Source organism: Aptenodytes patagonicus, chromosome 7 (assembly GCF_965638725.1).
Source record: "Aptenodytes patagonicus chromosome 7, bAptPat1.pri.cur, whole genome shotgun sequence".
In the NCBI taxonomy this organism is placed as follows: Eukaryota; Metazoa; Chordata; class Aves; order Sphenisciformes; family Spheniscidae; genus Aptenodytes; species Aptenodytes patagonicus.
The window spans coordinates 30093878-30336132 of NC_134955.1; the positions used below are offsets into that span (position 1 = coordinate 30093878).

The 242255-nt window shown below is 42.0% G+C and overlaps 3 protein-coding genes across 5 annotated transcripts; 2 read left to right on the forward strand and 1 right to left on the reverse strand.

Moving 5' to 3' along the window:
- Positions 1-514: 514 nt before the first annotated feature.
- On the forward strand, positions 515-13588 carry LOC143163376 (carbohydrate sulfotransferase 9-like). 2 transcript variants are annotated; one of them, XM_076344627.1, is made up of 4 exons: positions 515-648; positions 7547-7657; positions 10026-10173; positions 10637-13588. In XM_076344627.1, the coding sequence occupies exons 3-4, from the start codon at positions 10080-10082 to the stop codon at positions 11485-11487; spliced, it is 945 nt and encodes a 314-aa protein (XP_076200742.1). In that variant the 5' UTR covers positions 515-648; positions 7547-7657; positions 10026-10079; the 3' UTR covers positions 11488-13588. The 2 variants fall into 2 exon arrangements, with proteins under 2 accessions (XP_076200742.1, XP_076200741.1); XM_076344626.1 differs by having other exon boundaries at positions 515-643.
- A 17419-nt stretch (positions 13589-31007) lies between these two features.
- On the forward strand, positions 31008-71905 carry ITPKA (inositol-trisphosphate 3-kinase A). Of its 2 annotated transcripts, XM_076344628.1 has the most exons (8): positions 31008-31681; positions 32089-32139; positions 56382-56478; positions 58647-58860; positions 60573-60777; positions 65462-65563; positions 66684-66755; positions 67660-71905. In XM_076344628.1, exons 1-8 carry the CDS (start codon positions 31178-31180, stop codon positions 67861-67863), a joined length of 1449 nt encoding a protein of 482 aa, XP_076200743.1. In that variant the 5' UTR covers positions 31008-31177; the 3' UTR covers positions 67864-71905. The 2 variants fall into 2 exon arrangements, with proteins under 2 accessions (XP_076200743.1, XP_076200744.1); XM_076344629.1 differs by lacking the exon at positions 32089-32139.
- A 5118-nt stretch (positions 71906-77023) lies between these two features.
- On the reverse strand, positions 77024-172635 carry LTK (leukocyte receptor tyrosine kinase). The gene is made up of 29 exons (XM_076343516.1): positions 172437-172635; positions 130109-130222; positions 125821-125976; positions 124952-125174; positions 117766-117905; positions 115650-115781; positions 114587-114739; positions 113413-113513; positions 111360-111526; positions 105960-106054; positions 100878-100979; positions 98708-98885; positions 98018-98168; positions 97156-97287; positions 96452-96608; positions 95390-95572; positions 94746-94844; positions 94096-94248; positions 93252-93362; positions 92415-92601; positions 91461-91551; positions 88957-89021; positions 86760-86889; positions 84201-84298; positions 81461-81553; positions 80762-80863; positions 79163-79297; positions 78705-78795; positions 77024-77950 (listed from the first exon to the last, which is right to left on the reverse strand). Exons 1-29 carry the CDS (start codon positions 172633-172635, stop codon positions 77177-77179), a joined length of 4512 nt encoding a protein of 1503 aa, XP_076199631.1. The 3' UTR covers positions 77024-77176.
- Between the last annotated feature and the right edge of the window lie 69620 nt (positions 172636-242255).

Consider the following 242255-nt stretch of genomic DNA (forward strand, 5'->3'; position numbering starts at 1 on the left):
TCCCCTAAGAAGTTCAGGTACTTTGTAGGCTTTGGAAAAAGCATTTGAAAAATGAGGATAAGGGGATTCCTTTTGTATATTCTCAGTGAAACCTCTGCTGGACTGAGGTGGCGCAGGGGAGTAAACCACCCGTTTTAAATAACAAGGCAAGCATGACCAAGATTTTTTTGGGGAAAGTGTTGAGGATCACTGGCAAAATAGATTCAAAGAATGAAATCAGCAGGAAGAAACTGTGCCTTGATAAGTAGTGTGAAAATTGATGTGGGAGGGAAAGGAAAGGAAAATGTGTCAGTATAGTTTGGGACATACTAAAATAGCTAGAGGAGCTGAAGTGCGGAGCCTGTGACTAGCTGAATACAGAGCTGAGAGCGAGAAGCAGTGGGGCTGCGTGGGAGGCTTGGAAGAAGAAGGAGAGACAGATCTGATGAGCTGAGCTCGGAAGTGTGGTTGGTGTGGGGGGCTGTGAGGCTGACTGAGGAGACAAAGGGAGGAGTCTGGCAGTGGGAGCCAGCAAAGAGCTGGCTCGTGCATGGGGAAGACTGAACAGCAGGATCGGGGTGAGATCTGATGGGCATTTGGGAAGCTGGAAAGCAGGATTTGCTGGGCAAGCTGACTGAAAATGATACAAGGATGGCTTTTGGAGGTGAGGTGAGGATTTGCTGGAGACTGGGTTAAAATTTTGCCTGAGGAGTGGAAGCAGGGACTGGGGAAGAAGGGGTCACACCTGGGGCGGGGGCCAAGGGAAAAGCACTGGTGCCCATGCAAATATATGCTCAGCAGGAGGAGAGCTCAGTGTTGGAGAGCTGCTGGGGAGTGGGGTGCAAGGAAGTGGAATTGCGGGTAGCAGGAGTGGAAGACTCTGGGCAGGCTGTGCTGATGGTGGGAGCAGGGGAAGCAGGGACAAGTTGTGCTAGGGACCATTCTCCTCCAGTGCCAGGAATGGCATCCCACATGTCTGAGTCTCACCATTTTGTTGCTGTCAGCAGGTAAGCCTGACAAACTTGGGTCTTGTCATTGTTGATGTTGGGTTTGTTCAGAAGATAACAACCTGCTGCCACTATCGGTTATTCCGTTAGTGTGAGTATCATAAGATCAGTCAAGGGAGCTAAATGATTCACCACTGACAATGATTTTTGTGCATGTTGTTATGATGCCACATGGATACATTTTTCAGTAGTTTTTCAACACTTGGTTTTTAAGGAAACAAGATATTCAACACAACTTGACACAGTTCACAGGATGGACATGCTCTTGAGATGCTCTAGGGCTGTGCAGTAGGATCCCCACTATCTACAGCAGATGAGGGAAGGTGTGCAGTGAATCAGGCAAGAGGTTTTAGGATGAGAGTTTGGGTTCTTTGCCAAAATATTCCCACATGGTGTGGGGCACCTACCTTTTCAGAGACTCTCATTGACTGTCCATTCTCCATTTTCTGGGTACTGAGCAGGCTCTGGAAACCAGATTTGCAGATCTTTTGAGTATTCATATCTGTAACTGAATCAGAAAGACTATTTTTGAACTTAGAGTGTACTGTAACATTAAATATTCTGAAATGTCAGCTCTTTAGTTTCAAGACTGTGCTGCCAAAAGCCATCTTCATCTTACACTCTCTATGATTTAGCTCATGCACCACTTTAATCCTACTATTTCATAATTTCTTAATATTTGATACTGCATGTGCCATAGTATGATATAAATACATGTTTCATAAAAACAGACTTTGAACATAATATTCCTACTGAACAGCTTGCCCTGCAATACAGAGGAGACCAGAAAGGAAAGGAAAAATAGGCCTGGATTCATGTAGGAAGAGAGAATAATGCATACACACAGTTTGTCAGTAGGTGTCAGGGTGTTTCAGGTGAAGAAGTTATTTCTGTAAAAAAGCAGGCACCAAAACACCCCTGTAAAGACTTGTACGTGATTCCTGTACAGGAGTCTTTGGAGGAGTATAAAAAAGAAAGAGTTGGGGGGAATAAGGGTAGCGGTATGGTTTTGGACAAAACTGTTGGATCCTGAAAATGAGGGTCAAAAGCTGGACTAGAATGATAGAAGAAGCTGGAGGAGATGGGAGCAAAAAGGGAAATAATCTAAGCAGAGACATTTTGTATGCACTGGAGCGTAAAAAGAGAGAGAGAGATCATGGCTGTCATCAGTTATGGCAGACGGGTACTAGTGGAGGGAATACAAGAAGGGTATAATGAGGTGAACAGCAGCAAGGAGGTTGTCTGGGGGCTGTGTGCTAAGCAACCAGGAGTTTTACAGGCAGTTCTGGCTATGCTGTTTGGTGTGCAATGACAGAAGTGAATGAATCACGTTTACACAGCGAGGTGAAAAGCAGGAAGGGACAGAGGGTATGTAGGGTTGAGACAAGGTGGGTAGACTTGAATGGCAAGGACAACGTTGCTATTACTGACAGTAACTGAGAAGAGAAATATGGGAGGGAACTGTAAGACACATGAAAAGCCAGAGACCTAGTTATCAATATAATGAGAAAAGCAGAGGGATTTTGTGAGGCCCCATCTCCCATGAAACAAGCCTGGGAGGAGGTCATTGCCACCGTGGTAGGTGTGTGTCACGTTCTAAGTTTTTCTTCCATACTCCCTTTTTCTTCCTCCTTTCCAAGTTTCTTAGGTTCATCTAGATTCCCTAAAAGAAAGTGGTGAAGGTTGCTCTCCCATGATTGGTTTTACAGTGGTTTAAATGGCAGTTGATACGCACGTGGGATTTTGAATTAAGCATTTAGATAAGAAGGCCCCACAGCCCATTACCAGGTAACCAAGCAGAGGGGGTGGACTTTGTTCTCATATTATCTGTCAGGCCCCAAGAGCACTAACAGGGCCCCGACTGTCCCTGCCCAGCCCCTTGGGGCTTCCCCCACCCTGCCCACGGCGCAGGACCCCATGCCAGCCCTTCGGGGCCATCAGTCGATGCTGCAGCAAGGCTGGTCTCCAGCTCCCCACAGCCCAGCCGAGCTGGGCCCACCCACAAGCCGATGTCACCGTGGCTCTGCCTGATGATCTGGTGTCTTGGCTGAACTGGCCACCATCTCCAGGTCTTCACCCTTCAGGGGTGGTGATGGATCCAGGCTGGTGAGGCCCCTGCCACACTGTCCATGTGGTTATTGCACTTGGCTCCCAGCTCCCCATCCCAAGGGGAAGAGCTGTCCCTCACTGCTCCCTGACAATATGGATGGGAAGTGGAGATACTTACAAAATCAAAAGCCCATGGCCTTTCTGGCTATAGCTACAGGAAGGAAAACAGAGACAAGTTTGATCACGTAGTGAGGGTTGGGTTCCAGTGCGTGAGTGACTGCAGTGCATTTAATTTCATTCCTCTTTAACTGCCTGTGGTAATTTATTGGATAGTTTTGCATATTCCTTTCTATACTCATTTCCTTGAATTTGTTCTTCTCCTTCTTTACTTCACTGAATTATACTTTGTGTCTTTTCCACTCCCATTCTCAACCTCCCTTTTCCACAGCATTGTTTGAGCAGGCTACACAGCCTTTCTATTATTTCCCATGGCCCTGGCTCCGCCACTTTTCCTCAGGTTGACGCTCCCTGCCTCGCTGGGAGTTTTTCTGTCAGACTCTGTGCTGCTTTTTCCCATGGACTCTTTTTCCTCCTCACTTTGGTTCTTTTCATCCCCAAATTGGCTCTTCCTTTCGCTTGCTCTTTTGTGGGCTGGGTGGTAAGAGTTTTAGAACTCTGGCAGCCTAACTGGTGTTGGCATCCCTGAAAAGGAGGATTTTAAGGAGTGATTTTGGGTGAAAAATGCAATAGCTCTGTAGGTGCTTCAGAAACTTCTTCCAAAAAGGGGGGCAGCAGAGGAGAAAGCTGAAGCTATTTGTTTGGTAGCAGGGGGTAGCAGGGGCTAATGGTAGCAGGGGCTAGCAATATGACTGATCAGAAAGTAAAGTTGAGCTTTTAATACTGCATGAGAAATGACAGGTAAAGAAAAACCTTGGAAGGCAAGACAGGGAGATGACATGGGGTGAAATAGAGAAGGAGAAGCTAAAAGGCAGGCATAAGAAGGTGGTGTAATGAGAATAACAAGCAGTTTAATGATGGCAATGAGGAAGGTAGCACCGCAGTTGCTTAGAACAGAAAGAAATCTGATGCAGTAATAGAGGGCTGAGATGACCACTGCAGGGAACAAGAGTTTTAGCTTGTGCCTGTGTTGGAAATTGTGACTTTGTACCTGCCTCGCTGCTGTGAACTGTGCTATTCTGTAGGACACCCCTGTCAGCGTCTTCCTCAGTAGCCCCCCGTCTAGCTCATATGTTGTCTTCCTACTGAGCTTGTACTCGTTCTCGCATAACACCTTTCAGCCCTTGCTGCTGCAAGGGAGGTGATGTCAGACCCTGGCTCTTGTTGGCAAAATGACCCAGATCAGACTGTTCTTCTAGCCCTTGGCTGTCTGCAGCCTGCTGGAGGTTCCTAATTCACTAACGATTTTCCACTTAATGGAGCAGGCCAGCCTGCCTGCTGAGACTCCAGTTTCTGGGGTCTCCCTCTCTCCTGTCCATCCATAGCGAGTTGTACAGGAACAAGGAGGCTGCAGATTTGGGTGAGCAAGGGTCTTGCTTCTAAAGGCGCAATTCACCCTGTTAGAACAGCACACTCAGAACTGCATCCAGCAAAGCTTGTTTTTCCTGTTTGTTTTTTATTCTGGCTGCTCCTGGGGGGTTTCTACACGTCATCCCCTCCTCACCTTCTATGTAGCCATGTAGATATCAGTATGTATGTATTTGCAGTTGTCTTTTTGAAGGGATTAACAAGGCTTAAGTACAGAATGGGGCTCAGCCACTGAGAATGTTATCTGCTTCCAGAGATTTTCCCTACCTTTCCCTACTGAGCTGCCCTACTGGTACCTTTTTTTACTTCCTGCTTCAAATGTATCAGGAACACAAATAGGTATTGTAATTTCATTCTTTTAATCTGGAAAGATCCACTTATCGTCAAGTAGGGTTCAGGGGATCACCCCATATGCCCAGCTGTGACCAAGGTCTGTCTTTGCAAAAAATTAGTTTGAGACACACCTTTGTAAGTTTATCACCAGGAGACTTTAAATCCTTATCAACCTAGTTAGTTAGTTTACCTGGAGCAAATAATATGTCAGTGTAACTGATATTAATGTGTTTCTGAACTACACATATGTGTGTATATATATGTACACATGCATATAGTTCAGAAATATATATATACACACACACACATGGGTGTGTGTACATGTATTTCTGTACTTGGGTAATGGGTGCCATACATAAAGACTTACTATTATTCAACATTTCCAGTTATAGGACTTCTAATTGTTTATAAAAGTATCAAAATACTGTTTTTTCAGACTGATTTTTTAATACTTATTTAAAAATTGCAGATTTTTCAATTGCAATAGTTCAGCAGTTCCAAGAGAAGGATTAGGGAATGCTGTATTATGAATCATTGTTTTAGCAGTTCAAGGACAGAACGATGTACCAGTGATACCTGTTAAAGGCAACGCAATCTACTCTGGTGTCTGCGCTAGGAATAAACTTGCATGGCAGGAGGGAGAACTTCAATCTGAGTGTGATGTGCTAGGTCATGTATTCACATGAGTTTATCATTAAAACACCTTTGGACTGTCTAAATATTTCCTAATTGAAAGAGTACTAGAGATTCTATATTAGACCTTGTTTTGGTCAGGGGAAAAGGAACTCATTACAAAACCAAAGTTGGTGGTTGGATAAGTGTGAGTGGTTGTGGTGTAGCTACATATGGTATGAACAGTTAAAGTCCAGACCGCTAACAGACATATGGGATGGTTGCAGAAGGTCTAGTATCAGAAAATGGAAAGCAAGTATGAGACAAAAGAACCAAGAGAAACCAATTTAACAGAAAAAATTATCCGATAACTCAGACGTATGACAATTCTGTGAGTGCCCTGGAAAAGTACAATCTCATCATTGAGATAGAGAGCTCTACTGGGTCAAATGATCTAGCCTGACATACAGGAGATGTGCAAGTAGGTTGCCAGCCACTCCTCCATACTCAGTATAGCATATAGAAAAGGGCGAGGTTGAAAATAATTAAAAGCAGAAAATTGTCATAAATTTCTTGAAGGAAACAGAAGGGTGGAAAGAACATTTTATGGTCAGCAAACTTGAGAACAAAGATATGAACAATGTGATACAACTTTTTTTGGTTTTGTTATGAGGAGTCTGTATATTGGGAAGAAAAGAATCTTAACAATGGATTAGCAGAGGTAGAATTATCAGTAATGCACAGAAGGTTGGAATTCAATAAATATTTCTCATTTTATGAGGACTTCAGACCTTTTTCCCATCTCACATGCACATGAGATGATTGGCATTGCTTTCTCCAATAATCTGTTCCCCATTTGCTACCACTCTTGGCTTGAGCAATTGCTCTGGTTGCTCTCTCATAGAAACGTATTATGTTATAGGAAATGAATCTCACCAAACTGACTTACTATTTTTGTTTGGGTTTAGTTGATTAAGGTAATAACATTGATATAGTGGATTTAGAATTGTATCAAGCATTCGACTCGATACTGCAGCATGTTTTGCCTAAGAAGCTAGAAAGCCATCAAATCAGCTGGACACTCATTGAAGAAATTAAACCGTAGTTAACTGACAGGCTTCAAAAAATCTCATCACCTGATAGAAATGCTTCTGAAAGGGTTCTGCAAGAAAGGGTTCTATGAGGATCATTCCTCTTACTGCCCGGTTTACTGTTTACTAGTGTCCAAGAAAAAGTCATAAAATTATTTCTGATGAAATCTGCAGAATCCAGTAGGACATGCAGAGTTGAAAATATTAAGCCATAGCTACGTATGGTTGATCTGTAATGGTGTGATCTGAAGAACAAGCAAAAACCAACAGTGCAGTGTAAGGCTGTTATCTAGAAGATTTTATGCTTCATTAAAAATAAAAAAAACCCCAAAAAATCCACAAAACCCCCACAACTATGTGTAAAAAGAACAAAGCAGATTAATGCCTTATATTTGGTTTTTAGTATTTTCTCCTCTCTTTGGGGGTATGTTAGTTCCAGAGAGACATTTAGATCTCTGACTCCTTGCCGTGTTACTTTTCATTAGAAGACATTTCTGCCTGTTTTTTGAGTCCTATGGTACTGTCTTTCCACCTTGCCTGTGGGAGCCCATTCTGCTGCCCTTTGGTTACAGCAGAACTAGACTATTTATTATGAAGTTGTTGTGTTAATAGACTCACCACACCTTGACTGAGGAATGCCTTGTAGTTATCCAGTCACCTTAAATCACACTTAATTCAAGGTAGGATGAGGTAAAATGCAAATAGAAGTATTAATTCATTACGTCTAAAATAGACAACACAATTACAAGTGTCTGGAAAAGACATAAGTGAAGAAATAGAAGAAAAAGTTCATCTGATCTACTGACACAGAATGTATCACAAAGGTGTTTTTTGTTTTGGATTTTTTTTTCCCCCCTTTTTCATTTCCAGGTGACTTGTCCCTCTTCTGGCAAAATGGCTCTCAGAATTTTCTTTCCTCCTATTCCTCAGATTGCTCTTAGGTGATTTTCATCGTTGGAGACCTTGCATTACACAGAACTCTGTATTGGGGTCTCCCATCTGAAAACGTCTTCAGAAGAAGCCTTTGGACTTCACCTTCAGGTACTTCTCCCAGTTGTCACGTTGACCTCACTTGTTGATGGATGGTTTTAGCTCTTACAGCCAGTCTGCACTTCAAAGTTTTCTAAGGGGTCCAAACAGGTTTCATCTGTCACCTTGGAGCTCATTCTATCCCTCCTTATGGTCTGAACGTTCTCCGGAATTAAAATAAGGATTCTTTTGCTTCCACAAATATGCAAATATCTTGGAAGAGGAGTTTTCTCCTGTATTTACCTAGCTCATAAACATCTTCTTTCCCTCAAGGAGGCAAGTCTCTTCCATTTCCCTCTCGTGACTCATTGACATGTTTCAACATGAAATGTGTCTTATGGCAGACCTTATACTCTGTACTAGTAATTTAATTAACAAATACATATGATACAAGTATCTAAATAGGGTACATTAATCTAGTTCATTTTCTGATTCCTGAGGCAGGTATGATAACAATGACTACTCTGAGGTGACAGCATTTAAGGTAAATGAAGCCCAACCTCTTTCTCCTAAGCATACTCTAACAAGGAGTCCCTGTACAGAATTATTTAGTGTCATATTTATTTTAATTTCTACACAGTGAGAAATTGTGTCTTCAAACCACTTCTGAAAAAGAATAAAAAGAGATCACTCAATCTTAGACCTCATGAGATCTATGAACAATCTGACTGACTTCAGCTGGCCTTGAAAACAGCCTTTGATGCATCAGAAGTCAATAGATCGCACAGTGAAGGGAGAATTGACATGCAGTGAATAAAAGGTTAAAGGCCAAAGATCAACCCATATTTTTTCTTGTAGCCTTTATAGTGGTCTTATGCAGCCAAGAAAAATGCAAAAATATTGGCTAAATGCCAATCTGTGTAAAAATACTGCATTCACTTGAATGAGTATTGTAACAATTTAATGTAAACACAAGTAAATTGTTAATATATGTGACTGCAGAGAGTGAACAGTCATCTCCGTTTCTCAGGTCATGCCTACACTAAAAGAGATTTAATAATTAGTAATGCTGTTAACTGTATGAGTTTGAAGATATTCTGGTAAAGATGTGTGATATAATAATCACCCATCAGCCCTGAAAGGAAGAAGCCTTGTGTGCAAGTACATTTTCAGCAATTTAACTAGTGCTGCCTCTACTGCTGTCTCAGAACATACAGGAAAACGGTTTCCATTATGGCAGCTGGGGTTTATGTACATCCACACTGGGGGCAGGTGGGGGGCACCACAAATAACTTCCAGAGTGGTCCTGTTGTATCTTTGTAAAAACAAAACAAAAAAAGTTGAAGTTGCATCCTCAGGAAATCCAGGCAAGGATGTCTTTATTGCCAGCAGGTTCAGGGTGAAAAATCAAAAGCCAGAAAAGGAAGACAGAGTTGCTTGACTTTTTTGGTGGTGCAGACTTTATGGGACAGAAATAGAATGTCAGGTTTGTGAGTAGTTATGGTTTTGCACTTAATTTTGCTACTTCAAATAAAAAGTGATGAAAAGCATGCTGATGAAGAGCTTTCTAATGGGGGCAACACAGTAAGATTGCACAGAGGACTTGGAGAGCTCTCTCTCCAGGAAGTGCAAAGGGACAGAACGAGGGAGCACAGGAGAGGGAATACATTGATTGTTGGACTGCATTGGCCTTCTCTCCTTTTATCTGTGAACATGGAACATCTCCCTTTCTGTTGTTTCCTCTGCTGCTTCTATATGCTTCCTGCCATAGTGAACCATTTTGGGGCTCTTATGCTGCAAGCAGCAACGGCAGCAAACATATATACACTGGAGTGTCTTTGGGAGAGAGAGAATGGGAGAACTAATCTATTATTAGTAGTTAGGATTCTCTGCTGGAATGTGGAAGAGTTTCTCCTGCACTAAATAATGATTTATTTGTACAAAGTGGAAAGCTTCAGGGCAAGAGACGGGAAGAATCTCATCCTGAGTGCATCATAGGCTTGCGGATGGGCCTGTTGCAGGTTACAGAAAACTTAGTACTCCCAGACTCCAACAAGTAAGGTTATTTAAAAAAAAATACATCTCTGTATTATTATAATCCTAAATGAGATTATTGTTACACAACGTGAAGGGATAGATGAGTTTGCTTGGCAGGAAAACCAGCTTTAAATGAGGAGAAGGGAGGAGTATTTGCTCATACACAGCTCATTGTTCTGAGAAAGGGGGGAATTTTGTAATACTTTGAAATGGTCATATTATTTGTCTGTTTGGTTTAACAGCATAATTGTGGTGAGTCTTTTCATAGGAGAATTTTTACTTCTTAGCAAAGCCTGTTTTTACAGGGCTTAAGGGTCTTCCTGCTATCGTAAATTCTGTAAGAGTTATCTTTGTTATATCAGTCATACAACATCTATCTTGTATTATCTTTCCTTGTTGACAGAAAGGCAGATTTCCACTTCAGAGATCACGTCATCGTCCTTCCTGTGAAAATAATATGAACCAGAAGGTGTTAGTTTTCCTTCTCCCAAACTTTATTTTTGGGATATTTCTTTTTGGGTTTTTCTGTAAGAGACAAAAAAACCTAACAGGTGAGTAAAGAATTTACCAACAGGAAGACTTAATGTTTTCTAGAACCAGGGACACCTTTCCCAAATGTGTTAGAAAGTAACTATGGAGCCTAAGTGATAAACAATACTATGAAAATATCCAAGGCCCTGTCACTGTGATAGCTATCTATCTTAGCAAAGTATGAGAGGAAGAGCACTACAAAAACCAGTTGACATTAGAAGTGTTAGAACATCCATCTTGCTTAGAGTAATACTGCTAACATGTTGAAAGTTTTCGTTTTAACAAACTTTTCACTAAGCAGGATAGTTTATTGCATGCTTGCCATAGTGGAGTCCAGCGACAGTAAATAAAAAATTCATTTTAGCATCTTCATTAGTTTTTGTATGCAGGGAGATAGATTGAGTGCTATGGTTGTCACAAAGAAAGAGACTTTTATGTAAGTCTATTTCACACTAATAGTTTAAATTTCTTCCTCGGTTGCAGGTGCTTTTCCTGATCCCACTGAAGATTGGCTGGCAATTCAAAATGATCGCAAAAGCACACTGGCTTCTCTCTGCCTGAAGAACAACCTTCTTAAATTAAGAAACAAATTGGATTCTCGTGTTGCAAACCAGCTCTTTGTGGAGCACAAACACAAATTTATCTACTGTGAGGTGCCCAAGGTAGGCTGCTCCAACTGGAAGAGAACTATTTTTCTTCTCCAAGCAGACTTGAATGCGGAAGCTTCTGAAATTGAGCATGACCACATCCACCAAACCTCGCTGATCAAAAAGCTGGTGACTTACCCTCCTGACATACGAAAGGAATTTCTGAACAATTATACCAAAGTGATGTTCACCAGACATCCCTTGGAACGGCTGGTTTCAGCTTACAGAGACAAACTTCTGCACTCTGAGCCATTCTACAGCATCACTGTCGCTAATGAGATTAGGGCAATGTTCAGGAAAAACAAAAATTCTTCAGAAAAAGTGAGTTTCCAGGAGTTTGTCAACTTCATTATAGCAAAACCACCAAATACTCTTGACATTCACTGGAAACCAATGTTTCTGCTCTGTGATCCTTGCAACATTCACTATGATATTCTCGGTAAGTATGAAACTCTTGGGTTAGATTCTGAGCATGTTCTGAAGGTCATTGGAGCACCAGAGAGCCTGCACTACCCCAGCTTGAAGAGGTATGGCTCAGAGAAACGAACTAATGGTGATATCACCTTGGAGTATCTCAGACAACTGAACTCAGAACAAGTTGAGAAGATCAAAAAATTGTATCAAATGGATTTTTTCTTGTTCAATTACACTATGAAATATGAGGATTATTTTTCCCTGAATGACTAATGTAGGATAAACAAAGCACAGTTTCCTTTGTACAAAATGAGCTGAACTTGTCCTCACAGGTGCTTGATAGGTGGCTTGGTGACTGCTGCTGAGATTTTACTGGTGTTTGGAGACATGGTTTATCATCCTAAGCACTCTTATAACAAATTCCTGCCATGATCTGTTGTACTGTACAGTACTTTACCTATATGAAATTATTGTCTTCCTGTTGATCATTAATGGCATATGTTTGTTTCACGAAGACTGTTTATAAATGATAGATTTTGGTCTGTCGATAAGAGGTAGGGGAAGGATGAAGAATGTTGTTTTTCACCATGAATATTGTTAGAACACCTTTTTTTTATATACAAGATTTTAATTTTTTATTAGAAAAAGACATACAAAGCAATAAATAATCTGCTTTAGAGTCCTACTACTCTCTGTCTGCAAGAGCCTCAATCATGAATCCTGTAGGAAAGGAGCAAATAACTTCAGATGCTTGAAGCTGAACTTAACGTCTGATTATAGTCCCCTCTGGCAGTGCTCTTGCCACAGCCCACCAGCCTCATCCCTCAAGCAGTACAGTTGACAGCAATCCAGCCAGGGTTTCCCTCATATCTCTTCAGAATCTTCTGATGACCAGGTCTGGTGTTCATGGCGACTTTGCAAAATCTTTTCACCACCTTTGTGAGCATTATGGTCTGATTTAAGAGGGAAGGTCTGAAAAATATATCTTTTTTAGAGAATTAGTTAGAGGTACCTTCTAAACTGTACAACTGGGGTGGTGCAGGATCTAAAATCTCAGTGGAAAGGTGACTCTTATCTGTTCTCCAAGAGCACTACCCAGTCAACTGACTGGCCAGTCAGCAGAGGGGGGACAATGTTTGGGCTTTCCCCATTTGTGCCTGCTGGAGCCCATGAGCCCTTGGGACTTACCTGAGCACAGCACTTAGGTGGAGCTGGGTAACCTCAGATAATACATCTGTTCTACCTGTTGCTTTCTCACCTCACAGGGGATTGAGTGAAAATAAATTGTAGAATTATGGTGAGGGGAGCAATGAAGCATGTGGGAGAAGCAACTCAAACCATTATCCACTTCTTATATTCCTAGGTGGCTTTGGTTTTAGATCACTGAGGGGTCTATAACTGCCACTATATTAAGTACGAGACTTGCCTCATTTTTTTGAAAATCTATTGCCTAGTCACATTGAAAATTAATTTGTGACCATATTAATTGTAGCAAGTTTTAGAAACTAATCATGAGTATTAGCACCACCTTTAGGGGATGTCAGTCTTTCAGGAGCTAACTTGAAAATCTCTCAAATGCACTTAGTTCCTATAAGTTCTATCTGCAAATGTACAAAGGCTGGCAGGCTAGTCTTGGATCCAAAGTTGGCTCACAGCTTCTCATTACATAGAAAAGGACAGGGACAAAATAACTTAATCACACTGCAGCCACCAATCTGTATAGCCATTGCTGCCAGCAGCATGGCCAAGGGAGAGGGAAAAGGGGACTGGGAAAAATGGATGCAATGGGATTTGAGTCACGAGGGTTGTGAAGAGAGCTCCCAGTGCAGGGAGTGGGATGTAGGGGTGGTCTACCGCAGACGGAAGATGCAGTGATATATTGGACATCAGCTGGAGGCACTGGTGAGACCATGGTGACAGGAGGAGGCAGAGGATGAGAGGAAATGGCCTCGAGTTGCACCAGGGGAGGTTTAGATTGGACACGAGGGAAAATTTCTTTACTGAAAGAGTGGTTAAACATTGGAACAGGCTGCCCAGGGAAGTGGTTGAGTCACCCTCCCTGGAAGTATTTAAAAGATGCGTAGATGAGGCACTTAGGGACATGGTTTAGTGGGCCTGGTGGTGTTGGGTTGACGGTTGGACTCGATGATCTTAGAGGTCTTTTCCAACCTTAATGATTCTATGATTCTATGACTCTAAGAAGCTCTCTGCATCCCTCCTTGACGGCAGATGGTACAGAAAGCCAGGACTACCGTTCAGTACATCTGGCAGCTCTTGCATGGCTGACTATTCCATAAATGGGGCAGCTTTGGCACAGGGAGAGATCCAAAGTGAGAAGACCAAGCAAGAACAGCAAAATATTTTTTTTTAAAAATAGCTTGTGATTTTATGTGGAGTGATTCATGGTTCTGGATCTTACCCTCACCACTACCATATTTGATGTCCCCACAGTCCTACTATCCCCCGACACTGGATTGCTCATGCCACCCTGGCAACCCTGTAGTTCATGTGGATTTTCTTTTACTTTTTAATTGTGCTGAGGCAGAGGAAGCTGGAAATGACTCCCATCAAAGTTAAGGCTACGCAGAGGGATGCAGTTTCTCTCTCCCTCTCTTTCCTGAATCAGAGCCATCTCCAGCTACATGCTTCTCCTACTTTCTTTGCCGGACCATGCAGAGGAAGAAGGGAATAAGATTTGCTTGCTTCTACATGACAGATCCCTCCAGAGCTATAAGATTCAGCAAAGATACTTTAATTTTCTGGCACCATCAGCCAGCCTAGGAAAACTCTGAAGAAATTATACTGGCAGAGTTTGATAGGTGTCTTTGCTATCAGCACTCTCGTGTTAACACTCCCCTCCAGTTTCTTGCTGTTAGATATGAGTGGCTTTCTATTCTTATTTCCTCTTTCACACAGGATTACATATTCTTCCTACAATGGTGACAGAAAATGGATGGCTAATTCATTCATCACAAGCACTAGTCAGTAACAGGAGGCTATCTGTTGATGCAGAAAAATCTCTGTAACTATTCATAACGGACTTTCAGATTTGACATTTGCCTATAGGAAACTGTAAGTAGCACATTGCCTGGAACCACTGGCTGCTGTAATGCTGTTTAGCTGGTGTGGGTCTCAACGCAAAAAACTGCAGAGGATGTGTGTGTTCATGTGTGCACATATAACAATAGTTTTGGGAAGCAGTGTCATACAAGAATGGTATAAGTTGTGCATTACCAATGCTAACAAAATGAGAATAATGGGTTGATATCTGCTGGAAAATCGAAAAAACTGACATTACCTTATAAAGGATCTTGTAACATTCCCCTGCAGGCATCTTTTAATGGTCAACCCAATTTACTGCATTTCCATTTCTGTGAGCTTGAGAATACTCCCTAACACTGCCCCCCCCCCCCCCCCAAGAGCTGCTGTGCAGCGGCGCAGGAGCACATAAGAGCTCTGCAATATGTTTCAGAGTTAATGAAAACAATGGCGACTTGCTATGTGTTGTAAAAAGCTTTCACAGCTTGCGAAGATGGGCATGGAAGTTTGGGCTGAGCTCAAAAAATGAATCTGCAGGAGAAAATTACAAGGTACTTGCAATTACAGTACTTGCATTGAGTTGGCTGTATTTTTTAGGGATAGCTGTCAAGCAGCAATGCTTGCAGAAAACTCTGGTCTATAATATTTCCTAACGTGGGAGCAACTGCCCATTGCCCAGGGCAGAGGGGGGACTGTACCACTTCGTTTATTCCCCAGGTGAACCCCAAGGCTCATTCCACTGGACAGCATTACAAGTTCACTGATGAAAGGGCTTACTGTTATTTCATTCTTGATAGTGTAATTAATAAAAGTTGATGAAGGCTCTGGACCTTGTCCTAGTCAGCCCACAAGAACGGCGAGACACCTGTAAACTTCATGATGAAATTGTAAGATGACTGTCTCCTCATGGCCTGGGAGAGACATTTCCTGTACTGTCTTCCCCACAAGTGTACTGTCCAGAACAAAGGCTCTGAGCTGAGCCGGCCTCCCTCCTGCCTTTGCCTAGAGAAGAACGCCCAGTGGAGCTTCTTTCCTTTGGGTGCTAACTCTGGGTGGTGTTTCCCTGGGAGGAAAGTGCAGTTGGGAGCAGGGGCGGAGGTGGCATGGTGTGGCTCGGGCCCTGGGGTAGATTAGAAAGGGTAAGGGTTGCCATAATTAATCTTCTGATTTATTGTTATATGCCTGTGATATGACCGTTGCTATGTTTCATTTCTAATTACCATAATAAACTGTTAACACATAAATCTATTTGTTCATCCTTCTCAATAACATCTGTTTAAAAAAAAAAAAAAGACTCAGTGCTGTTCTGTCAAATCATAACATAGGCCACATACTGTTAGGCAACAATAAATACAAAGCCGTTTGGCTCTGCTTTGGTAAAGGGATATATATATATATATAATATATTAAATATATATATATTAAATAATATATTAATATAATAATATATTAAATACAATATATATATACAATAATATAAAGGGACTTTTAAAGAATTGAAAGAATTAGCAAATACTAATGAGTGTTCCAGTTTGGAGAAAAGACGGAGCTAAGCAGGGAAAGGAAGAGAAACAAAAAGTCTTGCAAAGTCAAGCTTGCAGCTTTCCTACAAATCTACCTATCAGCATTGAGGAAATAAGAGAGAATTTTCCCATTCTCATGGATATCCACACACACATCCTTTCAGGATAGGTATCCACAAGCTTGACATCATACTTTCTTTGTGAAGGTATAACAGATCTGATAGTTTATCAGTGTATGTCAGCAATGGAGACCATGTTACCAGTTGCTCCTTGAAGCAGATGTTTTCCCCACTTAAAAGTGATGATTCTGCCCATAAGCAGTCCTAATTTTTCATACAGTTTTGAATGTGAGTCTTAACAGGTAAACCATGCTTGGTGGTTTCTTATTCAGAGAACTTCCCAAAGCAGGACAGCTGTGAACAGAATAAAAGGTGTCCACAGAACAGTGTGAGCAGTGAAACTTCAAATGTTTGCTGCTACACAAGAAGTGTCCTCTGACCAAGGGGAAGAAGAGGAAACACCACCTGTGCAAGTCATTGTGCATCAACCAAACTGCAGCCCTCACGGCTCACAGCTAGAAGGTGACTCTATTTCTGCATTCGAACTGTTAATACGTCAAAAGCTTTAAGTTCTATGATCTCCAGTTTTCTTGGCTTGTCTGTCATAGAGGTATAACAAGAGAAGAAAAAGAAAACAAGAAGATAAGGGAACAAGAAAAAGGGAAAGGAGAAGACACTAATGCTCTGTGATTGTGGTGTAGGCCTGGCATGATTTCTCCCTGTCACAGCACTTCTTACCTCCCTTCCTTCCAGAATTATATGCTAGGTCATGCTTTAGTAAAACAAAAAGTTATTAAATTATATAACTTACATAAATCAATGTACACCAAATAAAACAAAAACAGGCAGAGAATTTACCTGATAGAAGTGTCTGAAATTTCAGGAAGTCCTCCTGGAAGTTTTGACCGGGTATCGAATGTACACAGGTGTGCAGTTACAATGCTGCTTCTAGTAAGAATTATTTTTAAAGAAAAAGCTCAAGTGATCATAGATCTCAGTCAGTGTACTGAGACTAATTCCAATGAATGAGCAGATCAAAGATGAGTGATACATCACAGGATCAGGTCTGTGAAAAGGAACTGGCCCAACACCATTTCAGCACTATCCATGTGCGCATCACCTTTGTTCATAACTACTAGAACACTTTCTTTATACCTCCAGGATCCTTCTTGTATCTTCTTCTGGAGATGTACCAAAGCTTAGCGAGATGGAAGGGCTTTCTCAAAAAGTCCCATCATCCCACCCTGTAGAGACATTGTTAACGAGTTTATACATCGTTCGTGGTGTCCCACCAAAGGTACAACAGTTCAGCCATTACTGGAGCTCAGAGCAGAACTTAACGAGTACCCAAAGCCAGGTAGGCATACTCCAGTTTATATTTCTGTGATTTAGCAGAAGTATGGGGAAAGCTTTTTACCTACAAATCTATGACTAATATCCCGACTCCCACCTCACTTGATTGCATTGTCCCCCCTTTTTTCCCAGATTCCTTCTTCAGTATTCACCTGAACTGCATGTATGGACTCCTGCTGGGTTCCCACAGTTAGGGGCCACCAAACAGGTGCTGCAGATGCTGACTTACTCAGGCACAGGTTGTTGCCAGGTGCATGTTGCTGGATGTATTGCAACTATTGTCAGAAGGTCTTTTGTGTGAGAAAGTTGTTCAAGCACCTGCTCCACGAATGAGATATTACTACAAGGTGAGATGTAAATATAAGTTGAAGGATGTTTTGAAAGCATTTTCCCGCTTGAAAATAAGCTCATCTTCCATTCAGGTAGGTTTAGTGGGTAAGGGAGAAAGCTAATTTTGGGATCATCGGCATCAAGTCTCAGAGGCCCCTTTTAATTAAAAATCAAAAGAGACAGGAAACCCTCTTTCATTAGGGGCCATCATTCTCTGCTGGGTTAAATGTTGTTTACCCCCAGAGATTTGTTAAGACTTGTCCCCAGGGATGCTGACATGGTAAAGGAGCCCCTTGAGATGCCTAGCTTTTGATAAGCACGGAAAAGTAGAGTGATGAAGTTGGGAGAGAATCCACCTGACATCTGAACATTAAACAATTGATTCTGGGTCCACCCTGTTCCAGAAAAACAGCACAGGTAAGAAACAAAAATGGGAAAAAAATCAACCAAATCAAAATAAACAAATTATTATCCTGAAGAATTTTGGTATGGCTCAGTAACTGGATCACATGTGGTGCTGAAGGCCATTTTTTTGTCTTTCTTTATTAGGTTCCTATCTGGAAGGCTGAGATTATGGGTTTGGCTTTTTTTGGGGTCTTTCTGCACAGCAACTATTGCTATATGTAGGGCCCTTTAGGTTTTGTAATTTTAAACAAAGGATCATGGTGACACTTTTATTTCTAGTAGCATTCTTTGTTGCTATGCAAAGCCAGACACCCACTTAGCTGTATACTATGTCAGAATTTGAATTTGTTCCCCAAGTTCCTGTTGCTGTGGTTTACACGCCACGGGACTCTCAGGAGTACCCTGTCTCACTGCTGGCAGCTGACTGCGCGCCACGTGTTAGGCATTTGTTATAGCCGCTGCCAAAGCTTTTCATTCTGCTCAGGTTTTGTTTGTATCTGAAACAGACTTGGCCTCCACATTCTGCAAACTGCAGGTTTAGGAGTTGATAAGAATATTTAGTCTCTCTAAAATTGTAATAAAATATATATGAAAAACCATCTCTGAAATAGCTGTTTTAACCACTTATTTCATATGTAAACTGTTCTGTAAATTCTTTATATGAATTTAAGTCTTGCAGCCTTAGTAAAGACCATATATTACAATTCCTGTTTGTTTTGCTTTTTTTTTTTTATTGTAATTTATGTTCTAATAAACCTTGGATTTTATGAGTTTAAAAGATTTTTCTGTCTTTCATGGCAGCACACCGTAAGGCAAAGGTGTTATCAGGTCTACTTAAAAGGACCCCTAACTTGGGCACACAGCACACCCTGCAGTAACAATTAACAATTTAAATTTATCATTGAAGGGGAAGGTGTCTATATTGATTATAATGATCTTGTGGTGTTTGAAGAGTAAAATATATAAACAAATCAGTACATCAATGAGTCTTTCCTGCTTTCTCCCTCAGGATAAGGCATAGCCAATGTGTGCATCTCTATCTGAAAGCAAGGGAGGGATGTACTGTTCAGTTATTGGTAATACTTTTCAGGGCTGTACTGTGGTGCTTCATATTCCTATCTGACTATGGAGACTTCCACAGGACATTCCTCCAGGGTGGGAGACACATGAACTCTGAAAAGCATGGTGATGCTTTTTGATACAGGTATGCAGCAGCAAGCTGATTCGGATGCTTACACAGCATTACACCAGCCTGTCGGAGGAGTGAACGTGGCTTATCCTACAGCTATGTATGTGGAGTGCTTTCCTCATTTGAATTGAGGCTGAAGAGGACTTTAGATCAAAATTTTTCACTTCCAGGGTTAATGCTCTAATCTGAAAAGAAAAGTAGGATTTGATTGCTGTGGCTGTTGGGTTTTGGGAAAATCAGAGTCCTTTATCTGCGGGGCAGGTGTATCCTGTGCACACTGACCAGCAAGAATGCCTCAAGGGCTGTGAGCTCAGGACTGCCCGGCCTGGAGATTTCAAGTGGTCATAGGCAGGAGGTAGTACAGATCCTGGAAAGTACCACAGCAGTAATTCAAGCATCTATGAGAATATGGTCATGAAATGCTTGGCTCCAACAGTATAGATGAGAGATTAGAAGAACTGCGCTTTTGACCTCTAGTGCTTACCTACTGAGTATAACGATGGTGTTTTCCTCTCCTCAAGAAATGAAGAGCTAGCAGAGGGCTCCACAACACCTTGCACCTGGAAGAGGAGAACTGGGAAGTCCAAGCTGAATCCTCTTACTGAAGTGTGCAAGAACCTTTGGGATACCAGTGAGGGCCAGAAATTAAGTGTTTGTAACAAGAAGCCTGGAGACTGCAGCCCAACACTGCTGCACCTTGAAGTGGGGCTGATCACAATAAACACTGGTTCATTAAGGTCTCCTTGTCTCTTAAATTCTGCTCTATAATTAAGCTTACATTCATCTGACCTACCCCTGTCAAAAGGCCTGGGATGCCAGATACACTGTACTTCACCTTTTCCAGAAATTTTTGGCGGAATTCCTGCAGGTGTTGACATTAGCATTCAGTGCTTTTCCACTGATACGCGTAATTGTTAATTTCCCTGAAAAGAAATCTCCTAGACATCTTAGAAGATGAACCTGAAGGGAACCTCAAGAGACTGCCTGTTCCAGGATTTGGATTTGTTACTTCTCATTTGCTGGCTCATGGCACCAGAGTCCTCGCCCCCCCCCAAACTTCCTGATTTTAACTCAGCGTCCTGCCTGCAATGCCAGCTGTTGCCTGCAACTGGCCGACAAAGCTCTTCATCAAACAGCTTAGCAAGCCATTTTTTTAGGCTTTGCACACTGGTTATGTTTCACAGTACTTTTGTTCATCTTTCCCGCTCTCTTTTGAATTTTCTCCAGTTCCAGGTGGTCTCCATCTCTCCTGAAGCATGATGCTCAAAGCTGGGTGCAATCCTGTGACTTTATGAGTGCCGCACAGATTGAAAGCGTGAACTCAGGTATGTCACATATTACATTCCCATTTGTACTGTGCAATCAATGTCATCCTTGTACTAGTGCATCACCTCTTGTGTTTTTAAGACCGAGCCGTGATCCTGCATCTAAACATCCCAGGACTTGAGACGTGGATTCTAATCCAAGCTTTTGAACCTGGAGCTGTTCAAACTCTTCAGCCTCATATGGCCAGACTTTTGGAGGTGGTGGGTTGTTTTGTTTTTTTTTTTTTTCTTTTATTTTGGCAGCTAGCACCCTTAGAAATTAAACAGATTTAAACACCCATATGTCTTTGAAGCGAGTAACCAATTTTTCATCCAAGTTCAGATGTGGCCATCTGGTGGTGAAGTGTGGGCTAGGCAAGAGAGGAGTACCCGAAGAGAGGTACTCGATGGCTTGTGTGTTTCAATCCTTTTTTGGCCTGAAGTCCTGTATCTCAAGACTCTCATGCCTGTTCTTTCTCTCCCTCTGCTTCTCTCCCCCTCCATTATCTCCCTCTTTCTCTGGAAAAAGAATTCAGTTTCAACTTGGCCACTAGTGGGGTTTTTTTTGTCCCAGTAGTTTGTTCATCAGTTTGCCATAAACAGTCTTCCCTAACTTGCTAAGATGTGAGGACTGTCCAGCTTCTGACACTGGAAATTACTTGTGCTGCTCCAGCAAGAACTTCTTGTTTCTGTGTTGCACTTAGCTTCTTCCACGGTGAAAGCCCACTATCTCTTTTTTTTTTTTTTTTTTGGCCTGCAACTGAGCAGGAAAATATGGCATTATGGATTTGACTTACCAGCGCCCTTGTTAAGCTCTAACTGAACTTTATGGTTCATTGTTATATAAAAATGAATTATGAAGAGTTAATTTTCAGTTGCCTACATTTGAAAAGGCATTTTCTTTTGTGTGCTTTGATTAATCTCTGTCATTGTTTCAGGGAGACATTTATCCATTCACCCTCTTTGAATATCTCTTTATGAGTTTGATCTTCATGTGACAATCTGAAAAACAGGGTGTGGTTTTGTACGAACATCTAACCTCCCATTAGGCATTTTCTGTGTAAAGTGCAGCTCAATGCCTCTATTATTATCTCAGCCAAAATTCTGCTGATGTATTTACATGATGAAATAAATCTGCAGACAACACTGTTTTCCAGGAATCCATATGCATGTATCAAAGGGAAAAGGTTTTCATGAAAATAACCAAAAACTGCCTGTGAGGGAAATGCAGTTCCTAGAATGAAAATGAAATCCATCAAACAAACCCCTAGACACTTCATATCAGTCTCCCTGTATCATCTCAGCCCACCGTTTCCATTTCTGAAGGTGCTTATGTCCTTATGAGGCAATTTCTCAAACTCTTTGGCAAGTACTTTGATAACGTTATAAGAGAAATAAGATTCATTATTCCTCCAACCGATATACAGAAAAAAACTACAAAAACATTAGGTTCAGTTAGTAAACATAATAACTAATTAATAGTCACCCTTGCCAAATTTAAAAAAAAAGAACAAAAAAACCCAAGTTAAAACCAAGGAGTGTTTCTTCAGGTTGATAACAACCCCACTAGGGAAGCAAAGGTCTTCTCCTTACAGTTTCAAAGAGGATGTGGTATTCTTTGCTTCCTGTCTGGTGATCGTGCAGCCTTGCAAAATTGTACTTACCTAGGGCAATAATGTATTGGATGCATGAGTAAAATACCATTTACATTTTTTCTTTGTTTTGCTGTATTTTTTCCCATGATGTTGAAGACCATGTTAATGGTTTTTTATGCCAGTAAAAGCATGCAGTATTTTTCCCCTAGTACTTTTGCAGGGCTATTTTGTTTATTGCTGTTTATTAGGACAAATTGTGCAACTAGTCCCATCGAAAAGATGAAACAGTGGAAAGCACCATGAGTTCAGGAGGTTGGAGGAATGCTTGATTGCTGAACCACCTATTCTGTCAGAGGAATCAGAAGAATTTGCTGAAAGATTGACCACCCCTGGCTTATAATATAGTAATGTAGTTCCTTACGAGAAAGAGTGGATGGTTTAATCCTCTCCTGCTTTCAGTGTCTTTTTCCAGCCATCTGCTGTCTTGGAAAGAGAAACAGAGATGGAAACCCAATCTAATGATCTGCAATCCCAGTTTAGTTACTGAAGAGAACTCTTTGTGCTCTTAGCAATGGTGGAAACACCAAAGACAAGTGCCAGATATTAGCTCAGCACACGGATATGACAGCATCAACTTTTGCAGCAGGATCCCGGGTAGTTTGTTCATGTACAGAATTGAAGAAACCCATCAGAACAATGGTGTAGGAAATCTCAGAATTTATCCACTAGGCTGAAGGAGAAGACAGAGCAATTTATATTCTGATTTGAAAAAAATAACATATGAAGAAGACAGATCCATGGCCCTAGGGAAAGCAGGCCTTCTCACGGTTCCCATTATTGATTTACTTCAGCAGAAATCGAGCGTTAAAATTTCTTTAATGCAAAAATCAGAGGTTATTTTCCATTCAGCCTACTACCGGCTTTACTTTCAAAATAATATGAAAAAAAGAAAGGTAATTAAAACTTCAGACACATTACCACAGAAAAAACTGGGAAGAACCAGACCTTAAGCATACCTTTTACATGTTATTTTATCTACTTTTTATGCTGATTTACTCTTGCAACATTTAGTGCAATAGGCTGTCCATTGCGGTTGGTTACACAGCATCAGTGGTTATGTCATGCTTGCATCAGCAGCGTCATTACGGCTACAGTGTTATCATTGCTTGACTGTTCAAGAATCTTATCAGACACTTTTCAGAGGCACTACTAGTAGCGGTAGTTTTGGAGCCTTCTAGATGACGACAGAATATGGGTTCTCTGTTTTGAGGACAGAACCGCTGACGTAACTCAGTGCAGACATGAAGCTTTGTTTTGGTTTTAAACTCTGCTTTGGTACCAATGGCCTCACAACGGCTGGCGCTACCCAGGCCAGCTGTCCGCAGCTCGGACGGAAACCCGGGGGTTAAACCGTGCGGGAGGAAGGGGCGGTTTTGGGAGAGGCGGCTTTCCCCGGCGCGGTGGAAGGGCCCCGCCGCGGTCCGGCGGAGCCCGTGAGCTGTCCGCAGTCCTGAAAGGCGGCCCCGCGGCCCCCGGCCCGGCCTCCGCCCGCAGCTTCGCCCCGCCGGGCCGGAGGCGAGGCCGCGCTGGAGCGCTGGCATGAAGAGGTACGACCCCCTGGCACAAGGCTCACCTTAGCAGCGAGGCTGGAAGTGTTCTTCTCCCGCTGTATTTTAATTCCGCTGTTCTTCTCGGTGGTTTTCACGGGTGACTCTTCCCCCGGCACGTTTATGATCGACTGGAGGAAGTCATTAGGCAACAGGTTTCTTCAAGATCACTTAAAGAAGATGCCGGGTACAGGCAGTGAAAAACCCTTTGAAGGCAGTGACAATAAGCATGTACTTACATTAGTGCTAAATTTGTTCCTATGACTTCAGGTAAAGACAGCATGTGTAAGTACTTCTCACAGGCAAATAAACAAAAAGCACGCAAATATTTAATTTTATGAAACAACAACAACAACAAAAACCCAGAGAAAACCTCTCCTGAATATTTTTGCAAATTATTTTAATTTTTATTCTATCTTGTATTTCTATTTTTATTCTACATTTCAGTTGATTGCAGAGGACAAATAACCACGTCTTGTGAATAAAAAAATCCCTGTCAAGTTCTTCATCATACTGTGATCTAGTCTACAAAGCTGGGCAAATGTGTGTGCCAACAGGCATGCTGGAAATATGCAGGAAAAAGTGAACATTGTTATAGACAGATTGGCACTAATTTGCAATGAGGTCATGCCAAAGAGCACCTATATATCCTAAAAAACCCTAAAAAACATTCTTAGTATGAGTAGTTTTGCACAAGCGCAAGCTAGACCCTTACATTAAAACAAAGCTGCTTGCTCATTGCTTAGTACTTACTCTTGCTTACCTTTTCCTTAAAATACATTCATATGGCATCATTAATATCACTAGAGTGTGTCCATGATTTTTTAGGATGTATTCGATTTTTAGTGCAGCACTGTCAAATGAACTAGCAAAGCAAACTGTGTGGACAAAGAAATCTTTGATGTACTAAACCTTCCCCCCACCCCCCCCAGCTATTAAATTGTTCAGTAAGAAGTTTTAAGAGTTTTCCAGAAATTTCCCTTTTGAAAAGGGAAACAAAAGCCTGTGACTGTTGGGATATAAACTTTTGACCACATTTGTGTAGTAACATCCTTCGTTAAAAAGACTATTTCAGTTCAGCTACCGTGCCAGATTAATTGTTGTAATAAATACTACTAGTGATGGTTTCTGTGGAAGACATTACATTCTGTTTTAATCTTTGTTAAAATCTAAACTAGTTATTTGAGACTTGCAGTTTTCTCCATAATCTGGAGGGGCTTTTATAACTTACACTTTTGAATGTCTTAAAAGTGGAACAGCCTCTTGCTGAGGTGTATATAATCTCTTCTGATAGGGAAGAACCATGATTTGTACTTTAAGTACACCCCTGGGTTGCAGGGTGAACAGGTGAAATTAAACTTCTAGAAACGGTCTGCCTGTATACACAAATGAGACATATTCTGCTCTTCTTTACACTATTATAAAACAGGAGTAAATCCACAGAATTTACTGTGAGCATTACTGTAAGCACAGCCAAATACGTCCCGATGTTCTGAGGGGGTTATAAATGGCTGGTGAAAAATAGCAACTGTGCTTACTTAAAGCGTAAAGCTAATAAGTGGTTTCACTGGAATAATTATCTTTAAATCAAATCTTCATACTGAAGTTCTCACAGTCAGTTCACGGGGAACTATGAGGAACGTGGTTGTTAGGGTGGTGTTACCTGTAATCATCTCAAACACATGACAGCAAAGCTTCCTCTTGTTTTGTTACAATGTTTTTGTGTGGATTTTCTGCTAAAATGACAGTCATGGAAGCCAAATCTTTTATTTAAGCCAAGAGCAGGCAAAACACAAGCAAAAACCATAAGAGTATCTCAGATGCTCTTCTGCTAAGCTGCAGGCACTTTGAGGAGGGAGCACAGAACTCACACGTCAAACTAACAACCTGCAGCCAGTGACGCTGCCACCATTTATTCACCTGGCTGCTTCTTTCAGCACATGCTTCCCATCACGGACTAGCACACCCGGGGCCCCTTCTCCTCTCCCATTTTATTCTATTGCCTGGATGTGTTGGCCCCCAGGCCAGTAGTAAGAGTGTGGGGGAGAAAGGTAGTAGTGACAGGCTGAGAGGGAAGTGGGAAGGAAAGGCCTTACTCTTTCCCTTTCATAAGGAAGAACAGCAACTATCGGCAGTATGAGGTAGGGCAGATGTGGGAGAAAAGTGTTTTTTTCCTCCCGAGTGTTTTCCAATCAGTTGTGACCTCCCCTCTCTTCACCTCCAGTGTAGCTCTTACTTCCCATAGTACTCCCCTACCCTTCCCTATAGAGTAACCCTATGCTCTATATACCAGCAGACCACGGTGAGCCATTTTGGTAGCAGGGGTGCTGTGTACACTCCTTCTTCCCCTTGGCCTTATCCTTGTGTCTTTTCTCACTGTCATGGCTGTCACCTTATGATCTCAAACACTTGCAACCCCTTTTCCCAGGGGGCAGTGGCACCTGGCTGTGCTTGAGGTATGTTGTCTCCCCCACTAGCTCCCCCTCTTGCATTTGAGTATGCGAGGTAGCTGAGGTACTTCTGTTCAGGAATATGATTTGGAAATGTAATTTTAATTCCAGCCACGAGGGGACCTTCACAGGTTATTGTCTCTTTCCTGCAGGTTCATCTGATTCATACACCGAGATCTATACAACCATGCTGACTTCCACCAAAATACTACATCTCCCTCCTAGCTGAGGATCTGCTCAAATCCCAGTATCCCCTGCTAAGTCATCTCTCATAACTTGGAATCTGCATCCAACTTTATTTCACTGCTTAAATCCAACAGCATCTTTGCTGTGTTTACCCAGCAGCTTTGGATACCCCTTTCAGGTCATCAATTTTCTACAGACTCTGGGTTGCTCAGGAGTAATACTATGGGGTACTAGCAGCTGAGCTGACAGCAGGGCTGGGGAATAGAAAAAGTGATTTCTGCATGTGCTGATACACAGATTCTGGGCCAGAGATCCAGGGCAGGAGACAGTTGAAGCATTGTTTGTGTCACTTCACATCTTAATAATCCAGCCACAGTATGATTTTAAAAATTGCTGCCTGAGTTACAGCTATGCTGCTTCTTAGGTAAAAGCAGATTCCTAAACCCTTTTTTCATATGGCTTTCCTTGAGCAGATGTCCAGAGTTTGTATCAAAAGTCTCCAAGCCTCGCATAGAGGAATTTGGCAAATAGCCTACAAAAATTAATCCGAAAAATAAAGAGCTCCCATTTATCGCAGCAATTGCTTTCACTCCATATAAACCTGGGTTTGGAGTCTCATTCTCCTCTTGCATGCGGTAGCTATGCACTTGGATAATTTGATTTGGTTATGTTTGCATGACAAAAAGAGGATGTGACTGTAACACGCACTAACCTGCTCACTTAATCTAGCGAGCAGCAAAGGCAGCAACTAAAACACCCAGCCGGGGTCCCCAGCCCGTTTGAAGTTGGTGACTAGCCGATGAAGCTGTCTACCCTCCCTGCCACTGCTACTCTGCCAGCTACACCAGGCTTGTCTGCTGGCCCAGCCCGGAACCGGGCCCACCCGTCGCGTTTCTTTTTTCCTTTCCAGGTGGAGCTGTGATCTTCATTTCAGCCACCGGGGGGAACCTTAGCCTTAGTCATGAAAGGCCTGTGGGCGAGGTGGGATCTTCCCTTAGGCCCGACCAGCTTTCAGGCCCATGTACCTTTCAAGTCCTGAAAAAGGGCCTTCCTATATGAAAACGTACCCGTCTTTTTTTCTCCCCCAGTTATATCCTGAAAGAGATATTATAACTACTTATAAACGTTATCTCGCTTGTATCTGTTGCATCCAAGAGAGACATGCGAGTCACAACTCCCAATTACTTTTCAGGTCGTCTTAGGTCATGCTCCGGTTGGAATTGGAGGACGTGCTGTTTCTCGGCTGTCACGCTCTAAGCTCTCTGAGAATTCTCATGTGGGCAATGAAGTATTTTGTATGTGCTAGGCAGGCCAAGTTAAACCCAAAGATCCCCTCTAGATCATACTTAAACTGTTGTCCTCGTGAAATCTTTCAGATCTGTTGGAAGTGTCCGTAGCATCTTCTTTGCCTTTGTATTGTCAAGGCTTAGATGCCCTATGGGAATGCAAACTGAAAGGAAGTAAAAATAAACAATATGTTAATGATAACAATGTTTAGAAGGGGATTTCATGGGAATGAAATAGTGGTTTTTTCGCCAATATAAACAAAGGCAGAAAGTTCTCTCTGTAGCAGGAGTGTGTGAAATGCGAAACCCCGGCAGTGAGAAGCAATACCGATATGAATCAGAATGACTGCAATAAACAAAACTTTTTACCCCTGGAGGTGGGAACGTGATCTGGTGGTTACAGTAGCAGAGAGCAAATCTGAAGCGCCCGTTTCTGCCCCTGACTCACCATATGTCTGTAGTCAACTCATTTACTGTCTGTACATCAGTTTACCCATCTGTAAAATAGGGACACACATATCTCTATCTTGTCGGATCTAGCTCTTGCCAAGCGTCATTAATAGATGCTGACAGCCCTTTGCTGTCAGGAATGCAGGATTTCACAAGTGGAAAGTACAAGTCATTACCACTTGGCCGGGATGCCAGCACCACTCCTTTTGTTAAAACAGTTGTACACTTACAAGCAAACGTGGTGATACCTGACTGAATGAAGAATCTCTTTATTCTCCTGGTAGTGTTGAAAGACTTCGAGTTAAATCTTACACAAACTTCAGTTTAGCAGTCAACTAAACCTATCTAATCTTATCCAACCGACCACCACTAATCGATATTATTAAAATGACATTTTTCTATTTTTATACATGTATTAATTTATTTAAATTAAATGTATTGTATATATTTTGTTTCTACCTTCATTAGTTGAAATGAAAACCTTTAAAATTATATTTTATAACTGAACTATTAGCTAATCTTAGTCCTATGCGGAGTGAGTTGGTGGTCTCAGAACCATTGCTAAGGTTAAGGTTTCCTAAATAAGGAAACCTTTTAAATAAGGTTTCCTAATCATGGACCACACATAATCCTGTAACTGCAGAATCAGCTGACAGAGCAACAGCTAAAAGAGGCTGGAAACTGAACTGTCCTTCCACATGCAGCAGAGCTCCCTGAAGGGTTCCTGTTTGGCCTGTGAAAGCTCGCACTTAACCTCTCTCCTGTGACTAAACTTTTTCTACCTTGCTTGTCTACAGAGGGAATCTGTCACAGCTGCATAAATTAGTTAAGTGGGTCCAACCTGTGTGTGTGGACTCTCGGATATCCATTTAAAACTGGCCTCTGCATTGTCTGCTGTTATCTATAAATTTATCGCTGTGAGTCTTATAAAGCCATCAGTTATAAAATATGCTTTCAATCAAACTGTTCTGACTTTAGGCATGTATTAGGCCTACTCAGTCTTCATGTTTTGAGACTGCCTTTCTGCACTATAAAATTTGAAACTAATTACAAAGTTAATAATAAAAGCGATGACTCTGTATCTTCTTTCAGAAAGAACTTAAACCCGTTATGGTCTGCCATGAAGCAATACCCTCCTACAGGCGCTTTGGTTTTCTCTCTGTTGGTGAAAAGCTGCACCACCAACCATTTTCTTCTGTACTTTATTGCTAGTGCTTTTACATAATTTGGCAGTAGCTGTCACCCCTGCCTCACCCACCACATACACCTTGGCAGCGCCTTGGGAGAACTTCCCACAACTGCTTCGGCACAAAGAACTAAATCCACCACAAGACTTGGCCATTTAAGCTGGAAATTCAGATTGTCCAAATTCCTGGCTAGGCACCACCTAATTCTAGAAAAGCATCTGAAGACGCCTGAATTTTTATTTATGAAGTTCCCCAGCTGCCTTCCTGTCTGCTCCCGGGCATTTGCAAGCTGTGGGCTTTGTGAGCGGCATGACAGTTGCCTCAGGAGAAGGCATGTCGCGTGGTGCCTGTTGAAACAGACTTTTTCAAAGACTACCTGCAAGATCGGGCTGTAAAATAGTCAACTTCAATCGAATAATCTGAACGAATCAAGACAGGTTAACAAATTATTTATAGCATCACAGAACCACGGAGTCCCAGCCACGGCCTGGGCCGCGTTGCATTACGTGTTGAGGAAGCACAGCCCCTTTTGCAAGGAGCTCACAGCCCAAGTACCAGGCAAGAGACAACAGATGGTGAGAGACAGACGGGAGAGTACAAGGAAACAATGAGATAAATGAGCAAAAAGTAAGTTGAAGACTTCAGCATTTGGTTCCAAAATTATTAATTTTACTCATCATCTCAGCTGATGTAACCCTACCGTAGGACGCCTTTCCTGTTCCAAAGGCCTTAATAGCTACAATTACAACACATGCCACAGCCCAGCACGGGTTACATTTTAGGCAGAGTGGGAGTTACGCAGGGGAGAAGTACCGAGGTGGGGGGTGTTGTTTGCTGAAATTCATTCAGTAAAGGGGGCTGGGGTACCTCGGCAACCTGGGGCTTAAGGCAACCTGATTAAGCACAGCTCAGCCGGTAAAGCGCTGACTGATGGAAAATTCAGGCTTTACAGGACCGCTCTGCCCTGCAGCCTCCGTCACATGCAGGTGAGCCTGTTTGCAAACCGCCGGAGGGCTTTACACGCGAGACGTGAAACCTGACCAGCGCGGTCGGTGGGAAGCTCCCGTGCCCCAGAGGCACCGAGCACAGCCCACGCAGCGAGGCGGGCGCACCGTCAGCCGCCGCACCACGCAGTTTGACGGGGCTGACTCACTAAATGGGTCACTCGCGCACAACGACCCGGTCCCCGCGGGTTGGTGACAACTCCGTCAGCCACCCGCCCCCGCGGGGAGAGCTGAGCCTCCCCCAGGGATGCCGAGGTCCCGCGACGGCAGCCGTGGCGCCGGGGCCAGGCGGCGCCATGAGGGCCGGGGCGTGCGCCGAGGTACGTCCCGCGGGCAGCGCCCACCGGGGAGGTCACACGCAGACCCCAGACCGCCACGGGCAGGCCTGAGGGGGTCGAAATCCTGGGGGGGCCTCAAAAGCCACCTCCTCCCCCCCCCCCCCCCAGCTGGGAGGGGGCTCGGGCGGGCCGCGCCGCCCTCCGGCCCGCGGGCGGCCGGAGCGCGCCCGCGCTGCGCAGCCGCCGTGCCTGGGGAGCCGTTACCCGGCGGGGGGCGGCGGGCGCGAGGCAGCGGCCGTTGGAGGGGGCGGTGGCGCGCGCAGAGGTAAGGCGGGAGGCGCCCCGCCGGGGCATCCCGAGGCCGCCGGCCGAAGCACCCGCCGCTCCCCAGGGGCCCCCTCAGGGAAAGCGAAACCAAAAGGGCGGCGGTGGCGGTGGGGAAGGGGCGGGCAGGGGCTCCCCGCGGCGCGGCTCGCTCCTCCCCTCAGCGCCGAGGCGGAGCGGGGCGGTGGCGGCGGGCGAGCGGGCGGGCTTAGCGCGCCCCCATGGCCCTGGCGCCGGGTCAGCGGGCACAGTAGCCGGCTCCGGCTGTCGCCGCGGGTGAGTCAGAGCTGCCCAGGGAGGGCGGGCTGGACATGAGCCTCGCCGCTGGGCTCCGAGCAGCGGCCGGAGACTGAGCCACAAAGAAGTTTCCCCGGCGGCGGCGCGGTGCTCCCCCATGCACGCCCCGGGCCGTCGGCCCTGGGGCGCTGCCCGGCAGGCGCCCGGCGCCGACCCCGCCATGGAGCCCCGCGCGGGGCTGCACAGCAGCCCGGACCTCAGCCGGGCCAAGCGGCTGAGCGTGGGGGAGCTCCGTTCCCTCTTCGAGGCTCGCTGCGCCGCCGTCGCCGCCGCCGCCGCCCGGCAGCTGCCCGACCCGGCGAAGAGGGGCTGCCGGCCCCCCAACGGGGTGCTGCCGCCCGTTATCCCCCGGCTCACCGTCACCGCCGAGGAGAGCGAGGAGGCGCAGGGCAGCCCCCAGGCGCAGCCGCGGCACCCCGAGAGCGGCTGGCTGAGGACGGACAGCTCGTTGCACCTGCAGTCCCGCAGGCTTTCCACCTCCTCGCTCTCCTCCACCGGCTCCTCGTCCCTCCTGGAGGACTCGGAGGACGACGTGCTGAGCGACACGGAGGGCAGGAGCCAGGGCATCGTGCACCTGGAGCACGGCGAGGACACCAACCAGGTAGGGGGACGCGGCGGGGGCGGTTGGCCCGGGACGCGCTGCCCCCCTCCCCGGGCCGGCGGCTCCTGCTGGCGGGCGGTGTGGCCCGGGGGGCGGCCAGGCGGGCCTGCTGGGTATCCCCCGGGTGCCTCGCGGTCACCAGGCACTCCCGTTTGGATTGAGGTTTCTGTGACCCAACTCCACACAAACTCCGGGAAACTCCTGTCTTGGGGCCAGCAGCAGTGCGATACGGTGTACGGGTTGCTGTGCCTGTTTAAGAAAACGCTGCTGCACGTTGGCTTTTCTAAAACCCGGCCAGGTGTACGCTGTTTCCTTTCTGCTGTGAAATTGTACTCGATGTCCAAAGAATATGGGGGAATGTTTTTTGATCGTAAGTGGGTTGTTTCTCTGTTTTTTGTTTTTTCCAGTCTCCTTTATCAGATCTTCAAAATAAAATTTTTCCAGGCATTTACCAGCAGGTATTTTTTGTCTCTTCCAATCCTGGAGTCTGTGGTTGTCAATTTTGAGCTGCTGCTTGCTGTGAGCATGACAGGAGATGGGGAGGAGCTTGGAATGGGTAGAATGCATGCTTTTGTCCATTCTGGCAGTAACACATTCTTCTCAGTAAATCCCCTCTGTAATTTGGCAGCTTTCACCCATGAAGTGCACTTTTAAAGGCATATAGTTAGTTGCTTTTTCATGATCTTTAATATATATTTGCCTGACTCCTTATAATATGCTTCTTGGGGTTTTGTAACTGAAATATGTTGCTTTAGTGAATTCCCCCTCCTACCTTTATTGAGACCACAACTTAAATTGTTGTTCTACTGCCAGCTCATTGGCACTAAATTGTTTTCAAGCAGAACGTATGTTTTGAAAAAATGTATAAGCAAGAAGTAATGCAATTTGTAGGTGATACCTCCAGCTGGACTTTTCTCATGGTAATTGTGGGTTTACTACTTTAGAGGACACATAGTACAGGAGCTAAAATGCTGTGCGCAATATTGGTTTTGTTTGCATCAACTTGTGGCCTGGTTTTGTAAAAAAAAAAAAGGTTTGTACTTTGTCATATTGCATATTAAGAAATCAATAATAACACTACCTAATCCGTACTTTTGATCCTGATATAGAATCTGGTGTGTGTGGGAAACAATTACTTCTGTATTGCTGTTTGGCTTTCTTTTCTAGAATACATACTATCCTAGAGGGGATTTTGTGAAAGTAGCAGGAGAATAGAAATTAAAGGTGGAAAAGGGCTATTGGATCATTTGACTCAATATCCCTGCTATTGCAGTGGGCTGTATGCGTGGTTAATAGGGAACAAGAATTTAGTGATAACACTTCAGCAATACGGAGAACTCTGAGATGGCATCGTGACATCTGGTTAACTTGTCTGTGAATATAGGCTGAAGCAAAAACTGTTCTTCAGGCAAGAAGCCATGCTGCCTTTGAGGTTTTGCTTCTGTATCTCTGAAGTCACTGGTATTGTGTGCAATATTGAGTCTTAAATTATTCATTGGAACTGTATGCTTTAGATACGTGCTTTTTGACATGCATGTATCTAAAACATACAGCATAAGTGGATGTGAGTAGTATTACTTTCTTTTAAATTATATGAAGTTTCTAGGCACTGCAAAATTGGAAAAGGCTTTAGTCACCTTTTAATGACAAGAGAAGAAAATTTTAAAAGTAAAGAAGAAGGTCTTTAACAATGATTTATAGACAAACTAAAAATAGCTGTATTACAAGTATTTTAAACTCTGAATGTCCTATTCATTTAGGTGCGTGGGAAATTGAGAACTTCAATAGTATTATGAGAATTCAGTTTTTGGAAAAAGTTTTTGCAGGTTTCCCAAGTTTAGTGCGGCTGCAGGATTTTTTAATGTCTCATTGGTAAAGTAAGTATTCACTCAAGTGGTAAAATACTTCATGTTTTTAATCGCTGAGTTACTTTTCCATACCTGCAGTGATGGGAAGATGTGGCAAACTGTCCACCAAGAGCCTGCATTCTGACTGATGTTCTTTATCTCGTTATCACTTCTGTGGCAAGTTGGCAAACCAGAGCTGGGACTGGTACCTAGGACTCTAAACCAGCAGAACTAAGTATCACCAACTTTATGACACTGCCTAATAAATTAAATGGGGCAAATCTTTTCTCTGCTTAATTCACGCTCATGTGGTTCATCCCTCCTTTCCTTGCTGCATTACCCACTAAGAGCTCGAATCCCGGGAATCTGCTGTTTTCCCTGTGGTCAGGCACACTGCCCTTCATCTCAGGTGGCTGCACTGTGGGCTTGCTGATACCTGGAGGTGACCAGGACAGGCTTGTTCTTGTGTTTGATGTCTTTCAGTACTGGATAATGCTGTGATACTAGCAATCCCTACACTCAGCTATCCAGTCTTTACAGACGCTGTTTCTTTAGTGAAGCAATGAGTACATAGCATGCCAAAGTAGAAGTCTCTGCTTTGAACCTCTGTGGGTTCAACTTTACAGGATGTGTCCTTTCTACTAATTAATCTTGAGGCAGGTTGAATAAGTGTGTTTTAGAATGGAAGGCTTTGGGTTCCAGGTGGGCACGTACATTTGAAAATAACTAGAATTTTTAGGATAACCTGAGGAATGGTTTTATATTTTGAAGATTCTATTTAGAGGTAAATTGTCACATTTTGTTCATATTTATTGTTTTTAGTATATGTATTTTAATAGATGAAGGCTCATTCTCAGAGTGGAACACAAAAGATGGAGACTTTTCTGAAGGAATCTGAAATCAGAAGTGGGCCAAACTTGGTGTTTCCCAATTCCTGGGAAATTGTGACATTTTAAAATTTCCCTTGTATTGGAATTTCCTTAGACTTTTTTTTGGAAATGTTAGAAATTAATTTAGAGCTTGGTACCTTATGACTAAGCTCAGACCAGCGCTCAGAGGGCTGCTGGATTGTCAAGCCTACTAGATTCCCCAGTGCCTAGCAGGGACCTTGGAAACTTGCCCAGGTCTTCAACTGCGGGAGCAGAAGTTCTGATAACATTCCTGTTATCAGGGCTTCAAGGTTTCCATCTACAGACCCAGGAACTTGAGACCAAAGCTGAAGAAGGCCCTCTCAGGCCTCTCAGCTGGAGGCCTCTACTATTGACCTGCAAATCAAGACCCAGTTGGGTCTTTGAAATATTGTGGGCTCTCAAGCTACCTGTGCAGGCCCGTGTGAGAGATAGGAAACTCTGGAGCCCTTCTGCGTACAGGGCTTGCTGCCCTGGAGTTATCAGGCCTTAAATCCTGGGATGGTAAGCCTGGGAGCGCTGTCCCCGACTGTGCCCCTTGGAAGACAGTTTTCCCTGGCAGCTCACAAGGCGAACAGAGAGTTCTCCAAGAGGATGAGTGATTCAGTTAAGCGTTTCACAGAGCATTCTGGGTTGGGTGAATTGGCACATCATGACAATGTTAAATTTTTGTTTCTTATTGAGCGCAGTATGTGGGCATGTCCCTGGAGCCTTAGGGTCCCTGTTAGGGGGAGTGAATACCTTGGGACTGGTAACTGATGATTATAGTACAGTTCCAGCCTGGCTCAGCAGGGACAAAACGCTGCTTGCATCTGGGCAGGCCCACCTTTGAGAGAAGCTCAGTGGGTAGGTGTTCCAGTTCCTCAGCACAAGTTCCGCATTTCATTTTGCAGTAATTAACAGAAGCTTTGGAAACTGGACTGCCCTGGCTTTCCCGGAGGAAGGCCTCTCCAGCTATGAAGAGTTGAAAGTGTGAGAGAAGCCTGTTCTTCTGCTATCCTGTTAGCTGAACTTGTGGTTCTGTGAAAACCAATTGCGCATAGCTGTGTTAATGTAATTTGCATAACGCTGTAGCTTCACAAATCTTGGCAGTTAACTTAATTTAAAATTATTGGTTATTTTTTAAATAGTCAATTGACAGAATAGATTTTACCCTATGACAACAGTTAACATTCCTGCCTTCCCTTGCATTTAAATGGGAATCGTGCTTTTCTACCCTTGCTTCACACCATCTGGGAAGTGTATATACACAGTTGAATCTTGCAGTGAAAGCACTGGTGGTCCATTTATAGTAATGGAGAGAGTGCAAGAGTTACATATTTTTGTCTTCATTCTGTGAGTGAGCAATTTTAAGAAATATGTAAGTCTGGTTAGCACTTTGTTGGGACAGAGACTTTAAAAAGTGGTTTTCACAGAGAATAAACACCGTGATAATGTACAGCAGACTTTTGTCCTCTTTATAGGAGAATGTTATTTACTAGATAGAAAGATGCCAAATAAATCTACTCATTCTCATAACTGTGACCTGTCATTCCAAATTCCTAGATCTGTAACCATGAGAACAGCTGACAGCTTGCTAGAGAAAAAGCAGTTCAGTTCTTGCTTGCAATGATACCAGTCCAGAAACTTTGGGGGATAGCCGTTAGTGAAGCTTATTTTGTTTCACTGATCTTCTCACCATTATTTTTCGTAATACCAAGCACCTTAAAATGGACAGACCTATAGAGAGGCACACACACTTAATAAATACAGACCAAAAGTTTCAACTACTTCAGCTCAGGGGTGGGTTACATAAGCTAATGCAGTAGAATAGAATTGTTATTTTTAAATGAAGAATGGGAGCGAAGGGATGACATAAGTAAGACTGTTAATGGGTTTTTAGCCTACTTTCCAAAGGATAGAAAGCTTGTGTAATCACTCTATCAGTTCCATTTTAACAACTTTAGTAGATTTCAGCCAAATTTGGCAATGGGATAGACATCTCAAAGTCTCTTCAAGAGCTCTTTAAAGTTCCACAAAGATCAGCCTCTGGGTGGAGGAGAGGAAATGAAAATTCGTGCATACCTTTTCTTCTCAGGGAGAGAAGGTGCAAGATGAGTTCAACGGTTGTCTTCTGTTTTGCTTGTTAACTAGCAAATTGGCATGTGCATACTAGCTAGTCGATCAGTGCTTAGGTGCTTGAGCCAGCTGCAGCAGGTAGTGCATCTTGTCCTGAGGGTAATTAGGAGAAAGTATGGGAGGGAGCATACAGTGTTGTGGGCTGGTGAGGTTAGGGAATGTGGAAGGCACTAGTTGAGGGACAGGGGAAGAAGGTGAGGAAATTGGGGGGGGGGAGGATGTGGAAATGTGAGAGAGAGTGGAGCTTTTTTGGCACAAGCTTTATAGGGGACAGTGACAAGCTGTAGTCACTCTGATAAGGGTGCAGGACAGCAGATACCAGACAAGTAGAAACCAGGCTTCATTAGTTTGCTGCTCATGGAACAACTACTTTTAATGGAATACATTTCATAGTTCTAAAAAAACCTCTGATTTATAATGACAGTCCTGTATACTGAAACCTTTCTATTGTATATTGAACAAATACGAGGTGAGCAGCAGTAGAGTACGTTCCACATTTCCACGTTGCACAGTTATTGGGCCAAAACTCTGAATTGGGAGCCTTCTCTCAGTTTGAGGATGGTTTCTTCTCCACAGTACACTCAAGTGGTGGAGTATATCGAAACATCAGCAGTATCAATTCTAGTGGTGACTGTTTATTAGTAATGTGGATTCTTGCCTAGTAGGAAATGAGTTAGCTCTTACCAAATCAGTTGAGAGAGGGGCAATTAAATGTCTTATCAGTTAAGAGCTTGTGATCCTGGTTATATCTGAAATGATGACTTACAGGTTACAAGATTCTTCCCTTTCAAATCAATTTCCCTCTGATAGTTTTCGCTTTTCATATGTTAAAGGACATGTTGCTTGGGTGTACAGTTTAAAATTAGAAGAGCTCTATTATATTTTTTTTCTTATGGGCCTGTTGGATTAGGTATGTTATAGAAGTTTCTGTGTATGTGCACTTCTGCAGTTCAAACTTCCTTATGATGCTTATTACATCTGGAAAGAGGGAAAGAAAGTAACAGCGACTCCTCGTTATCGGATGATGCATTCATATTTAAAGAGGGCATACCTAAACAGATTTTCCTCAGGCTATCATCGACTCAGCAGAGTTGAAGATTTATTTGTGAAAACCCATGCCAGTCTGAAAAGGAATAAGGGTAGTGGCTGGAGCAATAGTTTGGACATTTTACATGTCTGTATATTTTTGGGTTCTGACACTCTTACCCTATTAGATTGGTTTGATGACGGTGAACATTTTTTTAATTGAATGTGTGGTAGTTAACATAGACAAAAATAACCTCTCAACTCATCTAAGGTTTATTATAAATGGAATGTGTTAAAGTGAATCAGTTTGATTAAACGTTCACAATGTGATGCAATTTAATACAGCTAATATTTCTGAAGGCTGAGAATGCACATTATATTAGATAGCTGTTTTGTTTAGCACTGACCGAGAGAAGAATAAAGGATCATCATAAAGCATTTTGTGGGGATTATCTATAAAATGTGATGGCAGAAAAGGTAATATTATCCTTGCACCTCTTGGAAGGAAAAAGTGATCTTGTCTTATGTACAGCACCAGTAGAGTCACTGTCTGTCTCTCTTCTACCTTCTCTGTCAGTGTAGTTTTTGCAGAGAAAGAGGGCTGAGGCAGAAAGAATTGGCTTGTCGGTCCATGTTAATTTGGATCTTGCATAGCGTAGGTTTAGATTGCATTTTTAAGTGCTCTTCTCAACCTGCTTTACCAACAGAGCTTCCTCTAAAAAGCTCACAAGTTGGGCAAGATGGTGTTGTCTGTCCGTAGCATAGCATACCTGGGTAAAAAAATCATAAAAAAAAAAAAAAGGCAGGTGTTAGTCTCCATCAGCTCATTCTGAGTGAAAGCACAGGGAAGGGGGAGAGGCTACCTGTTCATCCAGTGTCACACTAGCGAACACATTGGTATATTGTTTCCAGTGCTTAAGTGATCCATTCCAGTCAGTAATGGAGAATGCTTTCTGGGATAACATATAGCCAGCAGCATTTGGGTGGGGTTTTGTATCAGTAAATGCTGAGCTTCCCACAAGAGATGAAATTTCCCTTTCCATTCCAAAGGTTCTAAACCTGAACCCATCAGGCCTGGCTACTATTGCCTGTTAACCAAACCTTCTATTCCTTGGCAAGCTCAGGAAGAAGTTAGCCAAAGACCAATTGGCAGCTCATTTGAAGCAATATCATAGACCTCGCATGATCCAGATTTAGAGCTTGGGACAGAATCTCCAAGCCAGTTGGTGACTATAGCAAGCATGACACAGACACTGCTTTGTGGGAGCTTGGCATTAACCCAGAATCCAGGAACATTCCTTATCTACAGGCTGAAATATCCAAGTAGGGTGGTGCAGTGAATGCAAACTCTAAACTGTTTACGCCAGCCCACCAATACCACCTTTATTTTATTCACATTCAACTTCAGTCGGCTGTTCTTCGTGAACCTTCTGACCTCATCCATACTTGAGCCACGTTGATAACAGAGGTGTGGTTACAGGTGATAAAGAATAGGTATAGATACATGTTATGTCTGCATGTTATTGGCACTGAAATGTGTATGATTCATCAGTCCACCAAATGATTACCTGTTTAACAGGAAACTGGGATGTCGCAGAACTGTGTAAGAAAGCTAGTGGCAATGGCGTAGTTCACTTGTGATGTATCAGAGGAGAGTGCAAACTGTTGTAGTCTTCATACAACTTTCATATGATAAAGGTAATATCTCTTGGCAAATTACATTGAACACTGCATAGAAGGAGAATGCTTTTGATTTCCAGTGATGGTAGGAAATCATAATTCACTGTCAATATAACTGATTCTATCCCCTGGTCTCTACCACATCCTGATATAAAATGATCCAGTCTTAGCTATTGCTGCCTTCACTACTCTGAGCTGCTACAGAGAACACAGCTTTCTTTGTGCCTTGGCTTTTTCCAAGCAGCTCCACATAGTTGAGAAAACTGCAGTGGTTCTTCTCAGTGATGTTCACTGTGGACAGAATGTCATTTCTGTGCTCTACTTTTCTTTGCTTCCTGTGTTGGAGTGCTGAATCAAATGTAGGTTTCTACTCACCTTTGAGGTGGTGGTGCTCCTCGAAGTCTGTATGTAGCACATACATGGGATTGATGGAGCTCAGCTGTGAAGGGTGTGGTTGGCCACCCCACTCTTCAGACGCAGGCAAGCTTGAGGAGGCTCAGCTGTGCACAAGGCAGCTGTGACCTAGGTTTGCCAGATACAAGAGGGCCATCTCCCACAGAGCCTGAAGACCCTCTCCAGGTACAGTGCTCCTTTGAGTGCCCTCTTTAGCATGGGCTTGTTAATTGGACCAGCCAGCTCTAGCTCACTCTACAGCACGTGCTTTGGAAAGGAAGGGAGGATGAAACACTGTTGTCACACGTCAGCGCCTTCCACTACTGAAACATATTCAGATGCTCTGAAATCCCCACCTCCACTGAAAATCTTCAAAGATCCCCTGAGCATGTGGCACAGGCAGTGGCCTTCTCTTGTGCTTTCAAATGACCAGTCTTATGGGCAGACACACTGCAACAGGAAGCTGCGCAATTCTGATGCAGGCTAGTCAAGAGCAAAACTTTGGAGATGAGGGAGCTAAGAGGGTTGTGATAGGTACAGCATACATACAGGCAAACAGGAGGGGAGTGATTAGGACTGGCTGGGAATGCCACTGGAAATATGAGGGGAAAGACTAGACAGAAGATCAAAACTTAATGGGCAAGCAGACTATTGCTTTAAAAAACAAGGAAAATACATTCTCAAAAAAAAAAAACCCACACCAGGAGAACACCAGACAATTATATTAAGAAATCATCATTCAGTCAAGCACTGAAAATATATGAAATAAAAGAACTAAAGCAATGGCAGTGTGAGCATATTAATACTCTACAGTCATTAATGTAGAACTCAACTAATAAGCAGCTGGTTTATATTTTAGATCAACTCAAAGGACAAGTTACAGTTACATAGTGACTGATGCTATGTATTGCAGGACCTCTGTTTCTTCACAGAGAGGTATGCAACAAATCGGGCAGATCAGAGGAAGAGTAAGACTGACTTCCCGATTTTAATGCTGCTGAATGCTGATCTGGAGAACTGCTTGCCTTTCACAGCGTCCCTGGGAGAGACTAGGCAAGCTATTTATGCAGACTTTCACCATGGCTGCTAATTGTATTTTTCTCATTCTCCTATTGACTGACTTGAGATATGGGTCTTATTAGCAGAAATGCTGAACGTTTGTACCTGCAACTGAAGTTAATGGGAACTGTTCCACAGTATTGTATAACACTAGGTATTAGGAAACACAGAAATTGACACCTCAATTTGGGCTTTCAAAATTAGTGGATACTTTTCATATTAACCTATCTTTCCTTTGGTATTTTCCCTGTAAGATATGAAAAAAAAAGTTCGCATAACAGAGATTGTGAAAACAAATTCATTAAAATTTGGAAAGCACTCTACTACTGCAGTGATGGCTGTCTTAAAACTACCACACAAAACTCAGTAACTATGTTTACAGTAGATTTCCAGTAAGTGAAGTAGAAATGGTAAAGCCAATGAGGACAGAATAAAATAAGTTGCTTTTTATAGAGTCGGGAATTGTTTGTTTACACTGAATGAAGAGGAACTACAATATGTTATTATATAATTAAAGACTATATAATAAGCTCTGCAGAAGAGGGTAAGCATTGACATAAAGAGGATAACTTAAGATTGTACTGAAAACTTCAATTCTGAAAATTTCTAACTTTTGAGTGCTCGATTTTGCATTTAACACATTATTAAAGTTCCAGTGCAAATGTAATTCTCCAACACATTCCAGTAGTGGAAGGCACTGACGTGTGACAACAGTGTTTCATCCTCCCTTCCTTTCCAAAGCACGTGCTGTAGAGTGAGCTAGAGCTGGCTGGTCCAATTAACAAGCCCATGCTAAAGAGGGCACTCAAAGGAGCACTGTACCTGGAGAGGGTCTTCAGGCTCTGTGGGAGATGGCCCTCTTGTATCTGGCAAACCTAGGTCACAGCTGCCTTGTGCACAGCTGAGCCTCCTCAAGCTTGCCTGCGTCTGAAGAGTGGGGTGGCCAACCACACCCTTCACAGCTGAGCTCCATCAATCCCATGTATGTGCTGTGCCCAGCAATCTCCACAGAAGGTAAATTCTAAAGACTAACAAGTGTCTACTGCAAATGAACCTGAGGTTCTTACAATTTGCCAAATTGGTCAGGTTGACTTCTGCTCTTCCTGTGGCCTGCTCCTGCTTTAAAAACTCTCCTCTTGCCAAATTTCAGGCTCCTTCCTCAAAATTCAAGGTTAAAAAGCTTTTCAGAGGATTCATCAGAAATTTTGTAATGGGATCAAGATGTATCTTTTTCTAGCCTTGGAAACAATTGAAGTTTTGTTGGAATTGTTCAGTCTGAAGCAAACAGGTTTTGCACTTCTTTGAGGCGAGTAACTTAGAGCAGTCCTCAGGAGAATGAGACACACAGAAGCAGAAAGACTTCTTGTGCATTGGTGCTTTAGTGGCTCTACAGGAAATCTGGGGTTTGAGACCCTGATCTTCTGAAAGAGGCAGAGCTAGAGTATGTCTGAAAGGTGGCCTCTGTATTTTTCTCCATCGATGTATGCTTATGTGATGCAGTGAAAGAAAGGATAAAAATCTGTGTGAACAGTGTTTGTGCGTGCAGATTGGCTGTTTGCTATCTTTTGCGGGGTTTGAGTGGGTTGTTGGCTAAGTGCACTTGACCTGAATGTTCTAATCACGATAAGCTCTGCTTGTTGTGGGCTCCTTCCTCAGCCGTTCCCACCCATGCGCGTTCTGTAGGAACAGCGGCGCCGGTTCCACAAAGGGTCAGTTTTGTTCAGAGGAGAATATAATCTGAAGAAACTAGGAAACCTTCCTACGCTCCAGCTTTCACTTTTCATAGTGCAAAATGCTGAGTGTCAGAATTTTGGGCTGATAATTGGATGCAGTTTGTATAGTCTTGCTCTGTGAAATTTAGATAAGGAACTTTTTTGCCTTCTTTGTACTAACCCAGAAGGAGTAAGCAATTAAATCCCAAGGTACTCATTTCAGGACAGATCCTGCCATTCTGTTGAAAATCCTATGAGAGGATTTTAAAGTGGAGATTCCTGATTTCCAGGCGCTTTTGCTTATCACTTGCTCATGACACAGCCATGGCTACCAAAGGCATTCAGTAGAAAAAATAGCAAAGCCATATTTTAAATATGTTAGGAAGAAGTGAGTCTCTCGAGTTCTCTCTGGCCTAATGATCTGCATGGATTTGGGCACTAATCAGGCCCCTGTAACAGTTTCATGACTTGTTTTTCCCAAAGTTTATAGCAAGGCCAAAGAGAATATGTGACTGACTGCCTTCAGCAATGATACCAGGGAGGGAGGAAGTCCTGTGTTGTCTAATAGCCCTGTGCTTGTTAATCCCTACGCCAACAGTCTCCAAGTCTTTTTTGAGCAGTAGGACTGGCTGATGTTCTGAGCATGGTTTCCCATTCCAACATTAAAACTGGAGTGAAAACTAACAATCTCTTTTCCATCCCTGTGCATCCATTAGGATTATCTGCATTATCTCTAGAAATGTCTTCTCCCATTGCCATAGCTGTGTGTCTTGATCCCAGTCTGCCTTTTCACTCCTCTGATTGTATAGGCAGCAATCCTGTCTGGGACAGGGGATGACTATAGGATGAATGTAGCCAAGTCGACAATTTTCTTTTTACATTGCGTTCTTCAAGAAAAAGAGCAGACAGGGCAGCAAAATCAGTCTTGGCTTGTGAAGTAACTTCTCTGCATGGCTTGTTCCCCTGTGTGCAGCGCAAGCCATAAACCACCTGCAAATGACATTTCATATGTCTGTCTTTCCTTTGTCTGCTGAGCCCTGGTGTATTGCTGTTGGTCACTCTTCGGTTCTGCTACCTATGTCCAATCTGGCATAGAAGCTGCTGCTTGCTCCATATTTCAGGAGGCTGGTGTAGGTGTTAGTGCAAGATACGGGAGTGTGGCTTGCAGTTCTGTTGCTAGGAACCAACAGTATGAAATTCTTTTAAGTTTTATGGGGTTTTTTGGTCTCTTTCACTACGAGATAAAAGTTTTGGTAGATAAATGGTGTATGTATAAACTGCACCCTGTTTATTTTACCTTAATTTTAGGTGGGTTTGTGTCTTAATAATTGGCAATTGATGTTTGTGCTTCTAAAAAGGTGGGATCTCCAGGATCTTGATTGTAAACACATTTGTTTACCTTCAGGGCAGAGGAAACATACTCTGTACAACACATTCACTATTGTTCAAATGTCCACAACTCTTCAGGAAGACAGATGCCTTGTTTCAGTCTTTCGTTGAGTCACTCCTGCTTATGTAAGGTCTGAATTTGACTCTCTTAAGGTTACATTATGGAAATTAAAATCTTAAATAATCCCTTGCCTGCTGGGACTACCTGCTTCTGATATGGAGGAGGAATTCAACTTGCCTTTCTTGTGTTGTTCTGTTAACAGAAATTCTCTTTTGATCCTGTAATTTTGCTCAAGGGAGAAGTCATCTTTTCTCCGGATTCCTTACATAGTTCCTAGTGCTGACTTGGGGCAGTGTTTGTCTAATCTTAGGTTTGCTCCAAAAACAAACAACTACCTCGTGACCCAGAAGGCCCTCTCACTCCTATGGGGGAAGTTGAAGGGTCCCCTTTTCCATTTAATTCTGGGTTTCTCCATCATTGCCGCATTCCATTTATGGGCTCCCATCCGGTCTGGGACACTGGCCTCACTTGTTCTGTTCTGATGCTAACCCAAATAGGAGTGTACTTTATGTTTGTTTGTTTGTGGTTTTTTGGTTTTGTTTTTGTTTTTAATCCTTTCAACACAGTGGTTTGGAATAATCTCTCAGTTACTATGTTAAAGCTCGGAGTTATTAAAGTGGTTGCTGAAGGATGTGGCTTTCCCCTAGGTAAATACCACACCCCACTAAATAACAGTGCCTATCACATGTTGACACTTGCATTCCATTGCAAAGGGTGGGCCGTATTTGAACAGTGGCGTACGTGATAGGTGAAGCAGTAACTGCTTATGCTTCTTTAGAGGAAAATGGAGGTGTGAGTTTGGAGGAGACAAAGGAGGAGAGGAGAGACGGAGAACTGGACTTTGTCTTGTGATAGATTAGAAGAGCAGATGGCAAACTGTTACCAGTGGATGTCTGATCTGTTTTTTACATGACGGATTTTTAGATTCTAATAATCCTTTTCACTTAACACTATGTTGCTGCTTATTTGAGTACTTGAATGCTTTATTTGAGTGCCTCTAATTTAGTTTACAAGCATTAATTACTTAAATTGTTGAACAGTGTTCTGAAGTGGAGCTATTACAGCCTGCAGTTGTGGGAACTGGAGCAGAGAAAGGGCATGTGTCTGGACTTAGATCCCATACTAAGGCAGTGGAGTTTGCTCAGATCTTTTGCAAATGAGTGTCTGACATTTTAGGATGTTAGAAGCTGAATTATCATGGTAGGAAAGAAAAAAGTTATCTGTAAGTACATTTTAAAAATAAATACCTGTCAGTAACCTCTTTATATGTATGTGCATATGTACATGCATGTGTACAATAATTTCAGAAATCCTGATTTGCAGACAAGTGTTGGTGTGAGGGACTTAATTTTTTAAATGAATGTTTTAATACTTTTTAGGAAATGGAAATAAAGCACAGAAAGGGATCGTGTAACTTTCCTCACTGTCCTGCAGGACATAAGTATCTTTAGACCATTGATGGTGAACCATCTTGGTGCCTGTGACTAGAAGTCCTTTAAAAGTATTGCAACTCACTGACACTGGGATCAATCCAGTTCTGTCTTGGTGGCAGGCGGCCCCTGTGACTGAGCTAGACCACGGTTTTACAGGCATTTGTCAAGCCTGTTTGAAAACTCACTGATACCCCTGGAAAGCCCTTTTCTGATATCTCACCTGAATGTTTTGGTTTTGTTGCAAATTAAAACCATCTGTTCTTGTCCTTCCCAGTGGACATGGAGAACAATTGACTGCTCTTACTGTTATGAAGACTTGTTGTGTACTAGAAGACACTTGCTGTGCTTGGTTCCCTCAGGCTAAACAAACATAATTCTTTCAGCCTCAGAGATATGATATTTGTTATTCATCCCTGAACTTTCCTCCATTTTGTCAAAACTTTCATGGAATAGTGACCAAAATGGAGCACAATCATCACAGATAACCAGTAGCTTCTTACAGCAACCTTAACTCTATCTTGTGCTTCCTATCCTTTTTTACAGGAGAAAATTAATTATAACACAATAGTCTTCCACTGTTACAGTGTTACGTTCCTTTCAGGCAGAATCTCAAAGTTATATGGGATACGGCTTCTGGGGCCCTTACAAGAGGATACATTGAAAGCATGGTAAGCTTTCAACATGTGTTCGCTAACCCAAGCTGCTAGGGATAGGAAGAGAGGAGTCTCTGACCAGTTAATAGAAGACAGTTTTGCAATTTCTGTCTGATGGTAGTGGTTTGTGGTGAATGGGGAAGTATAATAAAGGATGAGCATTAAAATTTCCTTCATTTCTCTTTATGTGTTCAGACTGGAGATTCTCCTGTGGTCACTGAATCGTTGAGGTGTTAAACTGGTGGTGAGCCTAGCCCTGAACTCCAGGGCAGGCAGGATAGAGCTGTGTGTCTAGGCAACAGTCTGCACCACCTTAGCAAATAAGATGAAGTGCATGCTCAGCTTCCTTCCCAAGTGCCTGGAGTTCACTCAGGGGAGATTAGCTTCTTGAAGTTATTTCCTGGCCTGTTGCCAGAACACAGTCTCTCTTGATGTTATGCAGAAACCACACCTAATTTAAATGGATTGGCACTTCTTGTAGTACATTTGGATTTGAGGTCATATACAGTTCACAAATGACATGTTTGTGCCTTAACAAATTGTGCTTATGTTTTAGGCTGAACCTATTTATTGGTCTATGTATAGAGAAGTGTGGATGTGTTTGGGTTTTCAGTATTCCCAAATATTCATCCTGTTTGGAACTGGTAATTCTGTGTCCTACCTAATAGGATGTTAGGCTCATTTTGTCATCTGAAGAATGTTGTCTTTCTAGATGTCCCTTTCTCATGACTGGTGATGTCCATCAGTGACCCATGGGAAGCGGAGGATAATGGGAGATGGGCAGAGAATTCTCAAATTGCCAAACTGTGGCATAGGAAGTCTCTGAAGACTTAAACTGCAGTTGTTCTGGAGGTTAAGAAAGATTTCTTTCCTTCTGCCACACCATCTGCTAAAGTGATGTTTGATTTACCACAAAATTGTTCTGGGTGATGGACAGCCTGGATAAATCTCAAATGTCTGGGCTCTGAAAGTGAGTCAACTTTCCTATAGTGAGGAACTTTCCATTTACTTCTTGGAATAATAACATTTCAGTTTCCAGCAAGACTGATGTTCTGGCAGAACCCTGGTAGGGGCAGAACCTCTTTGGTTCTGTTTTCCTGAATTCGGTAGGGACAGGTGGCAGAGCTCCATCCTGTTAGAGAACCAGTGTCTTTCAGAGCAGAGCACAAGCTGCAAAGGTAGAGATAATGGCCATGTTTAATGCCTGCTATCAAGGGTAGACATTTCAGTATCTGTTAGAACAGAAAATGTTGATTCTTACTAAAATAAAATCTGTCTTTCAGTCAACAGTATTGCTTTTACAACATCTCAGTGAGAAAAGTGAAGGAAACCCTTGTGACAGTGCAGCTTTAAAGCCATCTAATGCCTTGACTATTTTGGCTTTTGGCTTGGGAATGACATAAAGGTTGTAGATATTTCACTTGATAATGATCAGAAGCAAAATGTCAAAGTTGATTCCTGCAGAATAGTGAGCAGACTGCGGCTCTTGATGCTGTTTGCAGAAAGGCAAGCAATGCTTTCTCTTCTTCACACTTCATTTTCCTCTGATTTGGAGAGGGACTGCTCCTGGAATTACAAGTAGAATCCAACTGTGGAGTGGGACGTGGGATTTTGAGCTCCTAGTAATTCAGTCTGATACCAACCATCCGTTTCTCTTTTCTTCACTTCTTCCTTTGGTCCAGACATGGTGAATATCCAACAAGCTTACCAAGTATCCTAAAGAGCAGCAAGCTGAAGAATGTATGCATCTCACTGCATGGTGAGGCATGACAGAGGAGAAAACACAGGAACCTGAGGCTTCTGTCTAGCGGCTTTGTTTCTGCTTATTGCATTAAGTGATTCTCATGACTGAAGATTTAGCCCAGCCCATCTTGAGTGTGGTACAAACAGGAAACGAAAACCCTGCAGTCAGAGGATACACCTGCCAAATGCTGGTTGAGCAGCTGTGGCCCTCACCCATGGTTGAGTGCAAAACCAGAAGCATCAAGGGCTAAGTACAGGCTGAGCACCGTTTCTTCTCAAAGCTTTGGAGGCTGGATGATGAAAGAAAGGGAGGGAGAGATGAAGGTGTAGTCACAGTTTGCTGAGAGGTGCTGATCGGGAAGTTGCTCATGTAGCATGCAAACTGCCGTTCTTTAGGAGTATGCATTCTCCCTTCCTGTTGATCATCAATCTTACCGCTCCAGCTGGCACTTGTACACCGTAGGAAGATCAACTGTGTGACAAAGCAGCGAGTGTTAGCTCCCTTGGGGACTGAAGCAGGTACAGAGATAGTCAAGGCTCTCAAGGCGTCTGGCGTGTGGAGATTGCTCAGTGATTTCCTTGATCAGGGACATGATTATATTGTTTGTATTCCTTCAGTGACAGCTGACAGCATTTGAAGTAACACAGCTGCTGTGGCAGAAGGCCAGTTGCAGTGATTTGGACGAATTATCAGTTGATGTTGGTTGGCATAGCACCTCTGACAGTCTGAAGAATGTTGCATATCGGATCAGGGCACAGACTTTTTAAACCAGGTGCTCAAATGTCCAGACTCTAGGCTGGGCTATCCACTGATGTAAGTTATCATAGAGCAACATTTCAATGCTCACCCTAATACATTTTTGTCTAGCCATCAACAACCACTACTGTGCAGACTAGTGTTAGTGTGCATCAGGAACCCGTTTACTGCCCAGTGACAAGAGAAGAGATGAAATGTGGTAATAACGGGGCTAAGTCAGTTGCTGTAAGAGCCTCACCCTATCTTGGGAGCTGAATCAAGTGTTGCGCTCAGAAACTTAGTTATAAAGGTTTGTGTGAGTGTTTGCTCGCATACTCCTGTCGGATCTTGCTTGGGGAGCATTATTCTTGTTGACTTGCTCTTTCACCTCCCACCCATTGAGATCTTTGTCTCGACTTGTGATTCATGTCTGATTCAGCCAAGTGGGTAGTAGACTTGGCAGCAAGAATCTCCTTAGTTTGAGGATTCCAGAAACCTTTAATAAGGGGCAAAAGCACAGAAACCATCTCCTGAAAGTACAAAGTAAGTGCTTTATATGACAACTTCAGGGATTTCTTTTTGTTATTTGGGGTACTTTTGTTTTAGCTATGGGCAAATCTTGCACCTTGCTTCCCTACCCAGAGCCTTTGTGGATATTTAAGTTATATTTCTCCCAACAAATAAGGGAAAAATGACATGTGTGCTTTACTTTCTCCATTGTGGTACAATGCTTTGTTAGGTCTTCTAAGTTTCTTCAAATACCAAATGATCCCAAGCCTAGGAGTTGTTATAGTCTGGACAACTAAAAAAAAAAAGTCATGGAATTTTGATCAACTGCAATGAAAAGCTTTTAAATGCACACTTTTAAAATATCTAAAGCAGCTAGTATGTGTGTGTGTGTATATATGTGTATATATTATTAGAAGAAAAAACAAGGATAATTATAATTTGCTTATATGGGGCATAAAAATGTCTGCTGTTCCAGGATCTGGATCTGACCAAGTCAACTGCCTGCCTCTTTCAGATCTGCAAAGACAACTACACTAAGCCTCAAACTGAAAGAACTCAAAACCAGAATCCCTCAGTAGGCAAATTCTGTGACTGTAACCGGAAAGATACCATGTTGCTCAGCAACTCTCGCTATCTTTTAAATTATTTTTTTTTATATAACATATAACATCACTCAAATCCCCAGATCTCTCCATGAGATGAAACGGTATGGTTGGCTATCCCAGAGCTGCACTCTCGAAAAAATGAAATCCCTGATAACCTTTGAAGCTGGCTGCTGTGAAGCTGCACCTGTGTAAAACTTATCAGCATAATTCCCACCAAACCAGTAACAGCTTACCTTTGTAGAATATTGTGATTTTGACAAAGCAATAGATTCTTTGTTAAAGTGTTTGTGATTTTTTTTTTTAATAGGTTGTAACTATAGTACTGTAGTTATTGATTACATTCACATAGAGAGGGAAGCATATCTAATTACAGGGTAATTAAATTAGGCTAGTAATTGTCTTGGTTGTGGTCCACTCAAAATGATTTCTTATGGAAGCTTTTTATAGTAATGGCAGGTGGTAGCTGCATTGAGAGATGAAAGTGAAGTTTTGTTCGGGCTAGGCTTAGTTCATTAAACTAATATGGTTAGTAGCTTTGGACCTACATTTAAGTTCTTTATATGTGCAGGTCCAATATGTCAGGTCAAAGCCAATTCAAATAAAGTGACAATACTGAAAATGGAGAACAAATCTGAATATGTTAATTTCATTTTACAAATTGAATTAAGTAATTTAGTAAAATGGCATAAAGAATTAAGAAAACAAACTGGCTTTCAAGCTGATTTATTTCAGTTTTAATAAACTAAGGTAAATAAAACAGTCAAGGATTTTGTAGATGAAATTAACTCATAGGGTTTTAAAAACATTGAGTTAAGTAAATGTATATACTACAAAAAGTAAAACTGAAACAATAATAAAGCTGTAAAACATACACAGAGTTTGGAAGGAACAAATATTAACAGAGAGCTATTTGCAGGACTAGACCCTAGCACCTGCTCACACTAATACTTACAACATCCCTGTGAATAATCTTATGGACCTTATGAGGATTTGTTGTATCACTCAAAGAGGGTAATATGGGTGCTAGCGTGTGACCCAGGAAGGAAGAGAAGAAGGGAAGAAAAAAATTCACAACGGAAAGGTGAGCCACTGGAGAATGACTAATACTGTGCATGGATAAGTCATAGCTGATACCCAGTTTAGTAATGCTTAGTGTTAGCTTAGGGCCTGCTCGTAGAAGGCAGTTCCAGCTACTGGTCTGATGGGTTCCCAGGTGTTACTTTTCCAGTCACTATTGTTATGGTTCCTGTGTCCGGAAAGAGGCCGACACCCATCACCTTCTTGCATGCTTGCTCATTTGCACTGCATTGGCTGAGATTGTCAGGCAAGGTATTGCTCAGTGCTTTTGCCTTTTGGGCACATGGCTCTTACAGAATTATTTTGAAACACATGTAGTAACTTTGATAATTGTAGTTTTCTGTACTCCTTGCAAGTCCCTGTGGAGGAACCTTGTTCCTTCTAGGAGTTAGTGAGATGCTGAGTAGGCAGTGGCAACCAGCAATACAGATCAGATTTCAGCCCCCATGTCCCAGAGTGGCAGAAGTTAGCCTAAATGATGTAAAGACTTTAAGAGAACAGTAGATTATGATGACTGACAATTAAGTACTCTTTCTTAAAGCCTTTTAGGAAAGAAAAAGGTTACAAAGAAATTTCTCACCATCCTTTTGTTTCTTGCTGTCATAATAGCTCTCTGTAGGCTTGCGTGGGCTTTCTACTAGTGCACAAAAAAAGACAACAGGATCTTGGATAAAGAAACTGCTGAAATTTTCCTGGAAAAAGGATTCAAGGGTCATTGTTTACTATAGTCTAGCAGAATTTCCATGAAAATTTACCAGCTCAAGCAAGAAACTACTCCTCCACTCTGCTGCAGATGGAAAAATGAACTTTTTTAGGGACCCTGTTGATTTATGTTACCTTACAATGTACTTTTGTTCTTTAACTTGCTGTAGTTTCAAGTAACATGCTAGGATTCTTAAAACTGATCGTTTCTTTTTTTTCCTGAAGAAAGGGTTTTTCTCATTCCCGCGCCCCCCCCCCCCCGATACTTACTAGTTTAGATGTGATTGGTGTTTTTAATTATTGTAATTGCTTCACTTAGGACTTAATTCAGCAAATTTCTCTGTACGTTGCCTGTTTGTCAGTGCTTGTCTGAGGGTAGTTACATGTGTTTAAGGTGTTCACAGAACCGAAATTTTTTATTTCATTTTACCCTTAAATAAGGGAGAGATTTTATTTATTTTTCCACAGAACAGCAGAGGAAGGTTCAGGTTCCTATCCCCTGTTGCCCTTAGGAGTCAGAGTGGCTCATCAGCATATGCTAGGAGAGAGATTTCAGTTGTTTTATACTTCTTGTAAAACAACAGCAGCAGCAGCAAACAAAAAAACCCCACCTAATCCAGGGAGTCTGCAGTAATCCGTTCGGTGAGCTTGGCTATTGGGATGTTTTAGCCCTTGTCCTGAAATGGTGGGATGGTTTCAGGAAAGCTGGTTAGTTCCTGTGGATTAACTCTTGGGGACAGTGAGGCCTGAGCCAAAACCCCTTAAAAACATAGAATCATAGAATAGTTTGGGTTGGAAGGGACCTTTAAAGGTCATCTAGTCCAACCCCCCTGCTAGATTTAGACTAGATATAAGGAAGAAATTTTTTACGCTGAGGGTGGTGACACACTGGCACAGGTTGCCCAGAGAGGTGGTGGATGCCCCATCCCTGGAAACATTCAAGGTCAGGTTGGACGGGGCTCTGAGCAACCTGCTTTAGTTGAAGATGTCCCTGCCCACGGCAGGGGGGTTGGACTAAAATGGATGAAACGCCTCCCAGTGAGTTTAATGGGTTTTCCTCAGCCAAGTCCTACTGGTGTATTTGGGCAGGATCATCATGGCTGTGCTTCTGCATACTAGCAATGTATGAGGTTGTGCTCTCATCATGAGAAAAGGCCTGGAGAAAGCTGTGCTCACAGGAACGAGTGGCTCTTGGTTGCTGCTCATCTTTACTGTTTCTTAATGGATAGGCATGATGGCAACAGCTACCTGTATCCAGGGTTGAATAGGTTGAGAATACCTCATCTGGCCAGCATCTTGTCTGCATGTGCCAGTGCTAACACAGAGCAAGTCTGCCACATCTGCTGCATGGATGTGTGCTTCTCTTCAGTGCTGTGCTTCAAATTCAGAAGAGTGATTCAAAAGAGTAATCCAGATAACACAGATCAATGTCAGATACCAAGCCACAATCCTTTGCGTGCATTGTAGCTGCACTGTGGGAATCGGTTCTCCCATTCTCTTCCCCTGAATTTTTGTTCGTTTGCCAGGGACAGTTCCAGTGGCTCAGCCTGTCACACAGGCTGACCTGTTGGCAGAAAACTAGCTTTTCCCCGCTTTAGCATCCCACACCTTTTATTGCTTAGGGAGATATATATATAGTGTGTCAGTTACAGCTCACATTGAGTAATTTATAAGCTGAATCTAAGTGTTAATATTTCTCATGTTTGCCTCTTGGCCCATTCGGAATGGTTTCCTTTTTCCTGTTGGAAAACTCTTGAGTATATTGATCTCAAGAGGCATATAAAACAGCATTGGTGATGTCAAGGGCATCTGATTCAGGCAATCCTGATACAAAGATATCTGAGTTTTCCCTGAATGTATGTGAATAGTATATACTGGCTATAATCTAGAAGAAATGAGGGCTTGTAGAAACCCAGGCAGAGCAAAAGATCCAGGAAGGCTGAGCAGGAATCTAGAAGAAAAAGGGACTGAGGGAGATATGGACTGCAAATACAGATGGGCAGTGGTAGCAGTCCTCTTTGCCATTGCAGCATAAAGCAGTGATTTGAAAAGCACATAATACCATTGCTAACAAAGAGGAAGAGATCTTGCTTTAGAAATAGAAGTGAGAAAGATTCCTCCCACAGCAGGCACACAAAGTTTTCATCTTCCCACTCACACCACTGCTCCAACAGCATGCCGCCCTGTTTGCATCCTGGCAATTTGCATCCTGGGTTTAGTGAGTTGGGAGACTGGAAGTTGCAGTAGGGGAAAGTGGAACTGCTGAACCCCTGCCGATGGCAGCATGCCCCATGGGTTGGATCTGGAAGCAATCCTTTCCCTCTTAGCTTGAGCCTCATGCTTTCCCTGTCTTGAGGGAGAAAAAGGTTTGTGAAGAGATTATTTAAATTAAAAAAAAAAAATTAAAAATTGTCAGTGTCTGCTTATTGGATGAGTAGCTTAAACATAGTCATCCAAGGCAGCTGTAACCTAAGCAGCCAAAGTCCACTTGAGCTGGGGCTGAATTTGGCCCATTGTACTGTGGGTGTGAAGGAGAGACAAATAAAAGCTGCAGCTTCTTAGGGCTAGGTGGGAGGGAGGAGGCGGGAAAGCCACTGGAGTGTGGTGTTGCATTGACAGTTGATGTGCATTCTTTGAAAACCTGTGCTGCTCATCAGTTCTGGATATAGCAGTATGACAAGTCATTGGGAGACAGGATGCAGTTTGTTAGAAGTGGGACATTATGATGAGTATAGCATCTTTATGAGAGAGTTATGGAGCAACGCTGACTTCAGATTAAGGGATGGGGAAAAATCAGTGTTACTCTGCAAATTGGGCAGGAATCTTCAAAAACTAAATCTTTGGCAAGAGTTACATTCAAAGGGGTCATTTTAATTCAGAATGATGTTTACTTTCAACTGTTCTTTAAATAACTTAGAGCTGTGTGCCTCTAGAGTAGAAACAGCAGAGTAGACTGAAAGGCTTCTGCGATCAGTTAAATCTGGCAAATAGACTATACAAAAGTAATTTATCTTTGCTACTTGAATAACAATAGTTACATTGCACTTTCCTTCGGAAGGAGGCTATGGACATTTATAAGTAGTGTACAAGAGTCTCCCTCATCCTCACTAAACAGCAGCTAGCTCTGTGATAGAGCCACGTCGCTGTTTAGCGCTGCAAGGTTGCAGTTTGGAATGACTTAAAGCAAATAATATAGAATATGAAATCCAAATAATATAGAATATGAAAGGGTCCTTTAAACCTGCAGAAGGTATTTATGAAACTGGAGTTTAGCTAGAGCTAGTAACATCTGTGGAGTTGCAGTAAGTGCATCTGAGTCTTCATGATTCCCAAACACCCAGGATTTTCTTTGGATGTTTCCTCTCACTGGCACAGTATGTTATCAGAAGTATTACTGCTGCATGGGGCGCTTACATCAGACCGAGAGTGACTTCATTTCAGCTTGAACTGCATTCAAAGCCAAAATAAGTTAAATAGGAAGAAGCAATCTTATTTCAGAATAAGTATGCTCATATGGTGATTATACTGTTATGTCAGTTTATTTTGCAGCATAACTTAAAACTTTCTTGTGAAGACAAATCCTTAAAAGGTCGCTTGCGTCTGTGAGTTCACATATCCTCTTGATACATTCTAAGATAGCCACAGGGTTTTGCCCTCACACAGTGACCAACATTGCTAGAGGATACCTTATAAGAAACGTGGTATAAGTGAACAAGTTTGGGGAAGGATGGCCAGGTCAGGGTGTGATCTGGAGAGCTACACTTTGCCTGTGTATCATTGCCTGCAATTTCACTTCTTGTATTTTTCACTTCTACAGAAGTATAGTGTAGAAGACAATAAAAATCAGGTATCCTAAGCACCTAAATTGTCAGATCAGTATCCCTGCTAGAGGAGACATGGTTGTTTTGAAGGTGGATTTTTCAGGTGTTGAGCAATGACCTAAACTTGTTTCCAGTGAAATCAATGCCTCCCATTGATTTTGGTGAATCCCAGTTAGGCCGTTGATAAGCACTTCTGTAAATGCAGCCTAATCCCCAACTATACTTGATCTCGGCAAAAAACCCTCAGCACTAAATTGTCACGCACAAGTATTGTGCAGCTCCATTTTTTTTTTTTTCTCCAGCAGGGTATCATGTCCTAGTGACAGAAGAAATGAACCTACCGTCCTTGTTTGTAAAGCGCTTCGGGATCCCTCAGAGCATAACATGAACGCCAGTGGGCTGTGGTTCTCTGCCACCTGGGTTTCAGTTCCAGAGCATGAGACTTTGTCACTTTCTACTTTTTTTTTTCCTTTCTGCCTTTGCAACAGAGCACTTGGCTGCTGTTTGTGAGCAGCTGTTCTGTTTCCCCGTCTGCCCACAGTGGTATCCAGACAGCTGCGCTGTGTGGCAGCCAGAGGTGGCCAGAGCAATGCCCAGCTTTGTTAAAAAGTAACACGATTGGGAAAGAGGGGAGGGAGCAGGAAAATCCGTGACCTGGAGTAGATTCTACAGCACACTGTCAATGGGTGCTGAGAGAACTGGGTGACCTCCGTGTCCAACTAGAGATGCATTTTCTATGCATCTGTCACAGTAAGATTCACCTGCTGACTCAGAGAAAGCCGTTAATCACGAGGTGATGCTGAAGTTCTCTGGGAAAGGAAGTATTGCTGACAGTGGCAAACAGCTTATGTTCATGTCTCGTGGAAGCTTAAATGTGCATAAGTGTGTGTTCAGCATCTGCTCTCCTCATACTGCATGACTCGGACACAGAGAGGGTCAGGTGTGGCTAAGAACAGGCCTGTGATGTGCAGTATGACACTTTTTTTTATTTCTTGCAGGCAGCTTTCTTGTGGATGCTAGGGCATTATATTTAAGTATTTCTCCATTCTTGGTTTTATGTGTATGTTTTTCCAACGATGATCATAGTGTCTGTTTTGTGGTTCCACCTTTGAGCACTTACAAATTAGTGAGGAACAATTCAATGTGCATGAAGCTATGTGGTAGGCTTGTGGCATGTCAGGATTTCAGCTTTTGCCCAACTTAATATTTCTTTTCTTTGTATTCCAGAAAAAGGCATGGCATACAATTAAAACCATGGTTAACTTACCAGTCATCAGCCCCTTCAAGAAACGCTATTCATGGGTGCAGTTGGCTGGGCATACAGGTGAGATGGGTATCTTCAGTGTATTTGTCTCTGGAGTGGGGATGGCAGCAGCAAGGAAAACAGTGTTTCAGTATTTCTCTGTTTCCTTCCTTCAGGTAAAAGGAAGCAGGCAATATCACGTGAATCTGTGAACTAGAACATCTTTCCTTCAGTTGTGGTGGGGATAGGGAAGGGGGAGTGATATACCTGAATAACGAGATGAGCAAGGAAGCAATGGTCAGACTCTGGGGAAGGGCCAGGCTCCCGATGCGTTCTTATAAGGTGATATATGTAAAATATGTGTTAGAGGGAAACAAGAGGGACTGGGGAGTTGAAGCCCTAGTCCATCTGTTGCTGTTGGTTGTGGTATGGGATCATCTTTCTTGACGGGAGTAGCCAATGTTAGTTCCCTAACATTGGGAAGGATTACTGTCTGTGCCTATGTGTGCCTCAGCCCTGTCAAGGACAGTGTTTCTAATACCAACCCCAAACCCCTCATCTGAATGTAAGCCCTTGGGTGGAATAAAAATCTGGTGAAAATTGACTTGCTGACCAGGTGTTTGCATTGCAAGTCTGTCATTGTTCACTGTATGAGTGCAAGGAGCAGCTCAGTTAGCTGGTTCTAGTTTTGTGTCTGTGGAAGTTGGTAAGTTGCTCCTGATGTAGGCTTTGTTTCATTGGTAAGACAAAAAAAAAACCAGAGAAGTCATCAGGTTTGCTTCTCTCATGCTTCATTTAATTCCTATGAAGCCCTTGTTCCTAAAGTGCTAGTGCGGGGTCTATTAGTACACATGTGGGCAGGCACCTACGCTGCATCGTGCTTTAATGCAGTACCTGAACCACCTCTTTATATGCTAATACACTAATATGATGCACTTCAAAGCTGTGCAGAGAAATTTATTTAGTCCTAGAAATGGAGTAGCTGCATTTTGCACAGTGGTGTTGGTGGGACTGACTTGTATCACGCAGAGTGCCAAGATGACCCAGTCTTATTGCAGTTTTTATCACAGTGTGTATGGGGTTGGCATGATCTGTGTGGAGTGATGCACTGGTTGTGTAATCATAACCCTTCTGGAGGCTTGTGTAGTAGGGTGGAAGAGGAGGGTTAAGAGGTTACTAGAAGCTGATGAGGAAAGATACTGCCCCACTTTGCTTTAGATAGTTTTCTGTGGTTGTATTTAGTCCATCCTTTTTGCAGCTGTTCTTCTCTGATATGACAAGTTCTTTCTAAACTAAAACCTGGCCATCACCACCCTCGCCCTTGTGCTGCAGCAGTGTCAGTTCTAGGATTTGTCAGAGAAGAACCAGTTTGCAGTGGCTGAAGGACCCTGCTATGATACAAGTTGAGCGTTAGACCCAGGATTAATGAGGCTCCTACTTTGGCACCTATTTTATGTCGTGTAGGTTAAAGGGTACCTCTGAATGAAACGTGTACTTTCCTCAGATGTTATTGGCAGGTTGCAGGACAGGAGAGTGACTTCCGCAGCTGGAGTCTAATTACTGCCAGTCTTGGCCTATGCAGATTGTCATTTGTACTGGATACCATTCAGACACTGGGTTGTAAAAAACCAATTGCACTATAGGCATATCTGCAGATTAGCAGGGCTCTGGAGAAGAGGCAGTACCTGGAGGTACACGCATGCGCAGTCACAGCGTGTGTGTGTAGAAAGGGCAGTGCTTGGCTTCTGGCCTGTTCGTGGCTGTTTAACGATCACTGATTGACCGTACTGCCTCGGTACGTACACAATCGGCAGGTATACCCGATGTGGGGATTAAGGACAAAGCCAACGTTGGCAGTGTTATGCGGCTCTGAAATAGCCTGTCAGAGGATTAATGAATTCTGGTTCGTGGCTTCTTCCTGTGCTTTTTAGTAAGTATAGTAGTGTTTAATAACCTAACAAAGAGTTTAGCATGGAAAAAAAAAAAACCAACGGATGGCCTGGAGCAGCTGCACTCCTTAAAGCTATAAATTCTGACATGGGAATGTATCCAAATGGACTTTCACTGCCAACAGCTGTGTTTGTCCTGGGTGTTTTATTTTTTATGAAAAGCATGTTATCTTTTCTGTTCAGGGGAAATCTTTAACTGGTGTCATGAGGCTGAGGTAGATGAAGCTGGAGTGGTGGGGGAAGGTGTTTTTCTTTTTTGCGGGTCAGTCTTGTCAGCGTGTGTTTGATTTTCTTTTTTAGGGAGTTTCAAGGCAGCTGATAGTGGGAAGATTCTCAAACGCTTCTCAGAGAATGAAAAGGAGTGTTTTGAGCGATTGATGAAAGACCCGCTACGTTCCTGTGTCCCTTGCTTCCATGGTGTGGTGGAGAGAGATGGCGAGAGCTACATTCAGCTGGATGACTTGCTTACTGATTTCGAAGGGCCTTGTGTGATGGACTGCAAGATGGGGATAAGGTGGGGTACATGAAAGAGAAAGTGCTTTCTAACCCAAATGCATTTGAAGGAAGTGGGAGAAGGGGAGGATGTGGTCATGCTCTGTCTGGAGGAGTTTGGTAACATTTTTGGAGCCTTGGGATTCAGTCCAGACAACCTGTTGTTGGTTTGGCAATCGCCTTGGACAACCTGAGAGGGTATGTCCCGTCATTGCCTGATTGTACATGGATTCTGTAAACTGACTGATTTATAGCCTCAAAAAGTATCCACATCAAGATATTTTTAGGGGTGATTTAAGACAAAGTTTCTCTGCAGTGGCCTGATAATACATAGGAAAAAAATTACACGATTCATTCACTGCCAGTTCATTTAACCTTTGTGTATGCAGTGATTCAGAAAACCCCACAAAGAGTAAAATTCCCATCTCCAAATGTGAATGACTGCATAGCAGTGTGAAAGCCCATTTCCAACGCTTGAATGAGTCTTCGTTGGTATTGATCTTTTCTGTAAAGAAGAGAGTTGACCATCTGCTCAGGACTGACCTGTGTTTTTCCCTACTCTGACATCTCCACGATGCTATCACCTTTTTCTCCAGATTCTCACTTTCTTTTCCTTTTCTTGTCTGTGATTAAGAGGAAAACCTCAAAAATGTTATCAAAGCATAACAAATAGATAAGGAATCTGTTGAGAGCCTGGAGTAACAGTACAGAGAGGTATGAACTGTCATAGTAGTCTTTTGGGTGCCAGCTCAGATGCTCAAGAGTTATTGTCATAAATGAGTTATTCAACTTACAGGAGTGCAGACAAGCCATTTCAAATAGATGCAGGATCTTAAATGAATTGTCAGCTAAATCAGAGTAGAAAGTGTAGCACTGGTACGCCCAGGAGAAAGAGGAGAAGGATTTGCAGCAGTACATATTTTATTCAAAGTAGGTGACATTCTGGTAATGAGTGACAGCATCTCCTAAATACCAGCCTGGGTTATTACACTGTGATGAAGAAAGTACACTCCAGGCGCCTGACAAAGTGCAAGCTTTGTGGAGAGAGACAAGCTCTAGGAGACCAGTGGAACGTAGGGAACATGGATAGTGCCTTTCTAACAGTTACCAGATTAACGGGTTGAGTGATAACAGCAAAATGTGGAAGGCTTGTCACCCTTCACCTTCCCGTTGTTAGTAACCTCTTCTGGTTTGGAGTTGCCCGGATAATCTGCTTTACTCTTTCATTTTTACTATATGAAGAGTGATTCTGTCTTTCATTGTCTGATGCATTAAGTGAAACCTTAATTGCTTTCTGAGGCCTAAAAAAATCACACATAACTGATGTTAGGTTTTTTTGAGGAGAGAGAAGACAGTAAGACTTCAGCAGCCCTATTTGCTTTTGATTTCATTGTAAGATCCCTCCTAACTGTCCTCTGAAAATACAGTTGTATTTCATGGCACAGTAGGAATTCAGCTTTCTCCCATTCAGTAAGGAGGACGTAACAATAACATGTAACAGTAGTAAAGCTATAGTTAGAACAAGAAGTGAATGACACAATTCCTGATTCCTGCAACTGTTTCACTAAATATGCCTGTGCAGTCATTAGTCCGTGTTCTTTAGTTTCCCCATATGCAAAACTGGGGTAATGATAATACTTTCTTGGTTGACATTTCTTGAGGCCAGGTTATAAGTTGTAAAAAGAAATGTTTGGGGAGTCCTTACGGTTTTGTTGGGATGTGATGTTTTTGCAGGACATACCTGGAGGAAGAGTTGACTAAGGCCCGTGAGAAACCAAAGCTGCGTAAGGACATGTACAAGAAAATGATTGAAGTGGATCCTCTTGCTCCCACAGCTGAAGAGAATGCCCAGCATGCTGTCACCAAACCCCGATACATGCAGTGGAGGGAAACCATCAGCTCTAGTGCCAACCTGGGCTTCAGGATTGAAGGGATTAAGGTAATAGCTTCACTTCTGCCTGTTCTTGGAGACCGAACTTTTTTGATTTGTTGATTAATCAAAAAGTTAGTGCGCATCAGTAGCCAGGTTTTCCAAAGGATTATGTGAAAATGCACTAATTAAAACCACAGAGTACAGTGTATTGTGGTTTTAAAGCATCCATAGTAATTACAACAGAGTAGCGTCAATGAAGTTATGCATCAAATGCACATCAGCCATACTTGGTTCAACCACAGAGACATTGCAGGAAGGACCCAAGCAGGTACACAGTGTAGATACAATGAAAATGAGACTGTTATAAGGAAGAATTCAAAACTGAAGAAATAACTGCCTCTCCCCATGCAATTACTTTTTTTTAATCCAGGAACTATACACATTTATTCCAAGTGAATCACAGTGAAGTGTTTTTGTTCCAGTTACGTTTATTTGCAAGTCATGTTAAAAGCATTAGCTTAGATATTCTTGAGATTGAGGAAGCCCCTTTTCCTTTTAAGTACATGACAATATCTGGTATAGACGGAGCTGGAATAAAGACAAAACAACCAAAAATAAAATTTCTCCATCAACAAAGTCCGTCTGCTGTTCTTGATGGAGAAGTTTGTGCCCCTATACCATTCCTTAGGGCACTACCTTACAGCCATAGAACAACCCTGGCAGTTTTCTTTCCTCCCCATTAATTCTTTATATTTGTTGTGCCCCATGGCAATGTCAGACACCTACCCAGAAACCCGGTAGGACCTACTCTCAGAATATCAGCCACCTGACTCAGTTACTTGAATGTTAACACTTGCTGGAATCCAGAACCATGCTTTCTGCTTGCATAGGCCTGTCACAACTAGCCTTAAACTAGTTTGCTTGGGTTTAGATACTGGTGTACCTGTAGCAGCACAGAGCATGGTGAAGGCTGCCCAAACCCACCCGCGCCCTGGATGAGTACTTGTTACCTGAAGCCCATGATGGGACAGCTATGAAGAAGTTCGCATGGGTTACCCTGTGTGATTTCAGGATGTTCCCAGAGTATATATGTTTAATTTAGGTATCTTAGGACATTGTAAATTATTATCTGTATGAGTTTTGCTTCCATTTCATAGTTCAAGCACACAGGAAGAAGAAAGGGATAAAAGAGGGTGACGCTGATAAGCAGAGGCTCTTTAAACATCCCTTTCTTTTCTGCTTCCCCGTGTTGTCTTCTCCCTTCCTCATTCACAGATTCTCCTGCTGTGATATGGGAACTAGGGCTTCCAGCTCATGCTGTGCTGGCCCCTGCACGCTGTGCCACCCACTCCTGGCTGTTAGACACAGGCATCTTTGCGCAGGAACCGTCTGGGTGGTAGATGATCTGGCTCCTGTCCACCCAAGACACTTCCTGTCTTACCCTTTAGCCATCTAACAATGTTGTCAAGATACCTGTTTTATTCCTAAACCACTTAGGTCTTTGGATGCTCTGTGTAATGGACTCGGAAACCCAGATGATCTCAAGACCTTTTATATATGTTCTCGGAAAGGTAGTTGGTCAGTGTAGAAGACTTACAGATTTATGTTGAGTCCTGGAGAGTGACTGAGCTGAGGGAGCACAAGGAGCTCCAGTAAAACCTCCTGGCTTGTTCTTTGTGGTTTGGCTGGTTATCAGAGGTGGATAGGAGCAGTACGGCATGCAGACTGCATGATATTTCCCTCTGTTGAGACAATGCTGTAACTGTGCAAAACAGGACACACATACTTAATTTTTCATTAAGCACAGGAAATGCTTTGGAGTACTGTAGTGCATTACCTTTTCCTCTATCTCCCTGTGCTGTTACAAGGGATGTAGGTGGTATTCTCTTTTTTTTTTTTTTTTTTTACATGGAGAAATGGTGACAGAAACTGAGTTGTTAAAGCAATATAGCTAGTCAGTACTCCCTACACTGTTTCACTGTAGCTGAACTGTACATCCAGTTCTGTATATTTGCAGAAAAGCAAAGCCATGCTGCAGATTCTCATTTTGAGAGGAGAGCCTAAAAGGATCAGTGGTGCCAGCTAGTGGTTGATGGGGAAAAAGGGGTTTCTCCCTGAGTGTACTGCTAACTGCTGGAGTTAGCTGAACAGCTATGTTGGGTTTGGTCATTCAGAAATATTCCTGCCCTGTGGCTGCTGGAATAAGAAGCAGAAGCAAAGAAACTGAAATCACAGAAGCCCTTCTGTGAAGTGGCTTCCAATAAATGAGATCTGATTCATCATATGCACTCCCTCTTCATCAGTGGGGTGCCTTTTCTTTTCAGGTTGATCCATCTCTTTTCCTTGCCTTGCTTCCATATCTCTGAAATCAGGCCGGGTTCACTTACGGGATTTGTCCCGCTTCCTCTTATCAAAAATAGTTGGAACCATTGGGTTTCCTTACAGCTGGCACCTGACACTCAGTCTGTTGTGCCTGCCAGATTCAGAATGCAGGTTTCCTCTCTTGAAGGGGCTGTCTGAAGGCTAGGCATCACAAACATTGTCTCTACAACACTAATAGTTTTGCAGAGCAGAGATGCATGGGGCTGAGAATCCAGAGTTCTGGCTTCCCATTCTGTCACTGAATCTCTGTGCAGTTCGGGAAGTTACTTCTTCCTTTGGTGTCATTCCTTTAGCTGCAGATCAGGGATAGCCGTTTTTCCAGGAGGACGTCAGATTTGATTCATAAATCTTTGTGAATCCATTTTAGGTCACGACCTTAACCCAGAGCCCTTTAAGGGAAGTCTGCAGAGGAATCTGAGCAAGACCACACAGGTTAAGATAGGTAGCACTATTTTATGGAGCAGCCAAACCTGCCCTCCTGCTAGCCGTGTCACTGTCACATCTAATGAGAAGTGCTGCAAGTGGCTCACTAGCTGCACTGTGCAAAGGACTGCTCTGCTGTGCAGGAATGTATGTGGAGGCCCTGACAAAGGCATGACTTCAAGGAGCAAGTCAGGCAAGCGCCTCCTGAGGATCAGGTACATCCAGAGTTGTTGCGAGGACCTGGTATAGAATACGAGGGATGGTGCCATTCAAAATCTGGATGTTGTTTGCAGCAAGTAAAGTCAGGCAGCAGTTACGTTTCCTGCCAACCACTGCAAAGGAACGAAATCATAAAAGTGTTTCTAAACAACAGGGAAGCAAGCAATTAGTCTTTCCAGACAAAAAAGGATGAAAAGGGAACACGCAGCAGCTATTCCAGACTTTGCTCTGGGATTTGGGGCACAGGGAGAACTTATTTTTAAAACAACCTTACTCCAGTGAAGAGGTACAAGGCATCAGACTAAGTTCCAAATTTCTATGTGCTGCTGAGTATTATCATACATCAGATCAGATGGCTCCTAACTTTCACTGCCTACCTGCTGAACTTCTCTTGCATAACTTACACATCTCATCAGGCTGACATGCCACACTTGTATCTGGCCCACAGCCTTGGAATAAAATTCTGTTTATTCTGCTGCTAGAAAGTCTGGTAAGTGGGAGGCTGTTCTGCATGGCTTTGCCATTCAGTCAGTTCATTCTCTTGCATGATAGATCTGGAAATTTAGCATTATCAGATTTTTTCGAGGATATACTAGGGGGCGAGTTCTGCTGTGGAGTAAACAGTGTTTCACCTGCTAAGACTGGAGCGGAATTTACCCAGTTTTGTTGCAGTGACTTTTAACATGTGCGAGGGAACACATTTTGATGACCTGTTGATTTACTCTTATAATGGAAATGAGGGATTTCATTGGACTGATACGATGGAGAGGAATACAGTTTGATCATATTGCAGGCTTTTAGTGGATAAAGGCTACCAACTGCAATAATTGCTGTATTTTACATGCATGTCCTAAAAGCTCATATTTGTGTCTCTTGAAGCAACAGGCATGTTCCTGGAGAAATGCATATTCGTATAGTCTATGTTGACAGATACCTCTGATTCGTGCACTGCTCTTGCTTACTTGTAGCCCCACAAGCACAAGCTGGTCACTACCACCACATAAAAAGACTTGTTTTTTCAGTAGCAGGATGATTCTGTACTGAGTTGTACCGCTAGCCCGAAAATAGTCTGAATTTCTCTAGGACCCAGCTGGATACAAGCATGCACACACTGTCCTTTGCCAACATTCATGCACCTGCTTTGTCACTGCTAGCATTTGTGTCACTGCTAGCATTGCAAATTCAGAGTTGTTCTTGGCTGCAACTAGCTTTCCATTCTGTGACTTCTGGGTCACATTAATGTGCAAAGGTATATTGGGAACTGAGTCTTAACGGCAATTCTTTGATTTCCCCATTGAAAAACAAACCAAAAAAACCCAAACAAAAAGGACTAGTAAAATTTGGTTTGAAAATGTCCCCTTACACCCCCAGCCAGGGTTTGACTACACCAAGCTAGATGAGAGGACAACCAAAGAGGTCACTGTGGTTTGCCCCACTGAACTTTGCACTGCTAGTACTGACATGTGAGAGAACCCTCCTGCAAGCTGGTAATATCATGAGTTGTTTTTTTTTAAACTGCACTCAACAGGAAATGAAGTGCCACTTAAAGTTATCCAATCAGCTTTTGTATCTTTTCTCCACTTCTTGCTTGGTTTATCTGCTCTCTTCCTGTTCAACTACTCACTTTCATCTGGTTAGCAAGAGCTGAGTGATGGTTCAAGAGGATTGACTGATGAGGGGAATGATATATATGTAGTATAAATCATCTCTGTGTGTTTTTGTGCAGAAGGCGGATGGAACATGTAACACAAACTTCAAAACTACGAAGACACAGGAGCAAGTTCTACAAGTTTTTGTGGAATTCATTGAGGGCAACACAACTATTCTGGTGAGTCTGAACTCTTCAGGTTCACTGATCTTTGACCTGATGAACTTGCTTCAGGGCCACGTGTCCTCTGGTACAAGAAAGATCAATTAAACTATAAAGGAAGAAAATGGTTTGGACTTCCATTCCCTCTCAGCAGATGGAGTGGACATGGGGACTTGGTGGGCTATGAGAGTAGTTGGCTGAGACCAGTTCTGGCAGCTCTTGCCATGAGTTCACCTGAAGTTCCTTATGCTAGCAAAACATCGGTTAAGCTAACTTATGACTTGCCATCAGCTTCAACCATGAGTGTTAGATGCAGCAGTGGGATGATGATGTCTAAGCAAGTATTGTGTTGGCAGGAAAACTTGTGATTTGGGAATTCAGTCTGGAGAGGATAAAACCAGAGCATGGGGGCAGGAAGTGAGATTGGTGGCTGGCTGTGCTCCTATGTGTGAGACTCGCCTCAAAGAGCAACTCGTGTATGCTACTTCATGGGCAGCACCGCAGGCATGTAGTAGATGGCATAACATGTCTCTTGTCTTTGGAACTTCAAAGGATGCCATAGTGTTTTGCTGCAGTGTAGAAGCCATTGTGAAGGCAGATTAGCCCTCCAGGAGGAGCATGCTTGGTAACACAGGGCAGCATTAAAAGCGTATACTAGAGCTTTATGTATTGGGCCTTGATTTTTTTTTTTTTTTTAAATTCCCTTCCCCCCGCCCCTACCGCCCAACACAGTTGGAGCTCCTTGTCTCTCTAACACAATTTCATTCTCTCTTCACTGTGGAGAACTGAAAGATTTTTAATTGCTTGCAACTTTTTTCTCTTTATTAAAAAGAAAAAAAAAAAAAAAGGGATGCAGAAGGTGTGCAGCCAGATGCTACCTCACTGCATCCGAAGCAAGACAGATAAGTATGCTTGCTGTGACGCATGCGGCAGAGGAACTCCAGTCTGTTCATTCACTATGAAAGCCTGTTGAAGTGTATTTTCAGATTGACTTTCAAATGATGAACCTGTTGTTTTGAAGGACTTCTAGCCTAAATTTAACATGATCTCTTCATTATATTGACTCTTGTAAACAGAGTATCGTCATTCATTCTTTACTTAAATGTTTACGGGTTGTTTTTTTCTCCTTTTTCTCCAGAAAAAATACCTCAAGCGTCTGCAGGAAATTCATATCATTCTTGAATCCTCAGACTTCTTCAAGCGACATGAGGTGAGCAGTGAATGTAATGCTGTGGAGGTGCATTGCTGCTTCGTTTGGTCATTCAGATGTACTTTGGAATAGCCTGCTCTATTAGTAGAAAGGAGTTTGTAGTAGAAGAAAACTACTTGTTGTTAACAACACAGATACCTCAAAGCCTTCATTGCAATGATACAGATGATTAAACCAGTTGTGGAATAATAAATCATCCCATCTTTATAACATCCCAGCACTTATAGCTTTGGGCCACAGCAGGGAATGGTTTATTAGTACCAGTTTCCTGTGGTTTCTCTAATCTCAGAGTGTTCCAGTGGGAATCTTTATGGGGGAATGGTAATGTGGAAGCTTGCATTTGGTACAGTAGCATTCAGTTGTAGGTTGACAATGAAGACTTTATTAGTTATACTGGATTTACGCTGAAACACTGTATAATTCTGCTCTATATGTTCTCCTTGTATGCTTTGCTGTGGAGAAGGCATCATTAGCATTGTAAGTTATGCTTGTTACAGCTCCAGATTTTGAGATCAGGTATTTTGTTTGACCTTGTTGATTTCCTCTTGCCACTAGAGGCATTTTTGTTAATCACGAGTCATGGTCTTTCTTTGAAAGTAGTCACTGGCTTTTGTTGAATTGCTCAAATTGAGACCTGCTGCCAAGTGAGCTGGAGAATTGCTTTTCTTCCCTTTGTCTACTTGGGTCCCTTTTCCCATCTACAGGCCCATTTATACATTACTGATTAATATGGTTATGCAAATTGGGCATGTAAATTGTCAATGTGTAAGCACAACCCAAAAGTCTGTTAGGTCACAGGTGAAGAGGTCATCTGAGGAGGTAATCTTCTTAGTGGGAAGCGTTAAGTGATGGGAGAGAGCCAAAGATGTGTTTTTTAACCACATCATCTCAATCTGTCTTCCAGGTTGTTGGAAGTTCACTACTCTTTGTACACGATGGCAGTGGGAATGCCAATGTGTGGCTGATCGATTTTGGAAAGACCACCCTTCTCCCTGATGGGCAGACACTGGATCACAGGATCCCCTGGCAAGAAGGCAACAGGGAGGATGGGTACTTGTTGGGACTGGACAATTTGATTGGCATCTTGGAAAGCATCACTGAAAGATGAGTTGAGAATGGCACAAAACTTGCAGGGCTGCTCTGAAACTTTCTGCTCTACTGGGATCACTCAGTTAGAAGGAAACCTTTTAACTCCCTCCAAACTCCTGAGGTCATCAGTACAGAGGGAGCTGCATCCAGAACCCAGCAGTTAGTCATCAAAATGACTTTGCATTGGCCCTCCATGAACCTAAATAACTCCAGATTGGTCTGTATTGCACCAGCCTAACTTCAGACTGGTCCTCAGAGAATGAAGATCTCCATACTCTGGAATCACACCAGCATGAGTCAAGAGATCTGTATGGTAAACCAGAATGATTCTGATTTCTGGCAAACAGATGGGACTCCAGATTACCTCTTAGTGAACCAGAGCAAGTGCGTGGGGATTCAGGGTAGAAATAACAATTTTTCAGGGAACTGCATAGTTTTGAAACCAGCAAGAGTGTTGGGTCCCCCCCCCCCCCCCGAATTCTAAGTCTCCTTGCCTCTGTGTACACTATAGGTTGGACCAACAACTTCTGCTGCATTGTGTTACAGTGTGCACAAGGTGGAAATGGGTGATAATCATGAGAAACCTAGAGCAAAGAGAGACAGCAGTTTGTAGTGGCTGGATGTGGTAACTGCTGTTGACCATTCCTCCTCTTCCCTACCCTAGCCTCGATTCACTTCTGTCCAAGAACAGTCTTTGCTTTTATGTAGCCTCTCAGGAGATTACAAATACTCTAGGGAGAGAATAGCAGCCTATTGTCTCCAAAAACATTTGACTTTCAGACTGGGTGGGCTGCTGGAAAAGTGCCTGGCTTGGCAAGTTTGGCCTCTTGCAGCTGAACTGCAGTTCTGAAAATCAGTAATGACTCTTTCGCACACAGACCAGGGAACTAAGGTTTTTTTTCCAAGGCTTGTTTATTTTTCAAGACAAAACCCCTATGCACGTGCACACACATGCTCGCACTAGTAGCCAGCAATCAATGTGATCTCTTAAGATCATGGTTTGACTGTCTCCTAATGCACATGACTTGTTGGCCATGTTCCTGTTCCCACATACGATGCGGCCACTTAAGTATATAGACTGGTGCAGCGATCAGGAGGGTAATGTTTCTGCATTCACAGCATTACACTAATGATGAGATAATTCCCAGGCATCCTTCCTCCAAGGTATCAGCTGTTAACTCAGGGCAGTTTGGGGGAAGGAATGTCAATATATCACATGCCCTAGTCCCTGTCTGGAATTGCAGGGCCATCTGTGGTTCATTCTTTTGCTGTGGCCCAGGCACAGCCACAGAAAATTTACAGTGTTTAGGCGAAAATCAAGAAAGACTGAAGTGGTTTCTTGTAATGGCTTCACATACCTTCTCTCTTGGTTGCTTCTAGTCACTTGAACAGTTCTTTAAATACTAGCAGTATAAATACTATCAGTATTCACATGTTCACTCACATTCCAGGTTTTAACATTAATAATGTGATGATGCAGTTTTCAAAATGAGGACAAGACTTATGTTACTATTTGGTTGTTAATCTCCTTTCAACATCTAAAGCTGGTAATGCACATTGATCAGAAATTGCTGTCTTTTGCCAGTGTCCTATGTTCAGAAGAGATTCTGAGAACTTCAGGATACATGAAGGTGACTCCATGCTTTGGGAAACTGCTGTTTCAATAATAATCGTGATCACGAGCAAAAAAAGACTGTAGAGTCCAGATCTGGAATGACATGTATCTATAACATTTGTAATCAGAATTGAACAGCCTAAAATAATTTCTAAAAGGAGTTACTTTAGATAACACACTACTGTACTAAGAGATCAGTCAGATTTAATAACTTTTTCATCACCTCTAAACAAAACAGCAGTATTAAAAATGCAAGCTCAGTTGTGACCTAAAAGTTTAGATGACATACAGTGGGTATTCTGTAGGAAGTAATGACACATGGAAACATTTCATCCTAAAACAGAAGTTGTTTGAAACTGTTAATTATTTTTGCTGTTCACTGCAAATTCAGACTTCTTCTGTGGCCTCCCAGAGTCCCTCTCAGTTCTATTTTCCTGATAGTATGTTAATGAATTTTCCACTCAGATGTTTCAGAGGGTTTATACTTTCTTTTTAAAGTGACAGCGAGCCTTCAATAGAGAGCACAGATATTATCATTCCAGATGCCTCCTAACTTTTGAACTGTTATGAGATGACAAATAAATCTGTGGTGAATTTCATACAATTTAAAAAAAAATCTTCCTCCTTTCCAGCAGCCAACAGGTAAGCCACTGGTGAGCAGTGCTTAAGGAGAATAGGAATTAAATAGGTCTCACAGGGGAGGACTTTAATAATACCTTTTCTATGAGACCTGCAGTTGCAAGCAGTCCTACCGTAATAAAAAGAAAAATTAGAAAAGTTAGAAATGACACTGTTAAGGTGATAGAATTCATTAGTGGTTTGCCTAATTAATCTTCAGAGTTAAATTTCTTTCTTCTGTTACCACATGTAAATCTTTTGCACCAGTGTAACTTACTTTCTAGAGGGGAAATTTGGAGGGTAAAAGCTGATGCTCAAATGTCAGTTGAGAATTTGAGACAAACTTTTAGAATGACTGTCCAGTTCTAAAGGAGAACTAGAAGCAACGTGGCACCAGTAGCTTCAAAAAACCCAAGTGCTGCTTAGCACCTGGATGGTTTGCAATACGTGGTCTTGGGGGAAAACATGGAGAATGATCCATTCCTCTGCAGTAGTTGAAAAGGTCAGGGAGAAAAGAAAACCTCTGCTATAGCAGACCTTGGTCTGGAAACTCATTCTAGATGATAAATAGTTCTAGCAAGTTAGTTTTGAAATGGCCCTTTGGCTTGCCCAGGGTTTAGAAGGGAAGAAGCCACAATCTTCTGCTGCTGTTGTGGGAAAGGAGAAAAGGAGGCAGCTTTTCATAGCAAACTGCAAGTGTAGGACTGCAGCTGAGCACTGGAGCTCTAAGGAGCTGGAGGCTAAGAGCTCATGAGCAAACTACCACAGGGTAAGTTAGATACCTTGATTCACATCAGATGGCCCAGAGTGCCTGTCAGTGCACACTCACTTGCTAGTGTGAGGAAGCAGCATAGCCTTCTTTCACTATGGAGTAAGTTGCCTTGAATAAGCTTATATTTACCAGAGGGTCAACATGATGCCTTTGCACAGGCATGTAACATAGAAGAGCTGATGCATGATAACCGAGGTACTTGTTTACATACAAGTCCAGAATGTAGTTCTGTAATGCCTCTGCTGAGATATTGCCTCACTCCGGAGGCACCGAGAGCATGTGTGTTTGAACAGCATGGTAAGATATGCTGGCCCAGAGGCACTTTGGTGCTGAACAGCTACCCTCTGACTTAGGCACCAAGGTCTTTAAACTCACTAGTTAGATGCAGCACTGCTTACTGCTCTGCTGCATTGCGTTCCTGCGTGAATCTATCAGTAGGACTTCTCTCCCTCAATTTTGGCAGTGACTTGGTTTTTTGGCCTTGGACAACTATCCTAGGCCTCAGTTTTGTTCCCATTTTACAGATGGGAATAGTACCTACTTACCTCACAGGAATGGTGTGAGGCTGTCCTTCATTATTGCTTGCAAGATGCTGTGAGATTCTTTGGAGGAAGGTGCAATATAGAAGGAAATGCACAAAGAGATACATCAGCAAAGTTTAAAAATGATGGGTGTTGGGGCCCCACAAGGATATAAATTTGGATGAAATTTAATCAATGTGGTAAAAATTAAATCCCTCTTAATTTTACACGGGGGAAATCCACTTAACATCTGATCCAGTTCCTATTATAGGGAAAGATTTCAATGGGAGTTGGACCAAACCCTTAAGTATCTCAGAGGGCTCTTTGCTATTTTTTTTTCGTATTGCTGTTGTTATTATTTGTTATTCTTAAGGTACTGAGATCAAATGGCCTGTATCATCCACAGTGCATCTGTTCTGAACACTACAATGCAATGCTGACCATGGTCACTTTTGACATTGACTGTATTGGTTGAGTGTTTGTTATTCTGAAGTGTGTATGCTACTAAATAAATGAGACTGGAGGAAAAAAGACATCCACTGTGGTTTGGTCACAGGACAGTAATGTCTTTTCTTCAAGAATTTCCTTAGGGAAGGGACAAAAACTATTTATTTCAGTGTTTCTTGTACTTTTAGTCTTTAGCATCTAATATTTCCTAAAACAAAAGCGGTTCTAAGACATACAGAAGCTAATGTTGGAGCTTGGTTCCAAAACCCATTAGATACATTTGCTTTAGAACCTGATCCACACAAAGCTCAACAGCTTCCTTCGAGGTAAGCTCTGTCTCAAAAATCTCAGTTCATAGCCTACAGTATATCAAAAACTTGTGATCGAAAGGCACTTGGCAGACTCACAGCAGTTAACTGTTCCACAGGGCAGTTTTGTGTGGTGGCAGGGAACAAGCAGTCAACCCTCCAGGACTGGCAACACTTCTCAGCAAGAGAGGTGTCCTCTTACCTGTGTGCAAAGAGTACTTAGCAGAGAGGGAAACAAATAACCACCATTAGTGTCTCTTTATTTTGTGTTGCAAATATAGAAGTATACACTTGTCCAGCTTTAAATTGCATAGAAGCAGGCGTGTCATCTACTTATGTACAGTAGTCACCCAGAAAGTAAGTTGGCAAGAAGTGCTGCCATGGTCAGAGGTAATGACAAATCAAAACCTATTCAACTAAATGAAAAAGTCATGTGATGAGATGGGAGGATGTTAGTGATGTCATGCCGAAGGTCTCCGCATCAGATTGAAAAGGGTAGGCAGCCAGGAGAGAGCACGGCCACATCTACAGTTTCTCTGCGAGAAACTGTCTCGCAGAGCTCTGCTGCTCAAGGGTCTGAGGAAGCGTGGTCCCTGGCTGACACAGCTGTGGAGTTGCAAATACGTATTGGGGAAAAACCGTACTCCCAGCAGTAGCCTTCTCTTTTGGGTAAGTAGGGGGAGGGTACTGGAGATGGAGTAAGTTACACTTGCAAAAGCCTGTAACTATTTAATTAGACTTGCTAAGCTTTCTCAGTGCACACCTGCCCGTTGGCAAATCAGTGGAGAACTTACCTCAGGAAAAGGGTTGATATGAGGGGACACCTTAAATCTCTGCAGTTAAAAATTCTGTTTCTTTAAAGGGTAAATGAAGATACAAAACACTTAAGTTGAGGAGAGAAAAGAAAGAATTCGGAAGCAAGAATATCATCAAATGTGAAAAGAAAGCAGAGAAAGGCAAATTGAAATTTGCATTATTATTTCATCTTTTGTTATTCAGTCCCCTCTTTAAAATGTAGGTGTGAGGTTGTATGAAGCAACATAAAGTACTAATGCTGAGCCCAGAAGAAAGAAACCCAACAACTATATACACAAATCTAAAACCCAGTTGGTAACATGTTAAAAGACAGACACCCATCAGGAAAAGCAATTTATAATAATCCTATAAATGGCTGATTCTCCAGTGGGGAAGTGTTGGAAGACTTTTCACATGGATTACAGGACTGAATTAATCCCAGATCTCCAGCTCAAGTCATTCCTCTAGGAAACAAAACTGGGTTTTGGCTTTCAATTGCCAAAGTAATCTAATTTTGACACTATGGGTTCAACTCATTGATTATGCACTAAAAGTGGCTCCTTTAAAAACAAGTTTCAAGCAAGTTATATTTTGAAATGGTAGCAATTGAGCACTATGAAATTTGTGATTGTATGAACACTAAGTTTCAGTCTCAGAATTGTAGGACCGGAGGTTGTACTATACGTCATTGTGACATTTTTCTTTTTAGATAACATGGTTTGGACAGCACGTAGCATTTCAGCATCACAACAGGAGCAATATTAGCATTATTTCCTCCAGGATATTAATTAAAAATTCATTGTCTGTGAGGGTTTTTAAAAGCAACTAAGAGATCAGATACGCAGAGAGAAAAACTGTTACAGGTCAAAGAGTCATGGCAACTGTGCTGACAGAAGATTGTTTACCTTTAGTTCCATTTGAGGGAGTTAAAAGCTTATACAAAATTTAGGTTGCTAATGCACATTCTTTTAAAATTGCTGGCTCTTTCTTCTAGTGCCCATTTGGAACGTGCAGCTCCATGTTCTGTCTCAAGACACTGCATCTGGCTCAGTACATCCCTGAGCTACATGCTGTTGTAAACCAGCAAAGTATGCCTAGGAACTAAATAATCACTACATGCTCACTCTACTCTTGCAGTTGACCTTCAACACCCCACTGTTGGTCATTCTTAGAGATAAGAACTGGGCAGGATGGAGTTTTATTCTGGCTCGGTGCAGCTTTGTCTATGCTCTTCCTGTAAATAAGTACCTTGACAGAGCTATTCAGTAAAAACAGGTATTTGCCCGAAGTGCTGGACTGAAGAACTTGTATTTTATTTATAAAATGAAGGCATAGCTGCAGCCAAGACTGCCTGTGTCATTGGTAATAGAGCTGTGCTCTTCTCTCACTTCACTTTTCAATGGCTTATCTAGTTTTCTCACTGTTGGCCTTTCCAAATTTGTGAATTAAGTTGAGGCAAGTGCTGTGAATGGGGAAAACAATGGTAGCTCAAGCTGGGTCACCATAGGGACAGCAGGGATCCTACCTGCTTCTCACTGGAATCTTAGGGTGTTTTATAGTCATTTCCACGTGGAAAAATGAAGAACTGCCTTGTGCCCTGCTACTTTATAAAAAGTCAGCAGGAAGAAAAGGTGGTATACTTAACTTCCCATGGCTTCTGAACAAGTCAGCATTTTGCTCCTCACCACCAATTTCCCACCCATGCCAATGGCTAAGGAGAACTGAAAGCAGAGTCGTAATGGGCCTGCAAAAGCATGGTCATGACCACCAGCAGTCTGCTCAGGGTAGAGCCTGTTACAAACAAGGGTTGGAAAGCGATCTGGAGTCACAGCCACTGCAGCTGAACTAGGATCACTACGCTCTGCTGTGGCCTTATCACATACGTGGGGAGGAAGGGGCTGAGTTGCTGATGCCCAGTCACAACTGTTGGAGACTTTGACAGCTCACCTTTGGGGAGAAAAAACCCGCCACTATTAATGCATAAACCATAGGACTAATATAATCTGAAAGGTAAGGATGTTGAAGATGAGCTGGTGTTATTCCAACTAGCCAAGAGTAAATGTATTTATTCTTGACTAGCATGTTCCAGAGGTGGCCAGCCTGAAACATGACCAAAAAACGTTAGCCTCTGCAAGAGGAAAGAATGAGGAAATTTCCTGCTAACTGGGCTTTCCTGCCTCATCTAACTGGGCTGTAGCAGCTCCTGGACGTAAGATAGGACAGGCAATGAGCGAAACAGGAGAGAAGCCAGAGAGCTAAAGCAAAGGTGAAATGGAAAGAAGGGCATAAGGCAAGGGAAACCATCTACCTCGGTCACTAAGTCCATCAGTCCCTACACCACTCCTGGAATTCGCCCACGCACAGAGGGACCCTTCTGTTCTGACCACCTGTCATTTCCCAACATGGATTTGGAATTACTATTTCCATACCATACGGGTCATTGCTGAAAGGTGGCCATCATCACCACTCAGGTCTGGAAATGATGGTATATAAAACCATTCATTCTAAAGCCAAAGGCCTAAAACTATAGGAAGCTTGGAACAGATACAAAGTCAGACCCACAAAGCATAAACCTGAGCCGAAGACGGATTTCACTCAGGATGGATTCAGCCTCTTCACTCTGTGCTTTTCTGTACCACATCTCAGTAGTGTCCATCCCTGGATGATGCAGAGGACAGGAAGTCTGTGTCATCAAAGCAAACCCTCTCCTGCCCGCCCACATCTTCAAACTGTACATGCAGCCGATAGCCAAGCGTGAAGCTTGTACTAGAGCGCCTCTTCCCTCAGAAAGGAACCAGACAGCATCTACGACTGACATCTCACCATACAACTTGATTAGACATGAAGGCAGCATGTAATTTGCCACCGTAGGTTGGCAGTGCAACATTCAGCAGTGGGACAAGGACAAAATGCTTCCGAGACTGTTCAAGCTTAAACCAAATTTTTTACTTTTTCAGTCTTCTTATTTTGCAGGCTTTAACCAGTAAACATCAGTTTAGACCCTAAGCAACACAAGAAAGCCTTAGAGATGAGCTGTCTTCAAAACAAACAACTACCTTTACCAGCAAGTCTGTATGCTTGGAAGGCAAGAAGAAATGACGACCTGCTCAGGTGTGTGAAGCCAAGTCATGATTTTAGCTTTCTCAAATGGATGAGCTATTCTACCTTCCTGTGTAAAGGGAACTGTAAGGTAAAGTTTGTATTTGGTTCCCCTTCACTCTGCCCCTCCCTTGCATTACTTCATTTCTACCTCAGAGGAGTAGGTACTAAAACCAAGAAGAACTCCAGTGTGCCAAATGCTAGACAGTTACCCGAGAACCTCAGCTTAATGCTTACCAACATAGCACGGGAAATTACTTCTGAATATCAAAGTACTTACAAAAAATGAAGTTCATCCCAAGTAAAGTCCATTAAAAGATAAAGACAGTCCATTTCTCATCACCCCATGCAGCTCACCCTTTCTTGAAAAACCACCTGCCCTTTCCACACCAGGAGCTGTGAGGAAAGCGACACCATAAGGCAAGCAGCACACTTCCATCACTATTCAAAGGGATACTATCAGCTCCACCAACTATTTCTTTTTAATAGTAAATTTGTTTGCCTCTTCGTTGCTTGTTTTCAAAGCACATGCTCAGTGGAGCCTGGATTTTTTTTCATCCTTCCTACTGCTTCCAATTTGAGCAGTAGCTTCGTTTTCATGTTTTTCCACAGGGTCTGCTAATAAAACAGATGCAAATGTGGCTGCTATTTATTTACTTCCCTTACAGTGCATGAGCATCATTAGTAAGTCATCAGGACTGTAAAAAGTGCTCGGGGAATATAGCAGCCTTTGCAAGTTGGATGCTGCTGGCACAGCATGCATTTTTGGTTTCTTCCGTCAGAAAGAAGCGCAACCTGTGTTGGTCATTATTTCCATCCAAATGCTGCGGTTGGATGGTAGGTCCATTTCTTTTCACCTGAGCAGATTGAGAAGGAGTCCTTTCATTAAGTATTGCATTCTGAATCAGAGCAACAATGCCATGGTTCTCCACCGCTAAGCTGGTTCAGTGGAACACATTTGATGGACAGAGATAGAAATGGCAGATAGAAATGATCGTCTTTAATGATCTGGGGATCCGGCAGGTAGAAGGAGGAAGCAGAACATTGCTGATGTTGAATCATCACCCATTCGAAGGAACTTATGGAGGAAGTAAGTGAAATAGGAAGCAGTCCTTCCAGACACACACATTCCCTGATCGTTGGAAGAACCGTTTCTGTTATACTGGAGTAACACTCAGGTCATCTGACAAAGACAGACCAGAGTCCCTCTCTCTTGATGTTTTCTCTGTTTTATAAAAAGGCTTTTCATCTCTATGCGGAATGGAGCTCCTTAGCACAGCTGCTCTGACCTCTGCTAAAGCTGATGGCTGGTGGTCAGTGCTATAGCACAGGTCATCATAAGCATAATTTACATTGCCGCAGGGGAAAGTCTGGAGTTTCACCAGTTCAATCCCACCGATATCCAGGTGAGGGCAGTTGCTCCGACTTGGAGATGCTGGAGATGCCCGAGAGCTAGAAGAACTGCAATTCCCATCAAAGCCTGAATCTTCCCGCTCTGGAGTTGCTTTGAGCTTGGAGCTGGGGCTGAAGTGACAGGTGTTCTCTAGTACCCATGACCCATAGGTTGGGTTCCAAAGATTTTTCGTTTTGTTTTTAAGTCTGTGCGTTGGTGGATTGCTGAGCTCCAACTTCTGGTTCGAGGTCTGCTGGAACCAGGACCCGCTGTTGAAATCACTGAGGCATGGCAGGCTGGGCCCTCGAGCAGTCCAGTTGCTCAGGTTCTCCACCAGTAGCTCTTGTGGACATTGTGCAAGTTTGTGCCCAGCATGGTGGGAGTCCAGTGTTCTAGGCGTTGTCTGTGGTGTGCGAGAAGGGCTTACCAACAGGGGCACTATCCCACTGGAAATGTTTGGGCGCATGACCGTACTCCCTTCATCCTCTGGTGCAGGGCCACACTCCATGGGCAGCTCAGTGTTGATCACATCAGGGTCCTGAAAAAGAGAGACAAGAATCTGTTACACCCTGAGCACCTCCAGGGTGACTGGCACACCTGCATTTTCAGAGGAATAGCTATGAGAGCGAAAAAGCTTTTGGCAGAGGCTGACATCAGGTTTGGGCAATATTCCTGCACGTCGTACAAGGTGCTATGTGCCGTCTGGATATAACATGCTGTTAGGACTTGCAAAAATGCTCTCTCATTTACATGCTTTCCTTTGAGCAGAGGCTGTGCTTTATTGATATCAGTGGCTAAGCTGGGGGTATAGTATATAATTTAGTATATAATTTCTCCCGTGGGAGGTTGGATCCAGGCCTGTAGCTGTAAAATGCTACCAGATGGTGAACTCACCATGCCATCTCATTCCCCCGCTCCACTCCATATCAACTCAGCTGTGGCTTTTGAGCAACATTAGGCAAGATCAGAATATGAACCTTGAAAGAGATTCTAAATACCTTTCTATCACAAAATGAAGGACACTTTGCTACTGAACAAGCTGAGAGCTGAAAGCATCCACTTGCACAGGAACAGTATAATCTCATTTTGGTTAGGCTGAAGATGGAAGAGTGAGGATGGATACAGGAAAACCCAAATGAAAAGACCAGTTGAGCCAACAGCACCACTGCAATCGGGAAAGTAATTAGATCAGTCTGTCAGGACTCTTCACTTGTTTTGGGCACTAAACCTAGTGCCTTTGGATAGTTGGCATTCCATGGATTATCATTCACCTGGATACTAAAGACCAATACCTGTGTGCAATACTTGATTCTTTCCAGGACTGTGGAGAAGTTTGGCCGATACTCTGGGCTATGCTGCCAGCACTGTGTCATGATCCGGTACCTTAAAATAAGTAAAAAAAAAAAAAAAAAAAAGCAAGCATCAATCAAGAAAGATGTAAAATGTGTTTCAGTATGAAGCGATCACGGGTCCAGAGGAACTGTACTCGGTACATGGCCCAAAGGAGGAGAGCAGAAGTGGACATGTCATTTCTGCATCCTTGGATCGTGAGCCATTAGGGGACCACTACTTAAAGAAAATCCTATAGTGCTCTAAGCTATACACAAGAGGCACGGCTCAAGAGACATTCACTAATACCCATCTAGCACTGGGGACAATCACCATTCCCTGACTAAAGGTGTCTAGTTGCCTTTGTCTAACCTGTTTGATACCTCTACCTCTTGGCTTGTGGGAGTAAGGAAATACTTACACTGGCCCTGGACAGTTTTTTGGTGGATCCATTCTTCCTCCACTGGTGACAAATTCCAGCACTTCCTGATTGGTTTTGCAAGGGTAGGGCATGTAGCCTAGAGAGAAAATCTCCCAAAGCAGCACACCAAAGGACCTGTGTCAGAAACCAGCCAACAATCCCAATTAGGTTTCATTTGTGCTCCACAAACCTGCCACAAAGCTGTGTAGGTAACACCACAGCAACAACCTTTCGAAGCTGTAGGCCAACCACAGTAATGTGCAATTCGCATGATTATGAGTCAACTTTGATATAAAAAAACCCAATCAATCAAAACCTTTGCTCAAGCTCCAAAAGTAGCTTTGCAGAGGTTTCAAAGTATTTGAATAACTCTGAAATTGTTCTTTCTGCTGCATTTGTTATTTCTAGAGCAGGAAATGCCAGAGCATCCTTTGCTATGTATGGTCTAACTGAAAAGAACTGTTAGATCTGGCATGGAGATTCCTACCTTACTTGGGAAGACTCGAGGTGTTGGAATCAGTGTTTGGGAACAGGACGCTCAAGAATAAAATCAAGTAAGAGACATCCAGTGAAACTGAAAGGCAGCAGCATTTATTTTTTTGTCATGATACGGTTGCTCTCCTTCTTTACATCCACGGCTAAGTTAGGCAGTGCCACCGAAAATAATGTCTGACTTAGACCCAGGGGAGTCAAGAGGGTTCTGCCAGAAAATTCTGACCCTGCTGAAGTCAAGAGTCACTATTTGCTGCAAAGGTGGAAGAAATTTCCAGTACACGCATGTTACTCATAATAGGCTATTACAGGAACTGCAGCACTTTCCTTCAAAATATTTAGTACTGGCTGCTCACAGTTAGGCGCTGATAAGCAATCCCTCGTCTTCTGGCATCACTAACAACTTCAGGAAACTGGGTCAGTGTGGCATTTAAGGGAATGTCTCAGTACAGTATTTTGAAGAATCTACTGTATAGGGAGAGAGGTGTTCTTAAGCAACTGGAAAGCTTCCATTCCCCAGCACCTGTGCGTGAATGTGCTACTATTGAGGGGGTGCTTATTTTAAAGAAAGATCAAGTTACATGAGGAATCAATATATAAATATTGTTTCCTCAGCAACCAGCAAGGACTTCTGATTAAATCTGCTGTCATTTTATATAGAACAGAAAAAAATTCTACAAAAGACTAATCCTGGGTGGTACAGAGAGTCATTTACAAGACACATAAGCAAGCCTCGTCACTGATAGAAACTGAGTGGCAGATACTGAGGGTTGAGGGAAGTGTCTGATGGTATTTGTCTAGATTTTTAACTGAGACTTCTTGGGAATCTAAACTGCTTTCTCTCTTCACTTCTTGCTTGCCTTTATATGATACTCTACATTTATGTATAGGGAATATTGATTACCTCCATTTACATTAGATTTTTTAATTCTTACTCAGAATTCTTTAGCCATGCTTCTACTGAATGCAGAGGGAAGACTTCGAATATTTTTCTGGGAAATTCTGACATTTTTTAAGGTTCCTGCTAGGCAGACATTTTTTTCTTGAGCACTACATTTCTTGACTCTTACCACTGAGTAGCAGAAGTGATTAAAAGACATTTGTTACCAGGTATCAGTCTTGGAGGTGAAAATGCCCTCTAGAAAAGCTTCTGGTGGCATCCACTTGACAGGAAGCATGGCTCTTCCTCCCTTGCGGTAGTAACTTGCTCTGGGAAAGATAAAATGCATGGAGAATGTCACACAGTCTGAAAGGGCTCAGATATATAAAAGATCTTATCACCACAGTAACAGCAGCTGGGGATTGCATGCAGCACTGGGGGCCAAGTGAGAAAAAGGGAAAGTCATCAACGCAAATAGTGCATTGAAGCAGTATTTTATATCCTCTTTGCAACTGGGATGGAAACTGAGGATGTTGTAGGTGCACAGCTGAAGACATCAATTTTGCCAATGCTTTGCACAGGGTGCTGATGCAGCAAGTCTTCTTGACATCATAAATTGAGAATTATGGTTGGTTTTTTTTTTTAATTTAATATTATTTATGATCAACTAGCTAATAAATTTTGCCTATGCTTGGTTTAGTGTCCACATGTGTTTGCAGTGTTCCCTGGGGCCCAGTCTGGAATAAACACAGTTGAAGTGTATTGGCTAGTAGGCAAATTTGTTAACTCCAGTTAGTTAACTGGTAATCAAATTCAGACACATAATGGACGGTTCCACTGCTTCAGATTCCATGAGACAGTTCAAACCAGTCAAAATGATACCGATTACTGAGTTATTCACAGGACTGAAATGGCCTTTCACCTACCTGTAAATATCCCTGGCCATCCCAAAGTCACCAATCTTGGCTATTCGTCCTGCTCCGGTGCAGGTCAAAAGGCAATTCCTTGCAGCTATATCTCTTTAAAAAAAAATAAATTATTAATTCTAATTCTAAACTCTTAAGTAGCTAAAGGAATAAAGAAAGAATATTAGACCCAGTCATGCAAGTCTTAGTTGAGTCATCTTTACACAAATGAAAAGAGCCTTATTAAAAATAAGAAATAATGCCAGCTACATTATAATTTTCATTAACCATAATTCTTAAACTGCATTTACATTACATTTTCTACCCAGTGTTTTCCAAGCACTCCCCCCTCCCATCTCCTGTCACTAAGGCAGAAAACAGGGTCAGTATCAGACCAGGGACAGACCCAACCTCTTTTGCTTCAACCACATTATGACAGATTTCTTTCTTGCTCTATTTTTTTTAAAGAGCGGCATCTCAGCAGTGTCTCCATCAGTTACGGATGTGATGCTATTGGGTAGTCTTAGTAAACTGCTTGAAAAGTCAGTGTAGGACCAGATTCGGTAAACTGTTGCTTTGTTGCTTCTGGATATCTCCTGTGGAACCAAGCAAAGCTACATATGGGAGCAGCCATTTGCTGGGTGCAGGTTTAGCTTGTGACAAATGGCAGTGATGACTGCATGGCCAAGACTGAAGGATTTGTGTTCATTTTAAATACGCATTCTGAAAAGGAACTCATTAAAATTCATAGCACTGTGGGGGTCCTGTTGACTGCCAAGAAAAATGAGCTTCTTGAACAACTCATATGTTTCTTCCCACTGCCAGCCTTGAAAAATCCCACAGGATTTGGAAGTCAAGCTCAGCTTTCTCTTCCATCATCAGCTGTGACTCGTAAATGACAAGACCTGCCCTTAGTGAGATCTCCACAAGCCCACTACACTACCTTGTCCCCCTAGGATACCTGTTATCTGTAATGATAACCTCCTTCCCTTCCCAACCCACTCTAAGTAATACTGACATCACTAACAAAATACTAATACAGAACCTGAATGAAATTCCTTCTATACCAATTTCCTGAATTGTTGGCTAAAACAAAACAAGTCCATTCCCAGGTTGCTTATACTAGAGATCAAACAATGCAAAAACTGACCCAGAGGGTTTTTTTTTAAAAGTGATATGCTGCTGTTAAAAAAGTCAAGCACTAGTTTCTTCCATTTCTCTTCTGAAATGGAGATTGGTCCTGAGCAATAACAGCTGGCCTGTCCATTTGTTAACATAAATATTAGAAGCTTTATGTGATGACTGCTGGGCTCAGTGACATGTGATAAGAAAACCAGGGAACATCTACCTGACAGGAGAAATGAAAATTGGTTTTATAAAATGCTTGTGGAGAAAATTTCTGTTTTCTATTGGACTTCTTGCAGCACAAGCAAAAATTGGCCCTTATCATAAATTCCACAGATCAGGGTGGGTGGAGGTTGATGAAGGATATTACTATTACAGTAAGGATTTTTTTAAAAATAATGCTGTAGCGATTAACTCTGAAGTTTCCAATTAGAATACTGATCCTGTCATGTACTTATTAAGAGATCCAAGAGTGAAAACTTGTTGCATGCTCTTACTGCTCTTTTTTAATGACAGAAAACTCTAATCTTTTTTTTTTTCAAAGGAACTTATTTACTGTTCCAATACAAAGGAGACTGAAAACTGTCTCAGAAGCTCTAATCATAAAGCCATAACATATCCCATATCTCAGTCTCATGGCTTTTTGCACTGATTGCTGCTTGCCACTCGTTTCCCTCAGCTTCTCCAGTCTCTACTCACTCTTTCCTAGCTCTGCCTCTTTGCTCTGTGCAATGTCATGCATACGTACACATGCTTGTGCACGCGCGTGAATCAGTTGTCTACTTGCATAACTCCAGGCTGCACGTCGGTTTAGTTAGAGCCTGTGTGACCCTCTTGTGTGCAGGCCTCTCCTTTCCTTTACACACAAGGGCTGAACTCAGCATGGAGTTCATACTCAGGAAGGAATCCAGTTGCACGCTATGCAACTGAACATGAACATGAGCTGAAACAACTCAATCAGAAGCAAAGGAGTCCAATATCCAACTGGGAATTTTAAAAGGCTACCTATAGTAACCTTTACCTCTTCTATAATATTTTATTCTTATTTGAAGCCTGCCATATCAACATTTTTTTGCTCTACAAAAGAGGAAAAAGAGGTGTGAACAGACAAATATGGGCTCCCCAAGACTACACAGCAGGTCAGCTGCTGAGCTGAGAAGGAAGCCTTAGAGTTGTGTTTTTACCTCCTATTGTCCCTCTTCTACCCTTCTCTAGTCAATGGCTCAACTATGATGGGATGTCCTGTGCTGATGGGATAGGGAAAACATTAAGTCAAGACCAGGAGATCAGAAAAGAGAGAAATGATACCTTATTGTCTTACAAGCTAACACAGAGTGACACTACCATCTAGTGGACTACGGGGCTAATCTCAAATGTGTCTACATTGTAGGCACCTGAAAATTAACACTTGAAAATGTTCACTGCGAACAGAAGATTCCTTTGTCCCCAGCAGTGCAGAGCCTAACTCCTACCAAAAACCAGTGAGACCAGCCCGGACATCTAAGCACAGGCCTGCACTGGTAGAGGAAATCTCTGTCTCCCCGCTGGAGATTAGGTCTGTATAATCCACTGCAAATAGAAACTGTGTGAGCTTCACACACCTTGAGATACATCAGAAGGGACTGTTTCTCCTCACCTGTGGATGAAATGATTCTCTTCCAGATATTTACAGCCGCAGGCAATATCCCTAGCTATGTTCAGCAGGTCCTGCATTGTTAGCGTGGATGGTTGGTTCTGGAAAAGGACACACAGAAAATGGTAAGGGAAGAACAGTGGAGTAGAAGAATATATTTCAGGCAGGGGATAATCAGCGAAGGGCAGAAGAAGGGAAAGAGAGAGATATACATACAGGGTGGGGGAGGGTTAAATGAGTCAGGAGCAAAGAGGAACATAAGCAGATCAAAGTAAAGAGTTAGAAAATGAGTAAACTCTTATTTAAGCCAAAAAACTTCCAGAAAATTTCATTTCTCCTGAGCACAGTGCATGAGTGCAAGCTGGCGAGAGATTTATGGCCTGGCCTGAATAACCTAGTAAAGGGGGTGGGAGAGAACTATTCCCTACTGGTGTTGGACTTTGTGAAATCAAGACAAGCAGGTTTAAAAGGTGAGATGGGAGAGAAAAAACCCCACGCACTTTTAAAGAGTGAGTTGATAAATTATCAACAGAAATTAGCACATGAACTCAGAGAGAGAGCGAAGATGCACGAGTGCACACCTCTGCACCAGCAGTCAGCATTCATCAGCTTATCCATTCTTGCGGAAGGACAGAGATTACCCTCAGGAGCAGTATGCAAAAAATGGATGCTTTACCACAGGACTCCGGGACTGGTGCTAGCCCTTCACCATCTGCGCTTCCCTAACTGAGAACAATAAAGAAGTCTTTCTCCAGGAGCCCTGCTTATTTTCATCCCATCATTTATTTCCCCATAGGGAGATTTCTTTGGTGTTTCTCCAGGAACTTCTGTATTGCTCTCAGGAAGGGTGGGGAGAAATTACTACACCGCTGATCAAAAGCCCGAGAGATATCAAATAAATTGTTCTTTTTAAGGCTGCTTTTGTTTCTGGATGCTGTTATTGCTGTAATTCCTCATGCTCAAACCACATAACATACACTACAGCCACTGAGCACTATTTTTATTGGCTAGGCAAATTATTGTACAAAGCTCTTGGACATCTGCCAGGGAGAATTATTATAGTTATAAAGTAGGCATTTCTGGAGAGGAAATTAAGAGCAAGGAGGAGAAATAGAACCACAGACTTCCAGACCTTATCTCTGCTCTGGGATCCCTCTGTCAGAAGACTGAGGGACATGCATTTTCTCTGCAGCCAAGGAAACTTGTCGTGAAATACATTAATGGTGGGGCTAGTTCTGTTTTCAGAAAAGGTGTACAGTGACATTTTTTTGAGTACTAAGGGGACTTCAAATATTGTATTTGCTATACAAATATTGTACCTGCTAACACAGCAGCAGGTTTGTTTTCACATGATATTTAAAAAATAACTGTTCTTTACACTACAACTATACATAATATTCAAATAAGAGTATTTATTATTCTCTGCTGCCCACAGACTTTATCTACTCTCAGAAATTGTACCACTTTCCCTATAAATGCCAAAAATAAAGATATACAAACTCCTCCATCTGGGTTCTGTTATACCACTGTAAGTGCATTTAATTAGTATATTTACTCCTGCATGAGGAAGGGATTAAGCCTGATCTTTTAACAACATGTTAATACCAGCATAGGAGTATAAACACATGAAGCTATATTGTCATAACTATCTGAGGTGTATGCGCGCGTGGAGGAGAAGCTGTGCAACTGCATCATGTGGTGTAGGGAGTACATGAGGCACCACTCAGCCTCCTCCTGCCCCTGTAGGCAGCCAGCATAGGCACCTCAATACAACAAGAAATAACGTAGAATCAGGCCTAACTCTTCTTTTTTTTTTTGAAGTCTCCACTCAAGCAGAGATATATACTTATTTAACAGAAGTGCCCAGGATCACACTGTTAAGAAGCAAGAACACACATCTGGAATCAGCTATTCATTATAAGAACACTGCAACTAATTCCAAATATTCACTGTACTTGCTTGGCATCAATACAGTATTAGAAATCAGAGGTAATTTGCAGAAACCCTCATGACAGCTTTTTGTAAAGGTGGGGTTTTTTTAAACAAAAATATTTGACTTGATAATTTCATTTGCATTGATTTAAATCCCTGTCACAGTGCTACATGCAGGCTCAGCTCTTCAACTAGTATAAATTTGCGCATCTCCATATGGTGCTGATACACACCTGCTGAGGACCTAGTGCTACAAATTCCCATTACTGCACATCACTGTTACAACTTCAGCTCCTCACACACCATCACAGTGCACAGAAAACAAGGCAGACATTGAGGAAGGAAAGCCCCTTAATTTGTAGTTCAGCTGACAGAGAACTCTGGAATGGCAGGACAGGATTTTACTCTTTCCTCCTCAGCTACTAATAGACTGGAGTTCTGGCACTGCTTTCATTTGCTTTCACTGACATCTGCTTACATCAAACAAACAGACGTATGTATCCAGAAGTTTGTAGGAGCTGAGACACATACACAGCCCTGCTTGGCTTCAGTGCCTTTATCCAATTCATAAAAAAAATACAAACAGTTGTACTAAAATCAACCACAAGCCTAGCAGGGAAGTTATCTCACCACCCTGGGTCGATTCTGCCGAAGAAAGCTCTTCATATCTCCTCCAGCCATGAGCTCAAGCAGAATGAAGCGAGGCAGCGTCTGTAGGCTAACACCGATGCACTGCACGATATTTTGGTGATTGAACTTACTGAAAGCCAAGATCACAGCAACATGAAAGAGAAAGACAGCATTAGCACCTGGCCAGCATCCATCACACTCACTGTGCCTTGAGCTTTGACAACCTGGATTGAAGCAAATCCTGATGCAGTGCAAGTTACCAAACAAATTCCTACTTCAGCCATATCAAAATGCCTCTCTGATTATGACAGCCCCAAGATCAGGGTTATGCCTGGCTTTGCCCGTGAAAACCTTTCAACAGAAGGTATGAAAAGCTGAAAGTAAAGCAGAGCCTCCTGTCTGTGAAGAGAGAATTTAATGGACACACTGACTGAAACATGGGGGTGACGTGAGAGGGGAAAGAAAGCTAAGCACTTCAAATATGCAAATATTATTGGCATTTGTGAAACAAAATCCTGACCAGTGGGGATTTTAATTCAGCATTAGTTATTTTAAATATACTGCTGTCTAGTTTGGTGGACTCAGTTCAGTATCTAGTCTGCTGAAGAGGGGCTCAGCTAATACCTACTGCAGCAGCTGCTTATGTGATGGCTTTCTGCCTCTAACAAAAGAAAACTGAGACTGTCAAGAAGCTTACTAAGACTCAGTCATTAGAAAGCAGCATCTTCCCTTGGATGGTGATTACCTGGATAATACAGGAACTAAAAATGGAAAGGAAGTTGAGGAAGAGAAAGGGTCATGTGCTACTAAGTGAATCAAAGCACTCTGATTGAAATTGCTCTTTAAAAAAACATACATCAGTGTTAACCTCCTGTTCAGCTGCCAAGGTTCTTGCAGACTTTAGGAAGCAGCACTATGTCATGACATTCATGCTTTAATAGCAGAAAAACAGGATCTAGGTATAAGCTGGGCCAGACAATGAGAAGAGGAACTTCATGTTGCACAAATTAAAAATGCCTAAATTCTGATCACTTACAATCAACCCTGACTATACTGTTATTTTAAAGTCACCCTTGACTATACTACTGTTTTAAGCTTATGGATTTGGGTTAATGAAGTAAATTCCAAGACTGGAGTACTTAAAGTACAGGTGGTAATAGGAATGGCTGTCTGTTATCTTTTCCAGGCAGGTTTTACAGATCTTATAATCTGACCCCCCACTGTTGTGCAGATGAGACCCTATAAAGGTCCTGCCAAGCTTGCAAAGACATCAAAAGCCAGAACACATCTAAGAGAAGTGGCCACACTGGGAGAAGGGCTGTGTTCCACCTGTGCAAGCTACACACGCAGAGCCATATTCACTCTTATCCCTACACAGGTTTCAGAGTGTCTCACTCAGCTATTTTTGTGCAAAAAAAGGGTAAAAGCCCAGGACCTTCACTGCAAAAAGCACACACTTATGGCAAACAGTTCTACAAATAGAAAAAGCAAAAAGGCTGCATGTATGCTTAGCTACTGCCTGAAAGCCACAATGGGAAAAGCTTTTCACACTTTCTCCTTCTTCAGCTGCCAAACTTGCTCTTATAAAAACTCTCTTATTTGCAAGAGATAATATAGTTTAAGCCCTAGCATCCAAACCTAAAAACTTACCTCCCTGGCACAAAGCCTGTGTTGTACCACCTTGTTGCTGGTCTTGCAGAGGCTGAACCTCTGAGTCACTGCACAGGTGGCTCTAAACTTTAGCTTTCCTATTGCTTTCCATTTCATCATTGAAAATTTGTTTTAGCAAGGGCTTCAGGATATGATTTATACTTAGTAAAATGGCAATGGGATTCCTTGAAAAGGAAAACACTTCAAACGCAGAACATGTTTGTACAAAAATGTTGTGCCTTTTTAGTCCTCTGAACATGACCAGCAGAATTTTTTATTGATTCTCTTCCCCATCCCACTGCTACGTGGTGCTGAGCTGCCTACTGGCATTAAACCACAACACATGTGCAACAAAATAACCTCAGTTACTTTATTTGAGATGAACAAGTAGCTGAAACCAGTAACTCATATGCTACTAAAATGCCATCTGGTGAAAAATAAGGCTGGATTTCTTTTCCAAACCCAAGCAAGTGGATTAATAATTCTTATTACCTGAATTAGTCCTTCTCCCCCTGCCCACCGTCAGTATAAAAACCTTAAACTATACCTGATAATCAATGCTTCCATCAGGAAATCCATCTCATCCTGCTCAGAGCAGACTTCTGGCAGGGTCTGTTGAGAAGTAAAGACGGTGAGGACCACCCCACCAAAGAATTGAGAACATTTAGGTGACCACCAAAGGAAAAAAGAAAAAAAACAGAAAAGAACAAGCATGTAACACGTGAATGACTTCAGGAACCTACGAGGAGGGCCTCATCTTTTCAGTGCCCAGTTTATTGGACTGCACGTGACCCATTTGGTAGTTAAAGTTAGAATAGGAAACTGGTGACCTACTTGGAGATTTTTTGTGTGCATTTAACTATATGCAGTGTTCTGGAGCAAAATAGCTTCAGGTACACATCAAGAAAGGCATTAGCTGGGGAATTACAAATCTAGTAAGCACTTTAAAATGACAGGTGTTAATTTATTCTCCCTTTTCTATATGTCCACGTTGCAACACATGCTTCCATGTCGTACGACACGTACAGTCACATGATTTAAATAATTGTGTCACGTGGCCTTACAGCTTTCTCTCCTGCCAGCAGATTTGGACAGCATCTGCCGCTGATAAACATGAATTGAGAGCGCAGGCAGCAGTAGAAGCAACGCCTGCTACTGTGCCCACTGTTTTAACATTACAGGATGGTTTGGCCACAGCTGTGTGTAGTGCCCACTGCCAAACTGCACGCAGAGAGGTGGGACGTTTACTGCTCAGCGTCGTGAGGCTGGCATGGAAACAATTCTTGTCATCAGCAGTGTGGGATACAGAAGACAGGGTTGCATTTTGCTATCTCAAATAAGTGATTGCTTCACACACGACAGTGCAGATGATCTATTAAATTGGTGGAATACTCACAAACAATATGTGGAGTATGTTGCAAATATATTTTTTAATTTATTCCCAGTCTGCACCTGCTTCTTCTGCAAAGTCAGATCAGGACTGATACGCTCCATCATAGAGCAAGGTGAGCACAGCCACAGCTTGGGCCCCATGGACACTCTACCAGTTTCCAGCCAGGGAGAAAAGCAGCCTTTTAATGATGTTCAGGGTGTTCACTTTACAGGGAACTGGGTGAACAAGGGGGCAGGCGGGCAGACAGGGCCCTAACAAGTAGCCATCATTGCTAAGACTTGCAAAACCGGTGACATCCTCACTGGGTTATCACAACTGAACAACATGCCGATCTACTTCTGTTTGCCACTGTGCTGTGGTGCTTCCTCCAGTCTGGACTGTGAAACTGGGTTGGGCTGTTACAACTGCTTGCTAGTGTCTGCTCTGGGTTTTCATGCACATTCGTTCAGTGGCACAGGGAAGTTATAACAAAATGCCATAGTGCATGATCCTTTCACTTTTTTTCTTTTTTAAAGAGGGTTTTGAAAGACAGGACGAATAACAATAGAACTTCTTTTTATTAATGAAATCTACGTTTTGCGCTGAACTCATAGAAGTAGAGTCGGTTCTCTGAGTCACAAGCTTATAAAAGAACAAAAGCAGGCTATGAGCATCTCTAACTTCTGGGCTGAGTAACTGACAAATCCTGAGGCAACAGCAGTAATTTCTCAGAAAACCAGCCTGTTATCTCCTGCCATTAATGTCATCGAAATTAGCATGATATCACAATATATATTCACAGCAGTGTATTTAACACTGCAATACTAAGAGACTACCTGGAAGTTTCACATATGGTAGACAAACACTACTCTCAGTATAAAGGAAATGTAATTGAGAAACAATACAAATTTTTAAATATGGTAATGTTATGTGAAAAACTTAGGAGAAAGCACTCAAAACCACTGAAATGCAGAAGTAATATATATAAACATTACTATAAATGTTTACTGTTTGCTGTCACATAAATGCTTCACACTAATATTTGCCAGGGCTTTCTTTTCTTTATACAAGATTTAGAAATCCCCTTCTAGTCCGCAATGCCCCCAAAATGTCTGCTTGTTGCTATTTTTTTCCCCTTAAGTTCCTTTTTTTCTTGGCTACTCAGATCTATAAAAATCATTGTGGCAGAAAAGCCATTGTGGCAGATTCTCTGCTGGGGTGAACTGATGGTTCTGTGCTGATTTCAAGGGAGCTACATTTATTTATGTTGATAGAGAATTTGTTATTTTATTTTAACTAATCATATTATGCAGTCTCCAGGTGACTAATTCACACAACTTCCCATCTGAGGGCATTGATTCTATCTCTCCTGAGCAACGGGAATGGAGTTTACAAAAGAGATTGCCCTTTTTAGATTCTCCTCCTAGTTAGATCACAACTTACAGCCATTAGGCATGCAGCAAACAAGACAGATGCTTCACTTTCAACCTGATGCTAGCGCCATACAGCTTAAAAATCAGTTTATAATTCCCGGATGCAGCAATGTGTGGAAACCTACCTCACACACATGCATATGTCATTATGCATGTGATGAATGTGACTCTCCAACTGGAATAGTAATAAAATAATATGGCTCTTATGGGCAGTTATTGTTGTATAAGAAATTTGTGGGTACTGACCTTGATAGCCACTTGAAGAGGGTTGGGATCCCCTGCAATGCCTACCACGGTCCCCTCATAAACCTCACCAAATGCACCATGTCCTAGTGCCCTGGAAGAAAAAAAGAGAGAACAGATGTTACTATGTCCCCGGATCTAGCACTGGCTGAGCTCTTCTCTTCATCCAGTCCAAGAACAGGAATAGAACCTGCTGTAAGAGATGGAATCAACAACAGAGTTTTGTTTTAATCTCAAAGCATCTGAAAATAACTTCTCAGTATTTTCTGTCACTGTCACTAAAGCAGGGAGATTGGATCCTTAATGGTTCTGAACAAATAAAGCAGCCTGCTCAATCCTAGGGTCCTATCACCAAGTATGGCAATAGCAAGGCAAGAAAGAACTGGAGAACAACAGAATAAGGTAGCTGCAAGCTGATGTCTTCAGGAGATGGTGTAAGACAGCACATAAGAACGATCAAGTTTTTCCTTCTAAAGTTTACATAACTTTGTTCAATATCATCTGGATGGCATGGAGCTGAAGAGCAACCTAGCATGTATTTCCTTGTGACAGGAAATTTCCTTGTGACAGGAAATGCTGAAAAAGAAATACTGCTACAGATTTGGAAGGGAGTTACTACCAGGTGGCAAGTGTAATCCAGGACATCATATAAAAACACAGAGGCGAAATGCCCTATGCTTTGTGTGGGAACATGGAACAGGAGACTCATGAACTTATACTTCTGCTTGAGAACTTTATGGAATCAAAATATCTTCGAGAACATAGTAAGTGTCACATCTGTCATGTTTTGGCTGGCTTGGACTACGTGCTTTCCAGTTAGTCAGACAGGTGGCCCTCGTTTTCTTGTCCTGGATACTTGATGATGAGTAAAACAAGCATGTGAGCCCTACCTCTGCCTTTGCTTCAGGCTGCATTTCCTGTCCTGTGCCAGAGAGCAACCCCTGCTGCAAGCCTTACCGAAGCAGAGAGATGTTCTTCCGTGGGATCTCCTTCAGCTCACTCAGAGTGGCGGCCTTCCCTGCAAAGCAGTAGTTGGGGTTGTAATCTGTCATGATGGCTGATGTGCGGATTTTGCTCAGTTTATATTCTGGGCTCTGCAGTCCTGCTCTGGCTCCTTCCAGCTGCTGCTTCTTAAGGTGATAAACTGGGGGTGGGGAGACAAATAAAAATGCACAAACAAGACAACACCTGGAGAGAAAACACAATGCTGGCCACACAGAACAGAAAGAAACCAACTCCGTAATTATAAATACTCAAGAAGTATCTTTAGCTTACCAGTATCACACTCTTCTCCATGCTCTGTAGTGATTTAATACTGGATATGCAGTCTTAGTCCTACAGAGTCCTAATCACCTGGGAGCAACTTAGGTTTCCTCTGCTTCTTTGTACCTTGGCTGAGGAAAGGCTGCTCCACAAGACACCTTGCTGGCATCGAATCCCAAAAAGCATACCATCTCCCTGAATTAATTATATGTTTAATTACAGACTGACTTCAGCGTATATAGCAGTGGCTGCTAAAGAAATGCCTGCTAAGAGGGCTTTGCAAGCTCTTTTCTCTGTAGCAAATACCAGAACAGAGCAGTTCTTGCCCTTTGGGATTATGCTTGTGCCTAACTGTGGGGTGGTGATGTTTCCTATGACTTCTTTCTCCCTGTCCCTCTCATCCATTTGGGAGACCACAACACTCTGGCTCCAAGTATTAAAAGTAGTAGCATGTGGTTGGATAGTCTCTTTTTGTCTAATTTAACTGGGAAAAGCCAAGTCAAAGGGTGATAAGGAGTAAGTGTTTCTTACTGATAGATAGGCTGCCACAAGAGAGGATCATTCCAAGCACCACAATCACAGCCACCACAGCTAGAAGGAGTGGGAGAGGAAGGTGTCCCTCTGGGATAGGACGCTGGGGCACTGGAAAAAAAAATAGAGGTGCATTAATCAGAAAACTGTAAAGCATCCCTCTCAAGGTTGCTCCCATTTCAGAAAACAATACAGAGATCACAGCCAGACCATCTTATAAAAATTACAGCAAATCCCTCTACAGCCCTGGAGGTTATAAAAATACCTAAATAATTTTAAAAACATTGTGAAGATAACAAACTAACTGATAAAACACAGACTGCTTATCCATTCTCCAGTTTTTTATTAATGGGTAACACCACCGCTACCAAGATGAAACTCTACAGTCTTGATGCTTTGGAGTTGCAAGAGACTGTGTCAGGAAATAACAGTGAATACCAGACATCAGCTGAACAGGCACAGTGGGAACCTGCTGTGGAAGGAAGTAATTTGTGGCTTAAATAACTCACCAGTAGGTGGTATGTTATACCGGAAAGGTATTGATGCTTAAATATCTGATACACTGTGCCCATTCAGGAAATTTACACTGTGTCTCTTTACAGATATTTTACCTCCTACCTAATCTAAACCTGAATTTTGGAGATGTTGATAGAGATGCAGCTCAGCGTGTAAGGAAAGGACATCAGGAATTTTCAGTCATATGTTTGACTGACATTTCTCATAACACAGTGTTCACTGGAGCCACCAGCTGTAACTTAGGGATTTGACCATCAAAAAAGCCAGGAGGAGAGACGAAACAAAGAATACAGACATTATGCAATGAGGATAAAATTCCACATCTTACCAGTGCAGGTGACGTTGTCGTTGGCTAGCACAGCCCCCATCTCACATTGGCAGACTGGCAGGTTGGTGTCAGGGTCCCGCTTACAGTTGTCTGAGTGGCAGTGGCTGCAGTTAAGATAGATCTGAACCTCCACCTCACCGTGACTCTCCATGGCTGAATGAGGAACCAAACACAACAGGCGGGTTTAGTTTAGCTTTTCCCATATTGTTCCGGTAAGGAAAAAAAATAGAGCAGGTACCTACAACTTCTCTCCTTCTCTGCAGCAGAGCAGATAGTCCAACACAGTGTGGACACATGTCATAAACCTTAGAGGGGCCAGGAGGGAAGAAAAGATTGGGTCCCTCAAGCAAACAGAAAGGTCTTGAAGTGAATTGACCTGGAAATGTCTGGGACTGAGGATATGCAGTTGAACTTGATGACTGGTGTCTCTCCTGGCTTAGAGATTGAGAGGAAAAAAGTCCCAGAGCACTATAGATGTATTTAAAGAAATGACCACAGCTAAAGATCTGGCCTGCAGAGTGACATATGCCTGAATGAAATCCATAAAAAGCAAACACAGGAGGAGAGGGATCAGGAAAGAGGAAAAAGAGAGGAAGAAGGAAGAAGGAGGAAGAAAAGAACTAAGAAGAATAAGAAGTAGTATATTGTACCTGCCAGGGGATGCAAGAAGATCTCTCCAATGGGGTTCACAAAAGAGATGCCATCCTGCCCACCAGCTGTGATATCATCATTATCAGAGGCATGTCCCCCTGGGGAAAGAAGAGTATGGCTAGCTGATCAGTGCTGCATGCTGCAAAAATGTGATGCCTCTGAAGGGCTGCATTCGTTCCTGGCTCTTGTCACCTGGGGTCATTCTGCAACCTTCCAGGGATAGATTAATATGTATAGCGTCCTTGATGGATAAATGCTCACTTGACCCAGCCAAGCCAGTACCAAGGCTAGTGAAGTGACTTTTTCCAATGTAGGTTTCTCAGTTCAGCAAGGTAAAAATATATTTGCTTTAAACAGAAAAAAGAAATGGAACATTTTCCCTGGGCAACTTGGGGACAAATGAAGGGATGATTCAGCACACCTTCCAAATACTAAATCACGCAGGAACACTTCTACAACCTTGATTTCCCCAATTAAAGAGAGATGGTGGAGAGTAGGGCAGGTTTCATACCATTCAGCTTGAAGTATCTGTGAATCATCTTCTGCAGTAGTGTACCTCTGCACTGAGAGCTCTAGCCCTTAACTGCAGGCGCTCTGAAGGGTACAAAACTAGACAGCATGACTATTCCTCCAACAGACCTACCTCTGTAGCCTCCGCCTCCTCCACCAGAAGTACAAGCTCCTCCTCCCCCACCGAAGCCACCAGAGGTGGCCCACTGGAGCTTGGCTAGTGCTGGGGGACAAGCTTGACCCCCTTCTCCACCTTCCAGAAGGGACTTCCCAGCCTGAGGAAGTAGAGTCTCATCTTGCCAGCCACCACCTCCACCTTCACAGTCAAAGAGTGAGAGAACAAAACAAGAACAGGTCAGGGAAGCACATGCAGAGGAAAGTAGGAGAGATACTGTAAAGAGACAGAGATTGGCCCGTATTAATTTCTTAAGTGCCTGCATTCAAGTTAACTCCTTCTTTAAGTGTAAGAGAATATACAGACAAGCTCCTTGTCGCCTTGGATAATAACAAAGTGGAAACCTAATGCACAACCTGTGGTACATGCTGCATAACCAGCACCTTAGCACCAATTTCTAGTGGCATTAGGGAAATAAGGAGCCCACCACTCCCCTTTGGGAGAACTGGTTAGGGCTTTCAGACATGCTGAGCTCCCCAGGGAAATAAAAAATAAACTGGATTTCCTCATCTCCCTCTAGTGGCCCCTCTATAAGGGTATTACAGCAGGAGATGGAGAACCACTGGACATTTTTGCCTCTTAGGAATGGATTCTAGGCACAGCTGTTACAAGATTATAAATGAGTTTCCCTTTCTGGTATAATTCCCGCAATATAATTCTTGTTAGGGTTTCAGGGGAGTAACAGGGAAAAAGTCTTTTCTTCGAGGCCATGGTTACAGTGTGGAGGACTGGGCTCCATCCCCCAAATATCATTTTCACTGAATCATTTCAAAGAAGAGAGGAGCCCTCCTATGGAATAGCCTCTACTGGAGCACTCATCACCTGTCCTGTGCATTCTCTTTTTATCTGGTGACACACCATATAAGAAGACATGCTTTACAGACTACCAGCATATTTCTAACAACTACTGCCACAGAAAAACTCAAAAAGACCAAAGAGAAGCCCCTCACTTCAAGCCTACAGGACAACTTGTGTATTCAGCCATCTGTTTCAGACCCTGTGTAGTTTTTAGTGTCTCACCTGCTGCCCCAGACCTCCCACTGACTCCAGGTACTGCAGTGCTGTTCTCAAATTGCTCCAGTGGTACGTCATCCAGGGAGCTGTCCTGAGCCTTCAGGTAGGCTTTTCCTCCTCCTCCTGCTGCGATGAGCAAAGGTTCGAAAATCCCATCCTTCTGCTGGAAAACCCCCCATCAAACATCAGAAAAACTTCACATCCCTTGGATATGTGAACTCACATAAACTCATCAAAAAGCATGAAAGCATCCCAAAGAAGAGTGGCCCGAGGCCAGGGCAATGCTACTGATTGTTTCTTAACTGCACCACAAAAATGTTTTACACAGTGTTTCTGTGTACAAAAATAACTGTTTAACTGAACACCAGGGGTTTTGGCGTTTTTTTTGGTAGGACTGCTACCACTATTAAAGTGGGATCCTGGTGTGATTTCCAGACCTGAGCTGTCAAGAACTGAGGAACCAGTTCAGCTAGCTTAGTGACAGCGACAAGTATGATCAAGGATATGAAAAGAGATAAAGAATTTAAAAAGACAAAAAGACAAAGAGAGACAGAAAGATAGGGAGGGAGGGAGAGAGGGAAAGAGAGGGGAGGGAGAGGGAGACTCCTTTTTCATCACCTTTTTTTAAGTATCATCTGCCATGATTGACCGTGAAAGCTAGTTGCTCTGTTGGACACTGCTCAGGCAGGATGCAAAGGGGAAATACTTACTCTAAAGATGTAGGTTGCTCCTCCTCCACCCCCACCTCCTCCAGCCCAGTCCTTCAGGTCCTTTTTTTTTTTGTAATCTTCTTCAATGAGAGATGACTCCCCTAAGCAGATCTTCTGGGTTTCAGGATTGCCCTGAAAGGAGACAAGAGATGCACTCAGATATCAACAAGAAGCAATACCAAAGAATTCATGCTGAAAAGAGGCAACTTTTGAGCCTATGCGATAAAAGGATTTTCAAATCATTGGGTCTAGCATTAGAAGATACATATGTAAGCATTCATGCCACCAATTTCTGTTTGTCATAAGTGGGCTTTTTGTCATTAATATGTCTAATACAGGGGCCACTGCAGTTAGTGGGAAGATTCCCATTGGTTTGGTAGGCTTTGGATTCAGACCTTAGTATTTAAACTTAGAGAGTATCTAACACAGCGCAGCCACAAGGCTGCTGGATGCTTCCATAAATAATATTAAATTATCTGAAATCCTGGCAGACAGAAAGAAACCTAGGCTGTGGAAAAATAAGAGAGGGAGCACACAACTCTCACCTACTAGCTCTCTGCTTAAAATAAGCAGAAGAAAACTGATGAAGAACTTATTTCAAATACCAGGAGCTTAAAGCAAAGCTCCTGTGGGCTTCATATTTGTTTGTGCATTTTGGGATTGTTTTTCTTTTCAGAGTTCTTTATATTTGTTTTGAGATTCTTTCTAACTTGGTTTATTGGTTCTTCCCAGTCTCCTGACTGGATTTCATTGCTGGATCCTGGGATTTCTATCTTTCATCACCAAACCTCAAGCCACCCACTGAATCTCACTGAATCATATCTGCAAAGCCTCTGCCCACATGTGCTTGTGCAGCCCTCACCCCAGGGCAGGCATCCTCCCCCTGCTGCCCCACTAAGATGTACAGCAGCTCATCTTTCTCCAGCTGGAAGGTGGCCGAGATGAAGACGCCATGGGACCTCTTATTGTGGTTCTTGGCTCCCTTTCCTCCAGCTGCTCCATAGGCAGAAATCCTGGAAGAAAAAGTAAGGAGTTAAAGAGGCAAATCTGACACTTCTCATCCCCAGAGCAACTCCATCTGCAAGCTCTCCCCAGCCTCCAATCCCAAACAGGCATTGCTCCAGAGCCGGCTCCCCTGCTGCAGCATCTCATGGCTATTCTTTGTCTGAGACCCACGCAGACAAGGCTGCTCAAGAGGATAGACCAACTCTACACCAGAGCACTGGAGACGGAAACTTCAGGAGTAAATAGCATGAGCTGGTGTAGCCAAATCTAGAAGACCAAGGCTTCAGGACTGAAGTGATGGCAGCACTTCCACTTGACCACATGCCCACAGTCACTCCTGTTCTGACGTCTTCTAAGTCACCACTCCACCTGTCCATGCTTTGTGGTAGCTCAGACACAGATCCTTACAGCTACCGCTCCTATTTCTCTCAGTTCACTGCCCCCTCCACCCACTCAATACAGATGGTCTCACAGTTATGCTTGCTGAAACTCCACAAACAAAAAGTAGTTAAACGTGGCTGCCTCTCCAGCACACACCAATACTCACCTGTATCGGTTTGTGGCTGGCACTCTCCAGACTTGCACTCCCCGGAGCCTGCCCTCTTTCTCCACAGTCACTGACACATTGCTGTTCCTATAGGCACTGTTGCACTGAGCTTGAGTTGGCCCATGTGGACCACTGGCACCACACGTTGTGAACCACCAGAGAACAACAGATGTGTCCCCTGTGACCAAAACAGAAAGGGTTGGGGCAGGTGCGAGCTTCCCTTTATTTCTCAGACATGTGCAATAACTCACAGAACTATATAACCAAAGGGCAAGTGCCATTGAAACAAACAACTGTTCCTGTTGGTATCTTTCCTTAATGATCCTTCGATAACAAAATTCACATTATTATTCACAAAGAACATTAATGATTTTTATATAAAAAACAGATGATCAAGAGAAAGACTATGCTGCAGCAGTATATGCTATCTACAGGGCTTTAAAACTCAATATGTTTATTTGATCACATGCTTATTATTATAATCATACAAAAAAAATGCTTAAACTTGCATTTACAGTGTTGAGGACTTGAAAGCCAGTACATGCTAAACTTAAATTTATCTGTTCAACTTCAATGCAGCTCCCTCGTAATACAATCCACTAAGATCCACCATTAATTATATGATCACAGAGTACTTATATTATCCCAACTTTATTCTAGTCATAGCACAACTACTGCTCTGTATATAGTCACTGTTTGCTTTTTTCCCCTCTCACCTTATTTCCTGCACGCTATTTAATAAATCATGGACTGCAAATAAACCCCATCAATTGGAGGGAGGGGACTTCTGAGAAGGGGTTTATCCAAGTGTCTCACAGACATTATCAGATTTCTCTTCTCAGTGCCAGTATGAAGCAAGGAGATATTAGTCAACTTTCCAGATGAGAACCGAAGCATATATATAGAAATAAAAGTTGAAAACATCTGCCATTATGGCTAGTGACCATCTGTGAAAGGTGGTGAAAGTTTTAAGTAAGTGACTTGTCTCAGGCTTGCACAAGAACCCTGTGGCAGCAGCAACAGTCGGGAGGACAGCCTCTTGCCACTTTCAGTAGGGGCCCTTTTCCTCCAAGCAAATTTTTTCCTGTCTCTCATTAGGCATTATTCTTTTGTTTCTACAACAACGCAGCAGATAACCATCTCCTCCATTTCACAACCCTTGTCCAAGACCCAAACATATCCATCTTGTCCAGTGAATGAGATGAGGCTTAAGAATAAAACTATTCAATAATGTATCTAAAAACTGTATGATGCAGTGCATGCACAAGGCCAGAGTCAGAAGTAGAACTGTTTAAGAGCTGGATGATTAAAATAGCAGTAAAAATCACAAACTTTTGAAAGAAAAATTCTAATCTTGTTTAAAGGAAAAGGCAAGCAAAACTATTCCCAACAGATGTCACCCTGTGAACACGTAGATGGATCATTGGGGTAAGAGTGTTAGCTACATTACAGAAATCTCTGCCCCCTGAGCTAACAGGAACTGACAGCAGTACAGATTGTCACATTTCAGGTGGACATAGTCTTCAGGAGGTGGTGCAGTCACACACAGGTATTTGTTGGCAGCAAAGCAGCCTCAAGTACAACCTCTCCCGCTCAGGCCCTCCTTTAGACAGCTCTTCTCACCCACACAGTTATTATCTGTCCTCCAGAGTGGCAGTCTCTACTGCTATCAGTAAACTGGTCCCCAGTATCCCCTGTTCTCCTAGTTTTTAATCCAGTTTTTCTCCTCAGTGGATTTCCAGATCCTCACTTCCCCTCCCTGGATCTTCATCTTTACACCCCTATTCTCCACTCATTAGGTTCAGCTTCACTGCCCACCAAGTCCCAGTAAATCTCTTTCTATCCCCAGCTTTCTGTACTGGTCTACACCTTTTGCTCCTGTGCTGGCTTTTGTGCACTCTGAATTTGAGTCATGCAGCTTCTGCTTTTACTTAAAGCTTCTTTACTTAATGATTCTGCTTTTCTTTAAGGCGGTCCTGCTGTTTAAGGACTGGTGAGTTGGGATCCAGCAAACTGCTGCCCTATAGCCAAACATGGTCTCCACATATTTGGGATGGATTATATTTAGTTGCCCTGTTGCTATAGGGCAGGCAAATCACACACAGGAGATGATAGGAAGGGAGCCACCTTTTATAGCCAAGAGACAGGTTTTCAGTACTGAATCATGTACCTGGGAGGGAGGGCTCTTCCAGGGGGTTCAGAAGATGCTCATCCAGGATACTAATCTCCCGTGGGTACTGGCGCTTCCCACCAAAATGATTTGGTTGTCTTCCTGTAATAGTTTGTAGAATGGATGAGAGAGATGGGAGGATGGTAGAAAAGAGAGAGAGAAAATTTAAAGATCACATGAATGAACCAAGTACAATAATACCTTGGGCAGAAATGGTGTTTTAAACAATCATATTTTTTTATTATTCTTTTGGGCCCATGTTTTGGGTTAGCTACTTGTATTTGTGCTGAAATCAATGGGTCTTCACAACACAAGCTCTCCATGTTATCCTATGCAGGCTCACCTGCAGGATAAGCTCCTTGGCCAGCAAATTGCACTGGCTGTGCACAAGAGACTTCAGGAAAAACATAGTGTGGGAGAACAGATACCACGTATTGATGCTCTGCTGGTCAAAGGGGCAGGTGACAATTCTGGACAGGCAAACGAGTGGAGTTGTAAAGGAGAGTGAGAGCAAAAATTGTTATCTTTGGTTCTGAATGGCATCATGGTAAGTAAACCAGCCTAACAGATAGCTCCCCTCTCAGCAACCAACTTTGAGCACCTCAGACCTTGCTTAGAGAACAAAATACCAAATAAAATTACAAGTCTCACTAACATACACAGTTAAGAAACAGCAGCATACCCTTGACACAAGCTGTAAATCTTTGGACAAAGCTTTTTGAAAAACACAGAACAAAATGCTACATTTCTGACCAGTGAAACAGGCCTTTAAAAATCAGCCATTTCTCAGAGAGGAGGGACTTCAAAGCAATTGCTGATCCAAAGCATCTGAATGCATTGAGAACATCACACAACCAAAGCTGCCTTACAACAAGAAAAAGTAATAGCTGAACCCTTGTCTTATAATCTGCAAGCATCCTGTTTCAATAGTTAAATTACCCATTTTATGCAGATCTTTGATTGGAAGGTCTCTGTAAGGAAAAGGAGACTTCCATTTTATGAGCCCTCAGTTAATTTAATACTGAACATTTTTCATTAGTTGAAAAACATTACAAATATTTCAATTTGTTCCAGTGAGAGAATCTAACAGCTGTTTGATGCTCTATTCAAAAGAGGCTCACTCAGTTCCAGCTGGACAATTATCTCTGCCGCAAAGCCACTGCTCTAAATAGCGATAATTAACACCCTTGTTAGCTGTGTCAGAAAGGCCAAATAACTAATTGAAGCATGGAGACCTTACTGAGCTTTTACTCCTGAGAATATTCCCCCCAGGTCTGACTGAAAGCACATTGATGGACGGAAGCAAAAGGGAGCTTTGTACTGACACACTCTGTTCATACTGAGATAGAGAACTTCAATGGATGGAGTTGTCAAGCCAGCGAAAAATGAAATTAACTCAAAACAAATGATCTGGATCAAAGACAAGAAGGAAAACCAAATGAAAAGACAATGCATGGCCAGAAAAGATGCTTGGTCTCCCAAGGCCTGCACTGAATTATGAATCCCAAAGGTCACAACAGTTTCAGATACTTAGAGACATACAAGAAGTTATGTTTGCCAGAGCAAAGGAATGTAAATCACTCTCTGAAATAGAGAGTCAGTCTGTGTGTCTGCATGGATTTTTTTGCAGCATCCCAACTGAGTATCCTAAGGCAATGCCTCGTTTCCAAACAAACAATCTTTCTTCCTTCTCCAAACAGTCTCAAACCCTCAATGCACTGGAAGAAAGCTTCTGTCTCCTCCATGCTCAGCAGCAGACAAACTGCAAGACAGGGTGAGCATCACCCTGTCCACATGAGCCATTAACTCTTAGAAGGCTGATATTTTATGCACTGTCAGATGTGAATTTGTAAGGTGGCATTTTCTACGAACATGGTGTAGCCCTGGGATGCAGGGGCTGGTGCTCCAGTCTATTTTAGCTTCCACTTCCTCCTCTGACAGCCAACATGTTGACTGTAAGTGAACAGAAGGGAACAAGACTTAATTCATATTAAGGTGTACCTGTATCAGAAAAATATGAAGAGTACAGGACTCCTTTCTCCAGGATTTAGCTAATGCTGTTGATTTTCACACTGAAAAGGGACAGAGGGAAGTGTAAAGGAGAAAGACAGGGCATCTCCTGCAGGCAAAGAGCTAAAGTAACTCAGTCCTACTTCGCTGTCTCTGGGACTGTAATGAAAAAAGATTTAGCGGTCCTGGGGCCAGTATTAATCAGAGTAAGGTGCCTCACAGGATCCTCAGAGTGTGCATGGTCTCCTCAGAGATCTCACCTTACTGATGCAGGTTGGAGTATTCCTGGAAGCCTCTCCAGCTTGTCCTGGAGTGGGACAGAGAATGAGGAAGCTGCACCAACTTCCCCCTTCCCCATCCCTTTGGTTGATCTATTGCATTTCTAGTCAACACCTTCTTAAATCAGCAAAATGAGGCAGTAATGAGGCTTGAACCACCCCCCACCATCCACCTCAAGCAATGAGACTGGCAGGTCAACAGAACCAGACTTTGCTGGGTCGGGGACTCCAAAGTCAAAAACTAGAGAGATGTTACACAAAAGCTCTCTTTGGACAGTCTTGCCATTTATAAACCAGTCTTCTGGGAAATTGTAAATGATGCACAGAATGAAATGTAATCCCTAGGGTCAGGGCAGTAGAGCACACTTTGATAGACCACAGACCTGTGATCTTAATTGGAACAATATAATGCTCAGAGCACCAAAAGGTAATAGTAAAAGCAGTGACCACATAAGCACTGAGGAAGGCAACAATCAGCACTCTATTTGCCGAGCCAGCCCATGTTTTCATATTTAGACATTCAATAGTCAGACCTCTTCCTATTAAGGCACTAGTTCACTAAAATGATAAAATATCTTTATGCCTGTCCCCTAAAAGTTCTCACAACAAACCAGACCCATGTCATCTGGTCTGTGACATCATCTTATACAAGATGATTGTACGAACCAGAAGATGGTTTCATCTCACCTTTTTCACAGGGAAAACATCTGTCACTGCCCAGGAGCTGCCATCCAAAGAATGGTCTGTTTGGTTTTTGTCCTTATTGATGTCCCCTGAGCTGCCCTCACTACCCACTTGTTTTCCTCCTAAATCTTACTGAATCTTTCCTCTCGATTTTGAGGTATATGGAAAACCTCACCTTCTTTCCCAGCTTGCATACAGACAAGCAGTGTTTTCGGGGTCTGCACTGGGTTTTGTAGAGCAATTGAACTACAGGATTTAAATAGAGGGAGAAAATAATATTTACATCCTAGCAAGCAGCAAATTCTTCCTTCCTGCCATACATCCTTCCTGCTGCCCTCATGCAAAGAATTCACTGCTTGGATCTTAATTGGCTCCATCTCTGACATCTGAAACCTCTCCTTGCCAGGGAGAAATAATTTCATTACTGAAAACACAACAGAGCTGCTGGGTTTCTCTGCAACCTAACTGAATTAAAGTCATGAGAAGACAAATGCAAGGGGGTTGCTTTCAGAGGCGAGAAAACATCAATTTGCAAAGAGGATTCAAGGAACAGTGGCAAGTGCAAGGCTTCCGAGAAACATGTTTCCTTCATGATGCCTTTCTTCTGCATGAGTCACACATCTCTGGGTCACACCTTCAGATGGGGTAAGTGGCAGCTGCTCCTGGACATCAGTGCGATTTATACTAATTGAAAATGAGGAGCAACTTGGGCGATCTAATGGGCAAGCTCTGAAACACTGCTGCAGCGGCATTTAAGCCCCACCTATTTACCAAAGGATATATCCCTACACCAGAGCCAGCAAAATGTCTGCAGGTAAACTGGAGGCTGTATTTGCTCTCAGGAGGGCAGTAAACCCCAGCAGTTGGGTGCACATCAGCTGGCACAAGAGCATCTGGAATCACTCCCTTCGGTTTCCTCAAAAGATTTCAAAACAAAGTGTTAGCATGGAGGTCCCAAAGTGTTTGGGAGCCAGGGGTGTTAAGGAGCTGGAGTGAACAAATGACAGTACCATCAAGGAACATCTCTTCCTCTTAATTTCAAATTAAAATGTGCATGCTCAGCATTTTATAGAAGGGTGGTTTCAGTGCCCACAGAACAAAGGGACAGAGAACAGGAGACTGAATCAGACAAAGGTGGGAGGGAAAAGGGGCTTTTGTTAATGAACTTTTAACACGTCTGTTTTGACATAAGCCTTCCCACATGTTATGTTAGGCTGCAGCTAGCCTCTGCAGGGACACGTTATTACCCTAAATGCTGACATACTGCGTGTGGTGACACATGAAGAGTGGCACAGGCCCAGTGATGCACATTTTGTTTGCAACACAAGTCACAATTCAAGTGCTGCATCTTCACCAGTTCCTTTATAACAGAGCATATAGGTCTTCTCACCAAGGATAAAAAGAAGGCAGTTTCTAATATTTGCAAGTGGTTCAAGTATCCAACCTCTCTTTCCACTTGCCCACTAAGAAAATCCAGCTCTTGCTAACATACTTCAGAGGGTAGCACTGGCTCCATTTTGCAGTGGAATACATTGTCGCGTTCGCAGTAATGAAGAAAAGGAAAGCATGTCTATTAGGTATCTGGCAGTGACAGTTGATGTACCTCCTTGCAGGGTAAAACAAACTTGTTGCAATAATCTAAACTTTACTGTCAGAGAGTCACTTTATTCCTTCATTTTCTTCCTTCCCTCCACTAAAATATGGTGACTTTCCCCTTTGATTTCCACAAATTCCCTTCAGCTATCAATTGCCAGGGTGCATAGGTCAGCAGGGACTGCTAAAGAACAGTGTGATGTAATCCTTCCATTTAGGGGCTAAGGAATAACTCCAGTGTTTCTTGCCAAGACACACAGACAGGTCTCAACTATGTGCTACAGGACATCCCAGATTAGAGAAAAAAAGAGCACTAGGAGACACTGACACACTGTAAAAATTGTCTCCACTAGCAATCTGCAGTAGGTCTGAGATAAAATGGCATTGTGCTGTGAAAAGCTAACACAAATGATCCGTGTGCACTCTGTGGGGGAAACAGAGCGTGTGTGTCTTGGATCTGTGGGATGCTGATTATGCTACTCATTCTTTAAGGGATTCTGCAACATTTGTGGCTCACCGTCAGTGAAGCAGTTCAGTCCAAATGTAATATTGTCGATAGCAATGTCAGCTTGGGAATTCCAGCCCCAGGTTGCCAGGAGTTGCAGTTGAAACCTTTGCAATAAGACAGAAGTTTTAGAGAAGACAGACAAAGGGGCAGGGAGGGGAAAAAAAACCCTAAAAATACAATGTTCCCTTATCATCGAATCATGATCATCACTATTTAGAATATTTCCTCCAGACAAGCCCAGCTGAGCAGCCAAAAGGACTTGCTAGAAATCTTATCCACACATCAACAGTTAGTAATGACCAACCAACATTCATATAATGCCACATTTCACTGGGGAACAAGAATGTACTTCCCCTGCTATCTGCACACACATGTAGAAACACAAGCTGCTGTCCCTCAGTAATATTTATACATGGACAATCATCCTTATTCAATTGCTATAAACGGTAAGAGAGTTAGACATGTGCAAAAGGGAAGGGAAAAAAGAATCTCATTCTTTCCATCACCAAAGAGATAGTCAGAATAAAACCTGAACAGAACAACAATATCCAAATGGACAGGAATCTTGGGCCTGATCCTCAGCCAATGTAGCTCAACAGGGTGACATGAGTTTATTTCAGCTGAAGGTCAGAAAATTTTAAATTTCAGCCATAACTCCCTGAAGTGTTCGCTTTCTGGGCTGTCTCATCTTTTTTTACCATGACCAGGTGTTAGCTACTTATCTAGGAGGTTTGTCATGTCCCATGTGATTGCCACATTCTGAATTCACAAGGAGGAAAGAAAATGGGCTGAAGGATCTCCTTCTAATGGAAAGGACTGAATTGTTTTTCATTAAGTTTCAGAAATAAACAGATGTCTGATGTCCAGCCCATTTAGAGCTTATTAAAAGCATAAGGAGAGGACCTCCACTGCTGTCACTGGTGAAGCTCAATGATGATTTATGTGAGATCAAGCACGGACCTGCCTAACACATTAGTCAGTCAGCCTAGGAACACGCTTGTCCCAAATTAGTGGCAATAAAGTATGTGTGCGTATTCCAACCACCAGCCAAATGTTGGTCCACAACCACAGTTAATATAATGTTGCATAGCTGCATCAGAATCTTTAGGGATAAGCTGCTTTCACCCCAACTCAGGAATGGCCCCCTTTGTGCTTAAATGAAAGCATTCACACCTATACGATCTGAGCACTCTGGGAGTAAGTGTTGGTGCTGCAAATGCAAATCAAAAGTCCCTTGAACGACCACTCTCTTAGCTATGGGGTTAGCAGGGGAATTTGCCATTTGATCCCCTTCCTACAGAAACCTGCCTCTTTATTAGCGATTTAGCAATAGTTTTGCATTTTCATACCTTGTACATAAGTCCACTGATACAAGACAGTAATTTCCCCAGCCATTTGATGGAAGAGAAAGTCACAGCACCCTGAGTCCAGGACTAGGGCCCTTCTAGGACCCACAGCCATAGATACAGCACCACTGCCTACCCCTTACTTAAGACACCCACATTGCAGTGTTCCCTTAGTCAGGTCAATCTACTGCATCTGGTCCATGGAGTAAGAGCAGGAGAGGGTCCACGGCACTGCGGTACAAGGTAGACTTCTGCTCCAGCTGAGTACAAATGGGAGCCTGGGGAATGACCCCCTCCTCCAGTGCATGAGAATAGACATCTCATAAGCTCTGGGCTTTGTATGCCTCCCCTTCCTCACAACTTCAGAAAAGGGGAGGAATTTGCCTTTTGAACTCTGTGCTGTGTTAGCCAGAGGGGTTTTCAGTGTTCCTGCTCATTGAGTTCATTTTGCTGACTCCAGCATATTACATTCTTCAGCGCTCTGATGTCTGGTCTTCTGCCTGCCTGATTTTCTTCTGATAGCAGCCTTTTTCCCTGTGTGTGTGAACCAAGTGAGTGAATTTGCCAGCTGATCACCAGAAGCAGTTTTCCAAGTGGCTAGATGCCCAACTGGGAGGCTGATCAGCTAACTGTGTAGTTTGTCTTCCTTCTTGCCTAAGAAATAAATTCATTGGAGGAAGCTGTTGCTAAAAACCACTTAAATATCCCCTCCAAGGCCACCTCCTTCTATCCGCTAAAGCTTCTCTCCTTCTGGCCCCATCAAGCCATTTGTATCCTGCTACAACAACTATTTGTGCTGCAATTCATGTCTACCCCTTCTCCTTGTATGATCTGTTCCCTCCCACCCACTTTGCTACTGGCTATCATTGCTTCAAGGAACCAGGGAAAAACAGCCCTTTCATACTTCCTTGGGGACAGCAAGAGAAGGACAGGAGTTTCCTGAAGATTCAACATACAGGAAAATGGCATGCCAGCCCAAACTGTGCTAAAAAATTCCCTAAGCACAGCATTGCTTGAGTTTGCATTACTGAGGAAAGTTGCCAGCACCCACGAATATACAGAAAAGTCATTCATGGAGGTTTATACCAAACTGTGCTAAGATTGTACAGCAATGTTCACCATACGCCTCTGTTTACAATTGTTTGCAACTTTGCCAACCTTAAACCAATTTAGGCTGAACTTTTCTATTTTGGGTGATTTAGTATGACTTGCCTACCAGTGAAAATGTTTTGCCAGTTTTGAGGATGAGGCAATGCAGGGATTCATCACTTTGACCATGCTCGAAAATGCTGACAACTTTTTAAGTGCTCTGCGCTACCAGGTATTGGAAGCGGGATCTGAAATTTGTGAGGAAGAGAGTCACATGGCAGGGATGAGGTTTTTTCCATTTGAATGAGAATCTATTCAAATTTTAGTAAAATGTCCTTGAAAATTTAAAATCCCTGACAGTTCCATGCCTGGTAGAATTTTTTTAATCCTGCAGTCTCCTCTTCCCTGGATATTTTCAAGTCTGGGGCTAAACGGTACTTTCCATGGCAGTGCTGTTATTAACTGTGTCAGGTCCTGCTTCAGCTACATGAAGTGAGAACTCCCCGTCCAAATTAATGAATACACTTTTTCTTCCCCAGCCCTTCTTTCTTTTGCTAATCCTGGCCAAATAGGAGAAAGAAGCTGCCTAAACTGAATCCAGAGTGAACAAGGTGGCATCTTGGAGAGGTTGGGGAGCTCCCTGGAAACTTTACAGCAGGGGAGTTTGGACTTGGGGTGCAGGGGGTTTGGGCCTGAGATCTACGGAGAGAAACAAACAACCAGTCAAACAGGAAGACTGGGAATAAAGCTTTATTGTAGGCCTGGGATCATCAAAATAAAAGCGCACAAGAGAACTAGGAGGAGAAGAGAATGGAAGCACAGGGAAGGGAGTCAGACTTAAAAAAACCAACACAGAGACATAGCACCTGCTGAAAGAGAGATGGAAACAAGAAGCAGGGAGGAGTTCAGAGAGGGAGATTATGACTGGAAGCATGAGACAGATAAAATGGGTTCACAAATGGGAGCTTGAAGGAGAAGGAAGAGAGACCAAGTATATGAAAACAAGGAAGAAAGGCACTGAGTGCTCACAGAAGCAGGTGAGACAGGACAGAAGGAGCAGAGCATGGAAGGAACAAGACAAGAGGCCTAGGATGGAGCCCAAGTGTCCTGGGAGCACAAAGAACAGGGTTTTCTCACTTGGGGCAAATTGCAACACCTTCCAGCAAAGTGTGTGCTGCTTCTGCTTCTGTTATAGATCAGTGCAGCAAATGACAATTTATTACTGCTGTCAGGCACTTGGCTAGCTCAGGTAGCACAGGTCTGCTTGCTAGATTGAACAGTTACCGCTTCACCCACAGTGATTGTCACTGTTGTGTCACATTAGTTTTAAATTTGTTTGAAAATGGCATACAAAAAGGTTACATGAAGTGAAACAAGATGGAACTACTTGAAACAGACTGTCATAATACATGCATGCATGACCTACCTACTTCTTTCATTTTGCCTAAGTGCTCAACTCTTTCAAAGTATTTGAATATCCATTTTTTTCATGCAGTGCTGGCTAGTGCTCCCTAAAGCCTCTTGCTGTCCATTCTCTCCTGCCACAGAAGATCCATTTCCCTTCAGAACTGAGGGCTGATGCAGAAATCGGAGGCTTCAGGGGACAAGCATAAGGAACTGTATATCAGAGGAGGCAGAAGGTCTTAAATACCTCTGAAGAGCCCCTAGGACTCTGCTGTGGTTAGGTCCACATGAAAGTGCCTGCAGAAAAGAGCCATTCTGGACAAATTCACTGGTCATACTTTACATATGCAGAACTAAGCAGATGCTAATCCACAGGGCGCCAGACTGTGTCAGACAAGAATATTAAATACACTACCAGCATGCAGACCTATCCTATCCTAGAGGAATAATTCATGGCAAAGGTGCGTATGGTGAACACATGATAATCCCGAGACCAAAAGTAATCATGAAATTAAACTAGAAAGAGGGTAGAACAACATTCTCTGTCTCCGAGTTTTACTACTGCTTGGGTCTGAATTGCTATCACTTCCAGACCGAAATCCCTTAGCCTTTTACACAAAGGTGCAGAGAATATTTGAAGTTAAAAGGAATCTCCTCACACCTTCTAATCCATGAAGTTTTGAGACATTATTTATTGCCAATATTAGGCAGATATTTTTCCATTTATAATATTCACTGTATAGACTTTGAGATTTTTTTGTCCTAAGTGTGATATGAAACAGGCTTTCCTGAGGAAGACGCAAAAAATCAGATTGGAGCAATTTAAAAATTGTTTGTGTCGTGCAAAATAACCAGCTGCCAACACCAGCTACATGGCTTGAGATCAAATGACACTGGGTGAGGGAGGAGAAATACCTGAATAAAAACAGATTGGGCTGAAATTCTTCGAATCTTCAATATTTGACTTAATTTGAAAACCGATGTCACACTGTATTTTCACATCTAAAACTGTGAAAACTAGTGCAAGGCTGATTTGGGCAATGGTCTTTTCCTGAGATTGTTGCATCAGTGATGTGGCAATGAATGATCACCAATTGCCTAGGCTGCACTGATATACACTAGACAGTTGTACTGGCTAAACTGTGGTTTTACCACTCATTTGACTCACATGGCTGTTTTTACTATGGGAGTACAAAGCGCAGCTACGCTAATATAGCTGTTTCCCTGCTGGGAGCACTTTGCCACTGTGAGTATACTGGCTTTCTCAGATTGGTAAAGTGTTTCTAGTACAGACACTTGCTATTCCCAATACCTAAGCACTGTTTGAGGCTGCTTGCAAGTGCAGACACACAGTATGGGCTTGTGCTGAGCTAAGCTGTGTATGTGCATGAAGATATGCACGTACGACAGAATACTTCCTCAGCAAGCAGAATTGCAGTACTCCTGTAATTTTTTCAGTAGAAATGGCCCTGGAAGAAGGCAAGAATGAAAGTGATGCTTCACAACAAAGACAGTAACAATTTACTAAATCTCTAGAGATAACCTTGGATGCTGCCGGTGGAGCTCTTACCGGTTCTGAAGCACTGGCATTGGTAAGGTTATGAGAAACCAGTGGTCACTCCAGCTCCCTGCTCTTTCCCACATTGGCAAGGTGATTGGAGCTCCTTTTATCTCTTCCCTGACAGAGAAGGAGACGGTACCATTGTAGCTGCCAAAAACATGCACTGAGAATTGGATCTGTAATAGAGGAAGAAGAGAAAAAGAATGGTATCCTGAGATAAAAAGGGAAAGGTACTCACTTCTCCCCTCTGTGGGGATTTGAGACACCAAACCTTTGATCCTGGGTCAAATTGTTTAATCACACACACCACTAAGGCCCCCATTGCTTGTGTATGACTCAGCACTGTTCCTAGCACAGAATTTTCTTGGTGGAGACCCTGACTGATGCTCCTGTTAGGCAGCTATTCTCCAACCACTAATGACAATATCCATGGCCTCAGACACCATCTGGGTGAGAGAGCACTGGTTTCCTTGTTATCTCCTTCAGGAACAAAAAGTAGTAAAGCAGAGGAACACAGGCTTAAATTCAAGAAATGCTTTATCATTAAATGCTTCCACTAGAGTTAGGCTATTGCAGAAAAACAATCCTAAACGCACTCCTCTTCAGTGCTCTCACCAGCTTAAAGATTCCTGTGAAAGGGTTTGAACCACAGTTTAAATCTTTTAAGGATTCCCATTGTAACCACCTAGGTTAATGAGTTGCACTGATATGGCTCAATCTATACCCAGGCACTATATAGGGCACAAAGGCACTCCGAGGGGAGAGCTGCCCTGCCCGAAATGCCCTTGAAACCAGGAATTAGGCTGTCTCTAGAGGCAGGAAACCTCAATCCATATACTTGCTCCAAGTCATAGGCACCATCTGGACTATAGCACCCATATGACAGATGAGCAACCTGATCACCAAGCCAAAGAATATTTTGAAGCAGGACTCGTTCCTCTTTCTTTGGGGCACCACTTTCACTTTGCCACAGAGCAAGAGAGAACTGCTATTTCCACCACTGCTTTGGCACTGAGCTGCTTTTTATATGGCAGAGAGCACCAGCACCAGCAGGAAAGGGAGCACACACACGCACGCGCTGCAAAGAACAACCACAGGAAGTTCCTTGCTCCTGAAATGTGGGTTCAAATCCTTGCCAATGGAGGAGAGAATGGGTCCAGATCTCCTGTGACCTGTACACCATAACCAACAGTTACTGCTTCTCCTCCTCCTGGTTTTGTGAACCAAGGTCCAAGTACATTTTATTTTGTTGGAACTACCCAACAAACTTGACCTGGATTTATAAATAAATATAAATACTGAAGTTACATTTTTGGCACCTGCACTATATTTCTTTTGCCAGCTCTAATTAGAAGGCATCAAAGCTTTCTGTTTTCTTAGCAGGGCTGGACTCCAGCTCAAACTTACAGCTTAATTTTCCTAAGTGTTATAAGTACAATATTATTTAATATTTTTAATTCTGACATCTCAGAACTCCCCTTATTCTTTGTAGACATTTGGGCTGAAGGCAGGTTATGTGATTTTATCCATGCCAGGTTGCCCTCACCTTTTGAAATTCCTGAAGAATGGAAACAGAAGTTTATTATCTTTACCTATTCCTGGAAAATCTAATGCCTACTAACTTCACACTCCTGTTCTCAGTGAAACTGTCAAGTTTGTTAACTCCTACGAAAGTACTGCAGAATTTATGAAGAGCAGTCTCAGCAGCAGGTATACTGGATGGCTCAACAGCCCAGACAGCCAGCTCCCTTTCCTACAAACCAAGGCCACCTCACACAATTCAGGTGCTGGGTACCCTTCCGAGGAATAGTCGGTACAGTTAGGCTGGGGAGTTTTCCATACTGAGGAGTTGATTTGGGGCTCCTGCTTTCACTTACTGGGGATGCACCTCATGTCTCCTTTCCAGCTTTCAACAAGTAGCTAGCTAGGTGGTATAGCCAACTCTTCTGCTTTCCAGTGTTTCGTAGAGTGTGCAGAGGCACAGGACAATGGGCTAATTGTTCAAACAGTACCTACAGTCTGATGATTAACTCCACAAAGGTGCTAAGACAGAGCGATATACCTGGTAGTCTTCAGTGGCAATCCTGGCTGGCAAGCTGGCACTGTAAGCCTTGGCCATACCGCTTGTCTGATTGCTGTCTGCTCGCAGGTAGAGGAAGTGTCCTGTGAACAGAAAAGTGAATCAGAAAAGACAAGATGATGTTTTGCTTTTTTTTATACTCTCTTGAAATAATTTAACATCATTGTGCTGAAGCACAGTGTAAGTAAGATGACAAGCATGGCTCGAGAGCAAATCTATTAGTGAGTCTATAATGAGCACTCTGGTAGATTTCAGCAGCACAAAAGTCAACATCCCAAACCCTTTCCTGGAACATGAGTGCATAAACCTCAGACACCACTCAGGTATCTTCCCATACAGGGGCTCACACCAATCTACAGTGAGCTCCTGATCAGCCCTAATTCTTACACCATCAGCATCAATGACTCTTGCTGAGACAAACACTGGGCTGGAAGAGCTTATTCATAGTCTCTGTTCCCAGGGACAGTTTATACAAGCTCTCAAGAGACAAACAGGACGCTCATATGGACACCTTTCATTTTGACAGGGAACTGTGAGGCAAGGCTCATCTGTGCTAACACTTCTGACTTTCAATCTAAACATGTAAGGGTCTGGCCTACCTCCTTATTTACCAGGCTGACAGTTCTGGGAATTATCTGACTCTTTTTTTATTGTGGTATTCTATGGCACAGAATGTGTATGATCACTTGGTCTTGGGATACGCTTACATGTGATGCTCTTCCTAACCCACTGGTGGAGTCTGGCAAGGGTCTCCAAAAGATTTGTTTCTACAGGCTGCCTAGTTCTGCTGGGCAATTTTTACTTTGTGATGCAGCAGCTATCATGTTGCTGCTGCAGTACTCTGCAACTCCATAGCTCATAAGAGGAAGAAGGAGGGAAGAAGTATATATAGAGAAAAATTTTTTTAAGGTGAAGGAAAATCCTAGTCTCCAATAGTTTCGTGTTAACTTTGTTGCAGAAGTTGTTTCATATGAAGTTTTGAATCATGTTCAAAAGTTAATTTTAGCTACATTTTAAGTTGTTATAGATAATACTGATGCTAAAGTTGATTTGGCAATGATGCCAAAAATTTTAAACCAATTTAAAAACACTAAGTTCAAGGCTATTGTATATATACATACACAGAGAGAGTGAGAGAGAACTATAAGGGACCTACCACCAGTGGCTTGCAAGGTAGACCCTACAAATGAGTCATCTTGAATCATTTCAGTAAAGCCCCGAATAGACCAAGGAGATGCTGCAGTTTCATTCAATGTCCAGCCACACGGACCCTCTTCAAAAGAGCAATGTGAGCCCTCTGGGAGACTGTCTACAATGGAGAATAAGAAAAAGCAGGAAAATAGGAGAAACTTGATTATGGAAGAACACAAACAGCAGCAACAGTCAAAACTCACTGTGGCTGTCTAAGCTACCCAACTTACGCTACACAGTTTTTCAATGTCAAAATATTAATAGGTCTCATTTTTTTATTTCCAGAGTCACCATCAGAAAGCCAACACTTTGCTTCTGGAGATATTTGAGACTTTGCAGTTCTGTCCTGCTCTAGATACTGTGCAAAACTGCAGCTCCCACAGTCTAAAGAATGGTAAATTACTGCCATACGTCTGTAAAGGCCTTGCTGTATATGAAATTGCAGGCATCACAAAGTTTTCTGTGTCCACTTAAAGGAAAGCCAATCAACAGGTTATTTTAGATCTCTGCCACTGTACTTGCAACAAAGCTAAATGATGCTTCTTAGCACCACATATACTGAGTCAGGGGATTTCTCTGTCATGATGTGCAAGATGAGCTCTGAACTGGAATCTTGGAGGGACAGATTTATGACCATGTTGGTGGCTGGCACTAGAAAGATGATCAGCACCCTCCACTGAAGGGAAGTTCAGACCTTGGGTCCAGAAGGAATTTCTCACCCAACTGCAGACATGTAAATAAGGTTTTGCCTTTCTCTGAAGTAGCAGCAGCTATGAAAGGCAGGTCATTGAGCTCCTTACTGCAATATTTAAAAAACCAAACCAAAAAACCCAAATCCATTTTATTCTATATAGGGTGAATTTTCAAAGAGAACCTTGGTATCCAATTAATGTAAATAAGCTAAATTAATTGAGGAGGCAAAATACTGAATTAATCTAGAGACAGAATCAATTTAACTTATTTTTCATTCTAAATTATTTCTTCTAATTGGATGAAGGTTCCCACGAAATGCCATGCCACATACTCACCACACCTCACTCCTTCCTGTTCTTTGGCAGGGCAATCACTGATGAATTCACAGATTCGTAGGTGGCTGACACAGCCTCCATGAAGGCAGGGGAAGGTGGAGCCCTTGTCATATATATCTTGGTTTTCTTTGTCTAAAGGAAAAAAGAGAAAGAAGCCCAGAGATGAGTTGGCAGAATGTGTATGACCCTTCACGTGTATCAGCCTTCATGTGTAGGACCTCAGAAAGTGTCCTTTGTGTGATAAATGATACTCACCTCTTTTTTTTTACCATGCAGGTTTCTATCCAGTATGAGATTCCTGCAGATCACCTCAGCTCTCACAGAGCCCAAATTTATTGCTCCTTTCTCTCTCATGCACTGTCTTCTGCTGCGTTTGTGCTATTTTTAGATAATAAATTATTTTTTTTTAAAAAAGGACCTTGTAGTTTCCTGCCGTGGTGTGCTCCTCAGTTCTGCACACGTGACTGTGCATCTGCCAGGCAGCTGTGGCATGCTGCATGACACTCTGCTGCTGGAGGCAGAGATACCCACTTAGCTCCAGTCCTGACAGACACATTGCTATGCCCTATTGAGACTCAGGCTTAACTAACACTCGTGCTGCTGACACATTTCTGTGCCAGCTCTGTGGTATCCAGCCCGTGAAGACAGCTGCTTCCCCAGCAAGTCAGCTCACTGTGCAGGAACTTTACTCATGCACCCTAGCTAGTCTAGTGTCAGCTATACTCCGGGAGTATTTGACTGACTGCACAGGTACCCAGCAACCAGGCTGAATGCAATTTTAAAGTCTGTTATTTCCCAAAAGCTTGAGTCTTAACGCACCCAGCCTGTCCTGTGGATGTGTGTGTGCACAGGTCTGTTACGGACCTGCAGGTTTGTGTAGTTTCTGGACCTTTAGCAGAGCTCTGCACAGAAGTTCCACTGGGATTGTTAGTGCTCTGGAAAAAATGCAAAATTTAGGGAACCAATTCCAGAAGCAAGAGAAAAGGACACCTCTGCAGCAATCCAGATACAGAATCTGAAAGAGTATTTCTTCATGGCACTGTGTTGTACTGGGTACATGCATCAGCTTGTTTGGGGGTATTTATCATAGTGCTTCAGGCTGTATGTATCCCCTCAAAACTCCATGACTGTCAAAAAAAACATTGCATTACAAATATAACATTTGTTAAATTAAAAGATTAATAACTGCAATAAAATTAAATCTCTAATATGATCAAAACCAGTCTCGTGAAATATTATGAAACAGTTCTGTGAAACCAGTATTCTCTTTTTACATTTGAAGCTTTTTATATTACATTTCAAGCTATTTCTACAGTGTCTGCAAAACAGAGGCAATAGCATTATATTAATGCATGAAAACCAGGAAGTGAAGATGATTATGTCTCCAACCTGCAGGCTGCCTGTGCCGACAGACTCTTGTACTTCCAAGAAGCCTAAATGACATTAGCAAGGTTCTGCACAGCTACTGAGGATCATTTGCACAACATTCACAACAGGACTGTAAGTGCCAGGTAAAACTGAGGATTTCTGAGCTGAGCACTCAGTACTTTGGAGAAAATAATTACATTCCAATTATTTTCATTTTAGACAGAAGTTCTCAGCCTGGCAGTAGCAAACAGATCCCATGGAGTGCAGATTGATGTTTCTTTTCTTCATAAATTTGGAAGATAGAGCCCCAGTATGGAAAAGGCCTTGGTGACACAGGATAGTCTTTTGTTCTTGATTATTTAAGAAAGAAAAATATTAAATGCTAAAATAATCTAGGCAAAGACTTTTTTCCATCGCTGTTGCTGGATGCAGCATAAACCCTGTTGTTTTCTCATACAAAGATCAAGCAAAGCAAATGTGAAAAGCAGAGAGGATCACTTAAATCAGTTCTACAATTCTGAGCCTCAACCCTGCCTTCAGAGCATGTAAACATGCTTGCACACCCATAAAACACATGCAAATGTGACCCTTGACAGGTAAGCACTGCCAGAAACCCCAGAGGAGAATCAGCTTTCATTTATCTCCCATCTGACCGACTCCCTGATCACATTCATCGATTCTGGTGAAGATGCTGCTCTCTTTTCTGACTGCATTTGGTTATTCCAAACCTGACTGTATTGCAACATACCATGAAAGCAGTTCCTGAGCTGCAAGAAGCCCACTGCTAGTACTCCAGCCTCTTGTGCTCCACAGTTTGAATATAGCAAGGTGATTTTAAAAGGTCTTTCTATTCGGCCAATCTGGGCCATCAGGTATTTCCATTTCACCCTGGAAGACAACAAAGAGCTATCAGACAGACATACAGCACACCAGAATCCATGGAGTCTCTAGCATAAAGATTCTGCACTGTACCAAATAGAAGTAATAGTATTCACACGGGGAATAGATCGATGAATGTAAACTCCAACATAACAAACAGGTGTTAATATAAAACAAGTGATGTTCAGTATACCAAGCTCACGTTCAGTTATCTTTGCTGCAGAACCTATTGCTAATGATGAAAAGATCCAACCATTCCCAACGATTCCTCACTTAAAATGGGGCTTAAATTATCACCAATTTTGGACACACACACCCATATATGCCTTCTACATATATGGTTGTGTTCTGTTTGCCCTTGCAAGTACAGATCAACCAAGCAGCTGCAGAAGTCTCTGGATCTCTTCAAACTAGGAGGAGATTGTATGTTCTGGAAGCAAACTTCTGGCCCTGAATGTTTCTTGGTCGTGTCAGGTGCGAGAACCTTTTTCTGTGCGTTCTCTATCTAATCTCCCAGCTTAACAAGCTAGAGTGCACCCACAAAGCAAGGGGAAGAAGAGAAGCGGTGTTCCAGAAAATGCAGATTGCTCTGGCAATTTACATTTCACCACAGAACAAATGCCATAGCCCCTGGACAGCAAAGGTTTCTCAACTGTGCAGCACTTGTGGCAGTTCAGAGAAAGACAGATGGTCCCATGCACTCTAATTTTAAAGATGGTTGTTAGGCATTGAAAGCCAGAGAGAGATACTAAGTGGGAATTTTCAAAGTACCTCACTCAAATCAGCCTGATGGAAGTCAGGGGATCCAGGTGTCATCAAAAAAATCCAGCAGAATTCTTAAAAGTCTTTTTATTTTTATTTTTAAAAACTGTCCTTCTACCTCATGTTAACAAGACAATAAAATACAGTTAAAACTATACGTTACTATTTTGGAAAGGGGTTGTAGCAAGGATAGTGACAAAGGAATCCTTGCTCTAAGCTCTTTTCTGAAAAGAGCACCAGACAGAGATAAATTTACCCATACCCTACATGCTGCTGATGTTGCCGGGGGCACCCTGGATGAGTGACTCCAAGTCAGTGACAGTGGGATGATAAGGAGGCCAGGCCATGGTGTCAAGATGTGTTGCTCAGACTCTGCTCCTAGCATTACGTTTTCATTTGGGAAATGCCTTCAGCTGCCATGAAGTGATCATCTAGCCCTCATCTTGCACCGGAAACACAATAGAAGACAACTCCTGGACAACAAACACATCTCTGCTGGACACAATGTGAAAATCACAGACTACCTAATTTGCAACTTGCAAAAAACCCAAAGCAACTTTAATTGTTTATCACCCTCTCCACTGTTGCTTGCCGCTTAGTTACCTAACTCATTCTTCCCTCCACAAACCAACTATATACCTTTTTCTGGTGAGAGTTTCTTACGATCCCTTCTATGGCATCCCCCCATCTTCCACTTTCACCATTGTACACACACATAAATACCCACAGATACCTTAAACTCATCTGAGTTGAGCTCCTCTTATCAAGATGACCCTATTTCTCCTGTTGCCTGTCCCATCATATCATATTCAATAGTTCAATATAATTTAATTCAGCTTCGGAAATCTCCAGCCCTGAACCACAACTGCACCATCTCTACTACCCAACAAAGGAGAATGGCTGCTTTGCTTTCATTTTGTATTACAGTGCAGCTTCAGGAATGTCCAACACTTACAAATATATCTTATAAAATACACTTATAAGTATATCCCCCCCTGCCACACTGTGGCACAACATCCAAGAGCATTCAGCACTGACCCAGAACTGAATCACTTCTGCTACATGACACAGCTTTGTTCATCGCTCCATTGCATCCTGTTGGCCACAAAAATCAATGGGCCTTAATCAAATTGGTTCAATGAGCCACTGAAGGTAAGGACAGTCTTTAAATCTTTTGAATTTACCTATTAAGCATACTAGACCTTCCAAGCACTGAGACATAGTTCTAGCACCTCCACCAAGTTACAACCCACCCCCTCAGCTGAGACATCACAGTATCGCCAGTGTTATCACACCCCTGAGTGCAGGAACCTGTAGCACACAGCCTCTGATTCACAACCAGTGTTACATTTAGTGCTAGCAACTAAAGAGATTACTGCCCCACAGCTTAAAACAATAACTAGTTCAGCTGCTGCACCTTAATCCTACATGGTTTATGAGCCAGACATTTTGGAACTTGCCATTTATAGCCTGATACATAAAAATAAATGAAAACCACTGGTGATCTAAGTCAATAAACCAACCTCTGAAACATCAAAACTGAGCAAGACACACTGTCCATTCTGCCATCTCTGCTGGGAGAACTGTGGCATCTGGTAGAAGAGCCAGGCCATTATCTTAAACCACTACTTGTGTGAACTGGCAGCTCTTCTGAGTCAGAGCCCTAAGGTCGCACGAAACATTCTAGTTCTGCACTAAAATCTCTCTAGTACTGAAATTTGACTTCGTTTATAACACCACAGGAAAAGCTGGCAAGCATCCAGAGACCGCAAAAATGACAAGTAGCTTTGCATCACCCAGAATACTTCTGTGTATGGAGTCTCATCATCATCAGGGTATTCCCCTTCAGAGAAAGCCTCCACCCCAAGATCCAACTGCAGCAAGATTTCTAATGCTGTAAATAATTATACTTTCTTTGCTTGGTCCCACTATCCAAACAGGGGCTAGTCAGAGCCGATTTAGTTTTCTTAACGGAATCAGGAATGAAGCCCATTGTCGATCTAGCAGAAGATGGATCATTGCAGCAGGCTTCCAGATAAGCCAAGCTTGGCAATACCTTTACTATTGATTTTATGTCAAACCAGATCTCAAGTAGTGAAGTAATATTACTCTTCTTCTAAATAGCGATGTTAAAATTGATCTGTATGTATGGAAGGGCTATCAGAGTCTGACATAATTTTGAGACATTTGCCTGGATAGAAAGTTTGGAGCTGCAAGCAACCTGATGCTTAAGGCAAGAGAATTCAAGATTCACCCTGCAAACTTACAATTTCAATTTTTGATTTGTTTTTTCAACTTTTAATTTTCATTAGCCTCTCAATCTCCTCTGCTGAGCAAAAGTTTTCCTCCCCCTCCTTACCAATCCTTTCTATGCCATGCCTTTCCCTATCCAACAAAGGTAACTGATCATTAATTTTAAGAAAGACTATTCTAATATTAAGAACAACAATTTCTTCATTAAGGGTGAAAAATTCAATAAAGCTGAAGAGCAAAGCTGAAACCTTTTCTGAATTAGGGGGACTCACTGTATGTGTTATTGCACAAAGGTACGTACACTAAATGCTTCTAGGCTCAATCAGTGAACCTACAAATTAGAAGCTTTACATTACTCTTCAACATACAGGAAGTTGTTATCTGCAAGTGTTCACAAACATCCAGTTCTAGCCATTGGACTTAAAAGGAAATAGATGAGAGAGCAGAACACATGCCTACCCCTCTTGCCTTCACCAACCAGTTAGAGGGCTCTTATTTGACTCAGTGTATTTTTGGGTGCAATTTCAACAGAAGCATGAGGGGCAGTAAATCATACTCCCAAATTAGTGTTCAAAAATCATAGTCTTATATAACAGCTGGACAGCCTCTCCTTTTCTAGCTGCATTTTTTAATCGAAATGGCTGTGCTCATTGTTGTCAGTACATATTAGGCATTTTCTGAGGACGCTTACCAGACTACTCCCTTTCAAATGCTTCTGTAGTTGGACACCTAATTTATGAAACCCAAATGAACATACGTGTTTCTAGACGTTCAGACTAGCTATATGGCAATGTTTCCATGTATAATAGTAGAAGTTAAATAACTTTTGTGGATAAAAACAACCACATTAGTAGATCAGAAGTCTCAAAGATGGTAAGTTTCTACAAGTGTCTCAGAAGCTGGCAGGACATTTTAGCACCACCATCCACCCCCCCACCTCACACACCCCCCCAAAAAAGGGGGGGGAGACAGAAAAAACTAAGCAATAACTGTTTTGTGAGGTTGGCTAACTGAAAATCCATGTGTGCACATAGCTGCAAACTTTTTGCTTTTTGACCTACCAAGACTATCATGGCTAGTTCCTTATATTTCAGAAAGAAAACAGAACAAAATCAACTTGGCTTATTGACCACGGAAAGGGAAAAGATTATCCCTGTCCCAAGCGATGTTTTTTTATTTTCACTGAAGTGTGAGTACTTAGAGTTGAAAGAAACTAGCTCCTTACTGAAATGGCTGACAACGCTGAAATAATTGTGGTCAGCAACAAACACAAGCATGTGAAACCATTCAAAACAAAAGCACACAGGACTTAGAAGAATCTTCAGCTGTGACTGTTTCTGGGTCTGCCTGGTAAAGAGGGAAAAGGTGGGATAAGCAAAATAGTAAAAAAGACATTAGATGTGACCTGAACAAGCACCGTAACTGTAACCCTGAGAAAGTGAAGGCAACTTTCTGAGCCAAATGCCAGATGAAGAAGGCTTGGACTTGCAAGCAAAGCTACAAGTTCTTGATGTTTGAGCTCTACTGAGATAATGAGAAATATAATTTTATATATTTTTTGTAAACATACAGAATTTCAAACACCTCACTCCCTCAGTGGTTCTCCCTCTAATGGTAGTAACTCAGAATATCCACACCCTATAGGTGTGATATATAACAATAAATACTGTGACTTTGCCCTAGTTGTTCAGAGGACATGATGTCTGAAGGTTCATCTGTTTCTTTGTTCTTTCACTAAGGTACATGTGTGAAAAAATGAGTGGCAGCTTCTATACTACTGATTTAATGATAAATCCTAGTAGTTAGTGAGGTGGACAGGACAGCAACTTTCTCTCAAGCATGACATATATCTAAGCTTTTGGGAACTGTGTAGCTGGTGGATCCTGAAGGAGGAAACACCATCAGGAGAAGGTTTCTAGGTCCAGAAAGAGGACAGTTCGCTGGAGTGGTCTGGTGCAGCTGGAATTTATGGTGAAGTACAGCTTGACCCTGGAATTGAGGGGTGACAGAAGGGACTGAAGTAGAATTTTCTGGAATGCCTGATTATCTGAAAACTTGACACCTAGCCTTTTTTCTATATCTGAGTTTCTGCTCTGGTCTCAAGACAATCCCTTGGTAGTTATTGTCAATGGTTAAACTACATACTACACATAGGCATCTATCTCAAGGTCATTTGCTCATTGTCCTCCTTGTTCTGCTGTAAATTGTGTGGCAGTGTTTGGTTAACACAGAAAAGGTTGCAGAACTTCCACTCCATATGGAAAGCCCCTGGAAAGGGGGAACACTTCAGGATGGTCTCTCTCCTTAACAACAACCATGTTGTTAAAATCTTAATCATGAAGCGAATGTTCATTTCAGACTACCTGCCCAGTAAGAAGCAGCTCAATCACTGTGTTAGAAATAAATCTTGTCCTGCCTGCACGCTCAGATTTTTCTGGAATTGTGCAGAGATTTTAAAGAGTTTCCCTGTAAAGAGGGGGAAAACGAAGGGTATTTGACCTAACATGGTTCCTAACTCTGTTTTGTCTCTGTTCCTTCCCCTCCTTTCTATCTTGATTTAAAACAGGACTCAGTCACTTTCCATCTTTAAAACCTTAATACTAAACCCTCTAAGCTTACCAGTGCTTCATTTCACTCACTAGGAAAAAGTAATACCAGTGTCTATGCCAACTTCCAGTAAAGCTAACTCCATTCTAATAAATCTAAATGCCATTAGTTTTAGAGAAATTATAATCTTGATTTCATGTAGAATTGCTTTACAGTGCTCAAATAAGCTGTTAAACAACATTTATGATCCATTCCAGAGATGCTGCAGTGATTGTGATCAAAGCCTGGTCTGGCCAGCTAGGTATATCAAAAGGGTATTTTATGAGTTTATATAGGGGAATGCAGCTGTGGCTGCAGTTGCAGAAGCTTGTCAAATACTCAAAGCAGCAAGGGCAGTTATAGGTAAAAAAGGACATTAGAAACTGATCCCAGAAAATGCAACAGATTCCTTGTGAAATTGGCAAAAAGAATGGGAAGGAGTAGCCAGGAAGGAAGTGAGCAATAGCTAAAAGCAGGAGAGAGTGAGAGGGATCTGAAAGAAAATAAATATGTTTTTTTAGTCAAACTCTGCTATCTTTGGCTGACCAGGAGTCTTGGCTACAGATCTCCGTGGCAGCCTGGGGAGTGCCAAAGAATTCAAAGAAAACAAGAACTGGGATCTATTGCTTAAGTTCTCCATGGGAGTCAGTCAGGTGATGGAAATAAAAAGCTCTGCTGTGTGTCTGACCCAGGTTCTTACAAGGCAGATTGCAGAAAAGGAAAACAAGCGCATGGAAAATGGCAAAATCAGATGACACATGGACTTCTCTCCTTCTTTTCCTGTTGTGATTCATTCCCTTTGCCCATTTCTCCTCCTTACTGCATTCTGCTACACGCAGGAATGAAAAAGTAAAACACTGGAAAGATCAGAGAGAAGAGAATACAGGACAAGATCCAGGGTTGCTGCACTTCCTTTTTTTGCCTTCACCTCTTCTCACCTCTAGCCTCTGTTTTTCCCCTCCCTGAACTCTACAAATGAAGCAAAAAAGGATGCTCCAGATCTTAGCAGACAGAAGGAGGAAATTACAAAAGAAGTAAAGTTAACCCTACCTCAAAATGAGAAATGTGACCCTTGTAACAATGATAGGACCCCTTGAATACTTAGAGGTATCAGTCATGTTGCCAAGGCAGTCTTTGGACTGGGTACATTTTACAGCTATAGTCCCAGCATCAGTGAGAGAGTCAACCACTCTTGACCCTTCCAAATGTGAGGGAAGAAGAGGGAGTCCTAAGCAAGTGTGTTCTTTGCAAAGGGGACGCACAAAACCTGGGTCTGTTATAGACATCCTGTCAGGAAGCTGTATGCTTCAGTCCTGACAGTTCTGCCTTCATTTTCTGCTGTAACAGCAGCAATGAGCTCAAGAAGGGAGAAGACACTGATAAACAGCGGCCTGGAGAGACTCCACCCTACCCTGCAATTCAAAGTCTAAACAGCTGCAAATTGATTGTCTTACCCGGCATCCTCCTCATGGCCAACTCTCAGAGAAATTATTATATTTCTGTTTGTCTCCACATATATGATTTCAACTGTGAACCTCTGGAGGAGAGGAACAGCATCCTGTGAATATATGGCCAGTTCCAGCAAGCAAGAGTCCAAGCTCCCAGGCAGGATGGGGCTATGCAGGCTGAACTCACATCTATCTGGGAGCCTACTGGTGTTCAGGAGGAAAATGTTCCCTGTGAGGAAAAAAAAAAAAAAAAAAAAAAGAAGAGACACACAGTGTGGATGGAAGAGAGATAATAGGAAAATGGATAAGAAGTTTGAAGAAAGGAATCATGAGAAGAAAGGAGAGGACTATGCACAAAACCCAAAAAGTAACAGAAAGTAGAGAAAGGAGAATAAAGTAAAAATGAGGTAAGTAAGTAAAGAAGTGATAGAAGGAATGAGAAGAAACCAAACAAAGCAGAGTGAAGACATGTCCAACAAAACAAAAGCCAAACACTTTGCAAGTCGGACAGCAGATGTGGAGCCAGCCCTGGCTTGTAAAGGATTGAGTTTCCTAAGAAAAATCCAGTCTCTGTAAGCAAAAGTAGCTTATCCTAAAACAGGGAGATACAAAAGGAGTATATAAAGGGGCTGGCTGTATACAGGGTACATACATACACAACTCAGGCAGTACACATACATTATATTGCTCTTAGTGACTCGGGCACTGACAGCACACTTACGAGTTGTGCACCAGAACCAGCATATGGCAGTATTTTTAGTGACATGTGCCTGAGGCCGCAGCCTGCTGGCTCCTGTTGCTGCCACCCACAGCTGCTACCAGTGCTGGGAGAAAGCAGATGTCCATTTGAGGGGAACTGTTGTAACTCTGCCTACCTTCAACATCTCCACGGGAGGAACTGTTTTCCAGAAGCAGCTGCTGCCTCTCCTGAGATACCACGACACCAACTGAAGATAACACCCAGTCCGGTTTTCCAAAATTGTCTGTAGACGTCACCCATGAACAGCTTGAGCCGACGATACAAGAGATTTCTGTTATGAGAAACCAAAGGTTTCATTGAGGGCTTCCCCAGTTCAAGGGGCAGGGGTGATGCGGGCACATGAATGGGCAGATCTACAGTGTATGGGGGCTATCTCTCCCAAGAAATGGAATAGTTGAAGGGAAAAAAGAAAGTTTGCCTTGTGCAATAACAACAGAGTGTCTCGCAGGGTGGGTGCAGGAACATGCCAGAAAGAAAAACAAACCTGCAAATTCTTGGCAGGTGTAAAGGAGCATCCTCCCACCAGTATCGACAGTGAATTTACAGCAATGGAAGGTCTAGCCCACATGTACATAAAATCCTGAATGAGAGTAATACCTAGTGCAGCAAGGATATTGAAACTGTACGGATTTAGCATTTTGGCAGAGAGGAACAAATGAAACTCTAAGGTGAACCCTCTCTCAGCAATAGAAAGAGCTTGACAGGGTCTCAAGCAAAATAGCTGAGCAATGCAAGCTTTACGTACTTTTTTTTTTTTTTTTAAACAGTTTTGCTTTCCTCCTTGCAGGATGGACAAGAACACCCTCTTAACAAACTCCAGAGTCCATTCGCAGCACTGAGAACACTAGATCATCCTGGCCAGAATTTTTCATAATCAGCATATTATAAACCAGACAAGAAGTAATTCACTGTTCTCTCATCAATCTAATATAAACTCCCTGAAGGGATGTTAGCTGCACAAAGCTCTCCCACACAGAGTGGGGCTGAATAGATATGGTAAGCTGATATTAACTTGCACGATATTTATTTTCAGTAGTAATAATAATATTACAGCAATAACTGGAGGACCCTCAGGTCATATGAGAAATTATAAGAGACTAAACATTAGTATTTGGGATCCTGACGTTCAGAGGGTATTCAGACCTTGCAAACACGAATGACATAATGTTATCCCTTTCGTAGCTCTATTCCTGGCAAGGAGAAAAGACAGTACAAAGAACAGAATTAAGGTCAGGGATGTAACAAGGATAGGTGGTTGCACAGGCAACACAGGTGGGGCAGGAATAAAAACATAAGAGCCTCCAGAAGATTTGCTATATTTTAACAAACTTTCAGAAAAAGAAGCAATGGAAGCATCTTTTGAGTGCAACAGCCTAAGTAGCCAAGTTTTCCTAATTTTTAAAGTTAATTGTAACTACCTTTTTATAAAACAGCACACAGTGTGCAGGGGTAAGAGAAACACAGATGTTACAGAGTTGCACATCACTCTGTCTTGGGACAGGCTGTGAACGCCCACCTGAACACACATCCTCCCCAGCCCTGCCTGGCCTGCTTGCCGCTGGAGGTTACTGCCTCTCTCAACCTACCAGCTGGGCCAACCACCTGAAGAGCTTCTCAGCCCACCTCATCAAATCCATACAGCTTAGCAAAAGCCTATTGCACTGTTCAGCCCATCATCTTTAAATGGAAGCCACAAGCAGGTGAACTGTCAAATTGTGCGTGTGCATATGCAATGCCGCCTTCCAGCAGGGCACAGGAAGGAGGACACCAGCCACTCTCCCGGCTCTGCTGGATCTGAGGAAAGATGTCTGCACACAGCTTCAGGCTATGGTTTGACGATCCAGTAAAACAGCTTTAGGGATCTCAATAGCTCAGAAACTCCACGGCTGTGTGAGACAAAGCAGAGTCCTGATTGAGACCTGCTGTGCTGTTTCAAATTTATTAAAGTTTGACAGGTTAACTCAGTACCCACAGACTTATTGTCAGTAGTAGTAATATTTTTATCAAGTAAAAATCTAGTTGGTCATAAAACCCAGAAAACAATTTCTCTCACAACAGCATGACAGTGCAAGAGAGCGAAGTGAGAGCTCTGGAAACAAAAAATTCCTTTTCTTTTTTAAACAGAGGATTACTTGAAACTAGTATTTATGACAAAATCATTTCATTAAATCTTACCAATACCCCTGCTTGCAGTAGCAAGGACTGTACCAATGCAAACTTAATCCTTAGAATGCGTTTCACATAACAAAGCAGTTTGCAGCTCAGATAAGTGAACATAACGTTCTCCTTCAAAAGCACTTAATTCCCATGCTCTCCAGGCTATATAAAGCCTATCTGCCGCAACCTGAGAGGATCTGAATGCCTGGAAGAAGAGTCTGAAATAGATCAGTGAAGTTGTTGACATCTGGTAAAAAAAGAGCTTTGTGGCAACGGATCATGTGCGCTGCATTGTGATGGAAAGATCAATCAAGAAGAAGATGTTGTTTAGCATAAACTGCAGAGCAAAAGGACTGGGTACACTCATGAGGTCACTGTATAAGAGAATACTGAAAGCTGCAACCTCTGACACTACTGTGTACCACCTTACAGACGCTTCATAACCAGCTTTGCTTAGCACCTATGAACCTGGAGAACTTCAAGCGTAGGTCCCCAGAAAGGCAAAATGTGACAGAAATGAAAAGGAAAAAAGTAAAATAGAAAGAGAAATATATCTATATTACCACAATCAGCAAAGGACACATTTTAAGGTGTTACAAAAGTGTTCTGAAGAAGCTTAGATTGAAAAAAGCTCATGGACAGTCACAGGGCTTGTCAGAAAGGAGGTTCACACATTAAAGAATCAGATACCTTCTGCAAGATGTTACTATAAGGAACTCCTCTCTGGCAAGTCTAGGTCACCTTGTCACCTCCTGTAAGGAATGTATATGACTTTTCTAGCATGCACAGGCCTTGCTTTATTGTTTAGCATCTTCATTAATGACCTGGACCAAAGGGGCAGAGTGCACCCTCGGCAAGTTCACAGAGGTACAAAACAGGGAGGAGCAGCTGAAACACCAGATGGCTGTGCTGCCATTCAGAGCAGCCTGGACAGGCTGGAGGTTGCGCTGATAGGAACCTCTTGAAATTCAACAAAGTCCTGCACCTGGGGAGGAATAACCCCTGGCACCAGTACATGCTGGGGGCTGACTGGCTGCAAGGCAGCTCTGAAGAGAAGGACTTTGGGGTCCTGGTGGACAGCAAGCTGTCCATGAGCCAGCAATGTGACAAAGAAGGCCAACAGCTTTCTGGGCTGCATTAGGAAAAGCATTGCCAGCAGATCGAGAGAGGTGATCCTTCCTCTCTATTCAGCACTGGTGAGACCACAACTGGAGTACTGTGCCCAGCTCTGGGCTCCCCCGTACAAGAAAGATATGGACTTACTGGAACAAGTCCAGCATAGGTCCACAAAGATGACTGCGGGACTGGAGCATCTTTCATAAGAGGAGAGGCTGACAGAGCTGGGATTGTTCAGCCTGTAGAAGAGAAGGCTCAAGCGGATTTTATCAAGGTGTACAAACACTTGATGGGAGGGAATGAAGAGGAAGCCAGACACTTCTCAATAATGTCCACTGACAGAACAAGAGGCAATGGGCACAAATTAAAAAAACAGGAAATTCAACCTGAACACAAGAAAACACTTTTTTACCATAAGAGTGGTCAAACACTGGAACAGGTTGCCCAGAGAAGTTGAGCAGTCTCCATTTGTGGACATATTCAAAAGCCATCTGGACATGGTCAAGGGCAACTGGCTCTAGCTGACTCTACTTGAGCCAGGGGGGTTCAACTAGATGATTTCAAGAGGTCCCTTCCAAACTCAACCATTCTGTGATTATTTCACTAAATGAAAAGGCGTCACTTCAATTTCAATTGTTTGCTACATCTATCCTGGCACCACAGTAAGACCAAATTAATCCATCTATCTCACAAGCATTTTGTCCATCTCACTGGTTTTTACAATGCCTAGAAAAAGAAAACTCCAGTTAAAAAAAAAACTTCATTCGGTATCAAGAAAGGTAGTTTGTTCTGTAGTTGCTGGAAAGCAGCTCCACTAATGAGCTTTTATTTCAAGAACCCAAATCTGGTGGATTTCACTGTGCTGATGAAGAAGATTATTCTTTTTTTTTTTTTCTTTTTTCTTTTTTTTTTTTCTTTTTTTCTGTGTTTTGTTTTTCGGGTTTTTTTTATAAGGAAGTAAGGGACTCCCTTAGGGTTACACTGGCCTTTTTGAGTCATTGCTCCATTTCCAGTCAGAAAGCCAGTGGCACTGCTTTCTGGTAAAGGGTCCTTGTGAGTCCCAGCATCTATCTTGCACCTAGATTCTGAAGTAGAAATAAGGAGGATGTAAGGAAGAGGACTTGTAGTACCTGGTTTAGAAGGCTGATGCAATGACACCATCCTGTTTTTTATCAGGGAGAGCTTCTGAGGTGGATTTGGTGAAGAAGAGTTTTCTTCATGTGATTCAGAACAGGAGACAACAACTATAACAAAACAAAAAGAACAGGGGAAGAGTTGGTGTTTCTATACAAAACTATGCTCCCATATTGTTAAACATGAACATATATTCAACAAAGCCCTGTTATATTACACCCACCCTCATTACAGTGTACTGGTGCGGTACTGTCCTGATGATGTTTCAAAATAGCTCTGCCACTTCCCAGAAACATAACTACAACAAAATATTTTACTTACTAACGTATTCTTTACTATTCTTTTTCCACCCCCATTTTTACCAGCATATAACCTCTAAAGCAGTTTTTTTAAAACTGCTAAACCAATTTTCATTTAATATATATGACAATGTGCATCACGCAGTGAGTAAAATGCTGTGAAATGTTTCATAGCATGAGAATGCTGTATCCTTCCATCTTTTATTCTAGTACTGAAAACAGCCATCAGTCTTCATGGGGTTCTAAGGAAAGGATAACTTTAGAACAGAGCAGCAGCATCATGCTGCAGCAGACACATGCTGTACTGATGACCAACCTGTGGTCTCAGCAGACCTATTGTCAAACACTACATTTTTTCCTGCCTCTGTGTTCAAACATGTAGGGACATTAATGTTTGAAAAGCTGATTCTGCACTCTATATAAGACACTGACACTGGTCTGCTAAGTAAGGTATCTTCAATAAGGGGATGAAATCCTCAAAAAGAATGCAAATTCTTGTTTGGCCAGCCTTATGAAAGGCTTGCCTTTCTTGGCTTGCCTTATGAAAAACAGTGGGGGAATCTCTTCATAAAACTGTCCAAAAAATCCATGCTAAAAATCAATCACATATTGCAAACAAATCTATTTCACCATATTAAAAGAAATTCTGCTGTGGAAAGAGAACAAGACCTTTTGACAGCTTGACTCTGCTCCTCCCAGCTTATGTTCTGTGTCTGTTGAGATGTTGTTCAGTTCTGTATCTCCTGATCTTTGTTAAGCACTGCTGTAGCTTCAGTACTTACTTTCCTTAGGGCTTTCTGTAAAGTCTGTTCCACCCACCCATCTCCTCACATGCTCCAAGCTGCTTGTGTATTTTGGAAATAGCCTGAATATCATGGACCCACAAAACACAGTACAGTCATGGCAGAAGTTCTGCTGGAGACACTCCTCCTGACAAAATTAAAACTTAATCAAAATATTTGACTCGCACTCCCTCCCCCCCCTCAATTACATAAACACCTTTGGTATTTTCCTCTTCTTTCTCATTAGCAAACACAAATTCCAGTGGCAGACTACCATGAACAGAGGCCTAAGCTCTTGAAACATGAATTTACTGCTTTAGTGTGAAAAAAATATCCATTGCCATTGGTGATGACTGAGACAAACAGGGTACAAAAGTTTTTTGTACCGTTGAGAGAAGCGTCTAAAGAAGTTTGCTGGTTGTTCTGGTTTTGGCCGGGGTAGAGTTAATTTTCTTCATAGTAGCTAGTATGGGGCTATGTTTTGGATTTCTGCTGAAAACAGCGTTGATAATACAGGGATGTTTTCGCTACTGCTGAGCAGTGCTGACACAGAGTCGCGGCCTTTTCTGCCTCTCACACCACCCCACCAGCGAGCAGGCTGGGGGTGCACAAGAAGTTGGGAGGGGGCACAGCCAGGACAGCTGACCCCGACTGACCAAAGGGATATTCCACACCACATGACGTCATGCTCAACATATAAACCTGGGGGAAGAAGAAGGAAGGGGGAGACGTTCGGAGTGATGGCATTTGTCTTCCCAAGTAACCGTTACCCGTGATGGAGCCCTGCTTTCCTGGGGATGGCTGAACACCTGCCTGCCCATGGGAAGTAGTGAATGAATTCCTGGTTTTGCTTTGCTTGCATGAGCGGCTTTTGCTTTGCTTATTAAACTGTCTTTATCTCAACCCACAAGTCTTCTCACTTTTACTCTTCCGATTTTCTCCCCCATCCTGCTGGAGGGGACTGAGCGAGTGGCTGCGTGGTGCTTAGTTGCCAGCTGGGGTTAAACCACGACACTGGTCTGGTATTAAGATACATTAAAACTTAGCTACTGCTTTGTCACAAAGAGCACTGCAAAAAACTTGATCTGCTAATCACATTATCCACTGTGCAGACTGTCAGCAACAGCCTATTCAATTTTGGCAAAAAGCCAAGAGGGTTCATTCAAATGCCTGGTAGCAACCTTACTCACCTACTTACTGAACTGGGTATATGAGAGGAAAGGAAGGCAGTCATTACAGCTGAGTTCACTGAGAGACAAAATATACTTGGACAGAAGACCCTAGACCCAGTGACAGGCAAGGAATTTGTTCATATGCACCCACAGACATATGCCCCCATTCATTTACTTCCTCATAGCAAAGAATTTCTGGCTATGACTCAGCAGAAGAGGACTCACAGTATGATGAATCCATGCATGGGATCTGGATAGTGGTTTTGTAACACTCCAGTACAGCCTATACTCTTACTTTACATGTCAATTATTTTTCTTTCTCACTCATTCAACCCCTCTGATTGAACTGAAAATCTAGTGCGCACAGTCACTAACAGAAACTCTTCTTCACTTTCCTTTGAAACTGGGAACTCCAGAGATGCTTCCAATAACCCCACATCATATCCTCTCATACATGCTTGTATGTAATTCTTGTATGACATGAATTTCAGCATTAAACAAATAATAAAGACTATCTCTTATCAACTACATGATTTCTCTGTCTTGATCAGCAAAAGGCAATGATTTAAGTGAAAAGAAATAAAAGATGGAGAGAAAGGAGATCTGTGATTTTAAGCTAAGTCTGCCACTAAGGAACATAAAATGATCAGGAAGAAACAGTAAATGCAACAATATTCAACTGTCACAGCAAAAATATGGGACCTTTTAACAGCACAGCACAAATCCATTGCTTCTTCTGTAATTGAACACAGTAAAATCAGAAGCCTCCAGCACTCAGAAGGTAATTCCATTTCTTTCACTATCTCACAGAAAAAAGTATTCAGACACCTGCAGGGCTGAAATTTTTCCTGAATCCTGATGTTACTTTGCAGAAGAGAAGAAAATTACAGAAAATACTTATAGAACTCATGATGGGAAATCAATTCCAGGTCAGTCAAGCCATCTTCCTGCCAAAATAGGAATTTCCTTTAGAGCATTTTCTGGCGTTTTTCCCCATCTAATATCAAAATAGCAACCCAATATTTCTCACTGCTTCTCTGAGAAGATAAACTAACATACAGACTAACAGATCTGACTGTCAGGAAGTCAGACTAGACAAAAAGAAGACTCTTTGTCTACTACCTATCCTAGTATTTTTCAATTACTCCTAAACCTTCCACTTTCAGCTCAGTAAATAATCTCTCTCTCTCATGAGTATTTACAGCTTTAAGTTATTAACCTTTCACCTTGAAAATGTCACTGTGATTTCCTGCTGCTTGCTATTAAACTCTTTTACTCTTCGCTCATTAGTTGGTTGGTCCCCATGTCCCTTGCTTACTTACTCTTTTTGTATTCTGTCCAGATAGATTGCAGGTAATGGTCAAAAAGGGGAGCAACATGACAAAATGCAGTTTTGCCAAAGCTTATTACATAAGGTGATACTTTAGGCTCTTCTTAGAGCCCTCTCCAGTTTTTCAGGGTACTTGCTGAAAGGCAGACATCAGCACACACTAATGCCATGCTATGCAGAATGGCCATTCTGCTCCCTCCTGAGATCTCCCTGTTTATCCATGCAACAATCTCATCAGTCATTTTGGCCAAAATAAATCCTCTTAGCTGATCATCCACCATGGCATCAAGTCTCTCTCTGGCATATTTCCTTCCAGAACAGGTATTCCCACCCTCCATATCTATATTATTTCCCTTTGAGATACCTGGTTTTATTGTATTGGTGAGTTGGACTCTGCCTTATTTTTTCCTATCTTAATCTTTATGTTATCAGCAGATCATCAGTACAGTTTTCATGTTGTCTTCTGACTTACTGCTAAAACTGTTAAATAGCCCAGAACTTACCCTTACAGGAAACTTACAGGCAGAGTTAATCGACAATGATTCCCATTTAGACTTTTATTTTAAACCTACATGTGACATAGCGATTGTACCAGCCCAGGCACACACTAAAGTACATATCAAGAGATACCAATTTAAGTACGTGACTGAAGTTGGAATGTCCTACATCTGCACTATGACTTTTGTCAAACTTGTAAATTCACTAAAAAAAAAAATGACACTGCAACAAGAAGTCTTTTCAAATAAGCCCTTTAGATTGACATGTAATTATAAACCCTTTTCTAGTTCTTTAATCCTGTACCAAGTATTCTGATATTTTTACTCACACTGATGTTAAGGCAGCAATCTTCTATTACCAAGTAGCCTTATTCACATGAGTAGAGAGTGTATCAGCACATGTAATCAAATACAGCCATCTAGCATATTCCATTTACCCTTTTTAAATACTAATGCAAAATTAACTTTCTTCCAGTTCTTCAGAATTTCTTCAGTATCCCAACATTTACTGAAAAATTCCACACGGATGTCTTTTAAAGCTCCTTAGCCAGTTCTTTCAAAATTCTTGAACACAAGCTGTCTTGACTAGTTGTTTTACAAACTAGGCATTTCAATAACTGTTTTTTCACAACATCTCTGTGTTGTTATGAAAACTATTGCATTATTTCTATGTGACGGTGAAGCATCAATCGTTGGGGGTTTTTCTCCTAGAAGAGAAATATTTATTGAACTCTTTTTGTCCCTATTATTGACAAACCTACCACACACACCTATGACAGATTCATACCATTGCTAAGATGTTTTTGCTACTAATGCACTTGGAAAATTTCCTTAGACTTCCTAACTTTGCTGCTGGTTTCTTCTTAATTTCTTTTGCTTTCTTCATCTATTGCTAAACTTTCAACTTTTCAACTTCCTTTTACTGCAAGCAATGTACTTTTTTCCTTATTTTTTATACCAGCATAGTCTCCCCTTTCAGCTATAGGTTTGTGGCTTTCTAGCCGTTCACACAAACCATACAATTATCATCTGCATTTTTCTGTCCACAGCCTTTCTTTCAACTGAGTTAGTGTGACACTGTTTTTAAACTTTGGGAGATTTACCTCTTCTGGAAGTACCAAGACATAGCACTTCAGATGTTATTTAGGCACTAAAGTCTATTTATTTGAATATCTAGGCTGAAGTACATATCAGACCACTTCAGAATTTATTGTGTTTCGAAGAGGTGTGTATTCAAGCCACCATCGCTTCCACTTGTATAACGTCTGGGTTTAGTTCTGAGCTCAGTTCTCACCTTAATTCTCTATTTGATGAGAATAGGTCTAAGACAATATCCTAACATGTGATATGAGGATTTGCATTCAGATATTGTCATCTACTCAACATTTGCAAAGATGCTCTCATGCTAGCAGAATGAAACTTCCAATATGCCACTTGTATCAACACAGACACAAAAAAGCTTTTTTTCTCCTCTTACACATACCAGGCTAGTTAGTATTTCATTCAGGTCTTTAGTTGGATTTGACAGTCTATAGCAGTCATCAGCAAGCACATCAACATTTATTTTAGGTATTAATTGATCTTTTGGCCCTCAAGATCATTTGGTTCAATGGCTCGGGAAAGAGGAAATGTAATTTTTGCCATGCGATGCTGTTCCCAACCCACTTCTGTCAATTCCAATCACGGGAATCCTCCCTCCTAGTCTGAGAAATTCCAACTTACCAGCATTTAGGTTTAGAAATTAGTAATTCCATTCCATTGCCACTTGTTTATTAGCCAGCCTCATCATGTTGGCAGTAGGCAACTAAAGAACTTCTCTTTCAGTCCTTGGTGCCTTGATTAATTTTATTCTCGACACCTTGACTCTCTGCTAAACAAGTGATTTTTATTCCTCACTTTTCTATCATTTCCCTTGGTTGCTAATTTAACACCATCCGAACAAGTCTAGCCTAACAAGTCTAGAAGGTTGCTTCCCTACCAGTGAGCTGGAGGCCAGTCAAACCATACAGCCTCTTTTCCCTAGAGAATATAGACATGCATTTCATAGACCCAAGTCTAATACAACACATCTGGCTAGCAGAATACTTACAGACTTTTTTTTTTTAACTTTCTGTATTGTTTCATGTGCATGTTGTGGTTTAACCTCAGTCGGCAACTGAGCACCACAGAGCCGCTTGCTCACTCCCCCCTTCCCCCCGTCCCCCCCCCCCCGGTGGGATGGGGGAAAGAATCGGAAGAGTAAAAGTGAGAAAACTCATGGGTTAAGATAAAAACAGTTTAATAATTGAAATCTTATAATAATAATAGTAATAATAATAATTAATAATAGAATATACAAAGCAAGTGATGCACAGTACAATTGCTCACCACCCGCTGACCAATGCCCAGCCAGTCCCCGAGCAGCGGCCCCCCCCGGCCAGCTTTCCCCAGTTTATGTACTGAGCATGACATCACATGGTATGGAATGTCCCTTGGGCCAGTTTGGCTGTGCCCCCTCCCAGCTTCTTGTGCACCTCCAGCCTTCTCAGTCTGTAGAGCATGGGAAGCTGAAAAGTCCTTGACTAGTGTAAGCACTACCTAGCAACAACTAAAACATCGGTGTGTTATCAACATTGTTCTCATCCTAAATCCAAAACACTGCACTGTACCAGCTACTAGGAAGGAAAATAACTATCCCAGCTGAAACCAGGACACTGCAGAACATGAATGGCATCGAAGAACATACCTTGTATGTCCTCCTTCTTTGGCACCATTAGAAGATTTCTAAAAATTAGTTACATTCTGCAAAACTAAAACCAGTCCTTTATGCTAGTATGGACTATCCTTGGTAGCTCCTTGCTTGTTTACTTCAGAGAACCTATTCAGCTGTTACAATCCTATCTGGTATCCCATCCACAAGAGACAGAACACCACCTCCTTGCCCACCTGCTGAAAAGAATCTTCCTTGAAGGGTGGTAAGTGGATCAGTCTGAAGAGTTTTTCACAACCAGGCACTGAGCAACTCCCTGTTATAATATTCACTTGGATTGCCAAAAATCATCTGCAGTTTCCATGACATACAGAATGACTAGACATTTACAGTTGTACAAAATGCCTACAGTCCTCTTTCCCACTGCTCACAGCATGCCTGCTTCCTGGCTGACTCTAGTTACACAAAACACTGCTTTGTCTCTCATTTCCTTGCTTTCTCTATTTGGTCACTCAGTGGCCAGTTCCTTCCCTGGATAGTGATGTTTCCTGAATCATTGTCCAACCACTCTTTCTCCTCTCCAATGCTTTGTAGAGTGTGTACTCATCCTTTCAAGCCTCAAATCTTTGTTTCTAATAAAATCACTATGCTGCGCTTAAAAAACAAAGACTCTAAGTTCCAGCACCGAATACAGTACATTGCAGTTTTCCACCACTGTGCTACAGCTATTAGACAGAACTCACACAGAAAAAGTTTCGCCCATGCCATCTACATTTTTCTCACAAAACTCACCTATTAGATAAGATGCAGGATGGAATTCTTGGGTCCTCCTCTTGATACTACTTCCCTAACTTGGCATATTGCCTTTGAATAGCAACCTGCTAATTATGAATTCTTATTCAGTTTTCAGTGTACATGTACATGTACTGAAATAGACCTGAATGACTATTTTAATTACAGTTGAGAAATAGCATGCCAAAACCACTTCTTGAAATCCAAAACTATGCCATCTACTGCACCCTCCTAATCTACTGTGTAGCACATACATGAGCATACTCATGTGTGCACGTATTGTCACATTAACTTAGAAAGATTTCTCTTTTTATAGCACAGCTGCTCATTACTCCTATGTCTGTTTTTATAATACTAACTGCTTATTACTCACAGATAATAAGGGCTAGGTTTTGCATTGTGTCTCACCTCTATTAAAGCTGCCAGAAATCAATCATATGCTACCCAACTGTCCGAAGGCTTTCCAAGGACCTTTGAGATGCACTGTTCAGGGGAGCTCCATTCTGCTCTCCACCTTACTTTCTCTTCTCTGTTCAGGCTGGGGTGATTGCTAGCAGATGAGGCATCTACTCCATTTCTGCTAGCTGCGTACAGACATGATACTGGCAGCTAACACAGGTTGTACCAATGTTGGTTCTGAATAAGAGGGATTTGCCCATATGACCTAAAGCTTCACTGGAAATCAACTTCTGTTTTTCTTGGTAGAATTTCATTGGTCTGAGCTACAGCCTTGCATCTGAAAGTTGGCTGTTCCTGGGGTGATGGCATGTAAAAAACACATTTGCTGCTTATATCACATCTGTGTTGGAGACAGCGGAATTCCAAATCCTGAACTCTTAATCTGGTACCTTTCCTTCCCTTGCTCCTCCATATACATTAATGGGGAAAGAAACATTTAAAATAAATTGAGAGGCATAACTGTGTTTTTCTCACAGGGAATATAGATCTTCTTGGGTTCGTAAAAACTGGCCAAAACAGAAGCGGAAAAAAGAAGAAAGGAAAAAAAACCCCAAAAACAGAAGAGTTCAATGAACCAAAAAGTGAAAAAAAAATTTTTTTATTCTTGAAACCTTTCATTCCCTTTTCAAATTTTAAAACACTTTTTCATTTTTCTGCAATAAAAACACCGTCCATTCTTAAGGAAAATTTTCCTTTCCTATTGGTTAAATTTTTTAGGTTAACCTTTCAATATTTTCAATCTAGTTTACAGTCGGGCCACACAAATGGTTACATTGTCAAAACCAGAAGGATGACAAGCTTGGGGGAGAGGAAGGATGCAAGCCTTTCAAGCTGGCTTTGTCATTAGAGGAAAGGGATGTGAAATTGCACCCGAAGATACCTGTTTTAAAACAAACTGTCAAAGAATCATCATCACAGAGATAGCATAGCTTGGATGACTGGCTTACATTAGATGCATAGCTCTGAGATTAATAAAATTAAGGGGCATGTGTCCAACTCTTAATAGAGGTTTTCAAGCAGCTCCAAAGAAGAACCAAGAAGGAATACATGATGGAAATACATTTTGCCTTCCAAGGGAACAGCACTTCAAAACTGTTGTGCTCTTGTGCATAAATTTAGAGGAAGAAATAGAATTGTTTTATTCCTTCAGAACAGCACTCATTATAGGGTTTTTCAATTGCAGCTTAAAAGAAGGTATGTATGTGTGAATTCACAGATATAGATGTGACAGGCATAATCAGTCACAAGGGAACGTGAAGGAAGACACAAAGCCTGTAGATGCAGAGAGAGTTAGAAAGTGGAAGAGAAGGGCTCCCTCAAAAGACTACCTGTAGCCTCACACTCTGCTGACGACCGTAAAATGCTGAGCAGTGACTATTTTCACATGGCATGTTTTTATATGAAAATGACAGTTCCATTACTTAATGGGAAATACTAATATCTTCCAAATATTCACATGGAAACTATTACAGCATTTTGTTAAGGTTGAAACATGTCTTCTTTACTCTGTAATCTGGTCTGAGTTCAGAGTTTGTAACATTAACGCAGTAAAATGGTGTAATACCTAGCTGAAGGAAAATATTTTAATGCTTGCAAAACAGACTGTTTGCCATACTGAATGACTACTTTTGATTAAGTCAAAGCATAAATTTGGAACAATTTGGTTTGTGAAAAATGTTAAGATTTTGAATCTTCATCATTATTAGAAATGAAACAAGATTTCCAAAATCAGTTTCCCATGAGACAGAATATTTAGTTTTCAACAAACTCATATGCTAAGATGCCAAAAAAACCCTCTGTGAACTGCCCAGAGCGACCAATAAAATTAGGCAAAAGAGAAAAGGGAAACATAATTGCTAGACAGCTGCCCTCTAGGAGATATTCCGCTACCAGCTTCCGGATGCCTCTGCATTTTGTGGCCTGTGGCAGGAGCTCTGTGTCCCTGCCCTTCAGCTTCCATGGCACAGCAGTGCAACAGTTTGCAGCAAAAGAGAAATTGTGTGCCAGCAAGAAAGTGAAAGAAATATAATTTTCAGATCCAGGTTTTGATTGAATTATTCAGTAAATGTGGAATTGATCCTGTAGAATTCAATTTAGTAAAAAGAAAATTATTTTCAATTACTTGATTTCACACAACATGACTTAAGTGGAGAGGACAAAAGTGATTTTAAGCTGTCCTTGAGCTCCCTTGATCTTCGAGGTCACTTAATGTTCCTTTCCATCCTTGTTTTACTAGGAATAGCCTTAGGAATGCTCTAAACCTATGCACTGCTCCAAGAATCCCTCAGGGGCTGCTCTGCTCACAGAGGCTATCCAAGCACAAAGACACATTTCCTGCACTTCTTTTTTCTTTGATCTACTTTTGACACAAGGATAACTGCCAACAGCTCTTTATCATCTAAGGATTCCCCTTTGAGAACTTAACCCTTGCATACCAGCATAAGTCAGCTATAAGGATGCTCCATACATCATTACAAGCAGTTTTATTAGATACACATCTTTCTCTGGTATCTCTTCCGAGTTAGGAACACAGGCTTTCACGCCACAGCATTGTATCTAGCAGAGACACTACTCACAAGCAGGGTTCCCATTCCTGCTCTGCTATTAGCCCTCTGAGTCACTGTGTATAACAACACAGATGGTGGGATAAACCTCCTGGGGAAGGTGCTTTTAGCAAAACAAAGGGAAAGTGCGATGCAAAGACTTCGCTACTGTTGTCTTATCAACCCTCCTAGTTCACCTAAAGGAGAGGGAAGAACTATCACAGCCAGCACTAATTTCTTCACCAGGATACTCGGCCATGGAATCCTACAAGCTTTTCTCCAATATTCAGCTTCTGTATGAATCTGTTAGGAGATTATTGAGGGATTGGAAACTAATCCATACATGGCAGATAATTCCATCCTTTTGCAATTTCATATCAGAAATAATGTCATCTCCTAGTTTCATTAAAACCTACCAAAATCCACTCTCTGCTGAAGAGCACATGACTACCAGTGAATTCTGCAACACTGAGAGGATACTGGTAGCAGAAGAGAAATGCCTAAAAACTTGCATGCTCTCAGGTGGTTTCCATGCTAATACTCAAAGCCCCATGCACAAACCGCGTGCAAAGTGCTTCTCAATACAGTTTTGCCTTGAAGGGAGCATGCACAGTTGTGCACTGTGCCCTCACACACAAATGTAATATTCACACACACAAAGCCATTTGCACAACAGTCTGCCCAGCAATGAACAAGAAAAATATTTCACCACGTCTATTTTTAATAATGAGAAAACACTCAGATATTAAATTAAATAGAGGATATATAAACCAACCAGCTCAATATATACAGTTGTTTCCAAGATGTGGCAGTGACAAATGTAGCAGAAAAAAATGAAACTACCACTTTGGGAAAGCACCAGATGCCATGTTTTAAGCTGAAAAAAATTCATGTTTAATCAAAAAAGTACAGTCTAATACACATAATGTCATTTGTAAATAGTAAGTGCCCATTTGATTTGACCATACTGATCTTTAAGAACATTGTGATTTCCTGCTATTGGGCATCCTGTATTTTCTCTTCTAAATCACAAAATCTTCCTTGTGGAATCAGTAGTAAACATATAACACTGTGAACTTCCTCTAGCTCCTTTTCTTTCAACACCCTTACTAATGACTGACCGCTTTATTAAGAAGAATAGGCTACCCTTGCCTTTACCTATTCTCTTTAAAATGGGCTCTGCTCTCAGCTTTCTTTTAATGAAAAACAAAGAGGGAAGAAGAAGAAGAAGAGTTACACCACCCCTATAAAAAGAGAAAAGACTGAAAGAGCCTGCTAGTTGCTTCTACTACAAGAGCCTCTATTTGTCCCTTCTGAGACTGCCCCAGAGATGATGTTCATCTCAACCCAAGGAGGAGCAAGGGATTAGGAAAAGTCTAAATAAATCTATCAAAAAGAAAACCACAAACTGTATTGCAAATTCAGTATTAAAAAAATAAATAAGTAAATCAAACCCAAGAAACCGCTCCCATCCCAAAAACAACTTAAAAAAAAAAACAAATAAACAACCCACATACAAATTGAGCAGAGTAGATAATAAGGGAGGGGAAATGCAGAGGTACCAGCTATTTCATTTTTTTCTCGGAGACTGTGGAAAATGCTGTTAAACCATCAATTATATAAGGACGCTTACAGCTACATGGCTACTTCTGATGTTGTGCTGGTACACAAAGAGCCTCTGTAAAGAAGGCAAAAATTCTTGCAGCAGGAAAAGCTCCCGGTTATTGTCCTCCTAGTATTGAAATGCAGTCTGCTATCAGAAGCACGATGTGCGATTTAAAGTACTGGTCTGAGTATGAAGTGTAAGAATGAGGCTCAAATCTCTTATTCTCACATAGCACACATTCTCCTGTTGGAAAACAGCATCCAGAGGAGGAGTCAGCAGTAGGCACAGAGCATAGAGTGTAGAATGAGAGAGATCTGCTAGGACCGCAATGTTTCTGGTTGTCCTTGGTCTGATGCTGGTATAGATCTATTCAGAAATGGTACCTATTACTACTGAGCTACTACTATTAACGTTTCTTCTGAAGTGGAGTTTCACAGTAATAACATAGCAAAACACTGTAAACTGCATTTTGAGTACTATAGTTATGGCTACAGTTCTCATTTTGGTTAATTAATTTGAAAGAGAAGTTCAAATGTGTCAAGCTAAGTGAGCTGGACAAATAGCAAATAATTTGACCTGATAGTTATTGCAACATATTATTCATTACTTACCAATTCAGACTCACAAAAGAGAGGAGAATGCCATTGTTACTGCCTATGCTTGATGTCTTTACATCTAAAGACAAATGAACTGGGAAGTAGTTAAAACACTAACATGCTGGGAAACCATAACAGCAAGACCTTACCAAGAATGTCACCCAGTTACCCAGCTGGCAGAACTGAACATCAGAATTTCCAAGAGACAGTCAATAGCAACCTTTGACGGGTAGCAACTGTACAATTTGCATGAAGAGCAAGTGTCTGGAATCCTTAACAGAGAGTTCAGAACCAAAAAATCCGAAGTAAACTCAAGGACGAAACAGATTTTTTGGTTTCTTTGTAGCATCTAGAATGCTAAATACATTGTGATACACGGTGAGAGAGATGGCCAGTCAGCAGCTGCCAAAGAAAACCCCTGTCAGCAGCAAAGCCACCAGACGAGCTGGAATGGGTCAGGGCACAAGAAACGCTGTGATCACAAAGTCCAAAGACAGTTGCTGGCGCAAACATAGAACGAGGCAGACTCACATGCTGCTTTCCCAGGTCACTTTCCTGACTTCCCATCCCGACCATCCAGTTCTGCATTCTACAAAGGGCTAGCGTGCTAGTCTATGAGTAAGAAGCTTTATTTGCGTTGTTTTAAAAAGAAGGAAAATAGCAATAATCAGTAGGATTAGTTTTTAGTAGTCTCTTTCATCTAACAGGCTTGCTATCTAGGACCAGGACAAAAATTGGCCTTTTGTCTTTCATGAAATTTCTCCTTTATCTCAGCTAGATTCACTGGCAAACTTCCTACTCTTTCTCACAACAACATCAACAAGAGTTTGAATAGAATATCTGACTTCAAAATGTTTCACAAAGGTACAGCTGCAATGTTAGCCTTTTTTGTCAATATGGAGAGGCATACCAGAAAGGTAACATATCCTAGACAACAAATAAAGAATAAGGGGCATTAAAGTTCAGGGAAAGAAAAAGATGTGGGTGACGAGAAACTTGTTATCCAAACACGTGTGTTTCTATAACCAGGAGAGGAATGTGAAAAACAACCAATGTTACTGTTTTGTTTACTTTTTCCCTTTTTCCTACTAGGTCACCCTCATGTGAAAACCACTCTGGGCTCTATGACTTCAAAGGATAATATCTTGTACACAAGGAAAGATACCTTCACCATTTGACTTGTAATTTAATATTATAATAATGTTTTCTTTTAATGAAAGAGCAGAGAGTGTTTATTTGAAAGTTGGCTGCCGGCCACCTCTTTTCAAGCTATGTGAGGCTGTGGTTTCTTAGAGCTGTGTGAAACATCTTTTATGAAATTCAGGAGGGAAAGAGAAACCCTCAAGACCTGAAGAACTGTGTCCCATTTTCAGCTCTTCCATTGATTATTAACAGTTTAGGTACGGGCAGAAGCTCTGATCAATAATACATTCCACATAGATAACACACATAAATAGGACCAGGCTCTACCCAATGTAGAGGAAGGCAAAATTCCAGCTCAGAAGACCTCACATTCTCAGACAAGAAACAATGAAGAAATGTCACAGCAAATAAAGATGCACAGAGAGAAGAGGAATAAACACATATGCTAGGAGAGAAGAGACAGACACAACTGAATTGCACTCAAATATTAAAATGCCACCTTTTTTTTTTTTTTTTTAAAAGAACTTGGAGAAATACGCTATTAACCTTAGGTAGTGCCCATTGTTTTGAGAATACATCACTGGGCTCCCAAAGTGAGTATTCAGCTGTCACAAGCTGTGCTGTCAATTCCTGCTTTACAGAGAAGACGACTAGATATGGTACCTCCTGGAAACTACAGAACATAACATGACTGTTAGTGGCAAAGTACACTTAACAGAACGTACTAAGCTATTTCTTTAGGTTCTCATTTGCAAGCAGCCAAAGGCTGCAGCTAGATCTTGGAGTAATCACGTAAGGGAGTACAAGACCTATGCCTTTTTAGAGGAGCAGCCCTTGTGTTTTGCCATAAAATACTGACTTCCTCAGAATTCTTTTGCTCAGAAGCCCCACCCACCACTCTTTATTCAACCCACTGACAAGGGAAAAATATACCACACCATAATTATGGTGGGCTTCCACATAAGAAGGCAGTATCTGAGTATATACTGATACTTACAGTTCACACATTACTATAGCCTTTATCTAGAGGTATCATATGCATATGTGTGTGCCTGCATATACTAGTGACTGAGACTTGATTACATTTGCTTTGTGCAAAAGAGAAAGTCATGAAAACGTGCAGTTATGCAGAGACTAATTTTAGTCATGTGATCAATTCTTCCCTAACTGATAAAACTGACTTTCTTGTGCCAATGCAATGCTCTTTTTGGAGTTAGGAAAGCCTTACTGATCATTTTTTAAAACTCCAAAAGAGATTTTTATAGCCAAGACCTTGAACATGTGTGACTACAACTTAAGTCTCGCTGGGATTTCAGGTAACAGCTTCAGATCTCCTCAATCATTTTCATACCACCCTACTGCAATCCCCACATGTTCTTCCTGGCTGTTCTACCTGCCATGTGGCCCCAATGTGCCTGACAGGCAGACTGTTGAATCTACAAGGAAAAAAGCTTACTTCTGTGAAGGAAATAAGCAAAAGCAGAAAAAAAGTGGACCAAAAGTCTAAGTAGAAATGGCAAGGGGTAATCAAAGGACTGAATTCCAGAAAGTTTGTATCCTTACAGGTGAGATAAGTTTTTATATTGCAAAATCATATTTTAGAAGTTGTAAATACACAAGGGGGAGAGAATAACTCTTTCTACTGCATATTCTCCTTACCTCTTGCTCTTGTCTGCTCCAAAGAACTTACCTGCTCTTCTCAAAGGGCCAGAGACTGCAACACTTCCCTATATGAAATAGTATGTCACCCAAAAAAAGCGTCTTCACCAAAGGCTTGCCCAGATACTGCTAAATGTAAGAAATTAAGCAGGAATATGAATAGCACAATCCAGAAGAACTGTGCAGGGGGAAAGAGGGCAGAGGAGTTTTGAAGGCGATACAAACTTTTGAAGTGTGACAGACTTGCTCTTCCCTGGGATACTTTACTCTAGTTCTGAGAAAAGGATATATCATTACCAGGTACCTTAGCAAAAATCATCTGCATGCAAAGTACAGCAGTCCTAGGTACAAATCACATTTCTCTTCTTGAGTGAAATCATGACCAAAGACATTCACAATCTGCCCAACACTCTGTACTGAAAATGTCCCCCCAGCAATACAAAAGGAGAAGGAATATACAGGATACGCTCCCCTAGATCATGTAAGAAAATCTCTCCCCAATTTTACACCCAGTTGTGCAAGTTTGATCTAGGCCATAAATAGAAAAAGACACTAAAGGCACTTGACTTGCTTGATCTCTTGGAGGAAAAACGCAGTTATTTTTGTTAAAGGAAAGGATAAACATTTTACCCCCTTCTTCAATAGACAATTTGATTCTTTCTTCAGGGCACTGTCTGTAATTCCTGCCGCTAATGTTCATCACATGTCTGACAGGCCAAGAAGCTCTCTCCACCTCCTAAAAAGAACAGCCCTTGTTCTGCCCATATTCCCTGAAGCCATAATGCTTTTGATTGCTTTCTTCTTCCTTTTCTTAAGCATGTTTTTAAAGTCACTCTACAGTCTACATACACTCAACAACCACTTTAGTTACCTTTCCCAACATGTGTATGTGTGAAAACCCATTGCTTTATGTCTTAGGCTCAAAAAACCTCAAGCAAGCTAGGAAAACCTTAAAAGCTTTATTTCTCAATTAGTTGTTTGGGTTTTTTTCCAGAAGACAGGGAAAGGTAGCAGGTGTTGCAAAAGAAAGATATGAAAAATAGAGTCAACCCTTATCCTATATCTTCTCAAAAAGATGTCCTCTCGCACCTAGTTTGTGAGCTCTGTTATTGTGAATCAGCAGATGAGACAGGGCAATGACCATAAAAGAAGGTCCTGGAGCCCATGGTGGAGAGCTTTCTGCACATTTGCTTCATTCATGAATTGCACACCAATGTTAGATGAACTAGAAACAAGAGAGGTCCCTGCCTTAAGACAAAACAGGGAAAGTCACAATCTGTTGGTGTCTGTAAGACTCTGTGGACAATGACCTGTCTTGATGGTTTTTGCATTCAACACATAAGCCAAGACTGAACAAAGTATCTTCTGCCTATGCTGCTTCCGCTCTTCCCAGTAACACGGCTATTTGAGACTGGGAAGGAAAGAGGCAGATCAGTGAACATCCAAACCGAACTTGCGGCTTGTACGAAGGGGATCAGCAAATACCCTAAAAGCATATCTTAGCTTTTCACTGCATTATGCCATTAGTGGAGACATCCATGGGAAATATCATTATTTGTGTTAGAACCTAACTCCGCTCTTTCTTTAGAAATCAGTCTAATAACTGAGTTACAGAGGAGCAAGGAAGGATGACCCCAATTTCTTTATTACTTCAGAAAATCAGGGCAGCAGGCATGCTGCACAGTTAGTACTTCATTTTTTTGCTGGTAGGACTGGTACGTAGGACAGTTTGCTTGGAAAATTGAAAACCAGCATTTTAGAAATTAAGCAAAGTAATTTCCTTCCAAGATATTCCATTTAACAGGAAGAATCTTAGCATGTGAGATACTGTTATTTAAGCTGTCCAAAATTGATTTCAGATGTTTAGAAAGATCAAGCTAGTGAAAAGGACTTATACTATTACTTTTTTGCTGCTCCCACAAGCATTAGACAGAGCATATGTTCAGTTACCCACTTTAGTTTGATACTCCTGCAATACTGCAGCAGTCTTTGTGATACAGTTCAAACCAAGTCATCATTTAATGAGGCAACTACCTTTTTCAGGTGGAATGATGCAACTGGCACACCAAGAAGAGATCATACCTAATCCTTGGCTTCTACTCTTGGCCTGGGTCAGAAAACCCCTAAGACAGCTCTGCTCCATTGCCACAGATTTGAGAGTTTAGTATCACAGTCAGCTCTTGCTTTTTTGCATTTCCAGAACTCCTAGCACAGGGTGAATATTTTGTGATCCTTTCTCATCTAAATTTCCATGACAGGGCTGCCTGGGACTGTGGCAGGCTGTACTCAATAACCCAAGGGACCCAAGTGATCCTATAATCCTCTGTTTTTTGCAGCACGCTTGGCTGCTCAAGTGAATCCACTGTCAGTAAGTCACACACTTGACTCCTCCTTGCCTTGGCAGGTTACACCACCATTACGTAAGTCTAAGTAGTCTGGCATGAACACCAAACGAGACAAAAAGCCATGAAGAAATCAGGCTGTAAGGCTGCTTTAGCATCAGTGACATAGCAATGTTTTTCAACAGTGTTCTGGATATTCTCAAGCAACAGAGTCAAGGTGTCCTCCTGGGCTGGTTAGATATTTCACGTATTTTTGCTTCCTGCACAACAGACCTTCATCTGTAGGAGCCTTTTACCTCTCTACTGAAATCCAGTCCTGATTCCCACCCACGGGTTGACATTATTGTAGCTTTCCCTCTCTTCTAGCTCCTTAGCACACTGTATTCACTCGCAACCATTTCAGGATTAACTGACTTGCACTGAAGAAGCCTGGTAAATGTAAAAGCTTTTGACCTCCAACCAGGTCTCTGAATATGTGAATTTGAGGAGTCATTTTGAATGATATTATGATATTTCAGTGGAGCTAAATGTTGGGTTTTAAATGTTTTTTCTTTTGCTATTTATATGGACATTTCTGCTAACCCAGTTCACAGTACAGTAAGGACCTGGTTTTATGCATGTGAACTGATGTATTGAAGAGATTTGCTGAAATGAGCGACTAGCAGTTTGTGGATAATTACCTTAGTTAATTTTGGATCTTTTAATAAGCAATCCGCAACTTACAGGGTATTATTTTGCTGCTGCTTGAAGTACTGTGCAATATGTGGGAACAAAGGATTTAATTTAAAGAAAGACAAACATCTTTCAAATACCAAAGCTAAATTACATTTTTTCCCTCCAGGCTTCTGAGTTTAGAAGAACAAGAATATACAAAGCATAGATCTATGCACTCTGCATAGATTTTCTTTCTAAAAATTAGCAAGGAAATATTAAGAACAAACCAACATATCACTAGGCCAAAACTGGTTTAAATTCTCTAAATTAAAATCTAACTATAGCCAAGTCTAGGTCACAAAGAATTTGGATCAATAAATCGAATGGGTTAGTAGTGATGTCTTAAACAATCAAATTCTGAAATCATCAAATGAATGCATCAGCTAATCAAATCAAATCACAAGGTTAACACAGACAGAATTGCTTTTCATCAATCCTCTACCAAGAGATTGAAAGTGATGCCTGTTTTCTTTTGATCTGAAGCTGCACCTCAGTTCCAATCTAGCACAGAGGTCTTGGTGCAGCTGTTGCGGAACATGACATTCCAAGCTGACTTTAAACCCTTAAACAAGTTTTAAAAGAGTGCAGCAAGCTTCTTTCTTGTATCACATTGTTGTTACACAAACTATTATTACTCCACTAGTCTTACTTCTGATTTTGCACACAAAACCCCAAACAATGACGAAAGTCATTATCGAAACAGGTTGGTAACTCACAGTACTGAATAACACTTCTTCACCTGCTTACTAGTTTCAAAAAGCCCTACCCAGTTCTCATTTGCATGCAGGGAACTATTAACAGCATTATTTCCCACCATTTCAACCATGCCCACCCTCTAGATACTCTGTAGAGTAACGAACAAGGAAGTTTCCTTCCGTCAAGGTTAAAGGAAGAGAGAATGAGACTTAGGTTTGGAGGGGTTTTTTGCTTTGCCAACTTGGAAGCTTTGATGCAGATGACTGCAATTACTGGCACCAAACAATGCAGTAGCTTCTTAGGAAAACAAAAAAATAGTAGTAAAATGAGATTACTCTTCTCTAAATGGAGAGGTGTCCAAGTGACATGGTCTGTCTAGGGGCTCCTTGTGTAGACACTGGGAAGAGAAAAGTACCTCTAGACAGCAGTTCACTGCATGTCTGCCAGTTATGGATTTGCGACAGAATTGAATCCTCTCTGGACAGCCTAGGTAGGGTGAATCCCAGTGTTTCAGGACTGAACTGTTACACTGATATAGCCAAGGACAAGTGTCTTCACTTCCCAGCCACTCAAAAGTGAACTGGAGATGTTTTTCTGCTCAGTAGGACTGGTGAATCATGAGAAAGAGCCCCTCTTCCTAATAACCATATTTTTTCTTTTAAAAATAAAAATAAATTAAAAATGCCAGGACTGGGATGGACTTCCACTTACTCGGAGATTCAGGGACCCTGTTACATCAGAAATCCAGGGACAGTTAAGTGACTTGGGCATCCTAGAAATAGCCGGTGTGGTCTAATTCTCTTGTAAGACGGATGCTTTTGGCTACCACCTTAGACAGAGTTTTCAAATGCATTTAAAACCAACAAAACCACAGTACTTTTGCATTTGCCTTTCAAACTTTGGCCTGTGTCACCACAGAGAACCACAATGACAATGACACTTTCAAAACAGCCCATGGTGCAACCAGCAGCAGTGAATGTTACAAAAACATTACTCAGCTGGGGTGAACAGGAGACAACGTCAAGGATGCTCCTTTCCTCCCTTCTTTGGGGCAATGGTTGGACAGTACAGGCAGTATCAACTTCATTTAAAAGGATCCCAGAATCTTCATAGCTGTAACCCACAGCTGAACCATTGCTTTCTATTTCTCACCCAAACTCATACAGTCTACTAGCAGCTCTGAAAATAAACAAGCAAACAAACAAAAAAATCCAAAACCCCATATGCATGTTCACAAACCTCTTAACCACTGTCCTATCACTGCACCCTGAGAAAATGAGGGAAGTAGACAAAGCCTCATCTGATGTACTTGAGAGTAAATTTTGCCCTTAACTTTTTCAGTGTGTGTCATTTAATTTATGAAAATTAAAGTTTACCCAGATGCATTTGGGTAGGAGTTATTCCAATTCAGTTGCAAATAAACTGGAATAACAGCTAATAAAAGGAAATATTTCCTGTTTATTTCAAGTAGACTAACACCCATTATGGGCTAACACTGCTAGGAATTTAATGTAGCTTCCTGAATCAGCTACATATTCCTTAACCTTGATATTTACTTATAATGGCAACAGCTACACTGACAAAAGTTAGAAGTTTCTGGTTTTTTCTCAGTAATAAGTTGGGCACTGAAGCTGAGATATGAGATTTCTGATGGCATGCTATATTATGTTTTCACACAATTGTATGTATACTGTCATTAAATATTCAGCAACTTAATAGTGCTAGGCACATTACATTTTTACGCTTGGAAGTTTGGCCAGTTGCATAAAATACTTTCTTAAACTTCTATATGAGATAATTTTGTGTTTCTCACAATGCCATTTTCTCCAAAAATGGGTATTGCTGGAAATAACCTTATTTCCAAGTCTTCTATTTAAACTCCTTGTTTCCCTCATTCAGATAGAGATTTATTTTGGGAGGGAGAGGCAGGCCTGGGTGTGGGGATGGAGAGGATGGTGCACTCCTCATACATGATGCTTTTGGAGCATGCCTTTAAGAAAATTTACAATCTCTATTCTCAGCAAGTACTTTTGCAAGATTATGTTCATTTTCTGAAGGGTAGATGCTGCTACAGTATCTGTAACACAGGTTTTGAGTGTTTACTGCTATGTGATTTCTACTCATAAACAAACTCCTATCAATTAGTCTCTAAAGTTTTCTTTCCTCAGTCTGGTCACAATCCTATTTGGCTATTGCCAATGCTTAAAGAATCTATTCTCATGAAGAAGTAAACAGTTAATACCCTATCATCCATTCAATGCTTTCCGCTAATTTCAAAATTAACCCATTCCACAGGTTTTGTGAGAAATAATAAAAAGATCACTTAATTTTTTCTTTAATCAGTCACATCAAAGCCCTCCTGTGCTGTCTGAGCTCCTTCTTTATAGAATTTTGATTATGGTAACCTAAGAATGAACATGCTTAGATATGTTAACATGCACTGCATTGTTGTCTCCTCCTTTTAAGGTCTTTCTGCTAATTCAGCTGCTTCCATGTAAACTCCATCTGTTTTTGCAACATTGCTGTCACAAAGTATAGCAGGTGCTGTCTAACCATGTCCAGTCACTTTAAAGTTTTTCTGGTGGCATGCTGCAGAGCAGAGTTCAACATTCATCCTCTTCACATCAGTCAAGAATCAACATTCATTTCCATGCCGCACAGCTTGTAGTGATCAGACACCTAGTGTTTTGGTGCACCTCAGTGGCTGACACAATTCCAATATCTATTTGATCACATACATAACAGCTGTAAGCACTATCTGTCAAATCTACCAACATTTTTTATTAACCCCTCACCCTTTTCTTTGCTGATGTATGCACAAAACTTCCTCAAGTGATTTTAAGAAGTCATGGTTGATGCTTTTATTCTCATATGACAGTGATATATATCAGATAACCACAAGGGTATAGATGAGCAATAAAATAACCATAGTACAGAAATAAAAGAAGTGAACAGATGTTCGCTAATACAGAAAAGAAAGAGGATCTGAGGTCATTCAGCCAGGTTAGAAGTATCAAATTATTAACAGATATCCAGTGAACCAGCAACTGGTGTATGTCTCTGTGTAATTAGCTCCTGGGTACACACCTTTCCAGAACCCTTGAGGTATGAGGGAAGCTGCTATGAGATTATAAATCTGCTTAGGAAGGATAGGCTGTGTAAGACAAAAGAAGAGATGAATCAGTGACACACTGTATTACACCACTGCTACCTCAGTCCTGCAGGATTTGAACGCACATGGCTTAATATCAAGTAGCATGTAGCACAGGAGGGAATAAAGACGTGGCCATTCACGAAATAGAAATCATAAGGTTCTCAATAATGATGCTGAAAAGCCAAATTCATAGAATCATAGAACAGTTTGGGTTGGAAGGGACCTTTAAAGGTCCTCTAGTCCAACCCCCCTGCCGTGGGCAGGGACATCTTCAACTAGATCAGGTTGCTCAGAGCCCCGTCCAACCTGACCTTGAATGTTTCCAGGGATGGGGCATCCACCACCTCTCTGGGCAACCTGTGCCAGTGTTTCACCACCCTCAGCGTAAAAAATTTCTTCCTTATATCTAGCCTAAATCTATCCCCCTTTAGTTTAAAACCATTCCATTAACAGTAGATGTCATATTTACAAGAAAAAAAAAACAAACCACAGTACATGTATGCCATATAAAAATGTAAGAGTACTACACCTTCTCAGGCATAAACAATTTAAAAATCAAGAGCTCTAGACAGCTTGAACCTAAAAGTCCTTACCAAACTGGCTGGTGGTACCTCTGCCATAACACTCATTTTAGAAAGTCTTGGAACACTGAAAGCATCTCAGCAGGAAAAGAAAGTGAGCGTTTTCTTGATGTTTAAAAAGAGTAAAAGGGGAATCAAATGATATGCTGGATCCTGATTACAAACTTGAGCAAAATAATGGAAAAATTGTATTACGTTTGATTAATTAACAATAGGAATACAGTTAAAAAGACAATGTTTCATGGAATAAAAGGTTGTCTTAAACCCACCTTATTCTTTAGAGACTATAACAGCATTGTCCACATGAACATACCCTACAGCTCCTGAACTCTTTTCAGTCTTCCAACACTCTAAAGTTGCAACAAACCCAGCAATTTAAAACCACACCTGCAGCTGGTGATTTTCTAATGACAAGGACATACTCCATCAGCTTTCCAAAACATGGCAGAAAATTACTTCTGAGATCTTTTTGGCTAAATACGTATGAAAATGCATCCTTCCTTCCTTCATGGATATTTCTTTTTAATGGCATTCATTAGTTTATTTGTTGGTATTGCATTCTTTACGATCCACTGTGTGGTATGGATATTAAAGAACATGCTAGGTCTCCAGGGAATAGACCAGGACGTGTTAGGGCAGCAAGCTCCTGGCTTCCACAGTGATATTCAGCTGCTTTGCATGTAATGGAAAAGAATAATAAACTAATGTACTTTGACAGGGACCTCCTAGGTCTGTTCACAGACAGCAGGTTTCAGAAGCATACAACCTTTTCATTTTCTGTTTCTTTTTTTGAGAGGACTCTTTGCCATTATATTGGCAACAATCTGATCTGATCACTGACATTTATGTATTCTTGTTTACAGTCTGTGTGCCAGGCACACGTTATTAATAGGTGTGCCATTGATTCTAACATCAGGGAAATGCAGCTCATATCAACCTTACAAACAGCTAACTTTCCTTCTAGTGCCCAGTCTATTTTTCACAGTAACTTGCTTTATCCTACTTTTCACTTACACCACAAGTATTTCAATTTTTAATTTAGCTTTCCAGTTAACAGATCAGGTTTATGCAGTTGTATCAGAGCTTGTGGTCTTGTGGTTTTCCTTTGTCAGAAAGGGCCATCTTTCTCAAATTATACTTTCATACGAGACTATGAATACAGGAATTTTTTGCTAAACTTCATCTAGCAGTATGCCTACCACCAGCACCTTGGCAGCAGCTATATGGAGCAGCACGGAAGATTCCACCCTCTACAATTTCTCTTCAATACCGCCAGGAAAATATGGAAGTACTGCCACAAGTCTCCTCTCAGTATCTGCCAAATTCCTTTCCAGAAGGAGAGATTTCAATTGCTCCATGCCAAAATTTAGTTTTCATAGGCATAAGTTGTGAAAAGGTGGGATGCACAAGAGTACTGTTAAGAGATTAAACTATTTCTTACCATAAATTGTCCGGTAAATACATAAGAGTGGGATTCATGACTTCAGACACCTAGTACTTAGGTGTTAAATCTAAGCTAGTTAAGAAAGGGAGAAAAGCATTACAGGAAGAGTCTAGAAGACTAGCTTAAACTGCTCACCTACTAAATGGCTCAAGCTGGCCAAAAGGAATCCTATTGTAAGTGCCACGCAGTGAACTGGTTTGTCACGAGTTCACTTTGTACCTCTTAACATGTGCTAAAAATCTCTGACATGACAGTAAAAGACTGCTGTCTGGATCAGCCATTCAGTGGCTAAACTAGGTTGGAGGAAAGTACAAGATTAAAAACTGAATCTTCTGGCAGTATCCCTTGCATTCTTCATGATCAAGACCCTGGGATTAAATTCCCCAGTGCATTACCAACACTCTGTGTTACCTGGGGTTTGTTCTCTTAGCGCCCAGGGTGCCATCTGTAAAAAGAGGGCAAAAGAACTTTTTATCCTGCTCATTCTTTGGTGTCTCCTGTAAGTTCTTCAGGGTCACATCCTATTCTTTTTCTCCACACCATCTCCTCCCCCCCAAAACAAATCAGGACATGGAAAAGGGAGAGGATGTTTATATTATGCTGTGAAGAACTTCGGCATCAACTAGTAACTTTGAAGAATAAACCTGAAGATGAAAGATGCAGATGAAGGACCAGACCCTGTCCAGCAGTCACATGGCGTAGAAAGAATGGTTTCCAAGGAAATGGACGTCTAGGAAGTAATTTGAAGTTAAAAAAAGATTTCTACATGCAGCCCAGAGAAATGCAGTTTTATCAGCACTGGCACAGCCTCCAGCGAAGGAATTAGCAAACCTGGAAAAAAAAGAGCACACATAACATCCACTGAACTATGACTAGGTAGACCACTAGGTTAACCGCAGTGAAAAGCGTTTCCAGTTAATCTGCACTGACCCCTAACCACCTAATTCCCAGGATATTCCTGCTTATTGAATGAAGAGAAGGGGATGGAAATTATGTCAAGGAAGAGACAAACCAGGATCATGAAACTCAGTCATGACAATTAACAAAGAGATATAAAGAAGCAAATGCTAAGCACATGTGCATAAGCTGAAAATTAGACTAGAGACTCCCTAGATCAGACATCTATTGATTTCTGAAGGAATCCTGCAAGGTAGGCTATAACTAAACCAAAATATGTGAATTGAGAAGAGGGACGGAAAGAAAGGATGAAAGAGGAGAGAGAGGAGATGTTTGAAGTTTAATAAGAACGACTAATTTTCCAATTTTGTGTATATATAAACACACATGTATATTTAATTGAAGATACAAATGGAACAATGTAAGACACACAAATAGCATAATCATCAAACAAGAGAACAGTTCACAATCTCTTTAAATCCCAACCCAACACTTCGAAAAGTCAGAGTGGATTTTTTTTACTTTTAATGACAGAAATTATGTTAGCACCATGGGCTGCTACTCCAGACTCTCTCTAGAAGTGGACATGTTTGCATGAATTATAATTAAGAAATTGGAGGAAAATTTTGCACAGTCTAGCACAACTGACAAAAAAAGCACCACACATAAATTACAGACCATGCCACATTAGTCCTAAATGCCACAGATTTGACTGCAAGGGAGAATTAGAGAAAGATACTCCAAAAGCAACAGATAACTAGAGAGACAAGAAACCGATGACCAAAAGGCAAAAAAAGACATGAGGATGAGGGGGAGCTACTAGTTGGTAGTTTTGTATCATCCCAACACACCCTTTCAGAAGTAGGGAGCACAAATCAGTGGGCCCTAAGTATTGAGACTGCTCCCCTTGGACATGGTGTGCTGCAGCCCAGAGGCAAAAAAGATGGGCCCAGGAGAGTTTAAAAAAGGGAACTGCCAGGGTACACAAGCTGTCTGAAGCCACGCTGCCATGGCCTTGTTGTGGACCCGAGTATACTGTGTGCAAGTGAGCAGGTCTGTGCACAGCTACAAAACAGGCTACAGAAAGCAGTGGTGAGAGGCAGCAATTATGGGAGCACCACATTACAAGTTAACTTCAGACTCCAAACAGCAATGCAGACAAAACTGAAGACAATGACAGTGTTAAGGCAGACAGCCACGATTTCCAGACTGAGGAGGTCAAAAATCAGGAAGGCAAAGAAAAGGTCTCAGCCACAGGGAAGAGTGTCTCAGAGAAGGACAGCAGCAACCAAGAGGAAGTCCCTCCTCAACAGCAACAGGACAAACAAAAAGTGGGAGACTGGTTTAGAGATCACAGTTGATGTCCTTTGCCAATGAGGCCTGACAGGCCACAGTGGCACGGCAAGAAAGGCACTTTCTAGGGTATAGTATGTGTGAGGTTGGTGAAAGCTCTGCTAGAAAGAAAAACTGTGAACTATCAGGGACCTTGAGAAAAAAAAAAGGAGACTTGGAGTAGTCATCAGGAAATCAATCTGTGCAGACAGGGCTAGGATGCTAACTCGAATCACAGCACCAATATAAACAGACTTCTTAATAATGAGACAATTTAATAAGTATGGAGCCCTAATGGTATGCTGAACATTAAAAAGAGTGATGTTTTTGTTGCTTACTGTTTCAGAGCAGCACGAGAGCTAAGCCTTCGGAGGAAGGTGAGTCTGGGCAGTCTCCTAAGATCTGCACGTTTCTCTTATGGAAAGGATTAGGACTAAGCTTGTTCACACTGTTCAAAATATTTGCCACCTGAGAGATGATTCTCCAGTATGAATACCTTAACCCGCAGCCAGCACAATGTAAGAGGTGCAGAATCTTCTTTCAAACTGCAATTGGGATTACTGTTGTGAGCAATGAACTTTGGGTAACAGATTCTGAGTGAGTGGGAGAGCCCTGGTATTCAGGACTTCCTGAACGGACTAAAAGTCAGGGATGACTTAGACTACCTTATGGCTGTTTGGCAAATTGTTTCTTTATTTTCAAAGACACTTCTGTCATTTGTGCCAAGACCTGAACTTTATTTTTTGATCCAAAAAAATCACCTTTGGGTTGAAAAAACACAACACAGTTTTTGCTCATGGCCTAAAACAACATAACCAAGATTTATGAATTGTACCAGTCTGCTTTTGGTTGGAAACTGACTTTGCAAACAGAAGAGTGGTCACCTGCATTTTATTTTTTTCACTTGGTTTCCCCTCCAGTAAAGAAACATAGAAGAAAGTGGGGATGATAGCCAGCTGATCCCACTGTTCTCAAAACACATAAAACAGAAGACAGTCAGTCGTGATGTAAAGAACGACTATGACTAGAAGGATACTTCCTTATCTTGGCTTTTAATTTTATTTTATTTTTGGCTTCCAAGAGAGTAAGGCATGGTTTAGAGAGTGAAGTGTGGTTTAGAGACGAGATCTTCGGGTTACTATACCACACTTCGCAACTGGAAAGCAGCTAAGGGGGGATATTTTATATGAAGGCTTTCATTTTACTTCTGACAGGAAGTCTTTAAATATAATGAGCCCTTCCTTTCCTTTAAAGGACCGCTTCAGGATCAGTGCCAAAATAGAAATGGTGAAATTAGGAATTTCTTTCCTCCCAAGGAAGAGGGCCTCAGATTACTGTCTCTCATTACCGCAAGGATGAGCTTCAGGGTTTGACAACTTTATGAATTACTCTAGCGCACTGGCACAACCAACACCATCATGGCTATTCCCATATTCTTAACACCCACAAACTGTGCTTTGAAAATATCCCCCAGCTCTTATATCCAGACAGCTTTATGGAAGGGAATGAGTAGTAGAAAACCCAAATGACTGATAGCTAGGCCATACCAGCACTGATCTGACCCATTTTAAGACAAGGGGGCCTCTCTCATTCATTCCTTTCAAAGATGTTTAAGCCTGTCTTAAGCTTCACGCTGAAGATGAGAATGTCACAAAAAAACCCCACCCCAATGTGAAATCGGTGCAAGGACATCAAAGCAGAAGAAACCAGAATGAGTGTCTGCAAAGAAACAAAGATTCTTGGGAAAATTTCTGACTTCCTTCAGACCATGGATAAATCGATTAAACACTAATGAACAAAATAGTGCCTGAAAGAAAATTACTGGGGACAGTCCCTCCCACCAGTCTTGAGCTATTTCATTTGCAGGCAGTAGGGAAACGCAACTGGATGCATTTCTGGATATATCTGGAAAGTGTCTATATGCACGAGAAACAAGCACACAAAAAACACTGGATGCAAACAAACAGAAGACATGAATGTTGAATTCTCTGGATATCTCAACTCAAGCTCTTACGTTTGTTCAAGAGAAAATAAAATCACCTTCTATTAGAGTGAATTCATGAAACACTGTGGCTGCTGGAGTCCAGACCTGCTCCACCACCACTTACCTTCTGAAGTACTAAGTTCTTTTGGAATCACGAGAAGAGCACTCACTGTCTGGAAGTGATTGGTGGGGAAATGGTATTAAACCATCAGCTCTTTTCAGTAATTACTCACTCTAACCAGGCCTTTGTCAGAGAATTATGAGAGAGACTACATATCCCAGTAGAGTCTCCCTAAAGATCAGTGCCTGACTATTGTTGCCTACAGCTGGAATTTCTTTGCTGGCAAGGGGTCACTTCAGACCTGTCCACACAAGGGAGAAAAATGAGGTTTCTATTCCTCAGCCCTCAAACAAGCAAGCTAAGACGAACAACAGACAGCCTTAGTTCTTTGCTCCCAGGACACCAGCCAGCACGCATGAGCCAGCACAATGAGGAAAACAAACAACATGAGGTCAAGAGCTTGTGCAGTTTTCTTCTCTGATGGCCCTCAGTAAAAGCCTGAATCATGACAAGTCCTAAAGCAAACCTGGCTCTGCCCCCAGTGCAGTATATCAACGTGGAGTCCCTTACATAAGGCAGCTTGCAGGGTGACAAAATGCCTCACAGTGGCATGTAGCTTTTAATAGTTAACACAGGCACTGCCTGAAAGGTTCTTTAATTCCACACAATACCTACACTTCAAGCGCACGCTCTTCTGACATCCAGAAATCAGCTACCAGACCAAGCCTGGGTTCCTTGACTCACTGTGCCCACCAAATGCAGCACACCTGTCACAGCTTCTGTCCATTTAGACGATGCTTGGACTGCTCATCCAGCATCTCATTTTACCTTTTCAGCTGTAAACAGCCTGAAATTGTAGCTGTAATTAGCAGATTATCACCCACAGGAAAAGACCAAATACATATTTGAGGAGTACTGTTCTTTTCTATATATGATTGTCAAGAGTTCCCACTGCCCACCTGGTACTCCACTAGATACCCTCTCAGTGGAGGAGAGAGTAATATGGAAAAATCATTGGTGTCATTTTAGTCTCCCATCAGTGCTCAACAGAGCTTCTTCCAGAGCTCTCACAGAATCAAACACCTCAAAAAATCCTTTCTGTGCCAGCTCCCCCTGAAGAAGCCTCAACTCCTCTGCATCAGGAAGTTGCAAATGACGCTGTAAATACCAGAAGTGTCCCAAGCACTTCCAAGAATCCCTATCACCACAACAGCCAGCTACTGGGTCAATAAAAGCCACTGCTTCTGTGCAAGCAGAGGATGGACTCCACTATATCTACAGTAATGAGAAAGTATGACAGAGCATGCACAACGCTTGCACTCTGAGGGAACTGCACAGTCAATAGTAGATAGTATATTCTTTTGGAAGCAGATGTTGAAGCATTTGCATTGCCCTCCACCTAGGAATGGCTTCGACAAGAAGTAATTTCATCTTGCGTTAAGAAAAAGAGAACCATGTAACTTGCCACAGTGCCATAACCACGTCTGAAGTATCTAAGCTAGAATCTGTTACTGCATCCTTCTATATCACAATATTTTGGGAGGGCTGGGTAGAGAGTAGTTGCTGTTGGGGCACTGAATTCCTACTTCTACTCAGAGCAAAACTAGGTTTTAAAGTTACTCTGAGGCACGATGGAAAGCCAGTTCAGTTCCTAGGACACTAGTAAGGCAGGCTTCACTGATAGATCACTGCAAGGGAGCAGGCTACAGCGTGCTGGGCACAGGGAGGCCTGCATTTGGCTTTGAAGACAGTCGTGGCCACTGCTATACCTCCACATCAACACACCAAAGGCACACAGTGCAGTGCCCAGGCCTGTGTCTCTGAAGAAGAGATGCGGTTAGCGTGCCAGCAGAGGTGGACAAACACCTACCCCTGCTATCATCTCCCCAGCATGGCCCTGTCAGCTCTAGGCAAGAGTAAAAAACCTTGCAAACATCTTCCTCACAGCCTCAGCTAGAAATTGTTGCCAGCTTCCAAGGTAGGGACCAGAACTTTGTCAGCAAGTGCTCTGGCAGCGTGTGGAGTCTGCCAGTGCCAGCTGAGACTCCCAAATGAGCTTCCTAACAGCTGAGCCTCTCAACGCCAGCTGGACTCCAGAAGAGGAAAGCAGTCAAACAAACACTCAGAGGACGCTAAGAAGGTGGAATGTGAAACTGAGCACAAATTTCAGCAGAGTATTTAACAGTTCGGCAGCCAAGATTTCAAATGTCTTCCTTGCATCATGGCTAGCATTCTCTGCTGCTGTAAGCAATGCTCTCCTCCAAAGGACACTCACCCTGAGTAATGTGTACTTTATTCTTTGCATACACTTACTTCTTCCTCTTTATGCGTCTGAGAATCTGGGCTTTGAAACTAAAGGCATAGAGACACCAAGTGATTGCTTTGCATTCTTTTAAAGCTCATGCCAGGTGTGAGTAATGGAAGCAGAGAAACAAGCTGTGTACTTCTTACAAGACCTAAAGACACTGGTGCATCCTTCAATGAGCTCAACCTGCCAGGTGCTCCTACCCACTGTGTGTAAGACATACCAAGCCACAGGAGAAAGAGCGAGAGCAGTAAGGCTGACAAGGTGCAGGGGATTGGGAACGGCTTTGCACAGCAGGCAAAATAGTCAGAAAGGTTCCAAGACCCCTAAAAACAAATTTGACTTAATAAAACTGGTAATGTTCAGCACACAGCTCTGTCAAAAAGATGAGGGAGACAAAGAAAGGGAAGCTGATTACTGTATGCTAGTTAGCATTCACAAAACATATTACTTTCGAATAGCACCAGCATTTGGTTGCACCTAGAAACCCAAGACCAGCAATTATAGCTATATTCTCTCCTCTCTTTCTTCCTAAGATGAAACTATACTCTGAAAGTTGTCTCAGTGTCACAAACCACTGAGCTGGCATGAAGCATATCAATCACGTCACCAGAAAAACAAGTGGGAATTTTACATCTATTTATCAGTGCTGTGCCTTCTCAGGAGCAGATAAGGATACATTATGGAAAAGCAATACAAATGCACACCTTTAAGGAGAACATTTTTGTTTCCTCCACCAATGGAAAAGCCAATGCTGTCAGAAAGCTCTTATCAGTAACCCAACATTCAATGTGAAAGAATAAATAGACTTTTTTTTTTCAAAGCAACACATTTAAATTTCCACTGAAATTGAGTTATAGATTCTCCTTAATTACATTTCATTTAAAAAAGGCCAAAAAAATAAAAATAATTTTGTGCACTGGATCTATTTCAAGGAACTAGAACATACTGTTTTATGTCTCACCACATCTGAATAAGGGAGATAAAATAGGTAAAATAGGACAAGGATTAAGGCACCAAGACTAAGTAGCCTTCCCCAAATCATACGTGGCAGAACTGGAAACCAGCCCTAGAAAATCTGACTCCCCTTACCATATTGTAAAAGGGTTAGATAATACAACCTTCCAGTTCACTTTGCCTAACTTAAATTTAAAGTCACATTAAAAGGAAAAACGGATTTACTCTGTACATTTACTTTTAGTAGTACATTAGGACAACTGAAAGAATGACAAATGCCTCCAGCGCTGCCAGTACTTATAATTCTATTCTGAATTCAGTTCTCTACAGCGTTTTTCTTAAACATGTAGTTTCTGGAGCCATGTAATGACATGAAAATTACAGCAACAAAAATTGCTTAATAGTTACCCAGGATAGCAAACACAAACTGGAAAGACTCAGAAACCAGATGGCTCATAAATATGTTTGTTTTAATTTGATGATTTTTAACCCTATCTTGTGATGTGAAACCTGAGCTTGGAGAGTTTGGGTACCAGAAAAACAGTGCTTGCTATACATTTACCCTTTGCCAAGTTCAGAAAGACTAAGCAAGGCACTTTCAGCTGTCACTTCTCACCAGCTTTGTTTCTTGCTCCTTTGTGTGTTTGGGTCACCAAGAATAAAAGGACATGCTTCAGAGTATTCTTAAATGTAGCTGACCTTTTTTTGAAAACTCATGGGAGCACTTCTGTGCATGCTAGAGCTTATAAAACATTTTGCGTATAAAATTTGTCTGGGCCGAAAACTATTTTACTGTCTCCCTTCTAGATGATAAATGTAAATCCCAGCTCTCCACCTTCAGAGCAGATTCAGTCCTATCCCTAATTGTTTCAGACCACCTCCTCTAACAACAATCTATACATGGTATGGGTCAAAGCTGAAAACAGACTCTTTTGTCTGAAGGGCTAAGAGAAGACTTGAAGGCCACACAACAACATGGTGTATCTCTTATTCCTCAGTACTGTAGCATCAATGATAGGATTCAGACTACCAGTCTGAATTTTGTGTCCCCTAAAACTGTTAAAAGTTTTGATAACTGGATGCCAAAAACTAACAAGGTCCAAAAATAAGAAATTGTCATAAACAGAATGAGATAGCTAACAACAATGTTTTTCTATTTAGTAAAACCGGATTGCAGGTATTTTCACAGTGGTACAAATTCATACGGAGGTTGTCAGCTCACTGACATCTAGCTGACAAGGCTGACATCGAGCATTTGTTTCCTTGCAAGAAAATGGAAAGCAGACATCACTAAGTTAGATAAGGGTGTATTCACATAGTCTAAGTTCAGGTATCTAACCTTACAGATTAGTTTCACAAGACACTTATTTCAATGACTGGGGGGAGAGATTCATTAAAAAACCAACAGCTTAAGAGTTCCCCAAAGCAATTCCTTCCCCCCACCCCCTTCCTCTGGCCCCACTGGGAGACTGACTGCCTTCTTGTCCTTGCCCAGCAATCACCATCTCCTCAATTGTACCTACACAAGCTGTTTAGGGTCACGCTGTAACTGGACCATTAAAATGATTTACAAAAAAAGAAAGCTAGCTTTTAACCTAGATAATTTCAAAGCATCCCTACAGTCTGACTGACACAGCTAAGATGAGACCATGCTGCCACTTGGGGGTTGGCAGAAGTCAAGGTGGGCATGAATGCTGGAGAGCTGAGCTAAACATCGCCTGAACGTTGACCACCTTCATGTTCACTCAGTCTTGAGAGCCCTAAGAAATCCAGTGGAAGAATCAGCACTTCTATGTTTGAAATACTACATTTACTTGACATAAGGCACCCCCCACCATTCTCGGTAGAAGAATGTCAGTAACATCATTAATTGGGCTGTTGCCTCTTGTCAATCCTCCTTTTTGCAGCCACAGAGCAGTTTCTACCAGTAATGAAATAACTTCTCTAGCTTATTCTGCCTATACGCTGGTACTACAGTGAATGTAAATTCTACTGAAGCTTAATTAAAAAATAACCATTAGCTAGATTTACCATAGCTGATAGCCTATACAGACACATGCCACATAAGTCCCTGCAAAATGGTAATCTATATATTAAATATATATTTAAAATCCTTTCACAAACAGTCATGAGCAACCCCTGAGTATTGTACAGTTTTGGATAACTGCATCCACTGAGGAAAGTGTGGAAGTCAGCTTGTTTAAAGCAAAGCTTTTTTCTATATGTTTTCAGGTCCTAAAATAAGTGAAAAAAATTATTCTCCATCAGGAAAAAAACCCCAGATACTTCCTTTCATTAATTTTCATGCATATATATGCAGGAATGCACACAAGAGAGGAAAAAAATGTTTGGGAATTACAGTGCGGAGGGAAGAAATAAGAAAAGCTACGTCCTGTCCAAAACTTATCAGGAAATCAAAAATGAAAATAGCTTTTAGAGGGGAAGGTAAATGCTTGTGTCTAACCAGACCAATCTAGCACAGCTCTAGATGAGGTGAAAAGAGCTAGACCTGTGTAAGTCTTTCATTTTTCCACCCACCTGAACAGCCAGAATACAAGCCCTTTTGAAATAACTAAATAAAAGCCAGCTTGGTTTATTCACCTCATTTTGCTTATAATTAATTCACAAGGTTATTTTTTAATGAATTTTACTCACTTTCAAATTTCTTATCTAGGATTGCAACAGACTGACAAACACAATCTGTCAAAATCTGGGAAAGTTTAAACTCTTCTAAGAACCTGCTAGATCTTGAAGGGTCGGGAGGCATGTGGGACTTCAGGAAAGTTGAAAAAAAATGGTGACAGAAAGTATTCTGCGATGACTATGCTATCAGGGCTTATAAGATACAGAAAGTCCAGTGTCTCATTAAAATCTACGCTGAACTGTTAGCCTGCATGGGGTTAAAGAAAGTTTCTTTCAGAGGTTTTAAATACTATTCAGGCTCCTGTAGTGACTGTAAACACATAAAATGCTCCCGTTGTGAATTACATACTTTAAAAGTGTTACTGATGTAGAAAGATCTGGACTCCAGCACAGTATACATCAAAATGCCATAGAACAAACTCTAGAAACATGTTAAAGACCAAGGAAATTTCAAGCAGTCATGCTTTTCTATGATTCTATTTGCTGAAGTCAAAGTAGCAAATATGTATTAATCACTTGGAGCTCAGTAGGAAAAAAAAATTATTAATAGCAGATATTTGGAAAATTAAAACTGCAGTTAAATAGAACAACAGAAACAGAAAATCCAAATAAATCAAGACATCTAAGGTATTAGAAATGCCTAATCGTCCATGCTCCTTACATTGTCTAAAATACTAGTCAAGACACCAGGGCCTGCAAAACTGCCAAATGACCTATCCAGTGAAGGAAAGCAGTTTTTCAGTTCAGTTCCAGTTGGAATTCAGCTTTGCCCGAGGTTGCTCAGGCTCAGGCTGACAGCTGCTAACCCCTTTTTTGGTCATCCCAAACCACACTGGCTGGGCTCATGGTCTCCACTGGAAGAGAGTTCCTCCATCCTCTGCCCCAGCCCTGACCAGCTCCCATCCTCTCTGTGCATCCCCCCCAGTTTCCTCCTGCCTCCCTAAGGCCAGGAAGGCGGAGCAGAAGTTGTGAGGCAGAGCTACAAAGGGGAGTGCCCGGGCACTCAGAGTTCACCCTCAGCATGTAGAAAAGGTCTTGGTCACAGCTGCAGAGCCACTCAAACCAGCCCTGCATCGCTGCGTGGAAGCAGGCACTTGTGAGGGTCCCATGGGGAAGTGGAAGCTGGATGTGAAACTGCTCAGAAGCCCACCACAGTTCGGGACGCTGACGGCATCTCTGCTGTGGGAAGCCAGATTTCAGCGAACTGTGACTCTGACCCCACAACCTGTCAGGTTCAGTTCTCACTGAGGTTCCAATACAACTGCCATTATTGGGTCGGTTCTGATTCAAGGCAGGAAAAAAGTTCCAGTTTGGGTTTCATTTGGCTCCTGGACAGCACAAAAACTCTTCACCATGACAATGCAGGAACAGACACTTCTCACCTCCTGCACTTCATTCTGTGCACCAAAACACCATCACATCCCTCCATGTCACTTCCTAGCGTGGCTCTCACTCAGTTACTTTACCACTCCTATGTTTTTAATATATAAATATGTATATCCATAAACATAGACACAGGGGGAGAGGTGTGGATGCTTTAACCCCAGAAAATTTGGCTGTCTGTGCCCTCGAACACATGCTGTGCTACAGACCGGGGGAAAAAAACCAAAAACCTAAGTGAGCAACTGAAATGCATGAATAAATGCATCATTCTTGGCTGATATGAATCCCAAAGCTTATGGGATTTCAGATACTAATTTGCTGAAAATCTGTGATGTCTTATTAACAGACATGGCTCTCCCATTAGATAGAGCAAAAGTTAAGCTGAGTTGCAAGGATAGATCTGTGCTTTTTGGAAAGACTTCAGCTTGTAATTCTATACTTCAGTCTCATTCTTGACTACCTTTAACTCTGATGAGCCTGCTGTGTCAATAGGTGTTTCTTCTGTTTTTTTTAAACTCAGTCAGTGCCATTGTCAGGGAGTTTCTTTCCTTCATATAGAATAGAATCGAATAGTTCAGTTGGAAGGGACCTACAATGATCATGTAGTACAACTGCCTAAAATAAATATAAAGCCAGCTAGAAATCTTAACAAGTTTTTCACCGACAAGTGGAAGAAAAGGTTGTACAGAATTGTGTAAAGTTTCGTGTTTTTCCAGCCAGCTTTATGTGAAGGAGCACATATAGAAAACCAACCTGAAATTCTCCTAAAAAGATAAAACCTGGCCTGTGGATGAGCATCTTACTGAAATTCTGAGTTCTTTATTTCCTCAGTACATATGGCAGAGTTGCGTTTTCTGGGTGAGGAAGACTGGAAGGTTATCTCTGTTTTCTTTTACGTCATTTCTCTCTGTTTTCATTGCTCCTCATGGGCCCAGTCGTGCTGGTATCACACACACTGCAAGAAGCTGCAGTGTGGAGGCATACCACCTCGAGGAAAGCTCTTAGAAACAGCATACCTGTGGAAGTCAAAATTGCGTCAGTGACACTCTGCCACTTGCCTGGGAGCTGTAGTCCTTTAGGCAGTGCAGAGACCTGGGGAGGTCCTGACACCACATTTGCTGAGTTGTAAAGGTCCTACACCCTGAGGTGCACCACCTCTTGCACATCGGGCATAAAATGGTAGGAACCTGGTGTTCCCCAGGCATAGCCCCTCCAACCCCTAATGGAGCTGAACCAGTCAAAATCTGAACCAAAGGCTCTACATGTTCCTCCTGTGCACACATAACTCACAAGAGATCTCGGTTCTCCCTATTCACTCAGAGCACATCTGTCAGACCAGCTGCAAGTCACCTCTTAACAAACACCTCAACTCACCACTCTTCCAAGCCGGCCTGCTATCCTACCTGCCGCGGGTATCATCTTCGCATACCCCCTGTCCTGCTGATAGCAGGCCATATCAAAGCACTGGGTTTGTTACATGGCAGGAGAGGAGAGAAGCAGGGGAGCAATTATAATAGAATGGAAGGAAGAAGAATTGTAAGAGGAAGGACTGATGCTGAGAGACAGGAAAAGACTATAAGCCTGATCCAATTAATTAACATAATTAATGTCATTATTTTCCTCCTCTGATTTAAGCATTCAATACAGAAATCATGCTTAATTGTAAGAGTCTCAGATAAAAGTCTCCAGATACAGAAGGGAAGATGTTGCACTGCTGTAACCGTACTCCCATAGAGATCCATCAATTTGCGTTAACTAAGAACCCCATGGATTACTTCCTCTCCATTTATTTCTGGAAAGAGCTCACCTGCCTCTCAGCAGCTGCTTTGTGCTTCTGCTTTTACTAAAGGTTTGCAAAAAGTTCAGGTTGTCTTTGTTTCCTTTATTTCTGAGGAATTCGATCCAATACCAAGCTACAAACAACAGTACCAGCCACTGTGTATATGTACAGTAACGAACATCAGCCTGAGGACAACCACCTGCATGCACAAATCCGGGTACAAATCAGCACGTGGTATTACAAGGTAACTGAGCAGTTTTAATACAGGATTTTCCAAGCTACTGGCAAGCCCAAAGAAATTAAAAAAGAAAAACTGCCACAGGTCAACCTGACAATTTTTCAGAAGTTTTATAAAATTGCAAAGACCAACACATTTCAGGGAGTGTTGAACTATAACATTTCGTGTCAAAACTAAACATTTGATACTAAATCATGTTTTAAGATTTTTAATTAAAGATTTAATTAAATCTTTAAATTAAGATTTAAGATTTTTGAATAAAAGACTTCTCTAAGCAAAAGTTTGAATTAAAAAAAAACCATTAAAACAGCTAGACTCATTTGAATGTCTCAATATGAACTAACTGGTGCACACACAAAACAAACCTCCATACATAACAGCTCAAAACCTAGACCACTTTATAAAGCATTTTAGTGTCACCACATCAGCATTTTTCACTAAAATTAATTCAAGATGAAAATGTCTCTCCACTCTAGTAACAGACATCACAGATGCACTTCTACATGCCAGCACAGCCAGCGCGACCCCATCACACATACAAACAGGCTGAAGACAGGGACCCTCTTGTTTATCTGTTTAGGACTTGGGGGGGGGGGGGGGGGGCGGGAGAGGAATGCTTTTGAAACATCACTGGAGCGGGGCATCCTTTTCTCCAGCTTTAACCTTATGGACTAGTTAGAAACTGTGAAACTATGTATGACTGACAAAAAGATGGATTTCTCCTGTGGCTGATCACAAGACATTGTCTTTAGCTCTACAGTAACAGTACACACAGCCCACTATCTGATTTCTTCCTCCTCCACCTCAGTCCTCTCTCTTGATGTAGTTTACAAATCCCCAGTGTTCGTCTGCATATGCTCCCTTACTGTGGGATTCCCATATATCTATCCTATCCTTTTCCACTGTATTTCAAAGTGTCCTCAACTTTGTCATGTCTGTGACTTAAAAAGAACTGTCTGTTTTTATTTCAAGGCATCCTCCCAATGTTTGACTTTCAGTGACAGTCATAGTGACTTGAATTGCATATCCAGACTGAGCACGGTATCTGTAGATATCTGTCCTGGTTGGAACTATTTAAGTGAAAATACTGAAACCACTACTGTACCTGTATGCTACTTCAACTGAGCGGAGATAGTCACAAGAAGAAAAAAATAAGAGAGAAGCTCTTCAATGAAGAGGCAAAAGAGAACGTAGGGCCCCATCCCTTCCACTCTTGGCATGCTCTCCTCTAGACAGACAAAGGGATACATAAAGCAGTAAAGGTTTGTCTAACTGAGAGAGATGCACTGGTTTATTTTAAGTTGGCTTGCAACAAAATGAGGTACTCCTATGTAAGCATCTTCATGCATGTGTGGACCGATGAAACTTAAACCAGCTTATACTCGCTCTATAAAACAGGACAGCTCAATTCTGAGAGGCAGACAAACCCAGGGAAAGGAAGAAAACCTCCCGGGCTTCTGAAAACAGTTTGTTAGACAAACGCACAAATGCAAGGAGGAAGTAGCATCCAGGAATGGGGCGTTCACCATTGCCATGCTGATATACCATTCCACAAACAAACCAACAAAAGGCCGGCTGTCTTACTCCTAAACCTGCCATCAACCTCCCTATGCCTCTCTGCCTTAGAAAGGATTCAACGAAACCCAAAACCATAACTATTCCTCAGGCTGAAATTAAACATAACATATCCTATTCTGTGACAGCTTCACTACAAGTATTGGAAAGGGCTGTAAAGAAAGACTTGACAAAATGCCTCTACTAATATTATCTCAAGAACTGTGGTTATACTCAATAGCTAAACTCTGAGCAATTACATAAACATGACTGTACTTTTGGAAAGGTGTTTGAGTTTTGCCTGGGACATATGTTGTGCTGTAATTTTGCAGATAGTTTGCCTTCCACACCCAGAGGCAAGAGCATGACATCTGGCCAAGCACAACCCAGTTTTTCGTGGAGGAGAAAAGGACTGACCTACCCCCTCCACCAAGCTCAAGTAATCAAAGGAAAAGCATCCAGTATGAAGACTCAAAGCAATGCTGGTGCTTAAAATAAAAAGAAAATTCTCCCACACATTCATCTGGTGGTTTTTTTCACCTTATTCCTAGCCACCTCCTGAGACCTGAGGCTAATGTGCAACCTCAGCCTCCGAATGACTGTGAAGTTGCTTTGACACTGAACAATGCACGTTTATGCACTGAGTCCTTTCCTGGTGTTGTCGTTGTTGGTTTTGGGGTGCCTTTTCTGAGGGTTTTTTCCTGCTGTTGTTCTCTACAACTTTCTGAATTTTCTCAGAGAGTCTTAATTTTTGCAACAAAAGGAGTTCTGACCTCCTCCAGTGTTTTGGGGTGCCAAAATTTTCAATGGATGGGAACTCTGAAATTATCCTTTTAGGATACAGTAGCTCATTAGAAAGGCATATGCCAGCCAGCAAAACAAAAGAGAGAAACGTGGACCTGTAAATTCCCTCATCACCAAGACCTTGGGCTTTCCAAATAAAGAAGGAAATGTAAAGCCACTCCAAGAATATGCTCCAGGAAAACTTCCTCAGTGGAAACACAAGTGGTTTTTAAAATAATTGACTGCAGAGTCTGAGAGCTGACCATAATAACCCAGTGAGACAAGCAATCCCCATGTGAAGATTGTGACAGCAGCTACACAGTTAAATGCTCATGCATCCAAGACTCTCCCTGGGTGACTGAGATTATTTTTGGCAGAAGATTGGACAGAGATTGTAAAATGTACGTTTGTTTTCATTTAGCTCTTTACTTGGTCTCTCTGAAACACACCTTTTTTCATCTCTGTCCTAATACGGTCATGCTTCAAATCACAGACTTGGAGTTACAGAAAATATAATGACTATTACACTAACCTTACTTGCATGTTGAAAGTCACTCCACCAAAAACACTGGGATGATAGTTAGCAGCTCTTGATGAGACCACGTGTCATCAGAACTGAGGCTGTGGGGACACAGAGCTCTGCTTGCATGGGGTATACTTGCCCTGGGACCCTTTCACAGTAAAGCAACCTCCTCCCAGTAGGAATAACAGGCCAGAAAAAGCCTGAAATCAAAAACTCTGTGCTATGCCTTGGCATTCAACTGTAAAGAGAACTAAATGATGAAACCTGCTTAAAAACTGTTGTCCCAGCGTGTCTTCATATAAAAGAAAATATATACAGGTTCAGCATTTAGCCAGAGACAGAGAATTTCACTGCACTAGCAAGAGCAAGCTGTAGCACCCAACAACCTGTCTGCTTTACCTCCTTCCCTGCCTGGAAGTAGCATGATTTGTTACACTGAGAAATACAGAATTGTCTCATGATCCTTGTCTAAGCGTCAAGATGATGTCTCTGCACTGGGCGTACTCTTGTAACTTCAGCACTCTGAGAAGTTCAGCATGTCCTGATACAGGTTTTTCTCTCCTAATTTTCATAACAAGTTTGCTTACCACTGTACACATACAGTAAATGTGTCCCACTCCTACCTTCTCCCATCATTGCTTGCATGCATGCTGCTGCTTCCCAACTTCTCTCCTATTACTGCAGCTTCCCTCCTAACATCTCCTTCCTTCTCTCCTACTGTTACTTCATTCCTCTTGCTGCATTTCAGAACCAAAGCTGACAATGACAAACAGAGCGGCACAAAGATTCCTTTCAAAACTCAGCCTGAGCATCACTCTCTAGGTGGGAGCTCGTAACCCCATCTTTCATAGTCCCGATACCTTCTTCTCCCTTTATCTGTCCCCCTCATCTTTCTCCTTAGACAAAGAACCTTCTCCAAACTACACCTTTTCCTGTAAGCAACCTTCGCTACTCCTGGAGCATTACTTTCTCCCACCTCTCCAAAATAGTCCCAGAGAAAGCAATCCAGTAATCAGAGAAGCAAAATGGTCCTGAGGTATAGCTGTTAATTTCATGCTGAACCCCTGTACAATGACAGCGCTCGCTTCCGAGCGAGCCTCGGTCAGCAGCAGCCTTTCTAAAACTACGGATCACCTATTCATTTCAGTGAACAAAATTTACGTAGAATCAATAACCATCAAGATTTATCTTCCCACGTCACCCACTTTATATATGTTTCATGCCAGTACTTTCTCCCCCCTCTCCTTTTTTCCCCACTGTTTTGAACATAATGCTTTACTGGTTTTAAAGGTAAAAGCATCGGGCAATGAAATAAGTCTGAGTCCCTGGGCATAAGCGGGAGTTTGCACCATAAGGAGATGGGGGGAAGAAAAATAAGTTACTTACCCACAGTGGTGACCCACAGCACCAGCTGTGGGAGCCGGTTCATGGCTCTACGGGGTGCGGGCAGGTCCCAGCCGGGTGCGCGGCTCCGGAGGGGACGTGCCCGGCTCTTCCTGCGGGCTCCGCAGGAGCTCTGAGGCTGGGCTCGGGCTCCTGCTGCCTTGGAGGAGAACTCCCACCTCCTGCTCAGGAAGGCTCGCATGGGTCCTAGAGCCACCCCCCCTTCCTTCCCTCCTCCTCCTCCTCCCTTTTTGCATACCGCTTCTGCACGATCAGCAAATCCATAAGGCAGTTGCTTCAGACATGAACACATCCATCTATAAATTTTTTAGGCATTAGTATTCACTAGGAAAAGCTGAATTCAGCATCTTACTGGGTTGTTCCCCCTTCTCAGTCTTCCCTTACAGCTGCCTCAATGACACACACAAGATACACGCACTGCCTGGACCAAACTCAGCTCATATTTAAGAAGATAGAGAAGATTCCCTTGGCCTGGAAGTCCTTTCACTGTCTGCCCTGAAAGAGAAATCAGACCTATTTACACAGCCTAGATACCTGCCTATCTTTCCTTAACTTCATTTATAACCACTTAACTCCTGAGCAAAACAGCCTCAGTTGGTGAGACAAGCAACAGGGACCTGCAACACAGTAAGGCGTAGGTGCTCTGCCTGCAAGCTTGTGCATTCGCTCTTTAATCATTTTACTTGTTAAACTCCTTTTTCTTCTGGTCCATCAGCATTTCAATTACATTAATTCACTCTGCCTTCAGTTTGTTTGCATGTGGTTTTTTCCTTCACAGGGAGTTTATTTTAAAACAGCTATTCTTTTTATAATCAGAATATATTCTTTCTGATTAATTCTCCATGTGGATACCCTTACTCTGGATTAGGAGTGCTTTAGTCCAAATTAGCATAATTTATTGTGGCTGTGGGCTACAATAATTCAGATTGGAAACTGTTTTGAATTTAACAGGTAGTGCCCGAGTCTTGAGTAAAATACTATTCACGCTGTAGGCACTACAGAAATTTGGAGCTGACATGAATTAAAGCCCTGATAGGACTGGTGGGTCTGGTACTTTCAAGGGAGAGGCCTGAATTCCATTTTTAAGTGTGGTTCATAGATTAGACTAAAAATTTAGTGAATTTCCTAATCTCCTGTGAATCTTCCACTGATATCTATGAAAAGTATGCACTGCTCAAGGGCAGAATTTGCTTTTGTACCACAACCATATATTTGGATCTCCGAATGTACTCTTTGTTCAGCAACATATTGCCATTTTCAACAGATTTACAGAGGCATATTTCTGAACACAACCTGGATGATTTGGAAGAAAACATCATTCTGAGGCTTTCCTCTTTAGCCACATCAATTACAAAAGTATGGTAGCAAGAAAGACAGACATTATTGGTTGCTTATTAATTAAATTTATATAAACTGTCCCCCAAGCAAAGTAATAGACCAAGAATAGTGTGTGTTCCTACCCAAGACCAAAAAAAAAAGAAGGCTGCCAGCTTTCCATCTCTTCATAAATCATAAATAACTTTCTTGGCTGAGGCTCTGGGACTGCAAAGCAGGTAATTTTTTACTCCAATTAGTAAAAAAGTAGAGGCACCTCAGGAATTTCTATACTTGCCTAAACCCTCCTATGAACAGAAATGTAAAAAACCTGTATCTGCAAGGAACTGGTAGCAGCAGCAGAGACAGATGAAGTAACACTGTTTCTGACAATACTCAGTTTTAAAGCAGTTTATATTTTCCATGTTTTTCAGTCAGTTTGGCCAAGACAGATGAATTCTGAGGCTCATTACAGAAATGTGAGGCATTCTATAAAAATGAAATAGATGCATGTGATGCTTTTAAGCAGAGAGTAAAAGCAGAGGAGAAGGTGACTAATCTCTGACCAACTGGCTCATTAGCCAGTTTTGAGGGTTTGAGTCCTGGCCCAGAGAAGTAAACCTTGGTCTACTGGAAAGTCTGCAGTTAATCCTCGGCAAGGTAATCCACATCTGTCAAGCAAAGGAAGTCACCCAATCCAGACAAAAGCTGATATTCTAGGGAATCAAAGATTTTAAAGACAAAGGACAGGAAAAACAAATGCTTCACAATGAAAAACACAAGAAGGTATGCAGAGTGTGAAAACAACAGAAGTCAGAACAATGCCCAGCATCTGGAAATAGGTGCATGAACTACAAGCAAATGCCACTCACCAGCAGTTTGCAAGTGGTACAAGAGCATGCACAGCAAGAAACAAAACCCAACAACAAGAAGAGAACGACAGCAACACCACTAATTCAGAGGAAATCTCTGTAGAAGTAATTAGGAGCAATGGACAATGCTGCATCAGCAGAGAACTGAACTGTCAGTCTGGAAGCAACTGTGACAATTACATGCTTTTAAGTTGGGCACTGGTGCACAAGCTAGAACACTGCCAGAATCGGGATACCAGCAATTGAAAAAACCTGCTGGTCTTAAATAATGATACCACCTCTGGCTCAGCAACTCAAGAACAACCTACTGGAGCCCAGGAGAGGGAAGCAGATATGCTTATCCTATTCTTACATTCTTCTGAAGGCATCCATTATTGTCCACTGTTGCAAACATAACACAGAGGGCAGCACAGAACTTTGATCTAACCCTGTAACATCTCAAAAACATTCAGATCAGGGTTGCAAGACAAGTTCCCACCATGCTACCAAGAAAATTCCTCAGAACTGAAGGGAGATGAGGTGGAAGCACTACCCGCAGAGCAAGCAGAGCTGTAGCAATGGGGTCTAGTCATCGCCAGAAAAAAAGATGCAAAGCAAAGCAAATGTTCACCTAGCTTCAACACCTTCTTTGGGAGATACTGTTCCCTTTTGGGCTGTGCACTTCCTAGAAAGATACAGCACATTTCTGATAGCATCTACAGTACAAAAGCCTGTACCATGACATTTTGATCTAAGAAAAATATGAGAAAAATGCAGTCAGAGACTTCATAAACCTTGCATGGAAAACAAGCTGTAGGGCAAAAGCTAAACAAATACCATGCAAATTCCTTACGATGGAAAATAATATCCAGCAGAGCAAGGTGAATGTGGCAAGATGATTTAGACTGGCTGCACTAAGATGAAGGAGTACAGATTCATTTGAAACATGAAGTATGTAAAGAAATGTGTGCTCAGTCAACCTGCCTCAGCATTCTGAATGCTGCTTTACAAAACTGTCTAACAGACATAGGATTTAACAGTTACAAAAACATCTGGAAATCTGAAGGCATTAACTGAAGATGGCCCAGTCAGAGATATGGTATCTAAGTGCAAAATTAACTTCTCCTCGCATTCTTCTACTGAGAATATTGGTAATTTTTTCAAAGTTGTATAGTCAGACTTGGAGAGCACTCAGTTATCCATAAAAGAAATTGGGTGTTAGTGTACATAAATAAAGAAAGAAGCTTTGGCTTTACTCCATAGCCATTAAAGCTTCACGTCTTCACGCATGGAAGAACTGTGTGAGCTAAAACTGATCATAAAACTCTTTACAGCCTAAGGGATCTGGCAATTCTCAGCCTAACCTTTCCCACAAGCAAAAAGACTACAGAAGTATTTTGGTTTCAAATATATGATTGCAACATTGCATAAAAACTAAGCAAGACCTGATGATGGTTAGACACATGGTCTCTGGAGTACTTGACAGAAGAACTATGAAGCAAAAATATCCAGAACTAGATTTTATATCTGTTACACACACAAGCTCTTTAAAAAAAGTATCTATCTGGTGTCAGACAAAATGTGAACTTTGATTGCTGCAGACATTGCTGAAGGCAAACCCCTGCAGAAAGTAAATGTGGCCACAGATAACACTAGTTGCTACACATGGTTCATAATAGCTAATAGAGTGGCTTTACCCCTTGAAATTATACTAGGTAATAAAGGCTTAAATTTAAGTGTTAAATGTGACTTTGTTTCAATGCATATGAAATCCTCAGACATCAGAGAAAAAAGTGTTAAAAAGGACATGCACAGAATCATTTAGGGATTTAAAGTCTAAACGTAGGACCAATGATATTTTACACCAGCCCCAGATAAGCGGCAAGTTTGAGGAAATTGTTGTTATGCTTGTCGCATAGGCCAGAAGCAGTGGTAAAGATGTAGGTGGCATAAGGGGGGGGGGGCGGGAAGTAATCCCCCAGAGCAAAGTAGGCATAGATTTGTCACTGCTGGCTGGGAGAAAACCAACTTATTTTTGTTCCAGACTATCAAATTCATTCCCGCGTAGAAGAAAATATATCTGAACAGAACAGAACAGACTCTTTCAGTTGGAAGGGACCTACAATGATCATCAGATCCAACTGCCTGACCACTTCAGGGCTGACCAAAAGTTAAAGCATGTTATTAAGGGCATTGTCCAATTGCCTCTTAAACACTGGCAGGCTTGGGCCATCGACCACCTCTCTAGGAAGCCTGTTCCAGTGTTTGACCACCCTCTCGGTAAAGAAATGCTTCCTAATGTCCAGTCTAAACCTCCCCTGGCACAGCTTTGAACCATTCCCACACGTCCTATCACTGGATACCAGGGAGAAGAGATCAGCACCTCCCTCTCCAGTTCCCCTCCTCAGGAAGCTGCAGAGAGCAATGAGGTCGCCCCTCAGCCTCCTTTTCTCCAAACTAGACAAGCCCAAAGTCCTTAGCCGCCCCTCACAGGACATCCCTTCCAGCCCTTTCACCAGCTTTGTTGCCCTCCTCTGAATGCATTCAAGGACCTTCATGTCCTTCTTAAATTGTGGGGCCCAGAACTGCACACAGTACTCCAGGTGAGGCCGCACCAACGCTGAATACAGCGGGATAATCGCCTCTTTTGACCGGCTGGTTATACTGTGTTTGATGCAGCCCAGGATGCGGTTTGCCCTCTTGGCTGCCAGGGCACAGGAGTCATTTGTGCATGTCAGTACTATCCTTGCTGTATTTTAGGGTACCTGTATTAGTAATGTCTGACAACAGGACACTTTTAATGAACATGAATTTTAGCAGTTTGCAGTGAAGTACGTACGAGGCATGTCACTACAAGTCCCCATTATTTCCAGTACAACAGGTCGGTAGGAAGCAGTGTCAAAATAATAAAGCACCTACTAATGAAAAATGATAGAATCCATATTCAGCACTGTGAAATCAGAGCATGGCACCAGCAAAGCATGGCTTGTCATGTGCTGACATTTCATTCAGTGGAAAATTGAAAACAAGAGTGCCTGTGCTACTAGAAATGGATGTCAAGAGCCCTTGGGGACTTGTAGATATCTAAGGAAATAGATGAGGAAAAACAGCAATCCAAAAACAACTTGGAGTACCTGGAGCTCCTGCCATTTGCCCAAGACAGAAAGCTCATAACTGTGAAGGCAAAACAGCAGGAAGGCAGCCAGGACAGTTCAAAAGTCATGGGAGTGTGTCACACAAGAAAACCAATGAAGAAAAAGGCCACGCCGTGAGTCAGTTGCTGTGTAACAATCCCAGGAAACTGTGCTTTCTGATGTGCCTGGTGTGTACAATTAGAATCAATGAACCCATCAGTGTCTGACAACATACATGACCACAACCTACTAAGAGCCTGTGGATGCAAAAGCACTCTTCTCTCAATAGCACCTTAAGCTCACAGACCACCTGAATGACACACAATTTCTTTTTGAGATCCTGGGTTTAAATCACACATCATATCCCATTGCAGTGGCTGGACCATCTGCTCTAGCACCAACATCATGAGACTGATATGGGAAGAAAGGTGGCACTCGGTGTTTCCTATAAGGGCCCTGATGTCACCAAGTACAGGAAACAGGTGCGAGGGGCAGCCTGAGTTCAGTGCGGTACCAAAGCCTGGTCACAGAACGACTTTTCACTGAGCTGTAAGGAGATTGAAAGAGTGGCATGGGAATCAATATCTACCCTTCTCTTAAACCAGGACACCACTTCTCCCGGTGTTTTCACTGCTTGCCTCTTTTTTCCCCCCCCTCTGTGATCCATTACAGGTGCTCCATTTCTGCTTGCGTCCTACTAAGTCTTTGCTTCCAGCTGCTATTTCTGACCCTCCAGGTCAGGGCTGAGAAACTGGATCCTTTCGATGATCCAACAGCCACAAACAGCCCTGATTTATGCCCTATTCCTTATTCATCCTTTCTGTAATGCCACTTAAGAAAATGTTTCTACGTTCCTCTGATTACTGTCTTTCACTTTGCTTTTTTTTACTGCACTTTTTGGAAGCATTGCTTTAGAAGATGGGAAACTCTCCTGTCACGTCTGCATGGAGCTTTCTGCCTTTCAGTGCTAGACACCAGCTCTCCTTTAGAAGCAACAGGAAACTGTAGTTCCACCACTCCGAGACAGATGGGTTAAATAGCTTCATTTCCCAGTGTGACTTCCCAAAAAAAGTCCAAAATCTTGAACTTCTCCTAGAGGCTTCAACCTTTCAGGAGTTATATGACCATCTGATGTTTATACAACAGTCTCTTCCAAACAAGATAGAGTTAAACAAAGTAGTTTAAGGTCCTTATACCCATACAAACTTCATCTGTAGCCCTGAGGCAACATAAACTGTGTTCTGGTTCCTGAACATCCTTCTCCTTCCCTGCACAGGGCAGCAGAGTTCTCATCCAGTGTCCAGATATCTCACTCCTTTCTTTCAAATTTACATTGTTTTTCACAGGATACTCTCTCACATGCCTACCAGCTGGCATATGATGACATCCAGTCTATGAGGTAACTCCAATTGTAAATTAGCAGACTTTGATTGCTATTTATGCCACCTAGACAAGCCTGCAGGACCAAACCCAATCTGCTAGTGCCCTACCTTAAGGGAGAAATAAATTCAAAATGAGCATACAGAGGAGCTGGGCAACCTTCTAGATTCCAGGCCAGGCAGAAAGAAACGGACCCCCAAACTGGGAGCCTCTGATATGGGGAGAGACTGGATGACCCCTAAGAAGCTCAGTTTGAAAAAAACTATGCAAAAGCAAGCCTCAGAAGTGACGGCTTACTAAGAAGCCAGGGGAAACTCTGTGGACTTTCTGGTCATTCAGAAAGTGACTAAAATTGACCAGACTAAGAGAAAGCCTGAAGGAAAGGCACTGCAAGGCTGTGTGGGGATGAGGAGAAATTTGTTTAGAATTTTTTTAATTTTCATCTATCTGATTGAATACATCTGAGTTTTCTCTGTCTCAAAAACATCTTTTTCTAGTTCATATTCTAATATAACCTTACAGTGTGAAAGGCATTCTCATGTTTACCATATGGTAATGAAAAGAGACAGGAGAATCCATCTCAAAAAAAGTTCCACCTCGAAGTCCTGTTACAGAGGAATGTATTTATTATGTAACTAAAATAACCAAGTCTGCAATTTCATTGCAAATATCCCCATCACTGTGTTACAAGCAGGATAAAGGAGAAAGCAGAATTCTATGCTGATTGTTCACTCATCCCTTATTTTAAGAATTGTATCATAAATAAGAGAAAAGTTAAATCAAGTAAACAAACCTTTGTGGAACAACACTAGGCAGCGGTAAAGTGCTGACTCAGTATTTTTACAATAGGACTCAGCCTGAGGAACTCTAGCCAGTTAAGAAAGATGAAGCACAAAGCTCAAAAAGTGGTTCCTTTCTGATGCTCTGAGGCTGAATTGCACACTCAAGTAGAAGGCATGATTATGATCTCCATGTTTGAGACTCTGCCTGTTCAAACATTATTTTTGGCATATGCTGTGAGTATGGGCTTCCCCGGTAGGATTCTGAATAACTGGATTTCAGGTATCTGCAATTTAATTTCTCTAAACCACCTCATGTGACACCTCCCAAACAAAAATAGTATATATTTAAGCTACGTCTTTAAAACCAAAGGATTCTAACTTTCTCTACAAACTTTACATATAGGTGATGTAATTCATCAGTGCAATGTATCAGTCAAAGTTTATTACAGATTATTGAAAGTACCTTATACACCCCACCTTTTTAATACATATTCACTATGAGGTGAACACCATCTGTGAGCAGCATAGTTTTGGGGATCTCTTGGCCCAACACATATGAAGTACAGATAAGACAGAATAATTGTGACTTAAGGTTGAGTCTAAGTATTATATTTACAATCTTAGCCAATTTATGCTTACCATGACAGTGTCTCAGTGCACCATTCAGTTATACTGAGCAAAAAAGAGGATAAGGTTTGACATCTTCTGGCAGGAGTGATGAAATGATTTTTCAAGGAGTGGTTAAGATAGCAACAAATTTCATGAGTCCTACCATAGTCCACATGAAAACAACTTTTTAGTTGCTCCTAGTGGATTGTCAGATGAAAGACAGGATACAAAGTGGGTCGTGACAGTAACTCCTGCACAGCTGCAAAGCAAAGATTTCCTAAAGGTTTTTTTGGTAGCCACTTCAACGTAAAGGAAGCTTACCATAAAATCATCTATAGTTATTCATATAGGTTATTGTAGCAAGAAATTATATGTGTTTTCCCCTGAGATTCATCAATAACAAAAATTATATACCTGATAGATCAAAACCTTTATATATTAGAGACAGTAGATTGACTCCTCTTTCTGTTTTTAATTAAACAATTAAAGAATTTGCATAAAAGAAGTAATTTACTCTTTAGCCTCTGATCTTTCATGGGACAGAGTATCAAAATATTTGTGCTAATTGTTTTGTCAGCACACACCTGAAATAGAATAATCCACTATCTCCTTGAGTGTTCTCAAGACAGCAATAGACCTGCTGTAAAACCATTTAAGTAAGCAGACAGTGACTATGCAGTGACTATAAACAAAACTGGCATGTCATTAGCAACATTGGCCAAGGGGTCTTGTTGACTGACGGTATGGATTAGGCAGGTTAAATGAGTTCAAAGAGAATTTGTATTACATCTTTTTTCTCTATGATACAGTCACAAAATTTCATGCATATTCAGTCATTTCTATAACCAGTCATATTACTGTTTAAGTATTTCGTATATATCTTTGACAGTTTCAGATGATGTGGTGCCATCACCCTCCTATGTTAATAATTTATTAGGGTTTTATGCATATTTCCAACATTCCAGCATGCTTATCTTATCTATTGTTCCAGCTTTGAGTATTCGTGAATTGATTCCATCTGTTACTACTTAAGCAGGTAAGTATCACTACTTTCCACTAAATTCCAGGCTGGTAAATGTTAACACTGTGCTGACTTAAACGTTGTTTTATTTTTCTTTCACAGTGTGCTAAAAACATGTTTAAGATAATTCTAAAATTAGAAAAAAAGGATCTTGTAGACACTGAAGTTTATGACATAATGCATTCTTAAACACACAAGTTAAAGGAAAGATTAATGGCAAATTTGTTTTATTTTTTAAAATAGTTTAATAGTCTGCTTTCAAATTCTAGTTCTGTTAAATTTCAGTAATTTATTTTTAAAAGAGATATAATAAAATTTATTCAAGCCGATATTTACAGTTTAAATAATAAATTTAAGATTATATTTTAATTTATATGTTCAATATTTATACCTGAAGGCAATAAAGATAAAACACCTGAAAAATAAATGCTATGCTATAGGAATTAATATTTCCTTTAAATGCTCTTCGCAGTATAGCGCTGTGTTTCCTTTATTGCTCATTGTTTCCACCAAAAAATCGTATCAGTCCCTTATCCTTCAGTAGACTGCTAACTCAGACATTAAGCCCCTTAAATGTGTTATTAAAGACCATGGTTTTTGTCTCAATCTATTCCTTTAGGTCTAATGACACGTATGAGATTCGGCTTCTGTACTGAAAAGCCCACAAAATTCTGCTTATTCACAAGTAGATAGCAGTAAAAAAGTCTAAGCAGCTGATAAAAACAAACTTTTTATTCAAAGTTCAGACTTTCTCAGTGAGAATATCAATAGCAAAGTATCAGCAGTAATGCAGACATACAGTAGCTGTGTGCCTGGGTTCATGGTACCGTGGAAGGCTGAGGTCCCAAGGGTGTAGAAGCCCAGCTTGGAGGGAGACAACTCTCCCTCTCGTGACTGAAAAAAACCCACAACTATGAGTATGACTGACCCTTACACATTAGGGTTCAAGGAAAAGCTGTTCTCACTTGCATCTGGTGATCAGGGACAAAAGGACAGAAAAGGACTTTCCAATGATGGTAGTAAAAAGGGGAGGGAGAGAGAAAGGATTTCATAAACTTGCTGTTTTGAACTGATCATGTGGCTAAGTGGCTTGTAATTGCACACTGTTCTAAGAAATCAAGGCTGATACTGAAATTTTCTTACAGAATAGCTATTAACCTCTGTCATGCCTGAATTCCTCCAGAAATTCTTCTGGTATTTCATTTCTGGGCTCTGAGGAGGCAACTAGCCACTTCATTCTTAGGTGTGTGGCTTAATATTTGTAACTGAGTCATTCGCACTCAATCTGCTGCGACGTCATTATGTGCACAGTTGTACCAGGAGACAGATGTGGCAGATGATCAGTATGCACAGCTTTCTTTGCTGAGGATTAACAGAAAGCCCAGCAGAAAGCAGCGAGGGCAAGGATTAGTTATGCCCTTGCCAGCTCCTTGTCACTCCTACCTCTTGAGCTAGAGCAAGATGTCTAGCAGTGATGCCTGCCTGTTACTACCAAGATTTTCAAGGGTGCCTTTGAGATGGCTCCCGGAGATCTCTAGAACATCCTGCCTCAAACAAGTTTCAGCAGCTTTGGTAATATACACACATCACTCTCAGCCCTTACAAGCTTTTTCCTCTAGAGTTTGTTAATGCACCTGTTATTAGATTAAGCACCCATGATAACAAGTTCCTACTCAGACCACTCATTTAGTCACTTCCTAACGACATCATAGAGCCCACCCTCTGCATAGACATAAAAATAAGCACTTTTAAAGATTTAATTTCTGGGCGGAGTCCTTCAAAATCTTCTATTTTCTCCTTTGTTTCTTTTGCTCCTCATTCCACCAATCGGAACAAATATTCATGCTCCTCAAGAGCTTTGGTGTTTAAATGTGTGGTAGGAAAGTGCTTATTGTTCTTTTCTTGCCCCTTAGAAGAAAGAGGAACCTGAAGCACAGAGAGATGAACAACCAAGTTTTAACGGCATTTAGACACCTAGACAGATTTAGAAGTTTATAGAAGTAGTCCCATTAGTATCAATAGGATTTAGGCCTTAGAAAAGGCAGGCAATGAAAATGGACCCTTCAGATGTTGCTACTGTCAGTTGATAGAAGGACACCTTAGATTTCTTCCAACTTCTGCCAGATCTTGAACTGAAGGATGCTGGATTGGTAGCCTGGGAGAGAGCAGCTCTCTGCAGATGCTAGGACTGGAAAAGGATTTACCCTGCTAGACATGCTCAAACAACACTAGCATCTTACAACTTGTTGACTCTTGTGATAATAAGGCACACTGTTAGAGTGACTGGCAGGGTTAGTTAGTCTCCAGGTCCATCCAACTACTGGCCTCTTTGCCTACTTTGTAAATCTGTAGTCTTTTGTAATATATTGGGTTGTTACTGTGGTTTTTAATAAGTCGTAGATATGTTTTACACTTTCCATTCTAAATGCAAGGCACAGGTCTGCAACCTGAAATTCAATACAGGGAAATATGCACATTTAGGGGTGGGGAATAAATTCCTATCCAGCCATGCTATTACATGACATGTCCTGTTCATCTCCTGGGACACGATAAAGGATGGAAAAATGTGCATCTGTCTGCACTGAGCAGACGTCAGATGTCAATGGATTTCAGTCACTCTTCAAGTAAGTTCAAAGCCATCTTCTATACTAATCCTTTAAGCAGTTTGCATTTCCTCTGAGGGAAAAATTATGTATATGTATACACACAGAGACAGACACCCACAAGTAGAGAATACCTCACATCTCTTACAGAATTTCTATAAAATAAGACTGGACAAAGGGCTATTTTTGCAGTCAATGAGTGCAGCTTTATGCTTGATTCCTAGCACAGTGTCACCTTTAAAACAACTGATTTTTACCAGTGTACTCTTTTTCATGCCTCTTGTAGCACTGAGTTGCCTTTTGGTTCCTAAACCGTCTGCTGTAACTACAACAATCGTATGCGGCATTAGAAGGGCTGCAGAGGTTTCTGGTGACTTTCACAGCTTGGTATGGTCATAAAAATGCTCTCATCTACACTGAGAATTAATCCCTTGCAGAGATGGTCTTGGATCTTGCTGTCTCTGGTCTTGGTTTCGCGAGACCTCCTTGGGCTCAGCTAAGCATCTAGAATATATGAGCAGGTAAGCAACAATGAATAAAATGCATTTGCAGTATTAGAAGGTTGTTTTCCATTTCTAACTGATAGAAACACTAAATCTCAAAATATCACTGGACAAGATTAATCCAAATACCATGAATGCAAGCAAAACTGATCTTATGCTGCTGACTCGTAAGTACTTTATTTTATAGAAGGCAGAGGAAAGAGGCAATCCTGATACTATTTTTGAAAAAAATATAATGCAGTCCCAAGAGAGAGACATTTGCTAAGGATTTATCTGGTCCAATCATTCCTATTTCATTTAACACGCTTTTAGTTAATTAGCTCAGAAAGTCTAGTGACCTAATGGAAATTATCGAACCAGTCAGCATGAAATGAGTTGGAAATGGTCTACACCACGGTAATGGGAATCCCACAGAACCTAGCTGCTGCAACTTTTTCTGTGTCTTGTTTATCTTTATTCACAGTACCTCTCCTGATTGTTTTTTCCTTCTTCCCGTATTTTATTACTTAATTCTTATCACAATCTTACAAACTGGTGTCATTGAGTATAGGTTGGCAGTCTTTGCCCTTGGCTTTGGAATGTCCCAATCTTTAGCACTGAAAATGTTGCCACATTAAGTATCTTCAAAGTAACAAGAGTCTTCATGATTGTAGAACTAATTCAACTTCTCATAGTCTTGGGCAAGTCCCAAGACACTTTGATAATCAGAACTACCTTCCACGTTCTTTCTAATTCCAAGAACTGATGCTTGGAGTACTTTTGTTCTTCTGTTTCAGGTAGAGGTTCATAGCCCAGATAGAGCAATGTCTTATGACTTTCTTCTTGAAATTTTACAATTAAAAGGATGTCTACTTAGCTTCACCTCATGACCAGACAGGTCAAAGGAAATCCCCGAAAACCATATAACTGTAGAAGAGGTGGCTAATAAATGTTTTACACAGACTGACTTCTTTTCAAGAGAGTGCACAATGGCAGGACTCAAACAACAAAAAGTTGTGCTACAGAAGCCTGTCTATGCATAAGCTTGTATCCCAGCCAGATATAAAGGTGACTAAGCTGATAATGAATGGTGAGCTGTGTCTTTCCCATGACCATTGTTAAAGCTGTAAAAACAGTGATTCTATTTGCAATGAAATATATTTTCAGTGCTTTCCATCTCCTTGAGTTTGGGACTGAATCAAAGGCCTTCTTGCAGGCTACCTGCACAATCCCTAGGTTTTCTGCGCTCAGAATTCCTCTTAACCAGCCTAAAAAAAATTATGCTAAGCTGGCTTGCACAGCAAATAATAGACAACCTGCTCAGTTCATTTCTCTACATATTTTTTTGTCTACTGTTCCCTTCCCTTGCCTTTTCTAACTTGCAGTTTCTCTCCCATGTATTTTTCTTCTTGTTTTTTACCACAGTCTTGAGGAGCCCTAGGCTTCTGCTGTGTTACCTGCTCTACAGCAAGCTTTTTCCTACCTCTTTCCTTTTGGCATTTTTTGTATAGCTTTATATCTCCTTGTTTTTCTTAAAGCTTTTATCATTGGTTCTCTCTGATATGTGTTTCCTAACCTCTTCCACATTCCTTCCTTTTTCTTTTGAAATATTTAAAACAAATTCTTACATTATTACAAACAAAGTAACCTTCTATCATCTATCTTGGTTTTGGTGCTTTCCACTGAGGGAGCTCAAAACACTTGGCAAGCGTGAGTCCTTTTATCTTCTCAAGTCTCCCCTATTTGCCATAGGAGGAAATTTAGGCAAAACCCCTGCTGTTTTCATACTGGCCTAAAAGGATTTAGGCACTAAAAGATTTCTACTGGTCTTTATTTGGAGAAGGACACCTAATTTCTAGCTAGGCAGCGTGGGAGCCAGTTTCTGCATTTTCATCATGACATCATTCCTTCTTCACAGATGGCTAATCATTATTTTTTACAAAGGAAAGCCCACTCTGGAATAAGCATTTCAGAGAACATAGTCTAATGTCTTCAGCTGGTACTAACTGACATTGCTGCACCAACAGCATCAAACATCATAATGATTTACACCAAGTATTTGATGATCCCATCCCAATACAGTGGCACCTGCAACCCTGACTAGGCTTAAAAAAAACCTAGACAGAATATTTTGGGTTAAAAGTGGGAAGACTTTTAAGAACTGCAGAAAAAACATGACACAGACAGAAGTCCCTGTTTTGAACACTGCACTATACCAGCATAAAAGTGCATATAGAGAAACAGATTAAAGAAATGTTCTACAGAATAAAATGATGCAGGGCAGCATGATAAATTCAAGGTAAGGAAGGCAGCCAAAAGCAATAACAGCTGCTGCCATTCCATCTGTCCATGTTCTGTACAGTACACAGGTAGGCTGAAACAGTTTGTTTATAGAGGTAAAAGTGGCAAGGCAGCCACCAAGCAATGCTGTGCTAAATCGGGGGGGGAAATCCAGGCTACACAAATGAAGGCCTGGGGCATGCACCACAGATGTGGCGCAGCTTGTCATGTATGCCTCCACTACATTGCGTTGCACCAAATTTCTGGTGGTAGGTTGTTACAGAGCTATCAATGTTTCATTGACATTACACTGAACGACACAGAACTTCAGTCTGACGTACAATAGCTGTTTTTGTGACTACTGAGGACACTCATTTTCCCTTTGATGAGGACAACATTATTGCAGCAGACAGTCTCTATATACGTAGCTAGTAAACTACAGGCTGAATCCCTAGTCAACTACAGGCTGTATCACATGACTCTATGCTAAATATGCTGTCAAGAAAGAGCAAGGTACTCAGTTTCAAGACTGAAATCCTAAATCTTTTCTCAGCTGATCCTTACTTTGGTGTTGTCAAAGGTGTCCCAACACTTTATGCTGTGTTAGAGACCACCTCATGGCCCTCTTACTCTGGTTGGGAGAAACTGCCCTATGTGAGCATACATTCCCTGTGGATCCTGATTCTTGAGCTCAAGTGTGCATAACACAAGATAGGCTTTCTTGAAAATAAATATAAAAATAAAGATTGGAATGCAATATAAATGACTGACAGTTGATGTATCTGTCTTTGTTTACACACACTATTCATTCAGTGGAAACTTTCAGGGACCCACCTTCTTCTCCATGATAATTCTGTACTGCAGCAACTTTCCATTTTGTCAAAGGCTAATTGCCAGCATTCTTCCAGTGAGCTGCAAACACTGACCATTGTTGTCCTCCTTTGTAGGCCTCCAGTTTTCAGGGATAATGACATTGTCTGTACATCTCTCCTAAACCAGTGGAGAAACTTGAAAATGCATGGAAAATTGGCTATTAGTACAGATTATTGTAACATATTCTTATGGCAAGTCATTACAACGACCTGGCAACTCTCCTGAATTACAAGAGGCACCAGTAATTACTCTTATATTTCAAGAGCTTGGTGAACATAACGACATATGTTTATATTTTACATGCTTATTTTACCAAAATGAGATGCTCAAGCTCATTAAATAAATTCCAGAATTTTCTATCATGCCAGGAAAAGACTTAAGTGTCAAAAAGAAAATGCAGCCGGCCATAAGGCCAACTTCTGTTGTAACTTCTGTTTTTTCATGATTTTCTATTCAACTTCATTTTCAGATATATTGTAGAAAATGTGTGTTAAGGCTGGTTTATGCTTTGCACGGAATAATCAGCCACAGTCTTTCTCAAAAGCTGTGAATATAAAGCAAGAAATCATTTGGCCAAGAGTCAAATACTCAACAGGTCTATCTCCTCAGAGACCAAGATGCCTTGCACAAGACATGCTTTGGCACAGATTCCAGCTATAGCCAACAAAAATTATTCCTCAAATTTGCATAATCCTGACTTTATAATAGAGTTGCTGTGTGTTCTCTTTCGAGGACCAGAAGAATGCAAAGCCATACACCACTGCCCCCCTGCCTCCTTTGAATTCTCCTATAAAACAAAGCCTGGTCCTACTCCATCTTTTAAAAAGCAACTTTCTGCATACCCACAGACATTACAGGGGTCTGTATTGCAAGTGTGGTTTCACTGAATTTATACATGCACTAATAATACTTGCTAAAGGTGACCATCTGATTAGCGGGAAGCAACAGACTATCATTCATGCAGAGGAACCACAAACAATAGCTTTACCTCAAAAAACTATCTGGTGTAGGTAGCTCAGGTGGGGAAGCACATGCATTAATAAGCAAATACAGTGTGGTCTTCTAAGTCTTCAAATGCTAGGAAAAGAAATAGTGGTTGGGAATTGTCCTCAGAAACTCTATTTATCTGCTTAAATGATATTTCCTCTCAATGGTATAATAACTTGGGTTAAGTGTTTCCTTAAATGCTTGGGATTATATCTTCTTCAGCATTTCAATCGCAAGTGCCATGCACCCACAACCTATAACTTCTCGATGACCTTGTCATGTGCCAATGGCGGTGGTTTAGATATAGTATAGGTACTAAAGTTAGAAGATACTTAAGTAGACCATATTGCAGGTCAGTTCAGAAAATAATTATTCAGCACCACTTAGGCAATCACTTACAAAGGCCAAACCCTCCTGAGACTTTAGTTTGTCCAGAAGACACTGCTCCACAGTGAACAGTGGCAGACAAGGAATACAGACAAAAAAAATGGAAAATGTTTTCTACAGAAAAGATATCTGTGGCCATGACACCTGAATACGTAGCAAATCCAGATCTCTCAAGCAATGCCAAATGATCTCCTATATGCCCAGCTGCAAGTTAAAGCATCTGAAGCTACAACAGTCTGAGGGGTCGCATCAGCTGCTGCCTGTGGACATAAGCCACTGAAGATCATCTCCCAAGTCAGCTTTGAGGAAGAAAGCTGCAGGAACATACTGAAGTGATATCAGCTTGGTCAAGTAACAAAGACAAGGGAGGGGACATAGACTCAGTGCAGAAAACAGTGCAGAAACTCCTAGGGAGTTGGTACAGCAAAGCTTCTTTCAACAACAGCTAGCTGAAATGAGATGGCTTTGCTGAACTTTTCTGATCCTGCACAATCAAGGACTAACTGAAACAAGAGTGCAGTTTCTCATCAGCTTCTCTGAAGATTCTTTATGCTTCACTGTATAAGACTATAGGCAGTCCTGCAATCCCTTAAAATTTACTATGGAAAGATACCACAGTAGATAATATTTACAGAATTACAAAAGTTAATTATCTGATTCAGCATGCAAAAAACAAGGTTCCTTGTTGTTGCAAACAGCTCCCTTTAGCAAGGCGTTTAAATGCATGTTTAGGATGGATTGCATCTTGTTTTGTACCGACTACTCTTACTGTATAGGTTTATTCATACCAAAGGCCTCTATTCTGAAACTGACTTTGGTATAAGTCTTCTGTCCCCATAAACCTAATTATTTCACGGTCCCCAAAAATTGGCTTCAACAGCTGGCCATGTTTCCTCCCCAACTCCTTCTATAGCTTCTACATCTGTAAGCTTTTATTTTCTCATGTTATAGTCTCACATCTTTTGCAACAGCTCTTGCAATAACACATACAAATCTCACTTACCCCTTAGAATGAAGCTCCAGAATTTTGGACTCCTGATACTCACTTTAGTCTCAGGCTGGTGGTGGTGGTTGTGTGTCTGTAAGTAAATAAATCAAAGAAGGCAAATCAAGGTTATACTACAAGTTTGTACAAACTCACATTGCAGCTTTTACTCCTCATGCCCCTGGGTTTCCTAAGGCCAAATTTCTTTCTGATGCAATTTCTCTACAGCTGACAAAAAATCCCACCAGAGATGTACCAGGTCTGCCTTCTTTTTCCTCTTTTGCGTGGGCTTTGTGGGAAGTAAAGGGAAGCAATTAGACTGTGAGTTGTATTGTTTCACATCAGTAAGGGCAGAAGGGAAGAAGTTCTCTTTCAGGAGTACACCAAATAACCCATGTAACTACAATGCAGTTTAAGTATATTCTTTGCAAATTATTAAACTTCACACTTCATGGAAGCTTTGCACTATTAGAAAATGTAAGGTGGGTACATAGTTTTAATGCATTTATATAGACAGGCACAAAACCACACAGAGATCATAAGCAACTTTTCCCAGCTCAAATAACAGTTGACAAAAGGACAGTGAAGAGGACACAGAAATAGAGATTTCCCAAATCCATCTCTAATTTGGTTTGGGCATTGGGCTCTAGCCCACCATTACTGCCATGGATCCCATGCAAAAGCAGCAATAACAGGGAAAACAAGAAAGCTGCTGTCAGATTATTAGTCTTTCATAATTTTCTAATAGGGAGTAAAACTTATGCTTAAGGAAATGTTTTGGGGCTTGAGGTTTTTTTATTAGGAGTGCAAAGCATTGTTTTTAGGTGAGAAAGGTGATCTGGTCATTTATTTCTTAGTAATTTTCCACTTAATACTCAAAATTATAACCACATGTTCTGAACGTTTAGCATATGACAGATGGTTCTACTTTAGATGAATCCAACTAAGTCTTATCCAGCAAGGAAAAAAAATTACTGTTTTGTTTTTTCTTACCTCTCCACCGTCTCCAGCTTTCTCTTAATTTCTCATTGTTGAACAAGAGGAACACAGTAACTTCCCCAAATCATTAGGCTCACTGTTTAAGAAATGCTTGGCTGTAGTAAGAACCTAAGCTGTTTATTCACCCAAATCCTAAATGAAACATTTGTAGCAGTTCTGACAAGTTCCATTAATCTTTGCAAATAAACTAATTTTATTTTTACGTGCTTTTGCACTTAGAAGCAAAATGCCAAAATACTGTGAGAAATGTTCTACTTGTGATATTTCCCATTTTACCCGCATCAAGAAGTAGTGGATACCTCCCTGGAAAACCTGTTTTTATGATCAGGCCAGCTGACTTTACATCTAAGAGATTCACCCGTGACAGATATGCTTCCAATACCACTGGAGACTAACAAGCCAGCAGCATGTGAAAGAACTTTCTTGACAAAGATTGTCTCTCTTGCAACTGGATTCTCAGTAACAAGACCACAAATGCACCCTTCTGGTAGACCAGGGCTTTTCATTGCTACAGCATTCAGATGCAGCTATCTACATTTTCCCAGACTGCAGAAGCATCTGGGTTTGGTGTCTAGGGCTAGCCATCCAAAAGGAAGGACTCCAGCTCTGAGGTTCCAGTCTAGTGCCAAACTTTCCCAGACATCACTGGGGGTCAAAACCAGAGCACCAACATAGTCCCAAAAGTTAGTGGAGTGCAGTAATATAGACATACACAGGATGGTGGTTCTGAGGGTGCACCATAGTGAATTAACTTTATTCAAAGGAATATCCCTCCACTCCTCCTCACTTCCCGTCAAGAAAACACTGGTTCTGGAGAGCACTGAACTTAAGCATTTTTTGTTTTATGAAGAATAAAACATTTTGTACAACAGCCTCCAAAAGTGTTTTGCTTTGATTTTGGGAATCCCTTAACTCTTTGTGTACTTTGTGTTACCCTCAGCAGCAACCACAGAACCTGTGAGGAGGAGACAACAGCCTATGTACTCCCAATAATGTTATCAGAGAAACAGTGAGGGAAAAAGTCAAATATTATGTAGTACAGTTGTCACAACACTCCGGTGGGAGACAAAGAGCCACACTTTCAAAGGCAAATACAGGATTTGAACTCAGGTCTCCAATATCTCAAAAGCTATCTCCAGCATCTCTTCTCCCACCTGGCTTAATTTTTTATTAAGCCAGTCATATGTTTATGACTGGTCCAACCTTTGTTTTTTAATCTTTCTTTATACACCAAAGATAATTGGCGAGTTGAGCTGAAATTTGTGGAAACCGAAGCCATATTCCCTGCTGAATAAAATATTTGCTGAAAAATAAAATCACTCCAACTAATGAAACAAGAGGAAATGAACTAGAGGCAATTTAAAAAATGGGGGAGTGGGGAACAGGCCTGAGAAAAGATATGGAAAACTTTCATCCTTATTCAATATATTACTAATCAGCATAATTAAAAAGTAGTTAACATTCAAGTGCACAGATATAAAAAACAGTCTTGTATGGTTTTTTTTAGTCCACAGATGAAGTAAAACATGTGATAGTGCAGGTACTGTCAAGAAATTTCACTAGGGAATCAGCATGAGTTTATAGCCTATTAAAAAAAAAAAAAAAAAAAGAAAAGAAAAGCTTTTAAATTCTTCACACCAAACGTACAGTGTTTCTTCTTGAGGAGGGTAAAGACACTCTGAAAGGGTTGGTGTTAAAGCCGATCAATACTGCTGGGAATGATCCCTTGACAATATCCCCTTTTTCCCCTCCAGATTCCCCTTCTGGAAAGTTGAGAGCACAGGGAAGTGTGCTTGTGCCTCAGTCCCACAGAAAACATTTATCACTTTTAATCACACTCAAAATAGGCATAAAAGAATACAGTAGCACAATGGAAAGGACAGGGGAAATCTGTTTAGAGAGCCTAAACTTGTTTGTTTTCTCAAGCCTCAGATTTGAAAACACACCTGCTTCCAAAGAGAGCTATGCTGACAGTGACTCAGTGACACACAGGCATTGGAGCCTGTATCCTTTCCTATGATCCACGGGGTAATCCACAAAGCACAGTTTGGTTTGGGACCATTTCTTTTAATGAATTATTGTGGCAAATGCAAGGTGAGCAAGTACAACCATCTAACACTACAGTGAGATTATGGTTACAGTCTCAAAGAAGATTCTGAAAAAGAGCACTGTGGTTAGCATAGGTGATGAAGGGTTTAACTGATCACTTCAGCATCAATAGGCACTGAAAAATACACTAGAAACACAAAATAGTTTCCCATCTTTGTGGGCTTAAAATGCATCACTTTATGGATGTAGGAAACGTCACCAATCCTTCAGCTGGTTTCCTACCTCCTTCCTTAGTTTCAAATCAAAGCTTACATTTGAAGCCAAGACCTAGTAATTTGGGACCTGGGACCTGAAGTTAGAGCAGAATCCCTAAAGGCTTTGAGCCCTGGCTCAAATAAGCAGCTTCCAGACTCCTGGCTACCAAAAAAAAAAAAAAAAAAAAAAAAAGAAAACAAAGTGATGTGCCACATACATTGGAGGCTGTAGAATTTCCTAAGTCAAAGTTTGTTGGTTTGCCTGAGAAACTGAGAAAGATGTAATAGAGTTATGGGCACCGAAAGCCCAGGCTCCCTAGCAGCCTGTCAAGAAACCCAACATGCCTGACCTATGATCTGACTAGTCAATGGGCAAAGCCAACATGAGGAGTGAGGCTCAGTGCACGCTGGAGCTGGGCAGGCCTACAAATGTGGGCTCCACACAAGCACTGTTGAAACCAGCCGCCCAAGAAAGGAGGCTGAGGTGATAGCAGCACTAGGTTCATCACCTCTGAGAGACAAAAATCCCAGCCGTGGATGTTGTGTGTGCTGCTGGCATGGTGGCGCACACTGTGGTAGCAGCCCTAAGTGGCAAAGGTCTAGGGATGGTAAGAGGGAAGACTGCTTGGGCCAAAAGGCTGTAGACTATGCTATGCACTGTGTACAAGAGGCCATTTAAGCCTCTGGGAACAGGCGGAGTGCCAGGCACCACAGGTACCTCATTTGCCTCCAGACAGGTCTCCCTCTGCCAAGTGCATATGCAGAGCCAGCGCCAAGTTTTGGGGAAAAAATAAGATAAAATAAAATAGCACCATTCTGTGACAAGTAACCACTAGAGCCCTCACTGACTGAGAAATCCATATTAAGGTCATATATACCAGAGGGCTATAAACCTTAGGCATTTAAATCAACCTTTGCAATCCAGGTTTGAAGATTTGGCTTTCTCCTGCCTGTAACTTTAGGTATCTCTGTCCTTTAAATGTCTAAATCTGCTTTACAGAGATGAGGACGCCCACAGGTGAAAGGCGCAGGACAAGCATTATTATTCGCAGTAAGTAGGAGATAAGCTGAAAATTTAATTGATCATTCTAAATAATCCTCCCACCTTTTTTATTTAATGCATACCTTTTCCAGTGACTTTTGCTGTAGGGTAGTATTTGCATATGAAGTGTGCAATTATGAGCTCAGAAGAGACAATTGAAACCATCTACCAACTTTGTGAAAATTACTAGAAAATGTAGCTCTCAAAAATACATGATTAAGTACGGGTACATGTATAAGGTACATCTAGATTGCTCAACACCGTTATAGAATGATTTCCTTCATTGAACATTATCCTTTAAAAAAGGATATCCTTTAAAATCCTTTAAAAAAGGATATCTTTTAAAAGTCTGTTAAATTACAAAGAATTTGTGTAATTGATATTATTGCTATCCCACTGGTCCTCATTTTACTGGGAATTTGTGCCTAAAGCAGAAGTGCTGCAGATTCACTTGTCTCATCGCTCTGAAGAAACTTAATGGATCTTTAACAACATACTGGCGTGGTTTCTCATGAAAAAAAATCCTCATTTTTTACCCTAGTATCAGTCTGCATTAAATGGTAGTTCCTAAAACTTCATCCATTAATCATTTAAGTTATTAACAGATCTCCACAAATCTCTCAGGGGAATACCTTGTGGAAAGTCTGCACTACAGAGACAGGCAGACAGGTGTTGTTCTGCTGGTTCATGTGTGACTTTTTTAGAATCTATGAATGTTCAACATCAAACTAAATTACAAACTAAGTTTGTGAGCTGAAAAACAATTTTTCTACCTGAGGACCCTTTTTCAGCCACAGATATCTTAGACATGATTGCAAATCCCTACCAACAAAAGCAGTCCTAATGAAATCAGATCCTTTCATGCGAACAACTGTGGGGAATTAGGACTTAAAATCTCTTTAATTTAAAATCTATTGTTATCTTCAGGGCAACTGTTAATACTGGACCACATGCTCACTTGGTGAAACTACTAAAATCAATAAGACCTATTCTTACTGCTAGCATTTAAAAATCCAGTTAACCACATTTAATCAAAGCAAGATGCACACTGTCACTCTTTCTTTAGCGAAATATGGCCATCAAATTTTGAAATTGCGGAATTGTTTCTGTTTCCTTAGGAAACACTTGTGACCAGAGCTAATTAATTTTTAGCGTTATGTTTGTATCAACATTTTATTAAAGACAAATAAAAATAAAAAAATAAAGTTCTTCTTACCCAAGTAAAAAAACGAAAAAAAAAGCTACATATAATGTACACAATCTAAGCCTTTCCACAAGCTACCAGCTTCCAATGTCAACTGCAGTTAAAGCAGTTACAAAAAAACAGCTTCTCTGTTACACTACAGAGTGGTGAGCAACAGTAGCTGCTACTCCAAACCCAGAAACCAGTCATCATTCAAAATACATACAAGCAGGGGAGGGAGTTTCACTATACTATTTTCAATAATGTTTGTGTCTGTAGAAGGGGCTGAAATACCAGACAGTTCGATAGCTTACAGACATCAAATAAAGCACATCACACAAATTGAACAAATACAATAACCAGTCCTCAGAAAAACCCTTAAGAGTGTTCCAGCGGTGGAGAGCTGCCTGCAGAAAGTTACCCTTAAACTCCAATATTTGCCTGATGCTCAGTAATATCAACTTCTGAATTGGAAATGAAGTGCTTTATCTGGTACAAAGCGAAGTTCAACTCTGAGCAATGGGCACGTTCAGGTACCACAGTCTGACATTTGTCCCAAAGGCACGTGGCAAATTGGTGTCCAGAACACAAATAAATTAGGTCTTCCGTCTTCTAAGCTGCTGCACAGTCTACCGTTTTGATATTTACTCCTAGATGCCCATAATCAAACAATCAATCACAGGACTCTCATCTGCTCATCTGAAGCACACATCTTCCGGACAGCTACTTTTTAAGCTTCTTCTCATGCTGACTACTGCATCTTTTGCACATTTTAAATACAGGACCTTTGAAAAAATTTACTAAGAGTACTTGTTATATACAGCAGAGATTTGCCGTGAGGGGTGTATATCTCAAATGCGCTTCCAGGAAGGAAAATTCTTCCACCCCTACATTAAAGAACAACAATTTTTCAGTCTGTGACCTGTTTAGCATTTTGAGACTGAAACAGTTAGCTCTATGCACTCCTGCTGCAGTGCTGGCTAAAACTGGTATCTTATCTTGTACACTGAGTATCACGCCTGGGTTGACAGCGGAGCTGCACATACAAAAAAGACAAAAGCTATTATGAAAGACTAGTTCTCCCTAAAAAGGTATTTCTAAGATGATGTTGTGCTCAATTAGCTTGCTACCTGAAAGGTTATGCATGCTGTTATTTTAGCTCTTAATAGTGAAAGACTGTCTCCTGTGGGCTTGAAATGTCAACTCTTCCTAGCAAATATCAAAATATCTTCATGGAGATCTTTAATCCATTAAGTAAGAGCCCAAACTGCACATAAATTACTAAACAGTTTTATTCATCCAGGCACAACCCAGCTTCCTCTATTTTCTTGGCAACTGAACAATTTTAGGAAACTGTAATGAGGAAAATTGAGAAACTTCAGCAAGCCTCAGCTCAGCCTACCTCCTGACCCTTTTTCTGTCCATATAGACCCCCCCTGCAAAAAGTAATTAAGCTAAAATTAGGCTTGAAAGCACAGAAAGAATCACAGTGGAGCTTAGTGAGTTAGAAGGAAATCACAGTACCTGATGACCTTTTGAAAATCGAATTAAATAAAAATTAAAATTGATGAAACCTCTATGAAACTTTGTGAAAGATCTTTCAAATCAGGGAATATTTCTGATGATCACATTAAAGAGATATTGATTCTCAAGTCAATGTTTGTATCACCTGCAGGCTTTAGCTTTTACCATATACTTTATTTTAAGAAGATCAGTGGTTGATGCAATTGTTCAATTGCAGTGCAATGTAATTAAGGCGGGAATACGTTCCAAATATTCATCCAATGCTACCAATTACAGACAAAGTTAGGCAGGAAAACCAGCAGCAAGAACTCTAAGCAGCAACAGATCAGAAAAGACAGACCACGCTTCTGGGATGGGAGGTACAAATTGGCCTCTCAGCCCAAACTTGGCCTCAGTGCCAGCAGAGAGACAGCTGCTTCTCCCGCCTGTAAGATGGAGTACAGCGAGGTATATGACCACTCCGCTGACAGAACAGGCCCAAGGCAGAAAGCACATAGCTGAAAGCACCATCACTGCAATCAGCTGAGCTTGGTAGAAACTTCTGTGGACCGTTTTCTACACAAATGTGGAGAAACTATTCTCCTGAGTCCTTTCTCTGAGGTTATTGCATCCAGGAAACATAAGAAAGAATAGTTTCCACTCTCCCTTCTACTATTTCTGCATTTGCTGTGTTGTTAGGGAGAATCATATCTTATAAAGAGCAATTCTTTAACTGGCCTTGAGTCACACAAGCACCACGAGCATCACTTGCTATTATTCTCTAGAGCAAGAAGCTCACTGAATGGAAGAGAATAGACAGGTTGTCACAGTAAACATTTAGTACCTAATCCAACAGCTGGCAGAGAAGCTGGAGGCAGCAGCTGAGGTGTAGAGCTGTGCCTTACACGTGCTGTCATTTCTCAGATTCCCTTGGCTTGAGAAGCTAACTCAGACTGGATGTTAACGGGGATGTAAATTAGCAATGCTAATAGGGAGCTACTCTTTCTGATGTTTTCTTACTTGCAGAATACCATCCTGTTTTGTCTTCCTTTCCCTGCCATACAAGTAAAAACATCTGTGTTAGAAAGCTTGCTCATAATAAATATTTTGAAAACAAGTTATCAGGATCAGTAGCATCAATCTTTGAATTTAATGAAATAGAACTTCTCAGCCTAAATTGAGATGGATGGTCACACATTGCCTCTTATATGTGTATAATGACTCTAATCTTGCCTGATCAACTTTCGCTATTAGCATCAATGGGAACTAGACCCGGTTTATTGCTGGACTTTGTGGGCAGAAATATCCACATGGCAGCCTACGGGAAGAAAAGATGCATGTCCTGAATTCATCCCCATAGCAATATAGCCTAGACATGGCCAACAGGTCGGTGAATTGATGGACTCTGATAACCTGGAGAGTCCTTCTTGTTTCCAGGAAGTACAGAGTTGCTCAGTTTGCCCATCATCCTGAAATCCTACCCATCCACACAGCCACCTCAATGCTAGCAGTACATCAGATGGCACTCTCAGCCATAGCTTGCACAGTCTCATGGTCTTAATTAGTTTACACAAGCAATACTAGAGCAGAATTTAATATGCTGTTTGTCCACAAGCAGCTCAAGGCCCAGCTGCATTTTTTGGTGTACCAAGAAGCAGAAGTGTAGAAATGCTTCAATACAGGTGCTAGCTTTCTGCAGGGGATGAACAGATGTCCTCCCCCCCGAATTACCTTTTTGCCACCTTCTGGACGACAATAGTGGTACAGCTAAAGAGGAGTTGCCATCTTTTTTTTTTTCTTCATTATTTTTGGGGTGCTAAAATGGATCTGTCATTTTCCAGTGAGAGCTGAAACCACGGCTGCACATTTTCCTGCATTTGGGAGTGGATATGCTAAGTTTTCAGCCTTCAGGGTGGATATTCTAAGAGGCTGAGGAAGACTATAGGTAAATATAAAACTCGTTGTCAGCTAAAGAATTCTCTCCCTGTTCTCATCAGAACTTTCTCCCCTTATCACAGAAAGGAACCAAGATTGACAGATACTTTATGACTTTGCATCCTTATACATCACAGAGGGGGGCAATAAAAATAGAGGTCATGTCAAAATTCAGTAGCATATTTCAAGATCCTTATTTACTTTAAACATCTCCATTAAATGGATCACTAATAAATAAAGCACAGGGAAAGAAGATTGGGTTAAATCAATTCTCTACCATGTTAGAATTTAAAGATAACTCTTAGCAATTGGGACATTTTCCACACACTACTGCTCCAGAGGACACCACAGCTCAAGATAATGTGACCTGCATGAGCAGATAAGCATACCAAAATGATGAGAAGTAAATCCTACAAAGCACTGTACATTGCAGTTCCCCAAGTCTTCAGCTACATTGCCTGTTTCATCTCTCTTGGCTATCCACGGAGCACCAAGAGAGAAAGAAAGAAGAGGGGCAATAGGGAGTATACAGAGCAGCCAGCCTGACTTTCTCGCTCTCTCTCTCGCTTTCCTGCTGCTTCCACTCTATTTATCATACTTTCCTTCGCGCGCGCACGTGTGTGTTAAGAGCTCTCTCTTCTGTATTTCCAGCTATAGGAGACAGATCTTTTATATATCCATGCTTCATGACAATTGTCCCATTCACTGGTAATCACTTCCATTCCTAACCTCTTATTTTTATAATTTGAAGCCTTTATCTAAATCTGAAACGATTACTGATTTAAATAATCTCACTGATGCAAATGAAACTACCTGGGTGTAGATAACTCCTCAAAATTGGAGGACATTTCCTAATCGTTTAACACGTTAACAAATTCTATGATTTTCCTCTCTTTTGACAGTGCATCAAATAGAAAATACAAAGAGAAGTAAACCACCTCTAACATACTCTCTAAATTATAATCAACTTTAAGCTGTTGGAGAAGGAGCTAGAAGCAGTTAGGGTAAGGTACCCCATTTCACAAGTATCTCTAGGATTCGAAACAGGTTTTCCACACCTTAGTTCACCAGCAGTTGAGGACGGTAAATAAGAATAATCTGATTTAAAGAAAATAATATCACTAAGTTTCAGGCCACTATCAGAATCCTGAAGAGGATTTTGCTCTAGGATACAGAACAGTTTCTTCTACAATTATGACACAAGGTCACATTAAGTTAGAGTGGCCAAAATGACGTCTGAGGGACCTACACCAGCTCCAACTCAGCCTAAAGCCACGTTTGGCTCAATACCAGTGCCAGTCCACAGCATCCATGCAGTCCTGGTGTGCTCTATTAGGTTCTTGGAATTAATGAGAGAATTTTATTCCAAGACCTGTGCTATCTCTAGAAAGTTCTTTTCATGCTAATGGGAAGAAATATGAAATCTGTTATTTACAAAAATTAGTACAGCCAAAAGACCCCAACAGAAAGCAGCATGCTTTGTCTTTGGATAGAGAACTTTTAGGCTGTCCTATGCTAAACATATGGAAAAAACAGTTAATGGTAATAGTAATAATAAAGTAGCTGTTTAACACTGTTTACGCATGCCTGCCCTAAAGGAAGGCAGCCTTTAGAAAAAGCCTCCTTTCCAAGCTCTAATGCTTTGAAAATATTTTCCCAACATTCCTGACCACTCATTTAAGAGAAATGGAGATTTATTTGTCATGAGGAATATAAACTAGAAATGGTGCATGCTAGGACAGAAGTTTTAGTTAGTTCCAGGTTGATCACAACAAGGTGTATTAAATAGTTTTCAATTCTTTAATACCAATTCTTAATTAAAGACTTCTGGCTGTAACTATTTATTCTGCAGCATGAATGCCATGCAACCTCTCTTGTGGTCATCTTCAAAACATTTCTACAAGGCAGTCCAGAGGAACACAGCTTATAGTGCAGGAAGTAACTGAGCTTAAGGTCTCTGAAATCCTAGATAGCTGCCTCATCCTTAGATCACCTGTGCCCTCCGATTACTATACATCCATCAAGTCACTAGCCTGTATGGTGTTCCCGAGAAACACATGCCCACTCATGTACTTAAAAGTGGGCATCATCAGAGAAAGTTTCTTTGCTTCATGTTAAAATATCTCAGTCCTCACCAGGGGAAAGAACTGCAGAAAATGACAGCGAGGGACTCAGTGTATGAGGCCTGTTCAGCCCCCAGCATCAGAGCTGAGGCTAACTTTGAGATGCCAGTCAGTGGAAACTGTGGGCTAAGAGTTCCCTGGACACATGACCAACACAAAGTTAAACTGAACATCAGTTTATTTTCAGAGAGGGAAGTTTTATTAGCCAAGAAATAACATATCTCTGCTTGCTTTGTTGCTGAACAATTCTCTTCTGCCTGCTTCCCTGATCAAAGCATAGCTTCCCTCTTGCCTTAAAATGAACAGCTTCTTAAAAACTAACGTCATAAATATACATAGAAAAAGAGAGAATCTCATTCTGCCACAGATCAGTGGAATGCTGCTTTTAATTTTCTTTAAGCTATCTCCCTTTTGTCTGTCTGCAGAGATCCTCCAGTCTTTGTCCTCTTCTCAGCTCCTAGCTGCACATCCAGTACTGCAAACATTAGCTACTCTCATCTGATTGCACATCTTGGTTTTATTTATTTTATTTTTTCCAGACCTTAAATGCAACACTGATGCATAATCTTTCAGTTTTTTGTATTTGCTGCAGTTTCCATTGTGGTGGGAGATTTAACAAAGCAGGAAAAAACCCCAGTGATTCATTGAAGAAAAGAAGTGGCATCCAGCATTTCGATGTAATTTTCACATTTTATGATCCCATACAGCTGAAATTGTCCTTCAGTTGCAGTGAAAGACCCTAAGAAAGGGAAACCACTACTATTTGGCCAGGAAAAGTGAATTGCTCTTGAACAGCAGCACCTCTACCCTCAATATCCTCTTCTGCTTGACGTCTGTGCTGCAGGAGGTGAATACACCGTACATAAAAGTAGAAACCAAGAGCAACATTTCAATTATTTTTTGTTGGTGTAATTTGAACAGTATCATTGAGTTATGTTGCTGTATTTGGCGGATGTAATGAAGGGGCAGACCGGATGGTGAAGGCTTAAACTGCAGATGACATCTCCATTTAAATGATTCATATTATCATGGGATTAGGTCACAATAACAGGGCTGCAAATGCCACAGTACTTGTCAGAACCATCTCTTGCTGTACCCTCTCTGAGTGGTGCCAGTGACACATTCAGGACTTGTTCTGTGATACTCCAAGCATTTAAGGACTAGAAAATGACGCACAGGATAAATGGACATCCCAGAAGATCATTAACAGGCTATCAGGCTTTCACTTTTCATTTTGAGTTGACATCTAGGATGGGTCAATGACAACCACAAGCCCTTTCTATCTGGCCTTGGAGGAACAGGAAGGTAGTGCTGATGGATTACCCAAAGTACAAGAAGACACAACACAAAAAAGACACTTTAAATGGGAAGTACAGTAGAATCCAAATCCTAAATAAGTAAGCTCATGCTCCAGACTTTCAGCTATGAAAACTTTTGTCATGCACTGTACACTGCCAAGAGTAGGGAATTCTTAGCGAGACTGGGGGCTACAACTGAAGGAGTATCATTCACCAAATGAGATCAAGTGTCTTGGTCCTGTCTTACCCTGATCCATCCCTTGCACGTGCTATCCTAGATACTCTCCAGCTTTTATTGAAAGGAAGTTCTGCTCCCTAACAATGCACAGGTCCCTCTATAGGCTTATTCAACCCATGGTGCAGACGTGTAGGGTCTTAGTTGGCATCTGCTACATGATGAATTAGTAAAGGTAAAAAGACAGCAAAAGAAGCCTTCGAAGACACCTTTTGCATTTCCACCAGCGTGTTAGTATCATCTGAATCCTTCCCTTGCACAGCTGTAGCATGAATCTAAATAACTTCCAAGGAACATAAACAAAAGTGAGAAGCACAGACGTACTGATTTTTGTCCCTTTCCTTATGCCCATATGCCTTGGAAGCAGAACACTTCTTCTGCTACCTTTGCCCCAGTGGTTGTGCTGCCTTCCTTTATTGAAACCATGGATTATTTTGAGTAATTCTTAAAATCAAGTATACATAGCACTGTGGATTTACACAGTGGGTTATAAATGCAGACATATTTTCCACCTTGAATAGGATTACAGACTAAAAATAAACACTTCAAGCAAACACAACATAAATCCAAAGTAAAGCCATAAAAAAATACTAATCAAGAGATTAAGACAAAATTATTTGGGGGAGAGGTCATTTTTAAGTTAAAATCAGTGGAGAAGAGCAGACAGGTGAGCAGAAAGAGTGAGTGTCTTTCAAGAGTAGGGATAACTGATGGGAGATGAAACTGATGGGAGACTGTGCAAAACAGAAGTAGGCATGGAAGAATACAAGGTGGGATGAGAGGTCAAGGGGAGGACTACTGCAGAAATTACATGAAAAAGAGAAAACTGAAGCAAAGCTGGGTATAAGAAATATGCAAGCACACACTTCTCTCTAGCCAAACACCAGTGTACTTGCAAGCGATAGAGAATGATACATATATGCACAGCAAAACTAACCCAGGGAAATCCACTCTTGCAAAGCCAGAACTCTTGTTCATGCACTCTTACATGTGCCACACACACAAAAAAAAAGGGAGCCTGGTTTTTTGAACTTAAAGATAGCCCTCAAAATTATACACAGAATAACAGGGACAGGACAGAAGAGCACACACCAGACACCCACATGAATCGAGCAATCAAAACACAACCTGGAAAGGAAAGAATAGTAAACTCATCTCTTGAGGATGAAGCTACTTGATCTCTTTCTCCATGACCTGCAGAAGCAGCTGCTATTACATCTCCATAACACAAGCTGCTCGTGGCAAGGTCAAGCATCAATAATTTAGCCAGTTTGCCCACAAGAAGAAAATGAAAATCATTACATGACAGCTTTCTTCTGCTAGCATCTCTCTTGTTGTGAAGTACATGGTAACATGTGCTTGCCCATATACCAGTACTGCAAGTGGCCTAAGGAAGTTAGTTCTTCTATCATTCAAATACTCTGTGCAAATACAGACACTTAGATATATGGTTATACATCCTGTGCACAATTTTTTAATGTATAGGAGTCTCCATAATATGTCTAAATGTTTAGTCCCCTGCACATGGTTTCTCTCTGGAAATTGTTAGCTATTCTAGTGATGCCTAGAGGCACTTGCAGAAGCTCTCCCAAGGCAGGAGAGCTTCCTTGTTTCTTGTTCAATTGGTTTTAACGACTTGATATTGGGTATCAGGGTACCTGTCAGGGTAAGCTGCCCCCCAGCTAGATCTATTGGGAATGTATTAAGTCAGGCAGCAACAGGAGGCTGCAAGGTATGAACAAAAGATGTAATAAGAGAAGGCACAACTTCTTCCAGGATTTTTCCTTTTACTTTTGGAGAATATAAAGCAAACAGGGCTAAAATCAAGGGGTTGCAGAGGAAGCAGGGCGACAAGTAGATGTTGGAGTAGCTACAGTGAGGCTGTTTGGGAGGACTGTTTGTTTTTTAAAGTAGATTAACAACTGCAGGGTATTCCATCACTCTTCCTCAATCACTTTACCTTAATATTCCTCTGATTTTAGGTTCACTGAAGTCACTAGGGAAACTGTTCCTGATTGAGTAATCTATAAGGAAGAGGAAAAACAGCACATAAGCAAGGCAGAGTACCATGGCTTTAAACAGCTATTAGGATGGGGTCAGCAAGCCTCTTCACAGCACAGGTCACGTTTGAATGAAGATGAGACTCCCAAACAAAATTTTGAAGTACAGCAACAGTAACTCAGAGGAACTTAGAAAGACAGTACTGGGGAGACAGGCAGAGAGGGAGAGAATGTAATTTTTGGTCCAGATCTCCTTGATCTAGAAGAGCAAGTTGAATCTCTCTCTGTCTCTCATTATCTGAAAATAAAAATACTTTGTTGTAAATGAAACATTACATTGAAGCCAAATGAACATTTTTCTCTTTCTAATTTGGGGAGTGGGGGGAATTAAAAATAAAAGTTACTTCAGTTCAGTGTTTGGCTTCATGAGACTTAGAATTTGAAAACAGTGCGTGTTAATCAATAGGCCAATTTCTGTACACCGCCTCTTAGAAACTACAGGATTGTATAGGGTTATCAATGAAGCAGCACAGACATCCCACGGTCACTATACAAGTGATGAGCAGACTACACTGCTTTGGCCTCTTGTGAGCCTTGTAACTCACAAGTTAGAAGCCAACTAAATGACCAAAGGTAACATAGGAAGAAAAAGATGTTAAGTCTAGTATTTCTTCTGTTACTGCTGTAACTAAGCATTATCAGGACAGGGGTTACTCTTCAGTCAGCTTGCATATTTGATGCCTCATTCAATGCCTCACACATGTTTATTATTTATGGACTAGCTGACAGCTAGATAGGTAGGCAGCTAGTGCTGCCCACATATGGGCTGTAAGAAGCCAAGGAGCAGATATCACTGAGTGCTAACTTCTACAGTGCTAACCTGTTACCTATCGGGAACACAGTTTGTAATCAGTCCTGGCTGCTGATAGTGGCATCACTATCATTTTTTAAAACCTCTGACAGATAATCACGGAAGACCAGAAGTTGCTAGGAGAGATGCTCAGAGCATAGGTACATACAGTTGCCAAAAGCTCTACTGTAAGAGCAGAGATGTGATGGCAGCACCCTGCTGTGGCACAATCAAGGACATGATCTGCCCACATACAGGTGTCCCCTCTCACCCCAGGCTCCACAAAAGGCAGTGCAATTCAAAATGGTGTGAAAGAGCCCATAGGCCATCTTCAGTTATTTCAAGACAAACCACCCACCAAGTTGGTGTTGGTTTTGGGCCTGGCAAGAATACAATGGGAGGGTAAAAAGGAAGAAGCATGAAGGCTCAGGAACACGCTGGGTCTTTGGCATGAGCAGGATTTGGCTTCCACTCTGCTGCCACCTGGAATGGAGAGAAATTGCTTACACTTCACTTCAGGATTTTCCATAAACAAAACACAATTACATATGAAACAGGCTAGAAAAAACAAAGGCAGCACTAATGGGGCTCTAAAAGGGTTTTGTTAAAGTGGAGAGCATGAGCTTAGCTGTTAAAGGCAAAGCCACTGCAAACAAAATGTCAGCAGATTCACACCTGTCATTTGCTCTCCCATCCTGTGTGTCCCCCCCAGCCCCGATCCCAAGGAGGCACAGAGTCAGCAAAACTCGCACAGGCACCGTGCTTAATTCACTCAGGCAGCTGGGACCATACACTTCCACAAGTCCTTCTCTCTCTCTACCATTTTCTCTGCTAAGCAATGATGCCCGCTGGTGAACAGTATACACTTCCGCAGGAGAAAAGCTCTTCTCTACTTGCTCTCCCAGTGCAAATGGGAGAGCCTGAACAGTGAGAGCTGTCAGTTCCTATCTTTCTTTGCCACTCAGCTTATTTCCTGATTCCTAAAATGAAGCTGCAGCTGCACTGGATGGATGTGCTTAAATGCAAGCCTCCGGAGATGGGGAAGTGCTGACTGGTGAATTGCCTTCTTTCACCTTGTTCTGATGCCATCCTCTACTCTCTCAACTTTCCTGCTCCCCACCCCCCTTTCCAAAGGGGAATCAGCAACCTGTTTACTTTAAATTTTTTGTACAAGTTGTCCCTGGTGAATGCTCCCCCATATGCTTCTCTAAAACGACATCTACTCCAGCCTCCTTGAGCTTAACGGATTTGAAAGTCCAAGAATTAGGGCCTTGTGTGTATGCAGTTAACTGTTCCCACCATTCCCACCCCACAGCAAAGAAACAGCCTAATTATTTCATGTTCTTTGTTCTCTGAAGGAATTATTTCATGTTCCCCAAAGGAAGCAGTTACACTGCAGTTCTTCAAGGCACCAGACTTGAGACCAGAGCCTAGCTATTATACTGGGTTCCCAAGTAGTATCTAAAGTACTAGAGATTTCCAGTCTGACATCAATCCTTCCAAGTGGTCTGACTTACATCTTTAGCTGTAGTTTTACAATCATGCAGCAAAGGGATAATATTAGGCATTTATTTTTAAACATAACCTGAACTTTTTTCAAGGATTGCTGAAAAAAAAAAAAATATAAAATGAGCTATGAAAAGGAAGTAAAAAATAATAAATATGACTTTTGGAACCTAAGAAAAGAGGAAGAAAGAGCAATTTGGTCAAATCTACAATCTTTAAATTAAACCGCATGAAAGTTCAGGGTCTTACACCACCTCCTTCTCCTGCCACTTTCCTACATGATTAAAATCGTACATTTAAACAATCTGTTCTTCCCTCTTCCCTCCCCTCTGCCAGAAGATATAATTTAAAGATTTTGATTCCTAGCTGTCCAAAATGTTGCACAGCAACAGCCACTACTGCTATCACTGGATCAAAATAGATCCAGGCCATGCAATCTCAAATCCGAGCTTTTCCCCGTTTTCACATTGTATGGGTGAGAAATTCAGAGTCCACAGGTCAGACACAGCTTACTACTGCATTTCAGATTTACCACATTGATACTGGGTCTAAGTGAGCCCCATTATTTTCCAGGATTTTAATAAGAACAACTCAGTCTGTTAAATGTGTTACACCTTAGGTATCTGAAAGGTCTATATGGACTTCAGTAAGAAGCAATCTACCATCCTTATAAAATAATCAGTCCCCCATCCTTATTAAATACACACACCAAATCAAAATTTATGGTTTACCAGTCCTAGAACAGTTCAGCCTCCGAAAACCAAGTGCTGTTCTAGTTCCAGCACCGAGTTATCCTAGCCCAAAGAAACAGTGAGGCTACCCCACTACCAAAAGCGGCAGCCAACAAAATGGTTAATGTAGCTAATGAACACACATGTGAGCAAGCAACAGCCTGGACCCCATGCTGCTTCCTAAGCCTGAAACCTAAGGCCTTACTGAACCGGCCCCCTTCTCCGGTCAGCCGTGTGCTGGGCCATCACTGGAGCAGGCTGGTCACAGCATCCTGTCAAAGGCACCATGAATTCATGTCCGATCAGCCTTTTTTTGCCTTGAAGCTGTGGGGCGCCAGTCTCTTTTCCTTAGAGCACCAAGAGGGACATTAATTTTGTGACTCACGCTGGTAAATTTATGGCATCCTAAGCTCAAAAATGAGAGGTTAATTCATGCAAAAAAGAAGAAATAAGTGGGTGACAGAAACAAAGATGACAGTAAAACAGCCTTGCAATCATGAAGCATTGCTTGAACAGAAGGGGTCTCCTAGCGTTACACACTGGGAACCATTCGGCTACAGAAGGCGTAATTCCCTGGCACTTCCATATCCTTCCTCAAGGATTTTGGAGGTGGCAGACCTCCTCAGAAACATCCCAGAACCTCCTCTCCTCCCAGCCATAGTTAAAAGCTCCCATCCCGCTTCTAGCTAAATAAACCCCCTCGCACACATACACACATGCACGCCCCATGGCTCCTACACAGTTTTCCTCTCTTTTATGAGTTTAAGTTTAGCACCAACCTATAATGTAAAATGTGCTGTGAAAGGGCAGAACATTCTGGTTTTTCTCTTTTCCTACCCACCTTTCCAACTGTAAGCTTATACCTGGATTTTCAAAATAGCTCAAAAAATCTTCTTACTCTCAGTGTAAATCTGAAAATTTGAAAAAAATGTTATTTTAATTTTCACATTAAAAAAAAATCCTATGATGAAAAAAATGCAAAGCCATAATCCAAATTCAAATTTTCTTCAGCTTTGGTTCACTTTATAATGAAACTGAAGAGACTGGCTTGGTAAAAATAACAGGTAGAAGCACTAAAATATAGAAAATAAAAAAGCCTTACACATTCAAAATTTTTATGTACTCTCAACGGAGGGTGGTAGAAGAGCTAGAGCAGCTGACATATAATGTGTCCTAAATAGCCTTCTATGAGGGAGGCTACTGTACCAGCCCTTAGATATGTGCACCCAACCAGAGTAAAACAAAATGGAATAGGCTTGCTTCAGGAACCAAGTCTCCATTAAGGCTTGGTTGCATTAACTGAACCCAAATGCTTGGAAAACCACTCTGAAGTTAGTATTACTGCTGGTGACACTGGCAAAAGTACATGATTGTGCCAAGAAGTTCAAATTCAGAGTTTTTTCCTCCAACTCTTGTGCAAGCCAATACTAACCACACTGTAACAACACCAAAAGGAGATCTGACAAAAGCATTATGTAGATGAGTACACAGCTAGTTTCAAGAAAATTACTGGAAAAATGTATTTGATTGCTACCGGTACCGCTCAAACTTCTCAGAATTTCCAATCACCTTACAAAGACATTGAAAGAAAATACCGAAGTGTCCAACTCTTATAACCATGGTCAGATTTCTCACAAAACAGACACTGCATATTCATATACTCCACCATCAACACACAAGTACAGTTCACAGCCAGAGGTTAAAGCCTAGGAATCTTAATGAATATACATGAAAGAAAACCGATACATTCAAAATCAAGAAGGAAAAACTGCTCTCAATGCCTTTTGGAGAGTCCCCATTCTAGTTCTGTTAAGAAAATGGGAGGTTCAAAGTTAAACTGGTTGAAAATGAACACTTAATTCAATGTCTAGTAAAAAAAAAGAGGGGGTGGTGTTTTCTCAAAAAAAAAAATCAAAAATGGGTTCTTTGTTCAATCAGAGCAAACTTCAGATAAAACAAAAATTCATAGAAACCACTACTGCAGGTAACTGGGACTGAAAAGAATTTTAGGATGTAAAGAGAGTTGTCATTCCAAGAGCCATGCCAGTATCGGCAGAGTTTAAAACTCATTTTCTGCCTAGAGAAGACCCAAAATGGCTTCAGATATGGGGGAAGCTGTCATTCTACACTGGACAAATTCTGTGGTTTAGGTGATGGTAGTGGGAACAAAGGTAGATACTGTAAACAGAAGCACAGACCATATTACTTAAGAGACCTCAGAGTCTGACCAAAGCACGCCAACCTGGTACATACACCACGCATTATCAGTAGGAAATTCTCTGAATCTCATTTCCGAGGCCTTTCTCGCAGAAAGTCATTAAGCTCTAATTAATGGCTCTGTGAGGTGGAGGGATCGGCTTTGGCATCCATTAGGATAGAGGCTCAAATGTCAGACTAGCAATGGCATTAGGCAGAATCTGGCATTTTGTCCAATGCAGGATTAGCATTGACGCATTCAGCATCGTTTGAAACCTTCAGCCCTGTAAGAAAATCTGCAGGTTTTCTCTCTGCCTGTGTGATGGATAACATCTCTAAGTGATCTGCTGGTCCATTATGAGACACCACCTCTCCACCCCAACTGAGCAGGAAGAAAAGACTCAGTGTGGCCCAGTTGCGCAGTCCCTCTCCAAAACAAGATTAAAAACAGCCACAGCCTGAACCCTGGAAATGCCACAGGCGGGGAAAGAGCAAGACCTTTATGGGAAGCACTCCTCACAGTTTGGAAGCTGGCTAAGGAAGTAACAGAGGAGGAGAGGGGGCAGAAAACGGCCTAAAGAGCTGGGACTGAAGTGCTGTGCTGTCAGTGAGGGCCAGCGGTGGGAAGTTAGGAAGCACCTGCCTGCAGGCAAGGTAGGGAAACATAGAGGGACCACAAACTCTCCTAGTACTCCAGCTGGAGGCAAGCAGGCTGTTTTAAAGACACTGGCTATGAATCATCAATTTGATGTTCATTTTCACTGAAACGTGCCAGCCTGCCAGAAATCACTGTTAGGCAAGGTATTAAGCCAGAGACCAGCATGCTGACAGCCTACCCTCTTCCACACCAATCATGCTCTCTCACTCCCTACCTGCCTTGGCTGTCTGCCCCTTGGCCTCTAGCTCCCATGATCCTTCCCTCTTCCTAATTTGTAGAATTTCATTACTAAGTCACTCACATTTAATGAGAAAGCCCATTCAGAGTTGCATATTGGACTAACCTAGGTAAAAGATACCAAGCCAGCAGTTCACTTCTGCTCTCTTGCATAGCAATGCAATGGTGATGTTAAATATATTTTCCCCTGCAACTGAGATACATCACTAAGAGTTGTTCAAAATAACTTTTGTAACCTCTGTCCCAACCATGTTTTGCTCCTGGGTCTGCCTGTCCCATTCCCCCACCTGTAAAAATGTAGGTCTACTGAATGAAGTAGTACATCCATGTCCTGAAGAGAGAGGAAGGAAAGATGCTGAAACCTCATGCTGCTGATCCAGCTGGATTGTCATTAACTAAACCCCAAAGGGAGTTCTGGCCAGTCATCCTGAGGTAGCGATAAAACAAAAACCAGCCCTTGTGAAAGTTAAAATACGTGACTTTGTGTCTCTCTCCCTTCAATGATCTCAAAGTACTTCCCAAATACAACCGCAAAGCAACTCCGAAATACCATAGAAATGCATAGTAACATGCCAGTTTTCTACATGAAAACAGGGCATAGGATGAGTGAGAGGTCTTTTCTCCAGATAAAGAATGCAAGTAGTATTTCCAATGAAAGTTCTAGACAGCATGGTCAAAGCAGGAGCAGAACTCCCATTTCCTGACCTTAAGTCTTATCTTAAGTTCTAAACTTCCTTCAGGGCTGCAAAAAATCAAATTATTAGTTTAAAATTCATGACAACAGAAACATTTGACAGTTTGGGAGTTTTACTTGCTTCCAGGTTTCTGATTTCATTTCAGTGCATGGTCACCATGGGGTCTTTGAAAGAAAACTCTTTTTTTGTCCCTTTGTTTTCTCACCTGTAAAATGTACATTATAGTATCTCCCCTGTGCTTGAAAGGACAACTATAAGAGAACAGCATCTTTATTCAAATGTGAGGAGTCACTAAGAAAGATGCCTATGGCAACAAGTACAACTATCAGCCTCTTCTGAACTAGTTTCTTCCTTGGGGAAGCTGAGCACCCAACCTGTCTATCCATGATACAAAATTTGACAAATTGCAGGACTCACTGGCAGCAGGGAAAAAACATCTCCTTTCCACCATCAGGGGAAAGTATCAGAGTAACTGCATGGACATTTTGAAATTCAGTAGTCAGTCTGACAGCTTCTCTCAGTCTGTTGTTTCCACATAATACTTAACAACTGCAGAATGAGCTAAGCGCATTACCAGGTTAAACACCAGTCAAGTATACAGTGTTACGGACCTAGCAAGCAAGAAAAAAAGAAAAACACCATTAAAAAAAATAAGATGAGGTTTTCTCCACTGTTCATACTCTCTGCCACCACATAGCCTCTTCCTTGCAAGTGGAGACCCTTACAGCTTATGAAAGAGTTTTATCCCTGCAAACAGGACACTGCCAGTGGCCAAAATGAGGCATCATTTATTTCAATTATTTCTCTGTCCTTCCCCCATTCACCACCACTGAAAATAAGCGTAGGATATTAGACCAGGCCAGCAACGAAATTAGACAACTGGCCCTCAGATATGCATATGTAAATGCCAAGCTGTGCCAGCTGGTTAAGCAAATAGATGCTGGCTGGGAAAAGGACTGTGAGGAACAGGCAGAACGACAACTATTGCACTTGGAGCAAGTGAGGCAGCCGGAGCGAGGCCCGATGCCAATGGCCCCTCATTCAGGTGGACACCAGTCAACACAGGGATGTAAAGTTTAACCCGGCAGGAAGTAGAGCAGTTTTGCAAACTGAATTTTTGGTAACTGCTGTTAAAGCCATGGGAGAGAGGCAGCAAAGAAGTGAGACAGCCAGCGAGCTGGCTGTTTTTAAAGGCCCAGATGGAGCTATGATCAGGACGACAGTGATGGGTAAACACAGACCCACAGAGCCACTTCTGTCACCTGACACACAGTAACTCTCTTCCACACCAAAAACCACCAAACCAAATCAAGATGTGAAAATATCTCCATGTGGTCCAAGCTAGAGGACAGCTATAAAACCAGACCAAGCTGCTTTAGGGTACACTGGCTTGAGGTAAAACGAGACTCAAGACTGAAAAACCACACAAAATTCAAGTCAAGGCTGTGGAAAGGTCCAGCAGAGTTTGGCTTTACATGGTAGAAATGATAACCTCAGGGTCAGAAGCAGAATGGAGCTTCACCTCAGTCCAGGCATTTTTGGGGTTTGTTTTGGTCCTGTGTGTTTCATAGCCTTTTTTCATGCCTCTTCTTCATACCTGTGCCTGGCAGCTGCAGCAGAAAGATACTGACAAATTTAGCCGTGGAAAAGTTTCCATGCTGCTTTGTGAAGCAAAATATAAGTCAAGAAGTACAGAAAAATTTTGTTATCTAACTGGATTTTTTTAAATATGCTTGCTATAGTTTGAGCAGCCATCAGCTTGCGATACTATGCACATATCAACATGCAGAGCTGGAAAGCAGATGAGTAATCAACAGCAGTGAGACACTAAGCCAGGAAGAACACAAGAAGTCGAATCATATTAGAAAGAATCAACTTAAAATGCAACACCTAAACAAACAGAACAGGCAGACAACGGGCACACAGAAACAGTAGCTTTGTTGCACAACTTTACAAAGCAGATGCAGTGAGTTTATGTGACATGCCAGAGACTGCACAGCCAGCAGCAAGACTGAGAACTCAGGTATCTGCAGCCCAGTCATAGCATTTTTACAGTGTATCACCTCACCATTCAGCACTTTTTTTTCCCTTTCCTAGAGAAACTGAGTCTCAAACTTAAAGGGGCAAATGCAAGAGAAGCCATGTTGGGAACCAGTGCTCTCAAGTTTGCCCTGTTACACAGGGGCAGCGTTACAACATTTCACCTTCAGTAGGCATGCAAACAAGAAAAAAAAAGAACCACCAAACCCTATTTTAGCTGAGTTCCATTCAGAGTCCTTTACAATGCATGTCTTGTCCTAGTCTTTGAGAGACAAGTTATATTTCGCTTATTACTGCAAGACAGCATGTGAATGCAGTCTGTGTTACAACTATTGGAAGCTACAGCACAACATGTTCTGTATAGGGTGGACAGAGAGTTCATGAACTGAAGTTTCCCACATGCTTGAGGCTGTGTAGTAAGACGACAGACTTAGGCCTTGTTTATGCATGTAAAATACACTGAATTAGCAAATCCAACGTGGATTCAGTTTTGTGCAATAAACATCTTCCCATCAGCTTAAAGCCATCACAAACACGTCTTTAAGCAAGCAATCCTAAGAAGAAAATTGCGCTAGCTTTAAGCTAGCAAAGGGCTTTGATTCACAAACCCACATTGATCTAGCTGTGGTGATAAGGACAGCGGTCCCCAGTTTGCTACCATACCTCCCTACACATGATTACCTTCCCCACAGCAGATCCCACAAAATGTTTCGTGCATGCCTCTCCTAATCACTGTAGTTCACAGGCCAGCCAGTGAAACCACCATCTCAACCACAGGCAAACAGTAGCAATGATAACTGGGAGACAGACACTGCAAACTTACTGTCAGGTGGTAGACTGCAGCATGGATGGGGCAGACTGTGAAGGCAATGTCCTTCTTATAACCTTGAGCTCTTAAGCTGGGGCAAACCCCTGTTTTTCGGTCCCAGTGGTTTATTATTGTCTTTATGTTGGATACTATGCATAATATTTGTGAAATCAATAGAGATGCTTGTAGCTGCCTGCAAAAGCAATACAAAGAGGCTGTCTGTAATTTCAAGAAGTCAGAGTCTGGATTGATTAACACACTAATGCTCAAGTGAGATGCATCAGCATGTCAGGATGAAGGAAGCTTTGCAAGTTTTTGAAAGTGGAGCAGCATACTAAGTAAATACACAGTCCTCACCTTTTTTTTATAAATGTTTAACTTCTTCAGTGTACGTTGTATATGCCTGTTCCACAGTCCACATTTAACAGACATTTAAAGCAGCACAACTGAAGGACAGTGAAGATCGTCTTACAGGCCAGCCATGCGTGCAAGAAAATGAAGGATCCGTGCATTGCCCTGCTTGCTACAGCTTAAATAAACCTTACATGGAGCACTGGAGCGGGAAATATCACACAGGGGCAGAGAAATCTGCAGAGAAACGTATTGCTTGAGCAAAAGACATGTAGGGAGCTTGCCTTCAGTTTCCCTTCTCACAATGCATAATAAAGAAAAGATTTGAAATTCAGTCATATCCTGCTTGAAAAGGTCTTCATGGACCTATAATTTGCCTTGAAGGAAACAAGACGGGGGCAGGGAGAGGAAACTAGCAGGTGGTTGCATACGGTAAGACGAACATAGCTTTCCAGTGTTCCTGTGGGCCACACTCTCTCTACCTCACAGTCTGCCTTGCATTCCCAACCACATTGTTCTTTCACATTGTGCTATCTACCAGCATGCAGAAGCTGTGACTCCTTTGCCTGGACAAAACAGAATTCATCAAGTCTCTCATTTGCCTGTGGTTAAGAGGCTGTGCACCTGGGTGTGTAGTCCACTAACTGACGTGTTCATTCCGTTCTTCATGAGGATCAGGGATGATACCCAATATCTGAACTTCCCCAGGGAACTAAAATGGAGCTTCCCCAATGGAAGCTGCAATGGCAGGGATGAGCAGAAGGCCATTCTGTACCGCGAGACAATAACTCGACTATGCATCATTCAGAACTTCAAAATCTTAAGCATCTGGATCAACACGCTAGCAAACCTCTAACGGTTGTGCACTGGTAAGAAGGAACCAGAGTGACACAGAAGTCTAGGATCTATCCAGGAAATTGGCCAGTTGCTGCAGCAAAGGACCAGTGTGAGAATGCACAACAGAATCCACACAGCCAGTGGATCAGTGTGAGAATGCACAACACAAAAGTCACCAGGCAACTCAATTTTCCTTTTGAAGCGATAAGCAAAGATACAGTATTACTGGTTCAAGCAGCTCCATGAAATAGTTTTTTAGAAACAAAAGCAATTTTCACAAATGTTTCAAGCTTCTCCAGCTGTAAGTTAAGCATGAAGATCATCCCATCACACATTTTGTGCTGTCTCTTGACCTTCAAGCTATTCATGCATTGTCTCGCTCTGACTCACGACACAGTGTACTGTGCTATAAATTTCATCTCCGTATTTACATTTGAATGGGAGACACTTAGCTGTCCACCAACACAGCGATATACATGCTCTTGTTTTGGGATTGGCTTCAAGTCATTAAATGGAAAAAGTTGGTTGCAAAGTACAAGAATTTTCATACAGTTGTCACAGTTGACACTGCCTGATCTGCTGCAGACGTGCCCAGGTGAATGCCATCACATTTCTTATAACTGCAAGTAAGCATGCTTTCTGCATACCATCCACTTCCACGTTCTCTCTATACTGGCAAAGTTACCAAATCTTTTAAACAACTCTGAATTAATTTGAACCTGCCCATTTTTATGCAAATACTGTATACAGCTTCTGCCAATGATAGTCAAAGAACATTTGTTATGCTTTCCTAATGGAATTAGATACATGTTTTAAAATATATCAATTTAGCATGCAGTACAAAGGAGATAAACATTCGGCATCAATTTATCTGTCTTTTGATGTTCTAGCAACCCCAAGCAAGATCAACCTTTTCAGAAGTTGTTATCTATTTGGCAGTAGAAACTGTCAGATCTTTTTCGTCACAATTTTGGCAGCAAGAGCTTTGGTAGATCTTGGGCCACCCAAAATAGATTCACAGAATAACTGAGGCTGAAAGAGACTTCTGGAGTCAACTAGTCCAGCCTGCTCAAAGCAGAAATAACTCCAAAGCTAAATAAGGTTGCTCAGGATCTTGCCCAAATTACTGGGAGACCACGGACACAAGACAGCCTCCCGTGAGGAACAGCATGAAAGCAAAGGTGAAACTACACTACAGGACAAAAAGACAGCTACTTCAAATGTTTACACATTCATTCCTACACACTCATTCCCATTTACATCCTTGTCTAGCATATATTCATTGAAGAACTTCCACTTAATCCATCCCCTCACATGAGGCAGGATTGGTATGCAAAAATCACCATAGACAGATGTTCATCTCACTGATACTTAAAAACCTCAGATTTCATAACCTCCCAAGGTAGCTCTTCTTCTAGTGCTATCTTCCTAACTGTACAAACAGCTTTCCCTTAAAATCTAATCCAAATCTCTCCTTCCAAATACAACTCATCACATTCTTACCTTGTTAGATACTGAGAATATCTGATCGGTATCTTCACTGCAACTACCTGACATATATTAATATATTTTAAATCATATTCTTTTCTTTTCCACCCAGTCTCTTGCTACATATAACCTATCTTGCTACATAGGTTATATTTTCTAGAACTCTGATCTCTCTCCCATTTGTCTATCACTCTCAAAACATGGTGCCAAAACTGGATGCTTTTGTATTTGTATATTGGATTTTTCCCTTTTCTAACCACTTGTCTTTACTGAATTTCATCTTATTGGATTTTATATAATTTCTTCAATTTACCAAGATCATTACGAATTCTAATTTTGTCCTCCAAAAGGGTGACAATCCTTTCTGGCTTGGTATTATCTGCAAATCCTACAAGCGTGCTTGTCCTCCCATTGTCAAAATAACAAATGAAAATACTGAATAGTAGTGGACCCAGGACAGATTTCTGATGACCGCACTTGAATGTTCTCTCAGCCTGACAAAGTACTGTTGATAGATTACTCAGTCTAGTTTTTCCACTGGTTGTGCCAATCTTATGTGCATTTTGCTGCCTGAGTTTGCATACAAGAGTGCCATGCCTTACTTAAAATCAAGACACATCACAGCTGCCACGTCTACTTGTCCATTAGGCTTACAACATGAACATGACTGGTTCAAGCTTGGTACTAATTAAGAGATAACATATCAATTTGAATATCATGCTTAGAAGTTGATCAGAAATGGTTATTCACACAGGTACCCTTAGGTTCAGCTGCTCAACGTGCTGTACTGCAACATTTCTGCCAGAATTTCAGCCTGTGCCTAGCTGGGAGGAGTCCTGCATCAGACTCCTTTCATAACATGGGAATTTGGAGTTAGGTGCCCATGAAGCTTGTTTAGCTGGCAAAATTATGAAGGAATTTTGTTACTTGTGTGGGTTTTGTTTTTCTTAAAGGAAATCTATTGTGTTTCACAATTCTATTGTGACCTGTTGTGCAAGTCTGTTACTATTCCCACACATCCGAAAACATTGTTTTGGTCCTTACTGCTATGACTGCTCTCTCCTCTTCCTTCTATCTCTTGTTGCTCTTCCAGCAATGAGTTTATCCCTCAACCTCTTAGTAAAATATCTCCTGCCTGTGCTGGCTCTGCTCCTTGCTCTGTTCTGCACAGCACCTTCCTACTCCAAACCCCACCAAAACTCCTGTCCCCAGCACACCAGCTCACTCCACTGTGTTCCAGTTCACTCTTTTCCCAGTGACCATCAGAAACACGAGATATATATCACAACAGGCACTGTCTATAGCTTTGGGACTCTAAGGATGACCTTCAGTGCAGAATACCTGATGCATCCTGAGACAGGGACTGAAAGATGCTGTGATTCAAACTCTTAAGTTCTCAGATGTGTCCCACATCCCTTTAAAGTTGCCACAGTGACTCCCATACATTAACTGAAGTGTAAACTCTCCCGTCTCAAGTTTAATTCTTTAGGGATATAGAACAGCAAAAGCAAACAGATACAGAGTTAAAAAGAAAGTTTTCTAATTCAGTTGCCATTTGCTTAAGGGACAAAGGAAAAATAATGCAGAGAGTGAAAATAAGTGATGTCACAGCAGTTCACCTTCCTGGAATTTCTGCATTCAGATAAGCAGAAGAGCCTTTACTTATCAGACTCCTGCTAAGGAGTCCTCAGCCACTTTCATAGTGAAAGCTGAGGAAAAGGTAGAACAGCTTCTGCCCCAGGTAACCACAGACCCTGCCAGGCAACCTTGTGGCCCTTCCCCAGATACGCTGATTTGCCATAGGTGGAACCAGCCTATTATCTAGGATGGCCCAGTTTCAGTGGGAGAGTACCAAAATTCACCACCTCTGTTGTACGTTGCCACTACTGTCTTGGATGTACAGCCCAACACAGAAAGAAAAAAGAATGAAAGAAAAGGCAAAGAAACCTAGTATTTAAATTGAGTCAGGTAGTCAACATGCACACAACAAAAAGAACCCAACACCAACCAGAAATAAACAGATAGCAGAAGTAAACAGATATAGGTGGATACCCAAGCTGGTGCAAGCTGATATGAATGCTCTAGTGTCAGTGAGTATCTGCCATGCAGGTGTAATTTCAACAAAGATTCACAGCACTCCACAAAGAGGAGCAGCTGAAACCAAAGATATTTAGGAGGCTAACAAACAAGAGTTTCTACAAATGGATACTCCTCAAAAAAAAAAAAAAAAAAAAAAAGGAAAATTCCTTCCACTGTAGACCCTGCACTTCAGCATGGAATAACCTTAAAAGCATAACCTTAAATCTCACTTTTACGTGTACATTTCTATTCACCCACTTCACAGTCATATGAGGCACCAAGTACAGCTAAATGAAACTTCAGTGATTTCTAAATACAAGTCATATGCTCAACCTTTCTGACCTCTGTCAGATTCTGCCTGGTTTTTGCTTCAAAATTGTATGCGGATAGTATTTGCATGTAAATTATGGTAAACATCCTAAAATAGGACTGCATTGAAAACTGGGTCTAGGGCTCTCCAGAGATGGCTTAAATTTAAGTGAACATTCAGATGCACTTTACAGATGGCCTGAAAAAATATAAAATGTCTTAAACATGTCAAATATTTGCAGTTACACACCCTCAGTAACTGCTTTATTTGCACTATTTCCTATTGTAATTCTGCAAACACAGCTGTAACCTGACATTTTTGTACATGAAACTGGCAAGTTTAAACTGGTGGGTAATTTGATTTGTAACAAAATACAAAGCCAGCCAAACTGGTTTGGGGTTCAAATTTCTCTGTAAATATTGCATGTGTCTGGTTATAGCTTAAATCGTGATGTGAGGACAGTCATGTGGCATCACCCGTTCATTGTCACCTGCACAAGTTCCCTGGGTGGAGCTGACGGGTGAGCTACATGCCCGGCCTTTGTATCTCATACTTGCTTCCTATGGAAACTGCTATAAAGCCATGAATTCTACATCAAAACTTAATTGTTTCCTCTGAAACTAATGGTCTTGTGCATTTCAAAACAGGAGAGAAAACGCAGAAAAATACAAGAGAACAGATTTACATTCAGGTCATTATGTATTTGAATATCTTTTTAACCTTAAATGTGGTAAACAACAGTGATGGCATAGTTTTGAAAGACATCAAAGATATAAAATAATAAATGGCTTAAGCTAGCTAGGTCTTAACGGACTATCATTGCCCTAGGATATACTTCAGAAAAGTGATTTGCTGACACTGCAAAGTGACTAATCCTTGGAAGAGCAAGCTGTGGAGATCATGTATTCACACTCTTGTCTAAACGCTTATGTGCTAAAGAACAGACAGGAACCAATTAAGACCATAACTGGTGGTTGGTGCACTAAGTAACGTTAAACTTTAAAATCATATTCCTAATACTCACATTGGGACCAAAACCAAACACTAATACAAAAACACTAGTACAGTGTACAAAAAATACGCTTTTTAAAATACAGGCGTTAGTTAGGGGTGGGAAAGCCTCTCAAAAGAAAAATGTTAGGACATTAAAATGCCTAGCAAAAGCATCCAAGACTGAAATAAAGAAGCACATATTGATGCCAGTGAATAGAGCCACCCTGTTTTTCACAAAAAGTGTGGTCACACTCCTGCCCTGATCCATCCAAACCTGTTCAGGAACCACCTTGCTCTCCAAGCATTGCACTGCCCCATGCAAGAGCTCCCCCCATCCTGACTCTTCCCAAACTTCTTTCCTTAAACTCCCTTTCACCCACCTCTCTCTCTCCCCCGCCTTTCCAAGCCCCCCTCCTAGAAAGCCCCCACCTCTTTAGCTGTCCCACCCAGAGATCCCTCCTTCCTTTCACCTATATGAACTTTCCAACCCATCCAAGCAGATGCTTCTCAAAACTGTCTCACATGTCAGTACTTCTCTACCCCTGCCCTCGCCAGCCTGTCCTCTTTTCACTCTGCATAGACAAGACTGCTACCCTCACTTCGGACCTAGCCCTCTCCTGCTGGCAAGCTCCTACCTGCCACTGGCAGTCGATGTTGCTTTCCTCTGGCCGCAGCAGCCAGTCAGGCTCTCCTCGTTCCTGGCTCTCCTGCAGGCTCCTACCTGGGAAAGATTTCACTTTCCTCTATGGGTTGCACTCCTTGAAAACCCACACACACACCTGACCACCTCAAAAGGCACAAAACCCAAAATTAATGGATAGACATAGGAAATACTAAAAACAAACCTTGAAAAGCTTTGCTGTATACATAAATAACAAAGCATCTATTAAATAAGAGGAAGGAGGGAAAGAAAGAATCCTCCAGCCTGGCTTGAGATGGGATGGGGGCAGACCTTTTCCCCATAGGCAGACATTTGCAGCTTTTACATCTTCAGCTGATTGCAGACCCAGCGTGACATTTCCACTCTCTATAAACTCCTGTGAAAATGTTTCCACTCAGCCTAATGAAGCTTGCCGTGCTTCCTCTTCACCCTCGGCCTTCAGCTGCTGCCTTGTATGGGAACTAATGAGATAACCGGCCACATTTCCTATGCGTGTTTGCATAGGAAAGCTGAAGCACCTAAAGCAATCGCATACAGATGCTCTACCAGAGCAGAGAGTCTTTGAATGGTTCAGAGGCACCTGAGAGGAGTGTATTTATATAGGCTGGAGATTGTATATCTGTGTCTCCAAGGGACCCAAATACTAGCTTGTATTTGTATTGGGATGTATGGGGAGGAGTACTGTGTGTTCTCTCCACTTTGTTTTGCTGCTTCCATTTGCCTTCCCAAACCCTCCGCTCTAAACTTCCACAGGACAGAGTATAATAAAGGGCGTGTTACTGCCAGAGGACTTCTCCCAAGCACACAGCTAAAACACAGCACGCTTAAGGGCTTGTGGCAAGTCAGCTACACATTTAGTGAAATAAGGGGTCTTCATTTCTACAAGCCTTGCCTCTTCCTGGTAGGCAGGGACCAGGCAGGAAGGTGGATGAAGCTTTGTGAAACTTCTGGGAAGGAGCCAGGGAAGAGCAGTAGAATTTTTGCTTGTTATTGCTCTAAATCTCCTTTTGCAGCTCCAGAGAGACTCTTTGGGAGATTACTTCATGGACGTGACCATGTTTGAAAACTCACCCAGTGAGAGATAATTGTTTCCGCAGCCTAATAAAGGCAATGTAAATTAATCAGGCATATCACTACGTAATCCTTAATAAATGCCGGTGCAGAAGAAACAGAAAAAAAACCCTCTTAAATCACTGTACTCATGACACAAGATTACAGAAGTGCCCCATACTGCAGCTAATTAGATATGGCACTGGATCAGTGCTAATGAATTTAATTTCTTCCTTCTTCCAAATAAAGATATGAAGAAAAAAAAAAGCAGGGGGGGAAGATGTATTTCTAGCTACTGTTTATTCCTGTGGTATATTCCTCCAACACCAGGATAACATTATTTATTATTCTTACTTATGATACTTTTCAGCAATCTCCTTAAACTCTTCTAAATTCTTAAGCAAATGGGGAGGTTGCAAGTTCAACTTCAGGACATTGCAATTGAGCCAATACCTATTTCAAGCCCGAAATCCAATCTATCCACACAGAGGAACAGGACCTCCGTGGGTCTGAAGTGACACAGATACATGGTCCTATATGAAACTCATCTAAAAAGGTACTAACACGACTTGCACTCATTACACTGGCAATTCTAACTGGAATTCTGATAGGAAACCTTTTGAACATGACCAGGAGGCTGATAAGATTTTTGATCAGGCCATTCAGGTGCTGTGCAGATACTCTTGAATGATCCATATAAATGGGGTACATTCAATAACAGAAGACAGAAGTGAATACCAAAAACCATACCCCATATTATACGTACATATTACACCATTCATCCAGATGGACGACACCATGCCAAAAGTAGATAGCTAATCTTGAATCACAGGCAGACTAAAAGCTTCCCTCACAATTAAATGAGAAAAGGATTTTCTTTTAATTAAGCCAGACTTGGCACTGATCAATATAAGCTTATAGTTTACACATCCCCTTTTTGCTCAATAATTGGGAGATGAGAAAAGCTGCTGCCCGGACAGACAGTTACATCCTATCAAATGACCTGTGCTTAGGATTCACCTTTTCCAGTTAGTCTCCACCATGATCCCATGTTTACTGCTGACCATCTGAATTCCTAACGAGGAATAGCAGCATTCCATCTTCTGGAATAAAAAGTTGGAGCTATAGCCCTGAAGAGACATGTCTACCAGAGCCATGTCTGAGACACAGTCAAACCTGGGGCAAAAGTGAAATGGAGTAAGAGGGTAAAGTTAAAATTCTTTAAGATTCTCGACTTGGGTTACTTGGACGCTACTGAGAACACTTCCAAATATATGTTCCCTTTCTCCCTTTCCTTTATTCCCCAGTGCTGACCTGTCCTGCTAGTGATGACCCTTTCCAAGGCATGGGTACATCATATTAATCCCTTCCCTTCCTCCATTCTTCTTCAGGGAAGTCTCAGTTCAAACATGACAAAGATAACTGTGTCAGAGCCTCATGAGGATAAGTGCCAGGAAACCCTGTTTTCCCCAGTGAAAAAGCAGGGCTTTCGTAAGCATCTGCACATGCCTTCAGATCAGGCTGCATAGGAAAACATAAGGTTTACATTTGGGCAATCTTCATTTTCACTCCCCTCTACCGCCATCAATTTGGAATGAGTTTTTTTGTTTTTTTTTTCTTTTCCCTCCTTTTAGCACAAATGGGTTAGTGAACTTCACAGCCTGAAACCTTGACAGAACCATCTGTTCTTCATTAAAAGCCATTAATGAAAATGGTAATGGCACTAATTAGGCTGCGTGCAAACATACACACGCTTCAACAGCTCCAGAGCTACAGGCAATCAAAGGTCCAAATTGAACCAGCTGCTGTATGGTATTGATGAGCACTAACACTCCCTCCCCCCCACTCCCCACCTTGTCCCAAAGTACAGGGACATGCAATCAGCATGCACCTGGACACGTGGAGCAGGTGCTTCTGATACACACATGGGTCAGGGTATTTTGCCTTTGTTTCCATTGTCCTTCCACCATTTCCTCTTCGTTGTGTGTTAAGAATGATTGGGAAACACCACCACAGCCTGTGAGCATAGGTACTCCATCACCATCTGCCATTTTTAGTTCTCTTATGGGTAGAAGTGAGTGTGCACGCAGGGCTTGAAGCAGCACATTATTGTATTACACCTGGAAACTATTCCCAGCAAATGGCACTGACTTGCTACTTCCTCCAAACCCGACTGCTGGAAGTCACTTTGTTATTCCCTTGGTTTCCTAGTCTCTAAAAGTAGAGGCAGTACTACTGCACAGGCATCTGTCAGGGCTTCTTCAGAAAGGTTAGCGCTATGAAATCCTTGATGTGAACAACATCTGGGACTTGGAGCTATACTAATAAGAGTTTCCTTTTAATATAACAGCTAGATCACAATAATCAAATGATCAAGACCCCCAAAAAGACTGATCCGTAGAAACACCATCCATTGCAGCAAGGCCTGCTGGATCAGCTGGTGGACTTGCATGTGGAAAACTGGAAATCTAGGCCTGCCTCTGGTCTCAATTTCCTCTGTAACCATAGGCAGGTCTCTTCCCTGCTCTTACTTTGTGAATAAACATCTGTAAAAGAGGGATGATGAAACTGACCTCCTTTGTAAAGTGTTTTGAGATATATTCAAAATCAGTATTTTATAATAAGAGTCCAACAACAGTACTCCTGGGAAGTATATCCAAGCACATGCTCCTAACAGACGTATAGTGTTGTTCATGTATGTATACTTAAGGTATAATGTTCAGGTATGCATAGTAGTGAACAAGGAGTACACTAGTTGCAACATAACCATCCACTCAGCACGTTATGCACTCAGAGTCAGCGTAGTTGCTGAGACCCTTCAAACAACTGTTACTATGGATGCAGAACTGGCAGAGAGAATAAGCCAGAGCAGCACTGCTATGCAACTGGTGGGAAACCTGGTATTTCAACCTGGGCTAAGCCCAGGCAATCAATACCAGGTTTTAAAATTAATTCAGAATGTGGAACAACCAAGTGCCTTGATGAGGCTTTGAGCCAGAACTGAGAGAAGAGAGACCCACTCACTCTCCTGTAGCGTGTCTTTCTCAGAGGTGACCATTTCAGACTGACCACACTAACTCTTTGCTAAAACCAAAAGCTTGAGTAAGGTCCCAACCCTTATGGTCCACTGAGACAAACCAGCTTCTGGCCACTTCCTCACCTTCCTGTCTTAGTTTGTCAAGGGAACAGCACATTGTTACCCCGTTCATAATGAACTAACAACTCCAAAGAGAGGAATGGAAAGCAATGGCCAGATTTTAACTCCAGTGAATCTTTAGCATAAAGGACGGGGACTTCTTGGAAAAATAAAGATTCTGAGAAAAACCTGATAATGTCCCAGCTATGAAGACAAGAACCACCTAGTCCCCTGGTTAGAAAGGTCCTCCACTTCTTGTATTACCATTCTCCTTACACTCCAGGGATTATCATCTCACCTGAACCATCTTTCTCTGAAAGAGGCTGTTTCTTCTGCTTTTCCTGCTTAGTCTGTAGTCTCACAGCCTCCAGACAGGAACTCTTAAATAGGCTAATCCATTCCTACCATTCTTCCTAGATCATAACATTATATCAGCCAGGGTCCCAAAACTCTCTTTTCAATTTCAGAGAGTGAATAACTGGATCAGAAGTGGTTTCTTGATATTATAGTATCCGATAAGTAATATTAGAAAGCCGTAAAACATCACCTAGCTGGTTTGCAGAAATATCTAGTAATGAGACACCTCTCCTGTATAACAGGCTGGTGTGCAAAAAACACCAACTGCGGGACACCTGCATTAGTGCAGCTATAAAAAGAAGTAACTAGGCAATTTCAAAAGCAATACACAGCTACATTCTTTCTGCTTTATAGAAAGTAAAGGTTTGTTTTGTTTTTACAGTGAATTTTTTTTTTAACACAAAGTGCAGCATAAACCACATGAGAACTTGGCATGCACAGACTAGTGGTGCTAGAGGACAATACCGTATGAATTTTTCACACAGCTGAGTACAACATGGATCAGCTAGAATCATGCTTGCTTAAATGTGAAGTGAATTAGAAAGCTCAAATAAAACCGATAGCTTGGTTTGAAAAATCTTCATGTTCTGACCTCCAGGCAATGCAAAACAGAAATATTTAAAAGAACAGCAACAACAACAAAAAATCATTCTTTTAGAAGGCAGGAGCCAGGCAGTGTCACAGCATCTATGTTTTAACAGCCTGGATTTCCCAAAATGTATCAGCGTCATTTATTCCAGTGGTAATTTTGTATGCCCTGTGCGTTTTTGAATGACACATCCATAAGATTCCTGAATCCGTTTTCACCATACACCATTGCCCCCGCCCCCTCTCAGCCCTGCCCCAACCTACAGCAATATTTCTTTATAGTCAGGTGTTAATAAAATGGTGTCCCTCTCTAGAAGCAACTCATTACCCAAGCAAGTTGAAGGAGGTTATCAGGAAGGTGGTATTACTGCACAGTGACCTGTGAAGGTTATTACTCCAAGACAGGAAATCATGAGGAGGGAATACACGAGGAGATGCCTGTGGCAGAGCAGAGTCCTGTCACTGTGCAGCCAACACCTGCTTTTAAACAGTTTTGTTCCTCAATTCCCTTTCTTCACCAGAGGGTCGGGATGAAGCTACCTGCTGGTCTATAAGGGGTGTCTCCCAACACACGGCAGCAGGGTGTGAAAGGACTAATTCCCCACAGGCAGCGAAAGGTGAGGTGCATGGGCGGAGAGACTGGCAGCACCTTGCTGAGAACATCCATTATGGGAGAGGCAGGGAACACCTGTGTGCCAGGTCAGACGGGCTAAGCAAAGAGAGCCATGCAACCAGACCATGAACCATCCTGACACTTTGCGGTGCAAGGAAGTAACCTTAGTTCTGCCCGTGTGGGGCTGGGGTCCCAGTCGTGAAAGGGCCAGGCTGGCTTAGGAGGAGGCCCACGTGAGTTGGTACTGCTGAAGGCTGGTGAAGAGTGCATGGTTATTCTGGGCCAGAGGACTTGTCATAGGGCAGGCTACGCACAGACCGTAGCGATGAACTCTTTCATGGGCCCTGCACTCCAGCGTTGAGAGCACAAAACCAGGCAGGAAACAGAACTTGCCACTTTCACGGGATGACCAAGATATCGGACAGGGAAGTGCTGAGGAGCAAGCCCTTGATCTCACCACTGTCAGTTATTTGTGAATTTAGGGCTTTCAAACAACAAATCTAGTCAAAACGTCGGCAAATTCAGACAAGCTGACTAATTATGATGTTATAAAGAAAATGCATTTTTTTCCCCAATAAATCCATTATTCACAAAAAATTTAGGTCTCAGTTTATCAAATACCACCTCTCTCTGATTCCTTTTCTCTTTTGTTTTTGTCTAGACCACAAGCCCTTCAGAACGAAAGCTGCCTCTTCCCAGCCTTCTCCATAGTACTACATGTATTCACCGTACTTAACCTGGAGGGCTCCTGCTTCTGACAAGAGTCCCCAGGCACCTCTCTAATTGAAGTAACTTTGTTAAGCCACAGAAATTAAAAGGAAACAAAACCGTTCCCATTCATGTTACAGAGGTTTGAACACGCTGAAAATGTAGATCAGAAAGATCAGAAAGTGTTAAAATTCCTGTGCAGAACAGACTCAGCAATCGCCTCTTACAATTTATATGGTATATGTTTTCAAAACAACACGTATGCAAAATTTATGTTTAACAGGAAAAGTATGGATAGGAAGCACTGCATAAGCATAGGGTTCCTTTCAAGTGTATAGGAAAGGGACAACCCTGCGACACTGGCCAGGGTTCCCATAAGCTCAGGTGGCATTTGGGAATAGCTCACCCAGGGGACGTCTCCACTGAGTACAGCTGGCAGATGTTGAGCTCATTTTTACCTGTACTCTGAGACAACCCAAAAATCTGGTAACTGCATTAGCACAGCACTGAGCTTGAATTAGTTACCCCAATTCTGGCTTTTAATTCAGGTTTTGGTTGGCAATACAGGAAACCTGAATTTTTGATTCCTCATAGGAGGTTAGTAGTGGCACAACTGCATAATGCAAAATACTGAAATGGTATGATATCACTCTGCTGGTTCACATTTTATACTGCTGAGACCCAGCAGGGTAGGAGGCATAGATTACTCAGTGGGGAACCACAGATTCAGGCTCATAGCTGGCTAGCAGACACATAACTTACTCAGCTTAGAGCACAGGCAGCGTGTACTCATTTTAGTCCGAACGCTGTACAGATATTCCCCAAAATAGCAAAATGCATATCCTGCTTGCATTGGAAAGCTTTCCTCGTCCTGGCAGGACAGTGAAACCATCCTTACAGAGTTTAATGAAACTAAGAAGGGAGGACTTCTGGTGGGAGAAAGGATTGCAAAGTCTAATCTGCTGTAATGGATTAATGCTGTCCTGAAAACCACGCTGGGCTGAGCTTTCAGCCCCTTTCCTCTTAAATATCTAGGACAGTGTTGAAAAATGCATGTGCCACCATCACTGAGAAATGGACAACTTCTTTCCATTCCTCTTCCATTTGCCGGGTAAACAGGCCAATCGCAGAGTCAGCAGCCATGGCAATTTCTGAATCAATATTTATCAAGCCCTTCTCCAACTGCTATTTCATGCCTCATTGGTCAGAGAGCATCCTCTCCAAGTGAGCCAGAAAATCCTGACCTTGCAAACGACAGAGGAGCTGCTTGAGGATCGCAAAGTAGAGCAGCTCCTCTACCTTAAAAAACAAAACCAACCAAACACCCACCAAAAACACAATTCATGTAAGCGTCCTCATGACATTTCACATTCTTCTTCCACCCCTTTCCTTTCTCCCATCCCTTCTTTCAGTGGCTACACTTGAAGCTAAAACTTCATTTAAGAGCCCTAAACAAACAGCTCGTTCATTAGCAAAAATCAAGCTACATGAACAGGACATTAAAGCCATGGATACCCGCAAGGGAATGGTTTGGAGGGGTTTTTTGTCTGTACTTTTAATGACATAGAAGATTGATTTCTTCCTGCCCCTCCCCTAGGCATAGTAAGTGAGTTCGCAGTTATCCCATCGAACAAAAACAACTGCAACAATTAGGGGGAACAGACTGACAGAGAGAAAGGTATTTGGGGGCACAAAGGTGCTATCCTTCATCCTGGCAGCTCCACAGAGGAGACTACAGAGGGCAGAGAAACCTGAGAGAGGCCAAGTGCTGTAAGATTACCTCTGGAAAACGGACTGCCAAAAACTGACCAACAGCTCAGGAACATTTGAAAGGAAAGAAAGCATTGCCCTTCCTAGCGAGAGAAAATAACTTGTTGAGAGAAAATAACTTGTTACAAAAACAAATATGTCTATGATTCTTTGAAGAGGTGAAGTGGTGTTACTTACCAGCACACCCTCTGAAATCTATGGATTGCTTCCAGGACCCATTCAGGCAAATTATTATTAACTGTGCACTTCAGTCCAGAAAAGATTCACAGTGCCACACAATCTGGTACCACAGCGTGTCCCTCTGCTGCAGCTTGACATGTCTGAGATCTTCTGGGAAAATACATGTGTACCTGAACACCCCATCAAAACATACACTGAAGGCTGAAGGTGAGGGAATTGTTCTTGCCAGAAAGAGACTGAAAACAAACACAATCAAAGTGCAAATGTGAAGGATCAGAGAGGAGTCATCACACATTTTTTTTTCTCAAGCAGAAGAGGAGAATGCCTCCAAGCACACAAGGAAATTGGGTCTTTGAGTTTCCTCTGAGTCCCAAGCTAAGCAGAGAATTTCTGGATCTTTGACCACTGTAGTGTAGATGCCTTAGGCCTTCTCTGTACAAGTCTATTATTCAAAACAAAACAACAAATAATGGGGATGATTTCTGTGCACATTTTCCTCCCGTTAATCCCCATTACTTTTCTGGGAACACTTCTCACAAAACAGTTTCTCTCTTTGCTATTTCTCCCCCTCTTTTGCTTACAAGCTAATATAAAGCTGCTCTTTTTATTTTAATTTAATTATTTTTTGTAGGGTCTAGCAATAACTTACTTTGTTATTTTCAGCTTTCCTAAACAAGTCCTCCCAGTTCTTCAGTCACTGACTTTTCTGAGCTCTACTCAAAAGATCACATCACCACATTTCAAACATTACACTGCACTCTGCCTTTGAAACTCTCTCTATTCATTCAGAGGGTACTTTTGTTCAGGGGAGTTTTGCCATGGGACATCACTTGGATGTCAGCTCCAAATTACATAAAGTGATACAGCTTATCACCACCTTGATCCCATGGGAAGAGGCCACTGTCTGTGCACACCCAAACCCAACGACTCCAACCGGCGCTTTGTTCTTAAGGAGCCCGAGCTGACCTTTCTCAACCTCTTCTGTACAGGTTTATTTCTCCAGTTAAGCCATGTTTCATATAATTTCCCCTGTTTGAATTCTGCTGTATTGAATTCTGTCCAGATTTCAAGAATTTTACTGGCCCTTGTATTTATCTGGTACTCACAACGCTTTCCACATTAGCAACATCAGTGAACTAATGGGCTATTTGTTGTTTCCCAGATCATTAGTCAAGGCCTTGAACAGAACAAGCCCTTCAGCAATACTCATCTCTGCCCAGGACACTGCTCCTCAGCTTCATTACTACCATTTACCATTTCCTTTCATATGCAGCCCTTCTGCTCACTCACAGACCATGTGATAGAACCTTTGTGCATACCAATGCAAATGCATTTTTCATCGCTTTCGCTGCGTACAAAATGCTTTAACAGAATCCCAAGTGTTTGGGATTCTTTCTTTCTGCATTTCTGCCAGCCAATCAGTTAGCAACATGTTTTCTCTGAGAGAGAGAGAGATATGCCACAGATATAGCAGTTACTGCAGTGGAAAAAATAATAATAAAAAATTCTTATTCCATAAACAATGGAATGGAGGAAGCTCAGTTTCCTATGCGTTATCTCCTGCTACGTTCTCATCCACATCTCCTAAACCTGACTCAGTAGTTTCAGGCTCCTGTGCCTTTCCTTGTTTTACAGGGTGGCATGCCAGAAGGGCAGGATGCTCCGTGGCCAGCCTGGACCCACAGAGCTACTGAATGGCCTGCCAGTAGGCATGAGTTAACTGGCCATCTGGCTCCTACCAAACTGAGCAGACATGGGCAGAAATAGCTGAGTTCTTCTCGCAGCAGAGGCACTAACAGATGCTACTTCTCTTCTACTCAGCCACCAGTTCCCATAAAACACACAAGGACTTGATATATTTGCTTTCTGTTCTGTTACGTTGGTTTCAAATTGACCTGTGGGTTCAAATGTTATTAGAGAAGGTCTGAAGGGTAGCAGGATTCCCCAGACCTCATTCCTGAAGGAACTAGCCTAAAAACATATTTGTGTTGGTCTGCACGTGTGCTCACTTGCAGCAACAGTCATTTGGGAGTCAGTCATGGTGGCAGATGCACCTCGTCAGGATCCTAAAGGCTCAGCAAGAGCAGTCCCTGCAGTCAAGCTCTGTGCAAGGTAAGGAACTAAAGTCTGAAATTGCATTGGATAAACAATGTATTTTAAAAAGTGAATGTTTGTTGAGGTGAGGTGGTATCAAAAGACCTTATTCAGGCTTCCCAGCCTAACAGTCACTGGCAAGTCCAAAAGCTATGAAGGCTGAACCTTCACAAAAGCAGTGAGGGGGACTTGGTCATGGTAACAGGAGAGGAAAAGACTTGTACAGGGATTACTCTCCCTCTGTCACATACTTCCAATGAGACCTTGGTCAACTACCTTAGTAGTCTAGCTGTATTTTGCCATCTGTCAAACAAACCGGAGTGAGAAACAGACCATTTCAAGCAGGCATCAGGCTGCTTAGTGCATTAGTGTTTACAGACTGCTTTGAGAAAAACCAAAAACTTGAGGGGGGGGAGCAGGCTGAGGATCAAATTTCGAGGTATCAACTTTAAAGGTTGAACCTCAGGGTTCAATTTTAGGGCCAGTTCTGTTCAATATATTTATCAACAATCTGGATGCAGGAGTTGAATGCACCATTAGCACGTTTGCTGATGATATCGAACTGGGAGGTATTCTTGACTCTCTTGAGGGACAGGAGGCCTTGCAGAGGGATCTAGATAGATTGGAACATTGGGCTATGATTAACGGGATGAAATTTAACAAGTCTAAATACCGGATTCTGCACCTAGGACGGAGTAACGCCAGACACAAGTATAAACTAGGAGAGGAGTGGCTGGAGAGCAGCCCAGCAGAAAGGGATCTGGGGGTCGACAGCAGGCTCAATACGAGTCAGCAGTGTGCCCTGGCAGCCAAGAGGGCAAACCGCATCCTGGGCTGCATCAAACACAGTATAACCAGCCAGTCAAAAGAAGCGATTATCCCGCTGTATTCAGTATTGGTGCGGCCTCACCTGGAGTACTGTGTGCAGTTCTGGGCCCCACAATTTAAGAAGGACATGAAGGTCCTTGAATGCGTCCAGAGGAGGGTAACAAAGCTGGCAAAAGGGCTGGAAGGGATGTCCTGTGAGGGGCGGCTAAGGACTTTGGGCTTGTCTAGTTTGGAGAAAAGGAGGCTGAGGGGCGACCTCATTGCTCTCTGCAGCTTCCTGAGGAGGGGAACTGGAGAGGGAGGTGCTGATCTCTTCTCCCTGGTATCCAGTGATAGGACGTGTGGGAATGGTTCAAAGCTGTGCCAGGGGAGGTTTAGACTGGACATTAGGAAGCATTTCTTTACCGAGGGGGTGGTCAAACACTGGAACAGGCTTCCTAGAGAGGTGGTCGATGGCCCAAGCCTGCCAGTGTTTAAGAGGCAATTGGACAATGCCCTTAATAACATGCTTTAACTTGGTCAGCCCTGAATTGGTCAGGCAGTTGGATCTGATGATCATTGTAGGTCCCTTCCAACTGAAATAGTCTAGTCTAGTCTATTCTAAACAGTAGAGTGCACAGGCAACAAAAGCATGAAGCGAGGCTTTCAAGTTTGCTGTGCCAGCTCAGAGCTCTGGGACAAGAAGTTTCCTCTAGACAAGTAGGCCTTGCTGACTTACCTTCTGCAGAAGATTCAGAAACTCTGACTGATGTACAATACCACCAGTGATATTTTCATTTTTTGTACTTGGCTTCCTTCTCTGCCCACCTTTTCAGAAAGGACTGATTTGCTCCTACATTTCACTACAAGCTCATGCACCCCTTTTCACTGCTGGTGCCAACCAAGTCCCTCAAACAAGGCTGCATTTGACCTTCAGAATCCATGAGTCAAACAGTATGGTGTGACCAACTCCCAGTCTGCCATTCATGGGCACATCAGTGATGAGGTTACCCAGACTGCCAGCCAACCATATGACTACAGCATCCTAAATAGCTTCCAAATCAAATCAAGGGTAATAATATATTGGTGGCTTGAGAGAGAAAAGCCTTTTGTCTCCGAACAAATTTATTTCTCTCTGAAATTAAGACCTGATTTCAATTTCACGTCCTCTCTTGCTGCTGAAATGAAGCTGCTAAAAGCACAGATGACGTGCAGCAATGTCCTCTTTGGGCTAAACAAAACTTCATAATAAACAGATGGAAGGACTTGGCACAGCTCATTCCTTGGGCACCCTGAAATAGGAGAGCATTTTCCTTTGCCCATTTTCTCCCATCTCAGATAACATCTGGCTCGGTCAGGGAGATCTTACTGCAGAGACACATTTTCTTGCTGCAGGCCAAACAGGCCCTTGACAGGAACCACGTGCATACACACTTTTGTGCTATCAAACAACACTACAGCGAGCGTGCTTTTGTGGGCAATGTGGAAATCATACGGCCACATATGAACGTGCGTGCAAGAGGGTGGAAATCAGATGGCCACACCATATAAACAATGAAGTTGTGAGCCGGGCCCATACTCTATACCTCTGCTATAAAGAAAAACACTTGCTAAGTTATATATAATATACTAAGAACAGTTGGGAGGGAGAGCTCTTCTAATTCCCTCGCACATGCCTCTTCGGAGTGGACTAGGGTACCAAGAAAGGTTTTGCTTGTAAAATTCCTAGAGGCTTTTTAGCCTGTGTACACATGCACAGACAAAACAGAGTTAACTGTGAAATGCTTAAAGCAGGACTGACATGGTATACACACCTGCTGCATTTATGCAGTTTGCTATGGCTGCAGTATTACAGTAAGAGGCAATGAGATGCCTTTCAGAGAGGTGGCCACGTAGACAGCAAGATGAGCTCACCCAGAAGAAGCATTGGGAACTGGATACCCTCCTGAACAACCCAGGAATTAATTGATTTTCAGGCCTAGATCAGTAAGCAGCTCTGTGCATAGCAGCAAATGACAGGCATACAAACTAGAAAATATTCTTCGCAGTCTCACTTTGGCCTGCCGTGAAAAGGGAAAAACAAATCAAAAAGATTCATCAGAACAGAAACTTGTTAGAAACCTCCTCAGGCAAGGAATATGGCAAGGACTAAAAGCTTTGATGGCATTTAGACTCCTGGCTACACAAATCTCTCCTAAAATAAAGCAGTCTCTAGAATAGATAGTCAGATCAGACAATGACAGATCAGTAGTTATAAGTTCATGATCTTTCAGATGAGACATAAAACTGGGTCCTGACCTTGTGTGATCATTAAAGATCTCATAACGCTTTTTGCAAAAAGAGGGTTGTTAATCCCACTGGTCTGGAAACAATCCAATTTAGGTAACTACCTAAATCAATCTTACAGATTCGTCTAAATACAGTACTCTCCTCTGTTCTCCAGGCTAAAATAGCATGTGGCATTTCTGTGTGCTGTAATACATGACTAAAAGAGTCCTCCCTATCTCAGCATTAGGGAAGCAATTCTTTGTATATGCACTCACTGCTGCTCCTACAAGGGGGTTATGAACCTTAACGTTTGCTAAGGAACTTGGAGATGCATATACAATGGATAAGAAATTTGTTACGGTGTTCAACACTGTTCAATTTTCATTAAACCCTTTCACACTAGAGTAGTTAGAAATCAGAGCTTCCCAAATTTTGAGTGTTAACAGATAAACTACACATGCAGGAGAGTAGAATGCTTATGCCTTTGCCACTGAATAAGCCTACCAGACAATATTCAAAGAGAGACAGGGACAAGACCAGGACAGCTCGATATTGCCTGAATTATGGCCACTGAACACATCGATGGTCAGCAGGTGAAACTATAGGTGGTCCCAACCAGTAAATTTTCAAAACATAAGGATAGGGCTCTTTGATAGGCATTAAAGGAAAACACACAGGTTCATCCTAAGCACAACTTCCAGCTTCCACTCAGGATGACTCATAAGCATGTCTCATTTTCAAAACTGCTTTACAAATAGCATCACCAGGGGTCCCAAAACCCCTTGGGGTTCATTCAATATGAAAATCCATAGGAGCGGATGAGAGAGCAGGCAAAACCAAACAACAGAAGCATCAACTGTGCTATTCAGTAAGGAGTTAGTCTCCTAGTGTAGTCAATAATTATCTCTTAGAGGAATAAAGCAGCAATAAAATCCTGAAGGCACACACAGCTTGAGCTACAGAAGACATGAAATATGGACGTAGTAAAATAGCGTGGAATTTTTACTCTAATAAAAATGTAAGAGGACAATCACATCTGCCACCAGAAAGATTAAGCTTTGAGAAATATAGTGTCTTAACATGAGCATGCCTGCACACACATAAAAGAAGAACGCCTGGGTCACGGTGTGCCTCTGGATACTAACAGTGAAGGTTGATTTTGAATTGAGCTCTCCATTGACAACTATCTGTCAAGGCAAGTATGCTATTATTTTGCAGCTAGATGAAAAGGAGAGGTTGTTATCAAAGAAGCACACTTGCAGCACTTACCTCTCGTGATCCTTTGGCATTACTAAACAGAGGCCATGATTCCATTCGCATTAAAACCTAAGAATAGATTCCCTCGGGAAAAGATCAAGGCTAATCTGCAGATGAGTTCAGAGATGTTCTTACCTACATCTTCCCAAAGCAGAACACGCAAGTTTTCTACACCAGGAAAACCTTCTAGGTTACCATTTTCCTGGTCTTCACTATCTATTTACCTCCACAGTCTCACTACCTAACCAAAAGCCAAACACAAAAAAAGGATGCAAGAACAAGTAGTTTCTCATGGTGAAGCTTGTTTCTTTGATGAGCCTGCAGAATAAGAGCACATGACAGTTTGGTTTTTTTTAACACATGCAACTTCCTGGTAAAACATTGTGCACTGAAGTCAAGGGAGCACAACCCCAGCAGGACTCTTTCATGCTCACTCTTTCCTGTTCCTCTCACATTGGGAACAAAGCTGGCAAGCCAAAAAGGCACCAGCAAAGTTTAGCTTACAGTATGCAGTAAGGAGACTATAGGAGCGTTTTCCAGTTACTGATTTAGTACATTTGTTGGAACAATATGCGGTTACCAAAAAAGAAGCCTGAATGAACTAAACCACAAACTAGATTTATCACACTCTAAGAACCTTGTTCCTATAACAATTAATTCTTCATAAGTAGTCTGTTGAGGATGAACCAGAAAGTAAGAATTCATCTTTGGGTACAATTTTGACACTGTGACATTTAAGTTCACTGTAGCATGAGAACAAAGTGGAAACACCAGAAAGTTAGGAACACCTTTCACATCAGAACAGCTGTTAGCCCCGTAACTAGGGTCTCCCACATCATGAGAGATTACCCTAACCTCAGGCTATTGGTCTTTCTGGGTTGCATCATATTTTCTCTCTAGTTTAGACCAGAAACTGCATTCTGGAAAATGTTCCTAGCAAGGGTTTAGTATGACTATAAAATTGCATTTTCTGTTTAAATAAAGGCCAAGAATTCCATGCTAGCTATAGCCTTATTACTTCTTTCTTCCATCTGCAGCTAGCTATAGGAATGACCAAAATAAATAGCAACAGAAAGCTGCAAGCAAAGATTGCTGGTTCACAGGGAAAGTTAGGTTGCAAAATAGAGAATAGTTTCTTAACCTTAAGAGTATCTTGGTAACAGAAGAGACTCGTACAAGGAGACAAACAATTTATTGTCCCTAAAACAATATTGGCAATTACATACTACTTCTAGAGGAGGTCTGCAAAATGCACATGGGCACACCTGCTAACTTTTCCAACAGTGCAATGCGGGGCCTTCATGGCACCAGTGCACACAGAGAATGAAACTGTTTGACTCATGATGCACATTCACAGTCGTTGCTGAATACAAATACCCAAGCTCTGCATCCTATTTTTAACTTGCAAATTGTACTGTTATAAAAAAGATAAGCCACATCACCACCACCAAAATTTGAGCTTCAGAGATGGCTAGAAAATATAAAACTTGCTGATAAGAGCTCATTGCAAAGAAGCATGGTCAGCAAGTCCACACTCTCCTCCGTAAGTATTTTAAGTGTTCACGAAACAGTACCAAACAGAGAGAGACACACTAAAAAGTATACTTTACGTCCCCTTTCCTCCCATTGCTTTTCACAGTGGACAGACAGGAGGAGCGCAATGGCAGCTCCTGCCCAAATAATTTAATCAGTCCAAACCTGATCAATCTTACAGCAGGCAGTACCAAGAGGAACAAAAATGAGCCACCATCTGTAGCGTCTTCTGGATGGCAGCACAACTAACATTTTATGAGTGAGCTGACATATCAGAGACAAGAGATGCATGATGCTTTAGTGGAAACTTTTGTATCATTCTAGATTTATTTTTGATAATCTATATTGAAAGAAATATTGATGCCAGGAGTAGCAAGTTGCTTTTTTGTGAAGGATGCTAACAACATATCTTCACAGTTGCACAGCACACTTGTGTGGCTGTCATTGTATTGTCGTGGTGTGACAAAAACCAACCTCCCTCCAAAACTACAATTCACTGCCAGCAACACGATACCTGAAGCTAATTCAGAGCTCTTCGCACTTCCTGCAGCTCTGAAGAGGTCAAAGACCCACCCTGAACGTGCACAGTGAGGGAAGCTGCTAACAAAAGCTCACACATGCTGAGGAAGCCTAGAATATCATTCTGGAGATGTGCTCATTGATTTTGTGAGGCAAAAGCTTACCGTGGTGGAAGTGATAATGGTGAAGAAAAGTCATTTGATACACAAGCGCCAGTCTTCCTTTCAGCAGACAGATCCAATAGATTAATTGCTAAAGTGTTGTCAAATATCTGACAGATCAGACCCAAATGGCATGGTGTGCTTACACCACCTACGCAGCAGGCAATCTGAGTCTTAAAAGTAAAGTTACAGTCATCTTTACTATAAGGTTTCCAAATGGGCATGTCGTGCACATTATTTATGGACATCTGCCCAGACCTTCAGATGAACACCCCAAGAGACGCGAGCTTCCACCTCAGACTCAGCGGTGGCATCTCAGTTCTCCAGTTTAACTATTGAACTACTGATTGCTTCTGCAAACAGCCAAAAAAGTGAGAAAAGCCAACAGAGAAGAACTAGAAGTTACTATGATGGGGGTAAATTCAAAATAGAAAGGCAAACAGAGGCACGGAGGGAAGGAGAGCCTAGTGAAGGACAACGGGGACAGGGAAGCAAACATATGAGGGGAGTAATGGGGGAGGGGGACACTGTGGGGAGAGGGGGAACCACAAACCTCACCTCAATGTGAGAGACCCAGAAACAACAGCACCCAAAAGCTGAGCCACCCTGCGCACTCACTGGCTCACTCAATCCTTCCCTTTGTCCTTTCCCAAAGCCTCAGACCGGTCACTATGGTTGGGGAGCGAGGTTGTGCTATGGTGGGACCTCCAGCACCTGCTTTCCCACTCCCCCGTCCCCTCAGCTACTGCCAGGATTGGGCTTCTCCTGCCTCCCACCTCTACACCAAGAGGCCGGAAAAGCCCCGGGGCCTGCCAGAGCCCGCGCAGTGCTCCCCAAGGCCCCGCAAACCACCCCAAAGTGAGGCCTTACTGAGGACAGGACAAGCACAAGGCCGAGGACTCAGTCAACCCTCCCTCCTTCCTTGGGGGAAGCGTGGGGCAACCGTCAGCATAGCCCCAAAACCACAGCAATCGCCTCAGCTGGGCAAAAGCCTCGACAAAACAGGAACGCATCAGCCCTAGCCCCAGCACATGAAACACACGGTTTAACACTGCCAACCTGGTCCGTGCCCTCAACAGCCCCTGCTAGCCACCCGGCGCTCCAGAAAAGCAGATAAAAATCTGCTGTCAATGCTGTTGCTGGCCCCTTCACAAGCTCTCTGAGGGCTGGTGCTGGGCCCAGGTGTCCCCCATTACACACCCAGTCCCATAGCTGCTGCCCCTCAGGACGGGCTCCCAGCACTCAGATTGTTCCAGAAAACTTCCTTCCAGCCTTAGCAATCAACTAATGCACCAACCTCAGATCTTAGCATACACTGTCACACATGTGGCTGTGCTTTGACATTGGTAGTATTTCTAGGTTACACAAGCCCCCTTTTTGTTGTGGCCAGGACAAGCTGCTGCTTCACAACGAGCATTAACATCAGTGATCTGGTTTGTCATCCATGTTAGATTGGGGCAGGGGGACATAGAGGGTAGATGCCCCTGGCCTTCCTCATATACCTTAGACTTTGTTATGATATCCATATACAGTACAGTACATCGCCCTGACCGGACCTAGGAGCTGGTTGCTCAACAAACAACAGAGTACTGCAAAAAAGTTGCCCAGGGGCAGGATAAAGGATATTGCTCTGGTCTCTGGAGCCACAGGTGTCTGCCGGTATCTACTAGTTATGCCCCAGCAGAAAATAAAGAACTGGACCCGAAGATGGGCCAGGTGTCGCTCTGTCTGAGACATCCTTTGTTTGTTAGTAACCCGCACACAGCTATTGCTCAGGGTCAGGGTTGGCTGGAGGCTCACCGTGACACTGCTGCTGCAGCATCTAGTCCTTTTGCATGATACGACTTCAGTCGGCTTGAATTGGAGCTCTTCACGTTCTTCTTTGGGCTGGGGCTGGCCAGAAATCCACATACAGCATTTTTGCAGCAGCTGTTTTGAGAATCAAGATTACCACAAAAAAGGGAGGGAGGGGAGCACACAGTGGCCATTTTACCCCTGCATACAACCACCACTCAGCGTGCAAAACAACAGCAGTTCTGAGAGCGTGTCTTCACAGTGTGTTCTCCATTCAAAGGGGGGGAAAAAGCCAGTTTTTAAGAACTAGGGCAAAGGCCAGTAAATTACCATAAGGTTATTTATACAAGGGACATCAGAGGGCCGGTTTTGTGAATGGAGAACTTATATGAGCCTCTGTAAGCTGAAAGAAAACATGTTTTGCCCCCAGGTTTGATTATCAACTGGAGGGAGCACTTCATTGAGGAGAGGTTTCCAAGGAGAACTTTGCAGAACTAGGAAGGAGCAAAAGCGAGGATTAAGATGCCTTTCTGCTCTACTTTCTGTCTGACACCAAAAGAAACACATTTGTCTGACCCGTAGTACATTTATACACCCACATCTTATGGCTTGTTCTGTCTGTCCATGACTTCATCAGCAAAAAGTGTTTAGGGTTTGCCTGATATTAAGTGGCCAGACAGAATGCATTAGTCTGGAAATGGATTATTAAATTCCACTGTCAAACTGAAGTAGTCAATACAGTGGAATGCAAGTGCTTTAATCATATAATGCTTCATGTGTACTTTACTGTCAAAAAGTTCTCATACAGTGGGGTTTCAGTCCTATTTTGATTTCTTCCTTGCCTGACTCTTTACTTTCTTCTGCCAGGCTTTGTCCTAGCCCTGTGCGTAGTACAGCCAGCTACTAGGTTGCCTACATCTTCTTTGGGAATTGCCCCTGCTCAGCAAAGTGGGCCAAGTCACCAGATAGGGATCCCAAACCCAGGGAATTCAAACCACTCATGCAGTCAAAGGTTCACAAATCAGCTCCATTTCTTCTAGGTAGAAAAGGACATGCTTCCAAGCTGATGGGAAGACTCTCTCCCTCGTCTTTCAAAATGCAAAGAAAGATTCAGTAGAATGCAGAAAACTGCTGCCATTAAAGTTATGGGATACAAAACTGTGACAGCCCCACCATCTTACCTGCCAACTGAACAGCAATACTAGAAGGATTATCTTCAACTCATCTCCAGTCCAATCAAGCACTTGTTTTTAAAACCACATTGTTGCTGCCTTCCAGCACAGCCCCGGCTGAATTTATCCCAATACTGATTCCCACTGTTCCTACGTGGAAGAACATCAGTAACTTGGATGAAACCAAGCATTTTCTAGCCACAAAGGACCAGAAGACAGGTTTTTTTTTTCTTTCTAAGAATTAAAAGACAGCATCTGTGGGGATTTTTTTTGTTGGCAGTTTTTTTTGTCTTCCGATCAGAGTTATCAGACAACATATGCTGTTCTGAGTTAGAACCACTTCAACCCCAGAAACCTATTTGTGGGTCTTATTTCAGCAGAATTATTTTCTTCTCAAAGAAATCTCAAGCTTTTGATAAGGAGTTAATAAGTCATGTCAATTTTTGGGGTGGTTTTCATTTTCTTCATCTCCTCACTTACTCTAATCAGGATTAAACTGGATTAACAGAACTGGCACACGTTGGTCCTGCTTCAGACTGCTTTCAGTTTAAGTTTTAAGCTTCCATTCACTGTTCCAGAATTTTTCCAAAATGCTCTTGCTGGCAAAGCACTAAATGATTCTTAGCAACCAATCACATCAAAAATTACTTAATTCTCCACACTTTCTCCAAAAGTATATGCAAAAATAAAAAATGCAGAAAATTCAAACCAGGTTTAAGGGTTGGGGTTTTTTTTGGTTTTTTAAGTCCCAATCACACTGAAGCTAAGAAAGTTTTCATTTAAACTAGATAAAGCAATGCCCTCTAGTGTTCTGCAGAGAAATCTGGTACAAGGCTGCCCAAAGCCTTAAAAAATTCAAGCTTAGGATTGCTGTACCATCTCAAGTAACAGCCAAAGTTTTGAAAGCTTACGGCTCACATGCAGCGTCCTTAGAATGTTCTGCACAGAAGTGTGGCCTGCAGAACGATTTGGGATCCATTCCCTTCCTTCCCTCCATTGCTGATGCTTGCATCAGAATTTCATGTCAAAAGACGTAGGTATTTTC

Bases quoted from the DNA above. Each gene is read 5' to 3' on its own strand.
- LOC143163376 (XM_076344627.1), top strand. From the start codon at position 10,080: ATGAACCAGAAGGTGTTAGTTTTCCTTCTCCCAAACTTTATTTTTGGG. The intron at 10,174-10,636 runs GTGAGTAAAGAA...CCTCGGTTGCAG, and splicing joins GAGACAAAAAAACCTAACAG to GTGCTTTTCCTGATCCCACT.
- ITPKA (XM_076344628.1), top strand. From the start codon at position 31,178: ATGCACGCCCCGGGCCGTCGGCCCTGGGGCGCTGCCCGGCAGGCGCCC. The intron at 56,479-58,646 runs GTGAGATGGGTA...TTTCTTTTTTAG, and splicing joins GCAGTTGGCTGGGCATACAG to GGAGTTTCAAGGCAGCTGAT. The intron at 58,861-60,572 runs GTGGGGTACATG...ATGTTTTTGCAG, and splicing joins GACTGCAAGATGGGGATAAG to GACATACCTGGAGGAAGAGT.
- LTK (XM_076343516.1), bottom strand. From the start codon at position 172,635: ATGCGAGCCTTCCTGAGCAGGAGGTGGGAGTTCTCCTCCAAGGCAGCA. The intron at 130,223-172,436 runs GTAAGTAACTTA...GTTTTGTTATAG, and splicing joins GCTGTGGGTCACCACTGTGG to TTGTTGTCTCCTGTTCTGAA. The intron at 97,288-98,017 runs GTGAGGGCTGCA...GTCTCCTTTCAG, and splicing joins GGGAGGATGCCTGCCCTGGG to GGCAATCCTGAAACCCAGAA.